The sequence below is a fragment of the Sorex fumeus genome, unplaced genomic scaffold, assembly GCF_029834395.1.
Source record: "Sorex fumeus unplaced genomic scaffold, SorFum_2.1 ptg000018l, whole genome shotgun sequence".
In the NCBI taxonomy this organism is placed as follows: Eukaryota; Metazoa; Chordata; class Mammalia; order Eulipotyphla; family Soricidae; genus Sorex; species Sorex fumeus.
In genome coordinates this window covers 21,446,348-21,734,705 of record NW_026606075.1, presented here as the reverse complement: position 1 = coordinate 21,734,705, position 288,358 = coordinate 21,446,348, and the positions used below count along the sequence as shown (strand labels likewise).

General features: G+C 44.1%; 5 protein-coding genes across 9 annotated transcripts in view; 3 read left to right on the top strand and 2 right to left on the bottom strand.

Moving 5' to 3' along the window:
- SERINC5 (serine incorporator 5) overlaps nucleotides 1-92,106 on the bottom strand; it is a 102,946-nt gene extending 10,840 nt beyond the window's left edge. The window contains exons 1-8 of the mRNA XM_056112587.1: nucleotides 91,929-92,106; nucleotides 44,700-44,867; nucleotides 22,269-22,447; nucleotides 21,384-21,466; nucleotides 19,022-19,115; nucleotides 11,738-11,949; nucleotides 9,552-9,647; nucleotides 4,065-4,191 (exon numbers count right to left, since the gene is read on the bottom strand). Of these exons, the coding sequence (XP_055968562.1) occupies nucleotides 4,065-4,191; nucleotides 9,552-9,647; nucleotides 11,738-11,949; nucleotides 19,022-19,115; nucleotides 21,384-21,466; nucleotides 22,269-22,447; nucleotides 44,700-44,867; nucleotides 91,929-91,955 (986 nt within the window). The 5' untranslated portion in view covers nucleotides 91,956-92,106. The remainder of the gene's footprint in view (nucleotides 1-4,064; nucleotides 4,192-9,551; nucleotides 9,648-11,737; nucleotides 11,950-19,021; nucleotides 19,116-21,383; nucleotides 21,467-22,268; nucleotides 22,448-44,699; nucleotides 44,868-91,928) is intronic.
- A 30,178-nt stretch (nucleotides 92,107-122,284) lies between these two features.
- On the top strand, nucleotides 122,285-123,460 carry SPZ1 (spermatogenic leucine zipper 1). Its single transcript, XM_056112414.1, has one exon. It carries the CDS (start codon nucleotides 122,285-122,287, stop codon nucleotides 123,458-123,460), a length of 1,176 nt encoding a protein of 391 aa, XP_055968389.1.
- A 44,430-nt stretch (nucleotides 123,461-167,890) lies between these two features.
- ZFYVE16 (zinc finger FYVE-type containing 16) lies at nucleotides 167,891-222,346 on the top strand. The gene is made up of 18 exons (XM_056112518.1): nucleotides 167,891-168,016; nucleotides 177,509-177,617; nucleotides 178,696-180,953; nucleotides 182,118-182,214; nucleotides 188,102-188,266; nucleotides 191,051-191,193; nucleotides 194,867-195,245; nucleotides 197,857-197,979; nucleotides 199,140-199,295; nucleotides 200,429-200,653; nucleotides 202,705-202,787; nucleotides 204,015-204,119; nucleotides 204,903-205,050; nucleotides 207,337-207,417; nucleotides 211,231-211,393; nucleotides 212,426-212,531; nucleotides 214,831-214,998; nucleotides 217,666-222,346. Exons 2-18 carry the CDS (start codon nucleotides 177,548-177,550, stop codon nucleotides 217,825-217,827), a joined length of 4,632 nt encoding a protein of 1,543 aa, XP_055968493.1. The 5' UTR covers nucleotides 167,891-168,016; nucleotides 177,509-177,547; the 3' UTR covers nucleotides 217,828-222,346.
- Nucleotides 222,347-225,363: 3,017 nt separating this feature from the next.
- On the top strand, nucleotides 225,364-262,979 carry FAM151B (family with sequence similarity 151 member B). The gene is made up of 6 exons (XM_056112569.1): nucleotides 225,364-225,488; nucleotides 230,489-230,614; nucleotides 240,071-240,236; nucleotides 247,768-247,985; nucleotides 255,577-255,712; nucleotides 261,244-262,979. Exons 1-6 carry the CDS (start codon nucleotides 225,464-225,466, stop codon nucleotides 261,401-261,403), a joined length of 831 nt encoding a protein of 276 aa, XP_055968544.1. The 5' UTR covers nucleotides 225,364-225,463; the 3' UTR covers nucleotides 261,404-262,979.
- An 11,829-nt stretch (nucleotides 262,980-274,808) lies between these two features.
- On the bottom strand, nucleotides 274,809-287,958 carry ANKRD34B (ankyrin repeat domain 34B). 5 transcript variants are annotated; one of them, XM_056112456.1, is made up of 5 exons: nucleotides 287,835-287,958; nucleotides 286,894-287,035; nucleotides 284,807-284,892; nucleotides 281,261-281,341; nucleotides 274,809-276,535 (listed from the first exon to the last, which is right to left on the bottom strand). In XM_056112456.1, exon 5 carries the CDS (start codon nucleotides 276,510-276,512, stop codon nucleotides 274,968-274,970), a length of 1,545 nt encoding a protein of 514 aa, XP_055968431.1. In that variant the 5' UTR covers nucleotides 276,513-276,535; nucleotides 281,261-281,341; nucleotides 284,807-284,892; nucleotides 286,894-287,035; nucleotides 287,835-287,958; the 3' UTR covers nucleotides 274,809-274,967. The 5 variants fall into 5 exon arrangements, with proteins under 5 accessions (XP_055968431.1, XP_055968432.1, XP_055968430.1 ...); XM_056112457.1 differs by lacking the exon at nucleotides 287,835-287,958 and adding an exon at nucleotides 287,463-287,746; XM_056112455.1 differs by lacking the exon at nucleotides 287,835-287,958 and adding an exon at nucleotides 287,568-287,746.
- Nucleotides 287,959-288,358: the final 400 nt, after the last annotated feature.

Below are 288,358 nucleotides of genomic sequence, written 5' to 3'. Positions count from 1 at the left end.
CTACATGCAAGCATTCTCTGAGCTGGCTGGGAGGTAGATGCAGGACAGGGCAAGTGGAAGCTGGTTAGTGCAGGGGCAGGAAATGAGACTCATTTCAACCAAGTCATCAACAACTCAACTTCCAAGGAAAAGAAGCACATTGCTCCTTCCACCATTTATTCAAATTCACCAGGCTTATGTATGTTTGTGCTTTAAACCTCTGGACACTACCAAGGACCACTCTGCTCCAAACTGCTAGCTTAGAACCTGCCCTGAAGCAAGAGAAAAAGCTCCCAGTATCTGTGGACCTGAGGAAAATATCTGCTTTGCTCCTACACAAAAGAGTTTTCCATTTGGGGCTGGAGTGATAGCACAGCATGTAGGGCATTTGCCTTGCACGAGGCTGACCCAGGTTCGATTTCCAGCATCCTATATAGTTGCTGACCAGGGCTCCGGCAGCCAAAGACCTCCAGGACCAGCCACCACCATGCTGAGACCACTCTCCGCACACATGAAGGTACTGGCAGAGGGACAAAGTCACGTGGGTTCCGGGGCCGAGATCTCCAAGCCTACTCGGATTTGGGCCGAGCATCCTCCACCCAGATCCTCCAAATTCCAGTAGGCGGGGGTCACACCCACCAACTGGCCCCCTGACGCCGTGTAATCCCATCAGCGGCCAAGACTCAGAGACTATAAAAACCAGCTCCCGGAACCGACATCTTATTATGACATCTTATTATCTCATTCCTACTTTGGACAAACTGGCAGGCTACCGAATGTAGCCTGCCCACACGGCAGAGTCTGGCAAACTCCCTGTGGCGTACCCAATATGCCAAATACCAGTAACAATGATGGGTCTCATTCTCCTAAAGAGCCTTGAATATAATCTCAGGGCTAGGATGAAGGAGACGTTACTGGGGCCTGCTCGAGGCAATCGACGATTAACAGGATGATTTGTGATTTTGTGATATAGTTCCCTGAGCACTGCCAGGAGTAATTTCTGAGTGCTGAGCCAGGAGAAACCCCTGTGCATTGCTAGGTGTGACCCAGAAAGAAAAAAAAAAATAAAAAAGTTTGCCATAGCCTGTGCTGTCAATTATGATTTAATAGAATATATAATTCCTATGGGAAAAAATGGGAGTTAAATTATCATCCAGGGCCAGAGAGCTAGTACAGTGGGTAGAGTTCTTGCAGATTCAAGTTCAAACTTGGGCACCCAATATGGTTCCCTGAGGACCGCCAGGAAGGATTCCTGAGCAAAGAGCAAGGAGTAAGCCCTGAGTACTGCTGGGTGTGACTCCAAAACAAAAAAATCATTAACTGGAATTTTCATCTGAAAGAATATGTATTCTTTAAAATGGCTGGAGTTGGGGCCAGAGTGATAGTACAGTGGGTAGCACTGCCAGGAGTAATTCCTGAGCGTAGAGTAACCCCTGAGCATCACTGGGTATGACCCTCCCCCCCAAATAATAATTAAAAAATAATAATAATAAAAATAAAATGGTTAGAGTTAAATATTCCACTCCACAAATTCTTAGGAATGGAAACCTTCAGAAGAGACTGGAGAAACAGTCTAATAGGTAAGGCTCTTGCCTTGCACACACTGACCCAGGTTTGCTTTCTGGCACCAAATATGATCCTCCGAGCCTGCCAGCTGTGATCTCTGGCTCCTTTCACAGTGCCGAGCCAGGAGTAAGCCCAGGGTGTCCATGGGTATTTTACTATAACGTCTCTTTCAAGGGTGACAGTGAAAATTTGAGGAATACCCCAGGCTGTGGGCATTCCACACGTGCCAGTTCTGTCAGCACACTTGGAAATTTTGCCCTTTTTGCCACTTATAGGTTCCTAGGGAATCCAAGCTCTATTTTATCTGATGAAAAGACATTCCTTTTCTCCTGTGCTACTACTGGGCATTCAACCGACAAAACCTGATTTTATTTTGTAAAGTATCTGTTGTTGTTTTCCGCTACACAAAGGGGCCAAAGAGATACCAGCAGGCAGGACACTTGTCTTGCATGCAGCTGACTCGGGTTTGATCCCAGCACCCCCTATGGTCTCCAGAGCCCACCAGGAATGCTCCTTGAGTGCAGAGCCAGGAATAAATCCTCAGTGATGCTCGGCATGGTCACAAAATGAAAAACAAACAAATGAATGAATAAATAAGAACAAAAGAAATACTAATTCACCACAAAGATTTTAAAATAAAAAAAAATAAAAGGTTAAAAAGTTATCTCTAATGCTACCACTTTTAGAAGCTTGGTTTATCTCCTTCCAGGAATTTTTTCCCATACGCATACCTTACTTTTAAATTAGGATGTTCTCTATTTAGAGTTTAAAACCTACTTTCTTACTTTGGGTCATCAATATTTTTTACATGCCAATACAAAAATAGGCTAAAAAAAAAAAAAAACCATGAAATCAGTCATACTGCTGCTGTTTTTCCCTGTGAAGTTCTCAAAATAACACTCAGGAAGGAAAGGCTTGTTCAAGGAATGAAGAGTCGAGAATTAGGTCAGGAAATAGAATTTGGCGCCTTATGATCACATTAACTTGGGCCTGAATCCCACATGCTGCTCTGCATTTACTGAGTACTCGGTGCATGACTGTGCGAGTCGTCACCATGGTCCTGTCACCACCTCAGGCACAGAGAAATCAGAATCACACACCTGCCCCCCCACCCTGGTCAACAACACAGGCATATTTTGGTAATCGGTCACTTTACTCTTAGGAACTCAACTCTGGGCCAGGGAAAGAGCTTAGTTAGTGGTAGAGAACTTATCTTCCATGTGTGAGGCCTTGGGTTCAATTCCTGATACAAGGGAAAAGGAGAGAGAGGAGGGGAAAGGAAATGGGGGAGAAGGAAGAGAGGAGGAAGAGTAGAAAGAGTAGGAGGAGGAAGGGTAGTAGGAGGAAGAAAAGAAGTAGGAGGAAGAGGAGGAGGAGGAGGAAGAAGAGGAGGAGGAAAAGGAGGAGGAGGAAGAAGAAGAACAACAACAACGACAACAGCAACACAACAAACAACTCAATTCCGTGGACTAGGTTCTTAGAAGCAATAAGGGGAAATGCCTTCCTACTCCCACTGCCCAGAAAGACACTTTCTAGATATGAGCTATCACCACTGGGACTGGTTTTGTTTGTTTGTTTGTTTTGATTTTTTGGGTCATACCTGGCGATGCACAGGGGTTACTCCTGGCTCTCAGGAATTACCGCTGCCTGTGCTCAGGGGACCATATGGGATGCTGGGAATCGAACCTGGGTTGGCTGCTTGCAAGGCAAACGCCCTACCTGCTGTGCTATTGCTCCAGCCCCATGACTGGGACTGTTTACTTTCAAAGACTATAATGTGTCTATGACAAGTTAAAAACTTTATACACCAAAACATAAATATAAATCATAGATGCTTATCTAGATGTGAAAGGGACATTGTCAAAGTTTAATGATCTCAGTAAGTTACACAACAAGAATAAGAACTGAACATTTCGATCCTTTACTTCTCCTCCTTCTAGCACTCTCGTAAAAAATCTGGGAGGAGGCAGGCTGAGGAAGATAGTCCTGGGGCCCAGGTGCTTGCGCCCCCCCACTCAGCACCTGAATCCAGTCTGCTTCAATCTCACGCCAACTTCTGAGTAACTGCTGTCAGAACAGGCTTCCTGTCCGGCCTGGACCCAGCACAGACTAACTGTGCGCATACATGCTTTGTACTCTTTGCATCAATAGCAGAACAAATGCTATTTCCCTTGGATGAGTGTTGCCAAAACCTCCTGGCACATACTATCTCCGCCTCACTTTGTGCTCCCTTGCCCCCCAACAATGCTTTTAGCAGCAACTAGTAACTGCCTGTCTTTAATAGGCCTCCAGGCTCTGGACTGTAGGCAATCTCTTCATTAGTCACAGAAACACAAGACAAGTGAAGTCCAAACACCTAGATTTCATGCTGGAAGCCATCCTTTTCACTTTGGACTATTTTCTCTCTTCCTCAGATGGTATTTTGTTTTTGCTGCCTTCCAGCTGCTGAAATGTATTGAAATTCTTCTCCTGTACTGGAAGAGTCTGCAGAGAGCTGCCCGCCAACTCCTCAGACTTACCATGAATATAAGATGCACCCCACCAGGAGAGTGGTTCCTAGTCCCACAACCAAGTTCTTGTCTCTGTACAGGTCCTGCCCGAAGTCAGGCGTACAGATGGTGACGTTCTTCCCGTGTTCATCCCGAACTTGGAGAGAAAGAAAAGACAAAGCAATGTCAGTCATTGAGAATGGAACAGACGGTCAGCGCTGGAAGGTCCCTGGCGCACTGCTGGTAAGCAGAGGGGCAGTAAATACACCAAAGGCACAAACATTAACACTGCCGGAGACTATGATACTTCAATAACAAAAGTGAAAAATGGGGGTCAGAGAGAGCACGGGGGTAAGGTAAGGCCAGTATCGGCTTATCCTCATGCAGTGCACACATGGTCCCCTCCCTCCCTCCAGCTCTGCCAAGGGTGATTCCTGGGCACAGAACCAAGGAAAGCCCTACCCACCACCGGCTATGACCCCCAGAACCAAACCCAAAACTTTAAAATGTATTGAAAAATATTTTAATATGTAAAAAATGCATTTAAAGACATGTAAAGATTAAACTATTTTAACAAAGAAAGTAAAGACATTCTAACTAATCAAAGTTGTTTCTTGGGGGGGGGGGGGTGCTTTTCTGTCCAGTAAATTACAGGGATCATTGTTCCATCACATTTATAAAAAGGGATACTCCAAAGTAGTGCACAGAGGGTCCAGGAACCCTTCTAGAGATACTCAGCCCCTGAGTCAGAGGATCAATGCCTGGGTCTACAAGTGAAGTGCTTCGAGCTTTGGGGTGGGGGGTGTGGTGCCAGGGATTGAATTCAGGTCCCTGTACATGCAAGGCATACACCTCCCACTGATTTTAAGGGCGCCTTAATTTTGCACATGTGCACACCTGTGTGGTGCCAAGAACAAAATCCAAGCTTCACACATGCAAGGCACCACTGAGCCTGATCCCCGATTCCCGAAAATTTTCTTGCAAAAATTGTTTACCTGATTAAATGTTATGGGAAACTTGTCTTTCACCAAGAAAAGAAGTAGAAGGGTGGAAAAACAAAACCAGCCTGTTTGTTGGGGGTAGCCTGTTGGGTAGGGCTCAGTGGTAGAACATTTAGTTGCCTTATGTGCACAAGGCCCTGGGTTTGATACCAAGAACCATGAAAACACACACACACACACACACACACACACACACACACACACACTCACACACCAAAAGATAAATAATGTGGGTCAAGGAGATAGATAACGTGCTCAAATGGTAGGGTACATCCCTGGCATGTGCGAAGTCCTGAGTTCAATTCCCCCCCCCCCCCCCCCCCCAGCGACACCAGCACCAAGCACTGCCCCTGTTTAAAATAAAAACTCAAATAGCATTTTAAACACACACACACACACACACACACACACACACACACACACACTAGCCTGTTGCAACACATGGAGGCATTCATTCATTCATTTGGAAAAGTCTCTGCTGAGAGGAGGGAAGATGCTTTCTGGGAACTACACAGTCTGACTGGACTATCTTCAGACACCCCCTTCCCCACCTCAGCACCCACTTAGAACAAGACAGACAGTGTAGCAGTAAAGAGTTTCTCTGTTACAAGGCCTTGGACTTTCATTCTTACTCAGGACCTGTCAAACCACAGACAGAATAAACCTGACCTATTTCTTCAGAGGGCGTTGCCTGGGTGCCTGAGGTCTGTTGTGTGCTGAGATCACATGGGAAGGCAGGACCCCTCATCTAGGGGCGTCTCTCTCAACTCAATGCCACTAGTCCAAGTGGCCCTGTAAGCCTTTGTACCCCTCTGACCTCCCTGCCTAGGAAAATTCTCCCAGACTGGGCCATTTCTCAACATTTTATAAGATCTTACTTCTTTTCGTTTGTGTTAGGGCTACAACTTGCAGTGATCAGGGTTTATACTCCTGGCTATGCTCTCAGGGATCATATGGGGTGGCAGGGTTCAGTTCGAGTCAGATGCATGCAAGGCAACATCCTACTTACTGTACAATAGCTCTGACCCAAATTTCTTCCTTTTAAAACACACACACACACACACACACACACACACACACACACACACCCTCTATTGATTGGATCTGTGAATGTGTTCTAAAAAAAAAAAATCAAGTCATTCATCACAGAATAGCTGACTTAAAGCTTTCTTTCCTCATTAATGTTGTGCCATGTTTTGCCCCCATGGTTATTAGTGTGTACAAAATTCTGTTTTTCAAGGGATCAATGCAAGCAGTTATGTCACTTTGTCCACTACATACAGCAGACATTCACTGTTTCATAGAGAAATAAGTCATGATGTATAACTGGGGTGACAGTTATGTGTTTTTAAAACAGAAATACACACACACACACACACAGTGAATGTGTACTAAAACAAGTTAATTCATTCATTAACAGGATAGCTGACTTAAAGCTTTCTTTTCTCATTTCTGAATCATTTTCTGAATGATTCAAATTCAATCTGTGAGCGCTGCTGAAAACCTTAAAGAAGTGGGACAAAACAGACCTCAATCAGGGCCAGAAGAATAGAACAGCGGGTAGGGTGTTTGCCGTGCATGCAGCTGGCTTGGGTTTGATCCTTAGCACCCCACATGGTCCTCTCAGCCTGCGAGGAGTGATATCTGAGCAAGGCATCACTCCTGGAGTAAGCCCTGAGCACTACCAGGTGTGGCCACAAACACAAACAAAACAGTAGAATGTAACTTAGAAATATCCTAAGGAAGTTAAAAATTTCACAAATTTTGAAGCTTTAAAAAAAAATGTTTGTGGTGAAGGAGCACACCTCCAGAGCAGTGCTCAGGAGACCTCGAGCCCTGCAGTAATTACCTGGAGCTTCCCAGGAAGGTTGAGGGCTCCTGGGCCATACCCAGTGATGCTCAATGATGTGGTGCCAGGGATCAAAGTGGGGTCAGCCACATGCAAGGGGTGTGCCTGAATCCCTGCACTGTTTCTCTAGCATTAAAAAAGTTTTGACAGGCTAAATATTTCTATGATATTGCCATTAGTGGTATTTGCTCTTCACCTAACACAGTCTTTAATTTTAGCCACCTCATCTTGATCTGATTGCCAAGTCAGCCCAAAAACAAGGAACACAAACATAAAATAACTACTTTATGTATTTTGTCTAGAAACAAGTTTCTAAACAGGCCCATTTTAGGTATCTGAAGTTGGACTAAAATTATGACTAGTATTGACATTGGAAACAATAAGCATAATTGTGTACGTTGTGGCTTATGGAATCTTTCATCTTTATTCTTAGTCAATGAAAACAGTTTTTATAAACCTGACCAAAATATGAACTTTTCTATTTATGCAATTCTTCCTGAAGTTAAAATAAAAGTCCTGTTTTTTTAAGTGATACCTGTCATTAAAAAAAAAAAATTGTAATACAAAAATCCCATTAAGTTAAAACTAGAAATAATTAAGTTATTTTTAAAAGGTCGTAAGGAGGTACCAGAGAGACAGAGAGATAATCCAGAATGTAGGGCGTTTGCCTTGCACACAACTGACTTGGGTTCAATGCCCGACACCCCATATGGTCCCCCTGAGCACTGCCAAGGTGATCCCTGAATGCAGAGTCAGGAGGAAGCTGAGCACAGCCAGCTGGGATCTAAAAAAACCAAGGGCAGGAGGAGGTATTTAAAAAGATTAGATTCAAATCAATTTAAGAGTTGAGATAAAGCCTTTTCATGAAAAAACAGGCATACTATACTTAATCTGTGTTATCACTGGAGTGATAGCACAGCAGTAGGGCGTTTGCCTGTTTGCCTTGCGTACAGCCAGCCTGGCTGAGCCGGGTTCGATTCCTCTGCCCCTCTCGGAGAACCCGACAAGCTACCGAGAGCATCTCGCCCGCATGGCAAAGCCTGGCAAGCTACCCGTGACGTATTCAATATGCCAAACATAGTAACAATAAGTCTCACAATGGAGATGTTACTGGGCCCACTCGAGCAAATCAATGAACAACGAGAGGACAGTGACAGGACAGTGACTATACGTAATATAATAGCTATAATTGTATCACTTTGCAGAATAGCTATAAAAATAAGACCCATATACACATAGCATTATAAATGCTAAAACTTCCAAAATTATACCTGCATTTGCTCTCTAAACTTTAAAAAAACTTCCATTTTTTAATTTTTAAGAAAAAAGGAGTACATTAATTTCACGTAAGATTATATGTGCTTAAACATATATATACATGTATCCATGTGTATATTTATATATACATTTGTATATCACAAAAGTCATAAAAATGATGAAAATATAAGTTTAGAAACTTAAGAAAATTTGTATTGGCTTTATCTCAATAAAAGAATTATTTCCCCCCTAATTGGCAAGGCTCAGGTAGGAAGGAGCCTTGCATATTTACACACATATGCTCAAGTGAATTACTGCCATCTGGTAAAAAGAGAAGTCTTCGTTACTTAATCAAATAATACTATAAATTCTTATTTCAGAAAGAAGATAACTGAACTCTGAACAAGTTACTTAAGTAGCTCTAGAAGTGAGGTGGCCTCTTTCCAACCCTCACGCCTGCAGTTGTCTCTATAACCAAATGTCCCTTTAGATGACTTGAGGCCATACAATAAAGGATGGCTGGACTCAAATCCTGGGCCCTCTTTCCCCTCTCATGCTTTTTTTTTTTTTAATTTTTATTAGTGAGACACCATGAGGTACAGTTGTAGACTTACAAATTTTTGTGCTTGGGTTTCAATTATACAATGAGCAAATACCCATCCCTCCACCAGTGCCCATTTCCCACCACCACGGATCCCAGTATCCCTCCCACCCCCCATCCCCCCCAACCCACCCTGCCTCTGTGGCAGGGCATTCCTTATTGTTCTCTCTCTCTTATTGGGTGTTGTGCTTTGCAAAAGAGGCAATGGTTGACAAGTAGACCATAGACCAAACATGATTTGTCTCCCATGCTTTTTTAATTCAACTCAATTCTCTCTGAAAAGAGCAAATGAACAACCAGCCTAAAAAACACAAAGCAAAATAAAGCAAAATGGGGGGTTATGGGACGGGGAGGGATTGGGAAGGGCTGGAGAACTCTGAACAGGAAGTGAAAGGCAAAACCCATCTTTGTTCAAGTCCTTGCAATATATGTAAGGACTTTTCACTTTTATATCCCATGCTAAGGCCCTTATTTAATAAATGCAAGATCATCGTCTCTTTTTAATTTGACTCTCTGACATTTAAATTGTTCAAAAAGACAAACTTCGGGGCTGGAGCAGATAGCATAACAGGTAGGCCATTTGCCTTGCACACGGCCAACTCAGGTTCGATTCTCACATCACATATGGTCTCCCGAGCAGCGCCAGGAGTAACTCCTGAGTGCAGAGCCAGGAGTAACACCTGTACATAGCCAGGTATGACCCAAAAAGCAAAAACAAAAACAAAAAAAACAGAAAGACAAATTTCTTTTCCCACAAATCAAAGTGCTGGAGGCTGAAGCATATGTCTGCTCCAGTAAGACTGACTTACTGACTTCCACGGGTTTGCTGGACAGAGCTGAGAAAGTGAGGTAGGTGACGTAGCAACTGATGAGGCCCGACTGCAGGAGCCCAGAGTGTGGCTGCCCTGGAAAAGACAAGAAAGGTGAATATCCCAAGTGCTCCGCGGCCTCTCTACAGACCATGCCTGAGACACAGGTTTATTTTCCTTTTAATGTCTATTAAATTACCATGATCTCCAAAGTTGTTTAAAATATAGATGTCCCAGGCATTCAAAGTTCCAACACCAATCCCACCACCAGTGTGACCTTCCATCAATGTCCCCATTTCCCCTTGAGCTCCATTCCCAGGCCTGTATTTTAAATTTGGACATGAAGAAAGCACCTAAAATTTTTTAAAGGGTCCCCACCCTCAAACTCAGATCTTAAAAAGAAGGCTATCATGTTCTCGGACAATATTAAAAATATGTTGAAGGGAAGGAAGTTACCCTAGGTTGATATCTATTTGCAAGATGTCTCTCTCAAAACTTTATTTCAGTGATAACTCTAAGTGTATTTAATAAATATACTGTCCCCAATTCTCCTGAATTGTATTAATACCAGTTTTTAATTAAATCATATAATTTTGGAAAGAAATGTACCATAATTTGTGAAATCACAATAGTCCTAGTGGGTGAATGAAAGGTATCACAGTGCATGGGTTCCAGAGACTACATAGCATCAGGTATTAATAGTCTACACAAGAGAAATGGATTAAAGATTAATGGGAAAAACTCTTGGGAATACCAGAGCTGGTTCTGACGAGTAAGGAGGAGATGGGGCTTAACATTCACAGGAGGAGAGTTTTGATGTCAAAAATACTCAAATTAATCTACATGTTCAGATCATTCAGAGTTACCGACTATGATAAAAAGAGGTTTCATTTATATTTTGTTTGTACTGTGAAAGAGAAACAGATCCTTATACAACACTGCTCTTGACATGAGAATAAAACTTATGTTTTAGTAACAAAATGTTATTAAACCAAATTTCTCAAAACATTACCTATGTTAAAAGGTAGAGTACAACTCAAAATATATTTTAAATAATAACAGTGTTTTAGGTAATTCTTAACTGACTAAAAGGATGAGAGAAAAATAGTCTTAATTTTGGTAGTGGACTTGAATTTTTTTGGGGGGGAGGTGGCGGCAGGGAATGAACCTAGGGCCTCATGTGTACAAAGCATACATTTGAAGAATAAGTCACATGCCCCAGGCACAGATTTGGAATTTATTTATTTTGGGGCTTGGGGGCCACACCTGGCAATGATTAGGAGTTACTCCTGCTTCTGCTCTCAGGGATCACTTCTGGAGGTGCTCAGGGATGCAAGGATCGAACCCGGGCTGGTTGTGTGCAAGGCAAGGGCTATATTGGCTGTATTGTCTTTCCAGTCCCAAGACTTGGAATTTTTAATACAGAAAAGCTTTTATTCAAACACTTGCCCCATTAAATCACCACTTTGGAAAGAATTCGAGGGGCTAAAATTTATCAGGCACATTTTCCTTTTTTCAATCTAGAAACCTGAAGGTCATGTATTTTCATCACCTGGAGAATAAGATACCTGCAAGGAACATTATATTAGGGGCATTCTAGAGAAACTGTTCAGAGAAGACCAGTCAGACCTATCCTGTTTAGAGCACTTTCAAATCCCAGTGTCTCTTCCTGCTGATTAAGGCCTGGCTCTCAGTTTTCTGTCAGCTTCACTGACAAAGAACTTGCTCAGTTGCTCAGGCAGGTTTCTCTCCTGGAGCCTGTGGCTGGCTGGGCAGGCATCAGATATTCCACTTTCTGACTCATCCACCAGGCTGGCCCCAACTACCAGCCCACAGGCGCTGTGTGAAGGATGATATGCACTGGCGACATTTGACATTTCGAGACTCCTTGATGTACATTGTTGAGTGTTGATCACATCTTTCCCCACCTTGATTACATCTCCTCACTACATCCAGATGCTGGTTGAGTATCACGCATGTTTGATGATCACGTTCAGTCCAAGTGTGGGATGCAGGGGACATCATCAAATTCTCACCTTTCCTATTGCTCCAGAATAAGCTGAGGGAAGACCGTAATTTCAAAATACTCTAGCTAGCTATAGAAACAGCTTGCTCAAAGACACTTGCAGAAAATATACTTAAGGAAGAGTGGGAGACGAAAAACAAAAGGCAAAAACTGTGCTTACGATTCTGGACACAGGGCGAGATGGAAACCATTGAAATGAGCAGGCACAAGCCCCCGTTGACCCCGAGCAGGATTTTGTTCTCTGTGCAGCCATCTTTCTGAGTGTAAAACACCGCCATCAATATCAAGCCCCCAGCGGCGACGGAATACATGACGAGTGTCACCAGGGACAGAGCGGCGTACCACAGCTTGTTGGTCGCTGTACCTGCAGTCCTGTTTCCCCAGAAGGTGGGCAAGAGGGAGGGAAGAGAACAGTCAGTGATTGTCTGACACCACTTAGCCTCTGCCATGGGGATGAACTCAGGCTGTCACAGCCTGGCCCGCCACAACTGTGTTTTCTAGCAGAATCGCAGTGATGGTGCTGTATCAAAGCTACAAGGCTCGGATCACCGTGCAATTCACTTTCTAAATAGAGAATTCCACCCATGAGTTGGTTCTACAGCAAGAATGAATATTCACTCCACTGTGAATCTGAATTATACAGGTTTGGGCAGGATGAGAGGTTGCTCTTGTCTGTTCTTCTCTTTCAGTTTTCCCAAACACACAAAATCCAGAGATTCACATTCAGATATTCACACTCAGAGATTCACACCCTCTCCCTCTTGCTGATGCTCGCTTGCTCATTAGGGGGAAGGCAGGTTTTCCTTCCTGTCCCAGGAATAAAACTGAGGACAGAAGTGTAAGGTCCCATGGGACCCTGAGGGAAATTCCAGAGCTAAACTCTGCTAATTAGTAACTCTTCCCCCCCCCCCCCCCCCCCCTCTTAAGCCTGGAGATGTAAATCCTGCCCCCTCCCTAGTAAAGCCCTGAGCTGTAAATCCTGCCTCCATTGTTGACTCTTCTTAATTGAGATGTAAATCCTGCCTCCACAGTTGAAGCTTCCTTATCTGTCCCTGGGCTAGTAACTCTCCCCTCATCCCCCTACACCGGAATGCAGGTGTCCTGAGGTATAAATCACGGGGAGCCGGGTAGACACAGAAGATAACAAGATGTCTGAGTTATAAGATACCTGCTAGCCACAATGCTCATGTACATAAATGCTGATCTTTGAATCTATAGGCTAAGGAGTGATGTGCTTTTAAATGGACTGGTTAAAAAAAAGTATACGTTATTACGAATCTATTGGCCATGAAATGTGCAGGCTCTGCTGTAATGGCCAGTGAAGGCCTATATAAGATCTCCTTTGAAGAAGCTCAGGGTCTTGCCCAACCTGCGTGTCTGCATAGGTGGCTCGACCCTAGCTAGCCAGTCTTACAATAAACCTTGCTTGCTGTTTGCAGTCTCTGGAGTCTCTTTGTCCTAAAAGGGAGATCACGATCCGCGTCCTAAAACAAGGGCTCCCAAAGAAGCCAAGTATGACTAAGGGTAAGATGATAAAGGAAGAAAGAAAGGAAGAAAGGGAGGAAGAAAGAGAAAGAAAGAAAGAAAGAAAGGAAGGAAGGAAGGAAGGAAGGAAGGAAGGAAGAAAGAAAGAAAGAAAGAAAGAAAGAAAGAAAGAAAGAAAGAGGGACTGGAATGATAGCACAGCAGGGAGGGCGTTTGCCTTGCATGAGGCCAACCCGCCTTGCATGCGGGTTGGCCTCATGCAAGGCATGCGGGTTGGCCTCATGCAAGGCAATTCGATTCCCAGCATCCCATATGGTCCCCAAAGCACCGCCAGAAGTAATTCCTGAGTGCATAAGCCAGGAGTAACCTCTGTGCATCGCTGGGTGTGACCCAAAAAGCATAAAAAAAAAATAAAAAAGAAAGAAAGAAAGAAAGAAAGAAAGAAAGAAGGAGGAGGAGGGAGGGAGGGAGGGAGGGAGGGGAGAAGAAAATCAGTCTGGAAAAAGTAAGAATTTTTATAGGGCTTAAAAAGAAATTAACTTGTTTTCTAGTTAACTCTCAAATTAATATGGGGGGAGGGGTGGCACAGGCAAGTGGCAAGTTGTCATCTCCAGAAACTGTCCAGAACAAAGAGTTTGCAAATGAGCAATGAGGGGGACAGAACAATAGGAGACTGAACTGCCTCAGTGTCCTCTGCCTTCTGAGAGAAGTGCCCTTTGTGGCCACATTCTCTGAGAAAGCCACTTATTAATGCTTTCACAAAACAGCCAAGTACTGAAGCAACCCCGTGAGAATGCTTTAATGATGAGAAGATTACCTTGGCCAGAGACAAAGAAAAGAGGGTGGGAAGGCCAGTATGTTCATGACCATCATATTCCTGAAAGCAAGCCAGGCCACGCCTGCGACCCAAAGAATTATTCAAGCATTAAAGGTATGCAAAGGAAATGAGCAGGAAGAGAAAGGGAAAAAGAAGAGAGCCAAAGCACCCTCGGTGCCAGGGAGCAGATGAGTTCCGCAGACAAAGGCCTGTGGCAGGCCAGCAGACCAGGGCAGATAGGAGGGAGCATGACACAGACAGGTGGGGCGGTGGAGGGGGGACAGTGTCCAATCACTTCTTCACAAGCCTTTTAGGTTATTACTATGTGAACGGTCATTAAATCATTAATTCATGCTTACCACCCCCAGAGTAACCCTTTGACCCTCATCTCTTTGCTGAGCTCCAGACTCATTATCCAACTGCTAAACATCTCATCTGGAGTTCGAATCAGTTTCTCAAACTTGGCAGGGCCCCCACTGACTTCAAACACCTGCACCCCCTAAACCTGCTCCTCCATGAGCTCGTGACCTGCAAAATGTGGCGAGTCCACGTGTGAGCGTGAATGCACATTTGGGGGAAGGGAGGGGTCACGGCTGCTCTTGCTGTCTTTCTTGTTCACCCCACACACACCAGCCCCCACCAGCACCATGACAACCCCCTCAGCCAATTCTACTAACTCCAGATCCACAACGAACCAGACGCTGCCTGCCACCCTCACCTGGCCCAGGTCACGTGGCTCTCCCCCTGCAGCCAGTGCCCCGCAGGCCCTGTCCCATACTGCTTGGACCTTCCCCCTCACAGGGCACCTTGAGCCCTTTCTTGCCCAGCTCCCCCCCCCACCTCCCATTCCACATTCTCCAGCCCGCTGTACATCACTGAGCTCATCACTTATTCCCTGGTCATATGACAGCGATCTGTCTCCTCCCCTACAGAGCAGGAGGCCATGGAGTTCACAGCTATCCTCTGACTGCCTGTACCTGGGAAACAGGCGCTCAGCACACATTAGAACAAGGATCCTCACACTAGAAACCCCCTCTGTGCGACCACAGGAGTAGGGTTGCTCCCAAGTGCTTCTGTCCTTCGGGTAACATGTATTTGCAGACAGCTCCATGACATGTACCTTCAAACTCTCAGTGCCTGCCACATGTCGGGCATACGGATAATACTCCAAAAACTGAAAACAGGCTGAATGAGAAGGATGTGGATGGAGATTAGAGGCAAGGATGGAGGAGGCAAGGGACCGAGGAGTTAGTACAGCAAGTAGTACAGCAAGCTTGCTTTGCTCACAGCCAACCCGAGTTTAATCCCTGGCATTACATGTGGTCTCCCGAGTCTATCACGAATGATCCCTGAGCACAGAGCCAGGAGTAAGCCTGAGCACCAGGAGAAAAGGCCGGATGAATGGATGAACAGTCAAGTAGGAAGCAGTTTGCGAGTGTTGGCAGGGTGAGAGTGAGGGTTAAGAGTTAACAAAATCTAGGGAGCTAGAGTACAGTGGATAGGGCATTTGCCTTGCATGTGGTCAAACTCGGTTCAATCCCCAGCAACCCATATGGTCCCCGAGCACTACCAGAGGTAATTTCTGTCTGCAGAGCCAGGAGTAACCCCAGAGCATCTATTGCTAGTGGTGGGTGTGACCCCCTCCTAAAAAAAAAAAGAAAGAAAAAAAAAAGCTCACAAAATCCAAAACAAAAATAAGTAAACAAAATCCAAAATAACAAGAACAAAATAACAAGAATTACAGCCCGAGCACATTCAGAAAATGGGGCTTTATTAGCAACACCTGAATAGGTGCCCAGGGACAGCTGCAGCTGATGCCTGGCACCGCCCATCACGTGCAGTGTGGTCCTCACAGTACTGCCAGCAGGATCCAGATGGCACAATCAAGTACCAGTCATCACAGCGATGGTAAAAGGAAGGGTGGTGAAAAGCCCACCGGAGCAGATAAAGTACTTGTCAACTCGAATGAAAAGGAAAAACCACAGCAGACACTCAGTGTTAGCGCACCTGCCTTGTTTACTGTGCCCGAGACCCCTCAAAACCCAGGCAAGAAAGCAGGGGAGGAAGAGGGACAAAGCTGTCACATCTTTCCCACTGCCTTTGAGATCTTCTCATTCTCTCTCAAGAGAGCTTTACAAATAGAGAGAGAAAGGAGGGGAGGCATGTTGCGTGTCCATGACAGGTGATGAGCGTCGAGTTCAGATTAACTTTGGAGGATGTGGTCTGGTAAAGAAAAGTCCCGCTCAATTACAAGAATTTTCACTGAAAGCTAACAGTATTTGGATAGAGCTTCTCAGGTTAATTCTAATCTCAGGCAGACAAATCAACCAAGAATAGACAAAAACTGGCTTTGTGCTCCATGTAGTTCCACTCTCAATTTTTTTATTACATAAAATCAGTATGAGATTCTAGATTTTTTTTCCTAAAATTCCCACAAATACACGTCACACAGGAACTTCATAGTAAAATATTAATATCGTTGATACTAAGTGCCTGATTTGGCCATTAAGTGCTCCATTCTCTTGAGAATATTTGTGCTTTCTTTGTGCTTTTATGTTCTGATTGATCATGATGCCATTTTCCAGGCCTAGTTATCAGTGCCAGGTTTTAACAGGCATTTTGGAAGAGTTTGGTTGCTTTAAAATTCTTCCAGGAATCCTGCAGTAAGAATGGTGGGTGAAAAGGTGAAAGATTTATAAGATCTCAAAAGAATCCAGAGTGAACCAGGGACAGCAAGGGGAAGACATTGATGTAGGAAAGTGGATACTGGTGAGAGGATCAGTGTTGAAAGATTTTATGTCTGAAACCCAATCATGAAGCACTTTAGTTTAAAAAAAAAATGTTTTTAAGTTTCCAGAAGCATATAAATATGACCCTAGGGTCAGAGGCAGAAACAAAGAAAAAGAAAAGAAAGGAAGGAGGAAGGAAGGAAGGAAGGAAGGAAGGAAGGAAGGAAGGAAGGAGGGAGGGAGGGAGGGAGGGAGGAAGGAGGGAAGGAGGGAAGGAGGGAGGGAGGGAAGGAGGGAGGGAGGGAGGGAGGGAGGGAGGGAGGAAGGAAGGATGGAAGGAGGGAAGGAGGGAAGGAGGGAGGGAGGAAGGAAGGAAGGAAGGAAGGAAGGAAGGAAGGAAGGAAGGAGGGAAGGAGGGAAGGAGGGAAGGAGGGAAGGAGGGAGGGAGGAAGGAAGGAAGGAAGGAAGGAAGGAAGGAAGGAAGGAAGGAAGGAAGGATGGAAGGAAAGAGGGAGGGAGGAAGGAAGGGAGGGAGGGAGGGAGGGAGGAAGGAAGGAAGAGCAAGCAAGGAAAGAGAAAGAAAGAAAGAAAGAAAGAAAGAAAGAAAGAAAGAAAGAAAGAAAGAGAAAGAAAAAAAGAATGGCAAGAGAACTTCACAGCAAATGATGCTTCTGCTCAGGCTAGAGGACATACTTGGCATGGAGCCACAGTACGGCAGGTAGAGTGTTTGCCTTGCTTGCAGCTTGATCCCCAGCACCACATAACAGTTCCCTGAGGACAGCCAGGAGAGATTTCAGAACACAAAGCCAGGAGTAAGCCTTAGCACCACCAGTGTAGCCCAAAAACTAAAAAGAAAACAAGAAAAAAAACCACGATGCCTATAAAATCTACAAAGAAACAGCTTTGCTGTATGAAATGGGCATTTGTGACTCTGATTCATTTTTTATAGACAGAATAAAGAGTAGCTGAGGGCTCTGCCCAGAGTCACATAAGAGACCCCTTGACCTTCAATTGTGATATACCCCATCTCACTGTCCCTTCCTCAGTGTAGTTCAGCAAGAAATCAACTAGGTAAGCTGGCATTTCCCATTTATCCTGGAATGCAAATTCCATTTTCAAGGCACTTAGAATCTGTTGTGCCATTTTTCCAGTGAAGAAATATATTCTAAAATAGTACAGAATCTCCTAAAGAAGGGTCTTTCCACATTCAGGCAGTTGAGAAGAAACAACAAAAATTTTTAATTCAGACCCATTCCATCACATATTTTTAAAAGTGAACTTTCAGGGGGCTGGAGAGATAGCACAGCGGGTAGGGCGTATGCCTTGCATGCAGCCGACCTGGGTTCGATTCCCAGCATCCCATATGGTCCCCTGAGCACCGCTAGGAGTAACTCCTGAGTGCAGAGCCAGGAGTAACCCCAGTGCATCACCGGGTGTGACCCAAAAAGAAAAAAAAAAGTGAACTTTCAATTTCCTAACAACCTAGTCACTTTGTATGAGTCTGTTTTGCAGTGCTGGGGGTTTAAACCTAGAACCTCACACATGCGAGGCGAGTGTTGCAGCACAGAGTATTATTCCCAGCCCTTGTTACTTAGTGTTTTGGAAGATCTGAGCCACACCCAGCAGTGCTTAGGGCAATTCCTGGCTCTGAGCTGGGGGGAGGAGGGCAGTGCCAGGGATGGAGAAGGAGCTGACCATGTGCAGGCCACGTATCTTGCCCCCTGTGCTCTTCGTCCTAATTTTTTAGAGGGTCCTACCCGGCAGTGGTCAGAGAACACCAGGGCTACCGATGCTCAAGAGCCATGTGGTGATGGGGATCAAACTCAGGGTCTTTGACCGAGAGCAAGAGTGTAGATGTTAAGTCACTTCTGTACTTTCTATTGACACCAGTTAAATTCCCAGCACCCACATGATGCCTTGAACATCATCAGGAGTGCTACCTGAGCACAATCAAGTGTGGTTAAAACCACCCCTCCTCGGAAGACACACACACACACACATATATTCAAGGGTTTTGTCCTCAAAAGTCCCACTGTTTCGAGCCATCTTCCCAGTCCTCTTTTGTGGTGGTGGTGTTGTTTAAACTCCAAGGGATGGGGAGACAAGGCCTAAAGCCTCCCCAAATGTTCAGGTACAACCACAACCCCAGCAGGGTGTTGGTATAGCTCAGGGATGGCCATCCTTGACTTAGCGCCAAAGGACAGCACACTGGGGGAGAAAGAGTCACCAAGTAAGGAGGGCAGAGGGAGTGACAGAAAGGAGAAACCCAGTGTGTATGTGTGGAGGGTGGCACAAACCAAGGGTCCAAAGAGCAAATGTGACGGTCAGAGGCAGTTGTGAGCCACGGGGACTGCTGAGCCATTAGGAACCGTGCACTGACTGAAGTTGGCTTTTGGGGAAGACCCACACCTACCAGTTCTTGTTCCACTTGTGTGCGAACTCCACCAGCAGGAGGAGCTGGATGCCTATGAAGAGGACACCTCCAACGGCCCCCACGTAGCGCCAGGCTGCAAAAAAAATCACAGGGCGAAAGGAGATGAGGTCAGTGTTCAAGAGTTTAGCTCAAGGAGGGGACTGACTATACCTCATTCCCCCCTCCTGCTCCCTGTGTCTGTAATATTTCAATCCCCAGCTCACCCAAACTAGAATCTATAAGTTTGGGCTCAGTACAGGCTAGAGCCGGGAGGAGAACGTGCTCTGGTTCTGGGGCCTTCGTGCCAGGTGGTCTATGCCAGATATCCCAACGGTATTCAGAGAGCCACCAATGTCCAGGGAGAAAGTGAGGTTCAGGGAAAGAGGGGCCAAGGATTTGGATCCCACCTCCAACTCCAACACAGAAAGCTCAGGTTCTTCCCTGGACATTTAGGTCACTGGCTATGCCCATATTGCACTTTATTTATCAACTAGCCTTTGATGTACCCAGACATCAAAGGTGCTTCAGTGGACACAGAAAACTAATAGGTGGGGTTGGAGTGATAGGACAGCAGCAGGTAGGGCGTTTGCCTTGCACGTGGATGACCCGGGTTCAATCCCCAGCATCCCATCTGGTCCCCCAAGCAATGCCCAGAGTAATTTCTGGGTGCAGAGTCACAACTCACCCCTGAGCATCTCCAGGTGTGACCCTAAAAGTTAAAAAAAAAAAAAGAAAGAAAAGAAAAGAAAAGGAAAGGAAAAAAAGAAAACTCATAGATAAGGTAATCTAAAGCTGAACTTGGATATGGCCTCCATAAGGAGTAAAAATAAACAAAAAGTATTTACATGAAACATCAATGACATAAGAGTATCTGAAGGACTAAGGCTGGTGCCAGGGGTACCAGAAATGTGGCATCAGGGTGAGGGATTGGGGGAGTCCCCGACTGAGAGATGATGCTAAAAGCCTTGGTCCTTCCTAGATCACCCTTCCTTGTACTCCCCAAGCTATCTGTTTCCCTGATGGGTCCTTTCTCATCTGTCCCCCCAGGTCCTGCCCTTCTGGCTGACCTTCCTAAAGTATCCATGCCCAGCCTTGCCCTTGTTCTGGACCCAGTCTGAAGAAGCAGGCGCTCTGCTATGTGGATGGATCCTACTCCAGAAGTTTTGTGAGCGAGAGCCCTGGGTTCTTCCCAAGATCCTGCGACAATGCGGGAAAGTGTCTTCATGAGGGAAGTGGATCCCTTTGGGATGACCGGTATTGGAGCCCACTGCAATGTGAACTGTGCTCATCTGAAGAAGGGGCCCATGGGTCACACCGATGTGGAGAGGTGCTCTCGGGAAGGGCTAGGGCTCAGTGACGGCCAGGCAGCTGCAGCAGACCCTCCCGTCCAGAGTCACCATGCACCAGGAGCAGGTCCTCTGCCCCCTCACCCTGCACTCCCCCCACCCCCCACCCCCTGCACTGGTGGCGTCCTAAACTGATGTGCTGAACTGTTTCTGAGGGAGAAAGCCTCAGATTCCCATGGACCATGAGCCCTTAGTTAGAACTATCCTATATTCTCAACACTCCGGCAATTTCCTGGGCCATGAGGGAGGTAACAGTTTCCCAAGGGCACACCCTGAAACAAAAGGGCAAGTTATTCTCCAGTCCTTGGATCAGCTCAAAGCTGAAGGAAGGCCAAAAGGCAGCAGCAGGCTCTTACTGAGGCAAATACCAAGACTCTAAAGCAGAAGCTTCTGAGGAAGATCAAAGCCCCACCAGTCTGATTGGAAATACAGGGTGTGAGTCATATTTATCAACATGAAGGGGCCCTAAAAGAACAGAACATCCTGGGAAATAAAGGGGAATCCTCTATTCTCAGCCTAGGGCTTAATTAGAAACACGAAGACTCAATGTAGCTTTAGAAGCAGCTACATAATGACCCTGGACCCTAACTGAGCCTAAGTTTGCTAAATTTCTCCAAAAGGGTGTTTCTTTCCACCTTTGCGCTTCTATAAATTTTTTTCTGGTCTGGAGCAACTATTTTCAGCATTTTTCACTCTGAAATAACCAACCACGTTTCACGCTTGAATCAGTTTTCATACAGGTTTCAGTGCCTGCTTTCCCTTCGGGCCTTAAAATGGTTCCAATTGCCCCCGCCCTCGAACCCCCCAGCAGCAGAGCAGGTAAGGGAAGGCAAGGAGAATTGGGAGAACAGAGGAGGGAAGGAGGCAGGGTTGTATAGTGTGAGTAGAGAAGGCAGGAAAAAGCGTCCATTAAGACACTGGAAATACCCGTGGCGCCCTGGAGTACGCCCTTGACCAATTTTACAGAATGGGAAAAAAGAAACCAAACCATAAAGGCCAGCTTCCCCCAACCATACCATTCAGAAAGGTCTCCTGGTCTGGAATGAAGAAGGCTCCTGAGCACATGGCCCCCAACAGCAGGAATTTACAGAACCAAAAGCTGGAAAGAGAAAACAAAACTCAAACACCACACCGGAAATGTATTTAAATGATATTCCAGGACAGACAAAGGCCCTCTGAGAGGGGATGCTTGCCGAGTCAGGATTCCACCCACCCGCTAATGTTCTCTCCAAATGGAGGGGAAGTAATTAAGTGACTGGGAGCTGCCGTCCTCCCTAATTAGACAGCCTCTGCCGATGCCACACGCCCAGGAGAGGCAGGAACCATAGGCAGAGAGCAGGTCTTGGCAGCAGAAACGGATGCCCTCTACACCACAGTGCTCACTGGGACACCATGGGGCCACCAAGTGGATTCGCAATCCCGCCTAGGGCCCCTTTTCCTGACCTCAGTTCTCAACTGGAGAAGAGCAGCCAGAGCAGGCTCCCCGGGGTCCCCATGGGGGTGCTAGAACAACAACCCAACACACACACTGGGCCCTCAGATTTCTGTTTTGCTCACTTTACAGAAGGTAGATTTCCCATCATTGCAATAGCACAGTGGGTAGGGCGTTTGCCTTGCACACAGCCAACCCAGGTTCGATTCCTCTGTTCCTCTCGGAGAGCCTGGAAAACTCCCCGTGGCATATTCGATGTGTCAAAAAACAGTAACAAGCCTCACAATGGAAATGTTGCTGGTGCACGCTCGAGCAAATTGATGAACAAGGGGAGGATAGTAAAGTGCTACAGATTTTCAGAGGGTGCTGAGTGACTCCCCTCCACACACACACGAGGGGTGGGTCAAATAAGCCAGTTTGAGACTGGAGGACCGGGGCTGGGGTCGCTGCTGACAGGGAAGGCGCTTACCCGTTGTGAATATAGGCCCGGCAGCTTTTGCTGTTGTTGATCTGGAAGGTGAGGAGGCAGAACAAGAAGAAGAAACAGGCCATGCCGAAGCAGACACTGTACACGGCAGAGTACCCCACCAGCTTCTCACAGCTGTCGCCTGCCTTGATGCCTTTACAGATGTCTTCAAAAAAGGGAATCTGGGTTCAGAAAAGAGGGAACACTCTGTTACAACATCCTCCATGAAAAGGGGGTTTGAGGAGAGACAGTTGGGGCCTCCCGCACCCCAGCCTACAAGCCCAAATCCCAGGGAGAGAGCATCAGGCTGCCAGAGGTTTCACTCCAATTCTCAAATAAAATTCTCAATTCTCAGCTTTTACTTGCCCTGAATAATCACAAAACTTCAGCATCAGAATACTTTTATAAATCATACTTAAGCAAAAAAAAAATATATTCTTGTGACATGTATTTTTCTTGAAATGCATAAACATACAGAATACAAAGTGAACTACTTCCTTTATTCACAAACCAAGACCTCAGACCCACCTCCAGAGAGTTAACTTGGCTGCAGGTAGGCAGCCAAGTAAGGCCCTGGCAATGTGGATTAGAAAAACTCACTCCCCAGGTCTCCAAACCAAACCAGCCCTTTGTCAATGAGGCCTCTGAGATGCAAAAAAGAGGTCAGGAGCAGGGCTGGGGGGCTGGAGAACAGGTCAGCAGGTAAGATGCTTACCTTGCTCGTGGCCAACCTGGGTGAAATCCCCAGCATCCTGTTTGGTCCCCCGAGCACTGTCAAGAACGGCCCCATGAGCATAGAGCCAGGAGTAAGCCCTGAGCATCTCTGGGTATAGTCCCCAAACAAAAAAAACAAAAATTTAAAAAAATAAGAGTCTGGTGGGCCTAAAGAGGCAGAATCAAAGACTGAGGTAAGAACATGGAGAGATGATAGGGCGGGTTTCGCCTTGCAGGCTGGCAAACCGGAATTTGATCCCCAGGACCACACATGTCTCCCATAAACCCACCAGAAGTGATCCCTGAGCATAAAGTCACACTAGATGTGACCAGCCCAAAAAAGGAACATGGAAGAGACCCTCAGAAGTCCCCAGCTCTCCCACTTGACAGCAATTGACAAAAGAATCTCTACACAGAAAGCCCCGAGTGAGAGAGTCTGGGGAGAAAAGGTGATACCGTCAAACTAACTTCTGCAGAAGCGGGTCAGGCGCTTCCCCCAGCTGTCGGGGCCTGGTGTCACTTCTTCTCGAGTTGAGATATCCGTGTCCCCTCCCACTTTCTCTCCTCGCATTTTCATATTTCCCAAACAAAGATATTTTAGTTCATGGTTCCTCTTTCTGAAATCCCTTTCTGCGAGGATGGATGATAACCCTGGGCAGAGGCCAGGACTATCTTTCTTCCTCAGAGAGCAGCTCCTCACTTCATCCTGGACCATTGTCCTGTCTCCCCAGACTCCCTGATGTGCTTTCTCGGGAATGCTTTCTGCAATGAGAGAGCGGAGCTTGCGCCAGGGAGGAAGGAGATGGGGCCCGGTGCTCTCCATGGACCTGCGCTCCCCAGACAGCTCTCCAGTGACTGCTCTGGTGGAAAGGAAGACATAGACTCTGTGTGGAACTTAAAGCCAACAGGAAAGTGCAGAGGACAAGAACCAAGGGCGGTGGGGTGGGTTAGGTTCTGCTGTTAAGTTTTAATGCACTGTCTGTCGTGGGGAGCACAGCTGAGAGGACAAAGACCCAAACTGAAAGAACAGTGTGGAGGGCACCTAGGACCCCCTGAGGGGCTCTCGGTGCTGCAAACAAGCAGCCTGAGGATGAGATACGGGGTGCAGGAAGTGGCCCGAGCAGGCAAGGAGAGAAGGTAATATTTGTGGCTGTGGTGGAACGTGCTGGAACTCAGTTACTGAGGGCCCAGGAGACGGTTCAACTGGCAGAGCACAGGGCTTGCAGGTGACTTTGGTCCCCAAGTTTGAATCCCTAGTGACACATGGGTCCCCATCACCCCGACCCACTGAGCGTGGACATGAGGGCCCCAGCACTGCTCGGAATGACTCCTATTTCTAAAAACCAATACTCACACTGGGGGCTAGGTCAGAAGTCAGGCACAATTGCTATGCATTGCCTGGGGCCTGCATCTGAACCCCAGCACCATGCGGCCCCCCTGGATGGTTCAAGCATCACCAGGTCCAACTACTGAGACCTACTGGACCTATTCAGCCAAGTAGCATGAGTGACCTCTGGCCTCCCCTATGCACTGCTTGGGGGGGTCCCCCCAGGTCCAGACAAGAGGAAGTTTTCTGAACCAGGTAACAAGGAAGCCAAATGGCCATGAGTGTAAAGTTCTACTCAGGGCAGAATTGCAGCCCCTCCTTCCTGAGGCTGCCTTACTCATACAGACCTTACTGCGTGCTAAACCTCACCAAACTCCTCCCTCCATCTCCTCTCCCCGTCTGGGGGTGCTGCCTCAAGGTGCCCCACCCCACACTGACACACCAGGAACAGCAGCCCTTTCAGTCACCTCTGGCTCCTGCCCCAACCCATTTTCCTACTCCTGAGGCACCACCCCAAAGCCCTGAGCCTCCATCCTATCAGCCCTCTCCCCCTAGTCCTCTGCCCTGTTGACTCCCAGAGGCCCTGGGCATCTTCCGAGGGCGGCTGTCTGCGGCCGTCTGCTCCTGTCCACAACCAACACAGGTGGAGGAGCCCCTGATCTGGCGACCCAGACTTGCTTTCTGCTTTGTGGGCCACTTCCTCAGCTACGCCTTCAGTGGCCAGTATTTTTAGGCCAAAGAACCTTCACGTGGAATAAGCTGGCTGGACTTGGCCAAAGGAATTTGCTCTGATTAAATATTTGCTGTTCCAAGCTTCATCCCAGTTTTAGAAAAAGAAAATACAACTCACAGCCGTGTCGTCCACGCTGTGAGGTGACGGGAATAGGCTGCCAAAGGCGCTGCCTCTCGAGGCCGACTCTGGGCATTCGAGGACACACAGCTAGTGGGCAGGGGGCTCCCCCTGACCTGAGGGCACCCAGGCCCCAAGCCACAACAGACCTATGAGTTCACATGGACATCCAACCCTCTCCTCTCTCTACCACCCACTCAGATTCCCTACCTATGCCATGCACCCTGTGAAAGGTCCTCTGACCAATCAGCTCATCTTTGGGAAGTCCTTGCCATGAGGAAACTTCCTTTGTGCTGAGTGTGTAAAAAGAGTACAGGGGGATGGAGTCAGGACATCACATGACACACTGACTGGTTGGAGGATTCTGGTTTAAACATGGGAGGGATGAGCACCCTGGGAAGGCAGCAAATGCTCTATGGACTTTACCAAGAGAAGGATCCACTACAGGTACCTTCAGTGAGGTGAGCCCTTCCTGGCATTCACGTAATGTGACTGTGTTCTAGAAAAACAGCATCCACCTACCTGCCTCTCAGAAAGAAACTCACCCAAAAGGAAGTCTATCCGAACTCCCAAGTCAAGGAAGACATCTGCACCCCAGCAGCGTGAGTGTGATGTTGAAAGAGATGGGAATGAGAGGAAAAGCCACCAAATTAGGTGGCTCCACAGGACAGCTGCTTCCCCAGCCCAACTTTGAACTCAGGCAAATGTCCACAGAAACAACAGAAGGGAGGAACAAACAACCCAAAGGCATGAGCCTGTGTGCCAGAAGCCCAGATGCTGCAGATGCAGAGGAAAGTCTGGACTGGAGGGGGGCTAGGGAGGGGAGTGGAAGGGGTGGGGCTGGTCCTTGACAGAAATGGGGAGGATGGAGAGGAGCGCTGTATTTCCATGAAACATGATAAGTAACACAGACATACACTGAGGAGTGACGAGAAAATGAAGTCCATGAGCAAAGCTGTCTCTCACACTTCATTTGCTCAACAGACAAGAGCATTGCAAGAAACTCCGAGGCAGAGAAAAAAATAAATAAATAAAAGCACTGGGCATGAGCAACAAGAAAACAAGAAGAACCAGATCTGTAACTGTTGGCTAAGATTCCTGCCTTGAAAATGAATCTCAGAACCATGCGCCTCACTGATGTTCCACCCACCTGCAAACCTTGCCAGATAATTTATGTGTCTCTGTGACTAATCAGACGGTCCATGACAGGGATCAACTAGCCACCAAGGTCATCACACAGATGACCCCCAAGTCAGTCCCCAGCCTCATGGCTAAAAAGGCACTTGTTTTTTTCCCGGTAAATCGCTCTCTTTCAGGCCCCTTTCAAGAGAAGTGTCTTGGGGGGAAAACAAAACAAAACAAAACAGTCACAAGCAGGGCTCACTTCCCCTTTGAGGGTTTCTATGAATCTTTGTGTGAAAAGTCTCCACTGCGCCATTGCCCATCAATGAGGAACTTACAACTCCATAGTCTGGGTCTGTGTGATCCTCCCAGCTCTGAAATCAGGAACGCCGTAACTGTCCCCACCCCCCGGCCCCAAACAGTCACTCAACACTCAGGAGTATGCAGGGCACAGGGGGACCCCATCATCCGTGGCTCCAAACACCTGGTCGAACACCACAAATGTGGTCACAGAACTAGTGTTTTTGTCAGACGTTAACAAGGAAGCTTTCAAATCCAAACAAGACAACTCCAGGCCTGCTGACTAAGGAGGGTGGCATAAAAGGTTCTGCCACACAAGGGGCCGGAGGTGAGCTCCCAGCAGCCTCTAATTCCCAGAGAACTCGGCAGCATCAGACAGACAAGCATAGCCGGGAAAGCGTGAGCTCACCCCGGAGAGACAGAGCAGGGGGCTTGGGAAGCAGGAAGATGGGGCAGGCCTGGCTGCTGCTTGGCTGTGCCGTCTGAGGAGAGGCGCCACATCCAGGAACCTGGCTTCCAGCCTGGCAGCTGCTCCAATGGCAAGCGGAGGATACGGATCGCTGAAGAGTGGTTTCGGGGCGGTGGGGCAGAAGTGTACTTAATGACAGGCTGCTCTGGAGGTGACTGTATCAAAGGGGACATGTGGGCAGAGTGCTGGGCCAGGGCAGGACACTCCAGAAAGCCAGCAAGACAAGAGACAAGGTGACAGTGGGGTGAGAACTGCAGCCTGGCCTGTGTAAGGCCTTGAATGAAGGCCCATTCTGGCACTGCCAAGAAACAAAAGAAGATCAGGCACGCGGAGACAAGCAAGAGCAAAGGGGCATGCGATGGAAATGACTAGGCTCTCTCAGGAGATGTGGGAGGGAGGGCACTGCCAGTGGGCAAGCCCCTATGGGGTGGGTGGAGGTCACACAGGAGGTCGGGGTGCGGGTTTGGGTCCGTAGGGAATGCCACAAGGCCTTTTACCCATGCTTTTGAGAACTCGACCAGCAGATCTGAGAGCCCAAGGATTGTTCTAGAAGTTATTCATTGACAATTACACAAGCAATACACAGTTGGGCCACTGAAGTGGCACATTTTAAATTTTAATGGCTACCATCTGATGCTCTCCCACTCCAAGGGAGGGGGGCAGAGTTTGAAAGACAAGGACAGAGCAAGAGAGCAATCACAGTACAGATGGGACACACGCATCTGGGAACCACAGAGTCTGTGCCACCCTCCACCCATCAGCCCTGCAGTGTCTGAGGGGCTGCGCCCACAAGTACCAGCCCCCAAATCAAGGTGGGCAGAGTGGGAATGAGATCGTGAGTCCAAGAAACAAAGCAACACCTAACCCTGGAGCACCCGAGAGGGCACAGGAGGCTACCCCCATACCACATGGTCCCCACTGAGCCAGGGGGACTGTGGTGGTCCTGGCCCCACTCAGCCAGAGCAGCACCGCATCCATGGGCTCTGGCACAAACCACCAGCCCGGCTGGCTGAGTGAGCACTCACAGAAGTGGCTCGGCATCCTCACCTGCGGTCAATAAAATGCCAAATGACAATTTTTAAGACCCGGTTTTACTGGGACACAAGGTCTGTCCTTCTCCTCCCCTTCCTGGGGCCTGAGGGAGCCCTGGGGGGTCTCTCTCAAGCACAGAGACACTCCTGGAGTTTCCATACCCAGAGTCCAACCATCCAAGGTTCCTCCTTGGGCTACCTGCATGGGGGAAGATGTGCTTGGAGCCTCCACGACTCCCAAATCCATTCGCTTCCCACTCGAATACGGCACGTCATAATCTAGTGATGACACATCAAGTGCAGAGCAAGTTGGGTACAGTCCCCAAGTCTCTGGTAAGTTGCGATTCAAGCCCCATGGAGGGGCGACGGTGTGAGCTGCGTCGTGTGTGTGTGTGTCTCAGAGATGCAGGCTCGACCCAGGGCACCGGCCAGTCCCCTGAGCGGCCCGGGGAGCAACCCCTAACACTGAGCCCCCAGGCTCTGTTGGGTGGATGTGCTCCCCCCGCCCCCAACCAACAACCTGCGTGAAGGGGCTGGAGTGCAGCTCAGCAACAGAGAACATGTCTCACTAGAGTGAGGTCCTGCGGTCCACCCCCAGCACCTCAACAACCAAAGAAAACTTTTAGTCAGGAGTTTGGCATTCCTTTACAGAATTACACTGCGTTTCGGCTCCATCAAAAAACTACACGGGTGCTCCAGCGTAGGATTTGCCTTTCGAGCGAGCTCCCCGTCTCTCTGCAAGCATTCTTCTAGAACTGGTGGGAGACACAGCAGAGAACAGAAAAACCAGAACTTCCCGCTAGCTGAGAGGGAGCTTCTCCTGCTGCAATGCTGGCTCCACAGACCAGTGACTGCCCCTTCAGAGTTTATTATCAGCCTTTCTGCACTGGCACCTGCCCGGGGCATGGCTATAACCAAGGCAGAAGGAAAAACAATGGTTCTCTTTTCTTTCTTTTCTTTAGGGTGTTAGGACCCACTTAGCCAGAGAACTGCCAGGACAGGTTCTGAGTAACTTAGACCTCTTCCAGGAATAAGAAAAGCTGAAAAACCAGGTGCTTTTGTCAACGATTACATCTCCGGAATAAGATTAGGTCACCGGAATGTAACTGTCAGGGACGTGGGCTGGATGTTGCGGACCAAAACAAAAATGACAAAATATATGTGCACTCTGTAGGTAATAGAAAATTCCTGAGTAATGCTTACTTGCCAAATGAAAGTATAAGAACTTGCTGAACCTACTGCATGGGGTCCTTGTTGAAGCCCGCTGCGTCAGGTGGATACTTGGACCCCAGCTAGCTGGAACAATAAACCTTGCTATGTGATTTGCACTATTGGCTTTGTTCTCTGCCCTTGACGGGTCAACTCCATACTCTAACAAGGGCAGGGGCAGAGGCTTGGGGCTTAATCTGCATTCAGGGATCACTCCTGATTGGGCTCAGAGGACCATATGGGGTGCCACGAATCAAACCTGGAAAGGCTGTGTACAAGGCAAGCAACTTAGCCCCTGTACTATCTCTCCTGTCCCCAAACCAGTGGTTTTCAGCTTTCCTGCACCAACCAGTCTTTGGACAGACCAGCATCAGTCTACAGACTGGCAATGGAGGCATGCTGCTCCACCCATGGCTATTTCAGTCATTTTCATGGTTCATTCTGACTATTCATAGTTGTTTTCTTCTTAGGAACATGAAAATCTACCCTACCTCCACCACACCCACTCACCTCAAGACTCTGAAAGCCCCTCTGTATTCATCGCTGCTCCTGAGACAGAGAACTGCAACTGCTTGTGCCATGCTGAGAACCAGGGCCTGGCAGACCATCGGGCTTCTGAACCAGGACCTTTTCCATTTCACACTGGGCCTGGCGCTGGGAAGGTCCCAGTGGTGGTAAGATTGGGGTATCCACATAATCCTATTCTTCCCAAACATCTTGGTTTGGTTTATTAATGGAGGGAGTGGTTGGGTCACATCTGGCAGTGTTTCAGGGCTCTTCCCAGCTCTGCTGGTGGGGCAGGAGGTGGTCGCTCCCAATGGTGCTGTGGTGGGATTATTTATGAGATCAAACCCACATCCTCCCATGCGTAAAATATGCTGACCCAGAATATGTGTTGACTCAGAGGTCGGAGAGATAATACGGTGTGTAGGGTGCTTGCCTTGTACTTGGCCAACCAAGGCTTGACTCCCAGCATCCTATCAGGTCCTCAAGCACCACCAGGAGTAGTACCAGAGTGCAGAGCCAGGTGGGGCCTACCTCAAAAAATTGTGCTCAGCTCTTTCTCAGGCCCCAAACCACAGATTACTTTTACCTATGTATCATTTACATTTCAAAAAGACCAGGTAGAAAAAAAAAATCATACATAGTTTAACATGGAACACACCCCACTAAATTTCCTGCCATGTTATTCTTCACTAGTGGACCAGATAGCGGTTCACACGGAGTTAATTTCAATAGACAAAAGAACTCTGGTGCCCTCAGGACAAAATCCACATCCACCATTGAAGACTCCCTCTTAGAGAGAAGGCATGCACTGCTCAGGCCTGACTCACACCAAGGCCAGCCAGGTGGGTCCACGCCAACAAGCTTCTGTCTGTGTAAATAAAGTTTTATTGGAATGCGGCCTACTCCTTTGCTGGCACATTGTTCTGGTTGCTTTCTGCTCTCCAAGGGCAGAGTTAAAGAGTTGCTAGAGAGTACAAGACTCCCAAAGCTAAAAATGTTTGCTTACTGCCTGCTTTTACAGGAAGACACCCCCCCCCACACACACACACCCCTGCGACCCCTACCCCCTCACACACTCCCCCCATCCCTGGCCAGCCTGGAGAAGGCTGAGGGACTGTGCAGAACCACCAAAGTAGAAATTAGCATCTCAAAGGCACATGACAGCTGGTGATGACTTACTCAGCAGACCAGAAGCCAGAGGAGCAGCAGGAAGCAAAGCAGCTCCTGGGATGGCTCTGTGTGTGTGTGTGTGTGTGTGTGTGCGCGCGCGCACGCGCGCGCGCGCGCGCGCACACACACACACACACACTGTTGTCTTTCCTCCTGGTCTCTAGTCAGGAAGACTCACTGCTATCCCCAAATGGAACCGAGGCTCTAAGTTGTGTGTGCTGGGTGATCTCCTGTATGATACCTTTGGAACAGCAAATTTAGTGTTTTAATTTACCTGTCAGCAAAAAACAAACAGAAAAAAAAAACCAGCAAAAAGCTTTCAGAGGGGTGGCAGGGAGATAGGCCTGTAGGTTTAAGGCTCTCTCCAGTCGGTCAGAAGCCATCAAGAGCTCTAACAGGAAAAAAAAGTCCTCACATCTGCCATGCAAACACAAATAACAGCCCAGGGAAGCAAAAATAATCCCCACACTGATGAATGTGGGCGTGTTGAGGGATAATTTTAGAATGACTCAAGATGGTAGAAACAGTCTCTCCCCAGTGCAACACCCAACCCCACCTCCACCACCCCAGCTGGGGCCATCGAGCCCTGCCCTGCTCCCAGGTCTGGGAAGAGAGAAAGACCGATTCTAATGTAAGTCACCCCAGGGTACACCACAACGTGGACACAGGACAAGGGATAGGGACACACAGGACGCCGCTCCCTTCACTGAGCCTTGAACCACACCCCTGGTCCCCCCTCCCCTCACAGTCCTGAGCTAGGGGCTCCTTTAGTACATTTACCAACTCCTGCCTTTCCCCCCACCTAAGGCCAATTATGCGCGACACACTTAGGCCCCCTGCACCAGCAGGGTCCTTGGCTCCTGTATCGAAAAGAAGGAAGGTCGGGTGGTAGATTACATGATTGGAAAATATATATATTTTTTCTTTTTTAAAAAGCATGACTCTGATTTGGAAGGGTTAGGGAAGGCCACACATGGTCGTGTTCAGGGTTGACTTCTAACTCTGGGCTTGGGGATCGCAGCCAATGAAAGAACGGGTGTAGTGCGGAGGGTCAAACAACAGGCAACGCATGCGCCTTAACCTCTGGATTATCGCTGAGACCCACTTCAGAGTACTTAACCCTGGAATCATGCTTTTCTGTTTTAATTTGGGGGCCAGAAGCTCGCCCACGCCATGCTGAAGGCTGTGCATGCTGTGTGGGTCAGAGACACTCAAGCCTGGGGCATCCAGCAGTGCTGGGGATGGAATGCATGGCCTCACACCGCAGGCCTGTGCTCCAGCCCTCCGTGCTGTCTTCCAGTCCCCACCTTCCCCAGTGTCACCACTAGAAAGAGCAGCAGGACTCAACTACTCACAGTAGCTGTACCTGGAGCACCCAGAGGTAACTGCCTCTGCGCTGAGCCTGTGCTATGCCTGGCTATTCCAGTGCTTATAATCCTGTGTTTATAATCACAGTACTGCCCCCCTCCAAAGGCAATCTCTGTCCTATTTACTGCAGAGAACTTTGAGGCCCTGTTCGCAAACAACTGTTAAACAGATGTTTTTGATGGTGACAAGTGGGGGGTCGGGTGGGGTGCTGAGGGAATTTAAAGAAACCTTAGTTCTTCTCACCCCCCTCCTGACCTCCCATAGTCAGACCAGTTCTGAAACAGGGGGTCCTGTTCACCTCCAAGGACTCCCCCAATAATTCAAGCTAACTGATCTTCCAGACCGAAGATGGGAAGGATTTTTCCTTTCTCCTAGCAGGGAGATCAAACCTCTCTGCCTGTGGTTCAGACTCAAAGAAGACTCAACAGGGTCCCTTAGTTCCTGTTTGCCTGCAGCATAGAACTGCCCCTGCCCTTCCTCTGGGAGAGGCCAGAGCACTAAGGAACGGAGTGGCTCCCTCCCAGGCGGGGGCATGGCCAGATGGAGCTCAGACTCCAAACGGGGCCTATGCAGCCTGGGAGTCACTTTGGAGAAGGGGGCGGGCTAGAATTTAAGGGGTGGGTCCTCAGGCCAGCTCCCTCAGGGCAACTCTCATTAAGCCAAACTGAGAAGCTTCCCTTAATGTTTGGCTGAGGACTAGATGTTCAATGACCCAAACCCACCCATACTCAACTTCAGAAACCGTCTGGTCCTTCCTGCCCCGCCAAGACCAAGACTCTCAGGCACAGCCATGGCCCCAGAGGCACACGGACCAAATTTGGAACCCAGCAGCTTTTGGCAGAAATCCTTTCAGACTTAATTAGTAAACTATCAGAAACCCAAAATCATGCGGCTGCTATTGCATATGTCATATGTTCTTCATAACCAGTAATAGAAAACAAATTATTTAACTGATTGTTGGGGGGAAATTCCAAATAATAATGGTGCATCTTTTGTCTAAATAATGAATGTAATCGTAATCAAAGAGTAGAGAGTTAAGTGGAAATCATCTGCCCTTGCAGGCAAGGGGAGGGGTGGGATGAGGGGTATTTTGGGGTTCTTGGTGGTGGAAAATGTGCACTGGTGAAAAGATCGTTGTTTGATCATTGTATGACCGAGACTTAAACCTGAAAGTTTTGTAACTGTTCTCACGGTGATTCAATAAATAAATAATAAAAAATAAATATTACTGAACATAACCTGCCCACACAGCCAAATCTGGCAAACTCCCCATGGCGTACCCAATATGCCGAATACCAGTAACAATGATGGGTCTCATTCTCCTAACCCTGAAAGAGCCTTGAATATGGCACTTTTTAAAAAATCTCAGGGCTAGGACAAAGGAGACGTTACTGGGGCCTGCTTGAGGCAATCGACGAACAACAGGATGAAAACGATGGAATGAGCTAAAAAAAGAAGTGTACACAGGAAGACACATGCATGCCACACATAAACTATACCCATAGAGTGAACTCAATCCTGCCAGAGAGAAAAGACTACTAAACACAGCTCTACCCAGATGAACTAAAAGCAAAGAACTCCAGAATCAAAAAACAAAGTCAGCAATGTGTGAGTGTGCTTTTAATTTTTCTGCTAATTTAACACTTGTTATAACACAGAAACATTTAAAAAAAAAAAAGTCAGCTAAGAACGAAGGAATCTGTCTGTCTACTGGGGCTTCAGTGCTTTGGAACAACCCCTGAGGCTGGGGCTCAGATACTCAGTTCTCTTGTCATGGGCGGGGAGAGAGTGAAGTTAAAGCAGCTCCAGCCTGAATACCGAGCATTCTGTCCTGGGACGAACTAACTGCACAGTGTTTACTTTATAAGACACACCAAACACAAATTACAGGCAGGCTCTACTTCATATGCAAGGCCACGGAATGAATCAATACTAGGCCTGTGCTTGCCCCTATTTTCTACTTCAACAGAGGCTCCTTGAGGCCCTTGTTCGCTGTTACAGCAGCAGGGGGAGAGGTGAGGAAGAAGTCTGCTTTGGAAGCTGCTGAGGGCCCGAGGTGAGGCCCTAGGAGGAAGCACAGTTAGCGAAGGTGTTTCTGCATTTTTGCGCAGGAAGAAGAGCAGCTCACTCCTGCCTGGTGTGACGCTATAAGGCCCTTCCTGCTTACTACTCACTTCTGGGTCTTTGTGGTTCCACACAAAAGCTGAGTCCCAGTGGTGCTATACTGAGTTACCAGAGGTTGGGTGAGTTGGAGATAGAGAAGGGCCTCTAGACCCCAGCCTGGGGCTGTGCAGGCAGCACTTGGGGGTTCCACACTGTTCCCCAACATGGGTGGATTAAGAAAATCTGGTAATATGGCAGGTAGAGCACTTGCCTTGGGTGTGGCCTAGCCAAATTTCATCCCCAGTGCCACATATGGTCCCTGGAGCCTCACTAGGAGTGGTCCCTGAGCACCATTAGATGTGGTCCCCAAACCAAAAATAGTTAGAAGGGAGAAAAAAAGAAAAAGGAAAATCCTCCTGTGTTTGGGCTGGAGAAACAGAACAGAATGCAAAGCATTTGCCTTGCACGTAGCTGACCCAGATTCAAGCCCAGGCATCCCACGTGGTCCCCTGAGCCCCACCAGAAGGAATTCCTGAGTGCAGAAGCAAAAGGAAGCCCTGAGAGTAGAGCCAACCGAGGTCCCAAAATCAGAAAAGAGAAAAGAAGAAGGAAATCCTCCTGTGTGATCTGACATCAACAGCCCTTTCTGAAACTAGGATTTAAGCTATTTGAGGAGCTGAACATCCAAATCTACCCCCTGCCTCCATACTGGGGAAAGGGTAGAGTTGAGGGAACTAGCAAATAACCGTGGTTCATGTAAGCCAACAGGCAGGGTTTCCTGGGGCCTGCCAGGTGCTGCACAGGCTGGATCTCCCTAGAGGTAGCAAACCACAATTAAATGTAAAAGAATAAAATCTCCCGCTGGCCAAAAGGACCTGCGTGGGGCCACATGGCACTCCTGCTCTGTGAAGATTCTCAGGGTCAGACACAGACCACCTGAAATCCCTGGGTGTCCCAAGAAGTTAAGAGTGGAGCTGGGGCTCCAACAATCTTTTTATATGTCCAGAAAGAAGTAACATTCTTAAAAAAAAAAAAAAAAGCAACATTCTGGGGCTGCTTCTGAGGAAACGGCCACCCTGAACCCGGTCACAACTCCACGAGAGCCAACCCGGGCAGGCTTTGGGGCCTGCTCTGCCAGGCAACAGCAGTAGCCTGGCCTGGCTGGGAGAACTGAGGCTCCCAATCCCGAGGGGGCTGATGGCTGCCCTGAGGAGGAGTGGAGAGTCCCTCAGTCACTGCTTCCTCAAAGAAAGGGACCCGGAACCTGCCAGCAGCCTGTGGGTGACATCAAAACATTTCCCAAAGAGATCAAAAGCAGGAGAACCAAGAGAAAACAATCCTTCTAAAACAATGCAGGGACCCCAAAGGCCTGCTATCAGCAACAGAGATCCCAGCAGCCTTCCCCTGCCATACAAGGACCAATTCTTCACAGCTTAAATTTAAAACAGACTCCAACAACATGGTCTGCTGCAGAGAAAGACAAATACTGTATAATTTCACTTATCTGGAATCTAAAATACTAAACAAACACAACAAGGGCTGAGGCAGGAGTGAGGCGGTGTGGAGAGCAGGGGCAAGGCCCTGGGTTCTGGGTCCAGGCGCCACATGGGCCCTGGGCTTCATGCCTAACCCCAGCACTGCTGAGTGTAGCTCCTCCCCCAATATAAACAAGCTAAACGCACAGACACAGTCTTTTCCAAAGGGTGCAATACTGCCCCCCCCACCGCACCCCACTGGAATAATTAGGGGTGGGAGGGGCACGGTTGCAGCCTCTGGTGCATCAGCAGGAAGGCCCTTGGTTCACTTGAAGGTAGATTGGAGGGGCGCACAACTTTTTTTTTTAAAAAAATCCTGAAAAAGCTGCTGTTCAACAAATAAGTTTGGGGCCCTTGGGATGCAGAGACCAGTATTAGTGATCACTAGAGGGGAAAAGGGTAATAGTGAATGAGTTGAGGGTCTACTATAGATTAGGAGCCAAGGAGGAAGGAAGGGGAGGATGGGAGGGAGGAAAGAACATCACAGGGAGAAAAAACACCAGCTGGACCCCCAATCACTAAGACCAGGTGCAATGAAATTCCTCCCTCTCCCACCTCCTAAGAAGTACATGTTTTGTTTTCAGCGAGACGCTGCAGGAGGGTCATTACAGGAACTTCCACCAGGGGCGCTAGACTGGGAAGGGAAGTTGGGTGCCTCACAGGAGCACAGAGCCCCGCTGACTTGAGGAGCAGGGCTGGAGTGATAGCACAGTGGGTAGGGTGTTTGCCTCACATGCAGCCGACCCGGGTTCAATTCCCAGCATCCCATAAGGTCCATTCATCCCATATGGTCCCCCACGCACTGCCATATGGTCTGCATCCCATATGGTCCCCCGAGCACTGCCAGGAGTTATTCCTGAGTGCATGAGCCAGGAGTAACCCCTGTGCATCACCAGGTCAGAAGGCGCTGGCTGCCCGATGAAGAGCACTGAACTGCACAGACTCCCCAGCGGCAGGGGGCTGAGAGAGACTGACTCCCGGAAGCAGTGGAGGATAGGAGATGGGTCCTAAAGACTTCCTGTGGCATCCATTTCTCTTTGACCCATTCTGTACCTCAGAGGGTCCGTGCACTTGCAGTAAAAATTACCAGGCTCGGGCTGGAGCGATAGCACAATGGGTAGGGCATTTGCCTTACACGCCGCTGACCCGGGTTCGATCCCCAGCATCCCATATGGTCCCCTGAGCACCGCCAGGAGTAATTCCTGAGTGCAGAGCCAGGAGTAGCATCGCCGGGTGTGACCCAAAAAGAAAAAAAAAAAAATACCAGGCTCTGCGCTCTGTAACCAAGTCTCCTAATTGGCTTCTTTCCTTCAGGAAGACCAAGACCCAAGATGCAATGAGGTCCCATCCCTGCCTCCCTTTTTCCCTAACAGGATCAAGAGATACAGATTCCCCGTTATAAAATAAGTCCCAGGAAGGGAAAGCAGACAGACCCCTTGCGGGCAAATCTGAACAGCTGCTAAGAATAGACGGGATGTACACATGGTGAAGACCGCCTCACATGATGTGCAAGTATCAAACCATTATGTTGAACAACTGAAATTAATATAATATTGTATGCAATTATGCAAAAAGTTTTTAAAAATTCAACAGAAGTTTGCCACAATATAAAAGATGTGTTTGGTTCTTTAAAAATTATGAAGAAGCAATGCTTGGATTAGTCTCAGGCACAACTAGCCACCCATCTCTAATGAGCAGAGACCAAGGGCCAGGCAGACAAAGACAGAAAAAAACAGATCCAAGAGGTTTCAGACTAGGTTCTACTGGGGGCTGGCACACTGGGCGCCTGGGGAGGAAGGCCAGCGCTCAGAGGTCACCCAGGACTCTGCCCTTCCTTTTCCAGAGCAGGCTTAGCTTGTGAGGCCCCAGTTTCCCGGGGAAGGTCCTTCTCCCTTCCCACATGTTTGTATGGATTCTCAGCATGCATGCCCAGCGTCTAAGTGTCATCCTCTGTCTCCAAATACTGATGTTAGTTCTGGATTTAGTGGCACACATCAGGAGGTTTCAATCGAACTCTCACTGATTGTTTATTTAAAAAGTGGGAGGGTGGTGGAGGTATTTAACTCTGAAATGGATTTTTAACCCCCCAGGCATTGGGTATCTCAAGACTTGTTCCTGTTTAAGCGGTCAAGGGCAAGAATCACCCAAGGTAAAGCAGCTCCTGTGAGTGGAGATGAGAGAGAGCCCTGGGGGAGGACAGAGCCATGGCCTGGTCCCCCAGCACGCAGAGCCTTCTCACTATGCCTGCCCAAGTTTTCATCTTGTGGGAAAGAGGGTTTTCTCAAGTGGGAAGAAGTTTGTTTCAGCACCTCCTCGCAGGTGGGAAAGAAGGAAGGTGGGGTGGTGGATTACATGATTGGAAAAAATTGTTTTTCTTTTTTTTTTTAAAGCATGACTCCAATTTGGAGGGGTGAGCGAAGGCTACACATGGCCGTGCTTAGGGTTGACTCCTGACTCTGGGCTTGGGGATCAAGGTCAATAAAAGAACATGTGAAATACAGAGGGTCAAACAGCAGGCAATGCATGTGCCTTAACCTCTGGATTATCACTGAGACCCACTTCAGAGTACTTTAACCCTGGAATCACGCTTTTTTGTTTTAATTTGGGGGCCAGGAGCTGTTGGCCTGCCTGTTGGCGTACATGAACCACGTTTATTTTCTAGTTCTCTCACCTCCACCCCTTCCCCTTCAAAGGCAAACACAGGCTGCATTTGATACCACGTTGAAGCCTAGGAAAATGGAAAGGGGGTCTGGGGGGCTTGACCTGGTATTCTGAACCCACAACCAAAGTCCCGTCTACAGTGCATGAATGCGGTGGTGCCAGGTGAGCGGCAATAACGCACTACTGTCCAGGCCCCTATGAGCAAGCACAACGTTCTCCTCTTCCCATCTTAACCTCCATATTTCCACAGGCCCACAAAGAGTGGGCGGGCAAGGGGGGGCGGACCCCAGCGGGAGCCCAGCGAGTGCCCACAAGGGGACCTTTCAGCACGGGCCCTCGGCACCGCCTGAGGATGAGGTCAGCCTCTGCTCTATAGGCCTCAAACAAGCTGACTTTGTGACCAGCTGGCGGGCTCCCTGGGAACCCCTCAGGATGGAAAGGGATTGGTTTCGCCCACAGGGTTCTCATTCCCGATGCAGGAAGCCCAGCCAAACCATTTCTAAATAAGTACATTCAGGGGCCAGGCACAGAACCACTCAGAGGAGCCTCTGTGAGGCTCAGGGCTGCCTCCTCCCTGCCAGCCCCTCCTCCCTCTGCTCTGACCTTAAGGCACACAGCACACACGCTGCTGCCGGGTTCACCTCGCTACTGCACCCTTGTGCCCGCGATCACCTCCCACGCAAGCCCCCACGGTAGATTCCCATTTACTGTCGGGGCACAGTCAAACATCTTGGCTCGGCACTGAGATTCCTGCAAGATCTGGTCACTTTCCCTGCCTGTGGCTCCCCCCCGACCCCCCCCTCCCAGCGCCTCCTCTGAGTTCTTTTTCCCCTTCTCTCCACCTACACAGCCTAATAGTGAAGAAAATACTCAGCCAAATGTCAACTCCTACCACTTCAGAGCTGGCTACCGGGGCCTGGAGGAGCAGTGCTGCCTCCAGCAGCAAGGCCGGAGTTTAAAGATCCCAGGGCCAGCCACTGCCATGGGAGCAGATGAAAGATTTCCTTGGCACAAGTTACTTCTGGCCGCCCTGTAGCTGGGTATATGCGCGAGACCCGCAAAGATGGGGTGCTGTTGGATAGTAACCCTAAATGTTTCAGGCTTCATTAGTGAATTGTCCCTTTTCCTCCTCTCAGAGAAGCTTACAATGCTCTTGTGAGCATCCCTTTTTCCCTAAGATTCTCTTTAGCTTTTCCTTTGTGTCTTACCCCTCATTGTTCCAGTTCATTAAGTCAGTCTTGAATACTTATAAGCCAAAACTTTCTGGTAATTCTAGACTTTGTAGTGCTGTGTATTTGTACCTGCTTTTCTATTTACCCTATGGCCTTTCCAAATTTTACTTTAGAGCAATATTGTTCTTTGCTTAAGCGCAAAGACTGTTAATGCTGTGCTCCTATTATTTGGTAGTTGATTGACGCTGAGATATATCTAATCCTGGGCATCCATCATAATTACTTGACTCAGGGTTCGGTTGCTGTAATTCCTAATATCCCAAATGGGAGGTCCCTCCGTGGGACTGGGATGGACCTGGGGTGAGTGGCGAAGCTACCTTGTCATCAAAGTGGGACAGCTGAAAGCATATATGTGTGGTCTTGATACAAGCTTTTATGACTGAAGTGACAGGACCCCCATGGGGAAGGACAAGCTGAACTGGCCTGAGGACTTAGTCCGGGATTTACAGTAAAAGCCTTGCTTGCTCTCAGAAAACTAAGAGCCCAAGAGAACAAAGCTTGGGATTTGTATCTCTTATTGTGTTTATCCAAACAACTTCAAGTATTGATAAGAAGCAGACCTAATTGTTTGATTAACTATTTAACTTAATTGATATATAGGACGAGGGGGAAAGAGTAAAGCAATATAGATGTCCCTGAGAGACAGCGTGTCTCCTTGAGTTAATATTCCCCAGAGAATTGTCTCTGCCGGAATGTTTTACCTCTGCAAACGATCAATCACAGGAACCATGCAGCCCTATACCTCTGACCCCTTCAGATGTTCTATAAGTATGCTCGCAGTTCTGCATTTAATGGGCCATTTTCACCTTCAGTCTGTGGTCCCCTGTCTCTTTGTTGCTCTGCTGGAGAGGCCTGGGGAGAATGGGGAGGCACACGCAGTCAGGGCAGCCCCACACTTGGTGAACTCACAGGGTGCTACCCCCAGTAAGCAACACACTAAAAAGTTGTGAGAGCAGCGTAGCCAGGAAACATGGGCCCCAGTGAGCATTTGGACCTTAACTTCCGTGCCTGACCTCAAGAGCAGCACAGCCGGCGAACTCAGTGAGCCCCAAACCTGTATGCACAGCTGCGCAGTCTGATGGTGGAACCCCAGGGAGCATCAGCGCCAGGCGTGTATGTGAGCCACAGCATCAATAAGCAAGGATGGGGAGGGAAGAAAGAGGAAAAAGAAAGAGTTGGGGTGGGAGGCACAGAACACACATGACTCAGCACCTCTGTCACCCACTTGCTGGGCAGGGATAATGACGGGGCGGACAGCAGCGATGGCCTGAGGGGACACAAGGAAGATGCTGAGAACAAACCTGGCACCCTGTGTCACCAGCTACCTGCTAGCATCTAAATACTTATCACACACATCACCTCTGCCATGAAGACCCCCAGCAACAACAGTCAATGCCTTTGCTCCTTATATGTCCTATGATCGTCAGAAGGCACAGGGACTGACTGGAGATATTAACGACTGCATACAGAGAGCAGGCCACTTACATGGTCAGCAGATTTGGTAAAGGAGTAACTAGGGGCTTATGTGTGTGCAATGCCAGGGAGTGAGCCTGGAGTGAGCTCACACATGTAAGATGTGTGGGCTGGGCCACAGCTTTAGCCCCTCAACTATTCAATTCATGATGATGAAAGTCACTTCTTAAAATATAGTCCTGTAGCTGCCAATTTATCTGTAGCTCATTTAGCAATGCTCCTGCTAGGTTCCAGAGCAAGTTATCAAGAATCTGTAGTTTCCTATTTTACTCCTTGGATCAAGGCTTCATTTCACAGACTTAAGCTTCACTAGACTTTCAAGTTGAAAAGACAAACAAATAATAAAACATTAAGAGACAGAATGGTGCCACAGACACAATGTAAATAAATTTTTATGGGGAGGGGAGTAGGTGCTATTCCTGGTAGTTGGTGGGGGGCGGGAGAGAGATTGGAGATAATGCAGCACTGAGGAGCAACAGAAGACATGCCTTCCAGTCCTCTGGGCTATCTCTCTCACCACCATCTGTACACATTGTCAGCTCCTACCAAACACAGGCTTCAAGCTAGAGGGTGTTCAGTGGCTAAAAAAAAAAAATCACTTCCCTAAGTGTGCAAATGACACTGACTCCATTGGATTCGGAAGGAATAAAGGTGATCTCTATCTGTGTCAGTTTGTTTGGAACCTAGGAGAGCAAGGACAGGGTCATTTATTGGAGGTCTCTGAAAAACCCCTACAAATTCCCCCCTTTTCCCGGTGTCTTTATCCCTTCTTTATCCCAGTGTAGACCTTTGGGTGACCAAGAGTTTACTGTGGGATGAAGAATGAAATTCTAGTAAAATGAATAATGGGTATCTGCATCAGCAACTCGTACTAGCTGCACACACGGCCAAAGAAGTGGCAGAAGATCCATTCCGATCCCTAGAATCACACACCCTGCAAGTGGCAAGTTCACAAAAGGAGAAATCCCCCTAAAGCCCGCCGTGGGATTATCTAAGCTGCACCATCTCTCTCAGAGGCTGAAAGTACAGGCTTAAACAGACACTACATGGCAGTTCTAGTCACAGCAAAGGTTTCTGCAGTGCACAAGAAACTCGGGCTGAAATAGAAACTGAACCTACTGAGAGGGCGAGAATATTCACTCGCACCAGGCATCTCACAGAGAGCTAATATGGGAGGTACTCAAAAAACTCCACCACCACAACAAAACAAGCCCTTTAAAAAAAATTAGCAGGAAAGGTGAGGAACAGATACTTCTTCAAACAAGTCACAGGGATGGCCAACAGCCATCAGCAGCACTGATTATGAGGGAAATGCAAATCAAAATAACTATAGCACCAGTGAAAAGGGAAAATCAAAATAACAATAGCACCAGTGAGAAAGGCATATATCATATCAGATATATCATATCAGAAACAAGTGCTGGCAGGGATGTGGTGAAAAGCCAACCCTCATTCACTGCTATGGGGATGTCATCTGGTTTGGCCTCCATGGGAAATGGTAAAAATTTTGAGATATGCTGGCCTCTATCCCAAGAGTACAAAATAGATATATGCACATCTGTGTTCACTGCAACACCATCTACAATAGCCAAGATCTGAGAATAACTCAAATGTCCACAGACAGATGAGTGGATAAAGGTATCATGGTTGTACATACACAACAGAGTACTACACTCAGCTGTAAGAAAAGATGATTGCCTTTCGCCACAATGTGGAGAAAATGAGACAGTGTTATGTCAAGTAAAGTAAGTCAGAAGTAGAAGGACAAATGCGGGATGATCTCACTCGCATGTGGTCAGCAAGGAAACAAAGCACAGGACCGCACAGTGCCCAATGGAAACAGACCCTTGGGCTCCGACAACAGAACTGAGGTTATGGAATGGGGTAGAACAGAAATGACTCACGAACAATGATAAAAGGAGGATCTTAGCCACTTCGGTGGTGCAGCAATTTTGTACACCAAGATTATAACCATCAACACCAGAACCAGCGAGCCAGTCCAGAAGGTAAGGTGCTTGCATGCAGCTGACCCCAGTTTGACCCCTGCACCACATGATCCCCTGAGCACCATCATAAGTGTGACCCCTGAGCATAGAATAAGAAGCCCTGAGAATCACATTTAAACTGCCAGCTTCCCCCCTCCCTCCAAAAGTTAACACAATTGCAACCATAGCACTGTAGCACTGTCCTCCCCTTGTTCATGGGTTTGCTCCAGCGGGCCCAGTAATGTCTCCACTGTGAGACTTGTTGTTACTGTGTTTGGCATATTGTAACCATATTACCTCAAAAACAAAATATTACAAAGACTGCTGCTGAGATACTAAGAGTTATTGTTATGATAAAGGAGAAGTACAGGTGCCAGAGTGCTGCTACATCATGGAGGGCACTTGCCTTGCACCTAGCCAAGCTGGGTTTCATTCCCAGCACCACATATGGTCCTCCATGCCCTGACAGGAATGATCCCTAAGTACAGGGCCAGGAGTAAACCCTGAGAATAGCTGGGTGCTGACACGCCCCACCACACACACACACACACACACACACACACACACACACACACCCCTCTAAGACTATACACCGAATTGGGAACTATAAAGGGGAGATCAAAAGGGAGGAATAAGTTTAGTTTCTTAGAAGCTTTTCTTCTTTTTTTTTTTTAACTGATTTAACTCTGTCATTCCATCAAGTAGCAAAATGCAGAAAGCCCATCATGGATTGCAAACAGGAACAATGGGCTGGGGACCTAAAGGTGGCTGAAAATGACAGATTGCTTCATGAAATCGCTTCTTTCCTGGCTTCTGTAACAATGCTTGCTTCGCTGCACTTTTGTGGACTTACAGGCGCCAGGATGTGGTCCCGGTGAGCTAAACTAATTCTTCAGGTGCTTACGAGACTGACCGGGACATCAGGATGTGGTTTTCCCTAATAAAAGACCAGTGCTTCTGCTGGAAGGCTGCTGCCCTGCCTTGCAGGACAGCCTGCCAGCTGGTGCCAACAAAGACACCCCCAAATTCTAATTTTTGGGGGGGCATGGTCTCCAGTGGTCTTTTGATCGCTACCCCACAACGAAACAGCTGCAAACAAGGCAAAGCAAAAAGCACATAATCCAGACATAAGCCTCCTCCATGGAAAGCGGCAGACTGCACCCAAACTAAACGGGGGTTGGGGGGGAGGGGGAAACACAGGCCTGGCCTACCTGCTCGGCAGATCTCTCTTCAGAGACTTCAGGAAAGTTCAGGAACGTTTCAGGAGAGGCAGCACACCCTAGCTCTGTGTGTTTGTCAGCACATCACCAAGCCTGCACATTTTCTGCACCCCCGAGTCAGACATGGAGGCAAGAAAAAGTGAAAGGTGCAAACTTACATGCTCCCGCATCTCCTTAGCCACGGTCTCGGACATCATGATGCAGCAGAGGATGACGACCAGGATGAAGTACAGCGCATACATGAAGCGGGTGCCCCGGGACTGCCGGATCTTGGGGCAGCAGCCACAGCAGAGGGAGCAGCCTGCAGTCCCACAGCAGCAGGCCAGCTGGAAGAAAGGAGAAAGAGAACCAAGGTCAGCCTCTGGGCTCCATTGTGGGACAAACCCCGGAACCCAGCCTCCTACGATCCGACCCTGCAGGCCACCTACCATTCTCCTGGAGCATCCTGCTCCCAGGGCAGAGGGGAGCTGGTCAGTGTCAGGAACAAAGCTTTTGTCAGAACCGGTCTGAGACTGTGCTGAGTGACTCGCACACATGCATCATGGCTTGGAAGATGCTCAGTAATTAAACAGGAAAGGCAGAGTTCCCCGTGAAGCACTGTAATCACTACTCACACACCAAACAAAAGAGTTTTGGGATCAGCTGAGAGCAAGAGGAGATGCCAAGAACTGGGGGTTTGGGGGGGGGGCGGGGGAGGGAAGAACAAATGGAGACAGGAAGAAAGAGGAAACATGAATGTGGGCCCAAGAAAGGGACTTGCCCTAACTCCAGGAGCCTAGATATGAAATAGCCCAGAAACCCAGTGCCTCGCAGTGTTGAGGAAACTATGCATGTCTGCATCCATCCGTCTCTGCAGGAAGTAAAAGTGCATAGCTTGAAGCTCAAAAAGAATTGGTACCTCTTGCACACTCACTGTTTACCAGAGTTATACCCACATGGTGAGCTTTTAGGTAGGTGAGTGCAGCAGGACTGGGTTTTGTTGGTCGGTGCTACTAGACTAAATCAAGGATTATCACCTCAAATGGGGATTCCGTTGTCAGGTGTGGGTCTGTTGTGATTGCTTTTCTTTTTTAAAGCATCTACTTGGGAGCTGGACAGTTAAATAATAAGCTGAGTGTACACACTGCAGGAGGCCCAGGTTCAAATCCTGGCACCACATGGTCCCTTAAGCACCATCCAGAGCAAGCCCAGGGCACATAGCTTAGAGCAGACCTGGGCCACACCAGGTGTTAAATCCCCATCCCTCCCCTCATCCACTCATCAACTGTGTCAACTGGAACAAATGCACTCAAGTGTGGGAGAGCTGATACTGGGGCAACTGTGTACATGTAGGGTATATGTGTCTTCCTCTCAAGTTTGCTAGGAACCTAAAACAACTCTTTAAAAATTGTTTTAAAAATCAAATGAACAAGAATTCTAGGGGTTAGAATGCCTGCCTTGCTACTGTATGATCTTAAGTTCAAATCCCAGGTGTCCCACATGATCCCCCTGCCTGGGCAGGAGTGGCCTCTGGGCACTGTTGGAATTAGAGGAAGGAAGGAAGGAAGGAAGGGAGGGAGGGAGGGAGGGAGGGAGGGAAGCAGGGAGGGTGGGTGGGAGGGAAGCAGGGAGGGAGGGAAGCAGGGAGGGAGGGATGAACAAAATAGTATGACTCAAGAAATGAATGCTGAATCAATAACGAACAGTAATAACGTAAAAACTCTAAAAAGAGGTTGACAACTCTATCCCGCAAAGCCAGGAGCACCAGCTACAAGCTGCATCCTGAATTTCTCATCCCAACATCTTATCACAAATACCACACACTCTCCTTTCCACAATTATCACACATTCAAGAGAAACCCAAGATAAACTCTGCAGGGAGCAATGCTTGCAATTCTTCAAAAAGTTTTTCCTGGGGCTGGAGCAGTAGTACAGTGCGTAGGGCACTTTCCTTGCACATGATTCACCCAGGTTCAATCCCCGCACCCTGCATAGTCCCCTTAAGTGCTGTCTGGAGTGATCCCTGAGCACAAAGCTAGTACTAAGTTTCAAAGCACAGCCAGGTGTGGCCCAATAGCCAAAAGAAAAAAAGCTCTTCCTGCATGATACATAAACCAGGATACAGAGATTCAGGTACAAATTATTCACGGGTAAACTAAGACTCTTACCCAGTTACATCAAGACTGAATTAATAAATTCTGGACTCTGTGTCACAGAACAGAGTCAGGAATGGGGCAGAGGGGAAGGGGGGTGGGGACCAGTTTTGTGGGCTGAATTGTGCCCTGCCCCTTTCTTATGTTAAGTCCTAACCTCAGAATGTGACTGCACTTGAAAACTAAAAGGTAAGTTGGTTAAATAAGGTCATTGGGGACAGGCCCTACTGCCACCTAAGGTATCTTTCCTGTCAAAAGGGGAAGTGAGCACACCCATACTGAGCAGACCATGAGAAGGTACCACCTACACATAAACTGTAGAGAAAGAGAGAAAAATCCATCTATAGGAGAAGTCGGAATAATGACAAAACCATCAAAATATCCCCAAGCACCCGTGGTACCCCAAGCTCCCAACCCCCCCCCAAGCGCAGTCTGTGGTGTGCAAGTACAGTGTGACTGCAACACAGTCACAGCTTTCATCGACAAGCGAGGCCCTGGCATCACCATGAATCACGTTCCCTTCACTCCACTGAGGAGAAGAAACCAGTGCGAACTACACTTGTGTCACAAGAATTGGCCCAAACACAGTTCGCATAATTGAATTTTAGCGCTTGGGGTGTTTTAGGGTTTTGTTTGCTTTTGCAGTGCCAGGAATCAAACCCAGGGCCTCATACATGCAAGGCAAGCGCTCTACTGCCACATCCCTGGCTAGCACTTAGTTTTTGTTGGCTTTGGTTTTAAAACTACACCCAGTGGTGTGTGGGGGGGTGGGGGGGGAAGGGAGGGGAATACTCCTCCTGGACCGGTGCTCAGGGGTCATTTCCAGCAGTGCTCAGGGGACCAGACCATGCTGGGGAGCCAAGCTAGACCTCCCCGATGCAAAGCACATACTTCAACCGGCTGTGCTCTCTCACTCCAGTCTCAGCGCTTCAGTTGCTCAAATGTAAATCCCCCAGCAAAGTGGAGAACACCCGTGGCGAAGCAGTTACTCCCCCAGCGTCCTGGAGAGCCAACTTGGCATGAGTGTCTCCAAACTGTGAAAGGGAAGAAGCTTCAAAACTGTCATTTCCCTCTGCTCAGTCCCTTTTCCTGGAAAGGCAGGCACAAGCCGAGCAGGGGGGAACACAAGACAAGGTTCGGGTCAGCTACAGCAAGTCCCCTTTTTACATGGTGGGGACAAGGGGCAGCAAGAGGTTCCAATTTGTTCTTGAAACACACTGGGCAGAGTGCAGGAGCTACTACCCCCAGCTCCGTTTCGGGGACCACGCAGTGCTGGGGATCAAACCGTGGGCTCCAGGTTTCTTTGTACTACCTCTCCAGCTCTCAAAATGTCACCACACCTGGTGGTGCTCAGGGATCACTCCTGGCTCAGGGACCATATGTGATGGTACTGAGGATCTAACAGGGGCCGGTCACTTGCTACTAAGTAAGCAAGTGCCTTAACTCCTTGACTATCTCTCCAGCACCTCAAAATGCTCTATTCAAATAGACGATATTCGCTCTCCTTTTCAAAGTGCTTAGCATTCCACATCTCTACGAAACCTTTGGTTCTACTCCTACGGGCGTCCAGGCCCACTTTCCTTCTCCTTTGAGCACCTGTGGTGAGCCAAGAGATCATGAGCAACTGATGCCCCTTTGATGCTCTAATTCATTTAGATTCTGAGCCCCACAACCAACATGTTGTGGGCGGGTGGCTCATCCTCACTCCAAATCCGCTTCTCCTGGGCCCAACACAGATAGATGCCTTCCTGCAGACACCAGTAGGCTGCCTGTGACACAGTCACCAGCATCCCGGTGGCCAGCTCGGCCCTGGACTGCGAGCAGAGCAGAGTCTCACTCTTCCCAGGAAGCTGGGAACAAGTGCACATGATTCCTCTCGTCACACAGCCAGTGCTGGGGGCGGGGGGGAACGACAATTCCGACTATGTGTGTTTTAAGAAAATTCCACACACGTTAAGCATGGCCTGCTCTGCTGGCTGGCCTGGGCCTTGTACGGTGGATTTCTCACACACAAAAAAACAGGAAGTCTTCAACAAACAGGGTGGAGAAGTTCTAGGAGAGATGAACCTAAAGTGAACCCAGGTTCGTTTTTTTTACTTCTTCTTTGGCTTTTTGGGTCTGATAACAAGATTTCATTCAACCTCGGCTGGGATCTCCCATGAGGGAATCAATCCAACAGAAACATACTCAAGTCTTCTTGAATAGAGAAACCTATTCAAGGTGCATGAACCCTAGTACCTTGCTAACGATAACGTCTTATGACTAGGATCATTCTTCTCTTGTACCTCTCCTTACAAAGCTGAGGGCAAGGCTCTGTAAGGGTAGTCAGGGAGCTAGGAAGTGGCAGAGCCAGGATCTGGTCAGCATTTTGCCAGCCGCTCCTGGCATCCAAATAAACAGGCTATCCCATGAGAGTCTCTGAGAGTGGACTGAAACCCTGGCATTTTCCTGAACATAGAACACTGGCTGCATGGGAAAGTGGGGGCACGAGAGGAGGCAGTTTTTCTCTCCTGTCCCTGGGTGTAAAGTCAGTAAGCACGCAACAAACAAAGCAACTCACACAGCCATTGCCTCCTTTCCCAGGCTGTCTCTGGCCTCAATGGACCTGGATGGCTTCCCTAAGAACACTGATCCAAGCACCAAGAGCTACCCATTCGGCAGGCGCTACTCCCAATCCCCCGGAAACAAGCCAGACATTCATTCCCTCGGCTGACAGTCACTCTATTTCACACCGCTGTGTGGGGTCAATTCCGAGGAATATTGCAAGAAACAGGATGCAAAGACAAGCACAAGAATGTCCATCTAGGGAGCAGACAGAGAGTCAATGGGCTGGGTAAATGAGAGTCAATGGCTTGCAGGAGGAAACTCGATCCCCAGCATCATCTGGCTCCCCAAACAGGAGCTGGGAGTAGCCACTGAGCACCACTAGAAGTGCTCCAAAACCCAGAAAACAAGAGTGTTCATCTAGGGCTGGGGATGTGGCTCAGTGGCAACGCACACATCTTGTATGCATGAGATCTGGGTTTGATCCCTAGGAATATCCATCTATTTTCTACTTAGTCTAGATAGAAGAAAAAGAGTACTCTATTACAAGGCACTAGATCTCGAGAGAATTCAGAGGGTAGGCACTTGCCTTCTACACAGATGAACTGGGTTCAATCCCCAGAAACCCATATGGTCCCCCAAGCACCGCTAGGAGTAATTCCTGAGCATAGAGCTAGGAGTAAGCCATACGTGTGGTCCAAAAACAAACCAAAAAAATAAAAGGACTATCACTAAAATCATTCAAGATTTTTTAAAGCTTTTTTTAAAATTTTAGGCACTGTGACTTATAATACTGTCAATGATAGGGTTTCATACATGGACTATTTCAACACCACACTCTCCACCAACACCCCCCAATATACCCCACACTATCCCTACTGTGGTAAGCTCAGTTCTCTAGGCCAGTGGTCCATTCATAATTAAAGAATGAACCCACCAAAATGATTATGCAGATGACACAGGAAAGGCTTACTGAAAATAGAGTCTGAAACACTTGGGATACAAATATAACAAGAACCAGATCAACAACAACAAAAATATCCTCGTTCCCCTATGTCAATAGCAGTTCACAGAGCGGCAGGGCTGGGAGGGACTATGCTTTCCTTTATTTTCTCAACTCTGAAACATGCATGGAGCTTATAATTAGAAAAGCATTACAAGTATCTGTTTTGAAAGAAATCAAAACATTCTGTGTGTTACCTCATAGGTAGTAAGACCTCACATCCCTGCCCAGCACATCAGCCAACTAGCAGATGAGATGTACTTCAAAAAACAGCCAGGGAGAACAACCACTGTAAAGAATACTACAATCTCTATCCTTGTGAAAATCTCAAAGAGTCAAGATACATATCTCAGTGTCAGAGTATACATTTTGTATGTATGAGGTCCTGGGCTTGATCATCAGGGGAAAAGGTATCAGGGAAAGGGTAAGGGTGAGGGGAAGAGAGCAAGAGGAAGAGACAAAAAAAAATTACGACTGCAGTACAGCATTTACAAAACTGACTCAGAGGCTGGAGCAATAGCATAGCGGGCAGAGTGTTTGCCTTGCACGCGGCCGACCCGGGTTCAATTCCCAGCATCCCATAAAGTCCCCCAAGCACCACCAGGAGTAATTCCTGAGTGTAGAGCCAGGAGTAATCCCTGTGCACTGCTGAGTGTGACCCAAAAAGCAAAATAAATAAATAAATAATAACTAAGTCGGGGGGCTGGAGAGATAGTATAACGATGGTCAGGGCAATGGTCTTGAAAACTGGCAGCCCAGGTTTGACATGCAGCACTTCACATGGTCTCCAGAGCCCCACGATAGAGAATATCTCTGAGATGGGAGCCAGGAGTAAGCCCTGAGCACTGCCAAGTGTGATTCTTGCCCTCCACTTCCCTCCCAGCCCTCCCCCCACAAAAAAAAAAAAAAAAACTGAACACAAAAATGAGCTTTCTGCCAGAGAGATGTCTCTGGACCACAATTATTTAAAGTTTTAGACATCCTATACTATTCATAATAAGCGAGACAAAATAAAGTATTTAGCATCTGCTTGTGGGGTAGGCTTTAGGGGTGGTGAGAAAATTCGAAATAATGGTGGAGGGAAGGGGTAATGGTAGTGGGACTGGTGTTGAAATACTCAATGTAATCAATTACTGGAAATAACTTTAGGAAAATAAAATTTAAAAGAAGTAAAAAAATATTTTAATAAGCTTTCATAATTCCATTCTATCAGTTCCACATTTTTCTTGAAGTCAGAGATTCCTTTCAAACCATGGGATGTCCTGAGAGAGACAACAGAGCGTGTGGGTGGAAAGAGGCTACCAACAGGAGGTTCTCACAGGTTCCAGCCAGTAAGAGCCCTCCATCCCTCCAGCCAACAGCAGTTCCAGGAAAGCAGTGGGGGTCAAAGGTCACTGTCCTCCTTAGGGACACTCAGCGCCCAAGTCTGAGCCAGAAGCCAGCTGGGGCTGGAAGCAACTGACTACTCTCTGCCTTTGCAGCCTCACGCCCACGTTAGGATCCCTCTGGGCAGCTGGGTTTGGAGCTAGCTGGAATTCTCTGTTTCCAGACAGTGGCTGGATGCTGAGGCCTTCCACTACCTTCTCCTCTATTCGCAGCCCTTCCAGAAAACAACTCACCGTGAGAGGCAGGAGAGAAGTTCCTAGGTAGACCCTAGCCATGTGTTCCCCGACCCCACATCCCCATACCCACCATCTGCCTAAAGCATTCATGGCCCCCAGTACCACCAGGGCAGGGGGCTACTAAGATCACAGATCATAGGGTTACATGTGAAAGAAAATCTCTAAGGTCTAACAACACCCAAAAGGAAAGAGAGAACAAAAGGGAATGCCCTGCCACAGAGGCAGGGTGGGATGGGGGGATGGGTATGGGAGGGATACTGGGATCCATGGTGGTGGAAAATGGGCACTGGTGGACGGATGGGTACTTGATCATTGTATAATCGAAACCCAAGCACAAAAATTTGTAAATCTGCAACTGTACCTCATGGTATTTCACTACAAAAAAAAAAAAAAATTAAAAAAGAATTAAAAAAAAATATCTCTAAGGTCTAAGGCCACGAGGTAAAGTGCCCTCTCGGCAACAAACTTCTAATGGGGCCATCGTGATTTGGTTTTGGTTTTGGGGGAGGGTTTTTTTTTGGGGGGTGGGGGGGAGGTACTGGCCACACCTAGCAGTACTCAGGGCTTATTCCTGGCTCTGTGCTCAGAAATTATTCCTGGTGCAGCTCAAGGAACCCTTCTGGGGTGTGTGGGATGGAACAGGATGAGTTGTGGGCACGGTAAGCACCTCAACTTCTGGCCTATTTCCCCGGACCACATTCTTTAGAGCCGACTTTGCTAAGTTCAGAACAGTGACCTTCAGGGCTGCACACACAGTTGGGGGGGGGCGGGGGGCGGGGGGCATGGACATGCTCAGGGAAACGAACGTTTAGACCAGCACCTTGAGTTGGTGCTGGGAGATGGAGGTTCCAGTGTCTCAGAACCTGAGCGGGTACGCTCAAAGTGCTGATACCAGCAGCCTGGCCAGAGCAGACACCAATAGACAAAGGCTGCTGGGCGTCGTCTCCCTCTGTGATGAAGAGTCAGAGTCACTGAGTCAAGGGCAGGCTGAGAGGGTCTTTTCCCTGAGAAGCCCTTCCGCCCCTCCCCCACTCTAGGATGGGGCTGTCAGAAGGTTTCCAGGGCAGAGGCCGAGAAACCTGCAGTCAGGCCCGGGCAGAGGGAGTCACTGGCCTGAGGGTAAGGGAAGTGGGGGTAACGGGGTCTGCTGGAGGTGGGCTGGGGAGGCCAGAACAACCTTCCCCAGCCATCACCGGGGCCAGCAGCAAAGAGGGGGGCATCACACCCCAGGGTTCCCCACAGCTGGTAGGCAGAGCAAGGCCAATTCGTTCCCTCTCTAGTTGCTAATTACCTCATCTGTAAAATGGGGGTAAAAATATCTACTTCTCAGGGCTCTTGGGAGGAGTCCATGGGCACCGAGCGTGGCACCAGGCACTCCAGAGAGCCACCTGGTCTCAGCAGCCACATCTAGGTCCCACGCGGTCCTGGAAGGATTGGGGTACAGATTCAGATGTAACTCCAGGGTGCTGTTTGTTTGTTTAAAGGGGAGGGGTGCAAAGTGATTTTTTTTTCTGGAAAGGGAAAGTAAGCCAAGTAAGTTAGGGGGATCTGCTGGATATAACTGTAGCCATCTCTTCCTCCCCTCACAAAAGCCGATACTCATGGGGGACAAATGGAGAAGTACAGGTCATTAACAACAGTTAGTAATACGGCTAACCGCATTTCCATTGTCAGCACTAACACAGGAGCTAAGGACACTTTTCTCAATAAAATCCCAGGATCCGAACCCAGGAAGAGTAGAAGCTCCCCAACTTATTTGATCTACTAACCCCTTTTCTGGAAAAACAATAATAACAACAAGGGCTGGAGTGATAGCACAGCGGTAGGGCGTTCGCCTTACAAGTGGCCAACATGGCCGACCCGAGTTCGATTCCTCCGCCCCTCTCAGAGAGCCCGGCAAGCTACCAAGAGTATTCGATATGCCAGACACAGTAACAACAAAGTCTCCAATGGAGACGTTACTGGGCCCACTTGAGCAAATCGACGATCAATGGGAGGGCCTCGAGCAAATCGACTTCTTGTTCCCACACCCCCCACCCCAGAAATCTACACCTTCTTTAAGCAAACAAGCAGAACGCACCCAGCAGCTGTGCCGGAAGCCCCCACAGTCCCCTGTCTCGCTCCAGCACTGTACCCCTCCCACTCCTTTGGGACAGAGAGCAGGAAAGCCCCCTAGCAGCACAGCAACACTGGATGGATTCTCTGGGCATGCAGGACAGCCCCCGGGGGGCCTCAAAGTCACAGTCCTCTCTGCACCTCAGCACTGCCCAGCAACAACGGGGAGGGGGCACACGCGGGTTCCCAGAAAGACCAACAGGCTGAGTTGGGAATGTCCAGGGGGCTGAGAGGGGGAGTAGTGGGGGAGGAGGACTCTGAGATATTGAGATACTGAAATTCAAGCTGGATGGCCAGACAGACAGTACAGCAGGTAACATACTGGCTCCATCCTCAGCATCCCACAGGGTCCTCTGAGCACGACCAGGAGTGACCCCTAGCCCAGGAGAAAGATATAAGCCCTGAGCACTGCCGGGCGTGGAACCAAAACCAAAACCAAAGGGGAAAAAATTCAAATTGGAAATGGATGGAACAAAGGGAAAAAAGTGCTCACTGGGTTTAAACTTGTTTATCTAGACTGAGGGAGGAGGGAGGTTTGAGCCACATGCGGCAGTCCTCAGGGCTGACTCCAGGGGTGCCACGGGGAAATCCCAGGGAAGAAAATGCACTGCTTGCTCTCCTTTGTAACAGCTGATCAACAAGCAGTTGGTGAAACTGCAAAATCCCCAAATTTGCCTCCTTGTGCTATGGAGATGCTGCTGCCACAAGGCATTCTGCCAGACCCTTTCCAAGAGCTACTTCGTGCCAGCCCAAGCTGAAGCCCTGCCAAGCCTCAGAGCCATGGTGACTGGCGACGGAGGAAGACCACAGCGCAGGCCACGGAAAGGAGGGCGGGGAGGAGCTGCCAGTGGGAGCCGGCAGAGGTAAATCTCAGAGTGCAACTCAGGGGACACAAATGAACAAACTCTACCTCCATGAATGTGACAGACCACTAATGCCCAGAGCACCAATCCGGTACCAACCAGAACTGTCCTAAGAGCTAGCAGTCCGGGGCTGGAGTGAGAGCACAGTGGGTAGGGCATTTGCCTTGCACGCGTCCAACCCAGGTTTGATTCCCAACATCCCATATGGTCTCCTGAGCACCGCCAGGAGTAATTCCTGAGTGCATGAGGCAGGAGTAACCCCTGTGCAACACCAGGTGTGACCCAAGAAGAAAAAAACAAAAGAGCTAGCAGTCTGGGCCCTCCCTCAGGAGGCACACCTGAAGAATGAACAGCAAACTCGGCACCCAGCAAATGACACCCCAAACTGTGCAGCACATCACAAAAACCCAGGCCAGGAGCCTGTGGTCTGGCCCCATTGCCTCTCATGGTCCAGAAAGATGACTTGGCAAAAGGGCAGAATCTAGTGAAAGGCACAAGGGAATCAGCAAAGCTGCCACTTTAAGCCACTGGGCGGTCGGGAAGAGGAAGGGGCGGCAACAGTCAGGCTGTGTTCACTGGGCACTGAGCCGTAGACACCCCAGGAACGGAGTGAAATGAAACGGTTTACAGGGCGCTCTGCTGACACTGTTAAGGGGTCTAGGTGTCAGGGACATTCTTAAGGGTTCCTGCCACAGCACAGCTGAAATGAAAGGTGGGTACTCATGAGCAAGTGTGTGTGTGTGTGTGTGTGTGTGTGTGTGTGTGTGTGTGTGAGCAGGAGGGACAGATAGAATACAGCGGGTAGGATGCTTGCCTTGCACATGGTGACCTGGGTTCAATCCCATATGGTCCCCTGAGCCTGCCAGGAGTCATCCCTAAGCACAGAGTCAGGAGTCAACCCTGATACACAACCAGGTGTATTCCCTGAAAAACAGAAACCAACACTCCTGATTAGCTTGCCTGATGACTGCCTCCAAACTCTACGGGCTTCCCAGGCTGACAGGAAGTCCCCTCCCCCAGTCCCCTAGAATCACGCCACAACTGGGGTGCAGGGTCCCTCTCCTGCTGCACACCACAGATGGGGGTCACTGCTCTCAAACACTGCTGGGGACAGACGCCTCTTTCAAGGGCCGCTGGCACTGGTGACTCTGTGCACAGAGGGGCTGGCTCCCACCCACGTGGGGGGGATTTCCCAGCAGTTGGGATTTCGTGGAATCCCACTCCTTAGCGCTGACAAAATGCCTGATAAAGGAGACAATGCAAGTGAATGAGCCCACACCCGGGACAAAGCCTGTCCTAAGAGCAGGCGCAGAGGCAGCAGAGGGCGCAGGTTCCCCAGGGAGACATCAAGGGTGCAAGTTCCCTCACAGGGTCACCCCCACCCCCCTGCCCTCAAGCTCCCTCCCTCTCTCTCCAGAAACAAGCCTGGAGCCACATGAAAGGTCCACGTTGGACAGCTTTCTTCTTGGAGCTGAAGGAAGTGCTCCCCCTCCCCGCTCTCCCACAGCTGAGAAAACACTTGCTGGCCGTCCTTTTCACCACCAGTGGCCATTTGCACGGCGGGAAGCCTCCGCAGCGTGTCTCTCCTTTCAGCCCCACAATTCTGCTCCTCTGCTGCCCACTTTAGGCGTCCAGAACAGGAGGCGCTCTGGGCCTTTCCTACAAGCCAACAGCCACCATTCACAGTCCTCCCGATGAAAACCAGTGCTTCCAAGGAGGTTCTACTCTCCCCCAGGTAAGCCACAGAGAACCCATCACCAGTGAGGATGGATTTACACGGGCACAGCCCAACGAGGATTATACACACACCCACAAATCTCCCCAGACAGCTGCCGACCCCTAACTGGAGAAGCTTCTGCTACTACTCTTAAAATACATTGATGGGGCTGGAGCGACAGCACGGCGGGTAGGGCATTTGCCTTGCACGTGGCCGACCAGGTTTCGATTCCCAGCATCCCATATGGTCCCCGAGCACCACCAGGAATAATTCCTGAGTGCATGAGCCAGGAGTAACCCAAAAAGAAAAAAGAAAAAAATTGGTAAAAGAAGTCAGAGCCAAATGAAAGAACCAAGGAACCAGACTCTCTTTTTCCCTATCAAATCACCAACAGAGTGGCTGGAGTGATAGCACAACAGGTAGGGCATTTGCCTGGCACGCAGCAGACCCAGGTTTGATTCCTAGCATCCCACATGATCCCCTGAGCACCGGCAGGAGTAATTCCAGTGTGCAGAGCCAGGAGTAACTCCTGTGCATTGTCAGGTGTGACCCAAATAGTCCTGGGATGGGACAAGGGTTGTTCTCTAACCATCATCTTCTTGCTATCCATTCACCAGGACACTAGGGGACAGTCAGCTGTGTCCACAGAGGTCTCCTTGTAAGGTTCTTCTAAGTCAGTCACTTACTCCTGCTGGGAGAAATCTACCTTTGAAACCTACGAGGAGAAGCCCTTCAGTCAGCCCTGGGCTGTGAGGAGCAGCACCCCAGCATCTGAAACCAGCCCAGCGGGCCACAAAGCCAGGCTGACTCACCTACTAAATGAACAGTTATTGGGCTGCAAGGTAAACAGGCCAGAGGGGAAGGCCGCTCAGGAAATGGACTTTAAACATGGCTATTTGTTCTGCCAAACCTAGAATTTCTCCCCATGATCTGGGTGGAGTGGAGGCTGAACTGAGCGAAGGGTTCCTTTGAAAAGGAGTTTGGCTCTGCCTCTCCCCTCTCTTCCTTCCACAGTGCAACCCAAGGTTTGGGGCGTTCGGGGAGCCCCAAGCAAGGAGGCCAATGGCACCCGCATGCTCTGGAGCTCTGGAGTAAGAGGCAGCTCCATCCACTGAGAGAAAAGAGGATCAAGCAGCACCAGGCTCGCTGGGCTGGAGTTCCCAGTCAGAGAGCCTCGGGAGGTGGGGGCAATAAAGGAGGAAGTGACTTTAAAAATCTATCTGGGTGCCAGAGAGACAGTATAGCAGGAAAGGTACATGCCCTGCATGTGACTCACCTAGGTATGATCCTTGGCCCCCTTATAAGGTCCCCCTGAGCACACAAGGAGTGACTCCTGAGTTCAGAACCAGGAGTAAGCCCTGAGCACAGCCACAATATGCCCCTGCCTCACCCGCCACAAAAAAAAAGTAAGATAGCATCAGTGTTTATAGGTGATATTTTATATCATTTTCATTTCTTGTACTACTGTTCAGACTGGGTTGGCCACATACTGGCAGGGGTAGTCCCCAGGGACCCTCTGCAATCCCCAAGTAGTTAATTTAATGTGCAGCCTTCCACATGTGCTATGACTTTCTATTTTATGTGTAAAATTCATTTTATTGTGGCACATTAAGGCAGAAGAAATATGCTGCTCAAATCACATGAAAAGAAAGGACTAGAAGTAACATGAAGTAAGTTTCAAGGATAGGGCAGTTCTAATAAAAGTAAACTCGGCTGCTTTGACACAGGGAATATTTTTTTTTGTTTTCTCCTACTTCAGGGAGAACCATCCCTCAAGTGTTGCATGAACCACTGTACAGTGAGTTCTGACCACCCTGGGACAATGCCATGACATCATCATTGTCGTCAGTGAGGTGGGAGGGTGCAGAAGTGTGGGGATGTGTAATGAGCTGGCCCTGAGCTGAGGTTTATGGTGCCAAACTGGACCACAAAGGAATCAGATCTTAAACTGTGGCCTCCTTTGCTCCAACCCCACTCTTACATGCAACTCCTTTTACTGTTCCAATGTCACATGCTTGAGTCAAACTGTCCATCACTAAAATTTTAAATCATGGTGATTTGTTGGAGTACGAGGAGCTTAGGTTTATCGGGTCGCACCCATCACAGTGCTCCCGAGTCATTCCCATCACTTTGTCTGTCTGTAACCACTTCTATGCTCTCTTCCCCAACCAATTTGTAAGGTCTCATCCTTCTTAGACACGGAAGCTGTATTGTAAGTTAATATTGCCTTTCTCCTCTCCCTATGTCTTTTTAGCAGTTTACTTTAACGCAATGTCCTTTTGTATGGATACAGGAAGACAATTAATTAATATGCTTTGTAACTTAGGAATTGATTGGCTTTGAATATTATTCACTCCTGGGCATCTGCCTTCTCAACTTAAGCCTCAGCTGCCCTCACTTCCTAGCACCCCAAGGGCAGGGTCCCGACGTGGGACTGGATGGAACCAGGGCAAGCCCGTAAGTTATGTACTACCCTGGCATCGAGATGGGCCAGGCCAAGGTGCCACGATTCTTAACTATAAGAGTTTGATCATAGGCAAATGCTGTCATGATCCAAAAGTAACAACGAGACTAGGACCCTGCTGCTAGGAATAGGGAAGATATCTGGCCTGAGCACTGCAGTCTGAGATTGAGATGGCCCTGGGAGAGCAATTCTACACGCTCAAAGTATTTCTTACTGTGTCCATACAAAATGATTTATATTATGTATGCTTATATGTTGGTCGGACAAGGAGAGGAGAAACACATCCAGGGAAATCTGTTCTGGGGTGGGTTGATCTGCTAAATAAGAATCTGTCCTAGAAGCAGTTTTCCTGTGAGTCCTGACTAGCGTGGATGAGCCTGAACTTTCTCCCCTTCAAACTGCCTTCACTAATGATTTCAGTACATTGAGGCAGTTTCCCTTTTCTCACAGAAACCTAGCTGGTCTTAGATATGCAGATCTCAGGTGCTAGCCAGGACTGATCTTTGGGATGTAGATTCCCAGCTCTAGCCAAGCTAGTCTTTGGGATGCAAAGCTCAGATACTTGTCCTTGGGATGTAGATTCCAAGCTCTAGCAGACTGGTCTTTGGGATGCAAATCCAAGTGCTTGCAGCTTGTGAAAGTGCTTGTGAAAGGTTTCAGTTTGGCTTTGTATCTTCTTTCCGGGGGCCACAATTACTGCCCTGCAGATGTAAAGAAACAATGTATGGTTTGCCTACTGGATATTCTTTCTGTAACTCCTTTTGATGACATCACTATATTGCACCTTTTAGAGGTTCTATGATCTATATAAGGGGATTTTCGGGGCCCTCAGGGTGTGCACGTGCTTGAGGATTCCTGAGGCCTCTATGACATACACTTCTTCCATGTAATAAACTGCTGCTAAGACCAACCAGCTAGGCCTCGTTTCCTTCCTTCACCTGACCATCGCCATTGAACTCCCTGGAGTGGGAAACGGCCTGAGACTACCGAATGCGGGCGGCGAGAGAGATAGGCCACCGCCGTCCCCTTGCCCGTTCTTTTTTGTGTGTTTACACAGTGATTGTACCCAAATATGCTAGCGCAAAAGTAATTAAGTACCTTCCTTACTCTACTGTTGACGCCAGATGATGAAGGTGAACCTCATAAGTGCATCTTCATGAGTGCAATTAGGCTTTCTGTCTCTGTGCAGGTGCCTCCTAAGTCTACTTCTTCCAGCTACTTTATACTGTAATTTAATATAGATGTTGCACAGATTTTTCCATTAAGCATAATACATCAGTGATGCTTAGTGACCACCCTACACCACAGGCTTGCGAGCACCATCACCCTCACCGAGAGGGCTGGGAAACCTGGCTCGGCTCTGATCCTTTAGGAATGTGTCCTCGTTCTTTTGAACCCTGCACCAGAAGAGGAGAGCAGAAAGCTGTAGAAACCTCAATGGTGCAAGGAGAGGAGACTGGTTGGCGGAGAAGAGATGACAGTGGCCTTGCCACTTTGACACAGCCTTGACACAGCACAGGGTTTCACAAGCAGCACGTGTCCATGTGTGCACTTAGCCACATTGGCCAAAAGTCCAGAGACAAAACAAACCACAGAGACCCAGCCCGACTTCAAAGAGCCCAACTTTGCAACAAGTCCTACAATTTCAAAAGAGGAAGAATTATATGCTGTGCTGCCCTCAAAACACTAAAAATTAAAGGAGGAGTTGTCTGGAGCAGCCAGGGAGATCCTTTACTCAGGACTTACTGTAAATAATTGTTACCTACCAAGCCCGTCCTCTGTGCTGAAGCCCTGCAATGAAGTGGTTTCAAGAGACTCTGTCACTGAGTCCTCAAAAGAGCCACCAGAAGACAGGAGATAATTGCCACGAGCTCTGCTGTACAAATGAGGAAACTGAGACTCAGACTCCAAGTTCCATCTGCACTCCCAACACTGGTTTCCGCGTGATGTGGGGACGGGTTTCTGAAGCTTCCTCCGCTGGTCCCCAGGAAAAAAAGATAAAATCAAGAGACCAAAAGCAGAATCATGCCTTTAGAGTCGGAAGGCAGAAATGTTCTCATTTTCTTCCCAAACACTTGCTACGAAAACTCACTGCTGCCTGAGGCATCCCAGGATTCCGTCAAAGGGCCTTCTCCATTTTCCTCACTACCTGGGACAGAGGCAGTGCTCCTTGTATAATCAGAAAAATGTACTCCTTTTGTAAATGGGGGGGGGGGGGGGGAAGAGAGTCATTATTTGTATTGACTTTGAAAAAGGAATGACAGACATAAAGAAGGAAAAAGAACAAAAACTGAAAGAAAAAAATGTCCCTGAGTTCACATTTCTTTCCATCAGGGGAGCATTATAAAAACAAATCCACACTCAGGGGTAAATTAAGAGATCATTCGAATTCTTTAACGTCAACCATCACAACAGTATATAACAACAAAAGGTAGGCAGGAAACAAAACTGCACTGAAAACATTTTTAGGGTGCAGAAAACTTCCTTTCAACTCAAATACTACATTGACAATTTACAGACATGCGCCATTTGCATGTGCATGATAATTTAATGTTTCGGGATCCTCTCTGTTCTGAGGAGATGGGGCATTCCGCATGGCCTGGTGATAAACGAGATCCCTTCTTTCCAGGCTTCTTAGGAACAAACCTATTTTGTGGTCAACATTTCAAGTTAGAAAATGACAGAGGAGATATGATCTATACAAACAAAGGAATCTGAACTCACCTACCCCACTCAAGAGTCAACACTGGGAAATTGTCAGAACAAACCAATCCTGACTCACATCCCCAGGTAGGGAGAAATCGCTTTACCAGAGACATAATACAAAACCTGACACGGTGGGTAAAGAGACAGTTCAAGTGCCAGATCTCATGCCTAACACTATGTGTCCATCCCACCCCCAAACTCCAGCTCCACCAGATGTGGCCCTAGTAGTTCCTGAGGCCTGCTGGATTCAGCTCTTATAAAAAGTGAATTTAGGGCTGGAACAATGGTACAGCAAGGATAGTGTTTGCCTGGCCCGTGACCCAACCTGGTTTGATACCCAGCACCGCTTATGGTCCCCTGAGCACCATCAGGAGTGATTCCTGAGTGCAGAGCCAGGAGTGTGGTCCAAAAAGCAAAATAATAATAATAATAATTTAAAAATAATTAATAGTTAATTTAAAGGAGATACTATAAACTTGGCCCCTGTTATCAAAATTATAATGTTATCAATCAACAAGATAGCATGAGATCAGTCAACATGCCTTGCACACAAGTGATCAACACTGTTATTATATGTTTATTCCATTCAATACAAGGTTATCTAACCACACTGGGCCTCAGTCACCTCATCAACAAAGGAATAAAGTACAGAGAAGAAGAGATAGTACAAAGGTCAAGACCCTTGCTGACCCAGGTTTGATTACTGGGTACACATGAGGTTCCCAGGGCATTGCTAAGTATGTCCCTCCCACTCCCACTGCACCCCACCCCCCAAATAGGGTAAGAGACAGTAATAGTTCCTACATCACGGGGTTATTAGGCCAGAAGAGGCATTCAAACAACTTAGAACCATGTTGGCTGCCAACACTTCCTAGTATCCAGGAAAAGGGAGCTTTGTGGAAAACAGGGCTGAGGTCTGGGACCAGCTGCTCCCCAAGAGGAAGCAGCTCTTTTCCTCCTCTCAGCCTGCAGCTGACACTTAGTCAACGACATCTCTTCCCTGCCTCTGCTCAAGGAAACTGCAAGGGATGAGGAGCCCAAGGGCTGCCTTTCTCTGGGCTGCACAATCTGCTCCAGAAACTTGCAGCTTGAGGGCCCAGACACAATGACCAAGGGCAGAGTTCCCTGCACACTAACTTACTCTGCAACCTAGGAAAGAGTCGCTTCCATCACCGTCCCCCATTATAGCAAGAAACGTGGGCTCAGAGGATACAAGTTGCCCAAGGTCACACAGCTCATTATGGCCAAGGCCCAGCATGAGCAGCAGTGGCTTTAAGGCCAGCATTGACATAACATATTGGGGCATGCTGGGAGCAGGCAAGCAGCAGCGGTTCCAAGGCCAGCGTTGACATAATATATTCAGGGCGTGCTGGGGCTGGGGTCTCCCCTGAGCTGTACTCAGGGCATGAACACGCATTACAGGGTCCATCCTGCTGTTCCACACAACTGAATTTCTTTTTTTTTTTTTTCTCTTTGGGTCACACCCAGCGATGCCGATGCACAAGGGTTACTCCTGGCTCATGGAATTACTCCTGGCGGTGCTTGGGGGACCATATGGAATGCTGGGAATCGAACCCGGGTAGGCCGGGTGTAGGGCAAACGCCCTCCCCGCTGTGCTATTGCTCCAGCCCACAACCAGATTTCTTATCTCACTCCCCTTGGCTCTTGTCCTGCCTCCAAAGACTCTTACCCTGAAGCACCGCCTCTTTGATGCAGGTGAGGGAGGGGAAGGATAGGCTTCTCTGATACTTGCCTAGAGCTTCTCAGGCCCAGGACTCCTGGAAGAAGAGTGAACACCCGCACCTGCCCCGCCCCCAGAAGATTCCCAAAGCTTATCAGAATCCTTATCAGACTCTCAGGGAGCCATTTCCCACCTGTTTTCCCCTAACTTTTTCACCCAATCCTCTGTATTCCATTTACCGCAGACTAAGAGCAAGATAGTCTGGAAGGGTGGGGGGTAGAAGCAAGTCTGCCTTCCTCTATCTGAATAAACCTGTTTTACTCTCACCAACTCTCTTCTTCTGAACATTGACTGGCCTTCTGGCCTCCTTAGAGCACCAGAACCTCGGGGAAACACACTGTCAGGATCAAGTCTGGGTCTCCTACAGACAGAGCATGCTCTGGCCCTCAAAACTTCCTGGGCCAATGCCAGCATTCTTAAGCAGGTCACGAGGGGAAAAAAATGGGAAGAGGGAAGAGAATACTAATAACAAAACCACCACCAAAACAACAATAAAACACAGGGTCCAGAGTACGTAGCACAGGAATCACAGTCCCAGTTTGATCCCCAGTGCCACAAATACTCTCCCGGACATCACCAGGAGTGGCCCTGGAGTGCAGAGAGACAGGAACGGCCCTGAGCACTGCGGGTGCAAATCACAACCACCACCACCCGCTGAAAAAAATTAATGTTTAAAAGCTATTTTTGGAAAACCCAAGCACAATTCATTTTCTAACTAAGTTATTGTTTAATGAAGACAATAATTTGAAAAACAGGCTACTGTGGAGCCAGAGAGCTAGTACAGTGGGCAGAGCAATGTCTTGCATGTGAACTAACCCAGGTTCGATCCCCAGCACTCCATATGATTTTCTGAGCCCACCAGGAGTGATTCCTGAGTGCAGAGCCAGGAATAAGTCCTGAGCACTGCTCTGAGCACTAAAAAATACTGTCACTCTAGCACTGACCTCCCATTGTTCATCGATTTGCTCGAATGGGCCCAGTAACATTGTGAGACATGTTGTTATATGTTTGGCATATCGAATACGTCACGGGTAGCTTGCCAGGCTTTGCCGTGCGGGCGAGATACTCTCGGTAGCTTGCTGGGCTCTCCGAGAGGGGCGGAGGAATCGAACCCAGGTCAGCCATGTTGGCTGAGTGCAAGGAAAACACTCTACCCTCTGTGCTATCGCTCCATCCCCCATCAAAAAAATAAATCAATGAAAACCCAAAAATAAAACAAACCAACAAAACTAGGCTACTGCTCTCACAAGAAGGGGGCTTGGGGCCTGAGAAATGATACAGCAGGTAGGGGACTTGCTTTCCACACAGCAGACTACCCAGGTTTGATTTCTGAAAATCTATATGGTCCCCACAGTCCACCAAGAGTGATTCCTGAGTGCAAAGCCAGGAATAACCCTTGAGCACTGCTGGGTGTAGCTCAAAAAAAAGGAATGAGATTCATTCCTGAAAACTTCTGATGTCAGGAGCAGAAGGGGTTCATTGTCTACCATCTGAGTACTTAAGAGTTTGTGATTTGCAGGAACAAAATCAGCTCTCCTGCCTTCTACCATCTACCATGATCCTCTGTAACTCATCACCAGGTGTTTGTAAAGACTCAACCTCCTACAGAGACAGTGGTCTAAGAATCGCCAGTTCCCTAAAGGCAACCATCTGCCCACTCAACAGTCTCTGCACTGAAACCTCAGATGAGTGACTGCTTTGATGAACTGTCAATTTTCTAAATTTTCATTTTATTAAAGTACCGTGATTTACAAAGTTATTCATAGTTGGGTTTTCAACATACAACGTTTCAACACTGATCTCGCCACCAGTGTTAACTTCAAGTATCAATGTTTTAAAATTAATAGAACTGAGAGTCCAAAATAAACCCTAATATTTAAAAAGAATTTTTGACAGAAGACTACTTAAATTTAATAGAAAAACAAAAGTTTTTTCTACTAGATGTGCTACAACTTGACCTCCAAACTCAAAGGCAACCCTTCTTATATCACCCTACATAAACATTAAATCAAGTAAAGTCCTAAACATGAGCCAAAATAATGAACTTCTTAGAAGAAAACAGAGCTAAAGCCTCACAACCTTGGATTGGGTAATGCTTTCTTGGATACAGCAACATTTTCTTGGATCAGACGGAAGAAAAAACAGACAAATTGAACTACATAGGGATTAAAACTTTCATGCTGCAAATGGAACACTCAAAAAAGTGAAAAACAACTCAGAATGAGAGAAAAATCACTGCAAACCACAAATATTACAGAGAGTTGGCATAACAAATACAAAAGAACTCTTACAAGTCAGTAATGAAAAGGCATTCATTATTGACATTTTCATTCATAAACTTGCCATTAACAACTATGAGTTTAAACAAAGGTTTCTCCAAAGAAGGTATAAAGAAAGTCCAACAAGCATTTTAAAGGCAAATGTACCATTTCTTTAAAGAAATGTAAATCAGGACCACAGAGACAGCAGGGAGAGTTTGATCCCAGGCATCCCATATAGTCCCCCAAGCACTACCAGAAGTAATTACTGAGTGCAGAGCCAGAAGTAAGCAAGGGATTAAGGCCTCTGAGCACTTAATGGGGGGGGGGGGGGGGGGGGGTGTAGGCGTGGAGGAACAAAAACAAAACAAGCAAGCAAACAAACAAAAAGACAAGAAATCCAATCAGGCCAGAAAAATAGTAGAGCAGATAGAGCTCTTGCCTAGGATGTGGTTGAATCTGGTTCAATCTCTGTCATCCCATATAGTCCCCCAAGTCTGCCAGGAGTGATCCCTGAGCACAGCCAGGCGTGGCCCAAAACCCAAAAAATACTAAATAAATAAATCCAAATCAACAGCAAAATGAGAGATTTAGTTCATAACCACCAGGATGGTTATAATGAAAGAAAAAAAGACAGACAATAAATATTGGGAAGAAACGAGAACTTCTGTATGGGAATCAATGTCAGAAAAGGCATTCTTTTTTGGAAGACCATTTGGCAGTCTCTCCAAAGGTTACACAGTTATTCCACCATTCAGCACTTCCACTCCTGTAACCATGAATAAGAGAAATGAAAGCATGTCTTCCCAAACACTTGGCATACAAATGTTGGTGAGAGCATTAACTGAAAACAGCCCCAAAGTGGAACAACCATCAGCAAGTAAGCGGATGAGTCAAAGGTCGGACTTTCCATTAAAAAACCTGAAGTTCTGACATGTGAAGCAGCACGATGGTTCTTGGAAACTGGTATAGCGGGAGACGGCCCTGAAAGACCATAGACTAGATGGTTCCCACTCACATGGACTGTCCAGAAGAGGCGACTTTATATCAGCAAGAGAGCAATTTGTTCCAAGGGCTTCCAGGAGCCTGGAGCAAAAGTGGGAATATCTGCTCAGACCCAACGTCCTAAAATGAGAATGCAGTGATGATTGTGAAACTGGGGCACTGAAGATTCTCGCTGCCTAACATTCAGTTGGGTCAGACAAAAACCCTAACTCACACTCTATTGTTTTGCAAGAAGGAACGACAGGCAGAAACTCAAACAGTCTCTACTCCCCACCCCTGACACCTTTTTTTTGCCTTTCGCCCTAGAAGAGCCAACCTCAGATCTAATACAAGTCACACATTAGGAGGAAATACACAGGAAATTCACCCTCACCCTCTATCCTAAGTCTTCTTATTTTCCCTCAAGATCCCCATCCTGTGTTTGTCCTGAAAACCCACCTCCTGTTTTGCAAAAATTCAGTCAAGACAAAAGTTTCCAGCCCCCACTTCTACCTGCATAAATATTCCAAAAAACAAAGGAACAACCGCAGACATGAGCTTAGTTCTATTCTCTACCTTCTCCACACGTGGCTATGATGGGACTTGGCTTTTTTCATGCAGTGAACAAAAGAAGAGGGTCCATACTTTGCTCCAGCAGCGAGATCTATGTAGAAATAGATTCTGAATATACTCTCCTATAGATACTAAATGAGCTCAGCATAGGATATCATATATACTGTAATATTTGTATTCAAAACTACTTCATTACATACTTTAAACCATTGAGCTGTGGTGTATAATTACATCAATTAATGTGAGGGGTGGCAGAGGGGCCATGCTCAGCAGTGCTCAAGGGTTACTCTTCACTTATGGCAGGCTCAGGAGACCATATGGAATGCTGGGGAATGAATCCAGCTTAGCTGCATACAAGGCAAATGTCCTACCCATTGTATTATTGCTCCAGCCCAAATTTTTTATTAAAATGTTCAAGAATAACAGGGAGGCCAGAGTGATAGCACAGTGGGTAAGGTGCTTGCCATGCATATGACCAGCCTGCATTCAATCCCTGGCATCCCCTAGAGTCCCTCAAGCACCGCCTAGAGCAATTCCTGAGTGCAGAGCCAGGAGTAATCTCTGAGCATTGCCAGATGTGGCTCTCCACCAAAACAAAGTTCCCATGGAAGCTCAGTTTCCCCGTTTGTATTTGGGGGCAGGAGCAATAGTGTGGTGGGTAGAGTGTTTGCCTTGCACACAGCCAACCAGGACTCAATCACGGGCACCCCATGGCTCCCCAGGCCCGCAGGAGTGATACCTGAGCACAGAACCAGAACTAAGTCCAGCACTTATCTTGCAAGCTTGAGACCCTGAGTTCAATTCCTCGCATCTTGTGTTCCCCAAGGTCATCACCAAGAGTAATGCCACAGCACTAGTGTGTATATTCCCACTGGGTGTGGCCCCCAAAAATAAATAAATAAAAAGTGTAGAAAATAAAGTTTTAAAAATAACAGTCCTTTTTAGACAAAAACTGCCCGAAATGCAACCTCAAATAACTTTTTTAAATTGGACATTTCCACTCAGTAGAGAAGTAAAAGGCTGGGCATTTCTCCAATGCTGTTTGCAAAGAAAAAAAATAAAAAGAGGTTTTTGTGTTTTTTTTTGAACACCTGTCAATTTAAACAGGAATAGTGCCCACAGAGGCAAATCAGAAAATAAATTTAGCACTTCAGAAACTGAAATTGTCTTATGTGTTTCTAGAATTGCTGATCAGCTGTAAAATAACTCATAAAATTTACATAGATTATTATTATTACATAGATTAGTTCATGAATTTAGTTCTACACATCTAAAAACAGGTTGGTCTTTAATTCTGGGGTTTCCCCCCTTTTTTTTTCAGGGGGGAAGGGCTGGGCCACACATGACAATGTTCAGCGGTTGCTGCTGGCTTTGCACTGAGGAATTACTCCTGGTGGTGCTCAGGAGACCATATGGATGCCAGGGATCAAATTCAGGTTGGCTACATGCAAGGCAAACACCTTACCCTTTGTACTATCTCTCCAGCACCAAGAGATTCTGATTTCTTTAACAATCTTCTCGTCTTGTACCAAAGGAGCCCTTTGAATACTCCCTAGTATTCCGAAGCCAGCTGGAACTCACTGACAAACTGATTTGACAGCGTAACTCTATAATCCTGCGAGCCATTTACATAGTTGGCAAACTTTTTTTGCTAGTTTCATTCACCTCGGTACACTTAAGTTTTAAAAAAAAATCTATATTAACATGTAAATTTAGATGTGCAGATAAAATAAAATCTACCACATCTCCAATAGCTGTGCAATCAAATTTGTTGTTTCCCATCTTCATGCAAAAATGGGTTAAATCACTCTAAACCCACTTCCTAAAAAGATAAAAAACGCATGGGTGTGCACACACACACACACACACACACACACACACACACACTCACTCACATTCCCTCACCACCACCACAATAGCCACAGAAGCCTCAAGGGACACAGGTAATATCAAAGTGAAAACTGTGGCTGGAAAATGCAATTACACAGCACGTTGAATTTCACACTTTTAAATTTTTTCAAGTTTACTGAAACTTGCTAGAACAAGCTTTACATTTACATTTAAAGCAGCAACCAACACATGCTCCAGATAAACAGCACAGACACCTTGTCATAAAACACAAATGTCCCTGTTATTATTCCTTACCGCCCAACCTTCTACTCCTACCCCATTGCAATAACCACTGTAGAGAGTTTCAAGTGTCTCTGAAAGACTCCCAGGCTTTCTGCACAAACAAGCACCCCTTGCTAGGAAGTTGAGATAGCTTATGGTATGTGGGTGAGGTCATGAGAGTATGAGAAAAGATGGGGGAGAAGCAGGGCAGAGTAGTGAGTTGCCCAAGTGTTTAAACAAACTGTCTGGCAGAACAACGCCAATGTTGAATTTATGAGATGAGAACATTCCACCCAGTTTTCTGCCTCCCTTCAAGGTCTCTCCTGTTAGGGTTCAATTCATGCAGGCTAAGACCTTTGAAGTTATAAACTCTTTTCTCACAAGGACACAGGTGAAGCCATACACAAAAGCCTATCTGAGGCAATAAACGGACAGACTCCTGGTGCAGATAAACCCTGTGTGTTGCTTAGACTGACCTTGTAAACAAGGAACTTGGTACATCTGGTCACCTGGAGGGGGGAAAAAAAACCGCTTGCCTGCAAGTTTTCTGTATCATCGTCCATATCATTGTCCATGTTTCTCTCTGTCTTTATGTAAAAGCCCCCTCCCCCCCAGCAACTGTATACAATTATACACATTGTGTACAACTGTATACAATTCCTATGGCAAACCCTAGAAACACCAGCAACGGTTAGAAACTTAGAGCCCAGAAAAATCGCCCATTTAGGTTAAGGAAAGAGGTAAAGGAAAAGGTGCTGGTACGAGGGAGCAGAAGCAGAAAGCAGAAAAGCATTCAGAAAGACAGGACAGAAGGGGCCTCAGAGAGTGCAGAGGGCAGGTATTCGCCTTACAGCCCCAGTTCAATCAGTGGCACCACAGGGTCTGTCCCCTGAGCACCATTAAGTGTGTGACCCGACCCTGCCACCTCCAAACCCCGAAGAAGTGTAAGCAGTATTTTCAAACGCAGGTGTGGAGTACCGGAATCTCGGGGTCAACAGAGAAACTACAGTGCTGCACAGACTCTCCCCAAAGCAAGAACCACCCCACCCAAAACACCAGTAAGCAACCACGGGTCACTCAGTCCTGCCCAGCATTTTTCTTTACTTATTCTAATAGTCTGGGAGGACAGTGCTACAGTACAGTGCAATTCTAATAGTAACCAGAGAGAGGAGAACAGACCATCCCGCACTTGACTCTGCTCTGCTTTATTGCACTCAGCAAACAATGGGCTTTTTAACAACTGGACATTTCTGGCAACGCTGCCTCCTTCCTCCTGAAGCCATTTTCCACAGCAAGGGCTGGAGAGGGAAGTACAGTAGCTAGGGTGCTTTTGTCTTGCATGCTGCTGACCTGGGTTCGATCCCCAGCATTCCATATGGCTCCAGAGCTCTGCTAGGAGTGATCCCTGAGCACAGAGCCAGGAGTAAGCCCAAGAACTTCTGAGTCAGCCCAAATAGAGAAAAAGGAAAAGAAAGAAGCACAGGTCCCAATAGCACTGCACTTCCTGTGTCTGGATATGCTGACAGTTCTGATGACACTTCAGACTTCTATTGTATCATGGTGATCTGTGATGGTTGTTGTAACTACTGAAACTGCTTTGGAAGCAACCGCAGATGTGGGAGTAGCAGTAAATAGACTAGATTTGGAGTAGTGGAGAGACGGTTCAAAGAGCTCAAGCACATGTGTGCATGTAGGAGCAGGGACAGGACAGACCACTGAGCACCGAGCTGGGAGTGTGCCCTCCCCTCACCTAAAAAAAAAAAAAAAGAGTTGGAGAAAACTAGAAGTGAAGCCTATGAAGCCTAGGGGTGGAGGGCTTGTAGAGTGGGTAGGGCACTTGCCTGTAAGTGGCCAATCTGAGTTTGATCCTTGATCCCAGGCATCCCATATAGTCTCGGAATTACTAATTACTAATTACTAATTCCAAGCAGAAAGCCAGGTGACCCCTGAGCATTGCTGGATGTGGCTCAAAACACAAAACATGAAAACAAAAACAAAAGAAGTGAAGCCTAGGGCCAGAGCCTTAGTACAGTGGATAGGGCGTTTTCCTTGTACATAACTGACCCGGCATGCTCCCCACATGGACCCCCGAGCCCTGTCAGGAATAATTCCTGAGTGCAGAGCCAGGATAAAGTCCTGAAATCAAACACACACGCACGCACACACGCACACACACACACACGCACACACGCACACACGCACGCACGCGCGCGCGCCTAAAAATTGCTTGCGATCTCATGAAAGAAAAAAAAAAAAGCATGAGATGCTACTTCTATGGCTGAGCAAAGAGCAATTTCCTGAAATGAGATGTAGTCCTGGTGAAGACAGGCATCTAATTCTCGCATGAACTGACCTCAGGAAACAGCAGCACTATCTGAGGAGATTAACCTTAATTCCGAAAATTCTACTCTGGCTGATCTGCTACTGAAGAGCAATGCATGTTGCAGAGAAATCTTTTGTCAAGGATTACTCCATGAACACAGCAAATGTCATAGTTCTCTTATTACCCGACTTGGTCTGGAGGACAAATGTGATGCTGCTCAAGGGCTGTGGGTGGTGCTGGGGACCACAAGGTGACAGGTGTGGACCGGAGCTTCTGCATGCAAAGCAATACTCCAGTCCAGGGAGCATTCTCCCTCCAGCCCCTAAACTTATATTTACATGCACAAAAAGCTGACATATTCATGTCATTTGCTCTATTGCCATAATTCAAATCATTGGAACAGTCTGGAACATAACCCCAAATATTTGAGGAGTGCCTCAACAACTTTTTTCTTAATCAGAAACTGCTAGACTTGCTTCCCAGACCTCACTTTTATTACTCTCAAAATCCTATGAGCATCAGGAAGAGTAAGGAAGGGCAATGCTGAGGAAAATCTCCTCCAAACAATCTGGAACTACTCAAATGACCAGGAATACCTTCCCAGTTCGGAGAGCCCGGCAAGCTACCGAGAGTATTCGATATGCCAGACACAGTAACAACAAAGTCTCCAATGGAGACGTTACTGGGCCCGCTCGAGCAAATCGACGATCAACGGGAGGGCCTTTACCTTTACTTTACCTTCCCAGTATCCACAAGGAGGAGCAAATGGGGCAGCTCAGAGACTTCTTCAGCACTGAACTCTAGTCTTTCTGCAATACCACAGCAACAGAGAGAAGTCAGATGCTCAGCTCTGCTGGACCTCTTGCTTCCAAGAAAATGCAATCCGTGACAACCTTCATCCCTCTCCTCCCCCACCATAAGGAAATCATTTACTGCTGGAGTCTTTCAAAACCCAAGAGCCAGAAGCCACTGCTGGGAAGAGCAGTTCACACGGAGCACGGCACAGGCCAACCAGCCCTTTCTAGATGGTCTACAACCCTTTATTCAGCAAGCCTCACCTTCCAAAAACTCCAGCCCTTGGTATAAATGCACCTCCTGAAACACCACAGCTTACTGTGAAATCCTCTGATCCACAAACTACACAACTTTCTGGGAAAATCTTTCAAACAATTGCTTGGGAGTTTAAGAGAAGCAAAGGGAAAAGATTCTTTTTTTTCCCCCTTTTTGGGACTACACCTGGCTATGCTCAGGGGCTGCCCCAGGTTTGGTGGGTAGAGGGTCCTGTGCTTCCAGAGGTGGGCAGAAAGCCATGCGATTCCTGAGATCAAACTCCAGGCTTGTGCATGCAAAGCCTGTTCCTCCTACCCAGGCAAAAGACATCAACTCAGTGTGATGTCTTTTGCAAGATAATGAAAAGGAAAAAAAGACTTAGACCACAGCATGGTATTAAAAATCTATAGTCAGGCTGAATAGTTAGCTCAAGAAGCTGAGCATGGGGGCTGGAGCAATAGCACAGCGGGTAGGGCATTTGCCTTGCACAAGGATGACCCAGGTTCGATTCCCAGCATCCCATATGGACCCCCGAGCATTGCCAGGAGTGATTCCTGAGTGCATGAACCAGGAGTAATCCTGTGCATTGCCGGGTATGACCCAAAAAAGCAAAAAAAAAAAAAAAAAAAACTGAGCATGTGCTTGCTTTTTGTGTGGGTGGCCCAATTTAGATCCCCTTATTCCATGGTCCACCAAGCACCTCCAGGAGTGACTCCCAACCCTACCCTAACCCCAAGCAGGAAGCAGACAGTTACCCCAGATAACCACTAGATGTGACTACACATACACACACACACACACACACACACACACACACACACACACCACTCCCATGCTCCCGTCAGTCCTGACGCTTCTGCGGGCTGGCAGCCAACCCAAGGTGGACCAGGTTGGCTCATTTCACACTGCCCAGCCATCACTCCCTGAGCGCTACTTGGGTGTACTCAAAGTTCTAGCATTTTGGCTTCCAACTGAAATCTCTCAGACCCAAAGGCATAATTTCCCGTCGTCAGCAGCATGGCCCAATTGTCGGTTCATGGTTTCAAAAGACACGAGGGATCCCTGCGACCAGGAGCACGAGCATCCACATGAGGCTGTCCCCGACAGCCTCTGGAGCCATGACCGCATATACCCGCCTTCCACACTGCCTGGAAGTTCTTCTAACTGGACAGAACTCTGGCTTCCCTCTCCAAGATCTAGGCAGGCACTCACTTAATCTTTCAGAGGTTGACAGGAAGAAGTACTGAACCTGGACCCCTGAAAATGAAAGGGTGTTCCTTCTAAGGGAAGGTTCCTGTCACTGGAGGTGTTTGCATATTAGAGCACCAAAACTGGGCAGAATTTGCTGCCAGGAGCAGACAATTCTTCTAGTGCCAACTTTCTAGGAGTTGGCCCTAAGGGAGGTAGGGCACCAGAAACCTCCCTCACACTTTCTTGAGGAAGGAGGCAACTTCCAGAGCTTTCTAACTGCGCAGCCTATGGCCAAGAATGCTATGCTTGCTTTGAAAACCAAATTTGTGGAGCAGGGGGACACAGCTCAGTGGCAGTTTCTCACCTTGCCTCTGGGAGACCCTGGGTTTGATCACCTTCCCTGGGAGCGAGGGTGGAGGTGTCCCTGGGTTTGATGCCAGCCCTGGGATGAGGGGGGTGTTTGACTGGACTGATATGGAGGAAAGCTTTGAGAGGATGTCACCCTAAAACACGCTGCTTAGACACAGTGACTGCAGATAACACTCTAATCCTCCTTTTTCTTCCTAAAAGCAGAAGCTGAAAACTCCAGGGCAAAAGGGCACCTCCTGGAAGCAGGAGGAGGAAAATGTTCTTATCAAGGGAGAGATGAGAGAACATTCCCTCAAGACCTCATTAAAAAATTCTTGTCTGCTTTCAGCCTCCCCCAGTTTTCCCACAATCACCGCTCTTATTCACCTAAGTTATAAAAGCACTAGCTTCTGGCTGGGGAGGGGTGTGTGTGTGTGTGTGTGTGTGTGTGTGTGTGTGTGTGTTTATTTCCTTTATGAGGAGTCCCCAATCTGTCTGTCTCTCCCTCTCTTTTCCCTCCCTTATCCCTCCCCCACCCCCCCTCCACACACACACACAAAACTTCAGTAACTGTGATTGTTTTCTTCCTATTAACTTGTGTTGTCCAAGCCAACCAGAGACTTCAAGAGGGTAAAGGAAATCTTTTTTCATCCCTTACAATGTTGAGTAACAAACAGAAAGTGCAGGTGAGTCTGCAAGACAGGCTCCCTGTAGGCAGGGCCTGGAAACGCACACACCTCATTGAACCAGTGCGCTCTGAGTCACACCACAAAAAGTCGCTGTCACATCTTTCCATCCAATTCATATCAGGCACCACAATAGCTCACAACTTGCAACACTTCTAATTTGTAGCACAGTGTTTTGTTTTGTTTTCAAGAATATCTGGAACCTTCAGAGAGACAGATCCTATTCTGGCTTACAGGTTTGAGAGAACTGCAGAGACAGAAAAATCTTGGGAGCAACATGAAAGACCAGAAATTAAAAGCAAAAGAGGGCCAGAGAGATAGTGCAGTGGGCAGGGTGCTTGCCTCACAGGTAGCCATGCTGAGTTCGATCCCTGACATTCCTTATGTTCACTGGAGCATTGCCAGGAGTGAGTCCTGCATGCAGAGCCAGGAGTAAGCCCTGAGTATTGACAGGTGTGGCCCAAAAATTTAAAACACAAAAACAAAACACGAAAACAAAAAGAAATCAATAGTGAAGTACTCCTGGAAGATCCTCAGATCCTTAGGGAAAAATGTACTTCTAAGATCAGAGGTGAAATTTCAAGGGAAACAAAGTTATTTTGAACTGGAAGATAAATGAAACTGCAAAATATCAAAACCTGTGACATACACACACAAAAAAAGATAGCTTAATACTGAAAGAATCCATATTAGGGCATCAAATTTTTGCGTGCTTCAGCTAACTTGCAACATTGCTTTCTGTAAAACTGCTTGGCTGCTTTGCACCTGGGGGAGAGGGGACTTGGAAAGTGAACAGGGCATAACTTCTTTCTAAACCAAATGTGACAGGATTCAGATGTATTTACTGTTCCTGAAATATATTGTCTCAGTAAAGCACCCTGCAGACTTGGGTAAAGGATAACTCAGGATGCGGGTGGTTGGGGGAAATTGCCCTTTCCTGGAGTGTATTGTCTCACTAAAGCACCCTGCAGACTTGGGCAACTCAAAAGGAGGATGGTCAAGGGAGATTACCTAAGGCTTAATGATTCCGGCTATAACCTTGCTTGTGCTGACACACATCGATGTACGTAAATGCTGATCTTTGAATCTATAGGCTAAGGAGTGAGGTACTTTTAAATGGATTGGTTAAGAAAGTATACGTTGTTACAAATCTATTGGCTATGAAATGTGCGGGCCTTGCTGTAACGGCCAGTGAAGGCCTATACAAGATCCCCTTTGAAGAAGCTCGGGGGTTCTCAGCCACTGCCTACTCTGGGCTATGCTGTGGAGCCCCAGCATGCAGGTCTAAATAAACCCCGTTTTTACTCCTGCAGGAATTGTGTCTATCTGATCTCTCCGAGCCTCCCAGGGCTAGGGAACTCCCGATCCCAACAATACTTTATAGGGGGAGGAAAAATGGCAAATCAATTGTTACAGTAAAGCAATTGTTATAGTTGTATTATAAAATTTAACAACAGGGGATTTTTTATTTATTTGGGGGGGCCACACCTGGTAACACTCAGGGGGTACTCCTAGCTCTGCACTACTCAGGAATCACTCCTTGCAGTGGTTGGGAGACCAGTAGGGGGTGCCAGGGATTGAACCCTGGTTGCCTAATCTACTGTACTATCTCTCTGATAGTATCTCTCTGATAGTACTGTACTATATCTCTTTAATCTCAATAAAGGAGATTAAAGTCACCATAAATGAAAAGAGAGGGGAAAAAAAAGAAACAACTGAACATAAATAAAAGTTTGTAAAAGTTTGTTTTCCTTCCCAGGATTGATAAAATTGATCAACTCCTTCCTGTCCAGGACCATTTAAGAAAAAAACCACACAAACCCAAATTACTATGACTGGCTATATACCAGACTGTTACTTCACACTGCCTGCTGTGAATATACAGTTATTTAGAGTTTAGTTATCTTGTTACAGACCCCAAATGTCCACAGGGAATTTGCATTTAAGAATTGAAACTCCCTGACTAGAGCGATAGCACAGTGGGTAGGGTGTTTGTCTTGCACTCGGCCAACCCAGCATCCCATATGGTCCCCTGAGCATGGCCAGGAGTAATTCCTGAGTGCAGAGCCAGGAGTAACCCCTGTGCATCGCCAGAGGTGGGTGACCCAAAAAAAAAAAAAAAAAAGCAAAAAATAAAAAGAACAAACTCCACAGGTAGGAGATGACAGGATTAAAGCCACCAGACTTCAGGAGAGGATCTACCTGGCTGGGTGTGGAAAATGAGTGCATAGCAGAGGGACTAGAGGGGAAAAAACAACCACTTCATACATAAATCGGGCAAAGCTTTCCATCTTCCTGCCTGATTTGATACACAGCCCTCCTCCTCCCAGGTTGTTCTTCCCCTTCAGTGCAAGGATCAGGGTCTCACTGCAGCTGAGGCATCTGCACAGAGATGCCTTTCATATGCCTCCTGGGGAGAGGAAGCCACCTGTGGCCACAGCCCCAGACGCCCCCTGAGGGTAGTACCCCAGCACCATCCACAACATTGAAAAGTGAAATCAAGTAGAGGTACCCTCTCCTGGCAGGGTGTCTGCTACTCAGCAGAATGCAGGGGCAAAACCAAAACCAGGCAGCAATGACAGTGAGAATGGGGGGGGGGGGGGGGGGGGGGGGGGGGGGGGAGAGTCCCGGGTGAGCTGTGTGGGTGGCCAGCAGTGGTCAGGGGCAGCTTCAGTGTCCAGATCTCTGCATCGCCATGGCATGTTCTCTGTGGGTGGGCCCTTGGTCTCTTGCTTCTCTAGCTCTTTCCTTGCTTTTTGGGAACAGTAAATTCCTTCCACTAAATCCCCTTCTGCTTAAAGACCTCTGGGTGGTTTCGGGCTCTGCTCTAAAGCTCCCCAAAGCCACCAACATTTTCCAGATGAGTCTGCCCACAACACCTTGCTTGGTGCCCTCTTGAAGGTGTGTGTGTGTGTGTGTGTGTGTGTGTGTGTGTGTGTGTGTGTGTAGCAAGATACAAACGTCCCCCATGAACTAAGTTGAAGACTGTGGACCAGTAGTTTGCCCCCCAACACTGAAGGGCTCAAACACACCAGAAGTTCACTCTGTGGGGACACAAGTCTCTCCTCCCAAGAGTTTCTCTTATTTCACTATCTGTCTCAAAGTCACCACAAAACGGGGGTGTCACAGAGAGGGGTGAAGGCAGATTCCCTGGAATACCGCAGTATTCTAGACCAGTGACAAGTCCGTGAAAACAAACAGTGTGAATTACCCCAAGAAGAACAAACCCTCTCCAGAACTGGACTTGCCTTACTAGAAATTTCCAAAGGCTAAAACCCCAGTTGGCTAAATTCAACAGCTCTTAAACAGAAGAGGAGTTGGGGGGATGGGGTTAGGAGTGAAGAAGGAAGGATACTGAAAGAAGAGAAAAAATCAGGAGAATAGAGACAATCCCGGACTAAATTTCGGTAGGTGATAGGTGAATTTATGGTACGTGCTCTTCAGCTGGAATCTGCTCCTCCTTCACCTTGGAACCTGGCTGAAATGTCACCCCCCCAAATCACATTCCACTGAAATCCCAACTTCTCCCACTAGCTCCAGGTCTTCCCACTCCACTGCCACAGGTCTTTCTTCCACAGGGCTGCATGGAACCCCCAGAGCCCGTTTCTGGGGACCCAGCACTTTCCGGCGGGGTGATTTCCCACAGGGATAGTTACTCTCAAGGAAGCCTCCCCTTTCGCAGATACCAAGACCCACAGCCTAGGAACACAAACCTCAATGTGAGCCTGCAAAAAAATTCTGAACCCGGAGAAATGTTATACTCAGGGAAACCCAAGCAGGATTCACTAGCTACTCCCGTGCATGAAAGTATGAAGTCAGCCTCAGAGTCCATGAATTACATAGTGCTAGGTATCCAATGAATATTTATCAATTGGCATAGGGCTTTAGGCACTGTGTGCATATAAAAAAAAAAAAAACAGCAAAGGAGATAAGCTGTCAGTGTCCTGGGGTCCTTAGAATAATGCTTCCAAAGCCAAAGCAAACCCGTGTAGATAGAGAATCCTATTACATTTTCATTACTATGGTTACAAAATACTGCCATTGTTTCGGAGAACACCACAGGAGGAGTTGGGGGAAGCGCCAGAGTCAAGAACAAAAGACTGGATTCTTCCCCAGTTTTGTGGAGTCTCACAGAGGGAGGATCAGAGGACTCAGCCCTCCCTTAAATCACTGCAACAGTCTGTGAGAACAAAAACCTGGAGAATGAATCCCACACGGCCCTCAGGTTCTGTTTTAACGCACACTTGACCCATTTACAAAAATGTGAGTTGAACCAACCAAAGTCCGAGGTCCCATCTCTTCTTGTTATCGCTACACAAGAGTTAAGAGGTTGTGTACTTTTGTTTTGACCAGACAATATCCTTGAGGGGAGGGGGAAGAATGCCAACTTATCACTATATACTGTATCCTTGCTGCAAACCCACAATTTGTTCCAAAATTTATTCCGTGATAAAAACTCACTCTGAGTTTGACCACAACAGCTGCTTTGCTTAAACATCAACTCAACTTTAATCTTATAAAGCAAATTACAGTGGTGGTGGTGGTGGTGGTGTGTGTGTGTGTGTGTGTGTATGTGGGGGGAGAGGGAGAGTCAAAAGTCCTCTTTCCTTTAAAATTCAAACAGATGTTTTATGTAACCAAAACCAACCATCATATGAATTTCTTACTCACACACAATAACAACTCCCAGATTATGGTATGAAATCCCGGGCCATAGAGGTAGCACAGGGGTTAAGGAAGTTGCTTTGCCTGTAGCTGATACTGCTGACATCCCTAGCTCCACATATGGTCTCCTAGACACTGCTGGGAACAGAACTGGGATAGCCCCCAATGAAAAAAAAAAAAAAAAACAAGAAACATACAAAATATTGTTATATGAGATATAGAGAATAAAAGAAAGATATACCCACTGTAAGGTCTTGTACTACTTACAGCCCTCCCCCGACACCCGCATTGCTGTCCTGTTTCTGTGAGGAAGAGTCTGGTTCCAAATATTCCCAATAGCTGATTCACTGGGATCACACTTGGGCATCAAGGGTCAAACTCTACTTTTTTTGGGGGGGTTACACCCAGTGATGCTCAGGAGTTACTCCTGGCTCTGCGCTCAGGAATTACTTCTGGCGGTGCTTGGGGAACCATATGGGATGCTGGCTACCTCGAACCCAGGTTGGCCACGTGCAAGGCAACCGTCCTACCTGCCCAAAGGATCAAACTCTTGACCTCAGCATGTCTCCTGCTTACAAGGCAGGGAGGATTGAGCAGCTCCCTGAGGTTTTTTAATTACTGTTTGTTTTGTTTGGGGGCCACACCCAGCAGCTATCAGGACTGACTCCTCAGGGATCACTCCAGGCAAAGCCCAGGGACCACATGTGGTGCTGGGGACTAAACCCAGGTCAGCCCCTTGTGTGGCAAACACCCTGCCAGTGTGCTGAACTATCTCTCCAGCTAAATGCTCACTTTGGAGTACTTGGAATAAACCACTCCATTAAGGACAGTCATAGAGGAGCAGCCTAAGGAACTTGACTTGTATTGCTCACATCCAATCTCCACCCTAAATTAACAGCAAAATGCAATGAAAATTAACGGGATTGGAGAGAATATGCATCAAGTAAAGCACTAGTCTTGTATACGGCCAACCTGGTGCCATCTCTGCCATTGCAGATGGTCCCTGAGCACCTCCACGAGTGATCCCCAAGCGCAGAAGCAGGAGTAAGCCCTGAACAATACCCAAGTATGGCCCCAAAACAAAAACACAAATTCACTAACAATGTTGCTCGACTCAGGACACCAAGAGCACACAGGTTCCATGCTTGCAATTTGAGTCCACAATTAGTTCTTCAGACACCTGGACTTCTCTGAATATTCCACATACTACTTTTTGGTGTTGAGCACTCAGGAACTACTCAGGCTATGTCTTCAGGGGACCATGCAGTGCCTGCAATAGAAACCAGACCTCCAGCAGGGAAAATGAAGGGTCTGACATAAGCACATCTCCTCCCCATCAGCCCCAGAAAGATGCCTAGCTTAATCCCCGTATCTAAAAATACCTGAACACGAGACCATCCTTGATAGCACAATCAGCTGTGCCCAGGAGACTCAACTGTCCCCACTCTCACTCCAATCTACGGCTCAATTCCTAGAATTGGCCCAACCACTCTCTTCCCAGGATCGGCTCCGATCATTTCTATACAATCTCCCGCCCTCCTCGTGATTGGCTCAGAACATCTGATAGACAATCTACTCCCCTCTTGGCTACCTGTCTCCTGCTCACCCACTTCCCAGAAGTGATTAATCTGTTAAAAACTCAGAAATCTCCCATCATGCAGCCCAGAGACAGACAATAAAAGGCTCCCCCACAAGACAGTGCGAAGGGGATGTCTCTTTTTGGAGGCCTCCACTGTGTCAATCTGACCAGTGCACTCTTCCAATACACCTACTTTGTGCATGCGCGATCTCTCTCTCCTAATTAATTCCTTCCTCCTCACCCAGGCCCTCCTCCCCCTCAGACCCAGCAGGAGCACCTCTCCCTCCAGAAAGTGGGCTCCAGTCCACTCTACTATCTCTCCAGCCTGTTATTTTTTACCCTTCTGAAAAAAAAAAAATTGACATTTCTTACACAGGTCAACAAAAACAAACAGATGAATAAAACCACACAGACCAGGGCTTCTTAAACATTTTCCACTTGCAAACCCTTTCTACCCAAGAAAGTTTTAGGTGATCCCAGGTACATAAAATAGCTACACAAATCAAAAGTTTACTGACAGCAAATCACAAATTTATTTTTCAAACAAAGGTTTTGCAACCTCCACATTCAGTTAGGACCCCCATGAAATCATGTCCCAGAGTCTAGGAAGCTAGACTAGACCACCAAAAGTAATGCAAGTGAGGCTAATAATTTCTAGCTCTTAATTTTTATAACACCTGCAGTCCAAAGAATATGGGATATGCTGGGAAATAAAATATGGCTGATAGTAACATTAGTCACTAATCTGTAAGTGAAACGATCACTTACTCCCACAGAAATCAACCTAGTATTTCACTTAATTTCTTCTGGGGGGGGAGGGGAGGAGAAAGTAGGGAGCATGTGACAGTACAGCAGGTATGGTGCTTACCTTACATATGACTGTCCCAGGTTAGTTCCCGGTACCATCTGGTGTGACCATAAATCCAAAAAATAAATGAATTGAGGAAAAAAGGGAATCTTCTTTTTATTTTTTTTCAGGGGGCGGGGGAGCTGGGATATCCCCCAGCAGTGTTCAGAACTTACTCCTTGTTCTGTGCTCAGAGTCACTCCTGGTAGCACTCAGGGGATCACATGTGGTGCAAGATGTTGAACAGGGGCTAATCACAGGGAAGGTAGTGCCTTTAGCACTCTACTATCTTTCCAGTGTTTGGGGGTTTTTTTTGTTGTTTTTGTTTATTTTTTGGACCACACCTGGCAGTCAGGGGCTACTCCCAGTGGCTGCAGTCCCTCCCAGCAGCTGGGCAGACAAACAATGCCAGGGACCAAATCTGGGACTCCTGCACACAAGACATGCACTCTGCCTGTTGAGTTCTTGAGGTCAGGGACTTTCTTTCTGGAACCAAATGATCACAGATGAACACCTCCCATTCTGCTCCAAAGAACAAGAGGCAAATAGACAAAGGAAGCCTAAACAGCAGAAGCTATTTAGATGTATCTTCTGAAGAGACTTCTGAAGTGTTAAGATTTATCTTTAGAACACACTGAACTTGGCCAAAGATACTTGGCCAAAGATAACTCCAAAACACTCACTCATTGGCAGGGGAGACAAGGGGGGTGGGGAACGCTGGTATTGGTGCTCAGGGGCTCAGTGCCTAAAGGTCACTCCTGCTGTTGCTTGGGGGACCATGTGGGGTCAGGAAACCAAGCCGCTCTGTATCAGCTCACCAGTGAGCTCTTTCAGTTCAGTGGATCATGAACTCTATCACCATTTCTGTTGTATGACAGAACTGTCATATTGCATTTACTGAACTTTACATGAGTTTTACACAAATAAACCGGGGAAACGGTGGAAGGGGCAAATATTAGCCATAAGCAGCATAGAATTTCCTAAAGCCTTACACACAGCAGACCTAGGTTCAATACCCAGTGTCCCATATGGGCTCCCAGCACTGCCAGGGCTAATTCCTGAGTGCAGAGCCAGGAGTAAGCCCCCCTTTTTTTCCACACCAGGTGTGGCCTAAAACAAACAAACAAGAACCATAAAGATAAAAAAAAAAAAAAAAAAGCTCAAGAAGATGTTAAAAATGGTGGCAAAGAGAACAGGGCAATAGCACAGTGGGTAGGACATTTGCCTTGCACACAGCAAAGCACATTTGATCCCAAGCACCATCAGGAGTAATTTTTTAGTGCAGAGCCAGGAGTAACCCCTGACCATCGCTGTGGGTGTGACCCAAAAAGGAAAAAAATAAATAGGGGCAATATTTCGTCCATGATTATATCTAGAGATGTCATTGGACCATTCTTAATTATCATTAGTCTTTGGGTATAGAAACCCACATAAATCTATCAAAAGGCTTTTACATATCCAATGAGGGTGGAGACTCTACTAACACCATTTGATTTCCTGAGATAAAGGCCTTTACCTTTATCTCTGGAAATCAAATGGTGTAAGTAGAGTCTCCACCCTCACAAAAGTCCAGAAAACATTAATTAATGGCTGCAAAAGTGTGGCTGATGTATGTTAAAAAAACACTTCCTCCTTGGAGCCGGAGAGCTAGTACAGGAGTTAGGGTTAGTTAAGGCATCCCAGGCACCAAATATGGTGACCGAACATGGCCAGGAATAGCCCCTGCACACCACAGGGAATGGCCCCCAACCCCCTCAGAAATTTTTTTATAAATAAAATAAAAACTTCCTTGACACCTTCTAATTCAACAAAAAGAGTAGGGATGCACAGCAAACTATCACCAATTTTGCAGACATGAAATGTGAGTGGCATGTAAACTAGAAAGACACAGTTATCTCTAGGTGATACGGTTCGCAAATACTTGTTATTGTCCCAGAAAGTTTCAGTCATGGAAAGAGTGAATTTTTGTGCCTGGATTCTTTCCAAGGGTGGAAGCAAAATGTGATGTCACTAAGACCAGGGAGGTTGGGTCACGGTTCCAGTCATTGTGTCCTGGGGGAGAGAGGAAGCTCACGTGGGCAGTGACCAGGAAACATTCCAGGGCACCAGATGGCCAAGCCCCTGCTGCACAGGCTCAAAGAGAACTCTCCCAGCAAGTGGAGAGTCGCTACTGACAAAGCACTTCTCCAGCATGGCCTGGGACGTGGAGACTTGGGTTTTATACGGAAGGAAGAACAATTCAGGGAAGCCATTCCAATAATGGGAGATGCACTTTACTTTTCACAGAAGTCTTCAGAAAGGGCATGCAGGTCCATTCCAGGCTATCTGCTAGCGTTGGCCGGTTGCTCTGATGAACATCTCAGCAGAGGACACACCCTGAAGTCTCGTTATGTCCAAATCAAAGAAATCCCCAGTTCTGACCAATTATTAATGAAAATGGTGAAAACTGCACAAAGTCCAGGCATGGGGCTCAGTCCTGACCCCTACATGTGACTAAACTCTCTAAAAGCCCAAGGCTGCATCCCTGTGATGACCTCATCACCTTTCACTTTCCAAATACTTGCCTGGAAAGAGACTGTCCAAAGAAATTTACTGACTGTTCAATGCAAAAATCTGCCTCAAACCCAGACTTTACTAGAAGGGCTTGTAATTCTGAATCCCCTGTCATATTGAGATGTGCAGTGTATTTCACAAGGATTCATTCCCTTTCTTTCGAAATATGTAATCTTCAGTCAGGAAGGATAGGATCTGTCTGCATTCTGAGTGGACAGATGGGACACGATAGCAATATTCCAGCTACTGCCTACCTTCTTAAACTGTGGGCATAACCCTATATGAAGTAACTGAAGGAAGGTAGTCACTAATTTTTTTAATTTGTCTTAAAATACATTTCTCAGGGCCAGATGGATAGCACAGGGGTTTAAGCATGTGCTTTGCATGCAGCTAAGCCCTGTAAGGATTCCCGCTAACCCCTTTTAGGTCCCTGGCACTACATGGTCCCTAAAACGGCTGGGAGCAGGCCTGAAGGTCTCCCAAGCACTTCCAAGGGTGGATTGGGTATCCCCAGTGGCACAGGGCCTGAGCAGCACCCCATTCTCAGGCCCTCCCACTGAGTCACCAGCCCAGATGGCCAAGGAGGTAACTTCCTGAGCACTACATGGGACCCTTCCCCATTCCCCAACAACTACCACCACCACACACACACACACACACACACACACAAACACCAAAAAAACCTTTCTGGGGGAGCAGAGCAATAGTAGAGCAGTTCCTACACATGGAGACCTGGGTTTGATCCTGGCATCCCATATAGTTCCCAGAGCACCACCAGGAATGATTCCTGAGTGCAGAGTCAGGAGTAAACCCTGACCACTGTCAAGAATAGCCCCAAAACAACAAATAAAAAAATAATTTCTGGGGCAAAAAGGGGTATGGAATGAAACAGTTTATTGACCCAGCTGGCCTATTCCCATGTACACGGACAACCCTTTCCCACCTCCCTAGCTTTACCTGGCCCCACTCTCTTCTCCAGGTCCCTCAATCTCCCCTTAAGACTCCCAGGCACCTCCCTGCATGAGGACAGAACTAAACTCTTCCAGCTGCTGTCAGTGGCTACTGAATAAAATCTGCTTTTGCTGCTTTAACTAAATTCTGGCTTTATTCATCTTCGATGATGGCTAAACCCTGGGGACTTTGTTAATTAACGTGACAGACAATAAAAATGGACTCTCAACAGGAAAAATCAGTGATCGGGTAATATATGATCAGGCTGGAAATAACTTGGCCCATGAATTCCTGTCCCTTATAGGAACAGTCTCTAAGGCAGAAGCAGTCTTCCCCCTGAGGATAGCAGCATGGGCTTGAGCCATTCCTGCTAGTTTCACAAATTCAGTAAAGTTCTACTTACTAACATGTTGCACCACTTGTTTCAACTTGCTTATCAGTGTACCACCAAGAAGGGCAAAAGACTGCGCTTCAGGAAGTCTCAGATCAGGCTGCAAGGCTGTACCTGCGCCCACCAACAAAGCATCTGGTGGCACACCATGGGCTGAGACTTGCTCATCCTTTAACCTGGGCCAGGAGTAAAGAAGCAGCGAATCCCTGCTCACGGGCAAACAAGACCCACCCAGACAGGTTCACAGCAGTTTAGTACCCACAATGGCCTAGGACTGCACAAGCAACAAGAAGACACGAAGACACCGTAACTCAGTGAATACTGATATTATAATCAGAATAATAAGGAAAAGCAGCCTGGCAGTAAACAGCTCTGATGGTGGATCAATGTTCAAGGTCAGGTTTCACCAGCCGGCAACATCAGTTAAGTGAGTTTGTCCTTTCTTTTTGTTTTGAGGGAGGGTGGGGTGGCCCAAATCTAGCTGTGTTCAGTTGCTACTCCGGCCTCTGTGGTCAGGAGTGACCCTGGCAGTGCTCAGGAGACCATACATGGTGCCAAAACTCAAAGAGGAGTTTTTTTATTATTATTATTATTACTTTGGTATTGATTGTGATAGCACCAAAAATTTGAAAATCGATCCCAAACATCAGACAGCCAAATTGGACTTAGATTTTGCTCAGACTGGTGGGCTGATGGGCACTAAGTGGAGCAGAGACAACGGGAACCTGATGGTGTACAAGTCAATCACCTTAACTCCTGGGCTGGAGCAATAGCACAGCAGGTAGGGCGTTTGCCTTGCACGTGGCCGACCCGGGTTCGATTCCCAGCATCCCATATGGTCCCCTGAGCACCGTGAGGGGTCACTCCTGAGCGCAGAGCCAGGAGTGACCCCTGTGCATCGCCGGGTGTGACCCAAAAAGCAAAAAAATTTAAAAAATTAAAAAATTTAAAAAATAAATAAATAAATAATCACCTTAACTCCTGCACTAGCCATCTCTCCAGCTGCTCTCCAATAGCTGCCTCACAGGCCATAGGAGGCCAATTAGAACATCACCCTCGCCACGGGGCCATGAAAAATGAATGAGACAATTTAAGTAGAAACAGAGCAAACTGTGGGCATGAATAAACTTTAGCTATAGGATATTAACACCTTGACTTCCTGGGAGTAAATCCTGCCAAGTGTCATTCTCAAATTGCCTTGGAAGAAATTCTAGAATTTTCAGTTACACACTCATTGCACTTCTTGACAGCGAACACTACTGTTTTCTGCTGCTGGCTTCTCCCACATTCCCACACCCTAACTAGCCCCAAGCTAGGAGAACCAGGAAGCTCTGTTTCTCTCCCGCCCCCAAGAGCCTACCACAGTATACACCAGGGGTTCCCGTCATCTCTGCTCCATTTACTGCCCATCAGCCCACCAGTCTAAGCAAAACCTAAGTCCAATTTGGCTTTCTGGGTTTTGGGATCGATTTTCAGATTTTTGGTGCTATCAGAGTCAACGCCAAGATAAAATGACAGCAAGACTCACTGGTACAACAGGGACTGACTGCAAGGAACACAGTGGCGGTCCCCGACTCTGTGCCAAACTCTGTCATCAAAAAAATCTGTCAGGACTGGAGAAGACAGTACAGCTGATAAAACTGCTTGCACATGCTTGCACAGTTCAGTCCCTGGCACCCTTTATGGCCCAAGCACCACCAGGTGTGATCTGTGATCCCTGAATACTTCCAGGTGTGGCCCCAAAAACCAAAAATAAACAAAGAATGCATGTCTTGTTATCACACATAACCCTCACAACCAGACGTGGGAAGGACTGTCACACCCAAGCCACCGTGAAGAAAAACTGAAGTTAACCGAGGGGGGAACAAGGGTACCATCCCAGCTGCCTCCGCCTTTCACATTTCCTACACCAAAGCCCAGACTCAGCTCTGATCTGCACAACTCAACATCCTCATGGTCCTCGATTCAAGACCTCCAGTTCCCATCTCCCACCCCCTACTCCTCCCAACTCACAGTCCACTGGTCACCTCCCGTTTGTTGATTACACGCACCTCAAATGTAAAAAGTCGAAAGAGAACTGGGAGCTCTCCTCGCCACCTGTCCTGCTCCCACCTGGCTGCTCGCTCCTACTCCCTCGCTCCATCAGCCTCACACCTCTCATTTCATCCATACAAAACAGGCTCAGAAACCAGCAAGCCACTCTACTCTTCATGACTACACTAGGTACACCTCACTCCTGCTTGTGTGGAGCCAACAGCAGCTACCATGACCAAGCTCCATCAGGAAAAACTTGGCGGCAGCTGAAGCCCAGAGCTCCGCCAGCACCCAGGAGGCGGCTCCAAAGGTCACCGAATGAACCATGCAGACAGCTCTCCCCAACAAGCTACTTCTCATGGTATCCAGGGACTTTTACTTAAACTGTAGCACTGTCCTCCCGTTGTTCATCGAGTTGCTCAAGAGGGCCCAGTAACGTCTCCATTGTGAGACTTGTTGTTACTGTGTTTGGCATATTGAATATGTCATGGGTAGCTTGCCAGGCTTTGCCGTGCGGGCGAGATACTCTCAGTAGCTTGCCAGGCTCCCCGAGAGGGGCAGAGGAATGGAACCGGGGCTGGCCGGGCCAGCTGCCATGTGCAAAGCAAACGCCCTACTGCTGTGCTATCGCTCAGCCCTTTACTTAAAAAAATCTGTTCTTTTAATGTCTTGGGCTGGGGATACACTCTCACACTCTCAGAGGCACTTGGGGGACCACCTGGTGCCAGAGAATGAAACCTGGGCTTGTGGACACAGGGCACAGGCACCATCCATCTGCTAACTTACAACTCTGGTCCCCGTTATCTATTCTTTGCTTCCTTGTTTAAAATTTCCCAACGTTCTTCTCACTGCAATGAGACTGAAACCCCAAATCCCGACAGTGGCAGATGATTTCCCAGGCCCTGCAGGCCCCTCTGACCTAGTCACCTGGTCTGCCACACCCCATATCCTGCTACCTTCAGTTTCTCCAACACCACCCGAGGGCGACTGCCAGAGTATCTATCAGTCTAAATTCCTCAGGCATCTTATCAGTCATCATATCTGTCTCAAAAAGGATTCATGTCTCCCAGAATGCTCTGCCTCCCTTGTTACACCCCAAGCCCTGTCCTCATAGTCACTGTTCCCACGCTGCCCGACCGCGCAAAAAAAAAAAAAAAAAAAACTGCTCTTAACCCTAAGAGCAAAGATGCTATTTGCCTGCCTTACTGTCATTTCTCCAGCTCCTAACACATATGTATTATGGTCTTGTGAAATAATAAGAAACATGTCTAGGGCCAGAGATATTACAGTGGGTAAGGCACTACCCTTGCATGCAGCCAATCTAGGTTTGATCCCTGGCACCCCATATGGTCCTCTGATCCCCACCAGGAGTGATTCCTGAGCACAGAGCCAGAAGTCCTAAACACAGCTGGGTATGGCTTAAAAAACCATATATACACACACACACACAAACACACAAACAATACCTGATAAATATGGTATAGTAAAAGGAGAGCATTTTCTAAGCAATTGGAGTTAAATTCTTAACAGAGACTTTTCAGGGCCAGAGCAATAGTATTTGTCTTGCACACGGATGACCCAGGCAATCCCCAGCACCCCATATAATCCCCCCAAGTACCACCAGGCATGGGTCCAAAACAAAAGAAAAAAAGAAATCAGTAACTTTCATCCCCCATGGAGGTCGTAGGGTTGTGACTGGCATCTAAAACAGAGGCAGTGAGGTGCTAATGCCAGGATTTTATATCAAAAGTAAGAGGAATTGTTGGGACATCCCACTGGTGTTTAGGAAGTAGGGAAATTCATATGGGGGAGGAAATTCATTCATTTCATGTCAGCAGAACTGTGAATAAAAACAAACGATGGGGTTCAAAAACGAAAGAATGGAAGGACTAGGAAACAGATACCTTCTGTTGATGCAGGGGGCTGTTTCTTTAATGTAAACTTAACAGTCCATTCCATGAGGCCAGCAGGTAAAGTGCTCACCTTATAGGCAGCTGACCCCAGTTAGATCCTGGCACTGCATATGGTCCCCAACCCCCCCACCCAGTACCTCCAGGAGTGAACCCTGAGCACTGAGTCAAGGCATAAGCGGCTGATCCTGGTTCTAACCTAGCATAATGTCCATACGGTCACCCCCTCCCCAGTACCACCAAGATTGAGCCCTGAGAACCGCTGGCTGTTGCCCCAAAACCGAAACAGACTATTTAATATGAGATACGAGATCATGTTGGCATCCCCACCTTAGAGCACAGAGACACCCCCCAACCCATGAGTCCCAGCACTTCCACCTCCATCCCCACAGGCCCTGGCAATGCCTCAGGCAGTCCTGGGAAGGCAAAAGTCCAATTTCCTGCCATGAATGCCCAGGCTCTGGTTCTTTCCAAAGTGTTGGGAGGGGTGGCAAAAACAAGCCATTAAAGGCTGCCAAAATCTCAACCATACCGATGATTCTTTGACCAGGGCACTAGAGCCCCAGGAATAGCTCTCAGGCGCTAAATTTGCCTTGCTCTGCCCGCCCCCAACTCAAAAAAAAAAAAAAAACCCTCAAGGGAATTTCAAAAGCTCAGAAGCAGGCAGATGTTCCCAGGAATGGCAATTACCCCACCATGAAAAGTGTCACATCGAATGAGAAAGTATGGTGAAGCAACAAAAGATTTGCAGTTTTTCTGAACTTCAGAACTGATGGGAAATAGTCTCCTGGTGACCTCAACAGCCCTCCCACGGTAGCTAAGACGGCATCCCCAAGGCTGGCTGAGGATGAATCATAATATCTTAAGTCAGAGTCCCCAATTTCCCCCAATCGCAGGGAAGGTCCGCTTGAATCCTGGCCAAAAGCGGTATCAGAACTCAAAAACCAAGCGGACTATTGGCGGGTGTGATCAGCAAGTTACAGGAACCCACAGCTTAACCCATATATCTCTGCGGGCTGCTCTGGTGGCAATCGGGCTGGGTGCGTTAGGACAGTCAACTGAGCCCGAATCTGAATGCCCACCCCTGAACTTGGCTCATTTCTGGAAACACCCCAAGCTGCAGAGATGGGGAGGAGAGAGCTGCAATCCGGAAGGCATTATCCATCTTTGGTATTTTGTTGTTGCTGCTTCTGGGTAGGACTAATACGCACTGAAGAGCTAAAAACCTATTGATCCTGCACACGCCGCTGAGTAGCCCGTGGGAGCGCCGTGTCGCAAGCTCACACACCCGTCTGAAGATAGCGTGGCTTTATATATACCCGGTAGGGGAGAAGCACCCAACAAACAGGCTCTGGCAAGTTCTGCTGCAGGGAGGGACGGGAAGACCGGGGCAGCCGCGTTCGTGTCTGCAAGGGCTGGGTCGGGAAACTCAGGACGCGTGGCTCGGGCTTCCCGGCCCCCACATCCGATACCCTCCAGGCTTCCAGACATTCTCGAAACGCCAGAGCCCCTGGAACTGCTGCCTTGCAAGACGCCAAACCGAGAACAACCTGCCCTGGGCCCTAAGAACGATTTATGAGCCGGGCGCGTTTGGAAAGGAGATGTCGCCCCAGAGCCCCGATCCTTCCCAGGGCTCACACCGAGTGGGAAGGGCCGAGCGGAACGCAGGAGCTCGGCACACAAGCTAGTATCCCGGGGCAGCGGGGACAGGATCTAGGATCCTCCTCCCGCCTCACTGGCCTGCCCTTAACCAAGTCCCTCCAGCCAGAAGGGAGGATCTCGGGGTTACCTCTCGGGCTTCCCCACGTCCCTTCCCTCCCTCTCGCTCCCCAGACGGCTGAGCGCCACATTCGGGCCCGAGGCATCTCCCCCACTGCCCCGGGTCAGCCCCGTGCCATCCGTCACCACCTGCTCCCCTTCCGCTCGCAGAGCTGGGGCGCACACCCAGGGCGCACAGCGCAGCCCGTCCGGCTGGACCCCTCGCCCGACCCACCGCCTCCAGCTGGGCACCGCTCCTGCGCTCACCTGGCCCGCACAGCACTGCGCTGACATCGCGGCGGCGAGCCCGGCGGCTGCGCTCGGCGCTCCTCCGCTCCTCTTGGGCCCTGCTGGAGGCGTCCGGTCTCTAGCGCGGCTCCTGCACCAGCGCACGCCTCCAGGAAAGCAGCCCCAGCTGAGCGCCAGGCTGTACCGCGGCCTGGGTAAAAACAACTGCCGCCAAGCCCCGCCCCGCCGCCCCGCCCCGCCCCCGCCAGCCTCAGGCTCCGCCCTGCCTCCAGGCCCCGCCCCGCCGCCAGACCCCCGCTCCAGCCACCTTCAAGCTTCGCCCCGCCGCCAGGCCCCGCCTCAGGCTCCGCCCCACCGCCAGGACCCGCCCCTCCCCGCCCTGGGCTCCGCCCCCTGGAGCTGTGTTGCTGGCTCGCCCCGGAGCTCGCACTTCCGCTGGCGTCGAGCGGCTCCTCTGCTGCCTGCACGATCCGCAGCTGCGCGGGTCTGCGAACTTCGCCCACCGGCCCGCCTGCCTTCCTCCCGCGGGATCCCGATCCGAGGAGGCCGCTGCGCCCCTCCGAATCCTAGCCACGGCCCCCTGCGGCCTTTAGTGAGCGACTCCCTCGTGTGCTTCATTTGCACCCGCGCCACTGGCACCGCCCGGGACTGCTCTGAGCCCTGCCTGGCGCCAGTGGGCAAGTGCACGGGATCCTGACCGCGAAACCCCTCTACCTCCTCCATCTGCCTAAGAAAATATATCACCTTTTTGAGGTGTTCTAGTTTTTTGTTGGTTGGTTGGTTTCGGTTCGTTTGGGGCATGGAGGGAGCACAACCGGCAGTGCTCAGGAGTAGTTTCTGAAGGTGCTCAAAAATTCAGGTGGTGGGTGCGAGGGATCAAACAATCAAAGCATGTATGCAAAGCACGTGCTCGGCTCATTAAACTCTCTAGTTCCCAAACGACTGGGCTTTTCGGAAATTCCCTGCTTCTGCCGTGCCGTTTCTGCTCTGCACTTTGGAGTATCGGGTGAGGCTTTTCCACCTGCCCCGCCTACCTGAGACTGGATCCAGGCTCTGGAACCCCATTTGCACCCCTGCTTCCTCTCACCAACCTCACTAAAAAGAGGGTTTTCTTGGGGGTCAGAAGCAGCTCACCATGCCTGAGGCGTGCATTGCGGACTGGGGAAGCTGGGAGTCATCCCCTAAGCACCTCTGGAATGTGTCTCGAACCATTCCCATTTTTAAAAAAAGAGGAGGGGTCCCAATAATTGTTCCACATAGGAAGCAAAGAGGGTGATTCTCTTTTCTCTCTCTACCCAACTTTGTCCTCTTCAATACCCAAGAAGGATAAAGAAATTTGCATTGAGCTCTTTCATTCTTTAAAATCAACATTACTGGGGCCAGAGAGATAGCTCAAGGGGCTGAGAGAAATGCTTTGTAATAATGCAAACAAAACCTTGCACAAACTATCAGACCAGAGAATTAATCTGCTTGCTGACACCCAAGCAAAAGTGAAGGGTCTCCTACTCGGATTTAGTAAACTTTGTTAGTAGATTGGGTTTTTGCTTGAGGTTTTGGGGTGGTTTTTGTAGGGGTCATACACAGTGGTGCTCAGGGGCTTATTCCTGGCTGTGTTCTCAAAAATGACCCCTGGAGATGCTCAGGGGACCACATTGCTGACTGACAATTGAACTGGGGCCTTACAGATGTGAGGGAAGTGCCTTAACCTCTGTCCTATTTCTGCAGCCCCAGCAAGCTTCTTTGTTGAGTGTTGGGCTCATTTTGACTTCAGTTCTCACCTGAGGAGAGTTGTGAGTTGAGCATCCTCCTGGCTGGAAGAGACAAGCAGCACAAGTTTAATTATTGTATCACATGGTGCTTGGAGCATTGCAGGGGACAGCCCTGGAGCCTCAGCCAACACTACCAGGGGAACCCAAGCAGCATTGCATCTTTGGGCCCTTGCATTGAACCACCAGCCACATTGGCTGAGAATTGCAGTAGGTCTCCTGGGTCACCTCCCCCAATAAAATAAAAAGACAAAATGGGATCGCCAACCCAGTCCTGTCACATTTGTTCTAACAGGTATCAAAGGAAATGTGGCCAGGTTTGGTAGTGAGGAGGTGGGGAAGGCAAGGGATGGGGGGCTGATATTCTTGTAGCATCTTTTGTAGTTTTGTTGGTCAACCAGTTGTCCACAGACATTACATAAAACAGCAGCACCTAATTTTCTTGCCAGTACTCTGTAGATGGTTGTTTTAAGAAAGCCAATTGCACATGGTGTGCCTAACATGGTATTTTGCAGTTCATCTCCTTTGATGTGAAATGTTCAGGAACAAGCAGGAATGGGCTTGTCTTAATACAACTGTAGCTCTTGGCAGACCATGTGAAATATTTCCCCTACAAAATTTTCTTAAATTAACTGAATCAGCCCCTTTCATAAATATAATTATATATGTATATATGACACATTATAAATAACCAGTTTGTAATTTGCTTTTTTTCCCTCTTGAACTTGAAGATTGGGTGGGTGGGGAGGGCTGGTCAGGAGGGGGTTCCTTTTTCAGGATGGGGAGGCCACTGTTGAGTTTAAACACACACACCACATTGAAAATAAGTGAAATACGCATTAAAGAAAAAAGTATAATCACACACCCATGGGGTTATTTTTTTTCTCGTGAATACATTTAGAACACTTCATTACAAATTTACTTGTCGTTCAAGAATGACTTAAAAGCAAATAAAATTGCTCTGATTTCCTAAAAGGTCTCATTGCTCTTCTTTGCTGTTTTTGTTTCAGTGACCTAAGGCAGGGGGCACACTCTTTCATGGAGCTCTGGTGGGGTCCCACATGTTATTTCGTTGCTCACCTCTGACTTCAGTGCTTGGGAGATCACATGCTTAGGCTGTAGTCTGCGTGTCAGACAGCTGTAGTAGGATTCTCGCTCATGCACCTGGGCAGCACTGGGATTCAAGGCAAGTGCTTTTGCCCCAACCTATCATCCCCCAGGCTCCTGAAAAGAATTTTCTAATTTTCACTTACAAAGTCTCTAGGGACCTCCATCTTGTAGCAGACAATAAATTTCAGTTACTAATGAATAGTATTCATTTAGAAACAAATAGCTATAAATTTGGCGCCAGGGTTGCTACTTTTGTTTGGGGGCCACAGTCAAAGGTGCTCAGGGCTTACACCTGGCATTCTTAGCAGGACTCTGGGGACCATATGTGTTGCCAGGGACCAAACCCGAGTCACCCTTATTCAAGGCAAGTGCTGCACCCACTGTTCTATCACTCCAGTCCTAAATAGCTATACAATTGAGTCTCCAGGAGAAAATTAATCACAGCCTCAGACTGTAGGGCCTGAATCCCACTCCTATTAGTAATGGCATCTTTATTTCTTCTAAATTAGTGTTTGCACAGGTTTATTTTCACGGTTCACAGTCCTCCTGTTATTCATTGATTTGCTCGAGCGGGCCCAGTAACATCTCCATCATGAGACTTGTTGTTACTGTGTTTGGCATATCGAATACATCATGGGTGGCTTGCCAGGCTCTGCTGTGCGGGCGAGATACTCTTGGTAGCTTGCCGGGCTCTCCAAGAGGGGCAGAGGAATCGAACTTGGATCGGCCATGTTGGCTGCGTGCAAGGCAAACGCCCTACCGCTGTGCTATCGCTTCAGCCCAAGTTTATTTTATATATATCAAAATCAGAACTGGAGCAATAATACAGCTGGTAGGGCCTCTTTCCTGGCACTTGGCAAACCCAAGTTCAATCCCTGGTACCACATATGAACCTCACCCACCATGCCCCGCCAGGACTGATTTTTGAATCTTTGGGCACAGAACCAGGAGTAAGCCTTGAGTAAGCCAGGTGTGCCCCCCCACCCCCGCCACCAAAAAAAAAAAAAATTAAAATCAAATCAAATGGCCAAGGGCAATAGAACTAAAAAGTTGGTTCATAGAACTGAGCTTTCAAGGGGGAGTAGATGTGGGGTGGGAGGCATCTTTGGGATATTGATGGAGAGAAGCAGGCACTCTGGTGGTGTTGGAACGATGTGTGCATGAAGCTACTTTTAGCAGTATTCCTGAGATTGCTGGGTGTGGCACAAAATCAAAAATGCACACAGAACAGCACCTACTAAATATTGTTTGGTGTTTGTATGTTTTTCTATAGACTTAATTTTAATTTTTCTCCATTTGTCCAGCTGATTCATCAAACCTTTTCCTCCAGATAATCAACTACATCAAATCATCTATTAATTTTTTAGATTAGATTAGATTGTTAATTTAATAATCACCCCTCCCCAGCTCTCCAGACGCCGTCCACTCTGGGTCCTTCTGCTGCAACCAAGCAATCCTGACCTGCCTCTTATCCACCTCCTCTGTTGGCTTTCTGGAATCTGTATTCTCTTTACTGAACTCATATCTGGCCCACAGCTGATGGAAGCCATTAACGCTGAGATATCAGGACTCAAAGTAAAGAAAATATTGTGCAAATGGTCCTAGCTACAAGATGGGGAACTTTACCATCAATCAATCTTTCCGCAGGCTGGTGGAGTTACACTTTATCTAGACAGAGAGGGGAGATAGGTGGGACTCAAGAGGGAAGGAAAGAGAAGCCTTAGGGGCTTTAGGAATTAAGGGGCTACAAAAACTTTGCAAGATTTTGAGGCACAATGAGTTTCTTAATTTGGGATGATCAACTTGTTATTACTTTGCTGAAAAACAACCTTAGAAGCATTTCATTCTTCTACAAGAAATAAAAATTAGTGCCGGATGAATAGTACAGTAGGTAGAGGATTTGTCTTGGCTGACCTGGGTTCAATCCCCAACATCCTGAGTGTTTCCTGAGTACAGAGCCAGGAGTAAGCTCTGAGTATTGCTGGTGTGTCACCCACCCACCCGTCCCCAAGAAGGAAAGAAAAATTAGGGGCCGGAGCAAGAATACAGCAGGCAGGGTGCTTAGCCTACCAAGGTTCAATCTCTAGCTCTCCATAACTCCACCAAGAGTGATCTCTGAACACGGAGCCAGGAATAAACCCTGAGCACTACTGGATGTACCCCCCCACTCCCGTGCAAGCGTGCACACACACACACACACACACACACACACACACACACGAAATAAAAATTAAAATCTGACTGGAGAAAGTCAGGGGAGGGTGTTGAAACCTATTAGCAGGTTCCATCAGCTTGGCCTAGCCTGAGAGTGTGATGTTAATGGTTCAAAATTAACCTATAGGGAGGATAGTTGTTTTTCCTATGACTCAAGTGAAGGGGCCCAGTAATGCCCTTGAGCTGTTGTCTCATTTTGTAGGGTATATATAGTTCCAGATCCAGAAAACCCTTGCTTTTAGATAGACTTGCTCTTCCCAACTTAAAATGTATTCACCTTTCTTTTTAACACTAATTCTTCCACTGTGCCTTTCCTACATTCTCTTGGAAGAGCCGGGGCTCCCAGGCAGCCTCCAGGTGTGGCCTGAAAGTTTGATGCTTGACTGCTTGGCCGCTGGGCTCAACAATGAGTGTGCAGTTCACCCACCACTGGGCCATGTATGCACTGCTGGATATTGACCTGGGACGTGGAGTGGTTTATGTGAACTGGGAAGAGAGGTAATAACTTCAAGAGGGCAACCTAGAGAAGTGATGAAGAGTTTGTACTGATAGTCTGCAATGAACACCTATATGGTGGAGGCCTTGCATCACACCAGCTACCTGGGCAGTCATCAAACTGAGTACTAGAGTCCACTTGATCTCTACTGGATTTCTCGGGGAATTTTTGGCTTAGCCTGAAGCAAGGAATTATTGCTCTTTGTAGGAAAAGGGAAATCAGTGCAGCAGGAGCTGAGGTGTAAAGTGCCAGGTCTTTAAATCTCCACCCATGGAACAGGTAGCCAATAAGAATGTAGAATGGGATGCCTGGGGATGGGATTTGACAGCAGATAAAAGAATGCCCCAGCCCCATGTCTCATGCTCTCTCGAGCATGTTTTCTGAATTCTCTTCTCTTTCCCAGGATTAGGTAGGGCCATGCACCCAGACACAGGGCCTACCTAGTACAGGTAAACCAGTCAGGGCCAAACAGGGGCAGAATGCAGACAGGGTTTAGATGCCCAGGATAGTTCAGGTACGGGCAGAGCTTGGCCGCCCAAGTAGTGACAAGGTACTGAGCACAGGAGTCTCCCCCAAGCCAAGACAGGATAACAGGAACTGCTGGGGTACAGTTAGGAGGCCCAGCAACTGATACAGAGCACAGGGATTTTGCAAACCTGCATGTGGCTGTAGATTTTGTAGATTTTGCAAAGCTACATGTGGAGACTGGGAAAGCACGGGATAGAAAGAGTGGCGCAGGGACAGGACCTGCCTATCATTTATGGGACTGGGCAGCGTCAGGGACAGGACTGGTGACGTCGTATCACTTGTATCACTTGTCATCCTGTTATTCATCGATTTGCTCGAGCAGGCGCCAGTAGCATCTCCATTCATCTCTGACGCATGCTAGTGTAGCCCGATGGCATCCAGGAACACATAGAGCCTCAAACTGTTTGTTCAGGGTTTTGACGAAGAAGTCTGACCATCTCATAGGTGGGCGGTCTTGCGTCCTTTTGACGTCCCGTGGAATCCAGTCGGTAATGGCTCTATTCCAGCGGTCATCTCTAAATAGCATTACATGTCCGACCTATCTGATTTTCAACACCTTGGAAAACAAGACAGTCTCCCTGGTTCTTGATTGCCAACGGAGGTCGGAACTCTGGATTCCTTCTCTCACTTGAGTGAAATGTGATATTCCAAGCATAGCTCTTTCGATTCCTCTTTGGGATACCCGAATAGCCTTCTCATCCTGTTTTCGTAGGGTCCAGGTCTCTGAGGCGTATGTTAGTGCATACGTATGTTAGTGCATATTGGTGATGTCGTACACGGGTAAAAGAGAGGCCTGGTCATCTGGGGAGGGAACTGGACCCACCTACCTTTTCTGAACAACAAACTAATTCTTAGTCTTCTGAGTTTTGTATGCAAATCTTTCTCAAAAACCCATCAGCACAGGAAAAATCCACTTTCACATTAACACTGCCTCTGCCCAGCTTATTTTCTTCTCTGGTTCACAGCCTATTTTCACAGAAAAGAATTTCAGGAAGGAAACAAGAAGTGAAGATAAGACTTGGAAAATATAAGAGAAAGAAAGAGAGTCACAAGCTCAGGAGATAAGATGGACTTCTCCAGAGTGGAGAGAGTCAAGTTCATTAACATCCTAAACAGAGATGTGGGCAAATTCCTAAAATGGAATATGTGCACCATCAAACAAAAGAAAAGAATTACACCACTCAGATTGGGGAGACTGGGGAGATGTATGCTTCTGTCTCTTAGCTGGGCTTTTGTGATTGCTTGTCTGGATTTTGCAGTCACACCCGGTGTGCTCAGGAATCACTTGTGGTTGTGCTCAGGAGTACATGTGGTACGAGGGATCAAACTGGAGACAGCTACATGCAAGGCAAGTACCTTAACCCTCTTCCAGGCCCTGCACCCATAGAGTTTGCTTTTATAGTTTTCTTAAAGCCCCCAAAGTCTTTTGCTTGGGTGTTGTCAAGGCAGAGGGCCAGTAACTTAGATATTTAGGGTTTTCTTAGATATTCTTAGCATTACCTTCATTCTGCCTGGGACCTGCTATTCTCTAGGGTCTGGAATTCTGCATCTCTAAGACTTTGGGGGAAGAGGGTTCCTTAGATGGCCCCTGTATTTCAAAGACAGGGAACTTTGGGCTGGTTTGGTTTCCAGACAATGTCCTTTCCATAATCCATATTTATCCAGCACCACCCACCACCGTCACCATCTAGATGCCTGCAACATTAATTTGTGTGGAAAGTCCTTTGGGTACAGGTAATATAAAGGAACATGCTCCCATAGAACACCCTGGGGAACCCAAATTCCAAATTAATGAAGAGCAGGGAGTAGGGAGGGTTGCTCAAGAGGTTTTGCACCATTGCATAACCCTCTGGGGACATTTTTTTTTCAATTATTGAATTACTGTGATTACAAAGTTACTGTGATTACAAAGAAGGCACTCCATTCTGTGTGAACAAAAATATACCGTTTTGTGAATTTTTTTCATTTTTCACACGCTACAGTTAGCTGGAGCAATAGCACAGTGATAGGGCGTTGTTTGCCTTGATCACGGCTGGCCTGGCCGACCTGGGTTCAATTCCTCCACCCGTCTTGGAGAGCCAGGCAAGCTACTGAGAGTATCTCGCCCGCATGGCAAATCCTGGCAAGTTCCCTGTGATATATTCATTTGCCAAACACAGTAACAACAAGTCTCACAATGGAGACAATGGAGATTTACTGGGCCCACTAGAGCAAATCGATGAACAACAGAAGGACAGTGCTATAGTGCTACAGTTAACTAGTAAATTGTTTGCAAGGCCACTGATAACCAGACGTGCCCCCCCCCCCATAACCCTCCTTCCCCCCCGCCCCCACCACCACCCAGGCCTGATCAATGCAGGGCAGATACTTCCTGCCTTGAACTGAGACTAGCCAATTCAATTGGCAAAATTCCAGATTGATCACTCAGTGGAACAGGCTTCTGACAGCCCGTGTCAGAGTAGGACGGAACCTCAGGATCTCCTCCCTGTCTCCATCTGTTAGTCCAGAGGTTGGATATACATTCCCAAGGAACCACACAAGAGTCCTCCAGTGGTTCAAAAGCAAGGGAGTTTTATTGCTAGCTCAAGCTAGGGTTCAAGTTCCAGGTGGCCAGCACAGCAGCTTCTAGTGAACAGGGACCCCAGCTTAAATTTTCCACACATTTTTATAGTAACAAGTCACATAAGAAGCTTTCTTTGCGGTTTAACAGTTATCATCTATTTTCAGCATACTAAAAGGTCACAGGGGCCACTCCTGGCTAGATTTCTCCAGCTGCAGGGTTTGGGGAAACTTCCCTTTTTTCCTCCTGATTGGGTGGCCTTCTGGCCTTTTGGTCTTAGAAAACATTATACTCATCAGTCTTGGAAAACTTAGGCTTAGATCTAGCATGGTGCTTCTAAAGCCTGTAATGGAGGAATGCTTTTGGCCTTTACAATGTAAAAATTGGGACCTGTTGTGAACCCCTGGATTTCTGCTTTGTCCCCAACATGCCTGAGACTGGGAGGGACTCTGTCCAACTTGCCTCCAACCTGTCTGAGGGACAGCACTGCTGTGGACCCCCGTCCCTCTGCCAGCCGCGAGTCGGATGGACCAGGCAACCCTGAGCTGAGACCATGGAGGTCACCACCCACCTCAGACACATCATATTCAGAGTGTCTAGGTTGTGGCCTCAGTCAGCTAGAGATGAGGATATGATCTGGAATATTGGACGAGTTAAACGAGCATTCTTAGTTGGACCTCCTTACTTATACTGGAATGGAGCTAAGAAACTGTATGTAAAGAGAACTGAGAACCTGAAACTGACCCCTAGGTAGACAAGAGAAGGGAGGAAAAAGCTTTCCTTTTTATGACCCCAATCAACTGTGTTAAGGAACCACCAGATTTATGGGTGTGCCTGGGAGGCGGCTCATGAAGGCCCCACCAAATGGGCAGGAGATACTGACACTGTTTTTCTTTTGAGCACATGAAGGCCATACTGTACGGGCAGGATGCATTGATTGTTTTTCTTTTGCCTATTACCTCTGTATCCCTGCTTCGCTGATAAGGATGAGGTAGACTGTATATGTAGGTAGGTAAGAAATAAAAGAGACCCTCTCAGCAAACGAGTCTCCAAGTCTCTTTCACTTTCAACTTGGGGTCCTCAGCGTTGAGTTTCTAATAAACTCGCTATCTTGTCCTAGGCTGTCTCTCCTGTTCATTTCGTGGCATGACTTCAGTGATGTATTGATTGTGTGAGTTGGTATTCAATAAATTAGAAGTGTTTCAGCATATGACGCTTGTGATAGTTACAGAGTTATTCCTGACTGGGTTTCAGGCCTACAGTGTTCCAACACCTGTCCTTTCATCAGTGTCATCTTCCCTACACCTATGTGCTAGCTTACCTCCTGCCCCTCCAGCCTGCCTCTCTGGCAGACACTGCTATCATTTTCTTTGTTTTCGTATTAGGCACTGTGGTTTGCAATACTGTTATTGACAATATCATGCCTATCCCTTTGCTTCCTTTCAGCAGCCACTTCTCATCCAGAGTGATGGAAAGAAATTTTACAAATACATTTGTTTTTTGGCCTTTCAAGCAGTGCTCACGGGGACCAGGGGTAGATCAGGTGTGTGTGTGTGTGTGTGTGTGTGTGTGTGTGTGTGTGTGTGTAAGATAAGGCTTTTTGCAGATTCTTAGACCTATAGTGCCTTCTGGGCTACACTCAGAGGTGATCAGGTGCTTAAGGAAGCCATGTGGTACCTAGGATCAAATCAGGGTCAGGAGCAGGCCTTGCCCTAACCCTGGCATTAATTCCAAAGCTTCAAATTAATTTGGGGGGAGGGATTGGACCACTCCCATGGTGCTCAGAGGCTTCTCTTAACTCTGTGCTCAGGGGTCACTCTGACAATGCTAAGGGGACTATATGGATGCCAGGGATCCAATCGAGGTCAGCCACACTCAAGGAAAGTGCCTTAACTCTAATTCTTTTTGGACTAGGCATCAAGTCATAGGGTACATAAAATATGTATATGTAATATATCAAAATATTATCATGTTAATAATATCTATGTCATATATTATATATGCCACACCTCTTAGTTACTTCGATTTTCAGTTAAACTCTCTGTTAAGAAAATTCAATGGAAATGTTTTAAGCTTTGCCTCTTTAACTAAATTAAAATATATCGTCTTTGAAAGAAATGTTTTTATTTTTTATTTTTTTATTTTATTTTTTATTTCTTTCAAAAACAATTGGGTAAATAAATCAAAGAAATATTCATTATGATCACTGTTCAACTTTTTATGGAAAAAAAATTTATCAGAAAACAACACATTCCTGTTCTTCTGCATACCAAGGAAAATCGCTCCAAGTTCTTTGGTTTTAAAACTCAATCCAAAAAACTTTCCATATCCTATTTCAAGTAAACACATTCAGGAAGGCTTGAGGTTGAAAAGAGGGGGCAGACAGGAGGACCTAAGCTCTTTCCACTTACCTATTTAATCCATGGTAATTAATTTCCCAAGTACCAGAGGGGAGCCCATTTCTGAAATAAAGCACTTTGTGTTATCTTATCTTTTAAAGGCCCTTTTAAAGAGAGTCTCTCTAAGTTCCTTTTCAATTCTCTTTATAAGATTTTCCTTGAAGTAAGTAAGCGATCTTTGAAGTTGATTGGTTTTAAAACCCCCACAGCTCATTTACTGCTAGAGAAACCAGAGTTTCCTGAAGTGGAAAAAAGGTTTACAGGAGGGATATCACTGGAAAGGTGTTTACATTGTTATGTTTAGGACAGAAAAGCCGGAAGGAACTTCCTAAGATTTCACAGGACATGATCTAGTTTACTTATCCCAGCTGCAATTTCAGCTGCAGAAAGAAAATGTTTTAGGTTTAACAGAGGATTTTAAATGACTGAGAAAAGATAGTAAGAAAATGTTCAAAGACCATTTCATTTTTTTTTTTTTGCTTTTTTTTTTTGGGTCACACCTGGCGATGCACAGTGGTTACTCCTGGCTCTGCACTCAGGAGTTACTCCTGGCGGTGCTCAGGGGACCATATGGGATGCTGGGAATCGAACCCGGGTCGGCCGCGTGCAAGGCAAACGCCCTACCTGCTGTGCTATCTCTCCAGCCCTGACCATTTCATTTTTGTTTCCCTCTTTAATGCAAAAGGAACAGTGTTTACCAAACTTTGAAACCCAAATTAATTCAGAAACACTTTTCTTATTTTTAAATATGCATTATGCATATATTTTCTTGATATAAAACAATCACTATTTTTTTCCAGTTTTTTGGGGCTATACCTGGTGAGGCTCAGGGGTTATTCGGGGCTCTGCACTCAGCAATCACTCCTGTAGTGCTGGGATGGGGGGGGGGGCGGGGGGGGGCGGGGGAGGGAATAGACTTCATGTGATGTGGAGGATAGAACCTGGGTTGGGCGCTTGCATGCAAGGCAACTGGATGATGCTCTGGGACAGTGCCAGGGATTGAACCTTGGACTCTGCCATGCAAAGCCTGCACTCTAGTTCTTTGAGCTATTACCCTGGCTTCTCCTTTTTAACATGAATTTGTTTCCTATGAGTTTGCACATGACCAATATGTATACAATCCCAGTTCAATCTCTGGCACTGTGTGGCCGAGAAAGAACCTGGTATGTTCCATGACCGACTGCACTTCAGCAAAACAAGCAGCAAGCCTAAATTTCTTCCCACCCCTCCCCCACCCCCCAAAAAACATTATCTGAGACTTTCCTCGGCCGAAGATGGAAATCCCCAAGATGCCTCTAGCCAGTCCGATAAGTCACTGGGCACAGCACGTGGGCATGACCAATTAGCGCATAAGACTTGTGACTGCTTCATCGCAATTCTTGGGAAAACCACCAACTTTGCTTATGTAACCATATGCGATATAATGTTCCCTGGAAATAGGGTTGGGGTCCTTGTCAAGACTCCACTGCGTTGGGTGAGGCTTGGACCCTAGCTCGAGCTAGCAATAAAGGTCCCTTCGCTTTTGCATTCTCACTTGTGGAACTGGTCTCTCTGTGAACAGGAAACCCAAACCCAGGTATGACAGCACCACGTCATTGCCCCCTCTCCCAACCACTGATGGGAGTAGCCTTGGAGATTCCCCCAAGCACAGCTGGGTGTGCCCCTGTGGCCCAGACTGTCCAACTAGTCCATTGCTGTCAGGTCCAAGTATGAAATTTTCTGGCCCAGTTGGCTGAGTCATGCTGGGAGTGGCCCCCAAAAACACCAGTTTGGAAGACAATAATTAAGTAAATAAGTTAGAGTATTTCTAGGCTATTTGTCTCTTTCATTTTTATTTTTTTAAAGGTTATTTGTCTCTTAACCGCAATCCCAAGTGTTTTTGATTGGACCAGAAAGGAGTGGAACATCATTTTTCATGTGTTTGTTTTGGGGGCACAGTAAAAATTGCTGTGCTCAGGGCTTACTCCTGCGTCTATGCTTAGGAATCACTCCTGACTCTGCTCGGCGAATCATTCACATATGGTGCTAGCATTAACCTGGTTGAACCACATGCAAGGCCAGTGGCCTTATCTTCTGTACTAGCTCTCTGGCCTCAGAGAGCCAGATTTTTGTGTGGTCCTACTTTAGTGGACATGTCCCAGAAGTGAACTGGAACAGTGGGTCAAGGATCAGAGCCAGAGAAGCACTGTGCCAGGAGACTCAGCCTAGATAAAGAGCCAAGGTCAAGTTCCTCCTCAGCCCCTGGCCTGCAACAATGGTGTGTAACCCTGGGGAGCTACTATCTAGTGTTGACAGAACAATCATTTTCTTACAGCATATCAATAGCAGTGTAAAGAATAAAGGAAGGGCCTGAGACATAGCCCAAAGGACTGAGCACATGCTTTGGTATGCCAGAGGCTGGTTTGATCCCTGGCACCTCTGCAGGCAAACCTAGAGCACAGAGTTGGATGTATCTCTTGAGTACCCCAAAACCAAACCCCCACGTCCACCCAAAAATACATACATACATACATACATACATAGATACATACATACATAAAGGAAGGTGTTGGGATGATAGTATAGTGGCACCATAATATAGTGGCATGATAGTATAGTGGGTAGGGCACCTGCCTTGCATGCAGTTGATCCAGGTTTGATTCCCAATATCCTGTATGGTTCCCCAAGCCACCAGGAGTGATCCCCGAGTGCAGAGGCAGGAGCAAGCCCTGAGAACCGCTGGGTGTGTCTCCCAAGCAAAGAATAAAGGGAAATCTGTATGTGTTCCTCTTGTTCTTCTTGATGTAGGCAGGTAGACAGGGAGGGCCCCCTCCCGAGGCAACAACAAAAGCCAGCCCCTGCAGAAAATAGCAAAACAGGAACTAAGGCTTGATAAGACCCTAGCCTGGCTCTAGCAACAGACCCAAAGAAGCTCCTCTAGGAACAAAAGGCCAGGAAAGGAATTTCAAAGAAGACCATCACCACTCCCATCCTCCCTGGCAACCTCCTTAGCAACGGGACATTTACCTGGGAAGAAGCCCCACGTGGGGGCAGGTTGGAGAAACCCTATAAAGGCCACCTTGAACAAAGGAAGGGCGCCCATTTGCTGCCCGAGCCCAAGTGCTGCTTGCGCCCATGTGGCCGAGCACATGTGGTTCCCGAGCACATGTGTCGCCCGCATCTCCCCTCTTGAGATGTGTACTTTCATGCTTTCGTGTCTAACTTTACTCTCTCAGTCCCTCTCCCTCCCTCCATACCTAAAAATCGTCCAAATAAAATCTATTTACTTCACTGCTTGTCTACTCCTGAAATTCCTTTCTGCGAGGCGAGACAAGAACCCAGCAACCCTGGGTCCCGAGTGGCAGAGGCGGGTGGGGAGAAAGTGACTGTCTTTCTCCTCCACGCTTCACATAAGTCACCCGTGGGGCCCACCGACATCATTCTGAACCACTCGAATCATGACAACACAATTTGGGAAGCAGAAGCCTATCTTTTAAAAAGTGGATTAAAATATGTTTTAAAAAATGTAAATAAACCTGAATTCGGAGAGATAGGGCTGTAGCAGGGTGCTTACTTTGTATGTGGCCTACCTGGTGTGCTCCCCAGCATCCCATTTGGTCCCCCAAGCCCCGCTGGAAGTGACTCTTGAGTGCAGAATCAAAAGTAAGCTCAGAGGGGCTGGAGCGATAGTACAACGGGTAGGGCGTTTGCCTTGCATGTAGCCGGCCTGGGTTCGATTTCCAGCATCCCATATGGTCCACTGAGCACCGCCAGGAGTAATTACTGAATGCGTGAGACAGGAGTAACCCCTGTGCATCGCCGGGTGTGACCTAAAAGAGAAAAAAAAAAAAGAAAAAGAGTAAGATCTCAGAGCACAAACAAACAAAAAACAAAATAGAAATCCAAACCCAACTTATTTTGGAGAGTAAGGCTGTAGAGAAAAGTTATGTTTTGATAATAGACAATATTTTATTACTATTTTTGTTTTTGTGGCCACATCTGGTTGTGATCAGAGATCACTCCTGGCAGGACCTGGGGGACCATGTGGAGCATCAGGGATCAAACTCAGGTTGGGCCCCTCGTTAGCTATAGTTATAGTTCGGTCCCCATTTTGACTATTTAAAAATTAATTACATAAATAAAAATGATATAAATAAAAATGGGGGAGTCCGTAACAGCAGTGCTCAGGAAATATTCCTGACTCTACTCAGGAGTGACCCTTGGCAGTTGCGGGGGGACCATGTATAGAGTTGGGGATTCAACTGAAGTAGGTCACATGAGAAGCGAGTGCTTTAGATTTAAGCCCTGTTTGTACTCTCTTTCTCTGACCTGAATATTTTAAACTTTTATAATTAACAGTACATAGGCAGGGCCAGAGTGATAGGACAGCAGGAGGGCGTTTACCTTGTAAGTGGTCTACCCGGGTTTGATCCCGTCATCCCATATGGTCCCTCAACCACTGCTGGAAGTAATTCCTGAGTACAGAGCCAGGGAGTAAGCCCCGACCATCGCCAGGTGTGACCCCCCCCAAAAGTAAAATGAATAAATAAATCATTTAAAAAATTTTAAAAAACAGTAAATAGGCATAATCTACACAAATGCTATTTCAGTTCTTCTATAGTTTTAAGACTGGAAAATGGTCCCAATACATACATACATATATACATACATATACACACATATATACATATATGTAGATATATCTATATATTGATAACTATTTTCTAAGGCATGGTCTCAGAATGGGTGCTCTCGTGCCCTACCCAAGGTGCACACGGTACGTAGCAATGAAGAGTCTTTTCCAGATCCTGAACACCTAGCTGTGCTCGCTCCTGACTTCATATCACTCTCCTTCTTGACCTTTTCTCAATACTACCCCAACTCAATGGCTTTGAGATGATTTTCCCCATCCTCACCTCCACCTGTTAATATTTTAGAAATATGCTGCATGTTAATGGCCATCCGCAGCTGCCACCTGAAGTCTTGACATTTTATGGTTAGAAATTTTAGTTATCTTTGAGCGACACCCTCTGGTCAAAACCAGAAAGTGCAGCCAAGTGAAACTTGTGGGGTGGGGGGGTTTAAGGGTTACAACATGGGGTGACCACAACAGAACCATTCCTGGGGGTGCTCTGGGGGCTGCACTGCTAATGGGGGTGGGTTGCTGCATGCAAGGCCAGCGCCTAACCCCCTGGAATATTTCTCCAGGCAGTGGAAAGTTTTTATTGAATCTTGTTTTCTCTAAAAAAAATTGCGTATACAAAGGACACTGGCATCTTCATGGACATTTTATTTGAACCATTGTGATGCAAAAATATTTTGAAAAATACTTTAACCACGCTAGGTATAGCTCTCCAAGAGAGTATTTGCTTTCATGTTTAAGGCCCTGAGTTTCATCCTTGACAGCACAAAAACAAAAGCCAAAAAGCTTTAGCCAAATTATGTTGTAAGATTAGGAAAAAATTTCCACTTTTAAAACTCTTTCGTGCATCTAACAGAATTTAATATTACTAACCATCGTAACTTATAAGACTTTGAGTTCTGTTGTATTTAAATTTTAAAATAAATTGAAATTAAAATTTCAATAAATATGCACATCTTTATCGCAAATAAAGAAATTTTGGGTTTTTCAAAAGATAAATTTATATACATTTTAGGGCAAAATTCTGATTGTAAGTCAGTTCAAGGATAACAGGAAGTGATATAATCTCCCCACTGTAGGAGGTTTTAATTTTATTGAGGGGAGAACTGCACCTGGCAGGTGTTAGGGAACATGCTCTGTCTAGGATGGGGAGCGGAGCTCATCCTCAGCTCACCCCAGCTCCAAAAGAAGTTTCCTGTGTGTCTTTTCAGTGGGTAATGTGCAAACCAAAATGACTTAACTATCTCATTCCACTGAGCTTGCTTAAAAAAAACGGATGTAACAGTTAAATGTAGGTCAAAATTGATATGCAGGAATTATGTCCTATGAATTTAAATGAAATTTGATGAGAATTTTCAGTTGTCAAGCTAGAGATGTGTGAGAGAATACATTTTTTTAAAAGAGATCATTTTTATTTCTTTTTTTTGGGGGGGGAGTCACACCTGGCAATGCACAAGGGTTACTCCTGGCTCTGCACTCAGGAGTTACTCCTGGCGGTGCTCAGGGGACCATATGGGATTCTGGGAAGAGAACCCGGGTTGGCCGCGTGCAAGGCAAATGCCCTACCCGCTGTGCTATCTCTCCAGCCCCGAGAATACGTGTTTTTTGGTTTTGGTTTTGACCTACACCCCATGCTCAGGGGCTACTCCTGACTCTGTAGGGAGTGACCCCTGGCAGTGCTGGGGGGATCATATGTGGTGTCAGTGGTCAAATCAGGGTCAGCCTTATACAAAGCAAGTGACTTAATTGCTATACTGTCTCTTTGACTCAAAAGTGTATGGGGGGGGGGGGTCGGGGGTGGGAGGGATACTGGCATCCGTGGTGGTGGGAAATGGGCATTGGTGGAGGGATGGGTATTTGATCATTGTATAATTGAAACCCAAGCACAAAATTTGTAAGTCTACAACTGTACCTCATGGTGTCTCACTAATAAAAATTTAAAAAAAAAATTGTCATAAAAAAAAAAGTGTACATACCTTGGGGGCTGAGTGATATAGTACGGAGGGTGAGGCATTTGCTTTTCACGCAGCTGACAAGGGTTCAATCCCCAGCGTTCCATGTGATCCCCAAACTATCAAGGAGTGATTCCTTAGCCCAAAGCCTGTTGTAACCCCTGAGCACTGCAGGATGTGGCTCAAAAACAAACAAAACCCCAAACAAACAAACAAAAAAAACTACGCACTTTTAAAAACAATTTTTGTATGGAATAGGTTCACAACGATTCGACCATTAATCTAAAGCAGTGCTACACTTAGAATCCTCCCATGTGATGAGAGGAGGGAAGTATAAGCTATGGAATTCAGTGTGGTTGAGGGGCTTGATGGGAATTTTATCTTTTGCTCTTTGCTGGGACTAGACTGGAATCCTTAAGTCAGCACCTCAGAAAAGGAGCTGAGAGGGTCTAACCCTCTCCAGCTCTCACTTAGACCAACACTATGGCTGTGAGCCCAGGGCTCCAGGGGGAGATTGGAGGGGACGAGAGGCTTCAGGGCAAGGCACGGGGGTCACAAATTCACAGAAAACATAAGACTCCAGGAAAAGCCATAGAGGCAGGCTCGGACCCTGGGGAAGAACTAAGGAACGTAGAAGTCTGCACTGAGTTCGATTCAACCAGATAAAGTTTATTTAAAATAATAATTCTGACATGCATATACAGGAAAAGAGATAAAGAAATATTTCTATTATTTGGGTGTATCTCTCTTTCCCTCTCTCTCCCTCACTCTCTCTCTCCCCCACCCCTCTCTCAGTGCCAGGGATTGAACCCAGCATAATGCATAGCAAGTTTGATCTCTCTTATAAATAAATACGTAAACACATGCCCAACACCCCCCCACCCTCATCTCTGGTCCCAGTCCTCCTCTCTACCAGCCCACAGAATGTTTCAGATCACTTTGGAATGAAGACAGTAGAATTCATTCATTTCTTTCCACAGTTCATCATTTATTTTGGCTTATTTTTCAAGACAGCTATGTTGGTTGAAACTTAGATGACCCCAAACCTGTCATATTCCTTACAGAATGAGAATCCCTCTTACTCAAGTGAACACTCTAGCTTGTGTTGTTGCTGTTGTTGTTTTTGGTTTGGGAGTCAGTTCTAGTAGTGCTAAGAGCTTACTCCTGACTGTACTCAGAGGTCATATGTAGCACCAGGGACGGAACTGGGGTCAGCTAAGTGTGTAAACCAAGCATCTTACTATCTCTCTGGTCCTCAAACTCTATTTTGTGACACCACTTCCCTGCCTCATTGTCCTCCTCCACCAATCTGATAAACTGCCAGTGTTCTACCATGAAATCTTTGTTATTTTTTAAGCAAGAAAAACCAAACAAGGTTAGCACAAGTAAAGAACATTCAAAGAGCTCGGGAGATGGCTAGGGGTCAGGGACACATGCCTTGCATGCACAAGGACCCAAGTTCAATCCCCCGGACCACACACCCCTGCCCCAACAGCATCAGGTATAACCCTAGAGGGCCCTAGCACCACAGGACCCAAGTAGCACTGCATTTCCAGTCCTGAACCTGGAGTAGAGCAGCTCGATTGACTAAGTAACCCGGGAAGGCCACCTGAGCACTGCTTGTGTGTCTCCCCAAAAGAACCTTAAAATTCAATCTCATTTAAAATCTATGTAAAAACATCTACACCTGCAGGCCTTATCCCTCCCTCCGCTCTGTCCTCACTGCTGCCCTCTCCAGTCTCCATCACCTGATCTTCAGTAGTGCCTTGGGAATGTCCAGCTGCCTTACTAGGTAGTAATAACTTTGGAATTTACTTCAAGCGGGGGGTTGGGGGGCTATGCTTCTGTCCCTACACAGAAAAAAATGATAGGCTGTGACTTGGCAGCACATTATGCAGACATTTAACAACCTCTAGAGGGGAAAAGGAATTTTGGGTTATCAGATTATCAGCAGATTACCAAAACTACAAAAAAAAAAAAAAGATTTGGATGAATCCAAGATAAAAACAAGAACATGAATCACTTTGAGAATTTCTTTGGGCTTCAAGCTGCAATCAAAGGGCTTGAAGGAACAAACTGAATGCCACTGTCACACCCACTTATTGTTTTAGACGTCAATGAAGAAAAGGAATGTGAAGAAGTAGAATAAAATAGGAAGTCCCAAGAACTCCCTGGAAATAGTACCAGGTTTGTGTGAGCATGAGTGTGGCTGTGTATGTGTGTGATTTCTAGCATTGCTGGGGCACCTGGGGTACCCTTGGGAGTGCCAGGGGTCATGTGGTACTGGGGTCCAAACCAAGGCCTTAACTTGAGAGGCATAGTCTCTGCCACCCAAGCTACAAAACTTTGAGAGGTGGTAGGGATCAGGGGGCTGGGAGAAGCCTTAAATAAAGTCAGTCTGTTTAAAAAGACAGAATCTGAATTCCAAAGCATTTGGTTTTGTCTTTAAAGTAAACTAGGGACCAGAGAGATAGCGCAAAGGCCTGGAGTACATGCTCTGTATGTGGGATCCCTGGGTTTAATCACGGGCTCTGCTTGGTCTTCTGAGCACTGCCAGAAGAGATCCATGAACACTGAACTAAGAGTAATTCCCAGGACCCACCAGGCAATGGCTCCAAAACCAAAAAAGAAATAAAATAAAATGCACTGTACTGAAAGGACATTTACAGCTGAAAGCAGAGACTGAACTGAGCTCAGTGATCTCAGTGACCTAACCCAAAATTGTCAGAAATGTCTAAAGGCATAGCAAGTTCTCTTGCTCACAACGAAAACAAAATGCAATTTTTGAGTAATGGTATTGTGCAGCTGGAAAACCTGGCAAGTAACCAGATGGAGAAGTGAAAAACAGATGACAGATGGCTCACTCACAAACGGAAACTTTGCTAACGAGAGCTGAAAAGATAAAGGCCATTCCTGACCCAAACCGGTGCTGAGCTGCTAGCTTGCCATGGCTGAAAAAGAGAGAGTTGAAAGACGACCTTGCTCACCGCTTAAAACACAAACACTCTTTTGGAGAAGCTGTCCCAGGAGCAAAAGGAAGAGTAAAACTGTCAGCTGCGGAACAGGTAAAACTCTAGAAGTAGAAAATTCAGTACGTGTAGGACAAAGCATAGAAAACAAAGGGCTAGAGAAATTACAGGGGCCAAGTTACTTGTCTTGCATACAGCTCACCTTGTTTTGATCACCGGTGCCACATATGGTCCCTTGGCACCACCACGGTAAGCTCCTTATGCCCGGTACTAACTCTCTGACTCCAAGACATCATTCTAGCCTTTGTCGAGTTTAACAAAGATAAAAAACAATCAGTGAAAACAATGATTATGCTAGGTAGGGAGAAAATGACAACTAAGCAGAGTCAAGGCAAGGTCATGGAACCCCACTTCTCCTGTGATGGTGAAGAAGGGCAGCACTATGGGTGTGCTGTTTGGGCAGAGTCTCAGTGGAGAAAGGTCTGTAGTAAAGGGCTGAGGGGTGGGTCAGGAACAGGATGGGCATCTAGGTGACCAGCAGATTTTTTTTCTTTTTGGGTCACACCTGGCGATGCACTGGGGTTACTCCTGGCTCTGCACTCAGGAATTACTCCTGGCGGGGTGCTCAGGGGACCATATGGGATGCTGGAATTTGAACCCGGGTCGGCCGCCTGCAAGGCAAATGCCCTACCCATTGTGCCATCGCTCCAGTCCCAGGAATTTTTTTTTTAGTTTTGTTTTTAATTATTGAATCACTGTAAGATGCAGTTACAAGCTTTCATGTTTGAGTTTCAATCATGCAATGATCAAACATCCATCTGTCCACCAGTGCGCATTCTCCACCACCAATGTCCCCAGTATATCCTCCCTTTCCAACCCTAGCCCTGCCTCCATGGTAGACAATTTCCCCCATACTTTCTCTCTACTTTGGGGCATTATGATTCCAGTAGGAATTTCAGGTAGAGAGAACAGCAGGTTAGAAAATAAGGAACTGGGGGGTAAGAGCAGAGAATATTCTGCGTTCCCCTGGTCAGAGAATCAGGGAATTATGAGAGAGGATGTTGGAGGGGCAAACCCCTTTTAGAGCCTTTGTCCACTGGACGTTAGGTCAGAGGTGAAGCTTTAGGGCCAAGAGATAGCTTAACGGGCTGAGTGCAGGCTTTGAATGTGAAAGATCAGGGTTCAATTCCCAGCACTGTGTATGCCCCCAAAGCACCACCAGGAGTAAACTCTGAGCACCACCACCCACCATAACCCAACCACACCCCATCCAAAAAGAGAAAGAAAAAGAGTTTAGCTAACAATAAATAGGTTGCGTCCTTTATTGAGTCCTTTATACATGTCAGGTAAAGTGATTAAAACTTTACTAAGATTTTCTCACTTCATGCTTATAAATATGAACTATTTCAATGTTGTAGATGAGAAAATTGACTCATCGTGGAAAAGAAATTTGCCTAAAGTTAGTAAACAGTCAAGTTGCCATAGGTGCCCATACCAACTCAAATCATGAACCTGCTTCTTTTGTGGGAAGCATTGGGTAAGGATTGGGCACAACACTCAATGCTCAGGGCTTACTCCAGGGTCTTTGCTGAAGGATCATTTCTTGCTGGGCTCAGGGGATCAATTGTGGTGCTGGGGATTGAATGTGGGTCGTGGGTTAGCTGTATGCAAGGCAAATGTTTTACCCCATGTACCATCTCTCATTGGGCTACACTAGCACGCGACAGGGACAAGTGGAGACGTTACTGGTGCCCGCTCGAGCAAATCGACGACTAACGGAAAGTCAAGTGATCAAGTGACCATCTCTCTATAGTCCAGAGAAAACTCCACTTTAAACCACTTTAAAGGTAAAGGTAAAGGCCCTCCCGTTGATCGTCGATTTGCTCGAGCGGGCCCAGTAACGTCTCCATTGGAGACTTTGTTGTTACTGTGTCTGGCATATCGAATACTCTCGGTAGCTTGCCGGGCTCTCCGAGAGGGGCGGAGGAATCGAACCACTTTAAAATTCCATAAATTTGCTATCTTAAAATCTAGTGTACCCTGAAAAACACTCCTCAGCAGGGACCACGATATTGATTTGTTTGTTTTTGTACCACACCCAGCGGTGCTCAGGACTCTGCACTCAGGAATTACTCCTGGTGATACTCAGGAGACTATCAGGGATGCCCTGGATTGAACCCCTGTCTTTTGTGTGCAAGAAAGTGTCCTTATCCACTGTACTATCTCTCCTGTCCAGGAAGCTCAGTCTTGTTTACGATTTTTAGCAGACTAAGGCATGAAAAGAGTCAACAACCTTTCCCAACCAGTAAACATTAAACAGCCTTTGAAGGCAAAGAAAGTATTCACAAGCCCAGGTCCCTGAGCTGCTAGCACAGAAGCTGCTAGCTTAGTGTCCAAAGAGTTCAGTGAAAAATCAAAACAACAATATGCACAGAGTTATGACATGATGAAATATATAGAAGACGTATCTCAAAATTCCATCTGGAGATGTCAGGGTCCCCTAGCCCAGTCTGGCAACTCAGAGATAAACAGAACATCATTAGTCGTGGAGCAGCAGTGGTCCAAGCTAGTGCTATTGTGCTGAGAACCTAAGAAACGCCACAATAGCAGCCAACCCCTCCCAGAGCTTTCTCTCCTGCTCTTGGTGCTGGAGTCCTGCGTATCTTTACTCAGGACCTTTCTGCTTCTTTGCAACTTGAGCTCCGCGCCCACACTTCAGAGCCCTACACCGTCCTTCCATGCAATACCAGCAGCCACTTCAATAATAGCAGCAAAGGGAGGAGAGAGAGTAACAGGAAAGTTTTGTTGTTTTTTTTTTAAAAAATTCTTTGTTTGGGGGCTGCATAGGGTGTGCTCAGGGCTTAATCCTGGCTTTGCATTCAGGGATCACCCCTAGAGGACTCAGGAGATCCTATGGGGTGCTGTGTACTGCCACGACTCCAATAACAGGGTTCTTAAGGATTTTTTGGTTTATTTTTGGGTCACACCCAAAGGTATTCAGGGATTACTCCTGGCTGTGTGCTCAGGGGTCTCTTCTGGTGGGGAGACCATATGTGGTACTGGGGATCGAAATTGTGTTGGCTGCATGAAGACAAGCGACTCACCTGTTGTATCGTTGCTCCAGCCCAGGAAAGGTTTCTTAATAATAAAGCATAAAGACCCCTCACTACCTCTTTGAGGTGATCACTTCTTTTTTATTTATTTTGGGCTCACACCTGGTGGTGCTCAGGTCTCCCGTCTCTATGGTCAGGGATCGATCCTGCTGAGGCTCAAGGACCACACGGGGTACCGGCCATTCATTCATCCCATTCAGCCACATGCAAGGGAACCCTACCTGCTGGACTATTGCTCCAGCCACCTCCACAGGAGGTTTTGAGCAACTTCTTGTGATACTTATGTGTACAGGACAACATAGACAGAAAACTCAGCCACCTGGGAGTAGGATGAAGGGGAAAGGAGAGTGATGAAGGGTTAGGTGAGGTGTGCATGAGGCTTTGGGAGTCTCTGCCGCCGTGCCAGTGAGTGGTCCATGCAGACTGCTCGTGTGGTGCCCCGCTTCTCATTTACCACTGGAACCCGGGGTAATAAAGGGAAATACTGAGCTCCCAGTGGGGCTCCACTGGCCTTCAGAAAGGAAACAGGAGGCAAGCCAGACCAGTTCTCCTTCTGCCCAGACACCCTGTGCTCTTGCTTATTAAAGTCAAGACCTGTTCCTGCCTTTGCTAACTTCAATAGCGAAGGGGGTGCCCTGGGCTGCTCTTCTTCTGATCTAGGCATTCCAGAGTCCTTGTCCATGTCGTGCCACCTATTCATCACCTTTTGGGACTCCTCTGATGATACTCAGACTGGGATGGTTGCCACCCACCTCAGCCTTTAGGAGAGTCACAGATGGGCTTGAGCTCAGCTTCTAGCAGAAACTAAGGCTTAGGGGGAAGAATTGTACAGTTTTCAGATGTTTCACGGGGCTCTGGGCATGTTGTACAGGTCCACCCCAAACAGAATCACTGAACTTAATCATTAGTGAATTAAGCGGTACTCAATTTTCCAGATATGTTTTTCCATATGAATATGAATTGTTGCAGAGTAACAATGACAATGGTACTTAAAAAAAAACAGGGGTGGCGGAGTGTTTGTAGTGGAAGGTGCTGTTACCCCCAAGCCCCCACACTATCTCCATGAGGTGATCAATCCTTTTTCCATTTGTTCTGGAGCCACACCTGGTAGCTCTTAGGGCTTACTCCTGTCTCTGTGCTCAGGGATCAATCCTGCTGAGGCTCGAGGGCCATATGGGGTGCCAACCATTGAATCCCTGTTAGTCACATGCAAGGAAGCTCCCCGCCCACTGGATTATCACTCCAGCCCCCTCCGCAAGGAGGTTTTTGAGGAGCTTCTTGAAGTGCTGAGCAAGAAGGCGATATCTGGTGGTTGGAAGCGTGAGGAAAGAGAACTAGTGTTCAGCTCGTAGCTTGGAAAGAGAAAAGAGGACAGACATGAGCAGGAGGTTGGGGGAGGATGCAGCATTCTTTTCATTTTGTAGAACTTTCAGTCTGTATAAATGAAGCCAGGAAGAAGCTGGGTGTGTCGGGAGAGGAAGAAGGCCTGGCCTCCAGGGTCCTGATGAGAGAAGGGGGGGAGTTGGGGACTGAGCTATAGAGTGGTGGGTAGGGTGCTCGCATTGCATCTGGATGATCCTGGCACCTTATATGGTGCCCCAAGCCCTGCTAGGAGTAACCCCTGAGCACTGCCGAATGTGGTCCAGAAACAAAACAAGACAAAAAATGATGGAGGGAGTCAATAGAACCAAAATCTACCATGCAGAGACCAGCTCCTTTCTTGTGTCTTAGTCCTTTTTCTCAGGTCTGCCTGTCTCAAGGTTTGCTTTTTTGCTTTAGAGATAAAAGTCTGTCTTTAGGAATGAAAGAAACAAGGTAGAATTGATGACCGAGAAACATCATAGTGAAGATGAATAATTTACAGCAGCCAAGTCCTCTGCAACTCATTTAAAGCAGTTACAGAATCATCAGTCATATTAATTGCCAGGCAAGCCCGAAGGCGAGGTTTGTCCTGGCAAGTCTGTCTTTAGCATCTCCTCAAAAGCCTCTGCAACAGCAACCAGGAGCTGCCTGGCCTCACTGAAAATCAGAGTGAACAAAGCTAGAGATCTAATGCAGAGACATGATTGTTCCTGAGCATATTGTGTTGAACACTAAAAATATGCTGAGAAGTTTCAAGGGCATTTACTTCATAAGGAGGGCTTCTCTGTGAGAAGGGGAAATGCTAATGACCAAGGTCATAGGGTTATTTCACCGCCTCTATGCATATTACGTCATCAAGTTGAACAGCTTAAGTTTCTTCCTCGTATCTAACAACTTTAGATATATAAATGAATGAAAAATAAATACATAATAATTTTTTCAAATGTTGGGGAGAGACTTTTGATTCTCAAACTCAGCTTTACATGGAAATATACTGGAAGCTTAAGAAGTAATGATAAGGGGGGGGGTAAGGCATTTGCCTTGCATGTAGCTTGGGTTTAATCTTGGGTTTAATCCCTGGAACCCCATATGGTTCTTTGAGTACTACCGGGAGTAATACCAGAGCATAGAGTTAGAAATAAGACCTGAGCACTTCCCAGTATGACAGTCCTGCCCCCTCCCACAAAAGTAATGATGCAAGGCCAGAGAAGAGACTCAAATGGATGGAGCCCCTGCTCTACATGCAGGAGCCCCATTTTTATTCCTGGGTATCACAGTCCTTCAAGCACTGCTCGGAGTGACTTGTCCCTCCAATGCCCCCCTCCCCTCTCAAAAAAACCCAAAACAATCAACAATGTCTCTAGACCGTTTTCAAGTTTTCTAGACTGTTTTCAAGTTTAATTGCCCCAGTACTGTCTTTTTTCCCTTCAGTTTTTGGGCAGGGCTGGGGACTGAACCCAAGTCCTCATGTAAGTATATTTATTGCTGAGCTAAACCTCCCTGTGCAACACAGCTCCCTAAAAACAATTCTGTTTTTAAAAAAATTTTTAGTCACACCTGATGGTTCCCATGGGACCATATGGGGTGCCAGGGCTGGCTGTATGCAAGCCAAGTTGCCCTACCTGCTCACTAGACTGTTCTCAAACCCTCTGAATATATATATATATATATATATATATATATATATATATATATATATGGAGGTCACTGTCACTGTCCTGTTGTTTATTGATTTGCTCAAGCGGGCCCAGTGACACTGTAAGACTTGTTACTTGTTGTTACTTGTTGTTACTGTGTTTGGCATATCGAATACATCACAGGTAGCTTGCCAGGCTTTGCCCTGTAGGCGAGATACTCTCAGTAGCTTGCCAGGCTCTCTGAGAGGGGCGGAGGAGTCGAACTTGTATGGTTGGCCTCGTACAAGGCAAATGCCCTACCCACTGTGCTATCGCTCCAGCATATATATGTGTGTGTGTGTGTGTGTGTGTGTGTGTGTGTGTGTATATATATATATATATATATATATAGTTTTAGGGACACAGCCAGTGGTGCTCGGGGATTACTCATGGTCCTGTGCTCAGGAATCATTCTTGGCAAGACACAGGGGACCATATGTGGTGCTGGAGCTTGGACCCTGTTGGCTGTGTACGAGGCAAGCGTGTCTGCTTTACTGTCCCTTGAGGCGCCCTCCATGCATAGTTTTTGTCAGTCAAAATGCTTTTGTGTTCTGTTGTCAATGTTAAATAGCCAGTTTCATCGACTTCAAAAACCTACTCTTCTACATAACCCTGTTCCTGGATGACACTTAACATTATTCCCACTTTTTATATTATTTATTTATTTGGGGAGGACTTGGAGTTAGGGGACTCACACCTGGCAGTGCTCAGGGGTTACTTCAAGCTCTGGGGTCACTGCCAGAAGTTCTTGGAGGACCACGTGGTATCAGGGATTAGACTTGGGTTGCCTGCATGCAAGGTTAGCACCTTAAACCCTAATATCGCTCCAACCCATTAACACTATTTTAAAAACTGACTGCGGATTCCTTATCTATAGAACCTGTCTTGTTTGCAAGTTCAAGCTAGCACCCTAGGGTTGGACTCTAATTCCAGCTTTGATAGCTGGAATTTTAGATAAGTCACAGAAACTCTCAGCTCTGGGAGAAAGAAAAAGAGTATAGCTAAAAGGTTCTCCAGAGTTCAAGGTTATAAACAAAACAAAAGAAACAAAACAAAAATAAAAAACCCTAAAAAAAAAAAAAATCCGATGTAGAAAAATTTCTAAAGCCCACACTACCACCTGGTGGTCAAAGAGGAGAGTGCATACTGCTGATAAATGTTAAGCGACATATACAACTGACTCTGAATTTCAGGGAATTTCTTTTGTCCTGGCTGCACATTGTATTGGTCGTTATGTCTAATACCTGCATGAAATAATTCATGAATTTTTTTGTGAAACAAAATAGTTTCTATTGAAGGAAACTTACTTAGTTGTGAGGGGAAAGAGGAAGCGCTCAAGGGAGAACACGAACCTCTCCATAGTGGAAAAAGCTAGCAGAGAGACATAAAGATGAGAAAGCAAGATACGTGTTCAAGAAAGAGCACAGGATTGAAGAGGATGCCTGCCTAGAATTGTTTGTGAATGTAATTATTCTAACCCTTGAAAAGTTACCATTAGTTAGCCATTTTTGGAGTGATAGCACAGCGGTAGGGCGTTTGCCTTGCACGCAGCCAACATGGCCCACCCGAGTTCGATTCCTCCGCCCCTCTTGGAGAGCCCGGCAAGCTACCGAGAGTATTCGATATGCCAGACACAGTAACAACAAAGTCTCCAATGGAGACGTTACTGGGCCCGCTCGAGCAAATCGATGATCAACGGGAGGGCCTTTACTTCACTTTACTTACTTAAACAAATCTACCAAGTAACTGGAACATTGACACAAAATAAAAACTTGCCCTTCATAACAAAGAATATTATCTTATTAATATCATTTGTATATATTTTATAAAGGAAATAAATGGTAACATTAAATAATAGCCCTAAAACAATATAAATGAATAATTACTTACATAAGCACACAGTTGAGTGAGTGATTTAATAAGTATATTTGAGAGAAGAGAGAACATCTTCTGTTGTTTTGGAGTCACATTTGGTGACCTCAAGGGCTACTCCTGTTCAGTATTTGGGGTCAATGGTGCCCCATGCAGTGCTAGAAACCTAACCTGGGGCTTCTGCTTGCCAAACAAGAATCCTCTTTCTAGTAAAATGATTCCAACAAATCTAAAGGAATGAGAAAATAGAAAACCACCGTTAGATCATAACCATAATGAACTTTATAGACATATCTGCTTTTGTATACCAAAATCATACCAAGGAGGAAATCATACAGAGGATATTAGAAATATTATTAGAATAGAAATATTATTCATAAAATATTTGTTAATTACAAATGGTAAGATAGTAATTTTATCCTGGAAAATATGGGATCTTTTTGGGTTGGAGCGGTGGAGGGGTCAGGTCACAACCAACAGTGCTCAGGGCTTATTTCTGATTCTGTGCTCAGGAATCACTCCTGGCAGTGCTCAGGAGACCATATGCAATGCCAGGGCTTGAATCAGGGTCATGCCTGGTGATGCTCATGGGTTACTCCTGGTGGTGCTCAGAGGACCATATGGGATACCTTCTGGGTCCACTGTGTGCAAGGTAAGAGCTGCACTATTACTCCAGCCCCAGGGCTGAGATGTTTCAAATGCTTTAGATCAGTATTTCTCAGTCAATCCTCCATGAGTCTCCATGATATTCCAAGAAGGTCACAGGTAAAAATCTCATAAGTAGGAAGGACCACAGCAAAAGACTAGGGGTCAATCCCTAAAGCAGTGGGAAGGGACTCCTTTAGACAAATGGTATTTTGAACAAGTTGATGAGAAATGATGGAAAGGGATGCATCATAGGATATAAATGATTCAGGAACAAGTTCACCAAGTCTCTCTCGAAGGACACTGTACTCAGACCCAAGACCAGTTCCCAGTTGTGATTCCACTGTTAAGGAATCTTTCAGCTCTTTTCACTGCACTAAAAAAGTTTTAATGGGAAGGCTCCTCTCAAATTCCACACCCTGAGGCCCACTCATCCTGGTCAAGTTGTTTGGAGAGCTTTTTTTTGGAGGGGGGACACTCAGCAGTATTGGGGTAACTTCTGGCTCAGTGGTCAAAGTTCAAGGAACCACATGATACTAGGGCTGGACCCAGTCTCCCTGCTTATGCCAAGCCTATGCTCAGTCTGTTGAGCTCTCTCTCCAGCCCAGCGCCCATCAAGGTTGAGACGGTGAGAAGTGGGAAGGAGTGAGACAGGGAGAAGTGAAACTGGGAAAAGTCGGGGGCAGGGAATATGAGAAAGTTCTCCTAGCGGGGATTCCGCAGTCACTGAGTGAAGGGTTAAGACTCTTCTATTATGACACGGAATGACACTGTAGTGAGAGTAGGTTTCAAGGACCGTGACAGAATAAACACCCAGCAGCTAGGGGTCAGGCAGCCCCTAGCTGAGGACCAGAAAAGAGATGAAGTCCTAAATGCTGGGTCTCTTTTCCTCCCTCCCTCCCTCCCCCCACCCCACATTATCTTAGATGTCACCTTCCACCTCAACATCCACCTGCTGTAACTTCTGAACAAGGCCCCTGTCATCGGCTTAATTCCATCATCTTCCAATGTGTACAGAGGACCGCCCTGTTCCTTCCTGAAATCTCTTCCACCTTCGTCGTGCCCTGAACAGCAGTCCCGGCACCTGTGAGATGGAAGTGCCCACATTCTCCATAACTCTCAATCCTCCCACTGACGTCATGGAAGAGTGCATGGAGCCTGGGCTCATTGTTGCCATTATTGAACTGGAACCCAAAATTGCTGGTATGTGCCATCATCATAACCCTGTCTTTGCCTCCAAGAAGAATGGTTGTCCAGCCACGGAAAACCAGGTTCATCTAAAGCTGGAAATACTCTTGAAAGAACTCTCACATATTCTCCAAGCTGTGACCTCTTACCCAGACGTAGGCGATAATGAAGTGAAAGCCAAAGTATGGGAGAATGTCTGTTGCTGCTCTTCCAGAAGTGTTACTGAGGGTGACTCCTCCCTTGAAGAGAAGGTCAAAGGATGTGATAAGTTAAACAAAGTGTTTGTGAACAACCTTACTAGTGTAGAAAAAGAGAAGAATCAGAAGAAGCAAGAAAGAATATGGAAAAACCGAAACACCAAGGATGCAAAACACGGTCATGCCAAGCATTCGGAAAGCGATTCAGAACCCACGAAAGCCTACAGTGAAGCTCAAGTAAACAAGATAAAAACAAAGCACAGACCCCCAAGTGACCTCGAAAGCAAGAACTGCATTACTCATAACACGGAGCAGTTACTGCAGGAGGTAGAAGAGTGGTGTGTCCAGCACACAGAACTTAATGAACTCATAAAGTCCTGTCAGAAAGCTCAGGAAGACATCGAAACGTCTGCTAGCAACCAGGACACCCTGAATCCAACTCAGGAGTCGGCCCAGCTGGAAGAGGAGGTCAAGAAACTGAAACAAGAAACCTATTCGCTGAATCTGTTTGCAACGCTGCTGGACAATGAATGCCGGATCTTGAAGCAGAGAATAGAGCTCTTCAAAGAACTCAAACATCATCATCATCCACATCACCATTCACATCATCATTCACATCATCATCGGCAAAATCAGGAAGAGAAACTACTGCAGAAAAGTCCAGAACTGAACAAGAAGGAGCAGGTACCGTTAGAAACAGAGAAGAGGGAAAACATTCATCATAAACTGCATGACACCAAGGGCCCCTATCAGAAGAAAGAGAAAGTCTGCACAAGCCTGGACTTTTGTTGTAATAAGAAAGCTTGCAACAACCGGTTGAATTTGCGCATTGCAAGAAAAGTTTTATGGGGAAGAAAAAAACAACACAGCAATCCAAAATAGAAAATAGCAAAAGTGGAAGAAAAGGCAATTTTTCCCATAAAAGATTTTAACTAAAAGATTAACACATTATTCATTGCCTCAGTTGTAAATGTAAGTTTGGTTTTTAATGACCATTAATGGAAATGTCAGGTTTATGACTTGTCCATTTGGAACCTCTGTCATAGGCTCATGTTGTGTAGTTATTAGATAGATATCCTATGATCTTCCACTAACGTGAGATGCTTGAGGTCAAATTAAGTTAAGTTCTCAATTAAAAATGAATAAATAAAGGAAAGGATTTTTTTCTTTAATCATTGCTTGGGGTTAGAAGTCCAAGGAGAATGATATAACATATTATTACTGAAAAATTTAAAGTCTATTTATTTTTGGAGGTTGGACCACACCTGGCTCTGTGCTCATGAATCATTCCTTGTAGTGCTTGGGGGACCATATGTTATTCTGGAGAGTAAACCAAGGTCTTCTGCATGCAAGGCAAGTGCCTTAACCCTCTACTATCTCTCCGGCTCCAACGTGCAATTTTATTTTATTAAATTTTTTTTAATTTGGAGGGAGGGAGAGGGCCACACCTGGCAGGGCTCAGGGGCCCTTCCTGCTTTGTGCTCAGGAGTGACCCCTGGTGGTAGTACGTATGTGGTGCCAGGGATTCAAACCAGGGTTGAGGTTGACACAGCTACATGCAAAGCAAGTGTTTTCCCTCCTACTGTACTATTTCTCCAGTCTCAACCGTAAAATTTTATTTATTAATCTATAAGTTAGTTTTGGGTCACACCTGGTTTACTCCTGGCTCTGTGCTCAGGGATCATGCCTGGTGGTGCTCAGAACTGTATGCAGTGCTGGGGATTGAATCTGGTTAGCTGTGTTCAAGGCAAGTGCCTTACTCACTGTGCTATCTTTCTGGCTCAATGGTATAATTTTAAAGACCGCTTTTGAAATGCATGCTTCCTTTACCTATTCACTAAAGTAGGAAATGAGAAAACTCTTAAAATTCTATTTTATTTATTTATTATTTTTTAAAAATAATGTAGGAGTACTGCTATTTGTTCAGCCATTGATTAAGCTGATTGAATTGGGCATGAACTCCACATTTTTAATTTTATTGTATCAATGTGAGCTAGTGTTACAAAGCTTTCATATTTGAGATTCAGCCATACAATGATGGAACAACCATCCTCCACCAGTGCACATTTCCCACCACCGATGTTCCAAGTACCCTGCCACCTCCCCGATCCCAGTCCTCACCCTGCCTCTATGGCAGATAATTTCCCCAATACACTCTAATTTTGCTCAAATTTTCCCACCACCATTCAAGCTTACCTGCTAGGGGAAGATGCTAGATCATATATTTTCATTTTGAGTATCATGAGAGCTTACACAGCCATGATTGTAAATGTAAATTTCTAGTTTTTAAATGGTTGGGTTCCAGCGATATCTCTGTATGGCCCTAATCCATTTTTGGGATTCAATTGGGAGTCTCTGGACCAGGGCTGTTGGTGTGCTAAGATGGTGCCCGGAGACAAAATGTGGGCATGACAGCCAGTCTTCTAGGCAGGCAGGGACCTGGGTAGGGACAGTCCAGGTCCTCTGCCACCTGGAGATGTAGTCCTGGAACCTGCATACCTGGGCCTTGCTTGTGGAAGCTCTTGGTCACCAAGATTCCATCTGGAGTAGGCAGGGAGACTGCACCTGCTCCATCTGGGGTGCCCCAGTGAAACTGGCTTGGCATGGGGCCCGGAGGGAGAGGTTTCCAGCACTGTGGTGTCTTCCGGGACTTGCCTCCGTGTCTCTGGGCCAGGGTTGTCAGGTAAAGGTAAAGGTAAAGGCCCTCCCATTGATCATCGATTTGCTCGAGCGGGCCCAGTAACGTCTCCATTGGAGACTTTGTTGTTACTGTGTCTGGCATATCGAATACTTCACAGGGAGCTTGCCAGGCTCTGCCGTGCGGGCGAAATACTCTCGGTAGCTTGCCGGGCTCTCCGAGAGGGGCGGAGGAATTGAACTCGGGTTGGCCATGTTGGCCGCTTGTAAGGCGAACACCCTACCACTGTGCTATCGCTCCAGCCCTGGGCCAGGGTTGTCAGTGTGCTAAAATTCACATTACAAAATTTTCAGCAGATTATATCTTGGTGAGGTCCATCCCGAGATGGTGGAGTCAGGCTTGGGGTATGGCAGCAATTTTGAATTGTGGAAGCAAGTGGCTGCCAGGGACTCTGCTTGGTCAAGCACAGGCTAACCCGCTCTCTCCAATTTACTTCTGTCTGTTCAGCCATGTATGGGTCCGAGCTTAACTGCGGCTTTTGATCTCTTTCAAGATTTATTTAGGGGTCTCTGAAGCAAGGCTGGTAGTAGAGCTTACATGGTGGCACTGGAGTTGGTTAGTGGAGGTGACTACCAGTGTGTATTGGGAAATGGGGGAGGTAGCCCATCCCAACTCTGAGAAAGCATGGAGATTTCTGTCACAAAACCCGAATGCCAAAATTTTCAGCAGATTATATTTTGGTGAGGTCCGTTCTGAGACGGTGGAGTATGGTGGTGATTTTGGTTTGTAGAAGCAAGTGGCTGCTGGGGGCTCTGCTTGGGCAGGCACAAGCCAAACTGCCCCCCTCCGATTTGCCCTAGTCATGTGTGGGTCCGAGATTTACTGTGGCTTTTGATCTCTTTTGAGATTTATCTTTGGGTCTCTGAAATAATGCCCAAAAAATGAGCTTGTATAGCTGAGCTGGAGGTGGTTTGTGGGCACGGCTCCCACATACCTAACTTTCGGGCATTTTATTTCTTGGTAAACTTGGTCTTGGTCCCAAGTTGTTGGGGTCTGGCCAAAGGCACAACGGCAATTTTGGGTTATCAGGGAGTCTGAAGGCACCATCAGGTTCCTGATGCACTCGCCCAGGGTTGTGTTGTTGTTCTTGTTGTTGTTGTGTTTAGCTCAATGGGAATAGGGGGAAATGCAGCTGTTCTATCTTTACTGGAATATGAAATAAGTTCCCCTTATTTATTTATAATAATAAATATAAATAAATAAATGCAGGTACATATTGACCTGTCGGCGGCACCATACCCCCATTAAAATGCTATTTTAAAAGTAGCATTTTAAATAGGAAATGGGAAAAGTTCTTAAATATTATTCAATAACCCTTGAACAAGTGGACCGTGCCTTCCCATAAACGTCCATGTCCTCTAACTTCACTTTTCCTACTATTTCCCCTTTATTCCTTAACTGCTGTGTGGTGGGCATTCCAGACTGCAGAGGCTCCTAGAAAACTCAAATCGTTAGGAATGAGGTGTGGCTTGAGAGTGGGTATGGATGCAGGAAGGTGAGGAAAATCCTTTCCACTGCCCCAGGTGGTGACAGCAATTCCCCTGAGGAAAAATTGAGAGAGGCCTGGAGAGAAAGGACAGGGGTTAAGACATTTGCCTTGCGGGGTTGGAGCAATAGTACAACGGGTAGGGCATTTGCCTTGCACGTGGTCAACCCGGGTTCAATCCCCAGCAACCTCTATGGTCCCCTGAGCACCATCAGGAGTAATTCCTGAGTGCAGAGCCAGGAGTAACCTGTGAGTATCACTGGTTGTAAACCAAAAAATAAAATAAAATTTCTGAAAAACAAAATAAAGACATTTGCCTGCATGTGGCTGATCTCACTTGAACCTGGCTCCACTTTCTCCCCAATCATTATCTGATATGTCCCAGGTATGCCTCTGGAAGTCCCCAACACCACCAGGATGGCCCAGGTAACCCCTAGCCCTGTAGGTTATTCCATCTCATTCTTGGGTCTGTGCACCATCCCTGATGACTGAGAGTTACTGGGAGGAATCTTCAACTCCTGAGCACCAATTGAAAGACACCTCCCCACAACATAAATAAATAAATAAATAAATAAATGGAACTTATTTCATATTCCAGTAAAGATGGAACAGCTGCTTTTCCCCCTATTCCCATTGAGCTAAACACAACAACAACAACACAACTCTGGGTATTATGTATCTAATGCAAGGTAGAGAGATAGGAGATGAGACTGGAGAAAAAGGAGATGAAGTTGAAGAAACAAATGGTCTTAGAACACCTATGGTTTTCTCACCAAGCACCTATGGTGAACTCAGGGCTGGAGGAGTCTTCAATGTTGATTCAGTGAAACAGGCCTAGGGATGTAGCTAAGCAGTAGAGCACTTGCCTAGTAAGTGTGAGGCTCTGGGTTCTATTCCTGGAGCCAAAAAAAAAAAAAAGTATCTCGTCCATCAGATCTGCTGTCTTTTGCCAAAGAATAAGGAAAGAGCAGATTGACAATGTAGTAAGTTTTGAACAAACCCGTCCTCAATTATATGATGACTCCCACCCACATGCCAAGTGGAGTCCGGACTCTCACCTCTGGTGAATGTAGTGAGGAATCTCCCCGTCCCTCCCTCCCTCCCTCCCTCGCTTCCTCTTGCCATCCCTCTCTCCCTCTCCTCTCTCTTTCAGCCTCTTCTCCCTTTGCCCTTCTCCCCTCCCCCTCTCTCCCTCCCTTTTATTTTTAGGCCACAATCTGTCTTTTTATGGGCTCCTGTGTTGAGGGGTTCCACCTGGTGATGCTGGAAGGCCCATACACAGTGGTGGGACCTGAACCAGTGTCTCAGCCACAGTTGCGTGCCAGTCAACTGCCTTTATATGCCAGTCTCCTACTATCGCTCTTGGTTTGATACAGAAGAGATGAAGTGGAACACACCAAGTCTCCGCTTTGATTCTTCCCTCCTCTCCCACCCCACCAGATGGTTCAAAGGTATTTCTTCTGAGGGCAGAGGAGACTAGGCTCACACCTGGCAGTACTCAGACCTTGCTTCCGATTCTGTGTTCAGGTATCACCCCTGGAGGGTTTGCAGGACCCTATGGGGTGCTGGGGGTGGAATGTGGGTTTACCGTGTACGAAGCAAGCACCCTACCTGCTGTACTATCTCTCTGGCCCAGGATTTTTAATTTTGTTCGTGTTTTGGGGGTGCCTCCCCGGGAGAGCTGGGGGTCCATGAGAGCTACACCCATCATGCTTGAGAGACTGTGCAGGGACTCTACCCGTCAGCTCTGTGCTCCAAGCTTCAGCTCCAGCCCCTAGGATTTAAAATTTGTTTAAACAAGCACAGCAACATCTGTTAATATGCAACATCTGGTTTATGCAAGCTCACGATAACCACAGTTTCAAATTAGATAACACCCAGCACCGTGGCCAGGAGTGAAATTTCCACTGGTGAACACTCAGACTCAAGGTGACATCTGTGTGAAAAAAGGCAACTGGGAAATGAGACTTAAACCTTCTGGCCAGGGAGAGATTTCATAGGATAAAGTACTCGACTCACAGACTTCAGTTTAATTCCTAGCATTACACAGGGTTCCCAAGTACTTCCAGGGGTCGCTACTGAGTATGGAGCCAAGAGTAAGCCCTGAGCACAGCTGGCCATGACCAAATCACCTCCCCGCAAACAAGAAGAAGCATAAAATTTTTATCTGTCCCCCCTCCCGCCAATCCCTTTGGTTGTTGCTGCTTCAAAGACCAGGGACCAGACACACCTGGTTGTGGGGCTTCCCAGGACATATGCAGTTACAGTGCTCACACACTAGTCCCAGAGCTTGCCAAGAGGATACTGTGTTTACAGAGTTGGGTCTCATATGCATGCAAGGCAAGTAATCTGCTTCTGAGCGCCATCCCTGCCCAGGCCACAACACGCTTTAGCTGTGCTCATTGAGGGCTGCAGTTGTGGTGTGTGTGCACATTCTGGTTGCAGTGTTTACCCAGGGTTGCAGTGGTCACACATACGGTTCCCTGCTGCAGTGCTCACACATCAGTTGGTTGTCTCACACACACACACACACACACACACACACACACATACACACACACACACACACACACACACAACGGTTGGATGCTAGATCCCAAACACTGTGTCAGTACAGAGGCTCCAGGAATCAGAGGGTTACACTGGGGATCAAACTGACAGACTTATTCTGGCAAGTCAGGTGTAGTCACTGAGCCAGGCCCTGGGTCAGAGAAATACTTTTTTTTTTTAATTAAAAATTTTTTTTAATTTTTTTATTTTTGAGCTCAGGGCTCTAAGCTCAGATTTCACTCCTGGTGGTGTGAGTGAGTGCAAGGCAAATAGTCTCTAGCCCACTGTGAAATGGCCCCAGCAGAAGGAAGAGTTCATTTTGGAGCACTGTGGCATTCCATGAGGATAATTTCGTGTTTCTTTAAGTTAAGACTTTCTGAACACAATTTGTGGGAGTTTGAGATGGCTGGACTTAAAGTAAGCACTGGAATGTCATTTCCAGTGAGAGCTCAAGGGGTGACCTAGGTTTGGCATTACGCTGCAGACACTGGGCTTGTGGGGCCCCTTGAGAGACTGAATCCAAAGGAGCTGGAGGGGGAAACAGAGTCTTTATGCCTTGTCTGTAAGGGCAGAGTCTGTCCTCCCTCCCTGAGCAAGGAGAGGAGGAACATCTGCCCTCCTGCCTGCAGAGGTGCCTCATTTCATTTCCTCCTCATTCCTCACTGCCCGTGCGTGCAGCAGTCATCTGGCTCACATCACAAGGTCCTCGAGGAGGGCTGCAGCACAGGGATCCAGCACCATTATTCTTCTGTAAGTAGTAATCTGTCTCTGATCCCAAACGTCAAGGGTCTGTTATTCAGGACAAAAAAGATGGATATTAAAGATCCAACATTGACCACAACTGCCCCCCCCACCAGGTTCTTTTATGAATGAAACACCACAGCGCACAGGAGACTGCTGTGCTTAAAGCCCCCCGCCCACCCCAAACACACCGGGCAGCTTGCTCTCTCTTTTTTCTCCTTCCTTCCTTCCTTCCTTCCTTCCTTCCTTCCTTCCTTCCTTCCTTCCTTCCTTCTTCCTCTTCCTCCCTCCCTCCCTCCCTCCCTCCCTTCTTTCTTTCTTTCTTTCTTTCTTTCTTTCTTTCTTTCTTTCTTTCTTTCTTTCTTTCTTTCTTTCTCTTTTTTTTCTCACTGTCTTTCTTCTCTCCCTGAAGTGCACAAGGCTTATTTCTTGTTCTGTATCTGGGAATCACTCATGGAGGTGCTAATGGGGACCATTTGTGGTGCCTGGGATTGAATCCAGGTCAGCTACATGCAAGACAAGTGCCTTACTTTCTGTCCTAGCTGTTGTACTATCTCTCCAGCCCCAACATTATTTCTCGTGTTGGAAAGATATACCATTTTTTAAATTAATCTAAAAGCCAATTTTTTTCCCGTTAAAATCCTTGGTAAAAAAAAATATATATATATATATATATTTTTTTTTCTGGGGCTGGAGAGATAGCACAGCGGGTAGGGCGTTTACCTTGCATGCGGCCGACCCGGGTTCGATTCCCAGTATCCCATATGGTCCCCTGAGCACCACCAGGAGTAACTCCTGAGTGCAGAGCCAGGAGTAACCCCTGTGCATCGCCAGGTGTGACTCAAAAAGCAAAAATTATATATATATATATTTTTTTCAGTAAAAGAGAATATTTCCAGCTAAACAACTTTCAGTTTGCCTTTATGTGACATGGAACCTGCCATCACCACTTTTTTCCAGTCAACAAAATATTATGCTAAAGAACTTGATAATAAAATTAATAAAGTGTCCATATAGATAATACAGGGGTGAAGGCACTTTCCTTGCATCCCAGCAAACTGCTTCAAATCCCTGGCACCACATATGATCCCTAGGGGTCACTACTGAGCACCGTAAGGTATGGCCCAGTTCCTCTGCCCCCCCAACAAATATAAATAAATAAAGCAAAGATTGCTACCACATAGAAAGCAAATATTACTAAGAAATAAATTGTTTCTAAAGTCAATTTTTTTTGATGGAGCTGTGACTGGTATTGGTGAGATGCAAGGCAAGTGCCTTAACCTTGTACCATCAGGTTCTGCTTTTTTATTTTTAAACCATTAATTTTTTCTCTGGATGGGAGACAGATTATCACTACCTGCAGAATGAATCACATGCTTCTTTAGAGCTAGGAGACTCTCCCAGTTTGGGGAAAGTAGTGAGGAGTCTTCACTGTTCCTGACCATTTCTCTTCCCCTTCCAACAAGGGATCGTTGCCCTCCATTATGAACATCATGCCTCTTATCTGCTCATCTGCTGAGTGCACGCAAGAGGCAGATTTGATCTCTGGCACCACATAGTCCCTGAGTATCACTGAGCAATGTTAAAAAAAAAAGGGGAGGAGCAGTTAAAGGGGAAATTTCCTGCAGAAGAGGGATGTGGGGATGAGGGGCCCCTCTCTTGCAATTTGGGGGTATCTGGAAGTCTGAAGGTGCTATCAGGTTGCTGATGCACTCACCTCACAGATACAGATTGACCTGCTGGCGGCACCATACCCCCAATTTTCTTAAATTTCTAATGGTAGAACTATTTGTTCGAAGAGTATAAAGATGTAAGTACTTCTGAAGCATTAGCAACAAATTGTTTTCCAGAAGATTTTTATTTTACTACTTAGAACAATAAATGTAATACCCATTCACCACCCAATTAAACATTACATTGTGTAGTTAGTTCTGTAAGTTTGTATTAACTTTATATACAGCAGGAATATCAACCTTCAGTTACTTGTTAAAATTTTTTAGGATTGTTAAACGATTTTTTTCTTGGCTTTTATGTGAATAAAAATACATTCTTATTATACATTTCAGACATTATGGAGCATATCATATAGAGAGACAAAGATGATTTTACTTTCTTTACATAACTGTTATCATCATCATTATTATTATTATTATTATTATTATTTACAAATAGAAAAGTTTACTGAAAAATTGAAGATAACAAGCTTCCAACCGGGAAGAAACTAAGTATAGGACTAAGTTCTGCATAAACATTATTAAAGACTGTTTATATTATGTATATAATATAAACACACTTAAATTTTTTTAAGTAAAAACATTTTGTTTGAAGGTTTTTTGGGATAGGGAAAGGGGGAAAGAATAATGTGCTTGAGAGAGAGTGTGGGCTTCTTCAATGACAGAGAAAGCCCCGGTACACATCTCAAGAGGGGAGAAGCAGGCAATATATAAACACCTTTAAAAATTTTTAATTGTTTTATGGGCCATACCCAGTGGTGCTCAGGGATCATTTCTGACCCTGCATTCAGGGATCACTCCCGACACGGTTAGGAGGCCATATGTGTTGCCGGGGATTGAAACCGGGTCAGCCACATGCAAGGCAACTGTCCTACCCACTGTACTATCATCCCAGCCCATATTTCTCCACATTTTAAGCTATTTTTCCAAAAGTTGCAATGAACTCTTCAGTTGACTATGAGAAATTTGGCCACCAGAGTCTTTGCCTGAAAATCTATCATCCATTGCTCACCAAAGGAAAACTTCACATCTTTCTTTCATCAAAGCAGTAATTATGGGATGGGAGAGAGAGAGAGTACAGAGCTTAAGGCACATTCCTTGCATGTGGACAGCCCCAGTTTGATTCCCAGCACTACATGATCCCTGAGCATTGATGGATGCAGCCCTGAAGGCCCCCTGAGCAAGCTGGAGAGACCCAGGTAATCCTTAGCCCATCAGGACCTGAGCACACCACATCTCTGGGCCCTTGCATTGAACACTGAACCGTCAGCCATACTGACTGCGATTCACCAGGGGGCTCCTGAGCATCCTGATTATCACTCAGCACCGCAAACATGCCTCCTCTGAACAAAAACATTGAGCTTCCTAATTTGATCAACACTAAGCATTCATTTTACTACATTGTACGTGAAAACTATGTTTATTTAGTCTCACAAAATCACAAATCATCCTGTTAGTCATCAATTGCCTCGAGCAGGCCCCAGTAACATCTCCTTCATCCTAGCCCTGAGATTATATTCAAGGCTCTTTAGGAGAACGAGACCCATCATTGTTACTGGTATTTGGCATATTGGGTACGCCACAGGGAGTTTGCCAGACTCTGCCATGTGGGCAGGCTACATTCGGTAGCCTGCCAGTTTGTCCAAAGTAGGAATGAGATAATAAAATGTCATAATAAAATGTCACGCGGCCGCATTCAGAGATCTGGTTTTTAGTCTCAAACACTTTTAATTATATCAACTTGTTTTCATTTTTATTTATATTAGAAAAGTGGGAGTTTGGGGTCTCATGCAGGGGTTCTCAGGGCTTACTCCTGGACCTGAACTCAGGCATGCTCTTGGTAGTGCTAGGGGAAGCCTGAACAGTGCTGGGGATCAAACCAGTGGAAGGGGTGTGAAAGGCAATTGCCTTAACCCCTGTACTATCTCCCTGCTCCTGTATTTATTGTTTTACTGATTTTTCTGTTTGAGAAAGTGGTTTTTTTTTTTGTCTTTTTGGGTCACTCCTGGCATGATCAGGGTTTACTCTTGGCTCTGCACTCAGGAACCATTCCCAGCGGCTTGGGGGATCATATGAGATGCCAGGCATCAAACCTGGGTTGATTGGGTGCAAGGCAAATGCCCGACTCTTTGTAATATCACTCTGGCCCCCTACTTGAGAAAGTTCTTGAGATGAAATCAAATGTATCATCATTTCCCACCCTAAAGTTAACAGAAATATCTTTTTGTTAATAGCAGGGACTTTTTTAAAAATCTCAGGGCTAGGACGAAGGAGCGTTACTGGGGCCTGCTCGAGGCAATCAACGAATAACAGGATGGTCGTGATCGTGATCGTGAATAGCAGGGACCTGAAGAATTAAAGTCTTTGAGAGATATTCTTTTGTTAGTGTATTTTATGAAAACAAGCAATTCTCTTTTTATCCTATCTATATATATGGGTCTTGGAAATCTTTTTAGAGCAGTTAGTAGAGCTCTATGAGTAAGGGTTTTTAAGCAGATCTTTGTATGTAATCTTGCTTAATGCAACTTAACTTTAAATATAATAAATCAGAAGGAGAAGGACAAACACTAAATGTGGAATATTGAGAACAGAACAGGCGATAGTCTTGAATAATGGCAAAACCTTGGCCTTAGGTTACAAAACTGATAAACAGGGGGATGTGTGAGGAATGAAATGGACCAGCAGTGACCTTGGGGCAGTGGGAAGGGGGGCATTTTGGCAGTGGTGGGTGCAGTAACTTGGTATACCAATAGTATAAACTTTAACACTAATATAACAGGTTAGTTAAGCTTAAAAACTAAAAAAATTATTACTTAAAAATAGAAAAATCATCACAATAAAATAAAATGGAGGGGCAGAGTTACAGCACAGGGGTTAAGGCAAGAGGCAACTTGAGTGATCTGAGTTTGATCACATGTGGCCCCCTGAGCATAGCCAGGAATGATCCCTGAGTGCAGAGCTAGGAGTAAGCTCTGAGCACAGCCACCCGATGTGGCCCCATTCCCATCCCTTATAGCACTTTTTAAAGGTAAAAGGTAAAGGTAAAGGCCCTCCCGTTGATCGTCGATTTGCTCGAGGGGGCCCAGTAACGTCTCCATTGGAGACTTTGTTGTTACTGTGTCTGGCATATCGAATACTCTCGGTAGCTTGCCGGGCTCTCCGAGAGGGGCGGAGGAATCGAACTCGGGTCGGCCATGTTGGCCGCTTGTAAGGCGAACGCCCTACCCGCTGTGCTATCGCTCCAGCCCTTTTTAAATTAATTTAAATTAAATTAAGGATCCCTGACTTGTGGGTTGATCACATATCTGGTGAATCGTGACTTTAAAGGTATGCAAAGGTTGGGGCTGAAGAGATAGTGCAGTGGGTAGGGCATTTGCCTTGCATGCAGCCGATCGGGGTTCAATCCTCAACACTCCACATTGTCCCCTGAGTATCACCAAGAGTGATCTCGGAGTGCAGATCCAGAAATAAGCTCTGAGCATGGTCAGGTGTGGCCCCCAAACAAAAAACAAACAAAAAATATGCAAAGGTTTGTAGTATATTTTGTTTTTAATCCATTATAAAATTCTCTTCTAAGACATCATTTTTATACGTTGGGTAGAAGGCTACAGTGTGCTGTTTGGCTGATATTTGATGTATATTTGATGTTTTACTTGAAATCCTAAGGTTTGGGGCCCAGCTCAATCTCAAGGTCCCTCTCTCTAGATAAATTAAAGAAGCTACAATTCACACTTACAGCTTTGCATTCCTGTTTTTACGATTCTCTCTCTGCAGTTCATCTCTGTTCTTGGATAAGCCAACCAGACAGATCTTATTACGCTAAAACCTCATCATAAAACCACTTTACTTCATAGCCCAGGAATTCTGGCTCATTTCCCTGATTCCTCTGCTTGCCTAGTTCTTAAGAGTAATCTCTACTTCTGAATTGCTTAATACCTCACCACGACCACAGATATGCAGTTAAGAATAATGTTAAACTTTCAATTTTCCATGTCACTGGGGGAACAATCTATCCAGCTAAAGGACTTAAAATAGGTGGTGTAAGTGCCCAGAGACAATACAGAGGAAAAGCGGGAGAACCGGTCCTTAGGAGGAAGCTTGTCTCTGTTGGGATTGGGGAAGATAGGTCAGGGAAGGGATCTCTATAACAATAACAAAAGGAAGTGCTCACTTTGGATGAGCACTGGGTGCTGAAAGGAGGAAAGTGATATGCATGGTACCATCTCAGTAGTAGTATTGCAAACCACAACTCTAATAAAAGGAAAAGAAAAAGGTAGCTGCTGTAGAGGCCGGCTGGGGAGCTGGAGGGAAGTTGTGGACATCGATGGAGGAATGCGGACACTGGTGAAGGGACTGGTGTTGGAACATTGTACATCTGACATTCAATTATAAATAATTTTGTGACTCCTCATGGTGATTCAATTAAGAAATTAAAAATAAAATAGGTAGTGCAAAAGTGAAGGAGGATTATCTCCAATTGTAATTTCTTGGTCCAATTCTGCAAGATTTATTTCCAAATAATGTAAAATTATCTGGTGCTGGCAGGGTGTGGCTTATGGGTGTGACCCCTGGGTCACCAGAGACTGGGGGAAGCAGGCAGAGGATCTCTGCTCCCGGGTTCTGTTGAGTCCAGAGTCCAAGGTCACAAAGTTTCGCATTACCTGGGTTCCGTGGGACTTCACTCCTGGTGAGGCTCGACCTGAGCATCTGGAAAGCGGCCTGGAGTGTGGTGGTGGTTGGGTAGTGGAGGTCAGCTGCTGGGCTGGGTTCCTTGGGGCAGAGAGGGCTCTCACCCGCACCCCCCCTCCCACCGTGGGGCGCCCTGAGTGAAAACAGCCTGGCAGAGTCCAGTGGCATGATGATGAGGGCGGGTTCTGGAGGGTGGCCGATGAGGAGATTATCTAGTCATAAGCCACACCCTGCAGGCACCAGATAATTCATGTGTGAGGCCAAGTCTCATGTATGAATGAAATCCCACAGAACCCAGGTAATGCGGAACCTTGTGACCTTGGATTCAGGGCTCAACAGGACCTGGGAGCAGAGATCCTCTGCCTGCTTCCCCCAGTCTCCAGCGACCCAGGGGTCACACCCATAAGCCACACCCTGCCAGCACCAGATAATCTCCTCATCGGCCACCCTCCAGAACCCGCAGCTGCTCCTCTCAGACAGGAGTATAAAATGAGACCCCCCCCCCCCCCATAACCATGCCACCAGACTCTGCACCAGGCTGTTTTCACTTGGGGCACCTGAGAGGGGGGCGGGTGAGAGCCCTCCCACCCCAAGGTACCCAGCCCAGGCAGCCGATCTCCACTACCCAACTGTCGTCATGCTCTAGGCCACTTTCCAGACACATCATAAGACACTTCCTACCCATTGTCCATAATTACCACACCATGTTTGATTGAGTTCAGACAGTAGGCAACAAATCATAGAGAGAAATTCCCCACCCCGAGCAGAACTCTGGCAGCCGAAGACCTCCAGACCCAGCCACAACCATGCTGAGACCACTCTCCACACGCATGAAGGTATCAGCAGAGGAACAAAGGCATGCAGGTCCCATCCCGGGGCTGAGATCTCCAAGCCTGCTTGGATCGGGGCTGAGCATCCTCCACCCAGATCCTCCATCTCCCAGTAGGCAGGGGTCACACCCACCAACTGGCTCCCTGGTGCCATGTAATCCCATCAATGGCCAAGACCCAGAGACTAGAAAACCCAGCTCCCGGAAGTGCAGCCGCATTCGCAGCTGCACGACATCTTATTATCTCATTCTTGATTTGGACAACCTGGCAGGTTACCAAGTGTACTCTGCCACATGGCAGAGTCTGACAAACTCCCCATGGCGTACCCAATATGCCAAATACCAGTGACAATGGTGGGTCTCATTCTCCTAACCCTGAAATTGCCTTGACTATGGCTCTTTTTAAAATCTCAGGGCTAGGACAAAGGAGACATTTCTGAGGCCTGCTCGAGGCAATCAATGAACAACAGGATGATTGTGATTGTGATCGTGATCTGTTGTTCGTTGATTGCCTCGAGCAGGCACCAGTAACATCTCCTTCGTCCTAGACCTGAGATTTTAAAAAGTGCCATATTCAAGGCTCTTTCAGGGTTAGGAGAATGAGACCTATCATTGTTTCTAGTATTTGGCATATTGAATACGCCACAGGTAGTTTGCCAGACTCTCCTGTGTGGGCAGGTTACATTCAGTAGCCTGCCAGGTTGTCCAAAGTAAGAACGAGATAATAAGATGTCGCTTCTGGGAGCTGGGTTTTATAGTCTCTGGGTCTTGGCCATTGATGGGATTACCTGGCGTCGGGGGCAGCTGGTGGGTATGACCCTGCCTACTGGAAGATGGAGGATCTGAGTGGAGGATGCTCAGCCCCGATTTGAGCAGGCTTGGAGACCTCAACCCCGGGACCCGCATGCCTTTGTTCCTCTGCTGGTACCTTCATGCATGTGGAGAGTGGTATCAGCATGGTTGTGGCTGGTTCTGGAGGTCATTATATATATATATATATATATATATATATATATATATATATATATATATATGTTTCTTGGAGGGCCTGGCAAGCTCCCCAGGCCCTATACTCTACCGAGAGTATCCTGCCCGCACAGGCAGAGCCTGGCAAGCTCCCCATGTTGTGTTCAATATGCCAAAACCAGTAAATATAACAGGTCTCATTCCCCAGACCCTGAAGTAACTTCCAATTGTTGGGAAAGACAAATAAGGAGAGGCTGCTAAAATCTCAGGGCTGGGATGAATATTTATCATGATAAATATTCTCAGTGCTCAGGGATCACTCCTGGTAATACTAAGGGGGACATATGGAGTGCTGGAGATTGAACCTGGGTTGACCAGGGTCCTCTGCCAATTAAAAAGTAGTACTTTGCACATTATTGTGAACGTTCAAGGAAATATATTTTTTTAAATTTTTATTTATTTATTTTTTTACAGTTGTAGATTTACAATTTTTTTTGTGCTTGGGTTTCAATTATACAATGATCAGATACCCATCCCTCCACCAGTGCCCGTTTTTCACCACCATGGATAATATCCCTCCCACCCCCATCCCCCCATCCCCCCCTGCCTCTGTGGCAGGGCAATCCCCTGTGTTCTCTCTCTCCGTTTGGGTGTTGTGGTCTGCAAAAGAGGCATTGAGTGGCAAACATGTTCAGTCCATAGTCTACTTTCGACATGCATCTCCCCTCCTGGGAGGATCCTCCAAACATCCTTTATTTGGTGCTCCCTTCTCTATCTGAACTGCCCTTTCCTCTAGGATACCTGGCTGGCCTCTAAGTTATGGAGTAATCCTCCTGGTGCTGATCTCAGCTATTCTTGGGTATTAATCTCATACTTTGTTACTTTATATCCCCCAGATGAATGCAATCTTTCTATGTCTATCCCTCTCTTTCTGACTCATTTCGCTTAGCATGATACTTTCCATATTGTACCACTTGTATGTAAATTTCATGACTTCATCTTTTCTAACAGCTACATAGTACTCCATTGTGTAGATGTACCAAAGTTTCTTTAACCAGTCATCTGTTCTTGGGCATTCAGGTTTCTTCCAGTTTCCGGCTATTGTAAAGAGTGCTGCAATGAACAAACAAGTGCAGATGTCACTTCTACTATACATTTTTGCTTCTCTGGGATATATTCCCAGGAGTGGTATTGCTGGGTCAAATGGGAGCTCAATTTCTAATTTTTTGAGAATCGTCCATACTGTTGTCCAGAAGGGCTGAACCAGTGGACATTCCCACCAACAGTGAAGGAGTGTCCCTTTCTCGCCACATCCACGCCAGCATCGGTTGCTTTTGTTCTTTTGAATTTGGGCCAGTCTCTGAGGTGTGAGATGGTATCTCATTGTGGTTTTGATCTGCATCTCCCTGATGATTAATGATGTAGAGCATTTTCTCATGTGCTTTTTTGCCATTCGGATTTCTTCTGTGAGAAAGTTTCTGTTCATTTCATTGCCCCATTTTTGGATGGGGTTGGATGTTTTCTTCTTGTGGAGTTTAACCAGTATTTTGTATATCCTGGATATCAACCCCTTGTCAGATGTGTATTCGGCGAATATCCTTTCCCATTCTGTAGACTGTCTTTGTATTTTGGTCACTGTTTCTTTGGAGGTGCAGAAGCTTCTTAGTTTAAGATAGTCCCATTTATCTATCTCTGTTTTCACTTGCTTGGCCAGTGGCAAGGAAATATTTTTGAAGTGTCTAACTCAATATCTATCATTTGATAGGCATCTGACAAAATTAAAACTGTTGTGTTTGATATTGATAATTAAACAGTCTATGATTTAATATATTTCACTTCTATAGAAGGTGGGAGATTTAAAAATATTCCTATTATAGTTTAAATAAGTTATAATAGTGTTAATATTTATTGTTATCAATATATAAAGTTACTTTCCACACCCATGGCCACCAAAGTGCTGAATATTTTAAAACTGGGGAAGAGATATGGAAGCAAACGTATTAGCACTGTATGGGAGGTGGGAAGTCTGACGGCATAAAACCAGAGCAGGTTGTATTTGCAGTGCCTCTTCAGTGATTTGTCCTAATAAGAAATCAATTCTCAAAGGTCCTGGGGAGGGCTGATAGCCTAGCAGTGCCTGCAGTGCAGAAGAGAAAGAAGAGGCGAGGAGTGAATCTGAAACAAATGGACAGATGACTAATGCCTTGATATTTTCTTTCTTTCTTTTTTTCTTTCTCTTTCTTTCTTTCTTTCTTTCTTTCTTTCTTTCTTTCTTTCTTTCCTTCTTTCTTTCTTTCTCTGTTCCTTCCTTCCTTTTTCTTTCTTTCTCCCTTTCCATTCCTTTCTTTCTCCCTCCCTCCCTTTCTTCGTTCTTTCATTCTTTCTTTGTTTTAGGTCTACACCTGGTGGTACTCAGGACTTCTTCTGTCTCTGTGGGCAGGGGTCCGGACAGGTCCTGTTTTAGGTCTACACCTGGTGGTACTCAGGACTTCTTCTGTCTCTGTGGGCAGGGGTCCGGACAGGTCCTGTTTTAGGTCTACACCTGGTGGTACTCAGGACTTCTTCTGTCTCTGTGGGCAGGGGTCCGGACAGATCCTGGCAGGACTTGGGGGACCATATGCAAAGCACTTACCTGCTGTACTATTGGTCTGGATCTTAGTTACTTTCTGAGAAATTGTTTGGCTTGAAAAGAATAACAAGGAAGATCATTGATTGCTTTTGCTTTTCTTTCTTTTCTTTGTAGGTGCCCTTGACCCCTGCATTTGGCAGAGGGCAGGTCTAGGGTAGTGAGATCCCAGGTTAATTACACAGGAAGGAGGCTCACTGACACCACAAGTCAGAGAACCAGTGGTTGGAACCATAGCCGCAAGGTTTTCTTCACAGAACCACGGCAGGCTTATTGACTCATGCAATTGATTGTTGCCAATAGATTAAGACCCAGAGTTAGTAGAAAAATCTTCAGTCGACCAGCGATCATGGTTTGCACTAGTTCATGAGTAGTGGAAACATTTTGAGGGGAAAGCCAAGAAGATTTACTGATTAAAAAAAATCTAAAAGTGTGTATGTTGGGGGGAGGGGGCTGGAGGGAGAGAAATGTAGGATGGTGCTCATAATCTGAGCAATTGGAAGAACAACATCATTACTTACCAAGATAAACAAATGGTGAGAAAAGAATGTTTGGAGATGATAGCTAGATTTGGTTTCAAATACTGAATTTTAGAACCTTTTATTTGCAATGATCCCTTCAACACGATAATGCCTGAAGCTCAGTACTGAAACTAAAAGAACTATTAAGTGAAAGTCTATACAGCTAATAGTGACGCTCCACCTTTTTTTTTCTCATCTTGGGTTCTAAGAAAGCTGACAATCCAAGCATTACCCACTTTCTGTCCCCTGAGATTGTTGTAATTCAAGGGGGAACAAAACATGTAGATATCAGTAAAAATAGATTTCCTACGTGAACCTGAATAATTTCTCACACACAGTCCCAAGTACTGACCATGTCTGTTTTCATCATGTTTTTTTTTTCTTTTTTTTTTAATTTATTGGCTCACAGCCGGCAATGCTCTGGGTTTATTCCTGGCTCTGTGCTCAGGGCCGACTTCTGACAGGGCTCAGGGACCTTATGTGATACCAGAGATGGGACCTGGTCAGCTGTGAGCAAGCCGCTTACCCATTGTACCGTCTCTCCAGTCTGTTTTTATCACATTTTAATTCCACAAACTGCATGCAACTGGATAAAGATCACAGACTTAAGGCATTCAGGTTCTTGGAGGTAGGCGGGGAGGGGTGGACTAGAAAACTGGAGCCCATATCTGTTTACCATCCTCAGAATCCTGACTAGGATTATTTTGCTGTTGATTAGGAAAGATGATTTCATGATCACAATAGGACATTGAAAGTTGTGACCTCCGATGATCTCCTTCCTTTGTTATTCTCCTCATAGATGTTGCACAGTGAAATGGATCGCAGTGTCTCATACAAACAATACTAGACTTAGTGAAAGGCAATAATACAAGATGTGATTTAAAGAGAACCTCCAGAAATATTTTATAATGTTCATAAAATGTGCAGTTGAATTTATATAATTTATTTAGTGATTGCAGAATATATATGTTTACAATGGGAACATTTATGGATGGAAAATAATTCTGACTTAAAATTTTCCAACTGGCAAGCAGGAGCAATAGCACAGCGGGTGCGGCGTTTGCCTTCCACACAGCCAACCCAGGTTTGATTCCCTAAGCACCACCAGGAGTGATTCCTGAGGGCAAATCCAGGAGTAACCCCTGTGCCTCCCAGGGTGTGACCCAAAAAGAAAAAAGAAATTCCAATTACTTCAATTTTTCAACTATGTATGTATGCGGATGGGGAAGGGGATTTATAGGACCTCTTTATACTTTCTTGTTCAAGTTTTTCTAGGAATCTAAAACTGCTTTAAACATAAAGTTCACTTTTAATGATATGAGTCTTAAAAATATTTTAGGCTTTATAAGTTACCAAATTTAAGTTTTCTTTGCATTCTTTTTAAATATATATATATATATATATATATATATATTATGAGGCCAGAGCAATAGCACAACAGGTAGGCCATTTGCTGCACAAGCTCAGCAACCCACATGGTACCCCCACCACCGCGTCAGGAGTAATTCCTGAGTGCAGAGCCTGGAGTAACCCCTGAGCATCGCTGGGGGTGACCCAAAAAGCCAAAAACAAACAAATAGCCCTCAACCCCTTCACAACCAAATAAAGCCCCTACAAAACGGGAAAATAAAATTGTAATTGCAAAGATACTGCAGTTTAATCAAAGTAGGTTATATTCTTCTGTGATTGTGTTTTTAAGTCTTCAACATGTAAAACCAGTGTTAACCTTATTCAATAGAATTCACGATGAATAGATTGGATATGTCCATCAAATAGCAATGTAAATCCATTCATTGTCATTTTAATTAAGATTAAATTAAAAATTTAAATATATTTAGATGTGGAACCAGAGCTATAATACAACAGGTAGGGCGCTTGCCTTGCACATGGCCAACCCAGGTCCAGTTCCCAGCATCCAATATGATCCCCCAGAGCTTCAACGAGCACTAACAGTTGAAGCCCCCAAACCAAATATACATGTATATGTATATGTATGTATATATATATGTATATTTTAGGTGTTGCACTATTCAAATTTGAGATTGCTCTAAATATGATTAAATTTATTTTGCTTTTAACCCAAAATTTAATATTTCTTATATATTTACAATGTTTCTCTGGAATAAAAAATTTCCTTTAACATTAAAAAGATCTATAACACAGTAGAAGCAAAGAAAATATGTCCTTTAAAATTTTGTTGTTGTTGCAGGGGTATGGTGCCGCCAGCAGGTCAATCTGTACCTGTGAGATGAATGCATCAGCAACCTGATGGCGCCTTCAGACTTACAGATACCCCAAAATTGCTGCTGTGCCTTTGGCCGGACTTTAAAAACTTGGGGCAAAGTTTACCAAGAAAGTAAACAGCCAAAAGTTAGGTATGTTGGGGATACACACCCACAAACCACCTCCGGCTCAGTTATATAATTGGAGGTAAGGTCTCTGGTTCCTGATCGAACTGCTTAACGGCCATGATCCCAGAGAGAGACTCAGAGACAAATCTCAGAATCCAGCGACTTTTGGCAGAAATGTGTCCGGTCTTTGCAGTAGATTACTGTCACCAGGCCACCCCAGGTGGGAAAGGTTGCTGTCCCTCTGTCTGATCCCCCTTGGTGGCTCAGTGGTTGCCATCCTCCAGAGGCCATTGGACAGTCAGGTTTGGGCCAGCAGTGACGAGACACAAAGGGCCTCACAGGATGGGGGTGGAGCCAGCCCTTTCCTCCCCATCCCAATGAGACCTCGAGTTGCTGCCCACGAATGGCCCCTCTGACTCCTGATCAAGCTGCTTAATGGCCATGATCCTGGAGACTCAGGAACAAATCTCAGAACCCAGCAGGTTTTGGCAGAAAGTCCTCCAGATTTAATTGTTAAAATTTCGGAATTTGAAAATTGTGCAGCCACTACTGCAGCCGCACAACATAATATGTTATTTATAACCAGCAATAGGAAACAAATTGTCTATTGTTGCCTTTTTGGCAGATCTGAGTGTTGGGGTAAAATCCCAAATAATAATAGTGGGTCTGGTGTCAAAATATTAAATGTAATCAAAGAAGAGAGAGAGAGTAACATTGAAATCATCTGATGGAGTTTTTGGTGGTAGAAAATGGGTTCTGGTGAAGGGATGGGTGTTTCATTGTATGACCGAGACTTAAACCCGAAAGCTTTGTAACTGCTCTCACGGTGATTCAATAAATAAAATTATATAAAAAATTTTTGTTGTTGTTATTTTTGCTTTTTGGGTCACATACACCTTGCAATGCTCAGGGGTTACTCCTGGCTCTCCACTCAGGAATTACTCCTGGCAGTGCTCATGTTTTTAAAGTTTTTTTTTTAAATTTTATGGTGGCCCAAGATATTGTGGCCCAGATCCAAGCACTCAACATTCAGGCCCACACCCCTGGGCCAAATATCTTTAGGACTATATTGCTGGGCGTGGCTCTGTTAGAATTGTATACATAGGCATATGTGTATTTTAACTTATAAGCACATATTGGGGCCAGAGAGAAGGGCATTTCGGTGTGACCCAAAAAACTAAAATAAATAAATAGTCAGTACACCACTGAGCAATAGCACAGTGGGTAGGGCGTTTGCCTTGCACACAGCCGACCCAGGTTCAGTTCCTTCATCCCTCTCGGAGAGCCCAGCTACCGAGAGTATCCCGCCCACACAGCAGAGCCTGGAAAGCTTCCCATGGCGTGTTCGATATGCCAAAAACAGTAACAACAAGTCTCACAATGGAGACGTTACTGGTGCCCGCTCAAGCAAATTGATGAACAATGGGAGGACAGTGCTACAGTGCTATATTTTTAAATTTTTATTTTTTTAGTTGAGTCACTGATATTTTAAAGTTTTGATGGTGCTTATCCTCCAGGAGATCTCACTCCCTCTCCTCTGTCTTTCTTTTATTGTTTTTCTTTTTGCACCACACCAATGATGGTCAGGATTTCTGGCTCTGCACTCAAGGAACACTCCTGGCAGGGTTTGAACCCAGGTTGGCTATGTGCAAGGCAAACACCCATGACCTGCTGTACTATCACTCTGCTCCCCACCACCAACTTGCTCTCTTTATGTATAGTAAATTAGAAATAATTAAGCATTAAAAAAAGGTTCAATTGGGGCTGGAGCAATAGCATAGCGGGTAGGGCATTTGCCTTGCATGCGGCCGACCCAGGTTCGATTCCCAGCATCCCATATGGTCCCCTGAGCACCACCAGGTCTAATTTCTGAGTGCAGAGCCAGGAGTAACCCCTGTGCATTGCCGGGTGTGACCCGATAAAAAAGGGAAAAAAAGGGGTCAATCACCTACTGCGGTTGATATTTGATTTATTTTTCAACATTCTGATGCAAAGACCAAATTATAATAGGAAAAGCTAGGACAGATTTCATAATTTTCAGAAAGAAAGAAACATATCTGTTCCACAAGATGTGCATCACTCTTTTCTGTTTTTCTTTCTTTTTTTAGTTTTGGACCACACCCAGCCACTGTGTATAGTTGGTCAGGGGTTACTCCTGGCTCCAGGCTCATGACATGTGCTTCCAGGGATTAAACAAGGGACAGCCGTGGAGGCAAGGCTTAATCCCTGTACTGTTGCTGTGAACCAACATTCAATTCTCCTAGCAATTTCTAACAAAAGACCCAAAGACACTCGAGCAATAAAATGTCCTTATTTTGTGTAATACCACGTTTCCTGGTATTATTTTCTTTCTTTCAATTTTTTTTTGGGGGGGTGGGCGTACATATCCAGTGGTGCTCAGGGTTTCCTCTTGGCTCTGTGCTCAGAAATCACTCTAGGCAGCGCTTGGGAGGTCATATGTGTGTCTTGCTAGGGAGTGAATCCTGGTCCACCATGTGCAAGGCAAGTGCTCTACCCCCTGTACGTATCTCTCTGTTCCTGGTGATTTTTTCCTTGTACAATTTGGTAAATAGTAAGTATAATATTAAAATACAATTCAGTGTTAGGGATTTTTTTTTTTTTTTTTGTGGAGAGGGGTCATACCCAGCATTGCTCATGGCTTTCTCCTGGCTCAGGCCTTACTCCTGGCTCTTCACTCAGGGATCAGGGATCACTTCTGGCTGAGTTTGGGAGACCACCTACGGTGCCAGGGAACAAACCCAGGTTGATCACATGCAAAGCAAGTACAATGCCCACTCTACTATCTCTTTGGGCCCATTTTGTGCTTTTCTTTTGGGGCCTCACCCAACTGGGCTGGGGGCAGGGAAACTCACACAGGGAACTCAGAATTTAAGGGGTGCCATTGGAGTCATCTCCCTGGCTCCAGTTTTTTGGTGATTTTGTAAGGAGAAGAAAAAAATATTTCAAGGATGCCGCTTCAAGGCACCAACGTTGTCTGCAGTACTGTCTGACTAAGCTTTGGATGAGTTAAGCAGCCTCAGAAAATTCCAGTCCAGACTCAGTGGAGGCCCCTGGAATGCTGGTATATATGTATAACATATGAGGGTAGAAGCACTCTTCTACAGTGCAAGCAGGTCTGCCTAATTGTAGGGTCATGGTCATGGTCATGGAACCTTCACATATGCCTAGAAGATTCCCATATGAATGCGTATCAGTGAGCAAAGTTAAGGAAGTTCCTTCAAAAGTCTATTCAGATTCCTCTACTACTTGAGTAGCCTCTCACTCGCTATTTTAGCATTCCACACAGGAACACCCTCTACAAACACTGAAAAAAAAATTTCATAAAGAATGTTACTAAACTGCGAAGAATGTCCTGACCTTGAGCCCAGCTGTTTTCACCTGTGCAGCTCGTCGGGGGGTGGGTTGAGTTTCCTTCCCTGCCCCAGCAGAGCCCTGGCAGCCTAAAACCTCCAGAACAACCTTTTATACTCCAGTCCACTGATGTACCAAAAGTAGCACACATTTGTTTGGGTTTAACATGCCTGTAATCTATTGTACAAGGGCTTAAATGGCTCCAGAATGGAATACAACAATCTTCATAAACTTTCCCCTTATGGTGGTGGGAAGGTGCACAGTGGTGGGATTGGTGTTTGAATATTATCTGTAATGAACTATTGTGAACAAGATTATAAAAATAAAGTAAAAAATTTTTTTTAAAAAAAGAATGTTACTAAACTTCAATATATCCTACTGAGAATAAAACACTGAGAGGCATGGTTCAAAAATATCTCAGCCTCACTAAGGTATTTGAGGTTGACTGAATTCTTCCCTGTACATTGATCATTTAGTCATTACAACAGCCCTGTGCGGTAGGAATCTTTATCCTTGCTCATAAACGATTAAACTGAAGCATGGAAAGATTCATTCTATCAACATACGGTTAGCCCTGAAGGGTTTAAAGCTATTATTTATGCACATATAATTATGTGTGTTGCTGTTACAAATGTAAATAGGCAATGTATTTCTCCTCAACCATATTTTACAATTCTCAATAAAAATTGTATTTTATTCCCTCTAAGTGAGTTGTCTTTAGTTTCTTTTAAGTTCTCAATTATGCATGGGGAATAATTCTGAGAAACAGCAGACATCTAATTATGTTGGTTGGCAGTTTAAGGAATGAAAGACTAAACATTTTAAATTTTTAAAAGTGCACTTTCCCCTTTAATATAGCTCTCTGTGGTTTATGGACAAGCTCACCTACTCCAATTTTTGTATGTATTCAAATGGGTAATAAAGATGCAGCTCTTGGCTAATCAGAGGAAAACTAAGCACTTGCTTACACAGGCACTGAAAGGAAAAGAAGATGCCAGAATAAAAATAAAATTGCAGGGCAGCACAGGTCTTGGATATAGAAGGCCCTGGGTTAAAAAAAAATCAAATTACGTGAAGAAAATGCATTCATTCTAAACCATTGTGAGATATGGGGAGATAGCTTAAGAGGTAGAGCTCATGTCTAATGTGTGCTAAGCCCTGGTGCCAAATGGCTCCTGGGAACCAATTAAGCCAATTGGTAATGTTGAGCTGAACTCTGCAAAGAGTGACCCCTGTGGGAAAAAAAAATAAACAATACAACTGTCATGGGCCTGGAGGGTGACTTAGCAGCAATAACACACTTGCACTGCAGGCATAAGATCTCAAGCGTGACCTCCAGTGCTGCCCACATTTGCAAAGTGGTTCCTGAGGCTCTACTGCCTGGTATTTCTAGCGCGACAAAGGAATGTTGCAGACTTTCCAACAAAGCTGTGCAAACAAAATGAATCCTGGTAAGCACTGAGGCCAAGGATGTGAGCATTACAATCAGATTACAATTTCTGGTGGGTACAACAACCAAGCATATTTGAGACCCTCCCACCCCCACCCCTTAACCTCAAAACAACTAGGGGAAGGGAAAGGGAGAAAAGTTATAGAATCATTGTCATTAATGCATTTTGAAATGTATTTCAAAATGTTGTGTCTTTACATGATTCTATTTTTCAAATTCCCAAAATATTGACCCCAGAGGCTGCAGCGGTTCAATACAGAATCCCAGTCAAACTACATAGCGCAAGTTTTGTTTTGTTTTATTTTGTTTTGGGGTCATAGCCAGTGGTGTTTAGGACTTACTCCTGGCTCTGCACTCAGAGACCATTCCTGGCAGGGCTTGCGGAACATATGCAGTGCCAGGGATCAGACCCCGGTTGGCTGCATGCTAGTCAGGTGCCCTACCCACTATACTATTTCTATGGTCCCCTCAACCAAAATATAATTTTTTGCCTTTAGGAGTGAGGGCTGGAGCGATAGCACAGCGGGTAGGGCGTTCGCCTTACAAGTGGCCAACATGGCCGACCCGAGTTCGATTCCTCCGCCCCTCTCGGAGAGCCCGGCAAGCTACCGAGAGTATTCGATATGCCAGACACAGTAACAACAAAGTCTCCAATGGAGACGTTACTGGGCCCGCTCAAGGAGTTGAGTATTTTGACAAAAAACATTTAATTCATATCATAATTAAGAAACATTTTTGAAGCCCAAGAAATCACTCATAAACTCTTTATCTGGGAGACCTGAAATTTAAAAAAATTTAATCTTATTTATTATTATTTTTTTCAATAGTGAACCACCATGAGGTACAGTTACATATTTATAAACCTTCATGCTTGCGTTTCAATCATAAAATGATGAGTACCCATCCCTCCACCAGAGCCCATTCTCCACCACCAATGATCCCAGTATCCCTCCCACCACCACTACCCCATCCCCCCACCCCACCTGCCTCTGTGACAGGGCATTCCCTTTTGTTCTCTCTCTCCTTTTGGGTATTATCGTTTGCAATAGACGTACTGAGTGACCATTGTGTTTGGTCTATAGTCTACTTTCGCACAGAGCACCCAACCCGAGTGGGTCCTCCAAACACCCTTTACTTGGTGGTCCCTTCTCTATCTGAGCTGCCTTTCCCCCTAGCATGAGAGGCCGGCTTCCAAGCCATGGGGAAAATCTAGGAGGCCTGAATTTGACCCTTGCCACCAAGTGATTCCTTGAACACCACCAGAAGAGAAAGAGGAGTTGCTTCTGAAAACCAGAAGAAAAGAAATGTTGGTATATCAAGATCCCTTTGGGGAAAAAAAAAAGAGTATATCACTATAACTTTAGTTGCCTGTTTTTGAAGTATTTTTTAATTCTTAGGAATTAGCTTATATAACCAAGCCTAATGGGAAAACTATGATCATGGGATTTGGCTAGGAGTTTGTATCTCGAAAAAACAAAAGGAATAAAAATATTGCTTTCTAACTCTGTTTCTTATCAAAGTGATAATATCACAAAGTCTAGAACTCAGGCAGAAAATTAAAAATCATACACTTCTGAGTCATTTTTATTGTTTCTATGCTAAATAGTAGACTACTCTGTTTTTGTTTGCTTGTTTGTTTGGTTTTTTGTTTTGGGTTACACCCAGCAGTGCTCAGGGCTTACTCCTGACTCTGCCCTCAGGTATCACTCCTGGTGGGCTTGGGAGACCTCATGGGATGCAGGAGATTGAACCCAGGTAGGCCACAAGCAAGGCAAAGCATATGGAGTGCTGGGGATTAAACCTGGGTCAGCAGCGTGAAAACCAGAAGGAAAGAAATGTTTATATCAAGATCCTTTTGGGGAAAAAAAAAAGAGTATATCACTATAACTTTAGTTGCCTGTTTTTGAAGTATTTTTTAATTCTTAGGAATTAGTTTATATAAGCTACTGTACTATAACTCCAGCCCGTAGTCTATCTTATTTTAATTTAATGCTAAATTTATAGGAAATGAGAGAAGTCTTCTATTATAGCATAAGAATGTAGCTACACACAGGGGACAGCACTTACTTACCTAGTTACTTCCTTCTACTCAGTCTTTGAAATCTTTTTCTTTTATAGCACAGCGGGTAGGGCGTTCGCCTTACAAGTGGCCAACATGGCCGACCCGAGTTCGATTCCTCTGCCCCTCTCAGAGAGCCCGGCAAGCTACCGAGAGTATTCGGTATGTCAGACACAGTAACAACAAAGTCTCCAATGGAGACGTTACTGGGCCCGCTCGAGCAAATCGACGATCAACGGGAGGGCCTTTACCTTTTACCTTACCTTTACCTCCAACCTATTTACTATAACTTAAATTGATTAAATTTTCAATAACTCTTATTGGATTCCTTGGGTTCTCTCATGTGGGCAACCCTTGTCCTTTCTTCCTAGTTTTCATGATCTTTATCTCGCCTAATCCTTGATCTCTCCCGATTGCTCTTTCTCTTATTTTTGTTAGAATCTCATGCTAAACAAGGAACTAAAAATGTAATCTAGTTAGAATAAAGAAAAAGTACTTATTTGGAACTTTAGGATTATAGTCCCTAAAACATCAATCCTAGAAGCTCTTTATTTGCAATTAGAGACGTGCTAGGATGAGGAGGTTTTAAACACACACACACACACACACACACACACACATACACACGGCATAAATGTGGGGATAGTTCAATATCAGATCTGAATGTTAATTAGAGGTAAAGCCAATTAAGTTCTTACTGGAACAATGATATGGAAGTTATATATGAAGGATCTATTCAACAATGATTGATCTAGTTTTAATCCTAAGTGGTTTGACGTGCCGGCCTGTTTCCTTTTCTTTTCTTTTTATTCATTCATTTTTTTTTTAGAAAAATAAAAACAATAAAGACCTTTATTACAAGAGCAAAGAAGGATTTATTTGCCTTCCAGGGCTTCAGTTTCCCTCAGAATGAACTCCAGCTCTTTGTTTTCTAGCACATGGCCATTTGCTCTGCTACACTGGCCTGTTCTCAAGGCAAGGAATACATGCAAGAAGCTTGTTTCCTATTCTTCCTTGTGACATTGGAGGAATCTGGACATGCCTGAGCTTGCTAGGATGAGGCTATGAGACAGACTAGGGTGGACAGAGGACCCTGTCCCTCATGAGAAAATATTCCCTGTGAAGACACTGTGAAGTTTAAACTGCATGTCATTCCCTCACATTCCATCTTGTTGCAAACTAATAAGATCACCTCCCTCTCTCCCCATGAACCTCCCAGTGCCAATAGGATAAGATCACCTCTCTGCCCCTTTTCTTGATCAGGTGCAAATAAAGTCCAAGATCAGAAAATCCTATGATAGCACTAGCTAATTGCAGGCCATGTTAACAACTGGTGCCTTTCCTCAGCCTTGGTAGGGCAGCACAAGATGACTGTGAGAGAAAGAACTCTATTGAGTATGCTGTAGGAAAGGTTGTGTGGGAAACTAAGAAGCAAAAAAATGAAGGAAATAGAGGGGACTAGACACTAACACAGAGAGCCTTGAAACTAACACATTGAAATTAGCACACTTGAAATTAACTCTTCTCCTGATAAGGAGAAAAGCTGAAGAAAATATCCATTCCTACCAGTTACAAGAGCATAATTAGAGAATAGGATCCTGACCTGATTTCAGTTTTCTCCTGATTATGTGTAAAATACATATTGATTCACATGCCTCTGTAGCAGGCAGATAGATAGGGGAGACCTGGTAATGTACTTTTGATCACTGTCACTGTCCTCCCGTTGTTCACTGATTTGCTCGAGCGGGCCCAGTAACATCTCCATTGTGATACTTATTACTGTGTTTGGCATATCGAATACGTCACGGGTAGCTTGCCAGGCTTTGCCGTGCGGGTGAGATTCTCTTGGTAGTTTGCCAGGCTCTCCAAGAGGGGTGCTTTTGGAAAATAAAGAAATTTCAGAAGAGATCATCCATCCAACCCTGAAGTATTCCAAAGGCAAGGAGAACATATCTCTTTGAAATGCCCATCTTGAGTTCTTGGGAGCTGGAGACATTGAGGCATCACCCAGATGCAGAAATCTAAGGTCCCACTCAGAGAAGAATGGAACCCTCAGAAAAGGAGAAACTACAGAAGAATCTAAATTTCATGATAAGATAATAAAAACTGATTCCTTGCAAGGAATGAGATTATGAAAAAACTGTATACAGAGCAAGGCTTTCCTTATGACAATGCTTGGATTAACTTTTGTTTCAGTTGAATTGTTTTATTTGGTAGAAAAATCACATAAGTTTGATACATACTCTGTGTCAGTAGTTATGTTAAGCATAATCCATAAAGATGCATGTTCACATTTATATTCATACTTTAATATTTATTTGTTAAACCACAAACTTAGGTTGTTTCTAGGTGCCGGGCATTTATTAACCTACATTAAAAATCTTTTTTATTTTATTAAAGCACTTTGATTTACAAAGTTATTTATAGTTGAGTTTTATTTTCTTTTGTTTTTTTGATCATTCCAGGCAACATTCAAGACTCACTCCTGGCTTTGCACTCAGGAATTACTCTTTGGGATCCTCTGCAGACAATGTAGAGTACTGGGGATTGAACCCGGGTCTACTGCTTGCAAGGCAAACACCCTACTTAGTGTATTATCTCTCTAGTCACCATATTTGAGTTTTAGCATACAATGTTTCAGCACCAGTGTTAACTTCCCTCCACCAGGATTTCCTGGTTCCCTCCTGACATCCTGCCACCTTGACAGGCATACTTTGACAAACAAACAACAAGTTTTGTTGTTGAAGCTTGGATCTCATGTTCTCAGTGTTGTTGACTCTGTGGTTTGGATATTTTGAGAGCAAAATATCTACCACTTCTCTACACCACCAATGTAACAAAGTCCCCTTGACTCTCCCTTGACACCATCACTCCCTGCCTTGTAGCTTCTCATCTGTCTCTTATCATTTCTCTACCTTGATTTATTTCTTTCTCTGTCCTACCCCTCCCTATACTCTAGGGCTTAGAGTTATCTAGAGACCTTCCCTAGCCCAATACATTGCATTTTCTCATCCAGTTATTATCTATATCACATAAAAATGAGATCATTCTGTGTTTGTATTTCTTATTTTGACTTACTTCACTTAACATAATATCTTCCAGTTCCATCCATGTTGCAGTGAATTGCATGATTTTATCATTCCTTTTAGCTGCATATTCCATTGGGTATATATATATCATACATTCATGATCCACTTATCTATTGTTGGTCACCGAGGTTGATTCCATATCTGAGCTTCTGCAATGCATAATCATGTGCACATGTTCTTTGAATGACTTTTTGAGTGTTCTGGGGGTAGATACCCAGAAGTAAAATTGCTGGGTCAGGATTAACTTTTATGTGTGCAGAGAAATCCAGAGAAAAATCATAGAGGAATTTTATATAACCTTCTCCTGAAAGTCATTTGGGACTTGCTCTCTCTCGAGCCCATGTTTTCTCTTAAACAGTATCTCTCTTGTGCTGCTTTTTCCTGCTACTGAGAAGGTCCTGTTCTCTCTTGAACATGTTCTCCCCTCTTCTTCTCACTTCATATATTTCTAAATAAATTTTGCTCAGTATAAAACTATCTTGTGGGGGCCGGGGCAATGGTACAGCTGGTAGGGTGTTTGCCCTGCACATGGCTGATCCAGGTTGGATCCCCTAGAGTCCATATGGTCCCCTGAGCACTGCCAGGAGTGATTACTTAGTGCAGAGTCAGAAGTAAACCCTGAGAACCTCTGGGTATGACCCAAAAAAGTAACAAAACAAAACAAAACAAAGCAAAACAAAAAACCAAACAGACTATCTTGCTAGCCTTGCAATAACAGCATTGCTAACCAAGTGGGGAGAGGGAGGGAGAGAGGAAGGGGGAGGTAGGGGGAGAGAGACAGAGACAGAGACAGAGACAGAGACAGAGACAGAGAGGCAGAGTGAGGGGGAGAGATAAAGAGGTGTCTTCCAAAAAGGCAGGGTGGTGGGGACAGGAAATTGGGGACATTGGTGGTGGGAAATGTATGTACCCAGGTGAGGGGACAGGTGTTGGAACATTATATGACTGAAACACAATCATGAACAACTTTGTAACTGTATCTCATGGCTATTCTATTTTTTAAAAAAAAAAGAAGAGGAAGAAATAAAACTATCTTGCAGGATTAGAGATATAGTGCAGTGGGGAGGGCACTTGCCCTGCACACAGCCAGCCTGGGTTTGATTCCTGAGCACTGCCAGGACTGATTCCTGATGCAGTCAGGAGTAACCCCTGACTGATTCGATCCAAGGCATCATATTGTCCTATGAGCACCCCAGGGGGTCACTCTTGAGCACAGAGCCAGGAATAGCCCTCTTGCAGGGCATGACCCAAACCTAACCCTGTCCCCATCCCCCTCCCCCCCCCCCCCAAAAAAAAACCCAACTATTCTTGCTACAATATCTGGTACCAGCTCTCTCTTAAGAGCATCAGCACCCTGGGGCTGGAGAGATAGCACAGTGGGTAGGGCATTTGCCTTGCATGCGGCTGACCTGGGGTTGATTCCTAGCATCCCATATGGTCCCCTGAGCACCACTAAGGGTAATTCCTGAGTGTAGAGTCAGAAGTAACCTCTGGGAATCGCCGGGTGTGATCCAAAAAGGAAAAAAAAAAAAACATCGGCACCCATGTTTCATGTGTATACTACTATTTCTATACATTTTCTGCTTTTATCTAGTCTGATTCATTCTTAATTTTTTTTTTTTTTTTTTGTCTAACAAAGACAAGAACCTGTTTTTTGGTCATGCGGTCCAGTGTCATATATTTTATGGACCTGAAAGAGTTAAGTATCAACTCAGACTAGGTTTCGAGGGTCCCCTGAGATTCAAAGGGGAAGGGAAGGAGTTAATTCCCAAGCTGAGTGGGCAAGAGTATGACCTGGTGGCCACTTTGTGGGACTGAGTAGAAACATACCCTAGTCTTCCTGTGACTTCCTCAAGTTTCAGAGATGAGCAGGAAATCATTATGGTCCTTCTAAATCCATTCTTGGCAACAGGTTTATAGTTTACACTCTCCATATGCTCTTCCATCAACCTCTGCTCCTTCAAACAGAGGAGTTATGACTCTGTTATGACTTCCCTGGAGGAGTTGGTTTGACAGAACCCTCTCCTCACTTGGCTTCCCTTGCTGGGATAGTGTAGGCAACAAGGCTGACATCAATCATGCAATGATGCGGTACAAATGAGTGCCTGCATTATCGTTCTGAGATATGGTCATAGACTCCAAATTTATCTCCTGACCTATTTTCTGCATTCCCAAATCTTTACTGGTCATATATCAATAGGTGACTCAAGGTTGAAGATATCCAAATTTGAGCTTACTTTCTCCTTCCCAGATAAAATCTGTGTCATTTGGAAAATGCTCAGGATCTGTTAATAATTAAATCCTGAAGCCAATGATGCATCTATGAGTAGTGGTGGAGAAAAGAGCAACTGAGCTTTCGGGAAATGCAACCATTTTCTGCTTTGAGAGATGTCCGCAGAAGCTTCTCGAGAGTGTGGCATTATGTAATCTCAAGGAAGAGAGGATTTCAAGAAGAAAGAAGTGGTAGGGCTGCAGTGCCACCAGAAGGTCAACCTGTACCCACAGGGCAAGGGCATCAGCAGCCTAATGGTGCCTTCAAGCTTCCTGATACCCCAAAATTGCTGCTGTGCCTCTCGCCAGACCCCAACAATCTGGGACCAAGTTTCCTGAGAAACTAAATGACTAAAAGTTAGATATGTGGGAGGCAGACCTACAAACCACCTCAGGCTCAGCTATATAAGGTCATTTAATGGTCTTGCTTCAGAGACCATAAATAACTCTTGAAAGAGATCAAAAGCCACCGTTTATCTCCGACCTGTGCAAGACCGGTAAATTGGAGTGGGGCAGGTGAGCCTGGTGCCTATCCAAGCAGAGCCCTGGCAGCTGCTTGTTCCCACAATACAAAATCGCTGCCATGACCCCAGCGGGACACCACCATCTCAGGACTGACCTCACCGAGCTGCTGAAAATTCGGGCATGTGAGTTTTGTGACTGAAATCTTCAGGTTTTCTTGGGATTGGAATGGGCTACCTCCTGGCCTCCCCACCTTCCTGTACTTCTAAAAGCCTCGGCAGTCACGTCCTCACCTCAAAGCTGCCACCCAGTCAAAAAAAGGGCTACTCCAGCCTTACCTTCCCAATAAAAATGCTGAATGCCCTGAATGAACATGAAGACCTCTTAGTACTTGTATTGCAAACCATAATGCACAAAGGAAGAGAGAGAAAGAAGAAAAGTGGGGAAGGGGGCTGTTGGGGGAATCGTGGGGGGAGGGGGAGCATTGGTGGTGGGAAATGTACACTGGTGGAGGGATGTGTATTGGATCATTATATGACTGAAACTCAATCATGAACAGCTTTGTAATGGTCGATCTCAAGGATATTCAATAAAAAACATAAAAAAAAAAACCAAGTAGAAACTTTGCCAGATACTGAGAAGTGGAAAAAGATGACAGAAAACCATCTTACTTGTCAGTTTTATAAGTCACTGTTGGCTGTAGCAAACACAGTGATGCGACCACAGAAAATTCATTCCGGAGATAAAAGATCTGAAAAAAAGGAGAAGGGGATATGGAGTCAGAGCTGACACTTCTAAAATTGTTATATGGGAGAAAGAGGGCCTTCCTTCCTTCCTTCCTTCCTTCCTTCCTTCCTTCCTTCCTTCCTTCCTTCCTTCCTTCTTTTTCTCCCTCTCTCCCTTTCTTCCTTTCTTGGACAATAACTGGTGATACTCAGGGATTACTCCTAGTGGCCCTCAGAAGACCATATGGGGTGCTGGGGATTGAATTGAGGTCAGCCACACGTGATGCAAGTGCCCTGCCAGCTATACTATCACTCTGGTGCCATCTTCCTCTCCTCCCCTCTCCTCCCTTTCCTTCTTCCCCTGTCCTCTCCTCCTCTCCCCTTCTTTCTTTCCATTCCATTTCCCTTTCTGATTCTGTTTCTCTTTCTGTTGGATTACAGTTATAAGCTTTTTAAGAAGTAACATTGGTTTTTCCTTTCTCCCCTCAACTCCCAGGGAGCCCAGGTTTATTGAGTTACTCCCATCACAGTGTTCCTGAGGCATACCCCATTCCATCAGGCACTTTCAGTCCTCTGTGTTTATCTATAATCTCTTCTTTGCGCTCTTCTTTCCCTATCTGTTAATCACTTATATCCCCAAATCAGACGCAATTAATTGCAAAGTCAAATTCTTCTGAGGGCTTTGGATTTTGTATATGTAAGTGAAATATTGCTATTCTCTTTCCTTTATTCCCTTTGCATAGTTTATTTTAGAGCAATGTTCTTTTTGTATAGACATTGGGAGACAGTCAATTGACTCCAAGTAATATTTACTCCTGAGCACCCATCATATTTACTCAACTTAAGCCTCAGTTGCCCTTACTTCCTAACATCCCCCCAAAATGGAGGGTCCCAGTGAAGAACTTGGATTGAACCAGGGCAAACCATAAGCTACCATGGCATTGAAAAGGGACACGCTAAGCACCATAAGAAGTATAATAAGTTATGAGCACAGTCATGGAACAATCTCTGACATGACCCCAAAACAAGTGACTGAATAAGGTCCCTCTGGGGTTAGAAAACACTAACCTGTTCTGAGGACTGAGGTCTGGGATATATGGTGAGATCTCCCCAAGAAAGAGCCATTCTTTAAATGTAATATATCTCTTATTGTGTCCATACAAAATGACTAGAAATATTATGAGGAAGTAAATTCAATATGATTGTTTAAGTAGATACTGACTAAGGAAAGGAGAAAGCAAACAAACCCTTAGATGGAATAGAGTGGGTCTCCTAGCAGGAATCTAGAGTGCTGAGATTTTGTCCTTGAGTGTCTCCTAGAAGAACTACCCCCAAAGAAAGGCCTTTACTTCTGTTCATTTTTTATGATAATGTTCTACTATATAGTGAGGATGTACTGTCACTGTCACTGTCCTCCCGTTGTTCATCGATTTGCTCAAGCGTGCCCAATAACGTCTCCATTGGAGACTTTGTTGTTACTGTGTTTGGCACATGGAATACTTCACAGGTAGCTTGCCAGGCTCTGCCGTGCGGGCGAGATACTCTTGGTAGCTTGCCGGGCTCTCCAAGAGGGGTGGAGGAATTGAACTCGGGTCGGCCATGTTGGCTGCGTGCAAGGCAAACGCCCTACCGCTGTGCTATCGCTCCAGCCCAACGATGTACTAACTTTCTTTTTGTACCACACCCAGTGATGCACAGAGATTACTATTAGTTAGTTTGATTGCACGGGTTACTCCTTTTGGTGCTTATTTAGGATGGAAACTGTGGTTCCTATATGCAAAGTAAATGCACCATTTTCCTGACTTGGCAATGCATTCATTTGCATTCAATGAAAATACGGTACTATAGTATAACCATAAAGTCAGTTTTTATTCTGGAATCAAAATTATCATGTTGACGTGTTACTACTCAGATCATGCTGCCGTATTTCATAGCTTAATTGTCACAACTTGTTTTTTCCATCCTAAGATTGGCTTCTAACCTTTCATTGTTTAATGGTCATGTGGTATAAACAAGTTCTGGCTGCGTATTTGTCTCTTTTCTGTTGACAGAGCAAGTAGCCTAGAGTTCTCCTACACTGGCACACTGTATGTAGTATGTGCAAACAAATCATTCTGGACCACTGAGGCTGTTTCTACCAGGAGTGGATAATAAGCAGTAATAATCAATTCACGCCACGGGAAATGTTAAGCACTGGAAACTGTAAGCACATAGGTAATTAAAAGTTAGAACCTTATTTACATTCAACAGTGATCAAAAGTTTCAAGAAGACAGATTTGTTTTTTCTAAATACACTACATGAATCTGAAGATTCACTGAGGCAGAGCAACAAAGTGAACAAACAGCTCCTGTGTAAGTGGTACTGAGAATAGTGTATCAGACAATGAAACCAATAAGAATGCAGAATCTTCAGACTCTGAAGATTAAATTTGTAAGTCCGTGCTTCACAGCACTATAGCAAATTTTCTCAAGTGTAATATTTCAAAAATAATTCATTAACCAATAACTAATGTGCTAGCAATTTTTAAGATAGAGGAAATGTTTGCTAATCTGTCACAAAGAAATCTATGTTGATTTGGGTATTAAGCTCTAAGATATATTCGTAAATAGTCATTATATCCTAATTTTTCACCAAACACAGCTTAGTTATAACTGCTTTTAAGTATTATTGTCATGATTTTGTGAAGTTTTACTTAATGGTACTACCCAATTTATTGACACAAGTTTTGGAATAAAACTGGTGCTTAGGTGGTGAAATATTATATTTGGTGAAATATTACTCTGTTCTTGCAACAAGGAAACACTCAATCACATCCTGGTTCAAAGAGTATGGAAAAAATTGGTAATTTTCTCCAAATGTTCATTCCTCCAATTGAATTTTCAATTGAGTAGAGGATTTCTCCCAAATAAAGGTAACTTCCCATTCTTCGTTATTATGTGTGGCCAATGGATATAGGTGAATACTCACTAACAGATAACAAAAACCCTTTGATCCATTATGCCACTTTCCTCCTTCCTGCTGGTTGAAATGCAAGCATGTTTCTGCAGCTGAAGATGTCATTTGGATCATGAGGTGGCCTTGAGAAGACAGGACACAGATGGTAGAGCGAAAAACTGGAAGACTCCAAAGTTGGTTATGATGTCTTGTAACAAAGTTGCCTGGCAATCATAGATCTCCAGAATTTGGATGTCAATGTAAAGGAAAGGTAATTGTCTATTTTAAATATCATATACTATAATATGATGGGGAACTATAAATTCCCTTAGCTACCTCTCAATCTACTGAATATTTAGGAGGACAGCAAGAAAAGTTCAAACTGTAATGGAAATGACATGTCATTACTGAAATGAAAATAGAATTAAAAGGCATGGAAGAAAATTCTATTTAGTCAAAATAATAGAGTTAAGACTAGGAATCCTGTTCAGGAGACCATGTTAGGAAGGAAATGAACAGGAAAATGATCATTAATAAGGAGAAAATGTCATAAGAGGAAATGCGATACCGTATTATCCAGTTTCTTCATACATCATTTTTCAATCACAGCATATACTCTTGCAAAGTCTTATTTCAAAAGGAAAAAGAAAGAAGATGATAATTCCTTTTTCCTATTTAGTGTATACTTTTATTTTTTCTTTTAACAAATTAACTGTATGTATACACATGTACATGCTTATATGTATAAGTTTTTTATATCTACCTGTAGTATGTATATATATATATATATATATATACATGTGTATATATACACACAGAGAGAGAGAGAGAGAGAGCAAGAGCTTAATTTAAGTTGTAAAACATAGCATCTTTATGATTTTATTTTTCCTCGGTGCCAAAACTGGGATCAATTTTTAAATAGTATGGCTAGTTGTAAATGGGACAGAAAAAAGTCTGTTGGTAATCATTATTTCTCTTGAGTTGAAAGAGTAAGTCAAAGAAATTCTATATAAGAAAATTCAGTATTTTATGTTTGTCTTTTGAACCACATCCATAGCATCAGAGGGCTATTTAATCACTTAATAGAATGGTTAAAAAAAAAAGTGGAGCCAGAGAGATAGTACAGCAGGTAGGGAGCTTACTTTACATATTGCAGCCCCAGGTTTGATGCCTGGTACCCCAATATGGTCTCTGACATCTATCAGGAGTGACCTCTGAGTGAAAAGCCCTGAGCACTTAGAGCTAAGTGTGACCTCCCCGCTCCTCAAAAAAAAAAAAAAAAAAAAAAAAGTAGAGATCTAAAACCTAAAAGTAAAGCAGATCCTCACTGGAGATACAACTGTGATTTCTTTGGCCATTGATGGTTATGGCATGAGTGTGACATATGTTTATTATAGTGTTAAGTATTGAAATAAACAAAGCCAAAATGTTTACACTTATTTCCAAAAATTCTAGAGATCTAGTTTATATCATAGATATATATGTATTTAATATTTTTTTAAATTAACTTTACAATGGTCTACTTTCGAGGATATAAAGAACCAATTCTTATGAGAGCTTTTAGTAAAATGAAAGGTCAAATACTTCTTTTGGCTATATAAACTATGTTTCAGAAAAATTAACGTGTTGAGGGATGTTAGAAAAATCTCTATAGGAGAATTCCAACCAATAAACAAGAAAAAATAATAGATTAGCGTGTCACTACTTTACAAACTGTAAATCAAAGAATTAATCATATGGTTATGATCTGTGATTGCTTACACCACTGAACAAGAGCAACAAGTGGTGTGACCACTGGGATCATGAGGTGCCAGGGATCAAACTTGGGCACCCAGCATTCAAAGCACTCCATCCTTTGAAATATCTCCTCAGCTCAGAAATTGAGTTTTTAAGTATCACTTCACTTAATCACTTAACTTCCCGTTAGTCGGAGATTTGCTCGAGCGGGCGCCAGTAACGTCTCCATTTGTCCCTGTCGCGTGCTAGTGTAGCCCAATGGCATCTGTTCACTCTGGGAACATGAAGAGCCTCAAACCAATCGTTCATGATCTTGATGAAGAAGTCTGACCATCTGGTAGGTGGGCGGCCACACGGTCTTTTGACACCCCGTGGAATCCAGTCAGTAACAGCTCTAGTCCAGCGGTCGTCTTTAAATCTCATTACGTGACCAGCCCACTTTATTTTTGACACCTTGGCAAACGAGACAGCGTCCCTGATTCTTGATCGTTGACGGATGTCGGAACTCCGGATTCTTTCTCTCATTTGAGTGAAACTTGATATTCCAAGCATAGCTCTTTCAATTCATCTTTGGGAGACCCGAATAGCATTCTCATCCTGTTTGCATAGGGCCCAGGTCTCTGAGGCATATGTCAATGCAGGAAGAACAGTGGAATCAAAGAGATGTGGCCGGAGCCAGAGGTTCTTTGTCCTCTTAGCTATTTCTTCGACATTCTTGAAGGCATTCCAAGCCGCTCTCTTCCTCCTGCGCAGCTCGGGTGCCAGGTCATTTGTCATGTTGACTTCTCGACCTAGGTACACATAGCTGTTGCATTTGGAGATGGTCGTTCCGTTGAGAGCGAATGGGGCTCAGGAACGAGGCTGTTTCTCATAAACATTATCTTCGTAAGATTTAGCTGTAGTCCTACCTTTCCACACTCACAGTCAAAGTCGGCCAGCATTTATGCCGCTTGGCTGATGTTTGGTGTTATTAAAACAATGTCATCAGCAAAGCGGAGGTGGTGTAGTTGCCGACCATCTATCTTCACTCCCATTCCTTCCCATTCTAGTCGTCGCATGATGTTCTCGAGGGTGGCACTGAAGAGTTTCGGTGAAATGGTATCACCCTGCCGAACCCCTCTCTTGACATCAATGATTACTTCTTTGTAGAATGGTGAGATCCTGGTAGTGAATCCGCAATACAGCTCACGGAGGATCTTGATGTATTGGGCTTGAATGCCCTGATTGGCTAGGGCTTCAATGACCGCTTCCGTCTCAACAGAATCAAAGGCCTTCTTTAAATCAATGAACGTTAAACAGAGCGGCATCTTGAACTCCCGAGAAACCTCAATGAGCTTGGTTATTGTGTGGATATGGTCGATGGTGCTGAATCCTTTGTGGAACCCGGCTTGCTCGCATGGTTGTCCTTCATCTAGTGTTCTGCCAATCCTATTTAGGATGACTCGAGTGAACAACTTGTAGATGACAGACAATAGGCAGATTGGGCAATAGTTGCCAATGCCATGGATGTCTCCCTTCTTGAACAGTAGTACGGTCCTGCTGGTTTTCCATTGGGATGGAACCTTGCATTCAGACAGGTAGTGTGTGAAGAGCCGAGCCAGTGTATTGATGAGTACTGACGGCAGGTTCTTCAGGTGTTCAGGTCTGACCTTGTCTGGGCCGGGTGCTGTTCGTTTCTTTACTGACAAAATGGCGTGTCGGATTTCGGAAGGGAGAACGTTGGGAACGACATATCCATCCTGTGGAATTTGGTATGTCAGCAAGTGGACATGGCTATCGAAGAGATTTGAGTAGAATTTGAGTAGAATTTTAAGTATAGCTGAGGTAATTGTGCCTCAGCAAAATCCATATGGTATTGATGTACCACCATGAATCTCATTTATTAGTTACAATGAGAAATATTGTAACGGGGCTGGAGCTATAGTACAGTGGGTAGGGTGTTTGCCTTGCATGCAGCTGACCTGGGTTCGATTCCCAGCATCCCATATGGTCCCCTGAGCACTGCCAGGAGTAATTCCTGAGTACAAAGCCAGGAGTAGCCCCTGTGCATCGCCGGATGTGACCCAAAAAGCAAAAAAAAAAAAAAAGAAAAAAAGAAATATTGCAACAACAGCAAATATTCATTTATATTGAGTAGAAATTTATTTAAGATCTTTACAAGGATTATCCGATGCAATTAGTTTTATTACCAACTGGCTATTGGAATATCTAGTAAGTTTCACAAATTTGGGTCATCTTGCTAATACTTAGGTAGTCTGATTCTACAAAGCATAATTTCAACAAAAGGGGAACTTGGACTCTTTAGGGTCACTGAACATGTGATATGTCAGAAAAAATATTTCCAGAACAAAAGGATAATGTGTATGTACTGTAGAAATTTATAATGCCTAGAACAAAAGAAAGAATGAAAAATAACACAAGAAAATGACATCTAGGCTAAAGAGATAGTACAAGATTAAGGCTTTTGCTTTGCATGCAGTCAACCCCAGTTGCATTGGTCCTCCAAGCACTTTCAGGAGTGACCCTTGAGCACAGAGTGGGGAGAAGTCCCAGAGTACTGGGTGTGGCTTCAAAACCAAAACAGACATATAAAAAAAATAACATCTAAAAATAACGTCTCGGGGCTGGAGTGATAACACAGCGGGTAGGGCATTTGCCTTGCACGCAGCTGACCCGGGTTCAATTCCCAGCATCCCATATGGTACCCTGAGCACCGCCAGGAGTGATTCCTGCTTGCAAAGCCAGTAGAAACCCCTGAACATCACCAGGTGTGACCCAAAAAGCAATAAATAAATAATAAAAATAACATCGCTATTCTAATTAGCTGGATGTGATCACTCAACATTTTGATATACATTCCTTTTTTGTTTGTGTTTGAGCCACACCCACGTGTGCTCAGGGTGTCTTCTTCTATTTATTTATTTTTCACTGAATCATAGTGAGATACACAGTTACAAAGCTGTTCATGATTGGGTTTCAGTCATAATATTCCAACACCTGTCCTTCACCATACATTTCCTACAACTGATATTCCCAGTATTTGGCAGGCATTTCTCTCTATCTCCTTCTCTCTCTCTCTCTCTCTCTCTCTCTCTCTCTCTCTCTCTATCTCTCTCTAGGGCATTATGGTTTGCAATGCAGACACTGAAAGGTTATCATGTATATCTTTTTAGCTACTTTCAAGGGTTCATCTTGGTTCTGTTCTGAGGGATCACTCCTAGTAGGTGAAAGAGTCCGTAGTAGGGTACCAAGGATCAAACCCCAGGTCAGCTGCTTGCCAGGCAAGTGACTTACCCACTGTACTATCATTTGGCCCCCATTTTGGTATACTTTCTTCAAAATTTTACTACATAGTGTAGCTGATCTCACACTCTCAAGTAATGTTAAATATATTTAGCTAGGCTCAAAGATCACTCCTTTAGCACTTGGGAAGCCATATGTGGTACAGAAATTGAACTGGGATCAGTCCTGTGCAAGGCAAGCACCTTTAAACTCATACTATCTCTCTGACCCAAAGTAAATTTGTTGTTGTTGTTGCTGTTATTTTTTTTTCAGTAGTGCCCAGCAATGCTCAGGGCTTACTCCTGACTCTGGGCCCAGGGATCAAACCTGATGGAGCTCAGGGGACCATATAGTGTGCAGTGATTGATCCCAGGTTAGCAGCATGGAAGACAAGTGCCCTACCCTCTGCTCTGTACTATCTCTCCAGACCCCCAATGTTTTAAGACAAATATTTTTAAAGTTTCTTTTCTTTGTAAGCCATTAAAAATTATTTGTGGAAAGAAATCTTCCTCCTGATAGATGAGATCAAGATGCAGAAGAGGGAATCCATATGTGGTACAGATGGACCCTCTGTACTCTGTATGTGGACAGTGTCCAGACTGCACACATGGGCCACTGTCTGTCCAAGATGAAATAGAAGAAGGTGACTACTGCTTATTGTTTCAAGCCCTCTGGGATTCTGACAACCTAAGAAGATTTTGGATAGGTAAATCCTTGGATTATAATTTATGTCAGAGGTGACTCAAGAAATCAGAGGTCACTATAACCCTTAGACAGGGTTTAAGACTGGTAGTGAGAGTAAGGTTTAAGATGCCAGCATCTAGGACTGGAGAGATTGTACAGCAGGTAGAACATTTGTCTTGCATGAGGCCCACCAGGGTTCAATCACTCACGTCCCATATAGCCTCTCCAGCACCATCAGTGGTAATTCTTGAGTACATAGCCAGGAGTAATTCCTGAGCATCACAGGGTGTGCCATGTCCTACTCCTCCTGCAAACAACAACAAAAACAACAAAAACGATGCCAGCATCTGTGAAATTACTAACAGTAATGGAGCCTTTTAAAAAAAATTTCTGACCGAACCTAGGTCAGCCACTTGCAAGGCATGCGCCTTATCCACTGTACAACATGTTTTTTAATGGTTGAAAGGGGGGGGGGTGGGAAGTGGTTCTCACCCCATGATGTTCAAGGCTTACTCCTGGCTTTGCACTCATCAATCAGCCCTGGTGGTGCTCTGGGGACCAGATGGGTGCCAGGGATGGAACCCGGGTCACGTGTATCCAAGGCAAACTCTACCTGCTATATTATCGCTGTGGCTATTTTTCTATTCTTTACCCTCATACTGTACCAAATTTTAAATCCCAAATGTTTATGTATGCATGATGCTATTATATTGTGGTTCCATGGGGCAGTCACCCAATTTTATTTGCTCGTGAACAATGTCTAAACCATACTAGAGGAAATGCATCTTGTTTGTAGAATAAGTCTTAGAATTAAGGAAGATAATGTAACCAAAGGATCGAAGACATTGTGCCACACAGCAGATATTTCATGAATTACTTCTGGTACTCAAAAGCACTACTTCTAGAGTCACACAGTTCCATTTCAGAGTTTAGGAAAATCAAGATTAGAGATACTGCAAATATTGTGAACAACAATACCCAAAAGGGGAGATGAGAGAGCGAGAGCGACGCTTGCCCTAGAGGCAGACAGGGATGGGGGATGATGGAAGGGAATCTGGGGACGTTGGTGGTGAGAAATGCAAGGTGGTGGAGGGGTGGGTGTTGGCTGTAAGGGTCTATCTTACAGTGATTCAGTGAGTAAGTTAAGAGATTAGAGATAATTCTCTTTGGAATACCACAAACTATGCAGCTATACATGCACATTTAGCAGTTAAATCTCAGATTTAAAAAATCTCAGATTTTTTTTTATAACAAATCACAGCCCGGTATAGAACTGAAGTTTTTGAAAGACCAGGATTAATTTTTTTTTCTTTTTTGAGCTGGGGCATTTTCTTCCAGTCAGTGACACTCTTCGTCCCACACACAGAAGTCACTTTCCCCCCTAGAAATTTGCAGAAAACGTGGTAAAAATACTGAAACTCAGTATGCACCGGTACGGGTGGCATTTTATTTCTCCGTCTTAGTTTTCGTTTTTTTTTTTTTTTTTCTTTAGGACAACGGTTGGCAGATGTTCTTGGGTCACCGCAGAAAAGCAGAACTAAAGCATGGTCAGGGCAAGGGCTTGCGGTGTGGCAATGTCCAGTCAGCTGCAGGCCTTAAAGATTCGGGTCGAGTTAGGACTTTTTTTTTTTTTTTTTTTTTGGTGGCAGAGCGCAAGTGAGAGACTTTGGAAAACCAGTTTCCTGCCCAAAGTGAGGTTTGGGCGGGGAGGCGGCCGGGTGGACAGCGCGGCCGGCGGCGGGGGCGGGGGCGGCTGCGTCTGGGTCAGCGAAGGGCAGGGCAGAGGAAGCCGGACGCGGCCCGGCTCCGGCGGCCGCGCCAGTGGGAAGCGCGAGCTGAGGCCGCCTGGCCGCGTCCTTCGTCCCCTCGGCGCCTCGTCTCAGGCACTTCCGGTAAGCAGCCCCGCGCCCCGGGGCGCCGACCTCGCGAGGCAGCGCGCAGGCGCGTCGGCAGCGGCGGAGGCCGCCGGGGCGACTCGGCGCGGGTGTGAGCCATCCGCGGGGCGCCGCCCGTGCGCCTGCGCCGGCCGCTCAGCCCAGCGCCGGGCCGCGAGGGGCGGGGGCCGGGCGCCAACCCCGCGCCGACGTCGCTCGCTCCCGGGACGCCCGGCCTGGGTCGCGCTCCGGCCTTCACTGCGGCGTCGTGTCGAGGGCCCCCGAGAACTCCGCAGGGGTGTGGGGAGGTAAGAGCCGCCCCCCGCCCTGCCGGGGCGCCTGGGCCCCGACTCACCGCGGGTGCCCTCGCCGAGGGGGCGGGGTGGCTGCTGGACCCGTGACCCGGGTGTGGGCGCCGGTCCCGGGGCTGAGCCGGGTTGCCCAAACCCCCCGGCCCTGCGGTCGCCGACGGTCCCCGCCCCGAGCTGGGCCCGGAACCGACACGCTCAAGCCGCTGTCCCTTTGGCCGAGTCGGGAGGGCCGGCTCGGCGGCTGTTCGCCGGCTCCCGCCGCCCCCACCCCCTCCCCGGGCCGCGGGTGGCGGCGGGGGGAGGGCCCTGGTGGGGGCGGGCGTCGGAGCCCCGGCGCGGCCCGACCCCTCCCCGCTCTGACGGATGCTGCTGCGCGGCCGGGGGCTCGCCCCCTTTGCTGCGAGCTCGGAGATCCAGCTTGGAGATGACCCAACTTTTTTTTCCTTCTTCTTCTTCAGATCTTCTTTTTCCCCCCCCCCCCCCAAACCAGTGAATTGGTTTGAAACACCGGTGATTGCAGATTGTTTAACTTCTCCAGCTCTTTGGGTGTTCTTAGTTGGACTCTCTAAGGATCCTAATCCACATATCCGGTTAATCGATCGTTTTCTTCGGACAAAATAGGCAATTTGTGGCTCGAGTAGTCCGATTTCTTGATGTATTGAGGGTTTCCCCACCCCCCACTTGACATAAGTTTAATGGATTGATCCTGTCCAACTCTTGCTATTTTTACCTTTTCTTTCTTTTTTTTTTCCTTTTCCCGGATACTAAGCCGCATGCTTTGTATTTTAAAAATGAAAATATATTCAAGACTGAAGGAAAAAAAATAGCCGTATTCACCATTTAAATGTAGTTGATCACAGTAAATAATTTTAACACGTTGTGTTTTCTGTGGCATTTTCTTAAGATGAGATTTCATACACATTTTGATGGCTAGCTTTCTTGCAGAAAGTTGTATTTTAAGTACTTCCCTGTTTTTTAAAACTTCATAAACATAGAGCCGGAGAGATTGGATTTAGAGCCTCACCTTACACGCGCCCAACCTCTTTTCGGATCCCTGAGCGCTGTGGTATGACTGAAAAACCAAACAGTATTTTACTAATAAACTTCATAAGCATAACTGAGTTTTGATATGAGAAATACATGAACAGGATATATATTTTAAACATTTACATACAGATGAAGCTAAATTCTTATTTATCAACCCCACACAGAGTTACATATCACAGTTAATTTAACCCAATTGTCCTGAGCATCCCTTTTCACACTTACAAATTGTTGATGGGGCTGGAGAGATTGTACAATGGGTGGGGCACATGCCTTGCACACAGGGGACCCAGATTCAGTGCCTGGAACAGTCCCCCCAGCCACCACTAGAAGTAAACCATGAGCATCTCTAAGTGTGGCCAAAAACTTACGATTTTTTTTTTCATTTATTGAAAACTTGAACAGGAGCTTTAGGTCAGTGGGTAGGGTGCTTGCCTTGCACGTTCCTGATGTAGGTTCAGTCCCTGGCCCCTAAGGCGTGATCCTAGAGAGCCATTAATAAGTAAGCCCTGAGTACTGCACTCTCTGGCCCCAAAACAAAACTAAAAAAACATTTTTTTCCCCCCTGAGGTGGGGCACTCCTGGCGGTGCTCAGGGGTTGTTTCTGGCTCTGCACTCAGAGGCTAGGGCCGGGTGGCAGGTGGGCTTTCATACAAGGCTAGCATCCTATCCACTGTGCTATCTCTCCAGCCCCAAAACAAATCTAAATTCTTGAAAACGAAAAGAACACTTTCTAATGCTGCAAATTAGTCATTTTAGTAATTAAAATTCAGAAACCTTTTTGAAGTTTTTAATTAAAACAGCAGTAAATCCATAGTATATTAAACATTTAAAATAGTTTGAGTAAAAAAATATGTATTTTAAAAATTGAGCAAGGAAGGTCACATTGTTTTTCTGCTTTGGGAACTTTGGGGTGCTGGGGACTTGGGCCTCACTGGGAGGTTTAGGCAGCTACTTCTGGTTCTTTGCTGGGTGACCATGTGCATCAAATGGATGTCACATGGGTCTGCTTCATGCAGGGCAAGTGCCTTAACCCCTGTATTTTCTGGCCCCATTTTTTTTTTTTTAAAGTTTAATGTCTAACTAATTTATGAGAGACTGTTGGATTCTTGAATTTGTTTCTACGCTCATTCTGGTGAAACATATTTAAAAAATCTCTGGGGGACTTAGTGGCAGGTCCTCAGACCACAGTTTGAGAAAGGTGATTTAACCTTCCCTGTATTTATGTGTGGTTGGATTTTTTGTAACATTGTGCTGTATACATATGTTTCACATTGTGTGTTTCATGTATAAGTGCTAGCACCTTTTTTTCCCCTGTATTTTTGTTTTGGTTTTTTGGGCCACACCTTGTGGGACTCAGGGCTGGCTCTGTGCCCGGGAATCATCATCACTCCTGGCATAGCTGGTGGGACCGTATCTGTTTTGGGGATTGAACCCTATTCTGCTGCCTGCAAGGCATGTGCCTTTAACTGCTATACTCTTTCTCTCACCCTGTACATTTTATATATACCTTGATAGACATAAACACTACTTTTGATGCCCACAGAATTTTGTATTGTGTCATAATGTTAGTGTTTAGATTGTTTAAATTAATGATTTGGTGAAATATCTTTGCATATTTTCAGTTGTTTTGGATTATTTTCTTAAATTAAAAATGTTGGATCAACCCCGAACCCCACCAGGAATGATCTTGGAGAATCAGGAGTAAGCCCTGAGCACCAGATGTGGCCACAAAAAAACAAAATACTAGAGCAGATGTCAGGAATCTTTTTGAGAATCTCGTCCTTTTGTTTTCCTGATAGGATGTACCAGTTTGCTTTTTATCATCAGCATTTGAGGTTCTCTCTCTCTCTCTCTCTTTTCTTTTTTTTTTTTTTCCCTTTATTTTATTTTATTTTTTTTAAAGTTGTAGATTTACAATTTTTTGTGCTTTGGTTTCAATTATACAATGATCAGATACCCATCCCTCCACCAGTGCCCATTTTCCACCACCATGGATAATATCCCTCCCACCCCCATCCCCCCATCCCCCCTGTCTCTGTGGCAGGGCAATCCCCTGTGTTCTCTCTCTCCTTTTGGGTGTTGTGGTCTGCAAAAGAGGCATTGAGTGGCAAACATGTTCAGTCCATAGTCTACTTTCGACATGCATCTCCCCTCCTGGGAGGATCCTCCAAACATCCTTTATTTGGTGCTCCCTTCTCTATCTGAACAGCCCTTTCCTCTAGGATACCCGGCTGGCCTCTAAGTTATGGAGTAATCCTCCTGGTGCTGATCTCAGCTATTCTTGGGTATTAATCTCATACTTTGTTACTTTATATCCCCCAGATGAATGCAATCTTTCTATGTCTATCCCTCTCTTTCTGACTCATTTCGCTTAGCATGATACTTTCCATATGGTACCACTTGTATGTAAATTTCATGACTTCATCTTTTCTAAGAGCTACATAGTACTCCATTGTGTAGATGTACCAAAGTTTCTTTAACCAGTCATCTGTTCTTGGGCATTCAGGTTTCTTCCAGTTTCTGGCTATTGTAAAGAGTGCTGCAATGAACAAACAAGTGCAGATGTCACTTCGACTATACATTTTTGCCTCTCTGGGATATATTCCCAGGAGTGGTATTGCTGGGTCAAATGGGAGCTCAATTTCTAATTTTTTGTCTCTCTCTCTTTTTTTAATCATACCCTTACCTATATAAATATTTTTATTATTAAACATAGCATGTGTGTGTGTGGTAGGCAACCAGTAGTATGTGTTCTTATTCAGTTACTTTGATAGTTCATTTGACCTTTTTTCATAATCTTTACTAGTTCTCTGTTCATACTGCATTGTTTATAATATAATGTCTCTGTATTTTTCTAAAACATTAAAAATTTTTTACATTGTAAAAATACTTATGCTGTAATATTTGGGGAATATGTACTGCCAGAGTGGGGAATATGTACTGGTAGAGTCTGGCAAACTCCCCGTGTCTTAGTCAATATGTCAAAAACCAGTAACAATGATGGGTCCCATTCTCCTGACCCTGAAAGAGCTTCGGATGTGGCACTCTCTAAAATCTCATGGCTAGGACGAAGGAGACGTTGCTGGTGCCTGCTTGAGGAAATCGATGAAGGACAGGATGACAGTGATCTAGTGTTGTACTGCCAGTGATACTTGGTGGAACATGTGCTGCCAAGGGTTGATCCTAGGGTTCTCATATGTAAAACATGTTCTCCAGCCCCTTGAACCATATCCCTGACCCACAGGTTGCCATTTAGTTTAGAAAGGTTGCAAAACCATTTTTGTCTTTTCTAATTTATAAAACCAATACATTTTTTTTTCTTTTAAAAGAAGCTGGAGAGAGTATAGCAAGTAGAGTGCTTGCTTTGTACATGGCCAATCCGGGTTTGTTCCAGCACCACATATGGTCCCTCAAGTTCCACCAGGAATTATCCCTGAGTTCAAAGCCAGGTGTAAATTATGAGTATAGATGGGAGGGGTGCCAAAAACAAAAAAGAAGTGATATGACAATTCAAAATCTACTTTATTATATCTACTAAGGAATTTCAGTCTCCTTTTTTTTCATGTTCTCTTCTGTTGGAGTATGTGTGTATTAGTATCTTCTTAAGAGAGAGGGATGGAAGGCAAATTGGGTGGTTCTTGCATGCCTAGAGATACTTTTGTGGTTTCTTCTTGATTGATAGTTTAATTGAATCAGGAATTCTATGTAATAAATAATGTGCATTTAGAATTTTAGAGATTTAGTTTCATCATTTTCTAGCTTCTGGCATTGATACTCAGAAGACTAATACCAAATATAAGAGTAGACTAATACCAAATATAAAAGTCTTTTGCATAGGCTTGTTATTTTTCCCTGGAAACTTATATTTATTCATAGGTATGTGTTATAGGAGTCAGAAATTTTTGACTATATGGGTGAACAGAAATTTAAGATCCCTGCCTATACTATAGCTTAACTTTGTGAAAGATGAGTTGGTTTAGATGGTAAACGACACAGAAATACACAGTGTCAGAACATCGTAAAGTTAGTCACGGTCACGGTCCTCCCGTTGTTCATCGATTTGCACGAGTGTGCCCAGTTACGTCTCCATCATGAGACTTGTTGTTACTGTGTTTGGCATAGTGAGTACGTCACGGGTAGCTTGCCAGGCTCTGCCGTGCGGGCGAGATACTCTCGGTAGCTTGCCGGGCTCCCCGAGAGGGGCGGGGGAATTGAACTCGAGTCGGAACTTTTTTTTTTTTTTTGCTTTTTGGGTCACACCTGGCAATGCACAGGGGTTACTCCTGGCTCTGCGCTCAGGAATTACTCCTGAGTGCTCCGGGGACCATATGGGATGCTGGGAATCAAACCCAGGTTGGCTGCGTGCAAGGCAAATGCCCTCCCTGCTGTGCTGTCACACCAGCCCATTGCTTTGAGTCTTACACATACAGCTCATTTCCAAAGGTAGAACTTTATTTCTATACCCATTTCAGTAAGGTGGTTCTATAAATTTGTAAGTGCATTTATCCTCTTTGCATTCTGTGTTCCATTGTGAAATAACCTGATCTAAGTAATTAAACTAATTTGCAGACATTGAGGTTTATTTTTTATGTTATAAGATTCTATGGTGTAAGCATACTTAAATATCTTATTTACCATAATGGTAGCATACAGATTATCTTTGCCACACTAAAGAACTTTACCTCTTTAACTTCTGTCCCCAAATCACAGGCAGTCACTGCTGGGTTTTTTTTTTTTTGTCTGTAGTTTTAACTTTTGCAGACAGTCATATGTAATCATAGTCTGTAGGTTATTTTATTACAAATACTTTCTTGTTACTTAGTAATAACATACATTTAAGATGCATTAATGTTTTTGTGGCTTGATAGGGTTTTTTTTTTTTTTTTGGTGGTTCTAGGATCAAATGCAGACCTGAGTGCAAATGAAGTAATCGAGTGTTGCACTGCACAGCTACATCCATAATTTTGATAGCTTATTTCTTTATATTGTTGAATATTATTCCATTAGCTGGAGATACCCATTCACTGACTGATGGACATCCTTAATACATGCACATCTTGGCAGTTGTAAATGAAACTCCTGTAAATATTTGTATATCTCAGTTCTTATGTGAACACAAATCTTTAAATCAGCTGAGTAATACCTACTAGTAGGATTATTGGATCATATGGAAACACCATATTTTGTAAGAGATTGCTTTGACTGCGTTTCAGAGTTAGTTCTACCATGTTGTACTCTGAACAGCAATAAATGTTCCAGTTTGACATCTTTGCAACATGTGGTATTGTCAGTGTTTGTAAGATTTTAACTGTTGTGGTCAGAATGCCATGGTATCTCATGGTCTTAGTCTGCTGCTCTCTAAAGATGAGTGATGTTGAACTTTTTTTTTTTATGTATATCACTTGTATGGGCTGGAGCGATACCACAGTGGGTAGGGTGTTTGTCCTGCACTCAGCTGACCTGAGTTCGATTCTTCCGCCCCTCTCGGAGAGCCTGGCAAACTACCGAGAGTATCTTGCCCGCATGGCAAAGCCTGGCTAGCTACCTGTGACGTATTCCAAAAACAGTAACAACAAGTCTCACAACTTGTTGTGAGATATTACTGGTGCCCATTCAAGCAAATCAGTGAACAACGGAAGGACAATGCTACAGTGCTACAGTACTATCACTTGCGTATCTTCTTTGTTGAGGTGTCTGTTCAGTAAAGGTATAGGAATGTCTCTGGAATATATTAATGTTGCATCCTTGCTGTATTAATAAGTCATGCTCCTTTTTGTATTTGGGGAACATTTTTGGAGGAATTTACTTATTTTTTAATGTAGGAGTGTTGCTTTTTATTCAGCCATTGACATAGCTGATTAAATTGGACATGAACTCCCCATTACTTTTTTTCTTAATTGAATCACTGTGAGCTATAGTTACAAAGCCGTTATGCTCGAGATTCAGCCGTACAACGATTGAACACCCATCCCTCCACCAGTGCACACTTTCCACCACCAGTGTCCCCAGTATATCCCCCCTCTTGCCACCATCCCAGTCCTCACCCTTCTTCCATGGCAGGAAATTTCCCCAATACTCTCTCTCTATTTTTGGGCATTTTGTTTTGCTCAGATTTTCCCACCACCATTCAAGCCTGCCTACCGGGGGCAGATGCTAGATCATTTATTGTCCATTGCTCATTTTGAATATCATAGGTGCTGCGGCCATGCATTTCTGGAATCCTAGATTGTAAATGTTTGGGTTCCAGAGACATTTCTATAAGGACACTAATCTGTTTTGGGATTCAATTGGGAGTCTCTGGACCAGGGCTGTTGGTGCACCAGGATGGCGTCTGGAGGCACGTTGTAGGTGTGACAGCCAGGCTGATGAGCGGGCGGGGAGCCAGGGAGGGACGCCTAGCGCTTCTGCCACCTTGTGGCATGGAGATTTAATACTAGAACCTGAATCGGGGCTGGAGCGATAGCACAGCAGGTAGGGCATTTGCTTTGCACGCAGCCAACATGCCCAACACGGGTTCGATTCCCAGCATCCCATATGGTCCCCCGAGCATCGCCAGGAGCAATTCCTGAGTGCATGAGCCAGGAGTAACCCCTGAGCATCGCCGGTGTGACCCAAAAAGCAAAAAAAAAACCAAAAAAAACCAAAAAAAAATACTAGAACCCGAATACCTGGGCCTTGCGTGTGGAAGCTCTTGGTTGCCAGGATTCCATCTGGAGTAGGTGGGGAGACTGCACCTGCTCCATCTGGGATGCCCCGGTGAAATTTGCTCGGTATGGGGCCCGGAGAGATCTCCAGCTCTGTGGTGTCTTCGCTGCTGTGTCTCTGGCTTTTGATCTCTTTCGAGATTTAGTTATGGGTCTCTGAAGCAAGGCCAGTAATAGAGTTTACAGGGTGGCGCTGGAGTTGGTTCCTGGGGTGACTGCCAGTGCTTCCATGTGTATTGGGAAATTGGGGGAATAGCCCAGCCCAACTCCGGGAAAGCCTGGAGATTTCAGTCACAAAACCTGCATACCTGAATTTTCAGCAGATTATATCTTGGTGAGGTAGGTCCTGAGACAGTGGAGTCAGGCTGGGGGTATGGCGGTGATTTTGGTTTGTGGAAGCAAGCGACTGCTGGGGGCTCTGCTTGGGCAGTCACAAGCCAAACTGCCCCCCTCCAATTTACTCTAGTCATGTGCGGGTCCGAGATTAACTGTGGCTTTTGATCTCTTTCGAGATTTATCTATGGGTCTCTGAAATTAATGAGCTTGTATAGCTGAGCTGGAGGTGGTTTGTGGGCATGGCTCCCACATACCTAGTTAGAATGTTTTCGGGCATTTCATTTCTTGGTAAACTTGATCTTGGTCCCAAGTTGTTGGGGTCTGGTCAAAGGCACAGCAGCAATTTTGGGGTGTCAGGATTCCTGAAGGCACCATCAGGCTGCTGATGCATTTAGCCCACAAGTACATGCTGGTGTACCTGTTGGTGGCACCATACACCAGATTTAAAAAATTAAAAAAGAAATGAGGGCAGGAGTAGTAGCACAGCAGGTATGGCACTTGCCGTGTACATGGTCGACCTAGGTTTTATCCCTGGCACCCCATATGGTCTCCTGAGCCTACCAGGAGTGATTCCTGAGCATTGCTGATTGTGGCTCAACTTCACTCCCCAACTCCTAAAATGTTGTTTGTTCTTTGGGTTTTGAGAGGTCGCACCAGGCAGTGCTCAGAGATCCTGTCTCTGTACTCAGCGATCATTCCTGAGTGCTCAGGATACCATATGGGATGCCAGAGATCAAACCCGGGTCTGCTGCATGCAAAGCAAGCATCCTACCTTCTGTACTATAGCTTCATCCCCCAGAGGAATTTTTCCATAGGAAATTTTGTCATTATAAGTGGAGACAGTTTTATTTCTGCTTTCAAAATGGTATGCCTTTTATTTCTTTTTCTGGTTGTACTTATGTGGTGCTCATATATTCACCCTCCCGGAGTTGCATTTCTTGGTTGTGGTGTTCACACATATATTAGTGGTATTTACAAGGACTCACCCCTTTTTGTTGTGCTCACAAATACCTGACTGCAGTACAGTCAGAAACTACTTGTTGTGCCAGGGATCATGGAGGCAAATTTGCCAGGCACAGACAGACACCTTATGTTAGCAGGTCAGACTATCCATGGAGCTATCCCTTGAGCCCTGCAATTTTTAGTTTTCCTTTTAAAGTCTTCTTTAACCATGAGCTATTTAGATGTTTTGAAATATGTAATTGTTTACGTATCATTTGTTACTAGAGTTGGCTTGTCATTTTGTTTATGTAGAGTCAGTTTCCCCAACTAAATTATATGTTCCTCAAAGCAGTACTCTTATATGTTACTTGAGTTTATTTCTTACGTTCCATAGAATGTAGTTGATAATATAATATTTATGTTATGGACTTAAATGAATTTCATACTCTTTATTTTCTAGGTGTATAAGAGGTAAATTCTGACGAAGTCTACAAGTAGGATGGAGAGTTATTTTAAAGCAGCAGTCAGTGACTTGGACAAACTCCTTGATGATTTTGAACAGAATCCAGGTTTGTTAATATTAAATTATTTTTTAGTGGAGGGGCAGAGCTCAAGGGCTGCTCCTGCTCCATGCTCAGGAATAACCCCTGGAAGTGATTGGGAAATCCTTTATGGTATTGGGTATTAAACCAGGTTTGGCTACATGCAAGGCTTTAACACTGTGCCTGCCCCCCATACTTTGTCTTGAGCCCCAAGTTTTTAATTTTTGTTGCCAATAGAATTTTAAAATGTTAGTAATTTAGTTATCTCAGGTATTGAGGAATGTGCTATTAGCAAAATTTGATTTCAGTTTTGGTCATATCGTTATCCTTATAGAAGAGTTCATTAATTTAATCATTAACATTACAATGCCAGGGTTCAAATCCAGGAACTCTCAAGACATGTACTCTACCTCTAAGGCTTATCCCTGACTCATATTAGTAATTTCTTATGTTGAATTGAACAAGTAGAATTAGAAGTAAGGAAAGTAGAAGTTTCGCTCCAAATTCAATTTTAGACAAAAGGATTTTTAAGCTTACCCATGCCAGCTAAAAACTACTTGAAAACTTTACATAAATTGATATTTTATTACGATGGGAGATGGTATTTTCCTCATATTAGAATAAAGACTAGGTATTTTAGTGCAGAGGAAATTAATTGTATTGTTTTTAGCTTCTCCATAGTCAGGTTTTTGTATTGCAACTGAATTATTTTGAATAGGATATTTATCACTTAATGGCAACTATATTCAAAAATTTAAACCTAATATTTTACATACAAATTAAAGTAATTTTGAAAGTTACTACCTTTGTGGGGTGTGGGGATAAGAGAGGTCACACTTGGTGATACAAAGGGCTTATTCCTGGCTCTTACTCCAAGCCCACCCCAGTGATTTTTGAGGGCCTCCAGCGCCGCAGTGCATCCAGGGATGCTAGTGGGGGTAGGATGCAGTGCCAGGTATTGAACTGGAGGTGGAGCACGCAGTGACTGGGTATACACCCTAACCACTATACTATGTCCTGACCCCCCCCCCCCCCCGAAGACTTAATATTTTGGAATATTTTGCTTTTGTGTGGTGTTAATAAGATGTATCTCTGTTTTTATTAGATGAACAAGATTATCTCCAACATGCACAAAATGCATATGGTTCTAACCACTGCTCAGTTTCTTCAGAGTTGATTTCCTTACAACTAACATCTGTGTTACCGAAGGATCAACAGTGCTTTAGTTGTGCCTCATCAGAAATATGCCATGAAACAAATCAGACGAATGAAAAAAAATTTGAGGGACTAACTTCAATTCAGAATGAAAAAAATGTAACAGGACTTGATCTCCTTTCTTCTGTGGATAGTGGCACTTCAGATGAAATCCAGCCTTTATATATGGGGCGATGTAGTAAGCCTGTCTGTGATCTGATAAGTGACATGGGTAACTTAGTTCATATAACTAATAGTGAAGAAGATATTAAAAAATTACCAGATGATTTTAAATCTAGTTCAGATTCTTTGACTGGAATGGATCTATCTTCAGTCTCAGAAACTCTTAGTATTTCTTCAGTAGACCATGATAAAAATGCTGTCAAAGAGGAAAAAAATAATACAGATTCTGAATTACAGAACAGACAAATCAGTGCAATTAAAGACGTGGGTATAAAAGTTGCACTCACAGATTCATGTAATGACACTGGGAAAGATAATGTAAAGAATAATTTATTTCTGATTTCTAATCACTTAGAGTCAGTAGTTGATTTTAACATGCCATCTGCTTTGACTCAACAAAATTCTAAAAAGTTTGATGCCAAAGACAATCTACAGCCCATGAACCAGACATGTGAAATAAAGGCTGATGACTGTTTGGTAAAAGAAGTAATAGATGCAACAGTCATGGCACCCATTGAGTGTTTAAAAGAAGGAGGAAGCACAAGTGCATTACCTTGTAGTCAGCTGCAAGGTGAAAATTTATATTTATGTGATCCAAATTCAAGAGATGAAAGTATCAAATTACCTGACTTCTCCTTTCAGGATAACAGGACTGCTATTTTTGAAAAACAGTCTGCAAAAGAAGACTCAAGGAATTTAGATCTTAAAGATACGATCCAAGATTCCTCTTCAACTTTACATATTTTAAGTGAAGATAAATGTTCCTCATTGTCCTGTGTGCCAGTACCTGGGTCTTTGTCTAGTGAATCATTAGTTGAAAGTAAAGCACATGATGATTGTTTACCACAGAATGAACTCAGAGATAATGTGCAAAATACAGCAGCTTCGCATGAAGACACACAGAAGTCTGTGGTTCTGGGTGGTAAGCAGTTAAAAGAGACTGATCTTTTGAAACAGGAACAGTGTGATAACATTGTTCATCAGCCATTAATTGAAAAGATGGATGATAGAAAGGTTGGTGCTGATGAGATGGTAATCAGAGTTGGATCTTTGGATTTCCCCAGTACCACGTCTAGAGCTGCAGAGTCTTCTAGAGCTGCAGAGTCTGAAATGGAACTTTCAGGTGCTAGTGCCCCAGAGTCTCCTGATTGTTGTGAAGGTCTCACTTTTTCAAGCAGTATTGATGGACAAGATTTAGATTACTTTAATATTGATGAAGGCCTGAAAAGTGGCTCACTAATTAGTGATGCTGAACTTGATGCCTTTCTGACTGAACAGTATCTTCAGACCAGCAATATAAAGTCATTTGAAGAAAATGTGAATGACTCAAAAACTCAAATGAATCAGATAGATGTTAACAACCTAGATGAAGGAAACAATAACAACATATATTTTAATACAGAAGCAGGAGCTACTGGGGGAAGTCCTTGTAGTAATATATGTGAGACAGTTGAAAAAGAAAATGTGACAGAAAATGGTGGTCTTTCTTTAGGAAAAAAAAGTACAGTTTTAGTTGAACAAAATTTATCTAGCAGTAAATCTGAAATTACAAATGAATTATCAGTCTTCGATGTCAACAATCAATCTGTTCATGTTGGAGGGGCCAGACCTAAGCAGTTACTTAACATTCCATCAAGAACAAGGAGTATAAAGGAATCAAATAAGCCAGATGTTCCAAATATGCCTGAAAGTGAACCTAGCATGGCAAATACTGTTACACCAGCCTCTAATACTACCGATTCTACAGCTGATCTTCCGGTTAACTTCAACTCTAATTACATTGATATAGAAGGTAATTTTGAAGGTGCATCCAGATTGGTAACAGGGAATGAAGAGTCTCTGCCTACAAGGACTTGCCAAGAAGGTCTGGTTTTGGGCCAGAAACAACCTTCTTGGGTTCCAGATTCAGAAGCTCCAAACTGTATGAACTGCCAAGTCAAATTTACTTTTACCAAACGACGACACCACTGTCGAGCATGTGGCAAAGTAAGTTTTAAAAATCTTTTTAATTCTTTTGTTTTTTTGAGACGTTTTACATGAACTGTGAGCCTAAAACTAGATGAATAAAAGATGTAATCAGTTTAAACATCAGAATTTATAAAGCATAGATTGCTTGAGGGTTGGCCAAATGTCACATTGTGAACATTTCATACCAGGAAATTAAGAATATTACTATATATATATATTTTTTTTTTTAAAACCTACTGTTCTTATCTCTCTACCAGGCGTAATTTCTTCATGCCGAGGTAGAAATAACTCCTTAGCATTGATGGTTGTGACCCCCAAACTAAACAAAACAACAACATCAAAATTACTTCTTGGTACAGATCCTACTTTCTTTATTTCTTTTTCTTTCTTTTTTTTAATTTTATTGAATCACCGTGAGATAGTTATAAGCTTTCATGTTTGGGTTACAATCACACAATGATCAGACACCCATCCCTTCACCAGTGCACATTCCGCACCACCAATATCCTTGGTATACCTCCTCTTTCCCACCGTTCCCCTGTCTTCATGTCAGACAATTTCCCCCATACTCTCTCTCTACTTTTGGACATCATGATTTGCAGTACAGATACTGAGAAGTTATCATGTTTGCAGACCCTACTTTCTTTTAGAAAAAATGACAGATAATTTTTTTAAGAGGTGTGTGTGTGTGTGAGAGAGAAAGAGAGAGAGAGAGAGAGAGAGAGAGAGACTGGGCTACACCTGGTACTACTTAGGGGTTACTCCTGGTATTGCATTCGGTATTGCATTCAGGGATTACAACTGGTGGTGCTCAGGGAACCTTTATGGGATGCAATGGCCAATGCGTTACCCACTGAATTAATTGCTCTGTCTTTTTTTTTTTTTTTTTAGTTTTAAAAGCCATAAAAAGCTTTTCAAATTACAGGCTTATTCATTTAAATTTTTTGTTCTATTCCAGTGGAACACTTGACATAAATTCTTGCGAGAGATAAGGTTTTACACTGCAGAAACCTAATGCAATCATATTAATAATTATGATTGTGCTTATTAGATAAAATATGTAATTAGAAAATTGTAGGGCTTTTTGGTTATTTCTGTTTTAGGTCTCCTTTCTCCTCTCCACTACCTTTAGTATATATAACTATTGCTGACAAACCAAATTTGATATTTTATTCTTTACAGGTATTCTGTGGTGTCTGTTGTAATAGAAAGTGTAAACTGCAGTATCTAGAAAAGGAAGCAAGAGTATGTGTAGTCTGCTATGAGACTATTAGTAAAGGTGAGTATTATGTTACATAGTCTTCCAGTAACTAAGAATATATCTTTATTAAAATCAACTTGATTTTGACAAAATAAACCTCTTTATTTTCTAAAGGCGAGGACCTAGTGTTGACTTATCTGACTTAGTTGGGACATTCCAAGGCTTGGTTTCTCTTCTTTTTGTTCCACTTACAATTAATACTACCAAAGTGAAAAGGAAGCATTCAGTTTCTGGAGTGGCAGTTCATTAACTTCTAACAGGTACCAAGACCCTAAGTGCTGCATTTCATTTTTGTTTTTGTTTTTTCATTATCATTATTGTCCTCCTCATCATAATCTAAACATTTGTAGAATACCGGCCAGTGAATATTATTCAGCCTTATATTCTAATACCATAAGGCAAATATGCCCAACACAGTAAATACAATGGGTCTCATTCCCCTGACCCTGAAAGAGTCCCCAATATGGCAGTGTTAAGGATGAGGAAGGAGAGGCTGATAAAATCTCAGGGCCAAACTAGGCTGCCAAAACGAAGGACTAAAAAGACGGTCTGTACTTTCAATGCACGTATGCTGGCATCGGATGCATCCATTGAGGACCTCATGGTACAAGCGCGATAGATCAAGCATGACATCATTGGTTTGACTGAGATAAAAGGGCGTCAATCACATCATGCCATTTTCGACACTGGAGAAGAACTGTTCCATGGAACATGCGACAAAAAAGGCGTTGGTGGTGTCGGTGTCCTTGTCAACACGAACTTGGCCATGAGCATTGATTTATTTGAATGCCTAACAATCCGAATCAGATGATTATACTTGAATAGATGTGACTCACTGCCGGCAGTCTCTATCTTGGTTGTCCACGTACCATCATCTAATTACAATGAAGAAGAAATTGAGAAGTTCTACCTGGAGCTAGAGAAGTTCTATAAAGAAGACCACACCTTCTACAAGATAATTGTTGGTGATTTTAATGCCAAGATAGGACTGAGAAGATCAGCTGAAGAACACCACATCAGAACCCATGGGCTAGAATGGAACAAACGGTGAGAGACCGTCTGAGTTCGTGGTGTCAACCAAGGCCATCCATGGTAACTCACAGTTCCAGAGAGCCAAATCTAAATGTTGGACATGGGAGTCTCCCAGTGGACAATTTCACAACGGAACTGACCACATCATATTCAGTCGATGGCTTTGCCTGCCTAATGTTGCTTTTGTCCCAAAATTCCAAATGGGATTGGACCACAATCTCCTCCTTGCAAAATTCTACTTCACAGAGTGGGGAGAAAGGGCTGCAAAGTTTAAGAAGAGAACTCCCAGAATGACCACCAACTGGGAGCTCTTTGGCACTATTGCAGCAACATGGGAAGATACCATCATTGACAACACTGACAATACGATCGACTGGTTCAGCACCTCCATGATTGTACGAGGAATGCCTAGGAAAGTCACAAAAAGACGCCTGTCTTCGAAAACTCTTGAGCTCATTTGCCATCGTGGCTGGGTGCGAGCCTTAGGCAACTACAAGCGAATGTCTGAGCTCGCAAAGTAGTGCAGAGAAGCAATAAAGAAAGACATCAAAGAGAGAAGAGCAGCAGTGGTGACTGATATGGCAGAAGCCGGGAAAACCATGCGCAACACCTGCCTGTCCTTCGCCAAGTACAAGACCAAGATGACTGCCCTCCAATGTCCTGATGGATCTATCACATCTTCCAGAAGGGCAGTGGAGAAGATTATCCATGACTTCTACTGAGATCTCTTTGATAGCCACATCCACCTGCCCACATGCCAAATTCGTCAGGATGGATATGGCGTTCCCAATGTTCTCCCTTCCAAAATCCGACACACCTTTTCGTCAGTAAAGAAGCGAACAGCATCCGGCCTAGACAAGGTTAGAACTGAACACATGAAGAACCTGCTGTCAGTACTCATCAATACACTGGCTCGGCTCTTCACATGTTACCTGTCTGAATGCAAGGTTTCGTCCCAATGGAAAACCAGCAGGACTGTTCTACTGAACAAGAAGGGAGACATCCATGACATTGGCAACTATTGCCTGATCTGCCTGTTGTCTGTCGTCTACAGGCTGTTCACTCAGTCATCCTGAATAGGATTGGCAGAACACTAGATGAAGGACAACTTTGCAAGCAAGCCAGGTCCCGAAAAGGATTCAGCACAACTGACCATATCAACATGGTAACCAAGCTCATTGAGGTTTCTTGGGAGTTCAAGATGCCGCTCTGTGTAACGTTCATTGATTTAAAGAAGGCCTTTGATTCTGTTGCGATGGAAGCAGTCATCAAAGCCCTAGCCAGACAGGGCATTCAAACTCAGTACATCAGAATCCTCTGTGAGCTGTATTACGGATTCACTACCAGGATCTCATCATCCATGTCAAAAGAGGGGTTTGGCAGGGTAATACAATTTCACTGAAACTCTTCAGTGCCACCCTTGAGAACACCATTGGACAACTGGAATGGGAAGGAATGGGAGTGAAGATAGAAGGTTGGCAACTATACCACCTCCACTTTGCTGATGACATCATTCTAATAACACCAAACATTAGCCAAGCGGCACAAATGCTGGCCGACTTCAACCGTGAGTGTTGAAAGGTCGGACTGCAGCTGAATCTCAATGAAGACAATGTTTCTGAGAAACGGACTTGTTCCTGATGTTCCATTTGCTCTCAACGGAACAAACATCTCCGAATGCAACAGTTATGTGTACCTAGGTCGAGAACTCAACATGACGAGTGATCTGGCACCTGAGCTGTGCAGGAGGAAGAGAGCGTCCTGGAATGCCTTCAAGAGTGTTAAATAGCTAAGAGGACGAAGAACCTCCGACTCCAGGCACATCTCTTCGACTCCACCATTCTCCCTGCATTAACATACACCTCAGAGACCTGGGCCCTACGAAAGCAGGTTGAGAACACTATTCGGGTCTCCCAAAGAGGAATCGAAAGAGCTACCCTTGGAGTACCACGCTTCACTCAAGTGAGAGAAAGAATCCGGAGTTCCAACCTCCATCGATGATTGAGAATCAGGGACGTTGTCTCATTTGCCAAGGCATCAAAAATCAGATGGGCTGGACATGTTACGCGATTTGGAGACGACCGCTGGACTAGAGCCATTACTGACTAGGTTCCACGGGATGCCAAAAGATTGCATTGACGCCCACCACTGAGATGGTCAGACTTCTTTGTCAAGACCCTGAACGATCAGTGTAAGGCTCTTAGTGTTCCTGGAGCGAGCAGACGCCATTGGGCTACATTAGCACGCAGCAGGGATGAATGAAGATGTTACTGGTGCCTGCAGGAGCAAATTGATGAATAACAGGATGTCAAGTGATAAAGTAATCATAAGGCAAAATAGTAGTTCCTGCCCTTTAAAAAATTACAACTTCAACTGGGAAGATAAGTTACGGTAATTTTAATAAATTTATTGGACTCCCATTTGTTTGTTTGTATTTGTTTGTTTTGGGACTACATATGATGTTCAGGGATTACTCTTCACTTTGCATTCAGGAATCCTGGTGGTGCTTAGGGGACCATATAGGAAGCCAGAGATTAATCAGGTCAGGTATGTGCAAGGCACGTGCCCTAACACTGCTGTAGCTCTGGCATCAGGACTCCATTATTATTTACATAGTTTTTTTTTTTTTATCATATTATTTTCCCTCCTCAGCTCAATAATTTTATTGGTCTAAGAGGGATCATATATATTAAAGAAAATTTTAAAAATGCATTTCTTTGTTTCCCATTGTTTCTTTGGCTCCTTGGTTAACTACTGTTATCCACAATGATCTTAGTGGTCTTATTTGAGTTTTTAGAGTTTTGTGTGTGTGTGGGTGTTTTTTGTTTTGTTTTGTTTTTTTAGTTCAAATACATGTTTGTTTTTGTGTGCTTCTTGGCATCTTGAAAGATTTGTCAATAGTTTATTCCCAGAAAATATTTTCAGATCTTTTAAAGACCAGGCTGTGTATTAGCTCAGACACTGCTTCCTGTTAGACAGAATATATGATAATAATTTGTTTTTCTCTTTCGAGTGAAGATAAATTTTTTTCAGCAGTTCTTCAAAAGCTTTGATGTGAGTCTGTTAGCCCGAGGTAAGCGGTAAGCTTTTTACTCCCTGCTATGTACCTCTGCTTTGGAAGATGATAGCTATAAATCTTTTGAATGTTTTCATATTACTACTATTGTTTATGAAAAGGATAGTTTAAATGCTGATGCTTTTTATGTTTTCTCAGGCTGTTTCAAGTCTAGAAAATAACTGCTGCTGTTTTTAGGCAGGGCGATCTGCTAGAATTCAGAAATGTTAGAGCAAATTCCCACATAGTTGTCTCTCCCACTAAAAATCCATAAAGAATTAAAACAATGTTTGAGTTGATCGGTTGCATTTTGGGATGAGCTTTAAAACCTATCCTGACCTGTAAGAAGCCAGGAGGGGAGAAGTTACAGTCATCATAGTGGTTCAGTTAGGATAACTGAGCAGGCTTTGACTTATTAAAGAAAATATGGAATAGATTTGTTTGTTATCTGTTTGATATAGCATGAAATTTGTATATGGTTCTACTTATTATTTGTGCACCAAGATAATATAAATAAAATTTTTTCTGATATCAACTTCAGTGTGAAAAATGGTGGAAGTGATCATTTAAAATGTTATTATTAAATAAGGGGAGAAAGATGACTCAGAGGTTATAAGACAAGCTTCATGAAGGATTTAAAGAAAATAATGGATTGATTAGAGAGTGTTGACGATGAGGAAGTTGCCCTGAAACTACATTTCAAAGAGGAATACGTGGTAGTAGCAATAGGAGATTTGGGGAAAGTTATACCTTAATTTTATACCTTAATTTTAAACCCAGAATAAACTCTTTAGGTTTCATTTGCTTCACAAAGGCCATGAGTGCTGTCATTCAGTGTCACTTACAGGGAATTATTTAGTAGTGACATAATTTATTGCAGTTCAGTTTTTAGAAATATTAAAGGGTAAATAGCCATTGCTGGCCCATATTATTTGAATAAAAAATCATCCTGCAGTATTCAGACAATATTCTGCAGTTTGGAACTCCAGCTGTCTTTGATTTTGTGGAACTTAAGATTTTATTGAGCCTCTGAATATGTGAGAGAGAGAAAGTGAAGAAATATGAGATCAAATGATTCCGTCCTAAACAAAAACATTTTAAAATATCAGAGGCATAGTTACATCAGTGATAAGAGATAGTATTTTTAAAAATTATTACTGTATTTTAGGTTAAAAGATTTACTTTTAATAGTGGTCAGAAAAAGGCTTTATGATAATGTATGAGTAGAGAGTTGAAGGAAGTGAGAGAATCAAACTATATGAATATATATGGGAAGAAAATTCCAGACACAGAGAACAAAAAGTGAAAACCAAAAGTTAAGGAGATTGCTTGCTTGACTTGTTCAAGAATAAGGAGTTCTAGATGGCTGACTTCTAATGAGTGAGTGGGATTATAATCAGATACAAGGTCAACTGGGAAGGTAGAAAGGCAATGGTGAAGACTATATATTTTTTTATGTAATATTATGAGCTATTGTAACAACTTAGCCAGTAAAGGATTTTAAACAGAAGAAATGATATGTTGTTCTAAAAACAATCACTCAAACTATGCTGGAAATAGACTTAAGGTACAGGGCAAAAGTAATGCTAATTAACAGTTCATTTCATTAGTATAAATCAATCATGCCAAATATAAAATTGGAATAATTGACTGGTAGTTTATACTGAAGTAGAATGATGCCAACTGAAGTAATATTTGCCAAGTGTTAACTTCTTTTTCTTGGTTAGTGATTTCTTTCTTTGCATAATTTGAAAAATAGAACATCATAACTTTGACATTCAAGACATCTGAGATTTTAATATTCTTTTCCTTTTATAGCTCAGGCATTTGAAAGGATGATGAGTCCAACTGGTTCTAATCTTAAATCTAATCATTCTGATGAATGTGATGCTACTATTCAGCCTCTTGAGGAGACGCAAACATCCAGTGTACCGTCACCTACAACTTTGCCAACCTCAGCACTTAAACAGCCTACTGTTGAAGGTAACTAGAAGAAACTTATCAGGGTCCTGGAGAGATAGTATAGTATGGTGCTTTAGTTAGTTGCTTTGCATTTGACCAACCCTGGTTTGGTCCCCTGTATCCCTGAGCACGGAGCCAGGAGTAGGCCTTGAATACTGCTAGCTGTGACCCACACCTCTTGTCCCCTCACCCCTCAAAAAAGCTCCCCCCAAAATGCTGAGGCTAAAGATAAATTATTAAAATAGAAAATTTCAAATTTAGGGGGTAAGAGCATTATCAGGTAAGGTGTTTGTACAGAGCTGATTGATGTTTAATCCCTGATAGCCAATTGGTTCTTTGACATCCCGCCCCCCCTTCCTGGAGTGATTCTTGAACACAGAGCCTGGAGTAAACCCTGAGCACCACTGGATACAGCTCAAAAACTGAAGAATAAATAAAATTTTAAAAATTTAGAAAATCAAGTATTTGACAAAGTTTAGTGAGGAAAGAGAAACCAGACAATTTACAGAAGGGTTTTTATACTGGGAACAGATTATATATGTCTATTGGAAGGCCAGAGAACAAAGGGAATACTCAAGTGACCCAAATTTCAACACATTGTGGGAAAAGAGAGTATTACTAGAACTGATGGGGCACAAGGAAGAACTTGGTTCTCAGTTTTGGCATTGGGTTGGGCACCATGTGGATAATCCTGTGACTTCTGGAGGGATACCAGGTGGCAAGTGTTGGAACCATCACTGTCTTAATAGAACTGATGTTCAGAAAACTGAGGGAGTGTTCCAGTGTTGTTAAGAATTGAAAATCATGCAGTGTGTACCTGTACTTGCCTACCATTGCCTACCACTGGCTGAAAGTCACTGACCAGTGCCAACTATTAAGGGGCTCTAGAAGCTTCTCTTTCTAGACTTTTTGCCTGGACTCAAAGAATGCCATATAGGATGAACTTGAGAGACAAACCCAGAAGACATAGCTCAGTGATAGAATGGAACAAATCTGTTGTTAAATATATACTTTACCTCAATGAAAAGTGGTTTTCAACTCAATTTTTAAATGTTTCAACACTTGAGTAAAGCATATGTAAAGCATATGTACATTTGGGAGTGGGGGAGGAGTAAAAACAGGTTTTATCTGGAATTTGGAAGAGGGAGAGGGGGAGATGTGGGTGACATATGTGCTCACCAACCATTTAAAAACAAACTTACAGGTATTTACTGGTGTCCGAGAGCAGAATATTTCTACTTTGTATGATTTGATAGGTTATTTTGGATCTGGGAATGCTATTACAATTCTCTAACATAGAAAATTTTTCAGCATTTTCAGAACCCAGAGATTACCTACAAAGTAATACCAAGTACTTTTGAAAGACTTGAAAATTTGTATTTTTTATCATGCTGAAAAATATTTATGTCCATTTAAGGCAAATTTAAATACTTTTGACATTATTTTGGATCCTGCTATCTCTTGATACCTGTTTTTTATTTATCATTACAATTTAAAGGAGATTCAGTTGCAATACTATTGCTCTAAAGAGATTAATTTACTTAAAAAATTATGTATTTTATTATATTGACATCCTAAATTATTTTACAGATATGTGATGCTTAACAAACAAGAAGAATGCATAATTTAATGTCTACCCGCCTTTCAAAAATATGTATGATTCCAATTTCTTCAGTATTATCTGTACTATGTTTTGGAAGGTAGATAATATTTTTCTTTTTTTTTTTTTGGTGGGGGGCTCACATCCAGCGATGCTCAGTGGTTACTCCTGGCTCTGAGCTCAGGAATTATTCCTGACCGTGCTTAGGCGACCATATGGAATGCCAAGGATTGAACTTGGGTTCGGCCACGTGCAAAGCAAATGCCCTACACACTATACTATCACTCCGGCTCCCTATTTTTGATTTTTATGTTCATAAAATCTGGCCTCAGCTTATATAACTTCCTCTACATGCTTTATAATAAAATATAGCAAATATTTATGTTGGTATCTAGTTGTATTTTATAAATTTGGCAGAAATTATGAGTACTAATAAAGTTTAGTGTCTACAGGATAGAACAAAAAAGTTATTTTTGTTGTTGTTAGAAGTAAGATGCTTTCGATGCACAAATGATCTAATTTCCTTTACACTTACTTTGTCCCTTTTTTTGTTTGCATGATTTTCTGTACTGTTTGCCATGTCTGTTCCATTACAGTTCTATACCTACTACTCATTATGTCTTGTTTCTTAATTTTTTTGTCTTCACACTAAAATAATCATGCCTCAGTAATGTAGGCTTTAATGCTGCCTTTACCCTGCTCCAACCTATAAAAGTGTTCCTTAACCTTAAGAAGAGGTTTAAGGACTCAGAGTGATAGTACAGCAGCTCAGATATTTGCCTTGTATGCTGCTGACCTGGGTTCGATCCCCAGCACTACATATCATTCCCTGAACTCTGTCAGGTATGATCCCTAAGTATAGAGCCAGGAGTAAGCCCTGAGCATAGTCAGGTGTGGCACAAAAACCAAAAAAAAAAAAAAAAAAAGAAGAAGAAGAAAGGATAGAAGAGGTTAAAATTTAACCTTCTTCCATCCACTCCTTTCTGAGTGTGCTTTTAATGGCCAGGGCTACCCATGTCTTTGTATGAATAAGGAAAATATAGCTTTGTGTAGATGAATCACAAAAGACCATTTTCCAGGGCTTTGCATTATTGTGAATGCATGCAACCCAATGGATAGAAAAAATTTTTTGAAACATTGCCTGACTCACTTGATATTGTTTCAGTGTTCCAAACTAAAATACTTTTTTTTTTTATTGATTCTAGGATTATGTTCAAAAGAACAGAAGAGAGTATGGTTTGCAGATGGTATATTACCCAATGGGGAAGTTGCAGATACAATAAAATTAACATCTGGAAGTAGAAGGTGTTCAGAAGACTCCAGTCCACTCTTACCTGATGTACCCTTGGTAGGGAATCTAAACATTGACTTAATTAACTAGTTTTCTGTAGAGATAATTTCTTGTGATTTTTGTTATTTCTTTTTTACTTTTTATTTTTTGAATTTTCTAAATTGAGAAATATGTTGATTGAAGTGGTTATCTTTTAGATTTTATCCTTTCAGTGTCAGTTCAAGTCAGTGGTAGAGTGCTTGTCTTACATGCGGCCGACCTGGCTTCAATCCCTGGCATTACATACGGTCCCCCTAAGCCTGCACGAAGTGATCCCTGAGCACAGAGCCAGGAATAAGAACACTTAAACAACTTAAAAGTAAAACACAACTTCTATAGGCCTAGTCATATTGTCCCGTAATTTTTTTCTTAATTCTCCTCACTTTTAAAAAACTGTGTATTTGTAATAGTTATCTATTTCATGTTAATTGAAAAATATAGCATAGATATTTAATTTTTAAGACTTTTGCACCTAAAAAGAAAGATTGTTTTTGAAAAAAATTAAGTCAGATATTATGCAACCATAAGTAATATTAGTGAGTACCACACTTAGGCAGAGTGCTGAGTTCTTTTCTTGTTTTGGGGGCATATCCAGTGATGGTCAGGGTTTACTCCTGACTTTGTACTCCTAGTGGTGCTCCGGGTACAATTTAGGATGTTGTGGCTAGAACTCTGGTCAATGCAGGCAAGGCACTCACCTTACCTACTATATTCTTTCTCCAGCCCCCGTCTTGTTAAAGAAGCTCCTTTAATGATTCTTGCAGAGCTGGTTTCAAGGCTATAAATTCCTTAAGCTGTTGCCTAGCCATGAATCTCCGTATCCTGTATCGTTCCTTCAAATCTGAATGATTAATAGCTTAATAGAGTATTCTTGGTGAGGCATTACTTCAGTGAGGTTTTTTTTTGTTTGTTGGTTCTTTTCTTTTTCTTTTTTTTTATATGTAGGAGTACTGCTATTTATTCAGCCACTGATTAGTCGATTGAATTGTGCATGAACTCCACCTTACTTTTTTTTTCATTTTTTATAATTTTATTTATTGAATCACCTTGAGAGCAGTCACAAAGCTTTCGGGTCTAAGTCTCAGTCATACAGTGAAACACCCGTACCTTCACCAGTGCCCATTCTCCATCACCAAAAACCCCAGTATACCCCCATCCCACACCCTCTCCCTACCTGTGTGGCAGATAATTTCCATATTACTCTCTCTCTACTTTGATCACATTCAATATTTCGACACCAGACCCACCATTATTATTTGAAATTTTACTCCAACACTCAGATCTGCTGAAAAGGCAACAGTAGACAATTTGTGTTCTATTGCTGGTTATGAATAACATATGATGTTGTGTGGCTGCAGTTAGGCCATGTGATTTTGAAATTCTGAAATTTTAACACTTTTTAAAATTGAAATTTTTTTTTTTTTAAATCTGGAGGGATTTCTGCCAAAAGCCACTGGGTTTCGAGATTTGCTCCTGAGTCTCTGGGATAATGGCCATTGAGCGGCTTGAACAGGAGCCAGAGAGGCCATTCATGGGCGATGACTTGGGGTCTCGTTGGGGTGGGGAGGACAGGCCCGGCTCCCAATCCCCATCCCGCAAGGCCCAACAAGTTTTGTCACTGCGGGCCCAAGCCTGACTGTCCAATGGCCTCTGGAGGATGACGGCTACCGAGCCGCCAGGGGGAAGCAGGCAGAGGGACAGCACCCTTTCCCCCCTGGGGTGGCCTGGCGACAGTAACCTACTGTGTGGTCTGGATGCATTTCTGCCAAAAACCACTGGATTTTGAGATTTGTTTCTGAGTCTCTGGGATCATGGCCATTAAGCAGCTTGATCCGGAGCCAGAGAGGCTGTTTGTGGACGATGACTTGGGGTCTCGTTGGGGTGGGGAGGACAGGCCTGGCTCCCCCCCCTCCCCCCCCATCCCGCAAGTCCCAACAAGTTTCGTCACTGCGGGCCCAAGCCTGACTGTCCAGTGGCCTCTGGAGGATTATTGCCACTGGGCCACCAGGGGGAACAGGCCAAGGCACGAAACCTTTTCCCACCTGGAGTGGCCCAGCACTGTTAATCTACTGCAGGGACCAGATGCATTTCTGCCAAAAGCCGCTGGGTTTCCAGATTTGTTTCTGAGTCTCTGGGATCATGGCTTCTTCTTGTTTCCTTTTTCTAGTCTATAAAGTCAAAGTCATTAATATCTACTCAAGCATGTGGTAAAGTTAAAATCTCATGCTCTTCAAAGTTCAAATGAATTTCTGTGCCTATCTAAAATAATTTTTTTTTAATTTATTTATTGAATCACCGTGAGAGCAGTTACAAAGCTTTCGAGTTTAAGTCTCGGTCATACAGTGATGAAACACCCGTCCCTTCACCAGTGCACATTTCCCACCACCAAAAACCCCAGTATACCCCCCCCATCCCACCCCCTCCCCTACCTGTGTGGCAGATGGTTTCCACATTACTTTCTCTCCACTTTGATTATATTCAATATTTTGACACCAGATCCACCATTATTACTTAGGATTTTACCCCAACCGCTCACATCTGCTGAAAAGGCAACATTAGACAATTTGTTTTCTATTGCTGATAATGAATAGAGTACAGTGTTGCACAGCCGCAGTAGCAGCTGCAATATTTTGGAATTCTGTATCACTGTATCATTGCCATCCTGTTGTTCATTGATTTCCTCGAGCAGGCACCAGTAACATCTCTTTCATCCTATCCCTGAGATTTTAGAAAGTCCCACATTCGAGGCTCTTTCAGGGTCAGGAGAATGAGACCATCATTGTTACTGGTTTTTGGCATATTGAATATGCCATGGGGAGTTTGCCAGACTCTGCCGTGCAGGCAGGATACTTTTGGTAGCCTGCCAATTTCTCCAGAGTAAGACCTAGATAATAAGGTGTCGCGTGGCCGCGTTCTGCACGCTTCCGAGAGCTGGGTTTTATAGTCTCTGGGTCTTGGCTGTTGATGGCATTACACGGCACCGGGGGCAGTTGGTGGGTGTAATGCCTACATACTGGAAGATGGGGGATCTGGGTGGGGGAGGCCCAGTCCGGATCTGAGCAGGTTTGGGGATCTTAGCCCAGGGTCCCGCACACCTGGGTTCCTCTGCTGGTTCCTTCATGCGTAAGGCTCGTCCAAATGTGTGGCGAGTGGTCTTAAGCATGGCTGTGGCTGGAACCGGAGGTCTTCAGCTGCCGGGGCTCTGCTCGGGGCAGGGAGGGAAACTCAAAGTACCCTCCTCGAAGGGGCTCCGGTGAGGACAGCCAGGCGTGGAGTTAGGAGACTCTGCGCTGTTCTCTTCTGGGAGCTGGAATTCTGAAATCTTAATAATCAAATCTGGAGGGATTTCGGCCAAAAGCCGCTGGGTTTAGAGATTTGTTTCTGAGTCTCTGGGATCATACTTTAAGCTGCTTGTTGAATAGCCAGAGGGCCTTGTGGGTGGCAACTCAGGGGCCTCCTTGGGGCAGGAGAGGAAAGGACTGGCCCCACCCCCATTGCACGAGGACCTGCTTGTCTCCTCACTGCGGGCTCCCATCTGGCTGTCCATTGGCCTCTGGAAGATGGCAAACCCCAAGCCGCCAGGAGGACGGGCCATAAAAATAAATTCTTATTTAAAAGATATGGCTATAGAGATTAGTATTTCATGGTTGAACAGAGAATATAAACTCATTTTTTATTTCATATTTTACAGATGGTAGATTCAAAGGATCATTCCCATTCTGCTGCAGTGGAAATAGCAAATAATGAAATAGGAGATACTACGAGAAAAGAGACAATTCAGAATTCTGTTTCTCAGGTTCCACCTATGGAAAACTTGCCTATAAACTCAGAAACTGAGGGGGTACCTAATTCTGGTTCTTTTACACTGGATGATGATGTTTTTGCAGAAACTGAGGAACCCTCTTGTCCTACTGGTGTCTTGGCTAACTGCAGTTTGCCAGTTGCTAATACTTCAGATTATAGGTTATTGTGTGGTATTGACAAGAATGTTTGCAATAAAATTAGTCTCCTACCTAATGATGAAGACAGCTTGCCCCCTCTTCTGGTTGCATCTGGAGAAAAGGGATCAGGTAGGACAGCAGTTACATCAGTTTTTAAAAGAACATTTAAAAAGGTTTTCCGGGAATTGGAGTGGTACAGTGGGTAAGGTGCTTGCCTTGTATGTGGCCAACGTGGGTATTCTCCCTGAACACAGAGCCAGGAGTAAGCCCTAAGCCCCTCTGGATGCATCACAAAAACAAAAATTAAGTTTTCTGGTGAATTTTATCTGGGATGTATAAAATACATTATTTTTGACTTATACCACTTTGGTTGAAATTTGTACTATATTTATAAATATTATTTACAAAATGTCAATACAGAAAAATAAGTTAAAGGCTAAAAGCTTTTGCATATTCTTTATAAAAGAATACATTTGTCACATACAGATCTCTAATTCAGAATGAGGCAAAAGTCTCATGCCAAGGAAATTCATCATCTTGTAGCTCTAGGAATGTTTGCTTTCTTTAGAGTGTTAATTTCATTCAGTTTTTTCTTTTCTGGAGGGGTGGTGCTCCAGGGATCCAGGGGTCCATTACAGATGATTACTCTTTGCCAGCTGGGCAGGAAGTTCATTTTTAGGGCCCAAGGATGCAGTTCTGCTTGGATCCTGTGGTAGTGGAGACCACTAGGGCCACCTTGGCTTGGAAGCCTTCAGGTTCACACCTCGCCGTGTTCAAGGCTGCACCAGCAGTGCTCAGAAACCATGTGCCAGAGATTAAACCAGGGCTAGACACATGCAGGATATGAATGTTAACCTCTGTGCTTTCTCTCTGCCCCTAATTTTGTTTTTAAGGAATATAGTGCCCAAAGTAGGGACTATTGTATTGGATGACAAAGTTAAGGAGTTTTAGTTCGTTGTTATTCTGCTAAGTCTATGACTTCCAGCTTGCTATTTAATCTCTCTGGGCTTTAGTTTCATTTGTAAAAGAAGAGAATCTAGGTGATCTCTAAGTTTCACCTAAGTTCCAGATTCAGTGACAAGCTCCCACTTAGAGACATTACCTTCTTTGTTCATTTCAGGCATAGTGCTGCTTCTTTTTTTTTTTAATTTTTATTAGTGAAACACCATGAAGTACAGTTGTAGACTTACAAATTTTTGTTCTTGGGTTTCAGTTATACAATGATCGAGTACCCATCCCTCCACCAGTGCCCATTCTCCACCACCAGTGATCCCAGTATCCCTCCCACCCCCCAATCCCCCATCCCATCCTGCCTCTGTGGCAGGGCATTCCCTTTTGTTCTCTCTCTCCTTTTGGGTGTTGTGGTTTGCAGAAGAGGCATTGAGTGGCAATCATGTTTGGTCTGTAGTCTACTTTCAGCATGCTTCTCCCATCCTGGGAGGATCCTCCCAACACCTTTTATTTGATGCTCCCTTTTGTCTATCTGAGCTGCCTTTTTCCCTAGCATGTGTGGCTGGCCTCCAAGCCATGGAGTAAACCTCCTGGTACTAATCTCGGCCACTCTTGGGTGTTAGTCTCCTATTTTGTTACTTTATGTTCCCCAGATGAATGCAATCTTTCTATGTCTATCCCTCTCATTCTGACTCATTTTGCTTAGCATGATACTTTCCATGTAGTACCATTTATATGTAAATTTCATGACTTCATCTTTTCTAACATCTACATAGTACTCCATTGTGTAGATGTACCAAAGTTTCTTTAACCAGTCATCTGTTCTCCAGCACTCAGGTTTTTTCTATATTCTGGCTATTGTAAAGAGTGCTGCAATGAACAAACAAGTGCAGATGTCACTTTACTATACTTTTTTGCCTCTTTGGGAGAGGCATTCCCCCCAGCAGTGAAGGAGGGTCCCTTTCTCACCACATTTGCACCAACACCAGTTGCTTTTGTTCTTTTGGATATGGGCCAGTCTCTGTGGTGTGAGATGATATCTCATTGTGGTTTTGATCTGCATCTCCCTGATAATTAACGATGTAGAGCATTTTCTCATGTGCTTTTTTTCCATTCAGATTTTTTCTTTGAGAAAGTTTCTGTTCATTTTGTTGCCCCATTTTTTGATGGGGTTGAATGTTTTCTTCTTGTGGAGTTCAACCAGTACTTTATATATCCTTGATATTAACCCCTTGTCAGGAAGCTATATAAATAGCAAAGTTTAAGTCGGTGCTCAAGTATGTTTGCTTTTGTTTTTACTTATTTTAAATTTAAATATTATTTTACTGCTTTTTGTGTCACAACTGGCAGTGCCCAGGACTCTCACTCCAAGTTCTGTGCTCAGAAATCATTGGGGTAGTGAGGATTTGAACCTCGATTAGCCTCATGCAAAGCAAACACCTTTTGTTTTTGTGTTAGGCCTAGCAGTGCTCAGGACTTACTCTGCGCTCTGCTCAGGGATCACTCCTGGCAATGCACAGGGGTTACTCCTGGCTCTGCACTCAGGAGTTACTCCTGGTGGTGCTCAGGGGATCATATGGGATGCTGAGAATCGAACCCGGGTCGGCCGCGTGCAAGGCAAATGCCCTGCCCGCTGTGCTATCTCTCCAGCCCCGGTTTTTTTGTTTTTTAATGTGTTTTGTTTCGTATTTTCATATTTGATCAAACCAATGCTGAATTTATAATTTTTTCTATTTAAAACATATTTAATAGGAAATCATATTCTAATTAATGTCATTTTATGATTTAGAGCCTGTGATAGAAGAACATCCATCTCATGAGCAGATCACTTTGCTTCTTGAAGGGGAAGATTGTCGTCCAGTTACATTTGTCCTAAATGCTAATCTGCTCGTGAATGTCAAGTTAGTATTTTGTAAGTATGATTCATCTTTTCATCACCTAATCACAAGGCAGCGTTTCTGAATTAATTGCATCTGCAGCATATATTTTGGTTGGTAACTGTAAAAATGAGCAGTGGTTCTTAGCTAGATACAAAGAAATTTTGCAAATCTATATCTAATGAGTTTGAAATAAAAAACTATAAATCTTAGCAAGTGTCCCTTAATCAATTTTAGTTTAAGATTATGGGCTCAGGGCTGGAGCAATAGCACAGCGGGTAGGGCATTTGCCTTGCACGTGACCGATCCAGGTTCCATTCCCAGTATCCCATATGGTCCCCGAGTACCACCAGGAGTAATTTCTGAGTGCATGAGCCAGGAGAGACCCCTGTGCATTGCCGGGTGTGACCCAAAAAGAAGAAAAAAAAATTCTTCTTTTATCAGATAACTGAAATTTAAGAATTAAACATGAATCCTATTTTAGTACCTGTTAGGACTATCTTAAAATAACTGATGTGTGACCTAATTAAAGAAATAGGGGACCGAAGTGATGGTACTGTGGGTAAGGCATTCACCTTACACATGGCTGGCCTGGTTCAGTCCCCAGCATCCTGTATGGTGCCCTTTGCCCTGCCATGAGTGATCCCTGAGTACAGAGCCAGGTGTAAGTCCTCAGCACTACCAGATGTGACCCCAAAATCAAATAAATAAAAATAAAGAACTAAATAGCCCTATATAATAAATTAACTTGTGCTAAGTAATGTATCTACTAGCTTTTCTTCCTCTTTAAAACTAGCTTTATTCCAACACCACTGTGTTAGTGTATCCTTTTTTATTTTGTTTTGGGGGCTACAACTGGTGTTGCACAGGCTATTCTGCATTCAGGATTACTTCTAGTGGGACTTGGGGAACCATATATGGTACCAGGAATTGAACCCATGTTGACTTGAGCGCAAGTCAACATGCCCTACCTGCTATACTATTTCTCTGACCCCTACCACATCTTTTTGAATTATTTAATTGACTGCATGAAAGTTTTTGACACTTTTTCTCTTTATACTTACATTGTATGATTCAAATGATTTTATCAGAACTTTTGGAAAAGAGATTTAAGAAACTAATTTGTACAGATGGCAATTATAGTTGTTTCATTGTTAATAAAAATTGACATTCATAATTATATGCTTTTATTAAGATTCTTCAGAAAGATACTGGTACTTCTCAACCAATGGATTGCATGGCTTGGGACAAGCAGAAATTATTATTCTATTGTTATGTTTGCCAAATGAAGATACTGTTCCTAAAGACATCTTTAGAGTATTTATTACCATATATAAGGATGCTTTAAAAGGTATGGTATTTTGAATTGTTCCAACTAGAACATGCATGAATTAAGGTAGTTATGCTTTGCAGTGCTAATTGTACTAAAGATTTTTTGTAAGACTTTTTATTTCTTCAAAGATCTTAATTATTGGACCTAAGAGATAGTAGGGGGGTTAAGGTGCTTGTCTTGCTGATCCTGATAAGAATTCCTGGCACCACCTATGGTGCCCAGAGAACCACCTGGGTCATTTTTGAGGACAGAGCCATAAATAGCCCTTGAGCACCACCATTGCTCACATGTGGCCCCCAAACAAACAAGAGATCTTAATCATCATTTTTATTCTCCTTAGATGTAGTATTTTTTGTGCTTAGTGATTTAACAAAATATTTTGAAAAGAAGAAACTGTATTTGCTTTCTTAATTTTTTTAAATCCCCCCACCCCCTTTTGTTAACGAAGATTGAAGCCATGTGATTATTTTTCACTTAACCAGAAAAAAATTTTGGCAGAGGGAAGCCACAACTGGCTGTGCTCGGGGCTGGCTTCTGGTTCTGTACTCAGGGATCACGCCTGGTAGAGCTTAAATGACCATAAGGGTTGCCAGGGATTGAACCCAGGTCAGCTGCTTATAAGGCAAGCACCCTACCCATTGTGCAATTGCCCCAATTGGAAAAGAAATTTAAAGCATCTATGGTTAAAGAACTTTCTCCTCTTCCTTTTTCTCTTCTTCATTCTCTTCTTCTTCTTCCTCCTCCTCCTCCTTCTCCTCCTCTTATTCTTCTCTTTCTCCTTTTCCTCCTGTTTTTTTTTTTCTGTTCTTTTTGAAGGGATTGCTCAGGACTCTTTCATGGGTCTGCACTCAAGAATCACTCCTGATGGACTTAGGGGCCATATGGGGTGCCAGGAATCAAACCTGGGTTGGTAGTGTGCAAGGGGAGCACCCTATCTGCTGTACTGTCTCTGACCCTATAGAACATTTTAATGTTTTGTTTGCAAGCCCCAGTCTCCAGGAATAACTGAACTTTGTATATGAAGATATTCATAGATGTACAAATAAGAAAAAGAAACCAACATTGCCTTAAAAAGTTTATACTGATACATTCAGACTGATACTTTCTCTTTAAAACAACTTAAAGCCATTTTATTAATATCTCATTTATAGGAAAATACATAGAAAATTTGAACAATGTAACCTTTACTGAGAGTTTTCTCGGCAGCAAGGATCATGGAGGATTCCTATTTATTACACCTACTTTTCAGAAACTTGATGATCTACCATTACCAAATAATCCTTTTCTTTGTGGAATTCTTATCCAGAAGTTAGAGATTCCCTGGGCAAAGGTGTTTCCTATGCGTTTAATGTTACGATTGGGAGCAGAATATAAAGGTAAGTTTTAGAATAATAAGTTAAATTATGTACATTCAAATTTACATAATTTAAATATTGGGGTTGGAGAGAGCACCTTGGGTAGGATGCTTGCCTTGCATGCGGGTTAATTCTGGTTTAATTCCTGGGCATCCCAGATGGTCCACTGAGCACCACTAGGGGTAATTATTGAGTGTAGAGCCAGGAGTTACTGCTGAGAATTGCCAGGTGTGGCCCAAAAACCAAATTTATGAAAATTAAATAAGACTTTCAGGAATCGTTAAAGCTAAGTTTTAATTGAATAATGAATTAACTAATTTTGCTCTGTTGTACTTTTAAAACTCTAAGCCAGGGGTTGCAGATAGAGTACAGGGGATAAGGTGCATCCCTTGCACTCTCCTGACTTTGATCCGATTCCTGGCACTGCATATGGTACCCTGAGCAGAGCCAGGTGTGACCCCAAAATCCAAAAATAAAATAACAATAGCATAAAATTCCAGCCCTTGTCTACTCTAAATTTAATTTAAGCATCTTGAAATATCACAAAATTTCTAGATGTTCATAAAATGCAACCTTCTAAAGTTTCGTTTAAAGAATGCACTGTAAAAATTTATTTCACACTGCTTAGGTATTAAAGGTAAGTTGTTGCTCCCATGAATTTATAATTTATGAATATAGAGCCAGACATACAGGAGTTTGTTAAGTAGTGGTTGTTTTTTTTTTTTCTACCTCTAATCAGGGACCCCACACAGTGGTGCTCAGAGCTTCCTTCTGACTCTGCGCTTAGGAATCATTCCTGGTGGGCTTGGAGACTAAATGGGATGATGGAGATTGAACCAGGGTAGGCCTGATGCAAGGCTAATGCCCTACCTGCTATACTGTCACACTGGCCCCTTGGTTGTCCTTTTAAAAAACTACAAAATATGTGTATAATAGGAAAGATGTAAGTTACTTTGATTAAAGTTTTTAAAATAGATAATATCAGGTTTGAAAGAAATATATTTATACAATAGGTGTTAGAGAGTTAATGTTTGCCCATGACCTAAACCAAAGGTTGAAGTGTATCCGCTTTTAACAAAACAAAATGGAAATGGTCTTGTCTTTCTTTTTCCACCTTTTTCTTCTTGAGCCCCGTTTACACTGTCAGCAAGGTATCTTTTCCTTGTAGGTGCCAGTATTTATAGTGCCATGTAGCAGTGTTTCTGCCTCTTTAGATTCTTGACAAGAGGTTAAGAACCGCCAAAAAGTAAAAGTTCTAAAGTAAAAGAAAAGTAGTTGGTGAGATCCCATATTCTCTTCTCTACACTCACTTCTCTTGAACTTGCTTTCTTTACCACGCTAACACAACTGTAAAAGCTTACTACCAGAAATTAGTGTAATTAAATGCTAATCATAAATACCTTAAAATTTTAATCATATTTTTCTTTAAATTATTAGAACTTTTAGTATATGTGCTGCCGAAGTGATACTTTGCTCCAGCGATAGCACAGCGGTAGGGTGTTCGCCTTACAAGCGGCCAACATGGCCGACCCGAGTTCGATTCCTCCGCCCCTCTCGGAGAGCCTGGCAAGCTACCGAGAGTATTCGATATGCCAGACACAGTAACAACAAAGTCTCCAATGGAGACGTTACTGGGCCCGCTCGAGCAAATCGACGATCAACGGGAGGGCCTTTATTAGAACTTTGGGTGTGTGTGACCTCTAAATCATTTTCTAGCTATCATAATTTTCTTGTAACATGGAAAATAAAAATATTAAATGCTTTGGAATCAGAAAGCCTAATTATAAATTTATCTGAATTGTTTATAATTACCATGAGCAAGTTTCTCTTTTGTTTGTAAAGTGGTAATAGACATGCTTAAATGTGGTGGCTAAATAAGTACAAAATTTCCAAGGTCAGTGTAGCATCTAGTAGCTAAATGATGAATGATTCATGTCATCTCTCACTTTCCCCAGTGAACTAACTGGGCAGCATTTATTCATAATGTCTGAAAAACTAAGAATTTTAGATTGTAAGTTCAAGACCTTTTTGATTTTTATTGGCAATAACCAGTTTTCTTTTCTAATGTATAGTATATCCTGCTCCCCTAACAAGTATCAGAGGACGAAAACCTCTTTTTGGAGAAGTAGGACACACTATTATGAACTTACTTGTTGTGAGTAACCAAATTATATTACTAAGTGTTCTTAATATATTACTTTTAAGTTTCATTTAGCACATTTTACACATTTATATTTTCCTATAATAGTGTAGTAGTTCTGGTATAATTATAAATTCTGATTTAATTAACGTACATGGAATCTGTTTTTGAATTTTTTTTTTTTTTTTTTGCTTTTTGGGTCATACCTGGCGATGCACAGGGGTTACTCCTGGCTCTGCACTCAGGAGTTGCTCCTGGCGGTGCTCAGGGGACCATATGGGATGCTGGGAATCGAACCCTGGTCAGCCGTGTGCAAGGCAAATGCCCTACCCGCTGTGCTATCTCTCCAGCCCCTTGAATTTATTTTTAGAACATAATTTCTCGTAAGTTTTGTTACCTACTTCTAAAATTGCTTTTTGATTAATTTTGCCACAGTTCTTTTTAACACATTTAGGTAGTGCAAGTTTTACATTGCACTAGTTTTACATTGCAAGTTTTACATTGTTTTACATTTTGTTTTACTAGTTTTACATTGCAAGTTTTACATTGCATTGGAGCTTTTAAAATTTTAATTTTAATTTAATAAATTATTTTTATTTTTTTATTTTAATTTTTATTTTAATTAAATTTAATAACTTTTAATTTAATAAATTAAAATTTCAATTAAAATGTTCATTAATCAGTTTTAGTCAATCATGGCTTGAGTTTCCTCATCTTTAATAAGAGTTATTCTGTGATATTTGAGGTTCCCTTCTATCTCTAATTTCTAGAATTCTGTTTACCTTTTACTGTAGAAAAATATTGTAGTGGATCTATTTTTATTTACATGTTAGTTTAGAGACCTCTTTTATTTCAGAAGAACTATAACTAAAAAGAGATCGCCCCCAAATACTGCAGAATTTTTTCCTCATAATTTATTTTTTAAGTGTTACTGTGGAGTAGCTGTAAGAATTAGTTGATTTTTAATTTCATACTGCTTTCTGATGATATTCTTGGAAGGATTTATTATTATTAATTGAACCACAGTGAGAAGCACAGTTACAAAGTTTTTTGTGATTGGGCTTCAGTCATTTAAGTTCCAACACCCGTCTTTCTACCAATGTACGTTTCCCACCACCATTGTCCACAGGTACTTTTCTCTTACTTTTCCTCTATCTCTCTTGAAAGGATATTTTTGAATGGGTAATGTTCATGAATAGTTACTTTGGGTTTTTGAAACTGCCCTTTTTTCCCCCAATGTAGGACCTCCGAAATTACCAGTATACCTTGCATAATATAGACCAACTATTGATTCATATGGAAATGGGAAAAAGCTGCATTAAAATACCTCGGAAAAAATATAATGATGTAAGTATTGCTTTATTAAAAAAATTTTTTTTGGAGAGTGAGCGGAAAGATAGAATAGCAGGTAGAATGCTTTCCTTGCATGTAGTTGACCTGGGTTTGATCCCTGGCACTCTGTCTGGTCCCCCGAGCCCACCAGGTGCTATCCCTGAGTGCAGAGCCAGGAGTAAGCCCTAAGCACTGCTGAGGCCTGAGCACTGTTGGGGGTGAGCCAGAAACAAAGTTTTTGTCATTGCTGCTCATCAAATAAACCCACGGTCTCATACATATTGTAAGGTATGTGCCCTAGCACTGTCCTGCACCCCTGGTTTCTGCTTTATTCAGATTTTGAAGGTAATTACTGAACATAGTATTTCCTTACATAAGCATTTTCGTAACCTTTTTAAATCTCTTTTCCTGCTGTTTTAGTTATCCAGTAATTGAGGTGATTTTATCTTAAAACACTTTATCTATTGCATTTTTTTTATTGATGTTACTGGTTTTTTTTTTTTGAGACACTCTTAGCAGTGCTCATGACTTAATCCTGCCTCTGCATTCAGGGATCTCTTCTGGCGGGGCTCAGAGGACCATATAGGGTGCCGGGCATCGGGCCCTGTTCGGTCTTGTGCAAGACAAGGGCCTTGCCCACTGTACTATTTCCCTAACCCCTCTATTACATTCTCAGGGAAGACAGCTGAAAGTATAATAATTATGCAGCTGGCTAGAAATGTGGCTCTTAGAATCATTGTAACTAATAAAGACACAAAATCTTAAACGTTTCTAAATGAATGTGTTTTTTTTTTTCAGGTAATAAAAGTGATAAATTCTTCTAATGAGCATGTTATTAGCATTGGAGCTAGTTTTAGTACAGAAGCAGATTCTCATCTAGTCTGTATACAGAATGATGGAGGTTATCAAACACAGGCCAACAGTGCCACTGGCCATTCTAGAAAAGGTGAGAGTGGGTTCCTACTATTGATTCTTAAAACCACGTCAATAAATGATTCATTTCAAAGGGGATAACTGTATCTGTACTCATATATAAGAGTATTTATTAAATTGGTGTAATAAAGCAATATGCTTTACACTGTGGTTATACAAACATTTTAAAATGCGCCGGTTTTTTTTGCACTGTCTGTGACTTAAAGACTTAAGACTTGTTCATGATCATGTTTACACCTTTGGGTTTAGTGTGTCCTGAGTGGGAGATGAGAGACTTTGTTTTTTTTCTGGGATGACTTTTTGGGTTTTTTGTTGTTTTTTTTCCTTGCATTTGTTTGTGCTCTGCTTTGGTTTTGTTTGGAGAAGATCATGGAAGACACACAGATGAGTGATTTATAAAACTCTAAATGACTGGGGTTATAAAAATGATAAAGACGTGTCCACCACTTATCATTTATTTATCGTTTATCACTCTGAGTTGGGAGTAGTCCTTGAGCATCTCTACTGTGGCCTCCCCCAAATTAATAAAGAGAGCATATTGTCTAACCAATAACTACTCTTGGTTCTGGTTGAATGGCCTCAGTGACATCTGTTACATCTGCCTCTTGCAGTAGAGGCCCTAACAGATTGAAAGTTAAGTGGAAATAAGTATTCTATAAAATCCATACATTATTCTAAAATGATCTGGTACTTTCTAGCCACCAATCAAATATTTTCTTTGTATATTCATTTGTAGGTAAACTTGAAAACATTTTTCTGTTTCTTTTTGGGCCATACATGCTTAGGTGATGCTCAGGAGTTACTCTTGGACAACCACTCAGGAGTCACTCCTGGTAGTGCTCAGGGGACAATATAGGATGTTGGGGATCAAACCTGGGTTGGCTGCGTGCAAGGCAAGTGCCTTACCTGCTATACTGTTGCACCAGCCCAGAAGATAATTTTTAAAAAGTAATAAAAGGAAAAAAGTCTGAAGATGCAGTGCAGAATTTATTGACCCCCCAAACTATTATCTCCCCTTCCCCACAGGCAGCCAAATCAGTATCAGCCGTTTTTTGATATATTCTTTATGAAACCTTCCGTAGAAATTGTTTTGATTTTTGCTCCTTCAGTTGTGGATCTTCTATTTCCCACACTCACTAACACTGACAGAAACATTTTATTTTTATGTTTTGCTTTTGGGGGTCACAGAGGTGTTCAGTGTTTATTCCTCACCCTAAGTTTAGGGATCATTCCTGGCAGTGCTTGGAAATCGCATGTAGTGTTACATATCAGTCTGGGGTCCACCATAGGCAAGTCAGGCACTTTAATCTCAAACTATCTCTCCAGTCTGATGCAAGCATTTTATTTTATCTTTTTAACAAAAAAATTTTAATTGAATTATGATGAATTATAAAGTTGCAGGCATTTTTCCTGCCTCTGTGGCAGGCACTTTTCTCCTCCCTCATTTTCCTAAGTGTTCCCCTCACTATTTGTCCTTATTTTGGGGCTATACCTGGCAATGCTCAGGTCTTAACTCCTGGCTCTGCACTCAAGGATCACTCCTGGCGGTGCAGGGAGGACTATATGGGATGCTGGCATTGAACCCGGGTGAGCCGCCGTTCAAGGCAAACAAATGCCATACTCACTGCACCAGTTCTTCTGCCTCCCCGACACACACACTTATTCATCACAAACATTTTCTTTTTTTTAATTTTTCCTTTTTTATTATTGAATCACTGTGAGATACAGTTACAAAGCTTTCATGTTTGTGTTTTGATCAAACACCCATCCCTCCATCATTGCATATTCACCACCAATGTCCCCAAGTATACCACCCCCTTTCCAATCCTCCCCCTACTTCCATGGTAGACAATTTCCTCCATACTCTCTCTGCTTTTGGGCATTATGGTCTGCAATACAGATACTGAAAGGTTATCACGTTTGGTCCTTTATCTACTTTCAGCACACATCTCCACATCTCCCATCCTGAACGATTCCTCCAACCATCATTGACTTAGTGGTGCCTTCTTTATTCCAGCTGCCTTCTTCTCTAGCTCATGAGGCAGGCTTCCAACTATGGGGCAATATTTCTGGCTCTTGACACAAACATTTTAAATAGTATATTACCCCATCAGTTATTGATATAAATATTAAATTACCTGTAGGCAATATTTTTATTTGTTTTGTTTTTTTTGTTGGCTCTGTAAGTAATGGGGACATAGCATTTGTTGAGTGATGTGCCATGGTCAACATTATGCATGACCATATAAAATAAAAAAGGGTAGGTTTAACATAATTGTATGTATATATTTTTTATCAGTGACAGGTGCAAGTTTTGTAGTATTCAATGGTGCTCTAAAAACATCTTCAGGATTTCTTGCTAAGTCCAGCATAGTTGAAGGTAAGACTTTCATTCTTGAAATTGTTAAAATATAAAGATGTTTTCCATTTACATTAAAGGTATCTGTAAAAGAATATTTGAAAGTCACAAACATTGTGCAACAAGCTTTCGTGAACTCATCACTGAAAGAATAAGAATATAACCAATATTTGGATCTGTTTATGCTTGCTTGCTTTCTTCTCCCTGAGTTATTCATTCTCTTGATTTTTTTTTTTTTACTCTTAGGTTGTGTTTTGCTATTAGTAACAATGGTACTAGCAGTGCTCAGGGCCTTTAGGCCATATGTGGTGGTGCTTTGGGGTCCTCCAGGGCTGTACCCTCTGATGTTCAGGGGTCCATGTGGTGCACAATCCCACATGCAAGGCAAGCGCTTGCTCGAGTGTCTCACTGATCTTTTTTTTTTTTTTTGGTTTTGTTTTATTTTGCACCACAACTGGCAGTGCTCAGGGATTGCTCCTGATAGTCTCGGGACCATATAAGATGCTGGGGATTGAACCCGGTTGGCCGTGTACAAGGCCACTGCTCTGCCCTCTGTACTATCACCCTGGCCCTACATGCCTTATTCTTCACTGTCACTTTCCTCCTGTTGTTCATCGATTTGCTCGAGCAGACCCAGTAACTCTTCATTGTGACAATTGTTACTGTGTTTGGCATATCGAATACATCACGGGTAACTTGCCAGGCTTTTCCCTGCGGGCTAGATACTCTTGGTAGCTTGCTGGGCTCTCCAAGAGGGGTGGAGAAATCGAACTCGGGGTCGGCCATGTTGGCCGCTTGCAAGGCAAACGCCCTACCCACTGTGTTGTCGTGTCAGCACGCTTTACTCTTATTTTCAGTAATTCCCTAGCCACTCTAACCCTTTTGAATTCCCACATTAATTTTAGAATTAATTGATGAGGTTTCTAAAAAGGGCATTGGAATTTTTATTGGAGTTATAGTTAGTTACTAGTTTAATTTTGAGAAAGTTGGCATCTTTTCCATTTTCAGTGCTCCTATCCTTTACTTTGGCTGTCTTCAATTTATTGTAGGACTTAATTTTATTGCTGATATAAAGTTTCCTTAGTATTTTTATCTGTTTTATCTATTTGTTGCTGGTATGTGGAAATTTGTTTATTTCTGGCTTGTCTTTCCTTTTTTTCCTAAGGGCACTATGATTTACAATACTTTTTAAAATAAAGTTTCAGGCACCATACCCACCATCTGAGTATCAACTGTAACCAACTGCACTGCTGAAAATTCAGAAGTGAGAATGACAAATCAGAATAATTTAACTGTACAATCTTCTGGAGTTTTTCTGTGTAACTAAGAAATAAACAATGGCAGTTTTGTTTCTTTATGACCCTTGTTTTTTATTACTTTTTCTTGGTATTGACTGGGACTCCCAAATAGAAGCAGTGATTATAAATCCTTTTGTCTAGATATCTGTCAGTGTGTGTTTCCTTCTGAAAGCTTTAAGTGAGCTTTATGATTCAGTTTTATCATAAAATTGATAAAACTGGCAAGCTTCCCGTGACATAGTTGATATGCCAAACACAGTAACAACAAGTCTCACAATGGAGACGTTACTGGGCCCGCTCGAGCAAATCGATGAACAATGGGAGGACAGTACTACAGTGCTACATAATTGTCATTATGATGATAAATATGAGGTATCCAGTACATTTCTTACTTTTTACCGTATGTTTTCAGGCTTTTCAGTATTTCTCATACTGTGCAGAAATTATCCCTTTCTCCAGAGAGCCTTGGTAATTGTGGCTTACTGCTTGAGCCCTCCTCTAGGGATTATAGTATTGTACTTTCTGTTGCTAGTACATGAACAGACTGCCTTTATTTTTTGTCTAGGTTTTTACTTTAATTTTTTTTGGTTGATTGTTATGAAAGATTGGTTTATACCTGTTTTTTTTCATCATAACCAGAAGTTGAAATTCTCATTTTTACTTTCTTAATTGTAACAAAACAACAACAACAAAAAAACCTTGTAAAATATTTTTCTTATTTCCTAGTGAGAAATCTAGTAGATGCTAGATTATTAGAATGATCCAGTAGATGATTTAAAACTTGTATCTTGGGCTGGGGAAAGTAGTGTAGTAGCTTGGTGATTGAGTGCATGCCTCACATGTGTGAATCCCTGGGTTTGATCCCTGGCTCTGTAAAACAACCACAAAAGTATTTGTCTTTCACAGGGCATATTTTGATAGCAGTTTTTATGACTTCAAAATATCAGTTAGTATTTAATAAAAAGAAATATCACTGACCAAGCAAGTGAAGCAAAGATAGACAAAATCAGACTACATTAAATAAGAAGCTTCTGCACTTCAAAAGGAAATGGTGACTAGGATACAGAAATAGTCCATGGAAATGAGGAAAATTATTTTGTCATCACTCATTGGTTAAGGGGTTAATAGCAAAGATATATAAGACACTAGTAGAATCTTACAAGGAAAAAAAAATCTAACCCCATCAAAGAATTTGAAGAGATGAACAGAAACTTTTTCAGGGAAGAAATACAAATGATCAAAAGACAAAAAAATAAACAGACTCAGCATCCACTAATCATCGGGGAGATGCAAATCTAGAACAAAAGTTACCATCTCACGCCACAGAGGCTAGCACATATCTAAAAGAATAAGAATAACCAATACTGGTGGGGATGTAGGGAGAATTCCTACCATTCATTGCTGGTAGGAATGTTGACTGGTCCACTCCTTCGGGAAAACTGTGTCGACATTTATAAAAAAAAAAATCTAGAAATTAAGTTTGCTTTTGACTTAGCATTCCACTTCTTGGAATGTACCCCAACGCCCCCAAAAAAGTGGAGAAAAGACATTTGCTTCCCTATGGATTTCCTTGGAACACTATCCACAATAGCTAAAATCTGGAAACAGTGTGTCCAAAAATAGATGACTGAATAAAGAAACTGTAGTATATATGCACAATAAAATAAGGTAAAGGTAAAGGCCCTCCCGTTGATCATCGATTTGCTCAAGTGGGCCCAGTAACGTCTCCATTGGAGACTTTGTTGTTACTGTGTCTGGCATATCGAATACGTCACGGGGAGCTTGCCAGGCTCTGCCGTGCGGGCGAGATACTCTCGGTAGCTTGCCGGGCTCTCGAGAGGGGCGGAGGAATCGAACTCGGGTCAGCCATGTTGGCCGCTTGTAAGGCGAACACCCTACCGCTGTGCTATCGCTCCAGCCCATAGCGGCAGAGCACAATAAAATATTACTCTATTATTGGAAGAGATAAAGTCTTGCAATTTTCTGCTCCCTGGAGCAACCTGGAGAGTACCATAGTGAATGAAGTCAGAGGGAGAGAGCCCAACACAGACTGATCTCTCATATGTGGGATATAAGGAAACATCACGATGGAATTACTGATGCCCACAGATAGTGGAAACCAAAAAAAAGGGAGAACTGATAGTCGAAAATATGCCACTGAAGGGGGCTGAGGGATAAGACTTGCAGGGGGCAACGACTATGGTGAAAGGAATTGTTCAGACTTAAGTCGGCAGTGCTGATTAAAGTGTTATATATGAAATCCTGCCAACAGCACTGTTGTAAGTCACACTGTAAAAACTTGAAAAGAAAAGAAAAGTGCCTCTTGTAGAAGCAGACTGCGAGGTGGGAGGCAAATGCGTGTGTGCAGGGGAGGTGGGGGCGGGTATCCATGGAAGGAAGTGGACACTGGTGAAGGGATCAGTATTGTGTCCGTGTATTCCTGACACTCAATAGGAATAACTTTATAATTACATGGTGATTAAATATTTGGGGGAGGGGAGGGGAAGAAATACTAACATAGCTTTTTTTTTTTTAGATGGCTTAATGGTTCAAATAACTCCAGAGACCATGGATGGCTTGCGGCTAGCTCTACGAGAACAAAAAGACTTTAAAATTACTTGCGGAAAAGTTGATGCTGTAGACCTAAGGGAATATGTGGATATCTGCTGGGTAGATTCTGAAGAAAAAGGAAACGAAGGGTAGGAATTTTTTGTTACTAAAATGTAATTGGCAGAATAAGGGTAAAGGTTTGATATTTTACAAATACAGAATTAATATACTCTTAATTTAAATGCTTGGGCTGGAGCGGTAGCACAGCAGTAGGGCGTTTGCCTTGCACACAGCCAACATGGCCGACCCAGTTCGATTCCTCCACCCCTCTCGGAGAGCCTGGCAAGCTTCCGAGAGTATCTCGCCCACACAGCAAAGCCTGGCAAGCTACCCGTGACATATTCGATACGCCAAACACAGTAACAGTTGTCACAATGGAGACGTTACTGGGCCCGCTCGAGCAGATGGATGAACAACGGGAGGACAGTTACAGTGACAATTTAAATGCTTATAGTCCAGTTAATGAATAGTCTTTCTGTTCAGTATGCTGTAAATTACTAAAAGATGGTCAGTTTGTAAGGGGGCCAGTGTATGTTCATTATGTAGCAGTATGCTCTTAGTGTTAGGGCAGAGAAAATTAAGACACTCTCTGTCATGTAATATGTTTTTTTGTGTAGTAACGAATTTCCTCTGCTTGTTTATTGTGTATTATATCAATTCACTCTACGTGCAAATAAGTACATTTTTTGAGAAACTCAGTAGAGGATTTACTGAATATTATTGCCACTCCATCTTCCTTTTAGTTGCCTTTTTTTCCCTTTTTTGGAGATTGGTTAAGGGGTCTTGGAGCAAAGAAGGAAGAAGAGGGCCCATGCAGAAGGATTCAAAATAGAATTTTTGAAATTTATGAGCCAGCTTTTCTGTTGGAAACTAAGGTATTTTAAATGCTGGCCTGAATTGGACATATGAAAAAAATAGATACAATTTGCTATAGAATCAAGAAATTATAAATGAATATGAACTATAGTATTAATTATAGTATTATTTTCTTTATAATTGAGATCTTATGACTGCTTTAAATTTATTTTCATATTTTTTCTCATTCCATTTGTTTAAATCCAATAATAGACTTCATAGGAAGTTTTGTGGTACAAATAATTCTCTTTTGTCTTATTCTATAGTGTCATTAGTTCTGTGGATGGAAAATCATTACAAGGATTTCCAAGTGAAAAAATAAAATTGGATGCAGATTTTGAAACAGATGAGAAAGTTGTTAAGTGTACTGAGGTAAATGGGAAAGACGATTTTCCCTACATGCTATGTTTGGATGAGGGGTTGGGTATTTTTTGTTGTTGTTGTTCTTTTGCTCGAAGATAATTGAATATTTCAGTATCTGACATTATAATTTTTATACACTGCCTTGAGATACATGTATTTCCACCCCAGACTGCTTTAAATATTCAGATATTTAAATAGCCACAGGATTATTTCAGGCCATTATATTGTGGTATTGCCAGCTAATAGTTAAGTCTTGACTGCATTGCCATGTTTGTACAGTAGAATGTTATTTGACCATATTTTCTCTTAATTTACAAAACACATCAGTTTATAATCATTCACATGAAGCTATTTTTGTAAGTCATACTATTTTTTTTTTTAATGAGAGGATATCAAAAGATAGAACTATGGACTCCTGACCCTTTCACTTGCCTCCTTACTGCCCTTCCTTCTACGACCTAGCCAAGAATTCAGTGTTATTAAATTTCTTACATATCCTTTGTGACTTTATGTTTGTACAAGAGAGAAAAAAGATAAAGGCTATAGAGATTATAAGCATTATAATTTTATTTTAACATTTTAACAATAAATGGTAATCTTACAGAATTGACTTACTAGTTTTCTAAACTGAGTTTACCAGGCTTTTACAGGTTACTAATTTTCTAAGCGGTAGGGCGTTTGCCTTGCACGCAGCCAACATGGCCAACCCGAGTTCGATTCCTCCGCCCCTCTCGGAGAGGCCGGCAAGCTACCGAGAGTATCTCGCCCGCACGGCAGAGCCTGGCAAGCTACCCGTGACATATTCGATACGCCAAACATAGTAACAACAAGTCTCATGATGGAGACGGGCCCCAGTAGGGCCCGCTTGAGCAAATCGATGAACAACGGGAGGACCGTGACTAACTATAAATTTTTAAGGTCACCTACTTTCATAGTCACAAGTTAATAACTAAAATTTCTTTTTTTTTTTTTTTTTTGCAAAAAATGGTCAGCTTCTCCCATGTTACATAATCTTTGGTTTTTAAGTTTTTAACTTAGAGTACATGGTGTGTGCATGCATGTGTGTGTGTATGCCCTTAACTAGTACATTTCATGACACTAACATTGAAATTAAAATTCTGTCTTAGGCATCAAAAAGGTAGCCGGGAGAGGGGAGGGGCTGGAGCAGTAGCACAGTGGGTAGGGCGTTTGCCTTGCATGCGACTGACCCGGGTTTGATACTCAGCATCCCTATGTTCCCCCAAGCACCGCCAGGAGTAATGCCACTGCAAAAATGCTGAGTACTGTTCACCAATGTGCCTTTTTTTTTTAATTGAATCACCAGGAGATAGTTATAAGCTTTCATGTTTGGGTTACAATCACACAATGATCAAACCCCCATTCCTCCATTAGTGCACATTCCCTACCACCAATATCCCCGGTATAACCCCCCTTTCCCACCCTCCCTCTGCCTCCATGGCAGACATGATTCCCCATGATGGGCATCATGGTTTACAATACAGACACTGAGAGGTTATCATGTTTGGTCCTTTATCTACTTTCTGCACACATCTCCCATCCCGACCGATTCCTCCAGCCATCTTTTTCTTAGAGATCCCTTCTCTATTCCAGCTGCCTTCTCCCCTTTGCTCCCCTTTGCTCATGAGGCAGGCTTCCAGCTATGGAGCAATCTATCTGTCCTGTTTATCTACTCATGTTATATTGTTTTATACTCCACAAATGAGTGCAGTCCTTCTATGTCTGTCCCTCTCTTTCTGACTCATTTCACTTAGCATGATACTCTCCATGTCTATCCATTTATAAGCAAAGTTCATGACGTCATCTCTCCTGACAGCTGCATAGTATTCCATTGTGTAGATGTACCAAAGTTTCTTTAACCAGTCATCTGTTGTAGGGCACTTGGGTTGTTTCCAGATTTTGGCTATTGTGAACAGTGCTGCAATGAATATATAGGTACAGATGTCATTTCTACTGTGCTTTTTTGCATCCTTGGGATATATTCCCAGAAGTGGTATTGCGGGATCATATGGAAGCTCAATTTCTAGTTTTTAAAGGCTGAACTAGTGGGCATTCCCATCAACAGTGAAAGAGTGTCCCTTTTCCCCCACATCCACGCCAGCACGGGTTGCTTTTGTTCTTTTGAATGTGTGCCAGTCTCTGTGGTGTGAGATGATATCTCATTATTGTTTTGATTTGCATCTCCCTAATGGCTAGTGATGTGTTCACCAATGTTCTTAAGTTAGCAATTGTTGTTTTAAAGCTACCTTAAATCTTAATTGACCTTGTTCTCTAATTAAATACATTTCAGGTGTTCTACTTTCTCAAGGACCAAGATTTATCCATTTCACCAAATTGTTACCAGTTTGCAAAAGAAATAGCCATGGCTTGTAGTGCTGCACTGTGCCCTCACTTGAAAACTCTAAAGGATAATGGGATGAATAAAATTGGTCTCAGAGTTTCCATTGATACTGATATGGTGAGACAAGTTTTTGAAAAATTTGAAAAATGAATGTCTTGGTGCTGTTGAGATAGTAAAAGGGTTAAGACACTTGCCTTGCTTGTGGCCACCCCTGATTCAGTTCCTGGGTCCCTGATCCCTTCCAGGAGTGATCTCTGAACACAGAGCCAGGAATAAGTTCTGAGTACTGCCAGGTATAACCGCCCCACAGGAAAAAAAATTAAATTAATGTATTATTAAACTAACTTTTTAACTATAGTTTGAAATTGGGCTGGAGCGATAGCACAGCGGGTAGGGCGTTTGCCTTGCACGTCGCTGACTTGGATTTGATTCCTCCATCCCTCTTGGAGAGCCTGGCAAGCTACTGAGAGTATCCTGCCCGCACAACAGAGCCTGGCAAGCTCCCCTGTGGTGTATTCAATATGCCAAAAACAGTAACAGCAAGCCTCACAACAGAGATGTTACTGGTACCCGCTCAAGCAAATCAGTGAACAATGGGAGCACAGTGATACAATGCAGTTTGAAATTATTGTGAAGTAAAATTTGCATCAGTATTTCATATGCATTATCTCCTATAATGTTCAAGGTAAGCAAACCTTTTTGGCGAAGACCAGAATGTACTTTATCTACATACATTTTTTGCAGTAAAGCAGTATTTTTTAAAAAATACTGATTTTTTTTGCACTTACACAACTGCAAATATCTTCTTTTGTTGTACAAAGTTACTGTACATGCACAACTACCAGTGTGTCAAAAACTACCACAGGTGGTCAATATTTTAAGCATTGTAGGATTAAAATATATCTAAGACATGTATCACTAGGATTCAAATTCTGTTATTACAACACAAAAAGCAGCCTGAGACATATACTAATGAATAAGCTTAGCTGTGTATGAATGCAGTTGATTGGCCACATGGACTCACAGGGCCTATTATACCTATTATTTCCTCCTCCACACCAGTTCTGCTTGATACGTAGATTTTTATATATTCTAACTCGATTATTGATTCTTGTTTGGGGGAGGGGTGCTTGGGGACTACTCTGAGTTCTGTGGTCAGGAGTTAAATCCTGGCAGTTTTTAGGGGACCGTGCAGAGCTGGGAATCAAACCTGGGCCTCTCACCTGCAAAGCGTGTTCTCAGTCCTTGGAGACATCTTCCCTGCTTTTACGGCTTTTAATTGCAAAAGTCTGCAAGTGCATGTATAGCAGGATTGCTTCACTGGACATTTCTGGAGAGCAACATTCACACTATAATCTGTCTTATTGGTGTGGGTCCTTGAGATGCAAATTTCAGCCTGTAATGTAAATAATACCCAGAAAAGTTGCATAATTTAATAACCCTGGAAAGGTTTCCTGCCTACCCCTTGACCTCAACTCTTTAGTTTATCCTTATACTCCTCTTTCTGGTCAGGCAATCAGTGTTCATCTGTTCTATGTATTCTTGGCAAATTTATTCATGTATGAGCAGATAAATTTGTGTGGTTACCTCTTTTACATTGTTATTTTTTTCTTACTGTGTGCTTCTTTAAGATATCTTAGCTCATGGTGATTCAATTTAAAAAAAGGTTATTTTAGAGTTATTTCATATTAGTTTTCATTCTTTAGTAGCTGGATAGTTGATTATTTAAACATAGCAATTGGTTTAACTGGTCTTACGCATTTTGGTTTGTACTCATTGGTACACACTGATTATATTTTTCCATACTATTTTTTTTCCTAAATGTGACTATATAAGAAAGATACCTCAAAGTAGTATTGCCAGATACAAATATCTGCTCCATAGAATGTACACTACCATCTGATCTCGCATAGAGGTTATGCCAACTTATATTTGTATCACAATTTGTAGCATAGCTCTTCTGTACTTATCAACAGAACTATGTAATTAAACTTTTGAACTTGGTGAAAAATTTAATATACCAGATTACTTGAATGTACGTTTTTCTTACAGTTACTGATGATCATCTAAGAGCTGTCATTTTTTCTTTGAATTTCCAGTTCATAGCTAATACAATAATCTGTTATTATTTTGTAACTGTTTCTAATACCCAATACAATCAATTTCAAAGCAGATTCATCATGCATATAGTTAATCTAAACATGAGCAAGTTCATACACAGAAGGATTACATTTCTTTAGCCAGGATGCCGTGAACGCGTAGTTTGGTTTGGGGGCCATCTTCAGCATGGGGGCTTCTCCTGGAGATCCTTGGGAGTGCCAGTTCCCCACAAATGCAAGGCAAGAGTACTACCACAGAGCCACATTCCCCAGCTCTAGTTTTAAATTGGAAGGAAAAACTTAGGATTTTGTCTCAGTTTTTATCTTAAAATTCTATTTTAAGGAAGCATCTGATAATTAATTTGAGTCAGCATTGTTAAAATTGTTAGTTTTCCCCAGCAACATTAAATTCAGGTCTTTAATATTATACAGCAAATTGAAAGCCTTGCCCTGCATTGCATTTATATGTTCATTGAGAGGAAACCTAAGTACCTAGTATCTGTTTTTTAATTTCTTTGTCTTTTAGAGGAACAATTATAATTCATGAATTAGATGGATTAAACATAGAATAATGTAAAAGGTATTAATAAAATAGCAAGTATTTTCTTAATATGCTTAAACTAATATTATTTTTAAATGTTTTCTTCATCCTCTGAATTGAAGGGTTTTTTTGTTTGTTTTTCAGGTTGAATTTCAGGCAGGATCTGAAGGCCAGCTTCTTCTTCAACATTATCTGAATATTCTAGATAGTGCTCTAATCCCTGTGATCCATGGTGGAACTTCTAGCTCTAATAGTTTACCATTAGAAATAGAATTAGTATTTTTCATCATAGAAAATCTTTTTTAGTGGAAGGACATGAGTCATATATTAAAAACTGACTGTTTAAACTAAATCCAGCTCTAATGCTGAAATGTTACAAACACTAAAAGTAATGTTAGATGTTTGAAAACTCTTAATCTTTGCTTTTCAGATAGTAAAAGGTCTTTTTAATTAACTAACAATTAAAAATCTCTAAAAAGTTAAGAGATTCAGATTTTGAAGCTTTACACATAAGTACTAAAAAGACAAAGATTTATTCTGTGAGAAGTTTGTAGTATTTACTGTGTTATTTTAACGCTAAGCCAAAGTGTCTGTATTTAGATATACCTCTTCATGCTAAGAATGATTTTAATGAAGGTTTTTTTCAGATATAAACTTATGAAGGAAATAACTGTTTTGCGTATATGCCAATTAGAGCACTGGTTTCTAAAGTCTATTAAAAATGTTAATCATCAGCATAGAACAGTTTGCAGATCTTACACTTAAATGATTCTTTGATTAAGGCAGATGATTTATTTGTGTAATTGGAGTGTACACCTACCTCCATGCTTACTCTGAGTTAAAATCAGAACTTTGCCTTTTTCTTCTCAAATTATTATATATATATGATTTTTCCTGATTAAATGGGTATTCTTAAACAAATTGTGGGTGCTTCAAGATTTTGTGCTTCTATATTTAAGTATATTGTTTTATAGCAAGAATGTCATTTGGTATGTGTTTTATAAATCCTTAATAATTTATAAATAGGAAATATTTTTGTATCTCAGTGATTTTTTTCCTTCTTTCCATCTAAATATACTCCCCCATCTAAGGATTCCCCCCCCACTTACCACTTCTAAGAGAGATTAACCAGAGTCCAGGGGATCCTTCAAGTAGTCATTATGTAGCAATAAATGAAGCTTCAACAATAGGTTTTTTGTTTTATTTCCTTTTAAGATATTTCTTAGCAACTCTGCATTTTTCATCAACACCACTGTGTTAAATATAAATTTTAACAAATTACTATTTGATATTTAAGATTTGTTATGTGATCATTATTTTTATAATAGGGTATTAACATAAGTTTACATATTTGAGACTGTTACAGAGCTTTCTTTTTCAAACAGCAAAACAGAAGTATACTACATTGGAAAAGTAAAGGACATAATTTAGTTCTGTTCTTTTAAGTTATAAAAGGTAATTATATTGATGTCTTATTCTTATGTGGAATACATAGTTTTTTTTTTTAATCAAAAACACTCATTGTATAGCTAAAAAAAAAAGAAACTAAATATTTATGAAGCATCTTAGTTTGAAGGTAAAGTCAGGGTTATAACTCACGATCTGAAGTCTCAGTCTAGGAGAGAGAAATTTAAGTCACATCTGTAGTATAGCCACAGATAGAGTATGGAGGAGACTATCAATCTTCGAGAGCTAGCTGCTCCTTAATGTAAAGTGTTGCAGGTATTAAAAGGCAACACAAGAAGCCAGTAGTACAGTGGATAGGGACATTTACCTTGCATGAGGATGACATGGGTTTGATCCCTGACACCCCATATGGTCTGCTATGTCCCACTAGGATCCCTGAGCACAGAGCCAGGAGAAAACCCCAGCACAACTGGGTGTGGCACCAAAACCAAAAAAAATTAAAAATAAGAAAGCAACATGTAATAACTTGCAGTTTTATTGGAATATGATATGGGGTCAAAAGAATTGCATATCAAACTCAATTTGCTTTCTTCTAACAGTGTAATTATTTAACAGTGTTAGGAATGGCACATTGTGAGTTATTTTTAACAACCAGTGGACAACTTTGGATATGTTTTTAGAAAGTCTCCCACATTTAATAAAAATTGGAGTTATGTGCCTAAAATCTGTAGGCATATTTTAAAGCATCTTTGTAGGTGTTCTCAAATGTGTGAACGTGTTACTTCTTGGATGATGATCTTCACATTCGTACTTCCTTGAATATTTTTTTGAGGTGAAGAAATAGAATGGTTCTTTGTACTCAGTTTGAAATGATCTAATTTGGTCTTAAGCCTTTTAATACTACTTTTTTCCCCCTCTGCATTTGTAACACTAAGTAAAATCTAACTTGTTTGTTTTATGCAATCATCTAGCAAAGTTTGTGTCTAGATGCTTGCTTTGTGCAGAGCACTTTATTAGGTATCATTGGTTGACAGATGAATAGAATAGTTCTTCCCCTGTTGGAAGAAAAACTGTGAAGTGAATGACTGTAATAAATAGATAAATGTGGATAAAGCAGTTGGAAAACAGTGCAGGAGAATATCCATAACAGCAGTTGAAGGAACTTGAGAACCTGTGTGTTACTGGATATTGAACTTGTCTAGGCAAGAGCTGAGAATTTAAAAAGTAAATACTATATCAGTAAAAAGATAAAAAATAATATATATAAGCCCTGAACTTTTAAGGAATTGTAAAGAGTCTTCTGTATCGTGTGAGTAGTTCACCTTATAATTCAGTTATAGAAGTAGTAGCCTGACTATGGTGTCTATAAATGGCCTAAGTTTATAGCAGTCTAGATTTAGAGATAGCATTTTATAAAAGAAATTGTCACTATTAAACCAAACTTTTTAAATAGTAAGCATAACTTTGATAACTCACCTTGAAGTAAATCACAGATTTCTACTTTCATTTTTCTTTTGTGATTTTAGAAAATGTTTCATTATGTAGTATATAAAATTCAAAACTCTAAGAATATCACTTTTACCTCTCAACCTGTATGTATTTCTTTTTCTATTTTCCACTCTCAACAAGTAATGATTTTTGTTTGTTCCCTGTATATTTCCCAAAGTTTAGGTGCAGTAGCAGCAAGTATAAATACCTGTTTTGGAGGTAGAAAGATAGGTCACGGGAAGTAGCCGAGCCTGGTCCAATTCTGGGCACCACATATAGTCCACTGAGCATCACTGGAGTCATCCCTGAGCATAGCTGGGTGTGACCCAAAACAAACCCCTTCCCCTCAAAACATCAAAACACTCCACGTATTATTTTTTTTTTAAAGTCATAAAATGAGCGTGCTGTGTACACTGAAAAAAACAGTATCAACCCTTGGTTTGAATTTTGTGGTTTATATTTAGACTCTTAAACATTCTTGTTTTGTCAGACCACTTTTACTCATTGATAAAAGCATCGTACGTGCAGAAAGACAAGAAGAAAATCTGTTATTAGAATTATAGCCATATGTTTTAGTAGGACAATTATTTTTCTCATAACAAAATTTTGATGATTAAAACAGGGTTTTTAAATTTTCGAGCTAAATTTAAAATGTTTTTGTTAGCTTTAGGAATGATGCCTCGCCATTCTGAATTTGCTTTTCACTCAGATGCATTAGTTTTTCTAAACCAGATTTTTTGGGGGGAGCTGGTGGGCTCCCAAGTGGTACTTTGGGAAGTTTCAGGGTCCCACCTGTGATTCTTTGCCAACTGGACTGGCAATTTAGTGCAAGGACCTTGGGATCTGATGCTGCTTTGGCCTCTGATGCTCGGGCCTCCCAGGATGCATCGATAATGCTTAGGGGACCATGTGGTCCAGGAGTTGAATTCAGGTTGGTCACATGCCAAGCATGTATTCTAAATATATATTGTCTCCCAGCCCCCATATCAAAAAAAATTTTTTTAGAGGGGGCACACACTCAACAGTGCTCAAGGATTACTCCTGGCAATGCCTGGGGACCATAAAGGGTGAACCCAGGTTGGCTGTGTGCAAAGCAAACATCCTCCCCTCTGCACTACTGCTCCAACCACTCCCCACATCAAATTTTTAGTAGTTTTTTTTTTTTTTTAAGTTCAGGCCACCGAGCCAACTTCCAGTCTCCAGTCTCCTTAGTCTACTTTTGTTTATGTTCTGTGATTTGGATTTAGCTTGAAACTAGATGAAATTTAACATTAAATACCTCTTGGGAAACATTTTCTGAATTCCTGTTGATAAAATTACAACCAGGTTTTTATGCTCTGACAAATGAAGAAATAGGTCAAATTCAGGTGCTTCATTGTGAACACCAATGCTTGTTTTTTCTGAATAAAAGAAAAAGAATAGAATATAAGAATAAAAGAGGCGAATAAAATACTAGCTATCTTTCGGGGTAACCCAGTAATTACCACCCTTCTGGTATTCACACTCTTTTTGTATCTGTCCCACTTTGTACCATGATGGTCTCTGTGGCGGTGGAATAGAAGGAATGCCATTTCCAAGATTACATTATGAGACTCTGTAGTGTTCATCATTGGCATACTGTCTCCACTTCCTTCCTCTCCTTCCTCAGTCCCTCCTCTCTCCTCTCTCTTCTCTCTTTCTCTCGCTCGCTCGCTCCACCTCCTCCCCCCTCCAGTTTCTCTGTCCTTACTCTATTGGGTCACTCGTGAAGAAACTAGCTGCCAGATTTGGGCAGCCCTAAGAAGAAGGAACGGAATTTCGAGGGAACGGAAGTCTCCTGCTAGCAGCCACAAGACTAAAAGTTGATCCTCCAACACCAAGCCAGCCTTCAAATTATGGCCCCAGCCAGCAATTCAACTACATCCACAAGAGAACCACCCATCTCACCCAGTCTTAGGAAATACGTAAGAAATTAAAGAAAATGTATAGATAATAAACATCTATTATTGTAAGCTGCAGAGTTTTCTGGTGATTTGTTAATGTTTGGCAACTAATACTAGATAACTAATAAATAAGGTACTTAGCTTTAAGCAATTAAAGTAGAAATTGCTTAAAATGGGAGCTAGGGACATAACGTGAATGTTAGATCACATGTTTTGCCTGTGCGAAGGCTCTGGATTGATCATGAAATAATATAGTTGTGAGCACTGCCAGGTATGGAATGATTCTTGAGCACTTCCAGCTTTGGCACCATAAACAGCAAAATTGCTGAAAATGATCAATTGCTCAGACAGGCCTATTTCTTACCATGTATGGGTTTTGTATAGGTTACATGTTGACTGTCTTAAGGGCAAAGAGTATCAGTTGAGTAGGATTTTACTACGCATGATCAAATACACAATTGTGGGAAGTTTGTTTCCAGAAATTGCATTTTGAGATAATTAAAACCATAGCCCTCCTGAAAACAAAACATTAAAATACAAAAAAAAAAAAAAAAGAACTTAAAGCTTTAGGGTGATTTTAAGAAGTAAGGGATGTCCAGAGAAAAAAAGTGAAGAGAACTTGAGGCAGTACTAAGACAGTCTGGGGTGAAGAGGACAGAAGTTCTAGATTCACACAAGATAGTAAATCTTAAGTTGAACAGTGACAAACAAGGGAACATCCTTTCACAATGGATCCTCACAAAGGATTTTACCTTGAGAATGTGGAGGAACTAAAGGTATAAATTATGTAAAATTATAGTTCACTTGGAATCTCCTATAATCAGCCTAATTAGTTTGTCTTACGGTGGCCGTACACTGGTGATGCTTTTAGAAAAAATAAAATGTAAACCTTGGTGCATATACTGCCTGAACTCATGTGCTACCTGTACCCATGTGTTGCGACCAAGTGCATGTGATGCCCGAGCACATGTGTTGCCCTCATCTCCCCTCCTGAGATGTGTGCTGTGGCTCTCTCCATTTTGGAGAAGCCCGTGCTCACTTGCTCGCTTTCTCCTCTCTCCCAACCTCCCTTTCTCAAAACTTCCAAATAAAATCTGTTACACTTAAAAATGTAAATCCCATAAAAGAAAAAAAAAACCCTTCATTGAAGGCCTCAGTTTACTAAAAGTAAAACAATAAGCAGGTACATATGGAAATTAGACTTCAGAGTTAAGGATAGGTAGAAACGATAAAAAGCTACTTAGATTTATGCTTTCTGTTTTTAAATAGTGGTAAGGTATCTGGAAAATAGGAACCCATAAAAATAAATGAAATTCATTTAGAAAAGGGGTAAAAATGTAAGAATATGTAAGAACTGAAATCTGAGGGGCCAGAAAATAGTACAGCAGCTAGGGTGCCATGGCTAGTGTGAGCCTGCCTTGTTCCGTGCCTTTCACCACATGGTTCCAGAGTACCAGAGTGCAGTCCTGGAGGTCCCCAGCACCAGGTGGATGGCCTGGGTATCCATAGCATCCCTAGCAATCCTTGGGCCCTTTGCATTGAACTACCAATCGAGCTTTCCTCAAAGAATCTCCAAATGGCACCTTTGGCTTCCTGAGCATTGCTTGGGAAGTTAAAAAAAAAATTTAAGGGCTCAAGAGATAGCACAGCAAGTTAGAGCATTTTGCCTAGCATGCAGGTGACCCAAGTTTGAAATTTGATCCCTGGAACCATATGTGGTCCCCAGAGTCCTGCCAGGAGTAATCTGAGTGCAGAGTTAGGAGTAATCCCTCAACAAAGCGATGTGACCTCCTCCCCCCACAAAAAAAAAGATACGAGATATAGCTACATGTATAGCTACATAGTGAGAAGTTCTAACATATGTTCAATTTGCTGAATAAAAGGCGACTAGGACAGAAAAACTATATTTAGATAAAATCTAGACAGGACCCCACAGATTGAAGAAGCCTGACAAGTGTCAAAAATAAAAGATATCTACACATAGACACTTATGACGAAAACAGGAACTGCCAGCTGGCACAAAGAGCCCAAAGGAGTTATTTATTCCAGAACTTGTCTTATTTTGAAACTTTACTGAATTGCAAAATAAACTGGAAACGGATTAAAATATATAGGAGGTATCAAAACAGGCATCATTGAAACTAGAATTGGGCAGTAAGCAGCTTAAAATTAGGGGAATTAGCAATTAGGCTAGCAAAAAATTTTTCAATAAAAATAGAGGTCAGAAGATTGTGTGTGTGTGTGTGTAAACAGATATTCTAGATATTTAGAGACAGGAGATCTTAAAGCTACATTCTTTTTATTTTTATCTTGGTGTTGGGACCACACTCAGCAGTGCTCAAAGCTTATTCCTGGCTCTGTACTCAGGGTCATTCCTGACGTAACTTGGGAGACCATATGAGGCAGTTCCAGGAATCGAACCTTAGCCATGTGCAAGGCAAGTGCCCTATCCTATTTTTATTCATGGATGTGCCTTTCCATGATCTCTGTTGTTGTGATTACTGGGGGATCATTTGGTTGAAGTGCACTCAAGATCCACACACTGTTGCAGTGGGGAGGGTCCCAAACATCGGTGGCCTGAGTACTGCACTCAGCATGTGCCATGATGCTGGGGTGGAATGCACAGCGTCAGACCTGCCAGACAGGAGACCAACCTACTGAGATACAAGTGAGACACAGTTGCGTTTCATTGTGCAGAAACAGTGTTTCTTTTCTGGAGAAAGGATCCCACGTCGTTTAACGGTATCACCAACTTTTAAATAAGAGAGAAAGAGAAAAAAAACATCTAAAGTTTGAAGATTCAAACTCCACAGCAACTATTTTGAATTTGGGGGTCTCACCCTCTCGGCCATGCCTAACACCGAAGAGTTCGCTAGACAGACCTGGATTCCCAAGTCGACCTTCCAAAGGGGCCGCCCGCAGCCAGAGCGGCCTGCGCTGGCCAGCTCCCGGGACGCCACGCCAGGCAGGGCGCAGCGCGCACGCCTGCGAACCGACCGCTTCCGCTTCCGCTGCCGCCGCCGTCTGCGCGCTCTCGGCTGGGACCGGGCCGCCCCTCCACCTGCGCGGGTCGGCGGCGGGTGGCCACAGCTCAGCGCCTGCGCGGCCCGAGGGCGTCCGTCACCATGGCAGGGAGCGCCGGGGGCCCGGGTAAGCGCTGGCCCGGAACCTCTGGACCCTGGTGCTGAGCTTGGGGGCACCTGGAAACCTCCCGGGGTGGCCGGCCCCTCCGTTGACGGCTTTCTCGGAGCCGCGGCGCCCGCGTGCGATGAACTGACCCAGAACCTTGGTGCTGGGCATGAGTGTGAAGGGGGAGAGCATTTGGGGAGGCCTAGAAAGACAGTAGATTGTCTTTTTTTTTTTTTTTTGATAAAAAGAATAAATAAAAGGGGGACTTGCATCGTTAAAAACTGCTTTAGGGCTATCAGGAAATTGAGTGGCAGATGGTCATTTCAGCCCCTGGATAAGCGGCCACCCCGCCACAGTGGTGGTGTCTGAGTCTGCTTTGTAATTGTGAACATAATCACTCGGAGACCATACTTAAGCTTGTGATTTAACCTGGTGGTGTACATAATTCACTGAGTCAGTGACATGTATACATCCTTAGAGTTTCATGCAAAGCAGTTTTACTGCCATAAAAAAAAAATCTAAAATCCGTGTTGTTGAGTTTTGTGTTTTGGATATATGGCTATACCACTCACCCCTATCACCAGTATAAATGAAGCCCTGACTCTGGTTCACCCATAACTAATTGTCCTCCTCTTACAGCTTGATTTCTTTCCTTCTCTGTCCTTCTCTTTTCTAAACACGGGTCCAGAGGGACCTAGTCATCTCCCCTTTACACATACATTTCCTCATCCATGCAGAGCCAACAACACTGAAAACATGCGATCTAAACTGCAACCACTGGAACTTTGTAAAGTGCCTGGCAAGATGATGGGTGGGTGATGGGGGTTGGGAAATGGTATATGGGAACACTGGTGGAGGGAAGTTGACACTAGTGGTAGGATTGGTGTTGAGATATTATGTGCCTAAAACTATCAATAATTTTGTAAATCACAGTAAATTAAATTTTAAACATTTTTTAAGAATCTAAAAGGGCTGGAGCGATAGCACAGAGGTAGGCCGCTTTCCTTGTGTGCAGCCAGCCGGGCCAAGCCGGGTTTGATGCCTCCACCACTCTCAGAGAGCCTGGCAAGCTACCGAGAGTATCTCGCATGCGAAGCAAAGCCTGGCAAGCTACCCGAGGCGTATTTGATATGTCAAACAGTAATAACAAGTCTCACAATGGAGCCGTTACTGGGCCAGCTTGAGCAAAAATCTAAAATCTGGGCTAGAGTGATAGTATAGTGGGTAGCTCAATTGCCTTGTGCATGTGGGATCGTGTTCTAGTCCTGGTACCCCACGTGGTCTTCTGAGCTCTGCCAGAAGTGATTCCTGAGTACAGAGCCATGAATAAACCTTGAGCACCACTGAATATGGCCCCCAAACCAAAACTAAACCCCCCAAAATTCATAAATTCTATGGTTGTGCTTATTCACCACCCCAGACCCCTCCACACATATACGCCTCTGTTTTGAGCATTGACCAACACTTTTTTTTAAGTGTCTGCATAGTTTTGCCTTCTCCAGAATGTTATTTAGCTGGAACCATATCATAGAAATTTTTATTTGGCTTTTTCACTTAGGATTTCACTGCATTTAAATTTCCTCCAGGTCTTTTTTTAATTTGATGACTCTGGGAATTTTTTTGTTTATTTTGGTTTGTTTGTTTTTTTGTGTTGAATAATACTCTCTTGGCTAAGTGTGTCATAATTTACCCACTTACCAAATGAAAGACATTTTGGTTGCATCCAAGTTTTGGCAGTTTTAAATAAAGCTGCTATAAACATCTGTGCACTTTTTGTGTGAATGTAAGTTCTCAATTTCTTTGGATCAGCACCAACCAAGGAGTGTGATTACTGGAACCTGTAGTAAGAGTTATGTTTCCTTATGAAAAGCTACAAAAACTGTCTTCCAAAGTGACTGTAACATTTTGTATTCCCACCAACAAAGAAGAGAGTTCCTTTTCTCTACCTTCTTACCAGCATTTGGGTGTCAGTATGCTGGATTTGGTTCCTTCTAAAAAGTTTCTCCTTGTTGTGTGTGTTTGCATTTCCGTGATAACACATTTCCGTGATAACATGAAGTGGAGCATCTTTTCGTATGCTACTTGACATGTGAATATCTTCATTAATGAAATGTCTGATTTCAGATTTTTAATCCGATCATTCATTTTCCCATTGATTGAATTCTTTTTAAAAATTTTTTAAATTTAATTCTTTGTATATTTTAGACAACAATTCTAAGTAAGTTATAACATTTTCAAATGTATAGGTTGGTGCTGGTTCATATTGAGATTGAATATTCAAATTCGCTGTCATTTAAGCAGCAGAAACTTTTACACCTACTGGTAGGAAATTTCTGTGTATCATCAAGTGTCTATGAATCAGCATTTGAAGCCAGTTTTATCAAATGTCCTTTGCAAACAAAATTTTCTACTCTATAGCTGGTCTTCTTATTCTTTTCCTTTTTTCTTTTTTCCGTCCTTTTATTCTTTGGATACTGTCTTTCTCGTCAAAAATTTCTAATTCTTAGGGGCTGGGCAGAGGGGCGACTCCTAGCTCAGTGCCAGGATTATGCTGTGTCTGAATGAACATGGGCCTTCTGAATTGCAGTGCATACAATGTTGAGCTATTTCTCTGGCTGCAGGAAATCTCTAATCTTTATTATTTGGGGAAGATGGGTTGACTATGCCTGGCAGTGCTCTGGAACTATTCCTGGCTTTGTGCTCAGGAGTGATCCCAGCTGGTGTTTGGGGGACCATGCTTGATGCCAGGAATCAGTCTCACATTGACTGCATTGCAAGGGAATTGCCTTAACTTCTGTACTGTATCTGGTGGGAAAGTTTCTAAGTTCAATGAAGCTCAACATATCATTTCTTTCTTTTCCATTTTTCTGGCTTTTTGAGTTAAACCCAGTGATATTCAGGGCTTACTCCCGACTCTGCACTCAGAAATTCCTCCTGACGGTGCTCGAGGGGCCATAGGGGATGCTGGGGATTGAACTGGGTCAGCTGATTGCAAGGCAAATGCCCTACCCACTGTACTTTCACTCCGGTCCAACATATCATTTATTTCTTTCATGGATCAGGCACTGTTGCAATCTGAATACTGTCTAGGTTTCCTACTGTGCTATCTTCTAGTAATCTTCTAGTTTTACTTTTTTTTAAATTAATTTTTGTGAAGGATACAAGGTTTGTGACTTAATTTTTTTTTGTAAGTGAATATTCTTTGTTTCAACATTATTTGTTTTTTTTTTCAACACTATTTGTTGAAAAGACTATATGATTTTGCTCTTTGGCCAAAGATGTATGTTGAGTTTTATAGTTTTCTTCATATTATGTTAGATTTATTCTTAAAAGTTTCATTTTGGGAGTACTTATATAAATGGTATTACTTTAATTCCAGATTCCTTTGTTTCTTGATAATATGTAGGGGGGAAATGGACTTCTATCTTTATTCTATAAACCAACATAGAGTGATTGCTAAGTTCCAGTCATATTAGAACTTATCTTTACATGCCTTTTCATTGTGAATTGTTTTCTTTGCAATTTCTGATTATTTTCTAGTTTTTTATTGTTTGATGAAATTTATTTTCAGAAGACAATTTCATTCATAGGGAATTCACAGCCTAGGAGCTTTATTTTATTTTATTTATTTTAAAAATTATTTTGTTTATTTTATTTTATTGCTTTTTGGGTCACACCCGGTAATGCACAGGGATTATTCCTGGTTCATGCACTCAGGTATTACTCCTGGCGGTGCTCGGGGGACCATATGGGATACTGGGAATCAAACCCGGGTTGTCCTCATGTGAGGCAAATGCCCTACCCGCTGTGCTATCACTCCAGCCCCCTAGGAGCTTTATTTTCATATTTAAATGAATGAGAAGAATTAGGGAGGCAAAATTAAGGGTTACTGATATCACAATATTTTGCCCATTGTTATATTAACATGTGGCATAATGTGAAATAGAACTGGAATCAGCTATTTCACTGTTATTTCTCCAATCGTGTTAGTTGGTTAAGTCACATATTTTAGTAAGAGTAAAATCAGGTTTACAAAAATAGTTGATAGATTTTAATAGAATCATGCTTAATTTTCTCTGTGATATAAATCTAGTAAATATACTAACTCTGGTGTTTACTTACCCATAAAAATGTTACTGAGGCTTGTACTTTGAAGTTGAATTTGCAAAAACGTATAATTTAAGGTTCTAAATTGTTGATAGAGGGACTGGAGAGATATTAAGGAGATAAGGTGCTTGCCTCACATGCAATCCTCGTTCGATCCCCGGCAGCACATATGGTCCCCTGAACACCACCAGGAGAGATCACAAGCAGGAGTAATTCTTGAGCACTGCTGAGTTTGGCCCAACCCTGCCACCTCCAAAACAAATTCTTGATGTAAACACAAAATAGAGTGTGAGCTGGAAAAAACAATTACTTTGTGCAAAAGTTGGACGTTTTTGTACATATAACTTTGGATTTCTAAGCATTTTACTTATATGGACCCATGTGTGAAAATTTCTGGTTTAAGGATCTGCTCCTTGGGCCAGTAGTTTAGCCCAGTGGTAATACCACAGTCTGTCATGCATTTCTGAGGTTCTTGATTTGATCCCCAGTGCCAGGACCACCTCCGCCACAAGCACTCTTAGCAGTTTTTTTTCTTCCTATATATTACTTCATTCTTTTGAGGTTCAGACAGTTCTATATATTTACTAATGAATACTTACATGTATTATATATGGGACATATTAACATATGGCACTTGTATGTGTTTATATATAATACTTGCCACATCATAATACCTGTTAAAAATCTTGTAGTTCTCCCAATAAAATTACCTTATATTTTCTCTCTTTGTCAGTCTGAAGATGTTTTCTTTGAGGCAGGGGATCAACTCAGGGGTGGAGCTCAGACTTCACATGAATAAGGCCCTGGGTTTGATCCTCAGCATTCTTAAAAGAGAGTGAAAAGTTAAAACAAAAAAGGAGAAGTGTAAATTACTTTATGAATCATTCCTTTCTTTGTAAATGCCGTTATTTTAGGTTCTTGGAGTGAAAACATATTGGAATATTTTCTGAGAAATAATCAGATAACAGCAGACGATGGCGCCCAGATCACCTGGTCTCATGCAGCTAACCACAAGGCTCAAATGAATGAGGCACTGAGAAGTAAGTCAAGATTCATGTATTTATTTGCATTGGAGGTATCAAAACTTTGATTTCAGGACTATTGAGGACTATTAGCAGTATTAGAGACCTCCGGGTCCAAGTAAATTCAAAGCTGACGTAAACATTTTCATAAAAGATAGAATTTTGTTTGCAGAATGAACAAATTCCAGAATGAAAGGATGGAGCATGTTTTACGGGGAGGAGAGATGATACCAGAAGTAAGGCACTTGCCCTGCCACTTTAATGGCAAGCCGGGTTCATCCCCAACACCACATTTAGTTCCCTAAGTACCACCATGGGTCACTCCTGAGCACAGAACCAGTAATAGCATCTGAGCACCAATAGGTGTTGCCTTAGCAAATGCCCTCCACCACCACTACCACCACCACCTAAAAAAATAAAAAAAAGGATTTTCTTATTTTCCAAAAGTGATTTTCTTTTGTCTTATTTGAAACTATTATATATTATTATTATACTTGCTTATATATTGTATTTGAGTAAGATTTTAAAGATCAGGTTCAAGAGTCTTACATAGTTTTGAGTTTCTTAGAATGTACTAAGAAGTTCATTTAATAAATAATTTTTGAATGAATGAATGAATGAAGCCATTGTATACTGATTTATAATTAATTGCTTTTGGCAATATTTATTCCTAGACTAAACACCAGGCCTTTTGGTTTAATCAACCTAGGGTCAAAGAGATATATAGAGGTTAAGGCACATGCTTTGCATGTGGAGAACCCTGGTTCTCTCTTTCTCACCAATTGGTCCCCTGAGCACCACTGGAAGTGATCCCTGAGCACAGACTAGGTCATGAATATCACCAGGTGAGGTTCATAAACAAACAGAAAAATTCAATCTGTGGCCGTATCTGTATATCCGTTCATTAGTAGTTGAACACAGTGGCAGTTTTCCTAGCCTTTTCCTATGAAGTGCCCCTGTTGGCAGCCGCAGTGGACAGTGAAAGCGAATCACTGAGGACTTGTGTTAGTTTGAAGTGAGTGACTCAACATGAGAAGTTCAAGGGAGAGAGCTCAGGGGCCAGTGCTCATGCTTTGCATGTTTCTGAGTTTGATCTAGTTTGATCTCCAGCGCTGCTAACCCCCTCTTCTCAGCAACCCCAAGAGTGGCCCCCGTGACCCCAACACTGCCTCACTGAACCCTAGTGCTGAGCCCCCCGATGAGCTCGGCACTGAGTCTCAGGTCGCCTTGTCTGGCTGTCAAGACTGGTTCATAGACATTATTCCACAAAATAATAGTTTTATGCAATACATTTCTGAATGTAGATTTTAAAAGCATTTGTATTAAAAATATGCTAGTGAAAAAGAAAATATTAAGCCTTTTTGTTTTGTTTTTGGGCCATACGGGTTATTTCTGGCTTTGCACTCAGGAATTAGTCCTGAGGTGCTTGGCCGATCATATGGGATGCCGAGGATCAAACCCAGGTTGGTTGCATGCAAAGCAGACACCCTACCCACTGTACTATCTCTCTGGCCCCTACAAAAGTTATTTTATAGACAAAGTCAAGCAAAACCAACCCTGGATTTCTGAACACAACACTGAGCTTGCCAGAGTGGGAAGGGAAGGAATCCTGAAGTGGGGAAGGTGTTCAGTGGGCTGGGCTGGACAGTACTTGAATAATGAGGTACATACATACTTTTTCATTTTATTTTGTTTTGTTTTGTGGAGAGGTCTGGTGGTATTCAGGGGTTACTCCTAACTATATGCTTGGCAGCCACTTCTGGAGGTGCCGGGGAAGCACAGAATATATCCTGTTTTTTTTTTTTTTAATTTACCTGTGAATAGCAATCATTTCTAAGCACTACCATATGAAACCTTAAAAGCAAGCAAGAAAACAGATGAAACACTTGAGTTTGATGAATAGACCCAATTTCTGCTCCTGGAGAATGATTCTGTTTCCAACTACAGGTGTAGATGAGATTAAGTGAGAATAAGTTTACTCAGCACTTGCACTTTTTTTGATGAACCGTTTTGTTCTTACGGAGGGCAAGTGATCTGACTTGGTTCCACAAGTAAAGTATATTGATTATATGTTGTATCCATTATTATTAAGGAAGATACCTGTATAAATTGAAATCTCTGAAAATATGTAACTCCATAGCACAGCGGTAGGGCGTTTGCCTTGCATGCAGCCAGCATGGCCAACCCGAGTTTGATTCCTCCGCCCCTCTCGGAGAGCCCGGCAAGCTACCGAGAGTATCTCGCCCGCACGGCAGAGCCTGGCAAGCTCCCCGTGACGTATTCGATATGCCAAACACAGTAACAACAAAGTCTCCAATGGAGACGTTACTGGGCCCGCTCGAGCAAATCGATGAACAACGGGAGGGCCTTTACCTTTACCTTTATGGTACTGGTGTTATTTTACAATCATAATGGGGATTTTTTTGTGTTTGGTTTTTTGGGTTTTGTTTTGGGCCCATACTTGGCGGTGCTCAGGGTTAAAGCCACACTGGCTTTGTGTTCAGGAATTACTTCTGCTGGTGCTTGGGGACCATTTGGGATGCTGGGGATTGAAGCCACATCAGTTGTATTCAAGGCAAGTGTCCTACCCACTGTACTGTCTCTCCAGCCCCTCCACACATACTGCAAATCAGCTGAAGGCAACACCAAGACAGTGAGGAATTGAGACGGGAAGATCCTGAGAGCATCACTGGTCTGCTGCATGCCTGCAGCTCACCCTCTCCTGTACTCCTTAGTCGTGTGATGTAGAGTCTTCATTAGAGTGAATCTGAATTTTTGTTCACTTGAAGCCAGAGCTCTTGGTAGAATTGTGCCTTCATTTGGCAAGTCTCTTTCCCTGTTCCTGTCCAGTTCATTTTCTACGAATCCAAAGTTTTAAAGCATAAGTCAGGTGATTTTTTTCCTTTCCCCCAAATTTTATTTTATTAAAGCACCACGAGTTACAAAATTACTCATAGTTGAGTGTTTGATATACAATGTTCTATCACCAATCCTGCCATCAGTGTCATTTTCTCTCTACCAGTGTCCCCAGGCAACCTTCCATATGACCACTTAAAGTAGTTACTATAACTATCTTGGTTAGAGGCCCGTCACTCTGGTTTCTGGAAGGAATTTTTATCCCCCTAAATGTTTTAGGATTATCTTCTCCATTCCTCTCACTGAGGTAGACTTTTGTTACCTAGTGTTTAACTGAGTGGAGCTGACCTGTCAGTGTTCCTGGGCCAGTAGTTTGCTCCTTTCTCCTCTTCCACCTGGACAGAGGGAGGCAGAAATCTGGGTATTTCCTACAGCAGAAAGTTGCTGGAGCTTTCCTTTGAAGCAGCTGTTCTTAGTTTGGACTGGGAGGTAGCGCTAGAAGTTAGGAGTTGATAAACTCATTTACTTCTCATCTAAGTCGCACCTTCTGACTTAGCTTTCTAGGTGATAAAGGGAATACTGTGAGTTCGATCTGCTAACTTAACAGTTTTATTTTTCAGAATCTAGGTGGGGAACGAAGTGCTATTTATTGGAGTCTTCAAATCACCTTAGAAATCTGTTAAGTCCTGCCTTATATCTAAACTCTGCTCCTCATCAGGTTTCTTTCTTTTTATTTATTTACTTGTTTGTTTGTTTTGGGTCACACCCAGCTGTGCTCAGAGCTTACTCCTGGCTCTGCACTCAGGGATCACTCCTAGGAACCATGTGGGGTGCCAGGAATTGAATCTGGATTGGTTGTGTGCAAGGCAAGTGCCTTACCCGTTGTGCTATCATTCAGGTCCCCCTCATCCGATTTCTTTACTGGCTATATGTTCTCTTACACTTTAATGCTTTGGTATCACCTAATTTCCCATTTCATCAAGGAAATTTTTTTTCTCGTCTCAAAATCAAAATTATGGACAGCATTTTATAGTTTTTAAAAAATATGTGACTAGCTTCTTTCACTTAGCATGGTGTTCTTTTCTCAAAATTTTTCTGTTGTAGAAAAAAAAGTGCATGGAGTATTCCTTTATATATATATTTTTTTAATTAAAACATACATATATATAGGGATGAATGAATGATTTATAAAGAAGCCACTTAACTTCTTTTATTCATTCATTCATTCATTCATTCATCATCCTGTTATTCGTCAATTGCCTCAAGCAGGCCTCAGTAACGTCTCTTTCATCCTAGCCCTGAGATTATATTCAAGGCTCTTTAGGAGAATGAGACCCATCATTGTTACTGGTATTTGTCATATTTGGTACGCCACGGGGAGTTTGCCAGACTCTGCCCTGTGGGCAGGCTACATTCGATAGCCTGCCAGTTTGTCCAAAGTAGGAATGAGATAATAAGATGTCATAAAAAGATGTCCTGATAAGATGTCGCGCGCACGGCCGTAGCCGCGCGGTTCCGGGAGCTGGATTTTATAGTCTCTGAGTCTTGGCCGCTGATGGGATTACACGGCGCCAGGGGGCCAGGTGGTGGGTGTGACCCCCGCCTACTGGGATTTGGAGGATCTGGGTGGAGGATGCTCAACTCCAATCCGAGTAGGCTTGGAGATCTTGGCCCCAGAACCCGCGTGGCTTTGTCCCTCTGCCAGTACCTTCATGTGTGCGGAGAGTGGTCTCGGCATGGTGGTGGCTGGTCCTGGAGGTCTTCGGCTGCCGGAGCCCTGGTCGGGGCGGGGAGGAAAGCTCAACCCACTCCCCTCCAAGGGACCCCGGCGAGGAACAGCCAGGCACAGGGGCAGGAGACTTCTTTTATATCCTAGTTTAATTTTTTTTTGATTAAACATAAATTAAAGGCCTCTCCAACAATGCTTAGGGGCTATACCTAGTGGTGGATCAAATCCAAGGCATAGTGCTCCATAAGGCAAGTGCCCTACCCAGTGTATTATCTCTCCAGCCCCTGTACTCATGCTGGAAATCAGCTGTAAGATGAAGGCTATCTCCAGCTCTGATCTTATTCTTGTGGCCAAATGATAGTTTTTGTATGGTTGCACCACATTTTGTTTAGTCATTCATCAAGTGATAGACATTTGGGCTTGCTTCATTTCCTAGCTACTATAAATAATGTTGCTGTGAGCGTTTGTGTTCAGATTATTTGTGGAAACATATTGCACTTCACTTGTATGTGTCTAGAAGTGAAATTGCTGGGTCGTATTGTAACTCGTTTAACATTTTGAGGAACTGCCAAGCTTTTCTAGAGCAGCGGCACCTTTTTATATCCCCACCAACAGAATCACTGAGGTTCTCAACTCCTTTTTTGTCCTTGCCAAACCACGCTTGTTACTCTTCTTCATTATAACCATCCCTGTCTGTGTGGATTGGCATCTCATTGTGTTTTAGATTTTCATTTTCCTAAAGATTAATACTGTTGAGCATATCTACATGGGTCTATTGAAAAATCACCTCCATTTGCAGCTGAGTAGCTTTTCATTCTGTTTCTTGCCCTTAGAAATTTGAGAGCCCACAGAGCTCTTTTCATTTAGAACTCTGTCTTTTTGGGTCCAAGTGGAAACAATTTCGTTTAAAAGGTTGTGGACTTTCTATATATCAATTTATAAGTCACTCACCTCAAAATCTCTTAGATATAGTACTTTATAAAGTAACCTGGTACAATACCCTTAAGATTCTGGAAGTTATTATAATTTTTTTTTTTTTTGAGGAAAGCACACCCAGTGATGTCAGGAGTTACTCCTGGCTCTGCACTCAGGAATTACTCCTGATAGTGCTCAGGGCGGGGAGGGGGTTACCATTTGGGATGCTGGAGATAGAACCCATATTGGTCATGTGCAAGGCGAGCACCTTACCCACTGTATTATGGCTATAGCCCCAATATTCTGGATGTTCTTTTTTTTTTCCTAGTGGTGTGGATACAGGACTTGCTGCCTAGCTGAAGTCTTTAACGTGTATCTTTGATTGTGCTGTAGGTAACATGATTACAATGGTGTTCATATTTAAGTTTTGATGCAAAAAGTCACTGGATCCCACTATCACCAAAGTGCCTGGCCCCACACACCAGTGTCCTTATGTTATTTCCAGTCCACCTCTCTATTACCTGCCACACCTTCCTGAAGTGCTGGGTAATCTGAGTTTGTAATCCAAGGTCAAGGATTTGTCCAGATTCCACACTTGCTTTGGTTTTGATGGTCAAACCAAAGTTTCCTAGCAGTATCCTGACTGTAATTTTGACCTGAGACTGCACTTACTTGAGGATGCATGATGTTATGTTCTAATTTAGCGCAAATGCTAAATTGGGAATAGTTTCTTTGTATGCTGCCTTAACTCGCTGATCTCTGCCTATTCTTTATTTTAGTCATTTAAAAGAAGATAGTTAACACTTTAAACTCTTTGCCTGACAACCTCCTTAAGCAAAAATCCCACACATTCTTCAGATATCTCATCCTCTCCTTGTTGCTGTGATGTTGCCCAAAGCGTTACTGCGGTATATAAAACAGATGCCTCTCTCAATTTCTTTGTTGCTCTTTCAGTTTCCATTAGTGTGTCCTCCCTGCCTCGATTATAGAAAGAATACACTTGATCCACAAACAAGTGCCATGTTTCAAGCTTTTGTTACTGTTTACTATTGTGAATAATAAAGTACACCTAATTCTTGCTGGCCTCAAGTAAGGATTTATAATTTTCCTGATTTTGTGGGTCAACTGATTGCACAGCAAGTAGGGCATTTGCCTTGCATGCGGCTGACCCAGGTTCGATTCCTCCACCCCATTAGGTGAGCCCGGCAAGCTGCCAAGAGTATCTCGCCCACACGGCAAAGCCTGGCAAGCTACCCATGACGTATTCGATATGCCAAACACAGTAACAAGTATCACAATGGAGACGTTACTGGGCCCACTTGAGCAAATCGATGAACAATGAGAGGACAGTGACAGTTATAGTGAAATGTGGTATACAGATCAGGAACACTGATAAGCCTAGAAATTCTAAAGTGGCTTACTCACATGTCAGAAGCCTTTAATGTTGTCAGACAGGAGACCTTCATGTGATCTCTCTCTGTCTCTGTCTCTCTATCTCTGTCTCTCTGTCTCTCTCTGTCTTTTCCCCTCTCCCCCCCGCCCCCCATGTGTTCTATGAGTCTTCTTTAGCTTTACCTAAACTTCCTTTCATGGTATCTGAATTTTAAGATGAACACAGAAGCTGCCAGACTTTTAAGATCTAGACCTGGAATGGACGGTTTTACTTTCACCTTCTTCTCGTGGTCAAAGTAAGTCTCAAAGACAGCCCAGCAAGGGGAAAAGTAAGAGAGAACAAGAAAGAGAGGCAAAAATCACCTTCAGCCATTTTTAGAGTCAGCCAATCATATCAGCCTATCATATCTACTAAAACATTCATACCTAGTGACCTTTGAACCTTACTGCCTTTTGTAGGGTTGCTTTTAAATCAGTGACCTTTAAGTCTAAGAACTGAGTCAGTGCATAGGATTCCGAATTTAATCGTACATGGCTAGTTTCAAGTTTGAAGATTGAAAAACTGAAAGTATTGTTTTTACTCTTAGAACCATAAACAAAGGCTTGTTAGGGCTCCCACATATACTGACTTTATCATGTATGGGAAGAAATGAAATAATATGAGGACTGCTTAAGAACTTTATGAACAAGCCAGGAGATAGTACAGAGTTTTACTCCTAATCTGGATTTGATTCCTGACACTGTAGAGTTCCCTGACCATTGCCAGGGGCAGCCCTGGAGGTCCCAGCACTGCAGGATCTGACAACAGAGAATCCTGGGGCCCTTGTGCTGATCCACTAGCCCAGTCGGCCAAGAGTTGCCTATAGGACTCCCGAACCTTCTGAACACCACTTAGGATCCTCCCCCCTCCCTCCTATAGATTTACCCCCAAAAGGCCTATATCATCTCCCCCCAAGCATACGACCATCTAATCTTTGATAAGGGGGCAAGAAAAGTGAAGTGGAGCAAGGAAAGCCTCTTTAACAAATTGTGCTGGCAAAACTGGATGGCTACATGCAAAAAAGTGGGCTCAGATCTCTGCCTAACTCCATGTACAAAAGTAAGATCAAAGTGGATTAAAGACCTCAACATCAGACCAGAAACCATAAGGTACATTGAGGAAAAAGTTGGCAAAACCCTCCATGACATTGAAGCTAATGGTATCTTCAAAGATGACACACCGCTGGCCAAGCAAGTGAAAACATAGATAAATAAATGGGACTATCTTAAACTAAGAAGCTTCTGCACCTCAAAAGAAACAGTGACCAAAATACAAAGACAGTCTACAGAATGGGAAAGGATATTCGCCAAATACACATCCGATAAGGGATTGATATCAAGGATATACAAAGTACTGGTTGAACTCCACAAGAAAAAAACATCCAACCCCATCAAAAAATGGGGAGATTAAATGAATAGAAACTTTCACAAAAAAGAAATCCAAATGGCTAAAAGGCACATGAGAAAATGCTCCACATCATTAATCATCAGGGAGATGCAGATCAAAACCACACACGAGATATCATTTCACACCGCAGAGACTGGCACATATCCACAAGAACAAGAGCAACCAGTGCTGGCGCAGTTGTAGCGAGAAAGGGACCCTCCTTCACTGCTGGTGGGAATGCTGACTGGTTCAGCCCTTTTGGAAAACAGTATGGATGATTCTCAAAAAATTAGAAATTGAGCTCCCATTTGACCCAGCAATACCACTCTTGGGAATATACCCCAGAGAGGCAAAAAAGTATAGTCGAAGTGACATCTGCAATTGTTTGTTCATTGCAGCACTCTACAATAGCCAGAATCTGGAAAAAACCTGCGTGCCTGAGAACAGATGACTGGTTAAAAAAACTTTGGTACATTTACGCAATGGAGTACTATGTAGCTGTTAGAAAAGACGAAGTCATGAAATTTACATACAAGTGGTACTACATGGAAAGTATCATGTTAAGTGAAATGACTCGGAAAGAAAGGGATAGACATAGAAAGATTGCATTCATCTGGGGAACATAAAGTAACAAAATAGGAGACTAACACCCAAGAATGGCCGAGATAAGTACTAGGAATTTTACTCCATGGCTTGGAGGCCAGCCACACATGCTCAGGAAAAGGGAGCTCAGTTAGAGAAGGGAGCACCAAATAAAAGGTGTTGGGAGGATCCTCCCAGGATGGGAGAAGCATGCGGAAAGTTGACTATAGACTAAACATGATTGTCACCCATTGCCTCTTTTGCAAACCACAACACCCAATAAGAGAGAGAGAGAACAAAAGGGAATGCCCTGCCTCGGGATGGGGGGATGGGGGGTGGGAGGGATACTGGGATCACTGGTGGTGGAGAATGGGCACTGGTGGAGGGATGGGTATTTGATCATTGTATAATTGAAACCCAAGCACAAAAATTTGTAAGTCTACAACTGTACCTCATGATGTCTCACTAATAAAAATTTAAAAATAAATAAAAGCAAAAAAAAAAGATATTAGAGATTGCATCTCCTGTGGTCTGTGTTACATTGGCTTTAACTTAAGAAATTTTATTTGCTCAGGTACTACTCACATGATAGAGGCTGACGTCATTCTTCCAAGTGATGGATCAGAGCACAGCCAGCCTATTATGGCCCATCCCCCTGAAACAAACAGTGATAATACTTTACAGGATTGGCTGGCTGAAGTTATAAAAAGCAACAAAGGCATCAAGTTGGATTTTAAGAGGTATTTATACGCACTTGTTCAGTCTTTTATTTGTTACAAAGAACAATGGGGCCAAAAAGAAACACAACAACTTCATAAATCTATGCCCAGGTAACTTTATACTTTGTCTGAATTGGAAATTGAGGACTGGTGAGGTAGTTCTGGGGTTGAGGCATTTGCCTTGTATGCAGCTGGTCCTAGCTCAGTCACTAGCACCACATCTGGTTTCCTGCAGACTGTTGCAAGTGATCCTTGAACATAGAGCCAGAAGTCCTGAGTACTGCCAGGTATCACCCTACTCCCAAATTTAAAAATAAATGTAAAATAAAGAAATAAATTAGAAATAGAATTTCAAGCTATATTTCAGGCATGGACCTAAGGTGTGTTGTTTGCCACATTGCTTCTTGGGAACCTTTGGAAGCTAAAATTAAATTAAATTTTATAAAGGGATTTATCATAGGTAACTATTGTGATAACTGAGTGGGAAATTCTAAAAAGTTGCCCAGGGTAAGAAAACATTAGCATGTTTTCTTGGGGGTACGGCATATACTACTTGATTTATGGTTTTTGGGGAAGTAAGGGACTGAGGGTCATACCCAGAGGTTTTATGTGCAGGGATTATTTATAATTGTTGAATTATCAAAAAGTTCCTTTAGGGACTAGAGAGAGAGTACAGTGGGCAGAGCACTTACCTTGCATGCAGCCAACCTGGGTTCGATCCCTGACATCCCACATGGTCCCCTGAGTGTCACTAGGAATAATTCCAGAGTGCAGAGCCAGTTGCAAGCCCTGAGCATTGCCAGGTGTGCCCCACCCTCTTAGCCCCTAAAAAAAAAGTGATCCTTTAAAATAGTATTTTGGGGCCAGAGAGATAGTAAGGCACTTCCCTTGCAAGTAGCAAACACATGTTTGATCTCTAGGATCAAACATCAAAGTGTTCCCTGAACACTTCCAGGAATGATTTCTGAGCACAGAGGTAGACCAGGAATGATTTCTGAGCACAGTCAGGTATAGGCCCCAAACCAAAATAATAATTTGATAATAGTTTGGGTGCATTGCTAATGAAGAGCAAGGTTAAGTGTTATTTTCTTTGGCACGGCTGCTTGTGGGCACAGTCTCCCTAAAAGGGTCAGGAGGTTTTCCTGACTTTACCCAGGGTAGGCCTCTCTAGCGAGCACCTGGGAATGGGGTTGGGCAGGGCCCGGTGGGCTCAGGAGAAAATGTTCATTATGGACCCACAGAAGATTGAGATCAAGAATAGGGAAGGCTGCAGAGTGCTCCACTGGGTGTATATGTACCACAACTCAGTTTACCACAACATGGATGGAACTAGAGGGTATCATGCTGAGTACAGTCATTCAGAAGGAAAGGGACAGATACAGAATTATCTTTCTCAAATGTGGAACTTAGGAGACATAGCACCACAGTGCTAAATGATCAAATGCAACACAACAGAACTGATCACAAAACTGAGTTTGGGGAGAGGGAGCGTTGAAAGGGAGGGGCATTGGAGCTGTGTACACTTGTGATGGATGTGGTGTTGGAATACATACACAGCCATCATTAACAGTATTACATGTCGTAGTGCCTCAATCATAAAAAAAATTAATAAAATGTATTTTTTTCTAGAAAGAACATTTTATTTAAAAATATTTTTCAATGGAATCACTGTGAGATAGACCCTTAAAAAGTTGTTAATAATTAGGTTTCAGTCATTGAGTGTTCTAACACCCATCCCTCCACCAGTATACATTTCCCAGCACCAGTGTCCCCAGGTTCCCCTCTATGGCAGGCACTTTTCTTCTCTCTCTCTCTCTCTCTCTCTCTCTCTCTCTCTCTCTCTCTCTCTCATAAATTAAATAAATAAAAGGATATATGTATAGAAGAAGAATGTCATATGGGAGGTTTTTTGTTTTTGTTTTTGTTTTTGTTTTTTTACAAAATTCACTTTCCAGCTGCCGCATCAATAAAGCTACACAATTGCTTGGGGGAACAAAAGGGTTAGTGAAGACCCTGGGACTGGGTTCTTATCTATCACTGTCTTTTGTCTAATTGAAAAAGCAGACTGGGGAGATGGTACAGTGCGAAGGGAGCTTGCATCGCACACAGCCGACCTTGGCTTGATCCCTGGAACCCCACATGGACCTCCGAGCTCTCCAGGAGTGATCTCTGAGCACAGAGGCAGAAATTGGCTCTGAGCATTGCAGGGTGTGGTCCCAAAACAAACAAATGAACAAAAAATAATATCCCCATAAATGCAATCTCTGCTTTAAGGACGTTATCATTATAAAGTAACTTGACTGGTGATCAGGGAAACTCAGCTTTTTAAGTCAGAGTAACAACGAAGCAACCCTCCTCCTCTCTGTTATGTGGCCCCTCTCCTGAGTGCCAGGCTCCTTCAACACAGACAATCCATCCAGACCTACCTGGTTTTTCATTTGCATCTGTAGTCATGTAAATTCTCTATACATTGTGCTGTAAAATTTACTTTCTCTGGCTAATCTGTCTGATTCTGTTTTGACTTCTCCAGCCTAAGAAGATCTTGGGGGTTGGGGGTTGGAGGTTGGGGGGAGGGGGATTTTCTTCTTTGCTCCAACACTGAAATGGGAAGTCATACTTTTGGTAAAGTAAAATGAGAGTTAAAGTGAGCAATATATTGTGATGCCACAGAAGCTCAGCAATAATTCCACAGTGTCAACTGCTAGAAAAATCTGAGGTGCTGATGTTAAACTATGGTAAGTCTCAACTCTTTAGTCTTGTTTTGGTTTTCTGTTATGGTGTTTGGGCCATACTTTACAGTACTCAGGGCTTACTCCTGGCTCTGTACTCAAGGCTCACTCCTAGTGGTTCAGGAGACCATTTATGGTGCCGGGGATCAAACTTCGGTTTGCAACATGCAAGGCAATATCCCTACATGCTGTATTATCTTTTAGTCCCTGAACAATATGTTTTAGTTAAAGTATCTCAAGAAATTAATAAGGTTTTAGAAGTCTTAACATTATTAAGATGACTGTAATGATTTGTTGTGGGGCTAAGTTTACCAGTAAACCTCATCATACTGTGGGTGAATTAAATACCTAAAAGCTTTAAAGGTGGTGTTTGATACAAGTCCTCCACATTGGAGGTGGGGGGAGGTATTGGGGTAACACCTTGCAGTGCCCAGGGCTCTGTCTTCAGGAGCGATTCCTGGTGGTGCTTGGGGGACCGTATACCATGCTGGGGCTCAGTTCAGTTGCATGCAGGATAAGTGCCTGACCCCTGTAACTGTCTCTCCAGCTCCTTATTAATTCTTTAAAATCTATTTTTCCTCCCCACTCCTTTATTCTTATTGATGTTGTTGTAATGTCCAAGCATTGCACATATGCCTGGCTGTAGTGTTTCATATGCTGTGGCATTTGCTGGTGGCCATGCATCAGGTTTCCATGTGCACATAACTCGGTCATGGTGCACACCAAGGTGGCATTGCTATAGCCACGGTGTTTGTACATAGGCTCACTGCAACAAGCATTCGTGGGTTTTTTTGTTGTTATTGTTTGGATCTATATCTGGTGGTCTTCCAGGATTACTCCTGGCTCTATATTTTTTTAAATAATTTTTATTAGTGAAACACCATGAGGTACAGTTGTAGACTTACGAACTTTCATGCTTGGGTTTCAGTTATACAATGATCGAGTACCCATCCCTCCACCAGTGCCCATTCTCCACCACCAGTAACCCTTCCACCACCTCACCTCATCCCCCCACCCCACCCCATCCTGCCTCTGTGGCAGGGTATTCCCTTTTGCTTTCTCTTTCCTTTAGGGTGTTGTGGTTTGCAATAAAGGTATTGAGTGGCTGTCGTGTTCGGTCCATAGTCGACTCTCAGCATGCATCTCCTATCCTGAGCAAATCCTCCAAACACCCTTTATTTGGTGTTCTCTTCTCTGTCTGAGCTGTCTTTTCCTCCCAGCATGTGCTGCTTGTTTCCAAGCCATGGAGCAGACCTCCTGGTACTTACCTCAACTATTCTTGGGTGTTTGTCTCCCATTCTGTTACCTCATATTCCCCAGATGTGTGCAGTCTTTCTATGTCTGTCCCTCTCTTTTTGACTCATTTCATTTGATTTTCTGAGGCACGATTATGAATGGGATTGCTTTTTTTCCATGTCACTTTCTTCTCTCTCTTTATTTGTGTACAGAAAAGCCATGGACTTTTGGGTATTGATTTTATAGCCTGCAACTTTACAAGTCTATCGTTTCTAGCAGTTTCTTGGTAGAGGTTTTAGGGTTCTCTAAGTATAGTATCATATCATTTGCAAATAGTGAGAGCTTGATTTCTTCCTTTCCTATCCGAATGCCCTTAATATCTTTTTCTTGCCTAACCACTATTGCAAGTACTTCCAGTACTATATTGAACAGAGGTGGAGAGAGTGGGCATCCTGGGACAAGCATTCTTTTTGAGGGACACAGGTTTGTGATGTTCTTCATTTGTACTTTTTTTGGTTTGTTTTTGAAGAGGAGGATAAGGGGATATACCTGACTATGCTCAGGACTTACTCCTGGCTCTGCACTCAGGAATCACTCCTGGTGGGCGTGTGGGACCATGTTGAGTGCCAGGGATTGAGCCTGGGTCAGCTTCATGCAAAGCAAGCACCCTCCATATGTACTATCTTTCTCACCCTGTCATTTCTGATTGTAATAGTATTTTCATTTCAACTCATACATTCTTGTGCTTTGCTGACTACCTGCTCCATCATTTCTTCAAGTTTGTCACACATCCTCCTCATGGTGACACTAATGTCATTGTCAGTGAGTGTATCAGCAGCCTGATGTTTCCTTCAGACTTCCTGATACCTTGACATAGGGGATCAGGAATAGGGGATCTCTATCTGAGCTGAGATAGAGAAGGGAGTGCCAAATAAAGAGTGTTGGGAGGATCCTCCCAGGATGGGAAATGTGTGCTGAGAGTAGACTTTAGACCAAACATGATTGCCACTCAATGTCTCTTTTGCAAACCACAGTACCCAAAAGGAGAGAGAGAACAAAGGGGAATGCCCTGCCATAGAGGCAGGGTGGGATGAGGGGGGGACGGTGAGGGGAGGGATACTGGGATTGGTGGTGGTGGAGAATGGGCACTGGTGGAGGGATGGGTATTCGATCATTGTATAACTGAAACCCAAGCACAAAAATTTGTAAATTTACAACTGTACCTCATGGTATTTCACTAATAAAAATCTAAAAAAGAAAAAGAGAAAAAAAATTGTCACTGTGCCTTTGGCCAGATCCCAACATCTTAGGGCCAAGTTTACCAAGAAATTAAATGGCCAAAAGTTAGGTATGTGGTAGTCACACCCACAAACCTTCTCCAGCTCAGCTATACAAGCTCATTTATTGGCCTTATTTCAGAGACCCATAAATCTCGAAAGAGATCAAAACTGCAGTTAGGGCCAGAAGTGCAATGCACTGCGGGTGAGAGGGCGTAGCCTACAGGGCATATGCCAATAGTTTATTTTTCTGGAAAAGATGGAAATAAGGGCCATGATCCAGAGACACACAAAAGAATCTCTGAACCAAGCAGTTCACTACAGAGATGCCTCCAGACTTTAAGCCAGGCCGACCTCACTGGAGTGCCTCAGACAGGGGTAGGAGTCACATGCCCCCTAAAAACCCTCGTGGCCGCTAACTTCCAGAAGTCAATGAGAGGTACAGGTATGAGGGTTCAGTGATGGCAAACTCCAGCCTCAAGGGAAAGGGGATGGACCGGTCATTCTCATCTCTCTGTCCCCATGGGACCCTGGAGGTCACACCCACAAACTGCCTCTGGCTGCTACTTAAGCTCCTTGGCAGCCATGATCCAGAGACACACAAAAGAAACTCTGAACTGAGCATGCAGCAGATATTTCTCCAGACCCTAATTATCTGGAATTTTGGAGTTCCAGGAGCACACAGCCGCTCTTGTGGCAGTGCAACATCTTCTGCTATTCATAACAAGCAATACAAAAGAGAGTATGGGGGAGATTGTCTGCCATAGAGGCAGGGAGAAGGGTTGAATGGGAGGGGATATTGGGGTTCTTGGTGGTGGAAGTTGTGCACTGGTGGAGGGTTGGGTGATGGATCATTGTATGACTAAAACTCAAACAGAAAAGTCTTGTAATTGTATCTCATGGTGATTTAAAAATAATAATTAAAAAATACAATTAACATTCTGAATAAAAGAAAAATAATGTAGGAAAAAAGTAAAGTCATTGTCAGAGGATTTACTGAGCTAGCTGGTTGGTGTTGTTTGTGTCTCTGGTGATATTATTTATGTTCATTGAATTTGTTGGGCTTCTCCATGGTTTCCCCAGGGGTTTCTAGTGCTCTTGCTGTGTTGGGGGTGAGTCATTGTGGTTAGATATTCTGGAAGATGCTGAGGGGTTAGGCTGGAGGTTGCACTCTTTCTTCTCTGCCTTCACCAAATGACAGGAAGTGTAACTGAGCAGTAAGGAAGAAATTTGTTGAGAAGCTCTGTCCTGAGGCACTTAAGTGGTTGCGCGCTTTGGGAACTGTGCCATACACTATGGCGTGGGCCCTTAATATGGTGCAGGCATGGAGGCTGATGGGACGTAGGTGGGAGGGAGGAGCTCTACCTCCCGTTCAAGGGTTGGCCCAGTGATGTCAGCTGGAGGAAACTCACCTGGCGTGATGGAACAGCAAGCAGAAAGCCAGGACACTTTAACAAACAAACACTGTCCTCCCGTTGTTCATCGATTTGCTTGAGTGGGCCTGGTAATGTCTCCATTTTGAGACTTGTTGTTACTGTGTTTGGCATATTGGATACAGCATGGGGAGCTTGCCAGGCTCTGCTGTGCGGAAATTTGCATATTACAATATATATATATATATTGCTTTTTGGGCCACACCCGGCGAGGCTCAGGGGTTTCTCCTGGCTCTGCACTCAGGAACTACTCCTGGCGGTGCTTGGGGCACCGTATGGGATGCCGGGGATTGAACCCAGGTGAACCACGTGCAAGGCAAACACCCTACCCGCTGTGCTATCGCTCTGGCCCCACAAAGCTATAATTTTAAATGTTATTTATACACATCCTGATGAGTGATTATTTGCTGTTTCTTAAATTGTTTTCATATCAAAATAAAAAGATATATCTGTGGGGCTGGAGAGATAGCACAGCAGTAGAGCGTTTGCCTTGCATGCAGCTGATTCAGATTCAATTCCCAGCATCCCATATGGTCCTCTGAGCACTGCCAGGAGTAATTCCTGAGTGCAGAGCTAGGAGTAACCCCTGAGCATTGCTGGGTGTGACACACACACACACACACACACACATAAGATATATGTGTGAGTATACAGGTGTCTTCATGACTAATTAGTATAAATCAACGTTTTGAGATATGGCATATGTTAACTTCCCCCTTCAGTGCTAAGTCATATTTGATTTCACTTATTTTTTATACCATTACATTATCCCTTCATTATGTATTTGAGAGCATTGGAACCATTAAAAGAATGTAAAGAAATTTCTCATTCCTCCTTTAACTTAAGAACTGACTCTCATTGACAAATCTGTTTTCAGCCTGGCAGCTGTAAAACCGTCCATGATGCTCTTGGAAGCTGTGAAGCAGCACCTGCACCGGCCCGTGTGGATTAATGCTGATATTCTCCCTGGTCCAAACGGCAGTAGCAGAGTGGTGGATGCGAAACCTTTTATCGACACGGTGACCTCCTTCTTCTCAGATGTGACTTTTTCCCTGGGTTGGACAACAGGATGGCATCCTGAGAAAGTCAACGAAGGTGGTAATTTCAACAGTGTAAAATCTTTGGGGGTGAGGGGGTCAAGGGCACAGCCAGCAGTGCTCTGAGATGCTTCTGATTCTGTACTTGGAGGTCATTTCTGGCATTGCTTGTGGGACCCTGAGGTGCTGGGGATTGAACTAGGGACCTCCTAGTTGACCTCCATGCAATGACTGTACTCCGGGCCACTGAACTGTCTCTCTGGCCCAACCAAGGTATTTCTTTCTTATTGCTCCAAGACCAGTACCTCCTCCTTACTTGTAAGTTTCACTTTTCATGCTTTCAGTTACCTCTGATCAACCCCAGACTGAAAATTCTATGTACAGTAAAATATTTTGAGGAAGAGACCACATTCAAGTACCTCTAATTAGAGAATAATGTTAAAAGTAAAAAAAGTAAAGGCCCTCCCATTGATCATCGATTTGCTTGAGCAGGCCCAGTAACATTTGTTGTTACTGTGTTTGGCATATCGAATACGTCATGGGGAGCTTGCCAGGCTCTGCCCTGCGGGCGAGATACTCTCGGTAGCTTGCTGGGCTCTCTGAGAGGGGCGGAGGAATCGAACTCAGGTCGGCCATGTTGGCCGCGTGCAAGGCAAACGCCCTACCGCTGTGCTATCGCTCCGCCGCTAGCACAGTGGTAGGGCGTCTGCCTTACAAGCGGCCAACATGGCCGACCCGAGAGAATAATGTTAGGATTTTTAAAATTTTATTGTTATTTTTTGTGTTTTTTAATTGAATAGCTTCCTTATTTTTGATTTTTTAATGAAGCAAGATAGTTTTTTATTGAAGAAAACTTACTTAGAAGATGTGAGGAGAGAGAAAGAGAAGAATACATGTTCAAGAGACAACATAAGCTTCTCCAGAGTGAAAAAGCAGCAAGCAAAAAAGACGTAGAGACAAGCAAGTGAGGTTCATGCTCAAGGGAGAACATGACCTTGGAGAACAAACCTATCTGTTATTTTTTTTATTAGTGTGCTTGATTTATAAACAGAACTTTTTATCATAGATAGGTATTTCTATGTAAAAGAAAAAATTATATATAAGGGTGACTATAAAAATTGTTGTATGAAAATAATAACTTTGAATGCTGGAGAAATAGTGTAGAGGACAAGGTACTTGCCATGCATACAACCAATCTGGCTTGATCTCCAGCACCATCTCCAGTTCCCCTGAGTGCTGCCAGGAATGATTCAAAAAACAGGATTAACTCCTGAGCATCACTGAGTGTGCCAGCTCCCCCCTTCCCTGGCCAATCATAATAATAACAACAATAATAACAACAACAACTTCCATTTAAAAATGAGAAACACACCCCGCAGAACCTAATCTGCCTAGTGGAGAGAAAGGGCTGAGCTTAAAGGCAGCGTGTGGTCTTGCTGTCTGCTCTCCGGGTGGACATTGTATTCACTGGTGGTGTCCATCACCCAACGTCCATGGGTATATTTATTTGAAAAGTCTAGAATAATCAGGGTTGCCTTTTTTCCTTACTTGGAGGAAATCTTTAGTCTGTCTCTTTGAACTTCTGAAATATTCTATACCATTTTCCCTCCACTTTTTTCCAGATTCCCTATTTCAAACAAGGAAGAGGAAAAAAATGGAAATAAAAGCTTTTTAAGTAATGTGAGGCCAGCGGTAGAGGGTGGTATAGTGGTTGAAAACCAAGTTCTGCTCCTGTGACATTTGAGGGGCTCCGCATGGGGCTTGCTGGAGACTTAGTGCTCATACTGCTCTGTCTGGGCTGGGTGGGAGTGGGGTTGCTGTGATATACCAGGAAATTCTCCAATATTCTCTGAGTTTTATTCCCCTTCTCATATTCCTAGAGATGGATTTGATATTCAAATTAACTTTTTAAAATTTAAAATATTATTTTTTTCATTCGAATGCCTAACAACCCGAATCGGACGTTTACATTTGAATAGATGTGGCTCACTGCCGGCAGTTTCTATCTTTGTTGTCTATGCACCAACATCTCATTATGATGAAAGAGAAATCGAGAAGTTCTACATGGAGCTGGAAAAGTTCTATAAAGAAGACCACACCTTCTACAAGATCATTGTGGGTGATTTTAATGCCAAGATAGGACCAAGAAGATCAGCTGAAGAACTTCACATTGGGACCCATGGCCTAGAATGAAACGAACAGGGTGAGAGACTGTCTGAGTTCATCATGTCGACCAAGACCATCCATGATAACTCACAGTTCCAGAAGGCAGAATCTAAACGTTGGACATGGGAGTCTCCCGGTGGACGATTCCACAACGAAATAGACCACATCATATTCAATCGACGGTTTAGCCTGACTGATGTCGCTGTTGTCCCAAAATTCCGAACGGTATCGGACCACCATCTCCTTTGTGCAGAATTCTACTTCACAGAGCGGGGAGAAAAGGCTGCAAAGTTTAAAAAGAGAACTCCCAGAACGACCACCAACTGGGAGCTCTTTGGCACTATTGCGGCAACATGGAAAGATGCCATTGTTGACAACATTGACGAGGAATACAATCGACTGGTTCAGCACCTCCATGATTGTGCGAAGAATGCCAAGAGAGAGATAGTCACAAAAAAATGCCTGTCTTCGAAAATTCTTGAGCTTATTCGCCAGTGTGGTTTGGCCTCAGGCAACCGCAAGCTAACATCCGAGCATGCAAAGCAGTGCAGAGATGCGATCAAGGAAGACCGCAAAGAGAGAAGAGCAGAAGTGCTGGTAGATGCGGCAGAAGCCGGGAAAAGTATTCGTAACGTCCGCCTGTCCTTCGCCAACTACAAGACCAAGATGACTGCCCTCCGACGTCCTGATAGATCCATCACATCCTCCAGAACGGCAATGGAGAAGATTATCCATGACTTCTACTCAAATCTCTTCGATAGCCATGTCCACTTGCCGACATACCAAATTCCACAGGATGGATATGTCGTTCCCAATGTTCTCCCTTCTGAAATCCGACACGCCATTTCGTCAGTAAAGAAACGAACAGCACCCGGCCCAGACAAGGTCAGATCTGAACACCTGAAGAACCTGCCGTCAGTACTTATCAATACACTGGCTCGGCTCTTCACACACTACCTGTCTGAATGCAAGGTTCCATCCCAATGGAAAACCAGCAGGACCGTACTACTGTTCAAGAAGGGAGACATCTATGACATTGGCAACTATTGCCCGATATGCCTATTGACTGTCATTTACAAGTTGTTCACTTGAGTCATCCTAAATAGGATTGGCAGAACACTAGATGAAGGACAACCATGCGAGCAAGCCGGGTTCCACAAAGGATTCAGCACCATTGAACATATCCACACGATAACCAAGCTCATTGAGGTTTCTCGGGAGTTCAAGATGCCGCTCTGTTTAACGTTCATTGATTTAAAGAAGGCCTTTGATTCTGTGAGATGGAAGCGGTCATTGAAGCCCTAGCCAATCAGGACATTCAAGCCCAAAACATCAAGATGCTCTGTGAGCTGTATTGCGGATTCACTACCAGGATCTCACCATTCTACAAAGAAGTAATCATTGATGTCAAGAGAGGGGTTCGGCAGGGTGATACCATTTCACCGAAACTCTTCAGTGCCACCCTCGAGAACATCATGCGATGACTGGAATGGGAAGGAATGGGAGTGAAGATAGATGGTCGGCAACTATACCACCTCCACTTTGCTGATGACATTGTTTTAATAACACCAAACATCAGCCAAGCGGCACAAATGCTGGCTGACTTTGACCGTGAATGTGGAAAGGTAGGACTACAGCTGAATCTTACGAAGACAATGTTTATGAGAAACAGCCTCTTTCCTGACGCCCCATTTGCTCTCAACGGAATGACCATCTCCGAATGCAACAGCTATGTCTACCTAGGTCGAGAGGTCAACATGACAAATGACCTGGCACCCGAGCTGCGCAGGAGGAAGAGAGCAGCTTGGAACGCCTTTAAGAACGTCGAAGAAATAGCTAAGAGGATGAAGAACCTCCGGCTTCGGGCACTTCTCTTTGATTCCACTGTTCTTCTTGCATTAACATATGCCTCAGAGACCTGGGCCCTACGCAAACAGAATGAGAACGCTATTCTGGTCTCCCAAAGAAGAATTGAAAGAGCTATGCTTGGAATATCACATTTCACTCAAATGAGAGAAAGAATCCGGAGTTCTTACATCCATCGACGATCAAAAATCAGGGACGCTGTCTCATTTGCCAAGGTGTCAAAAAATCAGATGGGCTGGTCACGTAATGAGATTTAAAGACGACCGCTGTACTAGAGCTGTTACCAACTGGATTCCATGGGATGTTAAAAGACTGCGTGACTGCCCACCTACCAGATGGTCAGACTTCATCAAGATCATGAACGATCGGTTTGAGGCTCTTCATGTTCCCAGAGCGAACAGATGCCATTGGGCTACACTAGCACGTCACAGGGACTAATGGAGACGTTACTGGCGCCCGCTCGAGCAAATCGACGACTAACGGGAAGTTAAGTGATTAAGCGAAGTGAAAATATTATTTAGGCGCTGTGATTAAGAACACCTATTTTTCAGGATTACGGTGTTGCTACGCCCACCACCCGAGTCTTAGCATCCCTGTAACCTCTGTCTCTTAGGCCTCTCTGGCTTCCACCTTGCCCCTTAGCAAACTCTGTTCAATGGGGAGGCACTTGGAACCTATAATCATTGACCATTTTTCATTTCCTTGCTGTATATCAAGTGTTTGTTTTAGAAACCTCTGAAGCAGTGATTATGGTGCCTAGGGGCCACTCCTCGCAATTCTCAGCCTGTGATCAATATAGGGGCTCAGAGGAGCCAGGGATTATTCAGGCCACCTCTGCTATTCTCTGGAGTCCCCGGGATGCACCTGGAAATGTTCATGGAAGCACCACGTGGTACTTGGGATGGAACCAGGACAGGTTGCCGTAAACTCTTATACTGTCTTTCCAGTCTCATCCCTGTTTTCTTTCTTCCTTCTTTTTTCCTTCTTTCCTTCTTTCCATCTTTTCGCCTTTCTTTCTTTCTTTCTTTCTTTCTTTCTTTCTTTCTTTCTTCTTTTCTTCCTTTCTTTCTTTCCTCCTTTTGTTGAGCACAATACCCTTCAGTTCTTTTCCCGTTGCAGCAAAGTGCAATATTTCATCTCCTCATAGCTGGGTGGTATTGAGTTGTGTATGTATGCCAGATTTCTTTACCCACTTAAATGCATTGACTGGGCACTTAGGTTGTTTCCAGGTTTTGACTGTTGTGTCTCTAGTTCTTCAGTACCCATAGGAATGTAAATATGCTTTTCCAAGTAATGTTTTGTGCTCTTGTGATAGACGCCAAGAAGAAAATTGGCCTCTTTTTCTTGGATAACATTTACTATTCTGTTTGGTTTCTTTCATTTCTTCATGCATCTCTAGATAGCATTTTCCAGGTAAATGACCAGTAAGTGAGTAGTGATATTTAAAAAATACCCGCTGGAGCAACAGTTAGTACTGTTGAGAGAAAGATAATATTCTTTGATATAATGCTTTTTAAATTTTATAATCATTTAAGTTTTTGTTCATTTCACTAAAGAATAGACCATAAAATAAATATAATACAAAGTGTTTTTAAAAAGTAAGCTAGAAATAATCTGTACTTTTCTTACAAACTCTAATTTTCTTTTAGTCACTATTAGTCTAAGCATAGGTTTGAAATGAATTAAACCATATCTGGGTCTATATGATATGTTGACTATAAATGTTTTCAGACTTATTTTCTCATAATAATGTGCTTTATCTTCCCTTAATTCTTCTGCCACAAAATTTGGAAAATAGAGTAGTTTATAGTCTGTCATGTAAGTGTAGATCCTATTAGAAACATTCATTTTTTCATTTAAAGTTATGATTTACATATGTCAAAGGAAAATTAGAACATTTTCCTTCTTGTATCTGGTATTCTCCACTAAAGTGCCACATTCACAGAGACTTTGTGAGAACTGTACCTCAACTGACTAATGCTTTTTATAAACTGACTTTCTTTTTTAAAAAATTGTTTTGATTGTTTTTGGGCCACACCCCACTGTACCCCAAGATTTACTCTGTACTCAGAGCTTACTTTTGTCTCTATGCTCAGGAAACACTCCTGGCATGACTCAAGGGACCATGTATAGTGCAGGGGCTTGAACCAGGTTGATTGCATGAAAGGCATTATCTCTCCAAGCCCAACAACCTGCTTTCAGTAATTTAGCATTGTAGAAAGTATATTATTTTTTTCTAAAATGATATAAACAGGAAACTATATTTTCTGTAATGTCTTGAGTTTGATTTAAAACATTATCTAGAGTCAGAGAGATAGGTCAACATGTTGGAACACATGCTTTGCATGTGGAAAGTTCAGGTTTGAGCCCTGGCACCATATGCTCTCCTGAGCACTGCCAGACATTGCCCCAAATCAAGACCAATCAAACAAAAAGCACACAGAAAATATAACTTTATAGACAATAATGTACATAAAGTCAGTTTGTTTGAAATAAATATAATGTTAAAATTTGTTGTATTTTTTTCACACCTTTTTCTTGGGGTGGGGAACCCATATCCCTATTTGTGCTCAGGGCCTACCCTTGACTCGTTGCTCAGGGATCACTCCTGGTGGTGCTGTGGGTACCCTATGAGGTGGTGGGGATCAAATCTAGGGTAGCCATATGCAAGGCAAGTGCCCTACCTACTATACTGTCTCTCTGGCCCCTAGTAAAAACCTTTTAATGTTTTAATTCTATGTTAAGTTTGTTTTAAGTCACAACCTGCTTTCAGTAATTTAGCATTATCACTTGATCACTTCACTTGACATCTCGTTACTCATTGATTTGCTCAAGCTGGCGCCAGTAAAGTCTCCATTCATCCCTGTCGCGTGATAGTGTAGCCCAATGGTGTCTGCTCGTTCTAGGAACACAAACAGCCTCAAACCGATCCTTCAGGGTCTTGACGAAGAAGTCTGACCATCTCACAGGTGGGCGGCCACGTGATCTTTTGACGTCCTGTGGAATCCAGTCGGTAATGGCTCTAGTCCAGCTGTCATCTCCAAATCTCATTACGTGTCCAGCCCATCTGATTTTCGACACCTTGGCAAACGAGACAGCGTCCCTGATTCTTGATCATTGACGGAGGTTGGAACTCCGGATTCTTTCTCTCATTTGAGTGAAGCGTGATACTCCAAGCATAGCTCTTTTGATTCCTCTTTGAGATACCCGAATAGCGTTCTCATCCTGTTTTCATAGGGCCCGGGTCTCTGAGGCATATATTAATGCAGGAAGAACAGTGGAATCTAAGAGATGTGCCTGGAGCCGGAGGTTTTTAGTCCTCTTAGCTTATAATAATTTTCTTTATTATAGTTTTTATGACTCTGAGTGAGGATCAAATTCAGGATTCATATATACTAGGAATATCACTGCACTATATACCCAGGCTCTGGATTAATTTTTTTATCTACATTTTTCACTCAAAATATTTTTGCATTGAGTGGTATTTTAATTCACTGTAAATCCAAATGAAAATTTTTGTGAATTACTTATGAATTTACCTATTCATGTATAATTTAGTTTTTAACTTAACTCACTTTTAGGTTTCCATTAACATAAATTGAATTACTTTATTTCAGGTTACAGTTGGACAATGGTGAAGGAAATGGAATATATATGTAGTGAACTAAATCAGCCTGTAACATTTCCTGTGAGAGCAGCATTACTCAGTCAGTCTTACTCTCAGTTACTTTGGCTGCTAGAGAAATCAAACAGGTATGTAAGGTTTAAATAATATAATGTGTGCACGTGAGTGTGTGGGACGCACGTAGGAAGAGGGTGAAAGCTGATACCTGAAGAACACTATGAGCGAGAAAGACAGGAAGCTGATTCTGTAAGCACACGAACTCCAGATTAAAGTTTCTCCACCAACCTTAATTTTTTAATGTCATAGCTTTCACATATCCTTCAGAAAAGCTTTTGCATGTCGTGGCTGCCTAGTAAATGATTATCTTTTTTCCCCATTACATCATATAGTCACAAAGAGTTGTAAGTGGGTAAAAACTATTGCTCTGAGTTGTTGGATAATGTCAGAAGTGTTTTCCTTATACAATTTTTCATTTGTAATAAAAATTAGTTTGGAGCAAGGAGATAGCTCAAATGGTAGAGCACATGTCTAACTTGTACGAAGCCATTATAATTGGTATGTGTCTTGTACGTGGTTGATCCCCAATAGTTCATGCCCCCCATTCCGGTCCTATAAGAATTAGTTTTACCATCATTAAATATTGAAATATGAAGATGGAGGCATTGAAACAGTTTTGATACTCCATTGTTAATCAGAGGGACAATCGGAAAATAGAGAATGTCCAGAAATAAATCTTAATCCGTTATGGGAGTTAGTATAGGAAAAGTTGATATTTCAAATCATTGTAACAAAAGTTCAATAACTGGCGTTGGGACAATCAACATATTAACGATGTAGGAAAAAAACCAAAACTGGTGGCTTTCCTTAATCCTCTCTTCAAGGCCAGAGAGACAGTACAAGGGTTCAGCACTTGTCTTGTATGTGTCCCGCTGAAGTTTGACCCCTGGCGCCACATATGGTTCTCTGAAATTTTCAGGGAATGATCATGATCCCTGAACACAGAGCCAGGCAGAGCCCCTGACCATCGCCTCTGTGGTCCAGAATCCAAAACCCACCAAAAAAATAAATCTTTCCTCCGAAATAAATTTCAGACGAGTTAAAGACTTCAGCATCAAATATTAAACACCTATAAAAATTAGATTTTTAAATATAGTTTCAGACTATATTTAAATATAGATTTTTAAATATAGTTTCAAACTTTCTTAGTAAAACACAAAATCTAAGATCTATAGAAGGAAATTTTGTTACATCTTAGTATATAAATGTAGGAATATTCTGGTAAGATATCTTGAGTAAATGTCAGGCAAATGCAAAGAATTCAAACAAAATAGTTTTCACAAATCATCCAGAAAGAGATCACTGTATCACTGTATCTCTGTCATCCCATTGTTCATCGATTTACTCGAGCAGGCACCAGTAACATCTTCATTTGTCCCAGCACTGAGATTTTAGCAGCCTCTCCTTACTCGGAAGAGAAAGAGCCTCCAATTCAGCAGGGTTGGGAAAGATGAGTAAGGAGAGGCCAGGAAGAGATACCTTTATAACTACTTTTATAAGTACCTTTATTTATACCTTTGTGAATGCAAGGTGCATTGCATTTTTAAAAGAAAAGAAACATTTGCATATTTACATATGTTCTGTAATATTAAAAACAACATAGACATGGCATGTACTTGAATGTTGGTAAACTTAGCAGTGAAATCATCTACACCTGGGTAATTGGGGATGAGCTTGACTGGTAGTGTTTTCTGTGATGTGATAAGTGTTTTCTCTTATGTGGTAAGTGATCTATTTGAGTCTTGACTCTTTAGGAATCAAGTTTGAGTCACTGCTTTTCTGGAAAACCGTTCACTTGGTTCACTGTAGCACTGTAGCACTGTCCTCCGGTTGTTCATCTTATTTGCTTGAGCGGGCACCAGTAACATCTCCATTGTGAGACTTGTTGTTACTGTTTCTGGCATATTGAATATGCCATGGGAAGCTTGCCAGGCTCTGCCGTATGGGCAGGATACTCTCAGTAGCTAGCTGGGCTCTCCGAGAGGGTCAAAGGAATCAAACCCGGGTTGGCTGCGTGCGAGGCAAACACCCTACCCGCTGTGCTATCACTCCAGCCCTCACTTGGTTCAGATTTTAAAATTTGTTTTATTACTAATGAGTAAAACCGTTTATCATTTCTTTTAGTTTCTACTATAACCTTCAAATAACTTAATTTTTGAAAAATAGATTTATTGGGGGCTGAAGTAATAGTACAGTAGTAGGGTGTTTGCCTTGCATGCAGCTGAACTGAATTCCATCCCTGGCACCCTATATGGTCCCCCTGAGCCCACAGGAGTGACCCCTGAGTGCAGAAGGAGTAAGCTGATCACTGCCAGGTGTGGCCCAACCTCCCCCCACCAAAAAAAAAAAAAGAAAAAAAATTATTTTTAAAATTTGAGCTTCTCCCTGTTTCTTGAATAAGCTGGATAATTATTTCTCTTTGAAGAACCCCTTGGATTGATTTATTTTTCTAGTTTATGATTCACTTCTGCTTTTATCTTTTTTTAAATTCTGCTTGTGGCACTGTGGCACTGCCCTCCCATTGTTCATCAATTTGCTCGAGCGGGCACCAGTAATGTCTCCATTGTGAGACTTGTTGTTACTGTTTTTGGCATATAGAATATGCCACGGAGAGCTTGCCAGGCTCTGCTGTGTGGGCAGGATACTCTCTGTAGCTTGCCGGGCTCTCTGAGAGGGACAGAGGAATCAAACCTGGGTCGGCTGCGTGCAAAGCAAACACCCTACCCACTGTGCTATCGCTCCAGCCCAAATTCTGCTTATGTGGGTTTTTATTTATTTATATATTTATTTTTAATCTTTGGACGTTGTTCCTGGTGGTGCTTGGAGGACCATGAGGTTACTGGGATTGAACCCAGACCTGTTGATCCCAGACCTGCATGCAGTGCGTATGATCAGCCTGTTGAGTTCTCTCACGGGGCCAAGAACTATGTATTTCATTAGCTAGGTGCCACAATTTTTCTTTTATTATTGGGTGACATTTGGATTGTTTGACAGTTTGGGCTGTGATGTAAATAGTTGCTCTGAGGAGTCGAGAATCCATACGAATACTGGTCTATATTCTGCATTTACAAAGGTCCTGTTGGAAGGGAATTGGTAGAAATCCAGGTAAAGGTGCTATCACATTTTCAACCTCAGTAGATACTCCTAAGCTATTATCCAAAGGCAGTAAGTAAGCTGCAGCTACATTTCAATTTGGATAAACTTCAAAGGAGTTATTGAGAAAAAAAAGCACATCAAAAAATTATGCCTCTGTCTCCATTTAGATGCGATTCATTGTCCAAATCTAAGTCACACTGTAGAATTGCACTGAAGGCAGTATGTGAAGATGACCTAGTGGCCATATATCATACATGTCACATGGGGAGGACAGTGTCAGGTGGGGCAGTTCTCGGACAGTGACACAGTTCTTTTTCCTGTGATGCTGTCCAGGTCCACTTTCTAGATGTGTGTCCTAGTTACACTGGAGTTCATTTTATATTGATTTATTCATGATGTACTTTTATGTATGCATTTTACATTTTTTCACAATTAAAAAAGGGGGCTTAAAAATTAAAGCTGAGGGGCTGGAGAGATAGCACAGCAGGTAGGGCGTTTGCCTTGCTCGCAGATGACCCGGGTTCGATTCCCAGCATCCCATATGGTCCTCTGAGCACCGCCAGGAGTAACTCCTGAGTGCAGAGCCAGGAGTACCCCCTGTGCATTTTCGGGGTGTGACCCCCCCAAAAAAAGCAAAAAAAGAATTAAAGCTGAGAGGTTCGGGAGATCATATAGGGGTAAAAATGATCCCTGAGCCCTGAGCCAGGAGTAAGCCCTGAGCACTGCAGGGTGTGGCCCAAAAACCAACAAATAAAAAATAAAAGCTGAGAATTAACCTGAATGCATACAATTTAAGATTCCATTATGCAATTTTTCAGTCTCAGTGAAACAGCAAGGATTAAAAGAGGCAAAATCTGAGGAACTCATCCTTGAACCTGAATGGTTCTCTCTGTGTCTCTTTTATAAGGTTTGTCACCATGGTGCATTAGTGGAGTAACAGAGATGCAATTTTCACAGAAAATAGAGCTTTTAAACCCTATTCTTGCTTCCTCTTTCCCTGTATTCTCAGTTGTAGTTTAAATGGTGTTTGTTTGCTGTGGAACAAAATACAGAGTTAATTTCTTCTGTTACATTCCCTGCGTCAACATCCTGAAGGGCAGGAATGTGTCACTGTAACAAGAATGTGGATATTGGGAGACGGCTCTTCCTTATCATTTTAGAAGGAAATGCTTTAGCTCTTTCCTCCTGCATTCTGACATGTGTCCGGGAGAAAAAAGAAATATCAGACTGTTTAACAGCTTTGCCTTTCCCAGACATTACTGCAACAGAAGTGATGTATTAGGAGCAATGGTACCAGAAGAAGTGAAAATTTGTGATTTAAATAACATTAAAATTCAGTCTATTTGTACACCCTTGGTAAATCTGCATAGATTATGGACTGATTGATTTTTAACTCCTGAAATGCATCTTAGTTGAGTCTATTTGGCATTTTTGTGACATCACAATATTTCTTGTATTCTCATACCAATAAATAAATAAATAAATAAATAACAAAAACCCAGAAGAGAAAGCCAGGTCAAGGATATGCTGACAGACAGCCAGAAGGAAGGGACAGATACAGATTGATCTGTATGTATGGGATTATTACAAAAAACATAGTAAGGGAGCAATAAGTGGCCAAGGGCAACAGATTCTGAGAACTGACCTCCAGAACTGAGATTCCCATGGCAGAGAGACAATGGGGTGGTGGAAGAGGAGGTGTCAGGGACATTGAGGGAAGGAAGCAGACAATCCTGAGGAGAGGGGCATGGGTCAGATTGTGGGTTGCACGAAACCTTTGATATTGCAAATCAAAGTGACTGAAATTAGAAGAAATGTTTAGGGGACAGAGAGATAGCACAGTGAGGAGGGTGCTTGCCTTGCACACAGCTGATGTGGGTTAGACCCCTGGTACCTCTTGTGGTCCCTCGAGCCCTCCCAAGAGCGATCCCTGAGCACTGAGCAAGAAGTAAGCTCTGAGAACTGCTGGGTATAGCCCAAAACCACACGAACAAATTAAAAAAATTTTTTTCTTTAAAGAGAGAAAAACAAGTCACTTGTGTATGAATATGAGTATCACCGACATTCCTGATAGGTCTTTTTGACTTGGAGCAGGCCACTGAAGAAATTCAGAGCTGCAATGTTTGTGGGAGGGGCAGATTCATTGGTTAGCAACATAGTCTCCACCATCATTTGTCTAAAATTTAACCCTTTTCCAGTGCTACTGGCCGGGGCTTCTAAAGCCATTTAACATCCCTGTGTCTCAGATACAGCAGTTTTCCTAATTTAGAAAATAGTTCTATGGATTTTTTTTCCCTTTCTAGTTCCTTTAGTGTTGATGAAGGAATGACACAAGAAAACAGAGTTCTGCCATTGCCAATTAAGGGTTTTTTGGGTTTTTTTTTAATCTATATGTGAAATTTGGTTAGGAAAAATGAGAGTAACTATTTGGAGAAGTTGAAATTCTTCATCCCTGTATCTTATCTTTAACGTTTAACCATGTAACTGGTTTTCCTTTTTAATACAGGTACAGCCTGACTATTTGGACTGGAAAAGATGATAAGTATTCCATTGAAGATTTGCTTTACATTAGAAGCCATTTTGACCAAAAACAAGTTTTCTATGACCTTTTGGAACCACAAAATCATGAATTTAAAAAAGCCATTGGAATCAAAGTTCATTGCTGAAGAAGATTCTCCTAAATTATTTCAGATGTTTTTAGTTTCATAATCCTTCTTTGCTTCCATCTATATTAACTTATATGTAAATGATAATGATTGATGTGCCAATTCATCTAATCAAAAACACTTGATTCTATTTGACTTATGTCCCTTATAATGCAGTATTCTATTTTTGGTTTGGTTTTTGGGCCACACCTGGCAATGCTCAGGGCACTATAAGAAATCACTTCTGGTCGGGTTCTTGGAACCATATTCTCGGGTTCATATTCCAATTCTAGGGTTCTGGAATTGGGTCAGTGTTGGCTGCATGCAAGGCCTTCATTGCTATACCTTCTCTCAGTCCCTTATAATGCAATATTAAAACTTTTAGAAAGGAGGAACTGGAGTGACAGCATAATGGGTAGGATGACTGCCTTGCATGCAGCTGAGCCAGGCTTGATCCCAGCACCTCATACGGTTCCCTGAATCCTGCCCAGGTAATCCCTGAGTGCAGAGCCAGGAGTAAACCTTGAGCACAGCTAGGTGTGGCCCAAAACAAAAACAATTTGTAACTATATTTTTGTGGACATAGTCTAATAACAAAATACCTTAGCAATTAATAAAATTGATACATCATAACCCTTTAAGAACAAGATATATTAAATGTAATCAAAAGTATCCATGTGTTATAGTGCAGGTATAAGTCAAATTTTGTTGATACTTATATTACAGACATTTCATAAACATGTGGTACCTACTGAAGAACTGATTTTTTTTTCAGAGACTACAAAAGAATGAGAGGATTGGGTTGAGGGGCAGGAAACATAATCCAGCCTAGCACCACGTGGTCCTGGAGCAAAGCCTTCACTGGGTTGGAGGAGAGAGCTGGGTGTAGCCCTGAACACTGTCCTGTGCGGCCCAAAAACAAAAAGGAAAAAAAGAGAGAGAAAAAGGCATAAAAACTGTTTATAAAGTTTACGGAGGTGGTCTGTTTTCTCAGAGTCAAATCCATTTCATTGAAAACAATACATGCTAACTTAGCTGGACCTAGAATTTTCATATTGTTAGGAAGCATACTGACAACAGATACAGTTTTGAAATTCTTTATTTCTACATAGTATCTTCTCTTCTGAGCAAAATACCCTGGGAGAGCAAAATTTTAATCCTTATAATGTCGCCTAATTTACAAGTTTGTTACACAGCATCACCTTTGTTCAGGTCAGGTTCTGCAACCAGAATTTTAGAAACACCTCCTGGGGCTGGCGTTAAAATACTTGCTTTGTATGCTGCCAACCCCAGGTTGGTCTTCAGCACCACATACGGTTCTCTGAGCCCCACCAAGAGTGATCCCTGAGCACAGAGCCAGCAGTAAGCACAGCCAGGTGACACCCCCAAACAAAATCAAAACACATTAACAAAAAAGCACCTCTTTATGTTAAATGAATGCCTCATATTAAGCTCAGCATTACTAGAAAATACTCTATCAAGACCTTTTATAAAGTATTCCTTCTGTTAAAAGTGAACTGCAATACTGCTATAGAGAGTTGAATTTATAAATAAACTGCATTTTGATGACATTTGAATTAAAATTATTTTTTCTGGATTATTTTTTTCTTGATTATATGCCCCTTGGTAATATTTTAAAAACTATCATCTTAAGGCAATGTTATTTTATAATGAAAAATTTACTAACTAAGTATCATGTCACCAAGAGAAAGTTCTAAAGGTGTGGTCTAGACTGTTATGGGGAATAAAATATATGAGAATTTAAAATTTTATTCTGTTAAAAAATGAAATTACGATGAATTTCCTGGTGGAAAGAAATAACCTTGATTGATACTTCTCACCATACTCAAATAGTAGAGTTGGATCTTAGGTCTAAATGTAAAAGCTTAAACTATATAGCATTTAGAAGTGATTAGGGTAGAATATTTTTATGACATTAGAGTATGCAGTTATATTTTTATTTTTACAGTCTTATTGAGATATAATTTATATAAAATTATAAGATACTTCTTATTCTCTGTCTTCCCTAGTCCCCAAGGCAGCTATGTATTGCAATACAAAAAAATTATTAAAAATATTGGGGGCTGGCGCAATAGCACAGCGGGTAGGGTGTTTGCCTTGCACGCGGCCAACCTGAGTTCGATTCCCAGCATCCCATATGGTCCCATGAGCACTGCCAGGAGTAATTCCTGAGTGCAGAGCCAGGAATAAGGAATAACCCCTGTGCATTGCTGGGTGTGACCCAAAAAGCAAAAAAAAATATTAATGAGACTCATCAAAATTTTAACTTCTCATTAAAATGAACCATTAATAGGTCTAACAAAAAGACTTCATATACAAAGTCTGTGAAGAACTCCTACAAACTTTAAAAAAAAAATCAACTCAATTAAAAATAGACAACAGTCTTGAAGGAAATCTTACGATTTTATTATTAAATACTGTTCACATTTTTAAAGGCCATGGTGAATAGGAATGCTATATATTACTATGTGGACTATGAAAATAATACATTTATTAACCTAGAAAGATGTTCGTTAAAACATAATACAGGATGTAAAACAGATGTACAATATATCTATATAAAGCTGTATGTCATGTGAATTTATATATATCTGGGGGGGAAAAGTTCATGGCACAAAATATGTAAGTGGTTATGAAACACCAAATTCACCTCCAGGATCTTGGAGCTAATGTATCCATATTGAGATGCTATAGTATCTGAAGTCTTGTTCCCAAGCCTGGCAGGGAAAACACTTTTTTAGTATAAGACCCAATTGTTCAAACAGTCACAGCTCTGAATAATACAATGACACATTTATGACCCTGTACAAAGTGTTGAAATTGATGATTACCTACATATGTACTCATAAATCCAGTGGGAAATTGTTTATTCAGAACAGATTAATTGATTGTTGGAGCTATGATCTTTAATTTTTGTTCTTGTCATTTAAAAAACTAAATACCTAGTGAATTTGAATACTATAGCTCTCAACTGGTAATTTAAATGATGTGTCTACCCGAGTCTATAAATCTGCTTATATTCACAAATTCATGAGTCAATGCAAGAAAAGTAGTTGAATGTTAAAAAAGGTCATCGGGGTTGGAGAAATGGCTCAAATGGCTGAAATGGGAGCTGGAGAGATGGTAGGGTGTGCAAAGTGCTTGCCTGGCACAGCTCAGATGGTGCTTTGGGTCCATATGTAGTGCCAGGGATCGAACCCAGATCAGGCACATGCAAAACAAGTGCCTCCCTTACCAGCTGTCTTATCTCTCTGGCCCTCTATCAGTTTTTTTTTTAAAGTTTTATTAACACACTGTGATTTACAAAGTTGCTTATAATAAAATTTTTTTAAAGGTAAACAAAGTTCCAACACCAATCTCACCACCAGTGTGCCCTTCTCTCTATCAGTGTCCCAGGTTTCCTCCAACTTCCCACCCTGCCCCCTTGGCAGGCATATCTCAAAATTTATTTTCATATCTCTTGTTTTCAGTACTTAAATGAATGGGGCTGGGGTGATAATAGAGCTGGAAGGGCATTTGCCTTGCACATGGCTGAACTGGATTTGATCCCTGGCACCCCTATGGTAATTTGAGTCCCAGTAGGAGTACTTCCTGAACAGAGAGTCAGGAGTAAGCCCTGAGCACCACCAAGTGTAGCCAACCCCAATTAAGTGTTACTTTACTCCATTTTCCCCAATTATTTCATATACAGTAAAATTACTCATCAACTCCCACCATCAGAGCAGAGAGAAAGCAGGCAGGGTTTAAAGACTCCTGCTCTCCAGAGAGTCTTATTTCTATGTTTCTGCTCTCAGAAGGGACCGATCTAATAAAATCCAAAAGCTGACTTGGGTTTGGCTGCTGCTGAGGATCTCCAATAAGATTGATCAGTGTCCTTTTCTTGTTTATCCCTCTCTTGTGGTGAGAGAATGTAATGAGTTCAAATGTTGGTATGAGTTTGTTGTAACACTGTCATTCATGAACTAATTTGAGGGCCAGAATATAGCTCAGTAGTAGAGCATTTGACTTACACACGTGAGGCTGTCCGTTTGATCCCTGGTGCCTCAAAAAATAAAAAGGAAAGCAAATTCAAATGATCTAGGTCAGGGTTGAAATTCACGGTCTCTAAACAGAATATATTGACCTCTCCCTTAAACAAAGGGTTCTTTTAAAGGGTTTTGACTTCAAGTGGACTTGTGGGCTTTCTCCTGTTGCATGTTTTCTGCTAGACTTTATTTCACAGGTTTGTGTTTCTTCTTCAACATGATGTGTCAGATCAATAATTTTTTTCATTTTTATATGATGCCTGGTCAGAATAGGCCCCTAACAAATTCATGGATGGACAGACAGTTGGATGGGTGGGTGGGTGGGTGGTTGGGTGTATGAATGGATAGATGGCACCTCTAATTCTTGAAGACCAGTTGATCTTGCGCCATGGTCCACAAATCTTTCCACTGCCCAGAGACACCCTTAGAAGATAACTGAGGGCTGAAGTGATGTACAGTGGGTAGAGCGTTTGCCTTGCACTTGGCCAACTGGATTTGATCCCTGGCATCTCATATGGTCCCCCAAGCACCACTGGGAGTAATTCCTGAATGCAGAGCCAGGAGTAACTCCTGAGCATCCCCAAGTGTGACCCAAAAAGATCTCCCCCTCCCCCCCCAAAAAAAAGAAGCTACCTGAGGTCCGAGCCCTTCCATAATAATCAGTGAAACCAACACTTCCACAAATAATGGGATTTGCCCATCTCACCACTGACATTTATGATTATGGCAAAATTGTTGAAGCCTTGGTACGAATTAATTTCACCACACTAGCTAGCAAACATATTCTTCACTGTCATGTACATTAGGAAGGAAAAAAGACAAGAATATCATCAGTGATTCAGCAAAATTCATTTTAGGCAATGTATTTTTCTAAGTACATAATTTTTTCTTTTTCCATTCTCTGCTTCTTCTTCCCTGGATCCTGACCCTGATTTCTGGAGGCCTTTGCTCTGGATTATGACTCTCTCATAATCCAGGGGGCAGAATTAGGACCTAGGGCAAAGAGCTCCAGAGAGAGAAGCAGAAGGGCAGAGAGAGAGAGAGAGAGAGAGAGAGAGAGAGAGAGAGAGAGAGAGAGAGAGAGAGAGAGAGACCAGAGGAGAGACTACAGAGATAGAGTCAGAAATTAGAGAGACAGACAGAAAAGAGCACAGCAGCACACATGGAAGCAGAGCACAAAGGAGGAATCATCCCGATCCAGTCCATAAGTGGCTTGAGAGGACCAAATGCGGGCGGCAAGAGAGAGCTACCCCGAGAGCCCGCCAACAACTCACATCTTCCCATCCCTCTGCGTGCACCTGAGGACCTCCGGAGCCAACCACAGCCATGCTGGGACCACTCTCCACACGTCCGGATGGGCCTCATGGATGAAAGAACTGGCAGAGGAACCCAGGCATGTGGATCCCGGGGCTGAGGTCTCCAAGCCTGCTTGGATTGGGACTGGGCCTTCTCCACCCAGACCCCCGCATCTTCCAGTAGGTAGGCATCACACCCACCAGCTGCCGCCAGCGCCAGGTTGGTTCCATCAACGGCCAAGACGCAGAGACTATAAAACCCAGCTCCCAGAGGAAAACAGTGCAGTCTCCTGCCTCTGCCCCTGGCTGTCCTAACCGGGGCCCCTTGGAGGGGGGAGGGTTGATTTCTCTCCCTTCTGCGCACTGAGCAGAGCCCCAGCAGCTGAGGACCTCCGGAGCCAACCACGGCCATGCTGGGACCACTCTCCATAGGTCCGGATGGGCCTCATGCATAAAAGAACTGGCAGAGGAACCCAGGCATGTGGGTCCCGGGACTGAGGTCTCCAAGCCTACTCGGATTGGGACTGGGCCTTCTCCAACCAGACCCCCCATCTTCCAGTAGATAGGCGTCACACCTACCAGCTGCCGCCAGCGCCAGGTTGGTCCCATCAATGGCCAAGATGCAGAGACTATAAAACCCAGCTCCCGGAAGTGCGCGGCCGCATTTGCGGCCGTGTGACATCTTATTATCTTATTTTTCCTTTGGATAACCTGGCACGCTACCAAAAGTATCCTGCCTGCACAACAGAGTCTGGCAAACTTCCCGTATCGTACTCAATATGCCAAATACCAGTAACAATGATGGGTCTCATTCTCCTAATCCTGAAAGAGCATTGGAATGGCTCTTTTAAAATCTCAGGGCTAGGAAGAAGGAGACATTACTGGTGCCTGCTCGAGGAAATCGACGAACAACAGGATGATCGTGATCATGATATCTTTTTATTTCATCTGACAAAATGGGAATTACACAGAATAATCCTTCTGTATACTGAAAGTCAGAAGTTGTCTTAAATCCCAGGCTCAGGAAAATAGGTACTTTAAAAAGAGAAACATTTGGGGGCTGGAGTGATAATATAGTAGGGTGGGTGTTTACCTTGCACGCGGCCGACCATGGTTCAATCCCTGGCATCCCATATGTTCCCTTAAGCACCGCCAGGAGTAATTTCTGAGTGCAGAGCCAGGAGTAACCCCTGAGCATTGCCTGGTGTGACCAAAAAGCAAAAAACAAAAACAAATAAAAAAAGAGAACCATTTGCAACATTACAAATTCTTTAGGCTAGGTAATAGTCTGGGCTGGAGCGATAGCATAGCGGAAAGGGCGTTTGCCTTGCACGTAGCCAACCCGGATTCAATTCCTCTGTCCCCCTCGGCAAGCTATCAAGAGTATCCCGCCCACAAGGCAAAGCCTGAAAAGCTCCCCATTAGGTATTCGATATGCCAAACACAGTAACAACAAGTCTCATAATGGAGACGTTACTAGTGCCTGCTCAAGCAAATTGAACAACGGGAGGACAGTGCTACAGTGCAGTTGCAAACTAGACATTTTGTGGGGTGAATTGTGCTCCCAAGCAGTTCTCAAGAGGTCAGGAGCTCCACCTGCAATTTGTGGCTCACCGGTCACTGGTTCAGTGGAAGGACCTGAGAATGAGATGCTGCTCAGGCCCTGCAGTGCGGGGGTTACCTGGACCATGCTAGTGGTGCTGGAGGCTTTCAGGGCCACAGTCAGCTGTGTGGCCCTGGGGACCTCTAGGACTGCACCTGGTGAAGATTAAAGGACCATGTGCTGGGAATTGCAGACCCAGGTTGACTGCATGCCAGGATGTTCTCTAACCACTATACTATGAAATTGGACACGTTTTTCATGAAGAAAAGGAAAAATAATAACTTTGAAACACCAGACAAGACAGTTACTCAGTCTTGCCTATTTGGCAAATATTTTCTCAAAAATGAATAAAGCATGCTTGCTGCTTCAAAGAAAACAGCTGACAGTATCTGTTGCCAAGATAAAACCTAAAAATTCTTGGCCAACTGGCCGTAGATGAAAATTTTGAATTTGAATAAATTCAAAGCCATTACTGTCACAGTGTTGATTCCCAGTACTTAAAGACATTTTCTTTGACCTCAGTGTCAGTATTCATAAATATGTTGTGTTATGATGAAATGTGTTAACATTTGCAGGATCTGAAAGATGCAAGGAATCAATATTTTCTAAACAAATAGTTCAGGCTATTATAAAATCTTTCATGGGAAAAGAGTCCATTAAGAAGGCAAAATAGAACAATGAAATGTGTCTACCAAAATATGGAAGCTCATCGACAGGGTTTCCGACTCCATAATTCAACCGACTTTTAAAGAAAAATTGCATCAAATTGGTGAGAGCAGCAAAGAAGAATATTCACAATATGTGAGCAATGCATTTACATACTTCTTTCTTTCAATTACAAATCCATGCAAACCCACATTTTCTTTATTTGCCTCAAGTAAAACAACATATTACAACAGAGGGCAGGCACAGAGGAGAATCAGCTGTTTTCTATTAAGCCAAATAGAAAAGGGATTTTTGAAGATCATGAAACAATGCCACTCACTCTTCTCACTGAATGCATTTTTGAAAATGTGGTTGTTTGCTTCAAATGTGTAGGCTAATATGGAATAGATTTATTGTTATTTATAAATAATTCACATTTCTCCCAATTTCCAGCTTTATTTTAAATGCAGTAAACATCAAAATTTAAGGAGGCAAAAGCCTTTTGGGGTCTTCAATATTTAAGAGTCCTGGGGTTTGAAAGTCTCAGTCTCAAGATGTTTGGAGCATTGTGGCCTATGTTTACTGCCATTTCTGTTTGAATCATTCGAAACACAAGGCTTTGCTTGTTTAAGTTTCAAAAAGTGCCAAAACACAGGGCTAGAGAGAGTGATTAGGGTGCATATCCAACATGTACCCAACAGGTTCAATCCTGTCTCCACATGGGCACCAAGCACTGGCAGGTGTGGCCCTTAGAATTCCCTCAGCACCGTCACGGAGGTCCAAGTCTCCATTTCATGTCTAAATATATTGAATCATTTAAATTTTTGTTTTATTAATTTTTAATGAAAAAAATGCATGAGGGTAATTTGAACTATTTAAACAGTACCAAAGTGTCAAAGGAAATGTATAAAATGAATGCTCCATTTAGACCTTTGGAGGGGAAAGAGAATAATTATAACTATTGTTTTACAAATTGAGCAAATCAATTGCTTTCCAATTTTCAAAAATTCCTTATCCTTACTTGATGCTGGTCACAGTTCCCAGATTCTCTGTGACTCCCTGAGGACCTGACAAAGACACCATCTCCTTTAGTTCTCTTCAAAACTGATTTTGTCTTTTCTTACATCTGATTAGTATTCTTTTGTAAATTTTTAAAATTTTATTTTCATAAAGTTGTTCGCAATAATTGTTTGCATTCAACATTTCAACACCAATCCCACCACCATTACACCTTCCTATCACCATTATTTCAAATTTTCCCACCACCACCCAAGCCAAACCCATAGACTAAATAATTTATTTTTGTAATGCTTGTTATGAGATGTCATGTGGCCACAAAAGCGGCTGAGCACTCCTGGAATTCTAAAATTTTTTTAAATATTTGGGGTACGAAGGCAGCTTCTGCAGAATGTTGCTCTCTTCCGAGATTCATTTGTGAGTCTCTGAATCATGGCCGTTAATGCACTTAAATGGCTCCCAGAGGCAGTTCGTGGTGTGACTACTGCCAGGGAACCAGAAAGGGCAGGGAGATAGGAGGAGGTCACCCATACACAACTCTCTGAAGCCTGGAGTTTTTAGTCACTAGCCCCACATACCTGGGTTTTTCAGTGGATTTAATCTCATGACTGTTGGGGGTGGGGGCTCAGGACTAACCTGTGAAGGTTGGCCGTAAGCCTGGCAATGATTGGGTTCTGGAGGTTTGCAGCTACTGGGGTTCCTTTGGGACAGGTGGAGGGACACACTTGCGCCCCACTCCAAGGTGCTCAGGTGAAAGCAGCCTGATGCAGGGTGGGGAGACATCTCTGCAGAGTGCAGCTCTTTTCTGAGATTCATTTGAGAGTCTCTGAATCATGGCCATTAATGCACCTAAATGGCCTGATTTTTTTTTATCTCTTTTGAGATTTATTTATGGATCTCTGAAGCAAGTGGATAAATGAGCTTGTATAGCTGAGCCAGAGGCAGTTTGTGGGTGTGACTCCCACATATCTAACTTTTGCCCATTTGATTTCTTGGGAAACTTGGTCCCAAATTGTTGGGGTCTGGCCAGAGGCACAGTGGCAATTTTGGGGTATCAGGAAGCCTGAAGGCACATCAGGGCTGCTGATGCACTCGCCCTGCAGGCATAGGTTGATCTGCTGGGTGGCACCATACCCCCATTTAGTAGTATATTCCATGTATACACCACGGTTTCTTTTCTTCCCTCCTCCCTTAATTTAAAAACTACAGTTTAGAAAGTTGTTCCTGATGCCTTTGTTGCAGGCATTCAATATTCCAACACCACCACTAGAGTCACCTTCCCTCTACTATTGTCACTATTTTCCTCACCACCCCCTAAACCTGCCCTCTTAACAGACACAAAATACTTTATTTGTATTTCTTGCTACAACTTGGTGGCTAATGGAATTATCAAAACATAACTTTAGGGGCTGGAGTGATAGCACAGTGGGTAGGGTGTTTGCCTTGCACACGTCCAACCCAGGCTTGATTCCCAGCATCCCATATGGTCCCCTGAGCACTGCCAGGAGTTATTCCTGAGTGCAAAACCAGGAGTAACCCCTGAGCATTGCCAGGTGTGACCCCCCCAAAAAAACCAAAACCCCCCCCATAACTTTAGCAAAAGAAAATTTGTGGAAACTGTTATATGCTCACCATGGGGATATGTGTCCTTGTTTTTGTTTATTGAGCTTCACTGACTTCTATGTTACTTTCCCCTCTAATTTCCTGTGTTCCTACTGGGATATGTATATTGTAGAGTTTGGTGTCACATGGCAACATTTGTTCCAAAAACTCCAGAATATTTAACTGGGCAGTGAGTTTACATGGTGGTGATTTTTGGGATATGGGTATGACTACTGAGGCTTCAGGAAGTATGGAGGGATGGGGGAAGGCTGCACCACGAACTCCAAGAAGACCCCAAAATTCTCAGCCTGAGGACCAGCGTACCTGAAATTTTTGGCAGTTTGGTGTCTCTACAAAGTTTATTCATGAGGTGGTAGACCGTCCATAAGTTTCTCTGTTCAGTCACCTGTTCTTGAACGTGTCAGTGGTTTTCAGATTTTGACTATTGTGAATAGTGCTGAAATGAACACAGGAGTGTAAACTTCTTTTATGAGTAGAATTTTGGGGACTTAAGGGTAAATGCCTACAAGTGGAATTACATTCTTTCGTGTTTTTTGTTTTTTTTTTGCAGAGGGAGGGTCACACCCAAATGTGTTCATGGGCTATTCCTGGCTCTGTGCTCAGGGATCTCTCCTGGCAGTACTCAGGGAACTATATATGGTACTGGAGAATGAGCTAGGGTTGCCATATGCAAGGTAACTACTTTATCCACTGTACTGTCTCTCCAGTCCTATTTGAGGTTTTTAAAGGTACTGGATGCCCTATGGGTGGGTCTCCCAGAGAAAATATCATATAGGTGGTCACCAGCTTCCCTGGGCCAATGCCTGGATAGGTACACTTGTCTTTGTAAATAGGGTAGCCTTATGTCCTCCACAAAACCACCTTTGCCATCAGTATTGGTTATCCTTTTTGGAAATCTGTGCCACTATTAACTAATAGAAGAACCTGTAAAACTTATAAAGCATCACCATACCTTCAAATTAAAGCTAAACCATACTTCACATGAGGTTTAAATATAACATATGCGCCTCTGGTTTTTGTTTTAATTATTTGCCTGCAACCCCTGGGATTCCAGTGATATATTACACTGAATGGCATAAAATCCAGGTCCAAACAGCCTCAGTCCTTAAAACATTGTTAGGAATGGAGAAGATTAAAATTCCTTCAAATTTGAAAGTTGTAATCCTCCTAAGTATTTGTTGTTGTTGAGATGACAACAGTAAGAAAAGTTATTCTTTCTAGTTATCTATTTGCTCTAAGTAAAAATATATGGCATAATTTTCTCTTGAAATGATCTTGAAATTCTTATTACCAGTATTTGAGAGAAATAAAAGTCAATGGTAATCCAAATGACACTTTAAAATCTTTATTGATACCATTTTATGATGTTTATTTACATATATATCTATTTATGTATTCTTCCAAACTATATCTTACAATTTACAGCAAAGCACTTTTCTCAATATTAAATCTAGCAAAAAAAGAATACCCTATAAACTACGGGTACAGTTCTAAGTTCAGAGTAAAAAAAATAAATAGTTCTAATATTATTAATATAGTGTTCTTTAAAACACTAAACAGGAAAACTCCAATAATTTTTTCAAATAAGAGCCACAAGAAATTAATTACTACGTACATTACAACTTGCAAATATCACGTTGTTAGGATCACCTACTAACAGAAGACAAAGAAAGCTTTGTGACAATGACCAAATCACTCAGGTTTGTTGTCTTAGTTATTTTTTGTGCTAGATTGAAATAAGGACTTTTCATCTAAACACCATATTTTGAGATCATGTAGATAATAGTCAGCTTACAATTTTTATGATGGCTGCACAGTATTTACTTTGTTATTCACAGGCCCTAAAATACTAGATGATTGTAATGCCACACTAAGGAAATTATCCATATTTTTTCTAATAGTTATTAATTAGAAATAAAAATATATTGTTTAATATTGACCAAATATTGAAGTACGTTTTATAAGTTAAGTTTCTACTGGTTTTCTTAATTTTGCTAACCTAAGGTAATCTAACAATCAATTTTTCTTTTTTAAATGAAGCAAGCATTTAATTTCTATTTCTAAATCTCAAACTTGCTTGTTGTCTTTGGAATGACAAAAATAATTGGATGTAATAGGAAACCTTTTCAATTTTGTGTTATCTTGTTACTGGGAACCTATGGATAGGCATCAAAAAATATTAACAGACACGAAAAGATACAGATAAAGAATTCCATAAGATAACATATCCGGGATGTTTGTTTTAAAAATGAAAACAAAGCAAAAACACAGCACACTACCACAGGCTCCTAAAACTCTGATCTGCTACCTAGACACTGATTAACATGACCATGTGAATATTAGCTGCCCAATCTATTGGTTGACCTTTTGGTGCGGGGTGGCTCCCAAGAAGTGCTCAGGAGACCTGGGAGAACCTCCTAGCAATTCTCAGTCAATAGGATTGTGGGTGGGGACCATGTGATACCAGGGCACTGAACAGCATGGGATGGACTACATGCAAAGTATATCACTATCCTACCTCTTGGGTGCCACTCAAGATTTTAAAAATTGTATCTTCATCTTCCTGAAGTCAACATTTGTTTGTTAACACCACCAACACCACCACTACCTTTTCTGACCACACCTGGCAGTGCTCAGGGGCTATTCCCACTTGGAGGACTATGTAGTACTCAGGATTAGATGGAAACTTCGGCCCTTTTGGCCATCTCCCCAGACTATAGCAAGCTTATTATTTATTTATTTTGGGGGCCACACTCTCCAATGCTCAAGGGTTTCTCCTAGCTCCTTACTCAGGAATTTCTCCTGGAGGGGGCGGTCAGAGAACCATATAGGATGCTGGGGATTGAACCTCCTGGCGTCAGGTGTAGACAAGGCAAGCACCCTACCCATGTTGTATTACAGCTCAGTCAATTTTTTAAAATAATTATTTCATATAGTCTTCGCAGTTTTGCTTATTGATCAGAGACTAGTGATAGCTGTCAATATTTTCTTTTATGCATCATGGAAAATTATAATCCTATTTACTGACATGAACTCAGTGTTTATAATAAACTATTTGGCAAATCTGAAAAATAGTATCTCCAATGTATATGCGACCTTCCTTGTTTATTTTTGTTTAAATTAAAAATACTGGACCATGTAAAGGTCATTAAATATTGACGGCTTTGAGGGGAAAATCGCCTTAATTTTGAGAGAATTCCTTTAGTGAGACTATTGTTACTTGTGTGTTCACAGTGTCTAGTACAATGATCTGTCTAATCAATTCTGAGATGTGAAAGGATGACCACACAAGATTTCTTCTTTAGTTCTATAGAACTCTGACACAGTGTGAGCAAAATACATTTTCTAGCCATCTCTTAAAAATTTACTAACTGCTTGATTTGTTCGGTTTGCAAGGATTGTCTCCGGAACAACATTTTTTTACTTTTGTATTCTTTGGGGAAAACAGGAGCTGTGGGCATAAGGACTTTCTGACCACAAGAAAGAAGGCTGGAGAGCTTGTTGTTGGCATTAATATCTGAGAAGGGGGGGTGTGGATTCACATTGAGCGGGGGCAGGAATCCTGGCCTGGTTAGGGGGACGCTGTGATCTAAAGGGAAAGCCCCGGAGCCCCGCCTTTCTAGCACCGCGTGGTTACGCCGACTCAAGGGTCCTGGGGCCATGTTCTCCAGCACTTCTTTGGACCCAGAAAGCAAGGAAGAACCTGGAGACAGTATCTTTTTCTTTCCAGTTACTGCTTTGCCTTCCTCTAAATTTGTCGGGATGGGACCGGCTGAGAGCTGAGAATCAGAGCTGTAATGATTTGCTCCCGAGTTTCTTTTCTGAACGATATTTTGTAAGGTAGAAGCAAAGATCGTCTGGGTAGAGTCTGGGTCCTGGTCAACAGGGATTTCAGTGCATTGCTGGTTTCCTTCTGGGAAAAAGGATGGATAATTTATTTCCTCATAGGACATCTTTCTTGAGCTGGCCTGATCAAAGTTTCTCAGCATATATGCTGTGTCTTTGATATCGATGCTTTGGTGTCTGGTGATGAATCGCTTGGAAAGCGCCAGCCCGTTGACTTTGTAGGATAATTCTTCCTCAGGTGTGATATCCTGGAGCTCCTCTTGCAAAGAGGCCACTCTGTTCTGGTGCATTAAGGAGGGGGTGCTCTTGATGCGGCCCGCAGGCTGGGGTAGCTTGGGTCCCGTCGGGACCAAGGTTGGTTTCCTCACGGGGGAGTCGGGCTCCCGCGCATCATCGCTGCTTCCCGCAGACTCCAGATCTCTGAAGCCAAAAAGGGTCCTTTCTGTTTCCGAAGAAGGGGTAAGGGGCGAGGAGGCGGTTTTGATGTCAATTTCCGAGGGCGTGGCGCAGGTGTCTGGGGAAGGGCATTCATCCAGATCACCTGGAGGCATATTTAAGTACTGCTTGGTTGTGTGCCTGCCAGAGGGCGATTTTGCTGTGGTTATGATAATAACCTCTTTCCCTTTAGCCTTGCAAGCGCTAAGAAGAACTTTCAAGGTCTCTCTATCTTCGGAATTTATGGCATACACTAGGGCCGAGTAACTGGAATGGTCTTGCAAGCTGAGGTCAGCCCCGCTCTTCAGGAGCAAGGAAACCACCTCCGGACCAGCTTTCTCTAGGCAAGCATGCATCAGAGCGGTTTTCCCAGATTTGTCCTGTATGTTGGGATCCGCATTGTTCTCTAGCAGGTACTTAACCATTTTGGCTTTACTGACACTCTGGTGGTCCACATGCTTGGACTTACAAGCGATCATTAAAGGCGTTTCTCCGCGGTCATTGCTCTCGTTAATGTAAGCCCCGCCTTCCAGCAAGAGCCTGGTGAGGCGCAGGCGACTCTGGTGCACAGCTTTGATGAGGGAGTTTCCATCACTGGAAATGTCTACACCTTCATCCATCTTCCAAAGTCAGAAATCAATGCCTGCTTATCAGAGAAGAGGAAGATCAGATGATTAGTCAGAATCAATGTCTCAGTTTGTATATGTTTTGTTAGCCACACCCAGTTTCCAAAATATCAAGAAAGAGGGTAGTTTGTTATTATGTTATAGATTATGATATTAGTAAATGTAAAGTAAGTGAACTGAAACATAACTTTTGGAATAATAGCCATCTCTAGGGAATTAAAACTTACTCTCAGAATCTTCTTGAATACTTATAACACCATCCTAATATTCCCCTAAATCCCAACTTAATTTAACAATACTGCTAATTTGCTACTTGTGAAAACATTGGGTTTAGGTTTTTAGTTTATTTGAGGCCACATCTGGTGGTGCTCAGGGCTTATACCTGGTTCTGTGCTCAGGACCTACTCCTGGTGGGGCCCAGGGTCTGTATGGGGTGATGGGAACCAAACCCAGGTCAGCAACTGCAAGGGAAGGGACGTACCCATTGTACTATCCCTCCAGCCTACTTGTGAAAATATTGGGAGAGGGCCCATTTCTACTGGTATCAGGGGTGCCATGTGGTGCAAGAGATTAAATTCAGGGCAATGTACATACTAGGCATGTGCCCTGCAATCTGAGTTATCCCTCTGACCAAATTTTTTTTATATAAGACTAAAACATAAATTAAAGCAGAAAAGCCAAAATTCTATGAATCATTTAAAATAGAACATGCTTATCGTAGCCTAATATAAGCCTTGTTTGAAATTACTTAAATGTGCTATTCAGTTGAATAATGCAATTAATATTTAAATTATTCATTTCAGGGGAATTTCTGCTTCTTTATAAGTATGAAAATATTTTTGGGCTACAAGATATTAAAATAGCTGACACATTTCTGGAATTAACACTGAGACAGATAAATAGTCTGTGATTACGCTTTCTTCTTGATTCAGTACTTAAAACAGATGCTGACTAGATTATAGGGTTAGCAAATACTGCTGGGTTACAGCAGTACATTGTGTATTCTAGGCCCTAGTTTCTTAAATTGTGGGTCAGAAGCCCATATGGGATCAAATAACTGAATGTAAAGGTGAAGGGGAAAAAATAAGGAATAATGGAAATTTTCTGAGTGTGCAATGACCAACAATTACGTCAAAACCAATCATGTAATGAATCTGAGGTACTCTGGTAGCACTTGCTCAAGAAGCATTTGTCAGGTGAAAAGGGGCCACAAGTGGGGGCTAGTGAGATAGTACAGGGATTAAGGCACTTGTCTTGTCCACACCCAACCTTTGTTTGATCCCTGATGCCCCTACGCCCCCACCCCCAGGAGGATTCTCTGGTACATTCAGAAGTAAGCTTTGACCACCACAGGTGTGTCCCAAACTTTCCAAATAGGGTGGGGAAAGAGAAGGGTCACAAGTGGAAAAAATTTAAGAACCTCTGCTCTAGGCTAATCCCGTGAATGAAGACATGTAGACTTTATAAACAATTTTTTTTGTCTTAAAAACTGAAAGTTATGTTTGTATAGTTTATTTAAGTAATTTGCATTCAAATGTGTTCCGTGTTTAATTTCATGAGGTAGTGAGGATTGTCTTTATCTAAAACAGAGGAAATGTTTGTCTTTAAACAGACAGGCCTGGGGAGAAAAATGAAGTGGGCGTTTATACCTAATATTTAATATTTAAACCTATGCCTTTAATTGACTGGAAACAGAATTAGTATTTATGCCACTAAATGCTTTTATTTATTTACTTATTTTTTTGGTTTTGCCAAAAACAGTAACAATGACAGTCCTCATTCCCCTGATCCTGAAAAAGCCCCTAATACGCCATTAGGCTACATGACACTAGCACATGACAGGGATGAACGGAGACGTTACTGGCGCCCGCTTGAACAAATCGATGAACAATGGGATGACTGTGATACCGTAATACAATGATTTTTGCTTGGGGGCCACCCCTCTGGTGCACAGGGCTTCTGCTCTGTAATCAGAAATCACTTCTGCCAGTACTTGGGGACCATATGAGGTGCCAGGGATTAAGCCCAGGTCAGCTGTATGCAAGGCAAGTGGTATCTCTGCGTACCGATTTCTAAAAGACCCATGGACCATGAGTCATGGCCTGAGGACAACCCAGTTGTTGAGCTCTTGCCTGCCAGGAGTGAGTGGGTTCAATCTCTGGCAGCACCTCACATGCTGAATGCAGTCCAAGGGGCATTGGTCTTGGGGATCTCCAGGGCCACAACCAAGTGTCCAGGCTCAAGCACTTGACAACCAAGTGTGTGATTGCACTGCAAGAAAAAAATGTGCAACTCCTGTCAAGCACTGCCTGCAAAGTGTGCAGCTCTCGGTTATGGCAACGAGAACAGCAAAGAGAAGACAAGGGGGGAATATATAACATGGAAAAGAATTAGGGATATTACCTTCTGCCGGAAATTTCTAAATAGAAAGATACCAAGAAAGCAAAGGAAAAAGAGGAAGATAGACATGCACAAAAAATCCCTTGGGAAGCAACTATAAGCTCCCAGGCACGGTCACTTAGCTACTGTGGTGCAAATTCTAGCTGCCAAGAGCTTCCTCAATGGTCTGCAAGAGACATCACCCTGAAGGTTTCATTCAACTCAAAGGAGAAGCAAGTGAGGCATCTGCAAAAGGAGTTCATTGGCAACAAGCTGGCAGGATGGAAGATGGAAGACTCCTGTTCTCAAGCAAACCATCTCGTCTGCTCCATCACAGACAGGCTTTTATACAGAAAGAGAGCAGAGAAGCACATTGGCAAAAAGGGAGGGTGAGCTCCAGACAGGTGGGTGCCTGAGCGATCAATACATTCACTCAGGGACTGAGTCCCCTGAAGCACTTCCTGTGTGACTGCAGATAAAAATATCTGATTAAGGTTTCTGTCCTCTTTTCCTGTAGGACAAGAGAAGGGGGACATTCTCCACATTCTCAGTCATCCCTAACCAGACAGGTTTTCTGGTATCTGATATCGATTTCAATTCCTAATTTCTCTGGACCTGTTTCTGAGATGCTGTAAAAGCTGTGGATAATGAGTTCAAATCATAAAAACACACAGGCTTACATGACCTGGGTGCCCCCAGGGCCTCCAAGGCCAACCAGAAGAGCTGGGTCTTGAACACAACCTCAGCGACTTGGCAGGCCCGCCCAGGAGCAAAAGAAGCAGAGAACCAGCCTGTGCTGAGACCTGGTGGCTAGAAATAGCCCAGTTATTCATCATTAAAGCAGGCTCAATTAAGGCTGATGTGGCTGAAGCTCAGGAACATCTTTTAGTAGGTGAGACATCCTAAAAAACAAAGAATGTTTTTAAAAGACAAACTCGCAAAGATAATAGGGCAAATGAGAGAAGACGAAAGCAACCTCTGGGAAGCCAGAAAACAGGGGGGCTGGTGGGAACTGACTGGGCCAGCCTGTGGGACAGTGCCCTTAATGATGCCGCTGCTGCTGTGAACTCGGCTCTCAAATCTTTGAGAAGCAGCAGGAAGTGCAAGAACAAGGGGAAGGAGCTGAAGGGCTGTTGAGGCCATTAAGAACTGCAGTTAGATTCAAGTCCTTGCTACTTGATATGTAACCCTACTTTGGGCCGCACCAACGGCACTGCCTGTAGTGTTAGAGAAACAGGTTCTGGGTTGGGGAGAGAGGTGACTCCAGAGGCCGGAGCACGTGCCTTGTATCCACCAGGCCCGGAGTTTAATTCCCAGCACCCTGCAGTCTCCCCTGCCACCCCAATTCACTGGTGGATGAAGGCCTCCTGCCCCACACCCCGAGCTGCTGGTCAGCTGCTGGCCCTGGCTGGGCCACCAAACCTCCTGAGCATTTTGGGGAAGCCTGTTCACTCTCACAAAAAAAAAAAAGAAATGAATAATATCAAGCCCTCAAGGGATAAGAAGATATTTGTAACCGTGAAACAAGAATGAGATTATTTCACAGTTTCAAGATTCCATGAAAAAGGGACATTCAAGACATAAAGTGCTCTTCAAAGGTAAAAATCATAAAATTGCAAAACTCAGTGGAAGGGTTGGATGGTAATGTTGATGAAAACACTCTTATAAAGAGAATAAAGAAAGAAAATTAGAAGATTAGGCCCGGAAAATTATCATAACAATTAGAGGTTCTAGGAAGTAAAAAAGAGGGGTATGAAGGAAAAAGGAGAGCAAAAGAGAAAAGTATTAAGACCAAGAAGTTATTCTGGACTCAAGGGACAGAAGCTCCCAGGCAGAAAGACCCTAGAGTGTACCGTCTAGATGCTGGTCCCTGGCTCAGCCAAGAACACAAATTTGGAAAAAGGGTCTGGAAGTTTCAGGAATTAAAGCACTTGCTGTGCATGCAACTGACCCTGGTTCAATCCCTAGCACCACATATGGTCCTTGAGCAGGAACAGGGCTCACTCCTGAGCACAGACCCAGGAATAGCCCCTGAGCCCTGGTGGATGTGGCCCTAACACTTCTCCTCCAAAATACAGCATGTATATGGAAGAGCAAAACATTTACAGAAGATATATTTCATAGTTACAATTTATGAAAACTTCATCAAATCCTTTTATAACACAAACCATCCATATGTATTATTAATACATATAATAAGTACCATCATCATATGTATTTATGCCCAGACTATCAAGGAATTTCAACTTTAAATTCCAATATGCATTGTCATTTGATCATTCATGATGATCAGTCAAGACCTTCTCGCCAATACTGATAGCCAGTGAGAGGAAGGCATGCGTTCTATCTCCCTGCCCACATACCTGCAACTCAGGAACTCAGTAGTGGCAGGTGAGTTGAGAGGCTGGGTCCTAATTCAGAGGTCTATTCTGAATGCAAAGCATCTGAAAAGAGCTCATGTGAGACAGATGACAAAAGAATCTTCTTTTAGCATTTTCCACATACAAATGGGTTTAATAATGCAAAGAGATTTAGACAAATGAGCTGGAACATAATATTAACTACAAAAAAAAAATCCAGTAGCTGCAATTCAAGAAGAGGTTGTGTCAGTTATGTAAAAATACCTTTGACCAAGAGTAACAGTTGAGAAACATATATGCAAATGAGAGCATGTCACCAGATTTCAATATTCTATTCTCAGAGAGTCACTGGTGCTGGCCAATCTTGTTTCTAAAACATGAAGTCTGACAGGGCTGGCGAGAGTAAGGCTTCACAGCCTTCTGACTCCAGTTCAATCCTTCACATCACATCCCCCTAGCAATGTTAGGGGATCACGACTGAGCACAGAATAGCCCCTAAGCACTGCAAGCTCTCTCCTCCCTACCCCAGCCTATGAAGTCTTATAAGAAACTGGACTTTCAAACCTTTTTTGCCTATCTTCATGGTAAGCCTCCTCCTCCCCTGTTGCAACACTAAACCTGACCACTTTCTGTCACAACTTCCATCAAGGCGAGGCTTTAGGAGCAGAGGCACTGGTGATGGCACTGGGGCTGCATACCTGAGGGGCAGGAGAGAGAGAGAGAGAGAGAGAGAGAGAGAGAGAGAGAGAGAGAGAGAGAGAGAGAGAGAGAGAGACAGAGACAGAGAGAGAGACAGAGAGAAGAGACTGGGCAGTTGTACCAGCATGCCATGTGGACGTAGGCAAGTACTGGAGGTTCATCCAGCAAAAACCCTCCATGAGGTTTACTGTTTATTTGCTCTTTAAAGCTCATTGGACTGCTCGCTATTCTTTGAAGAAGACTCCCAAGCAATGCCCAGGGGGCTGGTGGTCAATCCCAGTGATTCTTTTTTTTTCTTTTCTTTTTGGGTCACACCCGGTGATATGCAAGGGTTACTCCTGGCTCATGCACTTGGAAATTACTCCTGGCGGTGCTCAGGGGACCATAGGGGATACTGGTAATCAAACCCGGGTCGGCCACATACTAGGCAAACACCTACCAGCTGTGCTATCGCTCCAGCCCCAATTCCCAGTGATTCTTGACCACAGGTGCGATGGCTCAAGGACATGGGGCTGTTTGGACTCTGCAGTGCTGGGCACCCCCAAGACTCCAAGGCCATATCCACTAGGGCTCTGGCAACACTCACTCTCTCAACTGGTCATACTTAGGACAGCAATTTAGACATTGTGTAGATGGTTGTTTTTCTCAGACAAAAATATCTGATTCTCCACAAGAGTGCCTGTGTCTCTTCCTGAAAGCAGTGCCCTGAGAGAATAATTCCTTCATCGCAATGCCTTTTCCTCTGTGATAATCTCTTTATCACAGAGATTCCACTTCACTACTTCACCTGCCACCCAATGCCCCCCTCCTCTTCACATGCCTGCAGGTGTCCCAGCTCAAAAATGCTGCCCCTGAGGTCAGAAAGATAGTTCAGAAGCTAAAGCTACTGTCTTGCATGCAACCCACTCCGGTTCAATCCTGGCACCACATACAGCCCTCTAAATACCGCCGGGACTGATCCCTGAGCAGAGAAGCAGGAATTAGTCCTGAACATCTCTGAGTATGCCCCACCCCATCAGTGCTCCCCCATCCTACCTGTCTCCTGTCAATCTTCCCCCCAGGGCAAATCCTGTATTAATGCTCAATCAGACCCTCTGTGTGAATCTGGCTGACAAATGATTTCCAAATTCAGTGACCCCTTCCAAATAGATAATAAAAGTTGGGGCAAGTCTGGAGGTGAATAGACCCACAGACCCACCCTGCCTGCTGCCTTATGGGCAATCCCCCTGCTCCAATCACAGCCTCTGACTTGGGTGTCTGTCTGTGAAATGAGAATCACACGACATTCATGCTCCAAAAATGGGAGAATGAAATCAACTTCTAGGAAAGGATGTTGTGCCTTCTATGTGAGGCTAGTTTTTATGGTGGGGTCACGCTTGGCACAGTTCTTTCAATACAGTACTTAGGGATTACTCCTGGCAGTGCTGTATTGAACCGGGTTTCTCAAATGCAAAACATGTGCTCTAACCCTTGAAGCTAGCTTCTCTTTTTAAAATTTTTATCATAGAATTAAGATATTTTTGGACCAGACCCAAAGGTGTTTGCACGTGGGAGACCCAGGTTTGATCTCCAGTATCCCTCAGGTCCTCTGAGCCCCATCTGGAGTGATTTCTGAGCGCAGAGCCAGGAGTAAGTCATGAGCACTTCCGGGTGTGGCACACACACACACACACACACACACACACACACACAAAGAATCAAGATGTCTTTCATCACTTTTCTTGGGTAGGGTGAAGGGGAGGATTTGAACCATACCCACCCAGGCAGCAGTGTTCACAGGCTATTCCTGGTTCTGTGTTTACGGGTGACCCCTGGCAGTGTTCAGGGGCCAGATTCAGTTCCAGGGATTGAATTGGGATCAGCGGTGTGTAAGGCAAGTGCCTTACCCCCTGCATTATCTCTCAGGCAGGCCCAGCATCTTTAATTTCGATTATTTCTCATCTCTCTAGCCTACATACATAACAGATGAAACAGTTCAGCATGGTTTCTCTTGGGATCTGCAAAGAATGTTTTATAAATGTAAATTTATATACATTTTATAAATGTAAATGGGATGACATAATTAGTTGCATAATAATTTCCATAAGTGAACTATCACTTATAAAATATCACTTAAAAAGGAGACATTAAGTACATTTCCCACGTATTTTCCAAATACAATAATTTCAACATCATAAAATAATAATTACTAAACAGTCAGATAGATCGCTCTTAATTTTAACATTCAGAATGCCTCTGACATCTCAGAACCTGTTTAACTCTACTTTTAGGGCTACTTACTGCTTCCAAGCCTCCCCCCACACTCTAGTTAGAATGCAATATCTGACAAAATTAAAAAGGTACATATTCTGAAGAACAAAGGAGAAAGGAAGTGAGATATCATCAGAGGAGCAATTGCAAGTGAACACTGGAAACTGAGTCTTAGCCGAGCGGGGGCTGCAACATCAAGTGTCCCAGGGACTCAGGAAAGACTGAAAAGGAGACTGAGGCCCAGAGCCTGGGGACAGACACCTGGACCTCCAGCCCCCAGGTACTTCAGCCTCGCCTAAGCAGCTGACAGCCACCTTCCTCAGCAAGATGGCCCAGGTGCATTCTAAGAACACAGGGGTCGGTTTCAAACAGGAGGAGGCATGCTGAAAAGCGAGAGTGTCTGAGGTGAGACGTGAGAACTCCCAGCTCTCTGCCCTGCCAGCAGGCAACCCACAACAGACCAGAGTGGAGAACTGGAAGGGGCAAGGACACGCTCGCTCATAGGACAATGAAAATCATCTGCCCATCCAGGGAAGCATTTCAAACTCCAGCCGCCTATGTCCCTCCAGACACCCACTCTACATGGAAATAGAAAGTTACCTGTAAACATGATTCCAAATTGCACACTTGACAGAGGTCTCTTCTCTCCCTGGATGAGTTTCCTATCAGCCGGCTGTCAGTTCCTCCTGAAGGAAATCAAAGCTATTCAGAGTTACATAAATACCAATAATTCTTTCCACACACAGCACTCGCATTGGGAGTCTAGTATTTTAATTTCTCGTGAAGATGTTCCTCCAGTACACGGGCTCATCATTTCTCACTGGTTATGTAGTCCGTAAAAACATCTGGGGTGGGCCTTAGGATTGCAGACCCGTGTGTCTGCAAGACCCAACCTACCCTGCAAACAAAGTGGGGTACTGGGGTGTGGGCTGGCTGGCACTGGCGCAGCTGCCCCTGTGTGCTGAGGAGGAGGGTGAGGACCAAGGCCAGGTGGGAGGAGTCTCCTAAGTCGTTCTCCCTAGTGGCCTACTCTCCAGGACTCAATTAGCTATTCCTGTGTCCTTCCTTTCTCTGTATTCCTGTTTCCACGCTTCTTGGATACCAGCTGCCCACAAAGCAGCATTTCTGTTTTAGTGCCGCACTCATGTGGTGGCTAGCACACCCGTGCCAGGGCCGAGGTGCTTTAAAAGTCATCCTGGATGATGGCTTGAGCCTTTCCTGTGGCTTTTCCTCCCAGGCCACCCCCAGCTCCTTCATTCAGAGGGGGGAAATGAAATTTCCTTCCAGTCTCTTATTCCATCTCCAAATAGAATCAGAGCCCCCTCCTGTCAAGTTAATTGTCTGGCCATAGAGGAGGAGGAGTGGGGGTGGAAATTAACAAGTGGGGTTCCAACTTGAGATTCCACCCCTCTGCCTTGCCCTGCTCCCTGCCTGGAACTGTCCACAGTGCAGACCTGTGTGTGTCTGCAAGGGTCAGAGCCCGAGCATGCTCAGAGGAGGCAGAGGCCTGGGGGTCCCTTGCCCGGCCTCATCTCCTCCCGCGTGATCCACCCCTAGGAACCTGTTCCTTGGAAACTTGGCTTCCTCATCCCTCAGAGGAAGATAATGCGTCTCTGACAGCAGATGGTTGCGGAGATTTGACCAGGAGACCCTACAGCCCTCGCCACTTAGGCATTCAACCAATGTCAGTTTCCAAGCATGGGCCAGGTACCGCACTGGGGACTCCACTGCGCTGCTGGGCCTGACAAAGGGAGATCAAGGTCCTTAGTCTGGGGCCTCCCCTGGGCCAAGGAATCATGCAAGGGGCTTGTGAAAAATAAGATTCCAGGCATCAGGATACTCAAGGGGGTGGGCGGGGCGACCTTCCTGTGCACCCTTACAGCAAATCTGCAGTTGCAGCCCATTTGAAAAGGCTTCTTCCAGCCTGCCTCAGCCATCACCTCCAAGTGTTCTGATGGCCAAACCCCACTGCAGTCCCAAGGGCAGTGATGGCTGTAGGTGACCTGGCGAGGGAGGAAGGAGGAAGCAAGCCCACAGGTCCCTAGAGAAGAGTCTAGCCTTGAGTTTGAATGGGCCAAGGACAAACGGGCTGCTCCCAGCCCTTCCCTGACCAGTCTGGGGAAAACACCACCCCAGAGACCTAGTGGGCTGCCCCAGGCTAGGCTGTGGAATGAAGCCTGATTGCCAGGAACCAAACAGGTCTGACCCCCAGGTCAGGCAAGGGGCAGCGCCTGAGGGGCAGAGAGTGTCCCCCTGGGCAAAGGGGCTTGCTATGCGTGCAATCGGCTCTGGGTTTGTCTGAGCAAAGCCAGGAGTGACCTCTTGAGCAGAGAGCCCAGAGAAAGCCTTGAGCACTCCAGATGTGCCTCTGTCAACTCCCCTCTGCTACCCCGCCCCCCCCCCCCCCCAAAAAAAGATGCATCGGGAGACTGTCCCAGTAAATGAAAGGACTTACAGGGAAAAGTGTTCTTTATTCCTTGGCACCCGATTGCATGGAATGTTGAGAAACTGCCCAAAGGGGCGACAGCTGGAAAGGCTGAGCTTGTTTCCCCCAAAGGGCTGCTGTCTTCTCTTGCGGCCCCAACTCCCCAGGCCTCTGAAGCTGGGCCTTGGGCCAGCTATACCCCCAACCTCTCTTGGTAGCCCCCCCTCCATCCCCTCCCAACACAGAGACAGCAAACCTCTACCTCCAAGTGGCGGGGAAGCAAGGTGATGGGAATTCCAAGCTGTTGAAGCGCCGACAGCGTCTTCCAGGTCCCCGGCGGCTCCAGGATTCAGCTGTTTTCCTCGGCTTTTTTCCCGAAAGCGGGAGGGAGCCAGCCCGAGGTGCTGTCGGAGAAGGGCAAAGGAAGGTGACTGGGGCGACAGCGCCGGGGCACCGATGGGGGCGGGGTGCGCGGCTCGCCGCCTCGTCTCCGAGCCGAGGCCGGTAGGCAGCCGCGGGGCCGAGGCGATCGCCAGCCACGGAAAGGGGGTTCAGCCCAGCGCGGCTTCCGAGCGGCCCCCCGCGCCGCCCGCCCAGGGGCCGCGGCCCTCCCTCGGGAAATGGCGCACCCGAGGGGCGCTGCCGAAGCCCCCTCTCCGCGGCAGGCGCACTTCTGGGCCCCGGCTCTCGGCGCCTCGGGGTCCGGGGTCCGGGTACGCAGCGGGGCGCGCCGGAGAGGCTCCGGGACCCGGCTCTGCGCTCGCATTTGTCGAGTCAGCGGCTGCGAAGGGCTCCCCGCCCGCACCCCGCGCCCTCGGCCGCCGGAGGCACCTGCGGAGACGCGCCCCGCCGGACCCTCGGCCCGCGCGCTCCTGCGGCCGCGCGCGCGCCCATCCGCGCCTCCCCGGCACCCCAGAACCGTGGGGCGGCCCCCACCTCCATCCCCGGGAGACGGGCTAAATACGCCTCCCGCCGGGCTCCGAAGCCCTGGCGCCGCCCAGCCCGAGCCGAGGACGGGCCGGGGGTGCGGGAGGCGCCGGAGCGGCCCGCGCCGGCCCGGCGGAGTCTCCGGACTGGCCCCCGTCGGCGCCGCCGCCTCGCCCGCGCGCTGCAGTGCTCCCAGAGCCCCCGGCGGCGCCCTCGGCTCCCTCCTCCGAGCAAAGTTTCCCGAAGTGGCGCGGGCGGCGGGGCAAGCACACTGACCTGGAACGCGCCGCCGAGGGCCGTCCGTGCCCCTGATCTCCCCAGCTCTGCGCCGTCCCCGCGGCGCCGTCCAGCTCCGTTGCGGTCCTCAGGGGCTCGAGGACCCGGCCACGGCCACCCTGTCTCCGCCCCTGCTCCGCGGTGCGCACCTCGCCAAACGCCCGAGACGCGCGGGGCTCTGCCCGGGGCCACGCAGGCTCGGGGCTGCGCGGCAGGTGGGGGCGGCGGGGCCAGGGTGCTCCCAGCTAATCCGATCTCCCGGGCTCGGGATGATGCCCCTCCGAGGTCCGCCTTCTCTACGCACAGGCACCCCCAACCTTGGCGACCGACCGCGCTTCGACTGAGCCGTGTTGGACAGGAGCAAGGCCAGCAGGGTTCTCTCCCGAGGAGAAGACAGCCGCTACTTCTCCGGGTGCCTTTTCCTCCGGTCCTTACCTGGCCCCTTATCCCAGGTTCGCTCCCCTGGATTGGTCCAAGTGTCTGTCCCCAGGGGATCGGGAACCCACTTTAGGTCAAACCTAAAG

Coding starts and splice junctions, on each gene's coding strand:
- ZFYVE16 (XM_056112518.1), top strand. CDS start 177,548: ATGGAGAGTTATTTTAAAGCAGCAGTCAGTGACTTGGACAAACTCCTT. Junction 207,418..211,230: donor TAAGTCCAGCATAGTTGAAG/GTAAGACTTTCA, acceptor TTTTTTTTTTAG/ATGGCTTAATGGTTCAAATA. Junction 212,532..214,830: donor AAGTTGTTAAGTGTACTGAG/GTAAATGGGAAA, acceptor AATACATTTCAG/GTGTTCTACTTTCTCAAGGA.
- SPZ1 (XM_056112414.1), top strand. CDS start 122,285: ATGGAAGTGCCCACATTCTCCATAACTCTCAATCCTCCCACTGACGTC.
- FAM151B (XM_056112569.1), top strand. CDS start 225,464: ATGGCAGGGAGCGCCGGGGGCCCGG. Junction 230,615..240,070: donor AATGAATGAGGCACTGAGAA/GTAAGTCAAGAT, acceptor TTATTTGCTCAG/GTACTACTCACATGATAGAG. Junction 240,237..247,767: donor ATCAAGTTGGATTTTAAGAG/GTATTTATACGC, acceptor ATCTGTTTTCAG/CCTGGCAGCTGTAAAACCGT.
- ANKRD34B (XM_056112456.1), bottom strand. CDS start 276,512: ATGGATGAAGGTGTAGACATTTCCAGTGATGGAAACTCCCTCATCAAA.